This window comes from Moschus berezovskii, chromosome 20 (genome assembly GCF_049115385.1).
Source record: "Moschus berezovskii isolate FMDL1 chromosome 20, NW_MosBer_1.0, whole genome shotgun sequence".
In the NCBI taxonomy this organism is placed as follows: Eukaryota; Metazoa; Chordata; class Mammalia; order Artiodactyla; family Moschidae; genus Moschus; species Moschus berezovskii.
In genome coordinates, this window is record NC_142479.1 from 57,402,860 (window position 1) to 57,691,217 (window position 288,358).

Here is a 288,358-nt window from a genome sequence, read left to right on the forward strand (position 1 = left end):
GCACCGTTTAATTTCATGGCTGCAGTCACCATCTACAGTGATTTTGGATCCCCCCAAAATAAAGTCTGTCACTGTTTCCATTGTTTCCCCATCTATTTGCCATGAAATGATGGGAATGGTATCATTTTAAGGGCCCCCAAAAAACTTTTGGCAGAAAAGTTTTTGTACCCTTCAGCAGACCTCCCTTCATGTCTCATTAGCCTAAACTGAATCCCATATCTACCCTTAAATGAATCCCAAGCAAGGGGAATGGGTTTCCATGACTGGCTTAGACTAATCAGAATTTCTCTCTGAGTCAGGTGGGGGAGCCAGAACAAACTGGCGAAGAAAGAGGCCACCATCAGTGTGAGGTACACTACAGTCCAAACAGAAGACCGCCATCAAGACAGATCAGCTAACTATCATAAAGGAAGGAAGGGGCAGTTAACATGTCCCAGATGCCATTTCTGACACCGCAGAAATCACTCCACTGAACAAGCAACAGCCTTCTGAAGCAGGTGTTATTATACCCATTTTGCAGGTGAGGAAACAGGCTCAGAGACAGTAGGTAATGTGCCCGGCATCACACAGGGAGAGGCAGCACTGGGATTCACTGGGGTTGGGGTGCTGGCATGAGATTTGGGTTCTAAGACAACCGCTCAGACAGAGGGTTTCTCCAGCCAGACATATGAAACCCCATTCAGGCCTCACCTGGAAGCCAAGGCAAACGGGCAGAGGAGATGGGCTATGCCAGATGTGGGACAAGGCCAGACAGGTGCCTCTGGTCTGTGCAAGGACTCGCCTGCCCCTGTACCAGCCACAGCCACCTGCTCCTGGATGCCTAGTGAGGCAGCTCTCACCACTGGGTGCATATCCATGCGTCCAGGCTCCCTGGACCCAGAGCCAACGCTCGGGCCCATGTGAGTTTCCAGCAATGGCTGCTCCTGGCTGCACTGGTTTGTGGGGAGCATAATTAGCTGGCAAAACTCTGGAGAGTACAAACCAGGATTTGATCAGTGATTTCTGCATCACCTCTAAGAATAATCTCTGGCTTGTTCTATCCTACCTCCTTAACGTGTCCCTGCAAAAGTCTTCCCCCTCAAGATCTCCGGGATGAAAAAAACTGTCACAGCGCCTATCTTGGTGTAAAGGAAACACTTATCTTTTCATCTCCCGGATGACTGTCTCCCCCATAGATGGCAAGGCCAACACCAGGACAGTTTTTGTTCATTAATGCTCATCCTTCATCATTGTTTAGTTGCTAAGTCTTGTCCGACTCTTTGCAACTCCATGGACTGCAGCACGCCAGGCTTCCCTGTCCTTCATTACCTCCCTGAGTTTGCTCAAACTCATGTCCAATGAGTCGGTGATGCCATCCAACCATCTCATCCTCTGTCATCTGCTTCTCCTCCTGCCTTCAATCTCTCCCAGCATCAGAGGCTTTTCCAATGAGTCAGTTCTTCCCATCAGGTGGCCAAAGTATGGAGCTTTAGCTTCAGCATCAGTCCTTCCAATGAATGTTCTGTGCTCTGTGAAAACGTGTTGAATGAATGGAGTCACCCTCTGACCCTGTGCTCACAGGGCACCTACTATGCTCCTGGGGTCCCCTTGAGGATGGAGCCCCAGAGCTCAGCCCCAGACTTTGCCCACAGCAGGCACGAAATATGTGTTTGTGGGAGATGGGAAAAACAGAAACACTTTCCTGCCCTGGAGCCCAGGTGAAAGGGGGCCTGAGTTTGGCTGAGGTTGGAGACAGAAGAAAACAGAGATGGCTCCTGGGTTGAATCCAGGGCTCCCCTTCCTGGTTATGTCCCACCCATCGGGGAGTGGAAGGAAAACTGGGAGCAACAGTCCTGACCATGAGAAACCATACCAGCCACATCCAGACAGCCACCTGGAGGTCTGGCTCTACTTGCCCAGGGAAGGAGCACTTCCCTGGGCAGGAACTCACCTGGGGTTCAAGCCCCAGGTCCTTGCTCGGGCAGGCCAGTCATGTCCGGGCTGGGGCTAAGGGCTCCAAGGCAAAGGCAGAATCGAGAAGGATGGAAAAAGACTGAAGAGTTGGAAGAAAAGGGAAAGTGAGGGACGGAAAGAGGGGCAGAGAGAGGGTCTGGCAGTACAAGGCCCATCAAACCTCAAGTGTCCTGTGTGGCGGCAACTTCTCGACCGCCAACCAACCCCTGATTTCAGCCCACCTGGAGCAGTACAGGTGTCACCTGGGCAGGAGACAGGAGCTAAAACATAGAGTTGGGTAGCTAGAGTGGGTGGGGAATTCTCGATGCCAGGATCTACTCAAGATGGGAACCCCAGAGGGCCATAAGGATCTTAGACAATGGTCCCCTCATCTGGGGCCTCAGCCTCTGCCTCCTCCCTCGCTCCCCCAGCCAGTCATCAGCAATATATAGAAGGGGCCTGCTCTGTCCAGGATCCTGCTCTGGGTGCTGGGGCTTGGGCAGAATTTAATTTTAAAGTAGAGAATAGACAACGTTAAGTGGGCAATTTGACAGACACAGTCGACATGGAATATATGGAATATAAGGTCAATATTTAGGGCTGTGTAGAAAAATAAGGTGGAATAAGAGGCCCAGAGGGACAAAACGGGGAGCAGCTAAGAGTTTGGGGCGGTCTCTCTGAAGAGGAGATGGTGAGGTAGGTCGCAAGTTGGGAGGTCAGACAAGATTTTCCTGGATAAATCCGTCTGGAGGAGGCTCCTGGGTGCCTGAGGAGCTGCTCAGCTGAGGCTGACAGGAGCAGAAGGAGCAATCCAAGACAGCCGCTGATTCCTTAGCCCCTAAGAGGAGAAGAAAGAAACCCAATATTTACTATTCGCCATCCGCGGTCTGGCGTCCTGTCAGCACGGTTCTCATTTAACGCTGACAACTCCCTATGAGATACAAAGTATGACCCGCCTGGATGGAAGAGAGCAGGCTCAGAGATGACAAGCAGCTGGCCAGGGGTGCCCCCCTCACCCCAATTTTCGGTAGCTCCCTCCCTTCTAAAGGACTTTGACCCCAAATCACTTTCCAAAATGCCCTTAGAGAACTAGAGAGGACTAAGGAGGAGTTACTGTGACAGGGAAAACCTCTTATGGTCCCTCAGGTGGCACCTGGGATCTAGGGGTGCCAGTGGGTGGCCCAGGCCAGGAAGGACTCAGTGACGTCACCCGGCTGTCGGCAGCCTCCCACAGCTCGACATAAGGTTGAGGCAGCCACACGGCCACCGCCTGTTGGTGCCCAGCAGTGGAAGCCCTGGGCATCACACCAGCCAGTCAGCGTCCTGCATCTTGGGGCGTGGCCCGCTCTCCCAAGGGAGCCAACTGGGTGGGGAGGAGAGGGGAGCCTAAAGCCACGCACACCTGATCCCTAGCTAAGCTCGGGGATTGCAAAGTAGATTAAAGGCATTCACTCACGAGGATGCCTACTTAACCGGGATCCCCAAAGATCCGGGCTGCTCACCAACAAAGGCTTCGGCTTCCAGCCGGCTGGTGCGCGCGGGGCGGGGCGGGGCGGGACCCCCTTCCTCGGCCACAGACTTCCTGCCTTATTATCAGCACCGCCGCCAGGGGGCGCGCCGGGGCTGGGCGACAGAGAGGCCGACTTCGAAGGCGTTTGTTACTCACCTCTGTGCTTACCAGTGCAGGCTTCTGGCGTTTCCAAGACGCTACCTCTATACTGGGCAGTTGAAAGAAATCTTGTTCGATTAAGTTCTGCACCCATCATCCACGCTAGGAACCACCTGCCACCAGGTTGCCCTCTCCGGTTGTCTAGCTTTCCAGAGGCCTCCAAGGAGAACCTCGCTTGAAACTGTTCTTTAGAGAGACTCCTGTAGCTCTTGGTGGTAAAGTTCAAAGCCCCTCGGCATCCCCGAGCTCCCTCTGGGACAGAGCCCCCACGCGCTCTCTTCGTGAGGTTCCCTGCAAGAGTCGCGAGGCTGCAGGCCATCGGCACTTGCTGCATCTCCCGCCGCCCGCCCCGCCCCGCAGCGGCTTTGCCCTCTCTCCCTTCATCCTCCCCAGGCTGGTCCGGGGTCCCGGCTCCTGGGCCCCAGCGGCCTTCGAGCATGTTCCCAGCACAAGTGAAGCGCAGAAGGCTGAATCGACGATGTCCTTCTCCCTCCCCGCGATAGACGGGTAGCCGCCAGCGGGCGGGCGTGGACCTGGCCGCCCCGTCCTTTGTCTCGGCGGTGGCTCCGCAGGGAGCCGGGTCGAGCGCTGAATACACACCGGCCGACGGCATGCCCCCTGGGGGCGCACGTCGAAGTGAACCGCGGCGCAGCTAGAGCGGTGGGGGTGGGACGGGGACGGGCAATCACTCCGACGTCCTCACACAACCCAGAGTGCTCCCCACGTGCCAGCCCTCAGCCCCTAGGCCGCTTTCAGGAGGCCACCTTACCACGCAGGCGGAGGCCTCGGGGTCCAACACCAACGCCTCCACCGCCCCCACCCCCAGCCCGCCCCGGCTGGCCTTGGAGTGAATTTAACCCTTTCCCTATCGAGTGCGGTTCGGGTGCCCAAGAGACAGAGAGTGTTTCCGTTTGTGACACGTTTCTCGGGGGTGCGCTCCCCTTCCCGGGCAGGGACCATTCCTGCGTTCCCACCGGCAGCGTTCGGCCGGCGGGAGGAAGGAAATTAAGCCTGTGTTGAAGGAAGGACACCTGGCAGGGGAGGGGAAAGGGCTCAGGAATCCCCTCTTCTGGGGAGCTTTCAAGTGGGGGGAAATCCCCACACAGCTTCCATCCTCCAGGGCACCTGTGCTGCTCCGCTAGCAGGTTCCCACACCGCCTCTCCAGGGCTCTCCTTCCTTCCTTCCTCGGGCTGTGAGGCCAGCACAAGTCCAGGATTCCACCCTACCGCCCACTTGTGACCCTGTCTCAGCTTCCATTCCCATTCCCAGGCTCACACCCCGGGTCTCCCGATGCTCCCGGGCTGCCTGGAGGAGGCATCAGGATACACGTATCCCTTCAGGGAATGGCCAGGCTTGCCTGCTCAACCTGGGGTCGCTGGCTGGGCAAGTCAACCCCCACCCCCACCCCTTCCACAGCCTTCGGGATCTCCTGCCCCCACCTCCCAGGCTGGCACCTATGGAATCTTGGGACCCAGACATGACCCCAAAGAGGCCATCTAATCCTTCTTCCCCCTCAGCCCCCACCACACACACACCCCGTCCTGGCCACACTGCATCCACAGTGGTGTCTTGGTGGCCAGGGAAAGGCAGTCCTCTTCAGCTCTAATAAAGCTGATTGTGAGGTTCTGGAGCCTCCCAAACTACCAGGCAGGGTTGGAGTTCGAGCAGGCAGAAAAACCATCGGATAGCTCCCCGCTGGGAAGGGCAGAGCTCCGGGTAGAACTTAGCAGGCCAGGAAGGGTGTGTGCGGAGGGCTCTCTGCCCCCTAGAGTCAGGGCCCTGAGGAAGTCAGGGAAAATGGCAGATTCCCCGCAAATCACTTTCCAGGTGAATCAGAAATCAGCCTGCCACGGAGTCATCTCTTAAGGTCCCCATCTCCGCAGTCTCCACCCCCATCCACTGTCCTGGGCAGGTTGGGGCTTTCTCCACGCCTTTCTCATCCTTTCTCATTTCTTCCGCTTCTTTCTCCGCGGGCTCCCTCCCTAGTCTCCCCTCGCTCTCGTCTCTCCCGCTCTAAGCTCCTTCTCTCTCAGGCCCTCGCGGATGCGCTCTCTATTTTCACTACTCTGTCTTTCCCTATTCTCCCCTTTCCTCCCCTCCTCTCTTTCATCTCCAACCAGCACCCCGCCCCCCCCACCCCCCGCCCTCCAGTCGAGCACCGGGCTAGGAACGCGCCAGAAGCCGTGACAAGCCCAGGCGGCTCTCCCGACCCTTGATGCCCCCGGGCCAGTGTTCCAAGCTCCCCGCGCCCATCACAGCCTTGTGCGCTGAGGGCTCTCAGGATGGGCAGGGGCAGTGGGTTCAAGCTGTAGGCATGGGTGGCCCAGATCAAAGGCCAGGATTGTCTGGCCCCCTGGCACGGACTTCCTCCAGCCAAGCCCCCACCCGGTGGAGACTCTGCCATTGCCGGCCTCCTAGCGCTGGGGGTCAGCCTCCTGATGCAGTTCCAGGAGTCGCTGTCCTCAACCCCTCTTATTGGCCTCACTGTCTTTGCCCCAGGCCCAGGGATGCTCCAGCCCCGCTCCTGCCCCCAACCAGAGTGCCTGTGGGGGCCTTGAGTGGCCTGGGAGCAGGGTTGGGGGGCAGGCATCCAGGTGATAGGGGTCAAGGACCCCCAAATCTGGCTTCAATCTCAGCACCGCTCAAGGCAGACCTAATTCCTTGACTCTGGGGAAGGAGAGGAGAGAAAGAACCCAGGGAGGCCTTGGAAAGACTTTTCTTATGGCCAGGGGTGGGGCATTTATATACCAAAGGTGTGCACACCGGGAAAGGGGGCATTATCACCAAGTCCCAGGTTGGAGCTGAGAGCCTCAGGCAGGAGAGGTGGGCAGGGCAGGGGGGGTCTCTTGGCAGCAAGGTCCCCTGAGGACCCCAGTGGCTTCCCTGGTGGGGCTACTGCGTTTCACCCGCTGTAAACGGTTCATCCAGAAGATTCAAATGGGACTGCGGGTGTCCTTCTGACCTGAGCTTGAGGCCAGGCCTGAACCCCTCAAGGAGGAGAAAGTGACACGGCTCCGTGCGCAGGAAATGCAACTGGCCGCTGGTGTCAGTTGCAGGAAATGCAAAGGCAGCAGGAGGTCCCGATACCGATCTGATCCCTGACAAAAGACTCAAATGACACTCGGCTCGGTCCCCCGGCGCCGCCCGCAGCTAGACCTGTGAGCCTCCGCGGACCTTTCCGCTCGCCTCTCGAAGACCCTGGAAGCCACCTCCCGCGGCCGGGTCGAGGGGCCCGGCCCGCTCGCGGGCTCGGGAGGCTGGGAGGGGTAGCATTTCCCAACCCCCTCTGAGACCCTCGGATCCTGTCCTGCCCGAGCGAAGCTTCTGGAAACATCCTTGTGCTCTCTACTCTCGATTCCTCAAGGGCCCAAGTCCCAAGAGGTCACGGTCTCCGGAGAGAAAAGGAGCCACCCGTCAATACCCACGCCAACCCGGCACCACGTGAACACCCCAGTCACAGCCCCGGCTCCCTAAACCTGGCTGGCGGGGGGCCGCTGCTGTTCCGGGCCAGCGGAGGGTCCGAGGTGCCGTGTCCCCCCTCAAGTTCCCACTGGGTCCGGGGCGCGGGCTTTGCCCAAGTTTGCTGGGCGATGCCCTTCCCCGAGCCAGACTCGTGGGCCGGGCGGGAGGGGCGCGTGATTGACAGGCTGAACTACAGACTCATCTCTTACCTTAGGCCGCGGGCTCTGATTGGCTGCTCGCTGACATCCTCAAACCCGGCTGCTCCGCGCTGGGCTCGGGAAGGGGGCAGCTGCGGGTGGAGGTGCGCTTCTGACAAGCCCGAAAGTCATTTCCAATCTCAAGTGGACTTTGTTCCAACTATTGGGGGCGTCGCTCCCCCTCTTCATGGTCGCGGGCAAACTTCCTCCTCGGCGCCGCTTCTAATGGAGCCCCACCTGCTCCGGCTGCTCCTCGGCCTCCTGCTCTGTGGCACCAGGGTCCTCGCCGGCTATCCAATTTGGTGGTAAGACTCGCCTCTTATCTGCCCGCGGCCCGATTTCTCCGCGGAGCCCCAGGGAGGTTGGTGCGGGGGGCGCCAGCCGGGGGTGGGCTGCCGCAGGGCTGGGGCTCCTTTCTTCTTACCTCCCTCCAGCTCCCCACTCGCCCACCGCCGCCCCCCGCCCCGGATTTTCTGCTGGTGTCGCCTTTAGAATCCAACTCCTAGCTTCTCTGATAAGCACCATTTTCCTTCCTAGTCGCTGCAGAGGCTTGAGGACTTTCCCCATCTCAGAAGGTCTCTTATTCTTAGATCCTAACCCTCAACCGGTCCCAATCTGGAGGCCCCCTGAAGACCCTCCATTTGCTTGCAACTGGGTTTCTGGAAATCCAGCGAGGTCCCTGGGGCGCAGCCACTCCTCTTCTCCATTTTGGGGTCTTCATGGGCAAAATCATCCTGTTCCTTCGTTGCCACCCCTATCTCCTCCGGCACCTCCATCAAGAGATTTCCCCACAATAACCCCCACTGTGCCTTCATATTTTAGACCCCAGTGGCTTCAGGGATCCCCGGGGCAGGGCAATGGTGGGGGGTGGATTTCATCAGATTCTCCCCACTCCGCTCTAGATTAATCTTGAGCCTCAGAAGTGAATATGGTATGTGCTGATCCGAGATGCCATTGAATTCGGATTTAATTCATTTCTTGCTTGTCCATCCTGGCAAAAGCGGGGCTCCTTGAAAATGTAGTTGTTCGGGAGGGGGGTGGGTGTGTTCTTTGACCAAAACCCCAATTCTCCATGTCACATTCGTTCCTTTTGGAAAAACCAAGGCCCGAAGAGAAAGAGAGAGAGGGAGAGGAGGATTCAGTCCCTGGGAAATGCGGATACAAAAGACGTTTTTAGTAGATAAGGCTGGGAAACCAGGCGCGGTGTTCTGGGGTGGGGGTTTTGCCTGTATGGGGGAACTGGTCATGGAATAAACAGCCCTTTGGGAGCCCCAGTTCCAGGGAGTCCCCTTGTTTTCCAAGCGGCCTCATCGCTCCCCGGCAGGTCCCAGAGGCCAGAGGGGAAAGACACACTGAAACCAGCTCTCTAAATTACACCCCGCCTCTCCTCAGTCTCCAGCCCCCTGCATTCCGGAAAACTTTAATTAAAGAATCTTCCCCTCCTGGATGTAGGAGAGCCTTAGCTGGAGGTGGGGGGGTGGGGTGGGGTGGAAGGTAAGGAGGAAGAATTTGGGATCTGTGAGTGAGCAGAGGGTCTGTGGCCCCAGGATGAAAGTCAGAGAGGAGTGCCACCTGCATGTCCCCTTTTCCCTTCTTAACCACCCCCTGCCCAGCCTGAGATAGGAGGAGCAGAGCCAGGAGATTTGGGGATCACACCCTGAGCCTGTCTCCAGCTGTTTGGGGGTGGCAGTATTTGTGTCTGGGTGTTTGGGAGGGCAGGATGGGAGTAGGAGCAGGGCATGGCCAAGGGGCGTCATAGAGAGGGTGCTGAGAGTTTCTCCCAGGACAGACACCCAAGGGGAAATCTTTCTTCTGCCCAGCCATTCCTTCCCATCTTCGTGGGCTGGCCTGAGGCCTCCTGAACATAAAGAAGTCCTCAGGGTTGCGGGGGCAGCCAGGAATTCCGGGTTGGGGGCTTTGCTGGTTGAGGGGAAGGCTGCTGCAGAAAACAGTCCTGCCACACTGGCCCTTCCCGACCCTTTTCCCATCCTCTGGCCAAGGGGATGCTGTTCTCTGCTTTCTCAGGGACCTGGGGTGGGTGGGGAGGATGGAAAGAGAAGGCTTGGAGACGGATAGGCTGCAGGAACCAAGGGGGAAAGACCGGGTTCCCCTCTCCTATGAACTAGACAAGAGCACTTTTGGGGGGCAGTGCTGGTAGGGAGGGGTGGGTGTCTGCTGTGTAGCGGTGTATTGGGGATCATTCAGGTAGGGACCACCCAATAGGAAGATGCTGGAAAAACCTGGACATTGGCCCTAACATAATTGCTGGACACATGGCTTATTTGGGGTTGGGGAGGGGGACGGAGATGTTGCTTTGTCTGGGCAGAGAGGTGTGTGTGTGTGAGTATGTGTGTTTAGGTCTATGACCCTAAGGAGTGTCCTCTGTACACTAGCGTCCCTCCGTGTGAAGGAGCATCTGTGCCTGCAAATGGGAGACTGTGGATGTGAACTTGTGTGAAATGTGCCTGGGGGAATCCATGGCCCAGGGTGCCTATGTCTTTGCATACAAGTGTTGGCAAGCGGCTGATTCTGTGATGTGTGTGTGACAGAGAAAGTCGAGAAGTATCTGTGCCCGTGTAGAGGTCAGCACCTGTGTCTGCTGATGACACTGCATGACTGCATTCGTGACTGGGCATGTGAGTGTTTTGTGTGTGTGTGTGTGTGTGTGCATGTGCGTGCGCATGTGTGCACATGCCTTCGTGACCGTATAAGGGGAAAGCTCCACAGATGTCTTTGTGCACGGATATCAGTGCTCATGGCCATGACCTGATTGTGAGTATGAGTGTGAGGGCTGTGCCCGGGTCTGCCTGTGACTCTGTCCTCAGGTGACAGTGACCATGGTTGGGCCCGTGGCTCTGGATAGGTTTGCAGGGGTATGACCTGTAAGTGGCTGTGGATATGTTTGCAGTCATATGACCTGTAAGTGTGAATGATGTTCTAAGCTTGGGGGCTTGGTGGGCATCCATGGTCCAGCAGGGATAGTCCAGCAAGAGACAAGAGTTTTAGAGAGGAAGCTGAAAGGGGCTCAGGGACTTGGGATCTGGGGCTGGGCAGCATGGGCAAGGGGAGGTGCCTTGATTGGCACGAGCTCATCCTGTCTGCCCGGGGACTATGTCACCAGCCCTCCCTTCTTACGCCGTTTGTCTTTGGTCTTGGAGCTAGGGCAGAGCGTGTCATGTTCTCAGGGCCAGAGCCAGGGGCCGAGGCTGGGACCGGGACAGTAGAGTAGACAGGCCTCAGATTCCTGTTTCTACTCTGCCCCCAGGGCAGCCAGATTCCAATTCTCTAGCCCATCATAGCCTGCCCTCCTCGGCCCACCCAGCTCTCACATTCCCTAGGAGGGACTTTAAAGGGAAACTGTTCAGCTGGGATTTCTGTCTGTGCCACCCATCAAGGAGAGCACCCCACCTGCAGTGTTCCGCACTGCTCAGGCCCAAGCCTCCAGAAGGTAGACCAGAAGGCCGAGCGACAGGGAGACGCATCAGGCAGAGGCTCAATGAAGGAAGAGATGTTCCAGGGCCTTGCAGCTAGGTAGTAGAAGAGTTGGGACAGGAAGCAGTGGCAGAGGCACTGATTTCTATAATTCTTCTTGTCAGTCCCAGTTAGCGCCTGGTGGAGGAACTTGCCTTTCTTCTCCTTCTTGGGGGAAAAATGAACAGTCTTAATAGAGCCCAGCCTAGTGCCTGCTGCATTCCAGAGGCGGAGGCCCTGATGGAAGGGGCCTGTGCTGGGGGTCGGGAGCCACCTCTGTGGGACACAACCCTCTGGGCCTCTGTTTCCTCATGCAGGAATCACTAGCCTACCTCTGCTTCCCAGCTTGGGTGAAAATGCTCAGCAGAAGTCGAGGGAAGAGATCTGGAAAATAAGAATAGCTGAGCTCTCTCCACCATCCTGGGAGCCATTTCCCCCTTCGGGCACTTGCCCTAAGCCCTACCTCAGTTTCCCCATCTGTCAGATGTCCTGCTGCCTCCCCCACCCACTCCCACCTCCACCTGCCTTTCAGAGGCTTGTGAACATGTTCAGTCAAACCCTGTGGGGGTCAGTGGGCTGGGCTCAGAGAGGCACCTGGAGACTGCGGGGGAGGAAGGCCCCAGGCCAGGTGTTAACACTTGTAACAGGCAGGAATTACAGCTGGCTGGGGCTGGGGCTGGCGAGGAGCTGAGCTGGCTGGAGGCTGTTGATCCCACAGACAGACACACAGACAGACAGATGGGCAGATACCAGATCGGATGGCCAGGCTTTAACCGGGTGGTCTCCCTTCCACGGCAGGCCTTACCCTGGGGGGAGGTGGTGGGGAATTAATCTGGGTCTCTTGGAAGTGAGTTCACCACCCTCCTGCCCACCCCACCCCCATTGTGGGCGGGGCCTGCTGTCCAAGGGGAGCAAAAGTGGTTGTTGATCTGTTTGTCTTCTGATGGGACCACATTTCGCTTGAAAAAATAAAGAAAAAAGGCCAACAACCATCGAAACGGCAGCAAGAGCAAAACTCAGGTCAAATATTATTATAATGCTGGAGTAGGAAATGGCAACCCACCATAGGATTCTCGCTTGGACAATTCCACGGACAGAGGAGACTGGTGGGCTTCAGTCTATGGGGTTGCAAAGTGTCGGCCATGACTGAGCACTGCACTGCACAAACAGAAGAATGGAGCTGAGTTATGTTCTCTGAAGAACCTTTTTTAATATATGGGGGGAAGGTATGGGGGAGGGGGTAGCAATCAGGGAAAGTTCTCCCAGAATTTCAGAGTATTTTGTCAGCATCTGTGGGGCCAAGAGGTGAGTGATGGGTGCATCTGGGCCCTGAGCATCACCCTCACCCCAGGTAATCTGAGGGGCTCTCATCTGGGAAGGATCTGGAACACTTGCCTGGTGGGAAGAACTTTGGATGGAGGTCAGAAGAGGCAGGAGCTGGACTGGGGTGCCAGGTTCTCTAGCGGACATGCCCCCTCCCTCCCTGCAGCTTTCCCGGTGGCAAACCCAGCTAGAATCTGCCACCACTCATGCTGTCTGGCTTTGGAGTGCTTGCTCAATCGCTGGTTCAGAAACTGAGGTGACAGCGAGGGCTCTAGGTAGAAATCCCCAAAGAACAGGCTCGGCCAAGCAAGCATCTCCCATCCTGCCCACTACAGAACGTAACGCTGATAAACACAGGTGGTGCTCAGGCAGAGGTAGAATGGAGATGTTATGGATGCGAGGTAGGGGAAGGGAGCTCTGACCTGGAGGTTCTCTCTAGACTCTGAGTAGATTTCTCCTGGGTCTGGGCAGGAGACAAGGAGCCTGGGGTTGGGGCAGGAGAGGCAGCTCTTCTCAGAGAAGGATATAGCTAACAGACCCTTCTAGGGAGCATGAGGGAAAAGGAAGACTTTTCTGGTCTCAGAATGTGGTCAGCCCAGAGGGTGAGGGGCATCTGGCCTTCTAGCCTTTTCCATTCATCCTGCCATGAGCCACAGAATCCTGGTGAAGGCACCAGGGAGGGAGAGGACGTTCTCTACTCCCTATTCCTAATTAGGGAACGGGTGAGCCTAACCCCTTCTTCAAGGATTAGTACCACCCTGACGCTGCACCTACCTGTTCACATTACTGTGTGTCTGGACTGAGTCTGAGGGCGGAGTTTACCACTGACAGGCTGTGTGACCTGGGATGAGTCCCTTTCCTTCTCTGTGCCTGCCTCTAGGCTTTATTTTTCTTAGGCAGCCTGAGGGATCTCTTCTGCCTCTTGGAGTCTGCAGGGCCATGACAAGGACCTGATTCACGGCTGTGAAGCAGGGAGCTCCAGGTGGCCCCAGTGCCACTCCCCTGGGAACCTGCCTCCCCCACCCCTCCGGGCCACCTGTGTAGACAGAGCCTCCTAGGCAGCCCGGCCCTTTCGTTCTGCGGCCCCATCTGACCTAGCTCCCAAAGCTCCAAGTCCATCTGCTCACACCTCCAAACCTCATTTTCCCCGAACACTCACATTCCTCTTGGAGCCCAACTGCCTGCCTTCACATTCCTGTAGTAGGGGGTAACCTACAGCAAGTTCATCTCTCTGAGCCTCGGTTTCCCCATCTGTAAAGTGAGAACAGTGACTGTTTCTACCTCAGAGGGTTGTTGTGAAGATTAAATAAGTGAATACAGGTAAAGCTCTCTGAATAATGTCTAGCATACTGGAAGTGTTATATACATGTTAGTTTTACCCCTGTCTGCAAGCTATTTTGATTCCTTTAAGTTCTAGATCTAAACTTGCCTCTCCCAAGAAGTTCTCCCAGGTTGACCCTACCTGTGTGTGTATCTGTGTGTTAGTCACTCATTTGTATCCGACTCTTTGGGACCCATGGACTGCCGCCGGCCAGGCTCCTCTGTCCCTGGAATTCTTCAGGCAAGAATACTGGAGTGGGTTGCCATTCCTTTCTCCAGGGGATCTTCCCAACCCAGGGATCGAACCCGGGTCTCCCCCATTGCCAGCAGATTCTTTACCATCTGAGCCTGTTTTCTTCTTATCCTCAGAGCCAACTTGTCCCTTTAACTTGGTACTGGAGACCAGGAGCCTGAGGCTCTATACTTAACATGAGGAAGCTAGGCTAGGCTAACCTAAGTTCTGCTGTCTGCCTGCCCAGGAAAGAGGGAACAGAGAGGGCAGTGTGTTCTTCCCTAACCCTCCTCCTCCCGTCCCACAGTTTGCTGGACTCCTGAGCCACTGCCACTTCCAGCTGCGACCTGGAGCCACCTTGGGCTGGACCAGGGAGGGGTGGGGGAGGCAGGTTCCCGGGGTGGTGAGGGTGGGTGGGGGGAGTGGCACTGGGGCTGCCGGGAGCAGCCTGAGGAGAAGTTACTCCTCCAGGAGCTGAGAGATGATTCAGAAGGTGATTTATAGACGGAAGGCAGAAAGCCTGGCTCCTGGCAGAGGCCTGCCGCTTAATTACATTCTTTGGGGGGTGGAGGTACGAGCGGGGCAGCAGCAGGGGAGCGCCTCCCACCTCCTCCCCTCCAGGTCTTGTCCCTGGAGCCGCCCCAACTCCAGGCCAGTCCCTATGGCTCCTGTTGCTGGAGAGGGAATTCCCTGTTCTCAGTGGGAGACTAGGAGGGAGCAGGAAGAGTTCCTGAGTTGGGGGGGGGGGGAGCGGAGGAAAAGGGAAGAGTCCCATCTCCCAGGACTCCTGCAGGGGGGTCTGGGATGCAGAGAGGGCTGGGAGACGGGACTGCCTCGGGAAAATCACTTGGTCTCCTCTCAGCTCCTGGGCAGCTGAATACAGCTAACCCATCTGAGCAGAGGGTTTCTAGAATCTTCCTGAGGCCGCAACCCCATACTTTCCCTCCAGGGGTCTATCCTACGGCTGCTTCTGGCTTCTTCCTTCACCTTGACTCCTCTTCTGTGGCTTGACTCTCAGTGGGCCGTGACCTGGGAAGCTGGGGACCTGGCTCTGTGCTCAGAGGTCGAGACCCACTTCTTTGGTGTCAGGCAACCTGTGGTACGTGGCACAGTAGTTGCCTTAGATCCAGAAGGTTCTCCAGGCCAGATCAGCCTTGCGTTGGAGGGAGAGAAGCTTTCCTGTCCTCGCATTAAACTGATAATCACTACAATTCAACTTGTCATCGTTCAGTCGCTCAGTCGTGTCTGACTCTTTGCGACCCCATGGGCCACAGCACGCCAGGCTTCCCTGTCCTTCACTGTCTCCCGGAGTTTGCTCAAATAATTCAACTGCTAAAGGTAAAATCACTTCGGTGCTGTGGACAAGCAGCCTCTCGTTCGGTCGGTTACTGGTGGATTCTTTCTGTGAACACTGACCCGTGCGGCAACCAGTCTGCAGCATTTCTCCACTCCTTCTTAATTCCCATGCAGCCTTCTTCACAGCTTCGAAACCCCAAACTCCGCCTCTTGTTCTTGAGGCTAGCAAGGTGTGTCGGGGGCAAGGGGTAGGGAAATGCAGGCTGATGGACTCTGTTTATCTGTTTGCAGCTTGGCGTGCACAGCCGGGAGGAGTTGGCAGGGGTCAGGATGGGGACACTAGACAGCTCTCTGGTTCCCCCTGAGGCGGACCTTCTCAAAATGGCCTCATTATGTGTGGAGTAAATTCCAGCAATGTCAGGCACACCCATACATCTAGGGGAAGTATGTTGGGAGACAAGATGGGGCAGTGTGGGGTGGTGGGAGGTTTCTGGGCAGGGAGTTAGGGGACCTGAAACCTGGTTCTGCCACTGGCTGCGGTGTGACATTATGCAAATCCCTCCGCTGTTCTGGGCCCCAGCTGGACACGCTTCTGGCCTTGGACTGCTAGCTATTTGGACTATGTCTGGTTGGGTGGGTGGTGTCATTGAGAGGTGACTTCAGGGCAGGGTGGGGAGTGTTGAGCACAAAACCTTACACTCAAACAGCTGTGAGATCATGCACGAGTCTCTAACATCCCCCAGGCCTCAGTTTTCTCATCTGCAAAATGGGTGATGATAAGGAAGCCGTTTGCCCTGCCCACCTGCAGGGCTGTTAAGAGCTTCAGAAGGAAGGATTTTTACAAAAGTCCTTGAGAAGCATCAAATTCTTTCCAGAAAACCTCACTATAGCATTGCTAGTCCTACCGGAGAAGAGGAGTAAGATACAGTCCCTGGTCAAAGAGTGCTGATGATGGACCCACCAGGAGTCTCTGGGTCTTTGAGCTTAGAGATTTGGTATCTCCAGCAGAGGAGGAAGGAATGGAACCCAGACAGCGGCGTTCTCAGCCTCTTCTTGCAGTGGTCTTAAGGTTCAGTAGGAAGCACCGAGGGGAGGGAGCAGAGGTCAGAGGTCAAGTGGCCACAGAACATGCCCAGGTTCACCCGAACTAGTGCAGAGATTGTAGACCTGACCTGGGCTCAGCCAGGCATGGGATTCCTCAGCAGGGACAAGGCGATGGAAGGTGGGAGGAGAGGCGAGGAGGGGTGAGGGTAAAGGGCCAGGAGCCAGAGGGCTCTTCTGAGGCCTGTGGCCGTCAGGAAATCCTCGTCAGCTAGATGGAGACTAGCATACTGGGAGACAATTCACTCCAGCTAAGCTGGAAAAACCGGAAGGACCGTGTGTGTGTGTGTGTGTGTGTGTGTGGTGAGGGGGATGGGAGCAACAGGACCAAGCGCCCTGCCCCTGGGCACAGAGTCCCACTTATCTGCCAGAGCCAGCTGGGCCAGCGAGGAAAGCCAATCTCCACGCAGGGCCCATTAGGAATGCAAATAGGGACTATGGCGGCAGGAGCACGCCAGCCTCTCACATCCTGTCCAGCTCCTCACCATGTATCTTACTAACCTGGCTATCTTTCTTTCTTTATTTCTTTGGCTGCACTACGCAACACATGAAATCCTAGTTCCCCGACCGGGGATCAAACCTGTGTCCTCTGCATAGGAAGATGGATTCTTAATCACAGACCACGAGGGAAGTCCCCCTAACCTGGCTTTCTGAGGCTGTCTCTCCCCTACTCTAAACCTCCCTTGTCTCTGCACTTTCGTGGGCACAAAGCCACCACCACGTCAGGTGTGCCTTTCCTAAGCCCCCAGGAGTCCCTCTGTGCGTGTTCATGGAGACACTTTGCTATCTCCTCTCTCCTCTCCCACACTCGACTGCTCAAATTCCATTTTGCCTTTGAGTGCGTGCTTGCTAAGTCAATTTAGTCATGTCTGACTCTTTGCAACCCCCATGGACTATAGCCCATCAGGCTCCACTGTCCATTAGATTCTCCAGGCAAGAATACCGGAGTGGATTGCTGTTTCCTTCGCCAGGGGATATTCCTGGCCCAGGAATTGAACCTGCGTCTCCTACATTGGCAGGCAGGTTCTTTACTACTAGTGTCTTTGAGACCCAGATCAAAATCCTCTCTCTCTGAGTCTGAGATTCCAGATGTACTGTCCAACAGGCAGAGAATATGTTATCCCTCCCTTCTCTTCCCATCGACTCCCCAGGACAGCTATGCCCTATATTCCCAGCTCCCTTTCTCATGGGCCATGGGCATCTTCTACACTACCCATGTGTTATTCTAGACTACACATGTGTTATTATTTATTTATTTGGATATGCTAGGTCTTATTTGTGGCATGCGGGATTGTTAGTTGCAGCATGCAAACTCTTAGTTGCGGCATGTGGGATCTGATTCCCTGACCAGGGATTGAACCCAGGCCCCCTGCATCAGGAGCTCACGGTCTTAGCCACTAGACCACCAGAGAAGTCTCACACACGAGTTCTTGTCACCTTGTGCTTGCCTCCCCCAGTGTCGAGCATATGATGGGGGTCAGTAATCAAAAACATAACTCCATGCTATGTGTAATACACTTGGTAAAGGCACATGGGCAACAGAGGTTCCTAAGAATGCCAGTTATACACGTGAAACACGTGTCATGAGCAGACCTAAGGACAGAGTGATTTAAAACCTCATCCCTGGGTGTGACCCATGGCTCTGGGCGCATTGTTCTGCTGACTTTGAAAGGTAGCTGAACCTGGGTCCCGTCGCTCAGCTTAGGCCCCATGTGGCTAACAGCTCCGAAGTTCAAAGTGCACCCAAGAGGATGCAGCTCCCCATCTGAGTGGGCCGCCGTCCCAGGGGCTGAAGTGAGCCTCATCTCCGTGGTCTCAGTTCCCCAGAGAATTTTTTCCATCCCAACTCCATTTGCAAATATTTCCTATTACTGTTCTATTTCTCCTCAACAGGTCATACGATGCGTACGTGTCTGAGTCTTAGTTTGAAAATCTCATTTGGCGTGACCTGTTCCCCCATCAAGGAGCACGTCAGTATGTTTGGTAACACTGTGTATGTGCCGGCGTCTGTATACACATCATGAGTTGGAACGAAACTCTGCCCATTTTATAGATGAGGACTCAGGTCTTAAAGCCTGGGCTCTGAACTCTTGCCCTGTTGGGGCCAGAGCTTTTCCCTTCCGCTGCCATTCACATGCAGAAGCAAGGATTTACTCATTCGTATTCTAGCTTGGTCCTCAAAGGATGACTTTCAGTCAAGATTACATTTGACCTTCAGCTTGAAAGCTGCTGCCTTGGGTTTGTTAATACTATTTCTGAACCTCTGGGAGTTTTCTTTTTTATTTCATTTATTTTTGGCTGCGCTGGGTCTTCGTTGTTGAGTCTGGGCTTTCTCTAGTTGTAGCGAGTGGGGGCTACTCTCTGATTGTGGTGCACGGGCTTCTTATTGAGGTGGCTTCTCTTGCGGTGCACGGGCTTAGTTGCCTGAGGCACTTGGGATATTCCCGGACCAGGGATGGAACCCATGTCCCCTGCATTAGCAGGCTGATTCTTAACTACTGGACCACCAGGGAAGTCCCTGGGAGGCTTCTTATTTGGACACTTGTGCAAGTCACTGGCAAGCTTTCTACATGTACGAAGCTGGCAGTAGTGGCCCTGTGACCATTTTGGTACGGGTGGAGGGAGGTGGCCTTGGGCAAGTCACTGCTTCCTGGGCCTCTGTTTTCTCACCTGTTAAACTGGAAGGAGGTAGAGTCATGACCTCTCACCTCTCACATTAATTCCAGCTGTAAAATTTCTCATTCTTCTTAATCCCTTATGCTCCTTTGCATCTAATTCCATCACACATACTAGAAAACAATCAGAATCGTCTTTCTTTCCCAAACCGATTCTTATGTTCATTTTTCTGATATAGATGATTTTTTACTTGACTTTTACAATTCAGTATTCACCTAGATTTCTCCCTGAGGAACCAGTGTGATTTCTCCTTGTTGTCAAAATATGTTTCCCTTTAAGTTCTGACTGTTAGCAAACTCAAACATGAATTCAATCCTTGTACCTGCATTGACCTGTGTTTGTTGTCTTCTTCACCTTGATCCTGATTTTCTCTTTTCATTTTGTGATTCAATCCATGTGTTCTGTGTTACAAGCTCCTTGAGGGCAGGCTTTCACATCACACCAGTCTCTATGCTGGGCAAGTTCATAGTAGATGCTCAATAAATATTTGTTGTTGTTAGAATGAATATTTGCTGTCAGGCAATTCAAATCCTTCTGGAGGGCCTTCCCTGGCAGTCCAGTGGTTAGGACTCCATATTTCCCCTACAGTAGGCATGGGTTCAATGCTTGGTTGAAGGGAACTAAGATTCTCCGTGCCAAAAAACAAAAGCAAAAGAACAAATCCTTCTGGAAAGAGGGAAGGTATACATAAATTTAAAAAAATCTTTCTATATCATGGAGTTGGCCATGACCAGATATTGATAGTTTTGGATTGTAAGAATTCTGATTAGTTTCTGTTTATCATCAGAATTTCCCCCTAAGTCTACAAAAGACTTGTCTTTGGGGAAGTCACCATCTATTCATTTCTGCAAGATCTGCTTCATTCTAAACTTGAAGTTGGTACATACTTTTTCTCTTCGGAAGCTCTTGTTTCTGGCCAGCGATTGTGCTTTCTTCTTTCCCTGGCTCCTTTCACATCTGGTTTCTCCCAGCTTCCCTTTCCCTCAAGCCAGCCAGGGCTACTGCGGCCATTCTACAGGTGGCGGGGTGCCCTGGTAGCATCCTCCCTGCCTCTCTAGCTGGCCTGCCATCGCGAGAACTTCTGTCGCTGTGGGCACAGGTGGGAAGGAAGAGGGAGGCTGGCCGAATGAACATCATGCGTGACAAACACCAGGTCCCTTGCTGCCAGCCAGGCCCTTCCCAATAGCAGAGCCCTAGAGGGGCACTGGCTTGACCTGGGAAATGCCAAGCCCTCATCCGAAGGATGGAACCTCAAGGAGGGACAGAGAATGGCTGGCGAAGGATGCCAAGCTGGCCTCACCCACCCGCCAGCAAGGAGTTCTTTTGTCCTCTCACCTCCTCTCTGCTTCTGCATCTCTAGAGACCACCCTCCTCCGCCCCTGGACTTCAGGAAGGAGAATGTGCAGCCACAGGTGTGGTGGTCCTCCATCTTAACTGAAGCTTCTGCAGGAGAAATTCTGGAGCCTTCCTCAGCTATCAGTAAGAATGGAGTCTAAGACCTTGACACTGTCCTTGAAGCTAAAAGAGCCCCATGAGATTAGCATCTTCACCTCCACTTAAACATTTTTTAAAAAATATTTTGTTATTTATTTGGCTGCACTGGGTCTTAGTTTCACGTTGGCTCTTTGATCTTTGTCACAGCATGTGGAATCCTTAGTTGCAACCTATGAACTGTTAGTTGTGGCAGATGAATTCTTAGTTGCAGCATGTGGGATTTAGTTCCCTGACCAGGCATCAAACCCAGGCCCCCTGCTTTGGGAGTGTGGAGTCTTAGCCACTGGACCACCAGGGTGGTCCTTTCATCCCCATTTTATCTGTGAGAAAACTGAGGCTCATGGACCCTATGCAAGGAGCTGGGAAGCCAATGGGGGAGACAAGATTTACCAGCCAGCTAAGGAAACATGCCACACACATGACTGCATCCTTACAACAGCCTCAGGAGGCAGATACTCTTATTATCCCCATTCTACAGATGAGGAAACTGAGGCCCCAAGGAAGCCACTCTATTACCCAAGGCTCCACAGCTGGCGAAGCCCAGAACTCCAACCATGACACAGACTGCCTGAATGCAGGCTTTACAGTCGGTCACACCACCTCTTGACAGCCAGGAACTTCCTCCTCAGGGCTGACTGCAGTCTTTCCTGACTTAGTCCAAGACTAGGTTGTCTCCTTTAGTTTTCTAGGGTCATTAGCGTCATGGCAACTTCAGCTTGCACTCAAGGACGAGGGTGCATTGCTCAGTGAATCTTCCCTCTCAGATGGCCCCGTCTCCTGCATACCTTTAACTCTCTTGTTCTCCTGATCTCTCTCCAGCTTCTCTGCATCTTCTTGCAAGTGCTGTGACCCACAGCAGTGTATTAGACCAGGGCAAAGGGATCCTGCCAGCCCTTCAGATTAGGGGGCTTCACTCTCGTGTCTTAAGGCTACACCCCTCCCTGCAGGGCCAGGCATCTGGGGTTCAAGGGGTCATACCCACGACACCTCATCCTTAGCCATGCTCTTGGTACTCAGAAATACACCTAAGGCACCTGGAAGTGCCTAGTTCCATTGTCTATGAATCTACTTCTGGGCTGGGCAGACCTCAGCCTGGGGCTTGTCTCATCAGAGCAGCTGTACTGATGGGTGGGTGTGCCCTTAGGGCTGAGAGGTGGTCAATGGGAGGCCATTTGCAGGGCCTGTGGATGGAGCTTGGCGGTTCAGTCAGGGTGTCCCGGGTGGGTGGAGCAGGAATGAGCAAGTTGCCGGCTGTGGGCTGGGGACTGGCTCTCTCCATGTCACTTTCTCTTTTTTTTCTGTTTCCTTTCTTTAAAAAAAGAATAATTTATTTTTATTGGAGGATAATTGCTTATAGTGCTGTGTTGGTTTCTGCCATGCATCAGCATGAGTCAGCCATAGGTATACACACATCCCCTCCCTCCCGAACCTCCCTCTCCCCTCCCACCCCATCCCACCCTCTAGGTTGTCACAGAGCCCTGGGTTTGAGCTTCCACGTCACTTTCTAGCTCAGAATGCCATGGAGAACCTAGCCTTCCAAGTGGTGAATAAGGTATTTTACCAAGATGCTGCCTAAGTCGCTTCAGTCGTGTCTGACTTTGTGCGACCCCATAGACAGCAGCCCACCAGGCTCCCCTGTCCCTGGGATTCTCCAGGCAAGAACACTGGAGTGGGTTGCCATTTCCTTCTCCAATGCATGAAAGTGAAAGTGAAGTCACTCAGTCGTGTCCGACTCTTTGCGACCCCATGGACGGCAACCTACCAGGCTCCTCCGCCCGTGGGATTTTCCAGGCAAGAGTACTGGAGTGGGTTGCCATTGCCTTCTCCGATTTTACCAAGATAAGATGATAGAATTTTTTAGCTTATTATTGAAGTATATCTACTGAAAAGTACATGAATTATAAGTGGATAGAATCCACACTGAGTGGATAGAAAATATATTTTTATTGAATTATAATTAATTTACAATGTTATATTGGTTTCAAGTATATAGCAAAGTGATTCAGTCATACATACATATATACTCTTTTCAGATTATTTTCTATTATAGGTTATCACAAGGTATTGAGTATAATTCCCTGTGCTATACAGTAGAACCTTATAGTTTACTTATTTCATATACAGAAAATATATTGAAAAGTTTTTTAACCTGACATGACTCCTTTAAATATTGGGCACCGGGTAGATGAGACTTAGTACTGCCATCCCAGACCCTGTAAGTGTTCCAACAAGGTCTGGGGACTTGGACAGGAAGTGGAGTCCCTCAGGGTGTGACTAGCACAGAATCTGGAAAAGCCCTGCTTTGTCCATCTTTGCATTATCTTATTTATGTTCCTGACTTGGTGGGTTGACAGCCTTCTACTGGGTTGGCCAAAAAGTTTGTTCAGGTTTTTCCATCACATCTTACAGAAAAACCCAAACAAACTTTTTGGCCAATCCAATACATTGGAAGCACTTCTAGCTGCCTCACCATGTGTGGTCACCTCTTACCTTCAAGTCCCTTATCTCACCCATTCTTGGCTTCAAAGGCTTTTCCTTCATATTTGGTTGGCCTTGTCATTTCTTTAAAAAATATTTATTTTTAATTGATTGATGATTGGTTTACAATATTGGTTTGATTTCTGTCATACATCAACATGAATTAACCAAGGTATACATATGTCCTCCCTCTATGCCCTCACTCTTGAATCTCCCTCCCACCTCTCACCCCTTCCCACAGAGCCTCACTTTGAGTTCCCTGAGTCCTACAGCAAGTTTCCATTGACTAACTATTTACATATGTTAGTGCGATTTTGTCATTTTAAATGGCCCAACAGAAGAGCATTCAGCCAGCAGCTCTGACTTATGTTCTACTCTTTTTTATGATATTTAATTTTTTTTACCTCTTTAAATTTTTTTATTAAAAAAATGTTTATTGAAATGTAGTTGATTTTCAATGTTGTCTTAGTTTCAGGTGATGTTCTGCCCTCTTTAGTATGGCTTGTAAAATCCAGAATGATTTAGCCTCTTTCTGATTCTCCACCCTAACTCACCTCCCACCCAAACATTTTCACTCTATGACCTACTTTCAGCTGCACAGGTAAGAGTGTGAACTTTGGGTGATACAGTCCTGGACTCTGGATGGTTCTGCCTTTAATATCTGGGTGACCTGAACCTGTCTGAACCTTAGCTTTTTCTCTGCAAAACAAAAAGTAAAGGATACAACGTGTGAGAAATTTCGAGGTGTCCACACTTTGCCGTCAGTGTTGCTTCATCATCTGGGCTGTTCTGACATGACCTTGCACCTCCTGGCCTGTGCTCTTTCCCCACCTTCTTCGGAATGACTTCTGTGAACTGTTCGTTCTTCGAAGCACAGTCCAGGCACCACCTTCTCTCTGCTGCCTTCTTTCACACTCAACTCAGCCCCTTCCAGGCACATCCATTTCATTGATTAGACTGTGAGTGTCCTGCAGGCGGGACCGGGTCTCCATCACCTTTGTGCCCACATCATAAGGATCGCGCAGGACACACATGTTAACCTCTAAGATGGGTCGTAGGATGAAGGGATACCACTGAGAGTCACCTGCCAGTCAACAGGCTCAGTCTGCTAGACTAGATTCCCATCGCTTCTGCAAGGCCCTCCCGGGAAGACCTAGGGCCCTTGTCACTAGTTACCTCTTTCCAAGGATCTGTCTTGTCTTCCCAACTAGAGGGTCAGCCCCTCTGACTGACAGAGGGCAGGACTCTGCTCTATGTGTCTTCATATCCCTAGTGAGCCCCACACGTGATCCTGAATGTGGCAGGAGCCCAGCTGGTAACGCTGACAGTTGGTTGGCCAACACACTGAGCTCCTTCTAAGCAAGCTCGCAGCTGGGACAGCTTTTCCCCTCACTCTGATTTCCCAGAGTCCATCTCTGAGCTTCTAGCCTCTGTGCACAAAGGCAGCATGGTGTTTCAGAAAGAGGAGTCAAACCAGCCTTGGTGTGAATCTCAGTTCTGCTTAAAAGTTGTTTGTGCTATTAAAAAAAAAAAAATCCCTGACTCTCAGTTTGTTCATCTGTAAAATGGGGGTTAAAATTACTATCTCAGGGCAGTTGTGAAGATAAAATGAAATAATACTCAGGAACCAAGTTAAAGATGAAGATGAATTGAATTAATTAAGGATGTTCTGAAGGTCATTCTTAAGCAACAAAGGTCATAAAATATTTTATCCCAGACCAGGCTTCTTTGGAATAGAAAGATCTGAATTCCTTCCAATATAGGAAAGGCCATACTCAGGGAAAGCCATTTGCTTTATGTTGGTTTGTCCCAACTAATTAACCTATTTGAAGAAAAAAGTGGGGAAATTCCCTGGCAGTCCAATAGTTAGGACTCCAGCTTTCACTGCCAAGGGCCCGAATTCGATCCCTGGTCGAGGAGCTAAGATCCCATAGGCTGCGTGGTGAGGCCAATAAATAAATAAATAAATAATAAGATAAACAAGTAAGAAGCTGGCAGTGAGTCCCCTGGTGGCCTAGTGGTTAGGAATCCATGGCTTCCACTTCTGTGCAGATTGACTAGGTTCAATCCCCAGTCAGAGAGCTGAGACCCTACAAGCCGTGTAGAAAAAAAAGTGGGTGATGGCACGTGGCAGAAGTGTGCGACTAGGTGGAGCCAAGGTAATGTGGACTCTAGTCTGACCTTGTGTTCTGGTGTCCTTTCAGGCAATATACTTACAAAGGCCTCCAGTTCTCAGGAAGTGAAGTGTCAATCAAAGGTGATGACTTCAACGTTTTTTAGGGGGTTCCAAGGACTGGTCTTTGTAGGTGTAATATGGCTCTAGTTAACAGCTCAGCACTGGCCATTTCATCCCTGTGAAGCGCAGTGAGGAAGTTTGGTTGGGGTACCAGGTGGCCTGGGGCTGAATGCAGGCTGACCCAGGGATGGCACTCACTGTGCCCTTCCATCCTCCAGGGGAGAAGAGCCGGCTGGACCACAGGAAGGAAGGTGAGGAAACTGAGGCACAGAGGCCATGTAATGTTTTCTGTTCTTAGAAATATTTTTGATTGCAGACTGATTAAAAATATTCTTTATTATGTGATACTTGATGCATACAAGAGAGTAAACATACCATGCATGCATGCTGAGTCACTGCACTCGTGTCCCAGTCTCTTGTGATCCCATGGACTCTAGCCCGCCAGGCTCCCCTGCCCATGGGGATTCTCCAAGTTGGAGAATACCGGAGTGGGTTGTCATGCAACCCGCATCTCCAGGGGATCTTCCCCACCTAGGGATTGAACCTGCCTCTCTAATGTCTCCTGAATTGGCAGGTGGGTTCTTTACCACTAGCGCCACCTGGAAAGCCCCAAACATACCATGAATACAGGACATAATAACAAGATGAAAACCAGGGCCTGGCCACACCACCAAAGAACCAGAATATGATCAAGGTCCTTATATCTATCTGTGGTCTACTCCCCGTCCTATCCCCCTGTGTCCCTCGAGGCAGGATCACATCCTGAATTTTGTGTATTTATTCTATCATTTAATTATTTATTTATGTTGGTCATGCTGTGCTGGCTTGCGGGATCTTACTTTTCCAACCAGGGACTGAACTCGAGTCATAGCAGTGAAAGCGTCAAATACTAACCAGTGAACCACTAAGGAATTCTGTATTCCATCACTTTAAAATAATAGTTTTCCCAGATAGAAATGAATAGATGATATACATATATATATTGTTTATTTTTTATTATTTTATTAAAACCTTAAAAAATTGCAGTCGAGTTGATTTACAATATTGTGTTAGCTTCACGTTACAGTGAAATTATTTAGTGATCTATATATACATATTCTTTTCTAGATTCTTTTCCATATAGTTTATTACAAAATACTGAGTTATAGTTCCTTGCTCTATATGGTAAGTCCTTGTTGTGTAGCTATTTTATATATATTAATAGTGGTGTGTGTGTTACTCCCAGATTCCTCTTTAAGAATTTATTTATTTATTTGCCGTGCTAGGCCTTCATTGCTGCACGCAGAACTTCTCCAGTTGCCGTGAGCAGGGGCTATACTCTCTGGCTGTGGTGCATAGGCTTCTCATTGCGGCGGTTTCTCCTATTGAGGAGCACAGGCTCTAGGACATGTGGGCTTGGTGGTGCACAGGCTTAGTTACCCTGCTGAATGTGGAATCTTCCTGCACCAGGGATCGAACCCACGTCCCCTGCGTTAGCAGGTGGATTCTTCACCACTGTACCACTAGGCAAGTCCGCAAATTACTAAGTCTCCTCTCTAAAGTGAGGGAGTGATTCCCTCCTCCCTCACGTTTTGTTTATTTTTAAGCATTGTAAAAATAGTGTTATGCTGTGTACCTTCTCTTCTGTGATTTAATGTTCCCCCAGCCCCACCAGAGCCAGGGCACATTTCTCTCCTGGCTCCCTCCCTGCCCTTCTGTCCCAATGGACCACCCTGCCTGAGTCATAGCAATAACATCTTTCAGGTGCCACTTCAGGGGAGACCGGAGGTGGCTTCTTCTCCTGAGCCTTTATCCAAACTGCTGGGACTCCCTCCTTCTGAGAGAAAAGCCATGAGCTCCTCAGCGCCCATCAGAGACCAGATGTGGCTGCCATCACCTGCTGGCATCTCTGTCCTCCCGGCGTGGTCCTTACTTTTCCTCTTTTCCTGGAGCAAAATTCTACTTCCTTGTGCTTGACCACTCAGTCATGTCCGACTCTTTGCAACCCCACGGACTGCAGCCCACCAGGCTCCTCTGTCCATGGGGATTCTCCAGGCAAGAACACTGGAGTGGGTTGCCGTCTTCCATCCCAGGGATTGAACCCAGGTCTCCTGCATTCCAGGCAGATTCTTTACCATCTGAGCCACTAGGGAATCCCTCCATTATAAAGTGGTCTTAGGGTCCCTTTCCTGACCAAAAACTCTTTTCTGTCACTCCTCCAACTGGCCATGACCTTCCTGGAATTTTTCAAAACTCCCTTCAGAGCTGTCATCTTCTGGGAATCTTCCCAGTCTAATTCCACCCTCTCTCTCAGCTCTTCCGCACACTTTTTCTATGTCACAGCAGGAAGTTGCAAACTGTGCTTCTTACACCAGTCCCACAGAATCCTGCTGAGAAGGGCTTTGGGGGTCAAATAAGTTTGGGAAGTGCCACCTGCTACTTCCACCCTCTTGGTATTATTTATGGTGCTTATTAGCATATTAGTATCTTCTCAGCATGTTGGCAACACAGAGAGGCTTGCAGGGATGATCTTTGCTTAGTCTGTTTTCCAAAAATATTTACTGTCCCAGGTAAAAACTTATCACCTGTTTGGAAGATGTGATCTAGAAGATTCTCCAGCCCCTTTCATATGTTAGTTTGTCCTTGTGATCTTATGCTTCTCAGCAACTGGACTGTAATTCCTCTGACTTTTAAAAATCATCCTTTGTGAACTAATTTAGTCCAGAGCACCCATCCCAGAGGGTCTTGAGTTGAATGAATGAATGAAGCCATCAGCTAATCAACTGGTCAATTTAGTTGAATCCTCTTTCCTGTAAGGCTGGGAGAATCCAGATCCATCTGCTCGTTGTAGCCTGGGGACATGAGTGTTTCCGGCCAGTGTTAGACCTTTCCCATGGTATTTCTACAAAGCCTAATTCCATCACCCCTGGTAGGCTGCATCTCTTGCATTAAGCTTCCTATAATTTTCTTTTTAGGCATCTGTCTCCCTGTGAGTCTGGGAGCCTCTGCAGGACAAGGACCATGTCACACTCACCTCTCTGGGTTCCCATAAGTGGGTGTTCAGTCCCCAGTGAACACTGAATAATGAACCTCTCCACCAACTGCACCCAGAGAGCTGCTGGTTAAGACCGTAGGCCCTGGAGCCAGACTGGATGAGCCCCCAAACTACCTGGGTAACCTCGGGCAAATCACTTAATCTCTATACTTCAATTTCCCCACTCTAATGAGGGTGATGATAGCAGTACCTTCTTTACAGGGTCATTGGGAGGGTTAAATGAGTTAACGCTGGGAAAGACTGAGGGCAGGAGGAGAAGGGGACGACAGAGGATGAGATGGTGATGGCATCACCGACTCAATGGACGTGGGTTTGGGTGAACTGCGGGAGTTGGTGATGGACAGAGAAGCCTGGCGTGCTGCGGTTCATGGGGTTGCAAAGAGTCGGACACAACTTAGAGACTGAACTGAACTGATGTGAAACAGTACCTGGCGTGGAGAATGGCATCGGTCTGTGTTAGCACTTATAACAGCAACTGCTGCTGCTGCTGCTGCTGCTAAGTCACTTCAGTCGTGTCCGACTCTGTGTGACCCCATAGACGGAAGCCCACTAGGCTCCCCCGTCCCTGGGATTCTCCAGGCAAGAACATTGGAGTGGGTTGCCATTTCCTTCTCCAATGTGTGAAAGTGAAAAGTGAAAGTGAAGTCGCTCAATCGTGTCTGACCCTTAGCGACCCCACGGACTGCAGCCTACCAGGCTCCTCCATCCATGGGATTTTCTAGGCAATAGTACTGGAGTGGCTTGCCATTGCCTTCTCCGATAACAGCAACTACTGTCTATTATACCGGGGATTATGATAAAGTCTTTACCTATCTCCTATCAACGACACCTCCCTCTAGTCTCTGTAAAGTAAATGATGTTTGGGAATTCCTTGGCCGTCCAGTGGTTAGGACTCCGGGCTTCCACTGCAGGGGACACGAGTTCCATCCGTGGTCAGGGAACTAAGATCCTCTCATGCTGCAGGGCGGGGCCAAAAAATTAAGTAGGTGATGTTTACAGTTTTGGAGTTAGGAAGCTAAGTCCTCCCAAGAGGACACGAAGTGGCAGCAGCAATGGGACCAGGGCTCAGGTCAGACAGATCAGCCTGTGGTGGGCGGTGCTGCTCACTACTCAGGGATGGGCAGCTCTTCTACCTCTTGTCACCTATAATTACCCTCCAGTGAGAACCTGGTTTATCCTCTACCCTTCCCAAAGAAATGGAAACCCATGGCAGGGTTGGGTTCTAGGTGTCCGCGTGTACATAATAGAGAGCGTGTACGCATGCGCATAACGGAGCCCGCTTAAGCGAGACCCAACTCAGGACAGGGCGGTTGCCAGCACCTTCGTGGTAGACCCAGGAAGACCAAGATATTAAGGCAGGACTTTGAGAATATACAGCAGAACAATCACCCGTGAGTCAGCAATGCTTCCAAACAGCCAGAGAGATCCCGAAATTGCTTGGTATCACTGCCCTCAGGACCTCGCCGGGTTCCCTATGTGAGCTGGGAAATGTTCGCAGGCAGGACACCTGTGATCGCTATTAGCCAGGTAGGTTATCTCGTGAAAGAAAGATTCCTGAGGTTAGCAGCCGAAGATATGGTAGGGTTATAAAGGGGCCTCCAGATTTTGGGGGGGCGCATCCCTGACTTCTGAGATGAACAATGTGGAGTCACTTTCCCGACGTGTCCGCTGGCCTTCACACACCCCCCGAGACTGACTCTATTCTGTCTCCAGAAGCCACGGGCTTGACTGTCTTCTTTCCATCCTGGCCACGGCTTTTATTCTAGCACCTTCCTGGATCTGGCCACACAAAAGAAGTGCAATGTGGGGACCTTGGGAGAGGGGCTGAAGGTGGTGATGTGAACATCGGAGGTTTATGTTGCCCGATTGGAGGCTGTTTCTCTTGGAGCAGAGGTTGGGGTCTTCCTTCCAGGCAGGTGAGGGGCTGCTCCCTCAGCATCTGAGCACAGGTCCCGGGGCCCCACACGGTGGCCAGAGGGCTGGAGTGAATGGGGAGGGTCTCCCATCAGGTGTCACTAGGCAGAGGCACCCAAGAGTGGAAGCAGCTGGTGAATCTGGCAGTTGGGGGGTGGGTAGGGAAGTGGGAGGATGCTGAGGTCTTCCCGGCCTGGAAAGAGGAGGTAATGCCCAGAAATCAGCTGACTGATTGGGCTACGAATGTGGCGTCCACTTTTAGACTTTGATCCTCTCCTTGCAGTACAGCGTGTTCTGTGAACAGAGGAGGGTCTGAATGCCTTAAAGATTTGGAAGTACCCCCCCCACGGCTGATTTCTCTGGTCCCTCAGCCCCCCGGGATCCTGCATGAGACACCCTGCCCCCCCCCCACTTCCCAGGGTCTTGGAGCCTCCTGTGGGCTTTCGTTTTGTGCCAGCTGATCCCCCTGCAGTGTTCCTTCCAGCTCTGAAGAGTTCCTTTGTTGGGGGGTGCCGGCCTTGTGTCGGCCCCCAGCTGGTCCCCACTTCACTGCCTGTGGGATCTAAACGCATCGGCTGGGATCTCAAGCCCTGGCCTCCTCCCTCTTTTGCTCCTTGGGTTTTGGTGTTTTGAGTCCCATCTCTGTCCTGGAAGTGCCCTTCCTCTTCCTTTTGTCTCATAAAGATCCTCCCCAGAGCACAGCCCTGTGGGTCGTCTGAGCCCACCCTGCTGTCTTCCTTCACTGCTGTTCCTGCCTCCACTAGGATGGTCTATAAGCTGGCTGGTTCTCTCTGCCTGTGCACGTGGCCTGCCCATTCCACGATACCGTCCTCCAGGTTAGAGACGTGACACTGTTCTGTGCCCAGTTCCATGCAGAACACACAGTGGGTGCTGAATAAACACATTAAAAAAAAAAATATATATATATGGCTAATAATGATAATATAAATGCATTATTTATTTGGCTGTGCCAGGTCTTAGTTGCAGCCCGTGGGATCTTTGATCTTTGTTGCGTCATGTGGGATCGAGTTCCCTGACCAGGGGTAGAACCTGAGTCCCAAGCATTAGGAGCTCAGAGTCTTAGCCACTGGACCACTAGGAAAGTCCCATGAATAAACACATTCTGCTCAAATGAACTGGTTATCATCCATGGGTGGGATCTAGACGGTAGAGCAAAATAGCACCAATGCAGGATTTGGAGTCAGACAGACGAGGGTCAAACCCCCCACCCCCCCACCACTTACTGGCTGATGGGCCCCCTGTCTGAGCCTCAGTTTCCTCATCTGTAAAGAGACAGGATTTACCTCCCAAGCTGTTGTGAGGATTCACTAAGACACAGCTGAGGCTTTGCAAACTGGAAGGTGCTAGAATGTGTGTCATCCACCCGACCTCTCTTGGAAGAGGGCCTCAGCTCATGCACCCTGTCTCACACACAGATCCCTCGAACCCTCACATGGAGGTTTCCTACCCCCAGGGAGACCTTGAGTGTGGGTCTGACCTTGTCTGAGATACAGAGTGTGGAAGATCCATGACAGCCTTCATGGCTGTCATGAAGAAAGATCAATAGGCAGGGGCTCCGGTACTTGAGTCTGTGAACCCAGAGAGCGGCCCAAGTAGCAGGACAGGCCTGAGTACTCCCTCCCCATCAGCACTCCACCAACAACTTCCGTACAGACCTTGTACTATTAAATGTCTCACCTCATTGCTTTACTGGCTACCTCAGCACCACCATTTACTAGCTGTGTGACCCTAGACAAGTTACTTAGCCTCTCTGAACCCATGTCAGATGGGGATAATAATACCCTCCTAGGGTTCTTTGGGAAATTAACAGGTATGTTCCATGTAAAGTCCTTTACATGGCTCTTAGCACTTAGTTCAGTTCAGTCACTCAGTCGTGTCCGACTCTGCGACCCCATGGACTGCAGCACGCCAGGCCTCCCTGTCCATCACCAACTCCCGGACTTCACTCAAACTCATGTCCATCGAGTCGGTGATGGCATCCAACCATCTCATCCTCTGTTGTCCCCTTCTTGGCATTAGTCAGGGCTCAATAACTGTTAGCTATCATTCATAATAATAATAACCGTTCTGAGTGTCCCAGTAAATTGGTCCCCTTACTAACCTATGCAGTTCAGTAAATTACTTCCTCGTGACCTTGTTAACCACTCTCGAGCCAAATAAATACTTTCACATTATCTTATGCACCCTGGGTTTGCACCATAAGAGCCTTCCCCTTTATTTCATTGACAGCCCTGTGAGTCCACATTATATCGTCCCCTGTGTTTTGTGGGCACCTTCTCCAGTCTGTGGTACTCAGGCCTTAGGTGATTTATGAAGGACCCATAACTGGAGCTAATATGATATGACTTTTTGCCCCTCGTGGTGAATACACATCCTGTTAGTAGAGAGGTTGGTAATTTTTTTTTTTTAAACTTTAAATGTTTGCTGTGTATGTATGTAAGTGTGTCTGTGGGAAAGAGCAGTGTTGATTTTATCTTTTCTATCTAAAGCCTTTTTCCCCTGGAAGAAACACTTTTCTAAGAAATGTAACTGGAACACGGGACTGAAAATATGGAAATTGCCTGTGGCACTGGCACTCATGTGGGGGTACAGCTAGTCCAGTGAGACAATGGTGTGTGCAGTGGGGGAGCGGGAAGTGGGGTCAGACCCAGGGGAGGTGGGTGGACAGAAGGGCTCCACCATGGACGTGTGGAGAGAAGGCATTTCTGGTGAGAGACAAGTGGGGAATTCGAAAGCCTAGACACAAAGTAGCTGTGGGCAAGAACCTAGAAAGATGGGGAAGAAAGGAGAAAGGCCTCGGTACTTTGAACCCCAAGAGTGTTTGATGGCAGCCTGCATTTCTGCAGAGAGAATTACCACTTAACAAACACGTACCCCCACTGCAAGGCTAAGTGAGTTGGAAATCAGGAAGAGGGGGAACGAGGAGCCGGAAAACCAGAGGACACAGGACTGGAGGTTTGGGCGGCAGTGGGGAGGGTGTCCATCAGATTAGGCTGTAGGAGGAAATGATTTCTTTTAATATACTTTCCATCTTTTTCCTGTGCACGTTAGCCTGTGTTTTATAATGCACCTAAAATGAAAACACGGTGGCTGGCTGGCTTGTGATTTAGACCTAAGCGTATAGAGATAGAGGGGCATGCCCGAACACTTTTTACTGATGCGTTGCTGGATGAAAAACATTTTGCTTCTGTTCCCGTAAAGATGGAGACTTGTTGCAAGGCCAGGAGACAGACAATGAGGGAGAGGAGAGCTCCTTCAGGAAAGGACGTGGACAAAACCGTGGCTGGAAAGGATGGGCTGGTGCCGGGAGCCAGAGCGGGTGGGGCCCCTGGAGATGGATGACAGGCTGAGGGGGCTCAGCTGGGCCTCCCCCGCCTGTGACCATGGGCAGGTTCTTCTCTGTGACCCAGGACAGGGTTTCTCCCCGTTGCCTTCTCCTCACAGAGAGGAGGGGGCACCCAGAGAAGTTAAATCCATTTCTCTGGGGATGGGACACCAGCATTAATAGTTTAAAGCTTCCCTGGGGCCACGTGACAGGGTGGCCAAAGCTGAGAGCCGGTGACCCACAGCTCTGAGTGCGGAACATTGAGAGGGCCTGTGTACCTGCTCAGTCGCTTAGTCGTGTCTGATTCTTTTGAGACCCCATGGACTGTAGCCCACCAGGCTCCTCTGTCCATGTAATTTTCCAGGCAAGAATACTGGAGTGGGTTGCCATTTCCTTCTCCAGGGGATCTTCAGACCCAGCGATCTAACGGGGGTTCTCTGCATTGGCGGGCAGATTTTTTACTACTGAGCTTGGACTCCCCATAGGTGTTGAGATGATGCTGGCAAAACCAGGCGCCTGTGGCGAGGGGGGCCCTCGAGCGAAAGGACAGGGAGAGTGGATAAGGAGACCCAGCGGAGGAATAGGTGGCGGGACACCGGGACTGATGAATTTGGAGGGGCTCAGAGGAAGATGTTGAGGCTCGCTCAGGCAGCCTCGCCTGCGGATGGGGATGGGGCCGGGAGGAGGGGCAGCCGCCGCTTTGAACTTGCGTGGAGCCTCCCTCAACAGAGAGCGGGGCAAGTCCAGGTGCCGGGCAGGGCTGTCTTCACCTGCGCGTGCTCAGCGCCGTGGGGGGACCGGGCGCGCGGAAGCGCTCCTGGGAATGCGGTGGAAATACCCGCCCTGGAAGGGGGGAGCAGACGGCGCCCTGGGCGCCCCCGATTGCGCAGCGCCGCCCACCGCGGCTCCCGCCCCGCCGGGCGCACCTGCAGCTGCCGGCCCCGGGCCACTGCGGGTCGGAGACTCCGCCGCCCTCCGTGCTCGCGCGGGCAAAGCCGGGTGCGAGCCCCGCGCGGGGTGTTTCCACAAGGCCCCACGAGCTGCTTGGGCTTCTTATGTTCCTTCTAAGTTTTATTATAAACATTGTTCACCAGGAAAGCAGAGAAAACAATTCAAGGAGCACGCGTGGCCACACCTTCTAGCTCAAGTGTTTCTCGCATTTTGCTGTCATTGCTCTCCTCTCGCTCCTCCCAACACCACCCCCGCCCTCGCCCCAGCTACACAGTGGTTTGCTGAACCGTTTCAGAGTAGGTTCTCCTCATCCTCCCTCTTCACCCCCTGAGTTTCAGAATGTCAGGCTGACCCCTATGACCACACACCGTTATCCCTCTTAGCAAAACTATTGATTCCTAACGATTCCGGTTTCTCCAGTTATCCCCCAAATGACTTCATGACTAGGATTTTCAAACTGGTTTCCAATTATACGATTATGTCTCATAGGTTTGCATGTGTGCGTGGTCAGTGAGTCGTCTGACTCTTTGCAACCCCATGGTCTGTAGCCCGCCAGGCTCCTCTGTCCATGGGATTTCTCAGGCAAGAATATTGGGGTGGGTTGCTATTTCCTCCTCGAGGGTATCTTCCTGACCCAGGGATTGAAGCCACGTCTCCTGTGTCTCCTGCATTGCAGATGGAGTCTTTACCTGCTGAGACACCACTCCACTGTTTTTCCTGAACATATACACCAACACTATTTAAAAATGACTTGGACTTTTGGAGAGTTCAGGCCTGCAGCTTTGTGTTTGTCTGGTTGCTTCCCCATAGTGTCATTTGGTTTGTTCCTCTATCCTTCGTGTTTCCTGACAGCTGAAAGTTACTTCTAAAGGCAGAGATTCAGGTTAAACATCTTGGGCCAAAGGACTTTCTAGGGTATGCTGGGCACTTTGTATTGCATCATCTTATATTGTGCTCTTGTCATACTCTGGGAAGGGTTTTATGATCCAGTTTCTTGGACTCCTCCCTAGAGAGTCTGATTCAGCGGGGCTGGCTTTGGAGCCCAGCTGTCTATATTTTTCAAAACCACCCCAAGTGAGCTGAGTGCCCTAGTGCTGTGGCCTGCGTCCCTGAATAGCAGCCAGCTGGTAAAGTCACGATCTTGGTTGTCCAAAAGGCAGGGTGTAAGGGAGTGGGCGGGACGGTGGAGGTAGGTGAAGTCCTTGGGGCCCAGCCCTGACCAGGGCAGGTGGTCGCTGCTGCCTGGGTGTGAGGTGGGGGTTGGGCATCCCAGCCTCTGTCTGGGAGGAGCTTGGGCTACCTGGGGCAGCTCCCAGGCTCAGGTGGGAGTTGTTGCAACACCAGAGGTGCCTCCAGGAACCTCTTGGTGCTCCCAGTGCCCAGCACAGGGCCATGTCTGCCATGATGTGTGCTGAGTGGAAGACACGGCTTTCAGAGGAGCCCTAGGGAGCTGCTGTGAGAGTGAACTCCCAGCCCAGCAGCTCTTCTTCCCATGTTCCCTCCCAGACTTCTTCCTAAGACTCAAAGGATTTCCAGCCTGTGGAAGCCGCAGCTGTGTGATAAGGCCCAGAGAACCAGTGGGGCCCTTAGTTTGTTGTGGTGGCAGCCAGTGGGGTCAGGGGAGGTGAGAATGATTGCGGTAAGCTGGTGGAGTCGTTCAGTGTGGCAGGAGAGGCAGGTGTGCTGGGCCTCTTGGTGAACCAAGCACTCTGCCCAGTGGACAGAAATGAAAGAAATGGTTCCTCCCCTCAAAAACACTGTTTCAGAGGAAAAACAGAGAGTCAATGGATAGTTCAGTGAAAAGTGTTTCCCCCTGCTGCTGCTGGTAAGTTGCCTCAGTCGTGTCCGACTCTGTGCGACCCCATAGACGGCAGCCCACCAGGCTCCGCCGTCGCTGGGATTCTCCAGGCAAGAACACTGGAGCGGGTTGCCATTTCCTTCTCCAATGCATCAAAGTGAAAAGTGACGCTCAGTTGTGTCTGACTCTTAGTGACCCCATGGACTGCAGCCTACCAGGCTCCTCCGTCCATGGGATTTTCCAGGCAAGAGGACTGGAGTGGGGTGCCACTGCCTTCTCCTTTCCCCTTGAGGTGTGTATAAAAACTGGGGAAAACCCAGAGGGAACAGTTTAAGCTGGACACATTTAGAGGAGCTTTTAGTGTTTATTTCTTTCTTTTTCTTCTTGCCGGGTCTGCGCTGCTCCATGGGCTTTTCTCTGGCTGCGGCCGGGGGGCTACTCCTCCTTGCGGGGCATGGGCTTCTCACTGCAGTAATTTCTCTTGCTGCAGAGCACAGGCCTAGTTGCTCTGTGGGATCTTCTGGATGAGGGGTCAGACCTGTGTCTCCTGCATTGGTAGGTGGATTCTTTACCACTGAGCCACTAGGGAGGCCCAGAGGGGATTTTAAAATTGGACCCTGATGGATAAATAGGAGCCCCAAATGAGTAAGACAGCTGGGTAGGCTATGTCTTGTCTTTTACCAGAACTGGGCTTGAAGGGTAAAGCAGTCTAGAAACCCAGCAAAATCCCAAGTTGGGAACCAGCAGACTTGCCTTCTTAGAACAAGCAAGTTAACCTTGTAAGCACTTCATTTTTCCATCTGTAAAATGGGAAAGTAACCCCAGTTTTATATAACTTGGGGGCTGGAGGAGCTGGGCAGGGGAGAAATGTTATCCAACTAAAATGAGCTAAAGATGCAGACATGGTTTACGAAAAGATTAGATCAGAATTCTTATTGGTGGAGTTGGAGGTGAAAAAAAAATGGCAGAGGTCCAGGTGTAAAAGATGTCCAAGCTGAACTTACCTTCAAGGCCCCGCTCAAAGCTTGCCCCTTCCACCCTCCTGTCTTCAGCCTCCCTCCCCTCCCTCAGTGTCCACTGCACAGAGTGAGATGGGATTTCTCACGCTCTGCTGCTGACCGTGGTCACCTGCGGGAATATCTCTCAGGCACTCGGGTGGGGCACGCGGAGGAGGGGGTGCAGGCTGTATTTATACACACAAGGCAGGTGATGCACGTGTACTGAATGAAGCCTTAGTCCTTGGATTGGAGCCTTTGAGAAGGAGCTGCGTGGTGGAAAGGAGGCAGAGTTGTGGCTGGTGGGGTCACAAGGCCTGGGTTATACTCCCCGCAACTGTGGAGGCAACCTGGGCAAGTCTGGGCTTCAGCCCAGAGCTGGACTAGATAACAGCCAAGGTCCCAAGACTTGGACATTGTGTGGCCTGACACTGTGATAGAAGGGCTAAGCCCTGTGGCCATCCGCAGAAGGCGTATGTCAAGCCCCTCCAGGGCATCTTATGTCTCACCACTCCCACCGCCCCCACTCCCAACTAGCAAGAGACTGGAGGGGGAACCTTCTCAGGCTGACACTTCCATTCCCCCGGCTTTTATTAAGCATCTACCTTTGGACCCAGTGAGCACCCCAGAGACCTCTGGTCCCACCATGATTTCTAGAATGCTCAGCATCTCTCAGCGGCTTCCCAGGTGGCGCTATTGGTAAAGAACTCACCTGCCAGTGAAGGAGATATGAAAGGCCCAGGTTCAATCCCTGGGTTGGGAAGATCCCCTGGACGAGGGCATGGCCAGCCACTCCAGTATTCTTGCCTGGAGAATCCCATCAACAGAGGAGCCTGGTGGGCTGCAGTCCATAGGGTTGCAATGAGTCAAACACGACTGAGCAACTTTAGCATGCATGCACACACACAGCATCTCTCAAGTTGATAAGATTGGGCTCCTGGAGAGAACCCATTTGGCGGAGTATCATAAACCCCCAAGCCAGTCAGTTAGCATCTTCAGGCTCTAGTCGCCTCATCCGTGAAACGGTGTAACCGCACTGTATGGGTCTGGAGGCAGAGGCTGGGCCGCAGCTTCTCGCTCTGAAGGGTCAGGACTCGATGGACCAAGTGTGACGTGGTGTTCAGGGCTCACCTGTGAGTTCCAAAGTGCTCAGCAAAGCCAGCACACTTGAGAGCCTGTCCCCCGGGACACATTGTCCACCTGGGGTCCTGGTGCCCTCAGAAGACCCTTTGGGTGTCCGAGGAGGAGGCCTTGGGCCTGCCTCCCTTCTTCTTAGTGGACACCCCCTGGCTCAGGTCCAGTATTCCTGGGCTCATACCTGTCTCAGGGAAGATGCCCAGAGCTTGTGTATCCTCTGGGTCCTGAGGGGGGACACAGCCCTGAGGACCCAAGCTGGAGCCGCTGACAGGCCAGAGAGGCAGGAACCTCTCCCTTCCTCCCTCCCTCGGCCTGCCTCCCCCTCCCCGCTTCTCCAAGGCCTCTGGTCTCCCTGCTTCCTCCCAGTTCTCACCCTCTTTTCCTCCCCCTTAGCTCTGACCATCCTGCTCTGTGTGCCCCCCACCCCTGCCACCACTCCTCGATTCGCCTGAAGGGGACAATCCCTCTCTCCTAGCCCCTCCTGTTCTCTGCTCCGATCAACTCCACTTTCCTATGAAATTGAGAAGGAGAAAAAAAACAAAACCCTCATGCTCACAATGCAGCAAAAAACAGGTTTCAACATTTTACAGGTTTCAACATTTTTCAGGCCGCCTTGTCACATCTTATCAGATCAGCCAGGAGCCTCAGGCCAGGCACTCTGGGAGCTGCTTTGGAGAACAGAAGCTGTAACATTCCAGCCTCAGCCCTGCCCCACCCTCCGCTCCCTCCTCTTCCCAAAGCAACAGCCCACAGGGCTCGCCCCTCCCTCTACTGGCAACTCTGAGAGACCCTTGGCTTTGCATGTCCCACCCCCTCCCCAACCATCACCTTCTCTCCCTCCCACAGCTGCCCAGAGCTGTGGCCCCTCTGGGCTCTCAGGTGGTCTGAGGTGCCCACTTGGTCCTGAAAGGTGGCTTGTAGAAGTCGGGGAGCTGAGGGAGTCATCAGAAGCACTTACAGAATGTCCAAGGGGCCGCTTGGCTAGTAGAGCCCGGAATTGTGTTTCGGGAGCCCTGAGATTTTAGGGAGGGAGAGGGAGATGCAGAGATACACCCAAACCATCCTCAGCGGCTGCTGCCAGCAGGAGGGAATAGCTTTTTACTTTGGTTCCATTTTTAGGGAGATGTGTGGGTCTTGTTGGGCTTCCCTGGTGGCTCAGACAGTGAAGAATCTGCCTGCAATGCAGGAGACCCGGGTCTTGTCCCCCATGGCAATGGGGACCATTGGCCTGGAACAGCCCCTCTTTCTCTCTCACATTCATACCAGGCTGCCACCTTCTGGTTCCTGCCACACTCGTGGTGACCTTGGTCACACAGTACAGAGTAACAGATCCAGACAGGGCTGACCAAAGTCCAAAGGCCCAGATTTCAGCTGAGGCCACCTGAAGGAGAGACCTAGATTGTGGGTCCCAGGGCGAGAGAGACGAGCTCCCAGGTGGGGGTCAGGCTGGGAAGTCCCACTGTGGGTGCAGAGAGGGACCGCCCCCCCGCCCACACACACCCACAGCTCTAGACTGGAAGCTTAGGATGCATCCACGTGCTCGCCCAGGGAGGAGGGTGGGACAAAAGTGGCCCAGGGAAGGAGCAGAGGAAAGAAGAAAGGGCAGGGTGACTCACTCTGTCCAAGTCTACTGGCTTCGCATCTCCTCTCTCCTGATCAGGAAACCAGGAAGCAAAGCAGACCTGGGCACTCGGTGCCAAAGTTGGCTGAGCCTAGCCCGACCCACCTGCCTGCGGCTGGTTTCCAGAAGGCCCTCCCCACCTCTTGGCCTGAAGTTCTAGCGCCCCTGGAGTGAAGTCCCCGCCCCCATCCTTATGCTCTTACTCCCTTGGCTTGTGGCATCCAACACCCGTTCGATGGTGTTCCCCCACTGTCTCTTTTTCCCGGTGCCCCCTGGTGGCTCTGCCCCACCAGGGGGGAGGTGAGGCCTCAAGCATCATTAGCTGTAGGACGGATTCCCCAGATCTGAACGTTTAGTCTCCGACTTTCTCTTGGGCTCAGCTCTGCTTCTCCAACACTGTCTGTACCAGGGAGCCTGCAGGTCTCACCAGTCCCACAAACTTCCTTTGTCTTTTTTCCCAAACCGCTTGACAGCATTTCCATCTTTCTGATCATCTTGGCTCAAAATCTTGGTCATCCTTTCCTCCTTCCCATTGTCTCCATGTGACCCATCCTTGCTCAGTGCTTCCTCTCTGCTCCTCAGGCCACTGTTCTGAGACCCAAAGTCACAGGCCCCACTAACCTAGATGGGAAGTGCTTGGGGTACAACTCAAATAGGCTCACTCCAGACCCATGAAACCTGTTTCAGGGTTCAGTTCAGTTCAGTCGCTCAGTCATGTCTGACTCCTTGTGACCCCAGCATGCCAGGCTTCCCTGTCCATCACCACCTCTTGGAGTTTGCTCAATGTCCATCAAGTCAGTGATGCCATCCAACCATCTCATCCTCTATCGTCCCCTTCTTCTCCTGCCTTCAATCTTTTCCAGCCTCAGGGTCTTTTCCAATGAGTCAGTTCTTTGCATCAGGTGGCAGCTTCGGCATCAGTCCTTCCAATGAATATTCAAGACCAATTTCCTTTAGGAATGACTGGTTGGATCTCCTTGAAGTCCAAGGGACTCTCAAGAGTCTTCTCCAACACCACAGTTCAAAAGCATCAATTCTTTGGTGCTCAGCTTTCTTTATAGTCCAACTCTCACATCCTTACATGACTACTGGAAAAACCATAGCTTTGACTAGATGGACCTTTGTTGGCAAAGTAGTATCTCTGCTTTTTAATATGCTGTCTAGGTTGGTCATAGCTTTTCTTCCAAGGAGCAAGCGTCTTTTAATTCCATGGCTGCAGTCACCATTTTCTGTGATTTCGGAGCTCAAGAAAATAAAGTCTGTCACTGTTTCCGTTGTTTCCCCATCTATTCACCATGAAATGATGGGACTGGATACCATGTTCTGGGGGGCAGTCATAATGCACAGACAGGCCTGAGACACTCCTTGGCATAAACTGTCCCCCCAGTCTCCCCCCACTCCTTTCCCAGCCTTCGGTCTCTTGGTGCCCACTCCCTAGCCTCATTCTGCAGTTTGATGATGTCTATGCTTAGTCACTCGGTCTTTTCTGACTCTTTGTGACCCCCCTGGACTGTAGCCCAACCAGCTCCTCTGTCCATGGGGTTCTCCAGGCAAGAATACTGGACTGGGCTGTCATTCCCTTCTCCAGATGATGTCTAACATTAACATTCCAAAGCCCAGCTCAGGAACCTTCAATGGCTGCACAGGTCCCCGGAGTAAAACTTGGCACTCAGGGCCCCCTTCCCCTCTTCTGCTCCTTTGTAAGGTCCCTGGACTCTGGCTGGGGTGGACCCACTGCTGTTCTGTCTGCCACCTCTTATCTGGGGTTCTTCCTTGGCACCGCAGCAACCCCCCCACCAAGGGAACCCAGCCATCCTTCACCAATTCAGTGCCTGCTCCTTCATTGGAGAAGGAAATGGCAACCCACTCCAGTGTTCTTGCCTGGAGAATCCCAGGGACGGGGGAGCCTGGTGGGCTTCCGTCTATGGGGTCACACAGAGTCGGACACGACTGAAGTGACTTAGCAGCTCCTTCATTGGGCCTTCCTGGTCACCACTCCCTGGGACCTGCTTCCTCTCTTGCAGGATGCCCCTGCTCTTACCATGTGCTATCTGGTATGAGGGTTACTTGGGTGGTAAGCTACAGGTGCCTGGGGACCCTCTGTCACTTGTTCATGGCACACATGGCACCCAGACCGTAGGTGCTACAGAAATGCTTGTTCGTCTGTAACTGACAGATGCCTGCTGGTCTGGGTGCCCCGTGGTTTGTGGCTCAGTTCATCTCCATGTTTCCAGTGCTTGGCACTCTCCCCATTTCAATCATCACTTAAACGTGTTTTGAGTGAACAGGCAGGAAATGAATTTGTTTACCAGGGGAAGACTTTAACCTACTCTCCTAAGGGCAGGCACCTCAGTGCACTCTGCATGTTTATTGCTCGCAGGGCTCCAGGCTGGATGGCTGGGGCTGAATCAAGATGGGAAACCAGCAGGAGGCCTGGGCCTTGCAGGCTCCCAGGCTCTTGCAGCTGCTTCTTCACAGACTTCTCTCTGGACCCTGGGTCCCAGCTCAATGTGTGAACCCTTTCTACCCTCACCTTTCCCTTCCTGTGTATAAGGAAGGGTGGTCCTGAAGCCACCCAAATCAACTTTTGGTGAAAACCATAGGACCCATTCATGCCTACTGAGCGAATGAATCAGTTGCTGATGGGCAAGGTCCAGGTAGATTGTGATGAAAGGCGACCACTGGGATATCTAAGTCTGCTCTGTGGATCACATGAGCCCCTTGGACCCTGAAGCAACTCCCTCTCCTTGGCTCATGCTGAGATGGGTTCGGGGTTGGGTTGGGAGGGCATAGAGCTGTGCTTAGCACCCATGCAGCCCAAGTGTGCTCTAGGAAGCTTAAGTGGATGGGTAGAAAAAAGTAGTAGCTTGTGACTCTTGACCTAGGTCCTTCCTCTCGCTTTGTCAGAGCTTCCTGCCAAAGCACCAGGGTAAGTGGCCCATGCCACTCGTGTTTAAGCTCTTTGGAAGTTCCAGGAGTTGGGTGCCCCTCGGCCTCCTAGGCCCCCTGCCCCTGCGCTGCCCCACCCACAGGGTACCTGTGTCCCTGAGTTTGTCAGTTTCCCCTCGTGATGTCCACCAGCCCTGAGAGGCCTCTTGAGCTAAGTAGAAAGGTAGTGGCCTTGAGTTCCAAGGCCAATGTTTGATTCTTTTCTTTCTGCCCATTTTCAAGACCTTCCTTCCCCTTCTGGAAGTTTCCATCTTGCCCCAGGCCAGAGTTGGGCCCCTCTGGACCCAGAAACAGGAAGGGCATCTGTCCTGGAGCCAGCAGGTGGAGCACCAAGCTCTGGGCCGTTGTAGGGTTTCCAGGAACATGGTGGTCGTGCTGGAGGAGAGAGCAAAGGACCACCGTGGAGGTGTTCTGGCTCCCGCCTTCTTCCATCTCCCCCACTTCCTCCCAGAACCCATGCCAGTCAGCTTAAGAGGCACTGATTCTTTGGGTCGGAATCTTAGGGTGCCCTATCTGGGGCTAGCCGAGACGGTTAGTCCTTGCCATTGAAAAAGCTGAGGGCAAGTGGACCAAGACTCCAAGAAAGGCATGACTCCGGGAGACTCAGACATGCAGCCCGCCCCAAGACTGGAGAGCCCAAGCAGGGGCCCTGGATCCTTTTCCTGGGGTTCACCCTTGTACCTGCCTTCTACACCCCTGCCCATATGTGGCTGCATGACCTGGGAAAACAACAGATTCTCTCTGGGTCCCAGTCTTCCCATCCAGAAAGGGAAGTGATGACACTAGACCGGTGGTTCTCAGATTGCATCCTGCAGAATGGCCGTAGATGGGGAGTGAGGGGAAGGTGGAGGGGTGGGCCTCTGGGTCCCTGCCCACCTCCTTTTTTCAATTTAATCATTCTAAGTGTGTAATACAGTGGCATCAAGTTATGTTTGCAGTGCTGTCCAACCATCACCGCTGTTTCCAGAACTGTTCATCATCCCAAACAGAAACTGTATCCTCATTCAGCTATAACTCCCCCTCCCAGCCCCCAGCTACCTCTAATGTACTTTTGGTCACTATGAAATTGCCTATTCTTGGTACCTCATGTAAGTGGAATCATACTATATCTGTCCTGTGTCTGGGTTATTTCACTTGGTATAATGTGGTCAAGGTTCATGTATATTGTAGCATGTATCAGGACGTCTTTCCTATCTGTGGCTGAATAACGTTCCACTGTGGTCCACTGGAGAAGGGAATGGCAAACCACTTCAGTATTCTTGCCTTGAGAACCAACCCCATGAACAGTATGAAAAGGTATAGACCCAGGAGAACTGAAAGCAGTACTCTTGCCTGGAGAATCCCATGGACAGAGGAGCCTGGTAGGCTACAGTCCACAGGGTCGCAAAGAGTCGGACACAACTGAGCAACTTCACTTCAACATTCCACTGTGTGGATTTGCCACGTTTTGTTATCCATTCATCTGCTGATGGACACTGGGCTGTTTCCTTCTTTGTAGCTGTTGTGAATAGCGCTGCTGTGAACACATATCCACTTGAATCCCTGCTTTCAGTTCTCCTGGGTCTCTACCTTTTCATACTGTTCATGGGGTTCTTAAGGCAAGAATACTCAAGTGGTTTGCCAGTCCCTTCTCCAATCGACCACGTTTTGTCAGAACCCTCCACTGTGACCCATCCGTCTTGGGTGGCCCTACCTTGGAGTGCAATTGCTGGGTCATATGAGCTTCCCAGGTGGCTCAGCAGTAGAGAATCCTCCTGCCAATGCAGGAGATGCAAGTTCAATCCCTGGGTTGGAAAGATTCCCTGGAGAGGGAAATGGTAACCCACTCCAGTATTCTTGTCTGGAGAATCTCATGGACAGAGGAGCCTGGTGAGTTACAGTCCATGGGGTCACAAAGAGTCAGACACGACTGAGCACGCATGCATGATGATTCTACATTTAGCTTTTGGAGGAATGGTCCCTCTTTTTATCTGTTTTGGGTACTGGGGAGAGGCAAGGGGGATGTATATTTGGAAAAAAATAGCTAACAAAAAACACCCTAAACTAGATGACTCCTGAGGCCTCTTTAATCTATCAAATACTATAATGTTGGAGGGGTCTAAGGTCAAAAATGTAGGTAAGTTTGATTGCAAGGGAGGCCACCAACCCACATGGGTTGAGGGGCCCCAACCCACATGGCCCATTAAGGCAAGCAGGGTGGGGGACAGCATGGTGTGCCCCCCTCACCACGGCACATGGTCCCTGCTGGGCAGGGCAGTGCTGGGTGGACAACAGAGTCTGTGGGTCCACAGTGCCACCGTCACGGGGCCCTTGGGGGTCTCACACTGTATCCAGTCCAGCTCAGCCGGGTCAGCACCAGGCAGCCCTGTGCTCACCAGGCAACCCCACCTGTAACTTCTGGAGACAGAGGTGCTGCAGGTTGGTGAATGGCTTGGTGGGGGTGGGAGTCTGATGAGACCATGCTTGGCACTGAAGCCTGGCCGGTTTGGAGAAGGTCTTTCATCCTGATAGGTCAACCCCGAGGCCTCAGGAGCTGCCTGTCGCCTGCTGGCACCTGCCACCCCATCCGCCTGGCTGCCTGTGTCTGTCCTCAGCCCAGCTGGGTGGTGGGTGGTTGGGGTGGAGGGTGAGCTGTCCTTAGGGGAGCGTGGCAGGGCCCTAGGGCCGGGCTGGGCAGGAGCTGGTATAAATAGCCCTGCCCAGCTGGGAAGGCCTGGCAGGGCCCTCTGCCCTCCCCCTCACCAGCTGCTGGTGCCAGGCGGGTCCCCACCTCTCTTGGGAGCCCAGCCATCGTCTCAGGTCCTAAATGGAGGAACATCCTCAGCGGAACTGAGGAGTCTTGTCCTGTGTGTAGGTGGAACCTCCGGATGCTTGGAGGCCTGGAGAAAAGGGCTGAGGGGCTACAAAATGGTGGTAGGGGATCAGGCCCTTCGGGAAGGAGTTCTTTAATTCCTCCCCTGGAGAATCAGTGAGTGCTTGTCATGGGCCCGGCTGGTCCTTTCGTGGGCCAAGTGTGCTTGTGTTTGTGTGTGCGTATGTGTGTGTGGTACGGTGGGAGCAGGAGAGGAGGCACAATCTCCGTCCTCGGGGAACTCACACCAGCACAGCCGTGGAACTAGAGACCCATCATTTCAGCCCTTTGAGATAAGAAGCCCTGAGTAAGGTAGAGAGAAAACACGGAGAGGTTACTTCTGTCCGGGAGCCCACAAGAGCCTTCAGAACGGAGGCAACCCAAGAAATATCAGAGGTTGAAGGCTGGGTGAGATGCTTGCCGGGGGCTTGGGCGTTGGAGAGGAGCTCCGGGTGGGTGGCTGCTAGACACATCCGCTTAAGGCCACTTGCACTGGTATGAAGAATGAAGACTGAGGCTCACAGTGTGACCTCCGCCCGGGGAGCGTGCACTTCACTGTTGGGGACAAGGAGCTGTGAGTCAATGCAACTTAATGCATCTGGGGTGGGTGGAATCTCAGACATGAGCGTGTGTGGGCAGGAGGCTCGGGCCAGGTGTCAAGGCGTGTTTTGGGGAGGGCAGCCATCCTGTAGATCAATCCCACGGCCACAGCATTGTTGGCCCCCGCGCCAGCCCATAGAGCTAACCCCCCATCCCCAGAGGCCCTGGCTCATTACCGGCAGAATGTCCATTTCTGAGCTGAAATCCCTGAATGGAGCATCCTGGAAAGGTCCCTCTGCCCTTGCCCTCTGGGTTCCCTTTCACACTCGGCCAGATCACAGATGTCTGTTCTTCCACCCTGTTGAGGGCTGAGCTGCCCGGAGAAGGGCCAGCTTTGCTCTGGCTCGAAGCATCCTTCCCAGTGATGGATGGGAAGGGGCTCTGGAAATTCTGGTGTGTTCTGTCAAGTCAGGGATGCGAGGGCTCGGGAATGAGGTTGATGACGTACGAGGGGACAAAGTGCTGGGGATGCCCCTAAACACGCAGTAACCACCACAGCCACCACAACTAGAGGGCTTCGTATATGCCAGGAGCTTTATGTCCTTCATCCCTCCCTTCACGTGTATCTTCTAGATAAAGAAAGTGAGGTCTGAGGGGTTAATGAAACACTTGAGATCCGCAGCTTGGGAACAGCAGAGCTGGGTTTGAATGCCCGCAGCCTGGCTGCAGATACACAATGGGTCGGACATGGCAAGCAGGAAGGAGTCAGGGCTTGGTGGGAGGAGGGGAAGGAACTCCTGTCTCCGAGGCTGGGGCTTGTTCTCTGAGGCCATCACTCCTGCAGTCAGACAAAGTCTACGGTCGCCCAACTTCTCTGCCTCAGTTTCCTCATCTGTAAAACCAAGACGACAGCAGCCACATCACAGAACTGTTGCTGAGGATTAAGCAACATAGGATCTGTGAAGTGCCTGGCGTAGAAGTGCTAAATAAGGGATGGTCGCTGTGATCTCTAATGCTGCACTTGACTGCAGGGGAAAGAGGAAGTCTGCTTGCTGGAGGGGAAACGGCAGCTGTTCAGGAGGAAGGATTCACAAGCGAGCACCCAGGAGAGCACAGGGCACCACACCATGGCATTCCCCTCCTGGGAGATGTTTGGGGGGCAGTTCTGGCCTTTGCGGCCAGCCAAGCCCTGCCAGGGCATGGGGCTCGGACATGCTGCTGGGCTGGCCAGGCCTGCTGGGAACCCATGGGGGTGGGGGAGATTGGTGCAGTCAGGGAGCAGGGAGCCCCTCAGAATGCAGGGATAAGGAGCAGCCTCACTGAGTGGAAATGAGGAGCCAGCAGGGCTTCCCCACACCCCGGTGCCCTTCCCTGCAGCGCAGCCAGCTTCACCTGGCTTCGTGGGTCCAGCTTTGCCTTGGACAAGCCACTTCTCTCTGTGGACCTCTGTTTTCTCATCTGTATAATGGGCTGTGTGCTCTCTAAAGGCACTTCTTATAGGTTCTTATTTTGAACCAGCTTAGCTTGAGGGTGCGCCGGCCTGTGGAAGCGCCAACAGGTGTGGGAAGAGGATGAGAAAGGAGGCAAGGAATGGGGGTGGAGGAGGGGCGAAGGGAGGGTCCTTGAGTGCCCCCTCGGGCCCTCCCTTCATTCCTCTGGGCAAAGGGAGTCTGGAGCCTTGGGGCCCTGGTGTGAGGAGACCAGTAAATGGTCTGGCACCTCTCCCTGGTGCCAGAGGTGGTCGTGACACAGGCCTACCCAGGTTGCAGGTTGCAGTGGGGCCAGGAGGCCAGGTTGAAGGACAGCAGAAGGCCCGCAAGGCCAGTCCACCCTTCCAGGGACAGGCATGGATGGAGGCACCTGCGGTGGGAGACTGGGCAAGGCTCTGGCCAAAGGGAGGGGCATGCAGTTTGGGCAGTGGGTGCCAGGTCTCTCTCCGCGTGATGCTCTGGGACAGTTAGGGACCAGACCAGGGTATGAGGAGGGAGCAAAGAATCGCCGTATTCCTTTAGAGGGTCCGCTGTCGCCTGCTAATGCAGCATATGCAGATTTGATCCCTGGGTCGGGAAGATCCCCTGGAGGGGGAAATGGCTACCCACTCCAGTATTCTTGGCTGGGAAATTCCATGGACAGAGGAGCCTGACGGGCTACAATCCATGGGGTTGCAAAAAGTTGGACATGACTGAACACACTATATTGATTATCATTATTGTCACAATAACCAGTTTCTAACTGTACATGGCAGGGGCAGGGAGGGCGACCCAGCAGGTGCTGTGTGTGTCCTGGTGCCCATCGTGGGGCTCTGGACCGACCCACCCTATCACCTGGGTTCAGTCTGGAGGCCCAGGGTGCAGACGGGCCAGGCCTGCAGCCACTCCCACCTTGCAGGGCCCAGGCCGGCACTGCCCAGAGGAGGGTGGTACGTGCCCCACGTGCTCTGGAGTCAGGTGAACAGGTTCCAGTGAGCCATCCCTTAGTAGCGCTGTGGTCTGGGTTGGTTACTCCGCCTGTCAGGCTAAGCCATGGGAAACGAGCTGCTGTAACAACCCTCCTAGGTCCTAGGGTTGTTACAAGGATTAAATGAGGCAGATCCAAGGAAGAGGCTTGGGCTGTGTGGGGCACAGAAGAATTCTCTAATTAGCTAATCTCAGGGGAAAGTCAGGCCTGCAGCATACCCCTCCTTCTCCTTGAAAGGGTTTGGCATTCAAGATCTGGAAATTTCTCATAAATGTTACCAACCAGACTCCCAGACCTGGGTCCCCCATTCCTCCCCAATGGAAAAATGAGGGCCCGCCTGTGTCTCTGATAATGGAGCCCAGAGTCAGCTCCAGGTGGAGGGCACATGCCCCTCCACAGTGCCCGTCATGAGCGCATGATAAGAGCTGTTAAATGGCAGACATTTGGTTCATCCCTGTGTCTAGTCCAGAAAACTCTGGCGTGCTTTTCCCTAATCTGCCTCTTGGGTCTTCTGCACCTTCCTTCCAAGGCTGCATCTTCATTTCGTCCTGGGGACTTGATGGAGGCCATTGCCAGACCAGAGCTTTGGTCAGTGCTGTATACTGAGAGAGAGGAGGCGGGTCCTGATGCCCACCCTGTCCCAGCTCATGCTGGCCCTGATCACAGGCAGGGCTGATTGAAATTGGCCTTGAAGTCTCCTGAGACCCATGGCTCGTCTTCTCAGCTTCTCTCACAAAATGTCATTCCTTCTGTTCTGTGCTGGGGAGGAGAGAGGAGGAGGAGCACCTTGGTTTTCCAGTATTTTAATCTCTTGTTCCTCCTCCAGCTCCCACAAGACCTTTCCCCCATTCACTCTTTTCTTATTATTTTTTGTCTTTCTCTTCTTCCCTTTTGTTCCTTTCCCCCTGTTCACTCTTTATAAAACCCAAGAGGTTGACAGACTATCGATTGAAGAATGTGGGACAGTAGAGGGACACGATTTGATCAAGGTTATTTGTGCCGGATCGGGGGGGTATGATCTGAAGTCTTCTCCCCCCTCACCCTGAGCTAAACTTCCATGAAACAAAGCCAAGCTTCAGTCTCTGGTCAGAGAAGAGATGGAGCTCTGGAAACTTCTAGGGAGCTGCAAAGATGGTCACGGAGGCCCTGGTGGACAAAGGACAGAGGACCTGGGGAGAGATGCTGGGAGGCTCTGGGCTAGGTGGGCATCGTCCTCAGAAGAGGCGGGGCATGGCCATGGGTGGCACATGTGTATGCATGTGTGTGTATATGTGTGTGTCCCCTGCTGGGACTGACGCTTCTCTACTTTTAGCTTTCTCTGAAATGTGATGGGGGTCAAGCCAGCTCCTGCCATCTTCCTTTCTGTAGATTTTGTTTCCTTCCCATGGGTCACTGGTAATCTCCCACGTGGCCCTAGAAACCAAAACTCCCAGCCTGACCCCTCCCTATCAGGGAAATTGGCCCAGAGCCTGGGAAGGACTTGACCTGGGCCCCTAATACCATCTTTCCATCCAGGGTCCTTTTTATAGCATTGCAGTGGCCGCTGGTGCCCCTGAAAGCTGGAAATGCCCGCAGAGAGGGCTGACGGCCTTAGATCAGTGCTCTGCACTTCAAGGGACAGTGCGCAGCTAAGGGCAAAGGCAGTGCACTCATTCATTCTTATTTATTTGGCTGTATTGGGTCTTGGTTGTGGCTCACAGGCTCCAGTGTGTGTGGACTGTGTAGTTTACCGCATGTGGGTTCTCTAGTTGAGGTGCACAGGCTCAGTAGTTGGAGTGAGTGGGCTTAGTTGCTCCTCGGCATGTGGGATCCTAGTTCCCTGACCAGGGATTGAACCCACGTGCCCTGCACTGGAAGGCAGATTCTTAACCACTGACCCACCAGGAAAGTCCCAAAGGCAGCACATTCAGACACCAGGTTTCTCAGGACTAGGGGTTCAGGCTCACGGGCCCTCAGCGGTTCCACCTCCCCTGAGTGCTCACAAGAAGAAACAATGCCCACGATGGACCATGTGCTTGGTGCCTACAGTGCCACTACCCTCTGTCTGCCCGCAGGTCCCTGGCACTGGGCCAGCAGTACACATCCCTGGGCTCACAGCCCCTACTCTGCGGCTCCATCCCAGGCCTGGTCCCCAAGCAGCTGCGCTTCTGCCGCAATTACATCGAAATCATGCCCAGCGTGGCCGAGGGCGTGAAGCTGGGCATCCAGGAGTGTCAGCACCAGTTTCGGGGCCGCCGCTGGAACTGCACCACCATCGACGACAGCCTGGCCATCTTCGGGCCCGTCCTTGACAAAGGTACTGTCTCTGGGCAGGATAGGAGGTGGGGGTGTGTGTGGCTCAGGACACAGGCGTTCTTCACATCAGGGTGCCTCAGCTCTGAGCCCAGGGTCCCCAGGGGAGGACAGAAAAGCTGGTCACCTCCACACAAAGTGGGCCAGGTCCCTCTCTGGCCTGACCCAGGCTGTCACTGTGGCTGCCACGCCTTCTCAGGCACTTCCAGGGGTGCTGAGCAGCCTAGAGATCCTGAGATCCTAGGGCGGGCTAGGAGGCTGTAGGTGTCCTTCCCTCCTGGCTGGCACAGCGGATGGCCCCAGGCTTTGATGTGGACTTCTGTGATGCTTTCCCAGTGCTGTGTTAAGTGCTATGCAAATCTAGCTTTAGGGTGAGATGAAAGCACTGCCAGCCCAAGGTCTCTCCCACACAGAAAATTCTGGAGCCAGGGAAGCTGCCTGGTACTGGTGGCATTGCATGGCATCCCATGAGTAGTTTCTGCTGGTCGCTGGGCCCCCAGCAGGCTGGCTGTGCCTGTGGACTATGGTGGGACTTGAAAACCTGCTGGCCTCCGGGTAACTTTCCAGCCATCATAGAGAGTCACCGGTTGTGTCTCAAATGAATGGGATTCACATAACTTGACTTTGAACATGAAGGCACTGGGAGAAAGGGATAAGGTGGGCGACTGGTCCCAAGAAGGAGACTCTGGGGCTGATAAGTTCTGGGCTGAAGATGGGCAACTCTTTTGAGCAATTGCAGTGTCTAGGAATGCAGTGACCCTTGCTGCCCTCCCGGGAGCTACCATTTCTTTTCTGCAGCAACTTGAAGCCTCTCAGCCACCACCAGGGCTTTGGCACCCAAACCGGTGTACCTGGCCTTCCCTCCTTTTAGAAGAGCTGCATTTACAGCCAGAAAGAAAAGGGACCCGAGAACCAGCTGGACCTGGGGAAGGGTTGGTGTGGGGGTGGTGGTGGCAGGGAATGAGTGCGGGAAGCCGACCCCCCATTTGGGACTGCAGTCCCCGTTTACCTGCGCCTCTGGTGCGCCTTGGAAGTCCGACCTACAGGCTATTGTCACGGGACAGAAGGGCAATTAGCGAATCAATGGATGATGATTCTGTTTACGCTTCTATTACCAAAGCTAATTATTCCCTGTTTACATAAAAGGTTTGGCCTCTAATTGGGGCCAAGTGGCGGCGGTTTGCATTTCAAACCTGATCTTGCCGGCGTGTCCGTCTCACCGTCTTCCGGTGCCCCTCCTCGGGCCAGGTAGCGCTTAATCAAACAGCCTGGCGTCTAGACGCGCTCCCCAAAGCAAGACTCTTTTCTGATTGCTCTTCTCCGCGCGGGACGTGAAAACCTGTGAAAACCGGGTCTCTGGGCTTATTATCCCTTCAAGTCTGTGTATAACGTTTTAAATCCCCGTTGTAGGTTCTAGGACTTGCCCACATCCCGAAATTGCAGGAGGATAGTTTTGTGATGGGGAGGCGTGGGTAGGATGTCAGAGAAAGGAACGTGAGGGGAGCTCAGGTTCCCAAGTCAGAGAAAGGGGAATTCAGCGGTCTGCGGGAGGAGGCCCCCCACCCTGCGCCCGCACGCGCTCCCCAGCGCCCGAAGCCCGGCGTGAACGGGTTCGAACCCCGCTCTGGGCTCCACGCTCGCGCCCCGCCTCTGGCGAGCCCCCCACCCGCGCAGGGCGGGCTGCCAGGGTAGACCTCTGCCCCGGGCTTTGAGACCCAGGGTGGCAGGGAGGCGGTCTGTGCCGGGGCGCGCGCATCTTCCGCGGCCGCGGGGGACCGAGCCCCCGGGGCTGGCGCGCCCGGAGCGGCGGCAGGGGGCGCCGGGGTCGGCGGCCGGAAGGCGCGAGGCGGCGAAGCGGGGTGCGGGCGGCCGGGGATCGCGGTCCCCGGGCGGGGCGGGGCGGGGGCGGGCGGCCCGGAGGGGCTTAGGCGGCTTGAAAGGGGCCCGGGCGGCGCCCCCCACCGCGCGGCCCGGCCCCGCGCCCGCTGCGGCCGCCGCGCCATTCACACGCCCTCTGGCCATTCGGCGCGGCGCGGGGGCGGGGGGCGCCGCTTCAATGGGGATTTCGCGGGCCGGCGCCGGGGCCGGGGGCGCGGCCCGGCCGCGGGAGCCGCCCGTTGCTACGCGGTGGCGGCCGGCCCGGCGGCCCGGACCCGGCGGCCGCATTATACGGGTAATGCGGTGTGACACCGCGCGAACAAAGGCGGATTGAGCGGCCCAGCGGGCCCCGCCGGACGGGGACCGGCACAGCGGGGCTGTCAGCGCCGCTCCCAGGCTAATCCCCGCCCCGCCCCCGCCGCCCCCGCGTCCCCGGGGCTGGGAACCGAGCGCGGCCCGGGGCCCGGGCGCCGCCGCCGCCGCGAGAGGCCGCGGGCCGGCCGGAAGCGAGGCGCTCGCCCTCGGCGCCCCCGGCCCCCGGGGCGCTGAGGGGTGGGCAGCCCCGGGCCGGGGTCGGAGCCGGGGCGCCGCGCCTCAGGCCTCGGCCGCCCCCGTCGCAATTGGCCCCGGGCTGAGCGGGTCCAGTGCCCGGGCGGGCCGCTCCCACTCCCCGCCAGCCTGCCCGCGAAGGGGGCGCGTCCTCCTTTGCCGGTGGTCCGCGAGGGCCCGGGGCCTCTACAGAGGCGGCAGTGGCCACGAGGGGGGACCGGGCTCCCTGGTCCGCCGAGACCAGAGCCACAGCCCAGGAAAGGAGACATGCAGGCCAGCAGCCCGGTGTTCTGCAGCCTGCCTGGCCTTGGTCAGGTCGCCTCCCGGTTCCCGGGTTCCTCACCAGTAAGGAGAAATGGTTGGACAGCAGGTCTTCTAGGTCTTTGCCTCCCTAGTCGTCAATGTCTCTATCTGCAAAATGGGCCTATAAGAAGGCTTTTTGCCTCATAGGGTAAGAGGATTAAATGGGCTAAAGCACATGAAGGGTAGAATCTGGTGAATACCCACCACTCAAGGTGCTTATCATTATAACAAATTTGGGAGAGCACCCTGAGAATCTCTTTCCCTTTGCTGGATCCTGGGACAGAGGCAGGGAATGTGCCCTGTGTCCCACCATCCTCCTGGGAGGTGCTTGACCTTCTTAGTCCAAAACTGTGGCTTTGTCTTGGGTAAAGGACAGGAAAATGGAAGGGGGAGGCTGAGATGCCAACCACTGTTCTCTTGGTCAGGAACTTTGGTGGCAGAGGGAAATTGTACCCATTTTACAAAAAGGGTAACTGAGGCTCAGAAGAGGAAAGGGTCAGGACTTCCCTGGTGGTCAGTGGTTTAGACTCCACACTGGCAGCACAGGGGGCAGGGGTTCTATCCCGGGTAGGGACACTGGGATCCCACATGCCATACGGTGCTGGCAAAAAAAAGAAAAAGGAGGAAAGCATCTGCCCAGGTGTGTCCAGGTAGGGAACAGGGGGACTTGGGCAGGTTTAGGCTGATGGTTCCCAGGCCTCACTCCCCACAGACCTCAGGCTCTCTCAGGAATGGGAGGACCCAGGCCTGTGCTGGATCTCCACTTTGGATAAGCAGAGGGTAGGGGGACCTGGGACCTGGACGGATCAAGGGCACCTTATCTCTTACCTGCCAGAGCTGTCTTTCCTCCTGTTTCTAACAGGCTCCACTCTGCCAGTTAGTGACTCTGAGCCTCAGTTTGCTCATCTGTAAAGTGGGGATACCCACAAAAAGGGGCTGGGCCAACCAAAGAGGGAATGGCATCTGGGTTCCTTCCTTTCCATCGGGGCTGGTGAGCCCCCTTTCGCAGCTGGGGAAGTCAGGGGTTGGTGGGGCGGCCTGTCTCAGGACCCAGTCTGAGCAGTGCCTCCCCGTGCCCTCCCTACAGCCACCCGGGAATCGGCCTTCGTGCACGCCATCGCCTCAGCCGGCGTGGCCTTCGCAGTCACGCGCTCCTGTGCGGAGGGCACTTCCACCATCTGTGGCTGCGACTCGCATCATAAGGGGCCGCCTGGCGAGGGCTGGAAATGGGGCGGCTGCAGCGAGGATGCTGACTTCGGGGTGCTTGTGTCCCGAGAGTTCGCAGATGCACGTGAGAACAGGCCAGACGCTCGCTCGGCCATGAACAAGCACAACAACGAGGCTGGCCGCACGGTGAGCCCCGGCCACCCTCTCCACAGCCCTGCCCGAGACCCCTTCCGGGACCTGTCCCTGCCTGTGGCCCTTGTGCATGCTGGGCTCCCTGCTCTCCTTTCCTCCTCCTTTCTTCTTGGACTGTTCCCCAGCCCTGAGCTTACTCCCGACCTGAGGATGTTGTCAGCCCACGAGTGTGGCAGCCCCAGGGCGTGGGTACCAAACAGCCCATCCTGGGCACTTTAGCTGCCTGTGTAGCTGTGAGACCCTTGGGCCTGGCTTTGAATTCAGCCTCCATCCTTTCCTAGGTTACTTGACTTAAGGCGAGTCACTTAAGTTCCCAGCCTCAGTTTCCCTATTTGTTAAATGGGGGTCACAATCCTTATTTCCCAGGGCTTTGAGAAATGAATGTGATTTCTGCCAGTGCCGAGGTGTGAAGGGGAGGGAAGCAGGGAAGCAATGGTCACCATTCTTAGGTCTGAGTCTCAATCCCCTGTCCATTCTCATCCTAGCATAGGGGAGGAATAGAGGAAGTTTCAGCGATGGGGGTGGGAGGGCCTGGTGGGGTCAGTCGAGACCAGCTGCGGCTCCTCTTCCCAGACCATCCTGGACCACATGCATCTCAAGTGCAAGTGCCACGGGCTGTCGGGTAGCTGTGAGGTCAAGACCTGCTGGTGGGCCCAGCCCGACTTCCGCGCCATCGGCGACTTCCTCAAGGACAAGTACGACAGCGCCTCGGAGATGGTGGTGGAGAAGCATCGGGAGTCCCGCGGCTGGGTGGAGACCCTCCGCGCCAAGTACGCGCTCTTCAAGCCGCCCACCGAGAGGGACCTGGTCTACTACGAGAACTCGCCCAACTTTTGCGAGCCCAACCCGGAGACGGGCTCCTTCGGTACTAGGGACCGGACTTGCAACGTCACCTCCCACGGCATCGACGGCTGTGACCTGCTCTGCTGCGGCCGCGGCCACAACACGAGGACGGAGAAGCGGAAGGAGAAGTGTCACTGCATCTTCCACTGGTGCTGCTATGTCAGCTGCCAGGAGTGCGTCCGCATCTATGACGTGCATACCTGCAAGTAGGCGGCCAGGTAGGGGGGCTGGGCGGGGCGGCTTCTCTTCCTAATGACCCCGTTCCACTTCTGAGCGATCCAGGACACGTATGTTTCCACGGCCACAGTAGGAAGGCAGGATTTCCCAGGCTTCAGTGGGAATAGTCCTTGGGGAGTGTCTTGGTGAATTACACAAAGCACAGATAATAACCAAGTTTGTGCAGATGAGGCTCCAAGCAGTTGATTCAGTGCATGTACAAGTTAATAAATTATGAGCCAGGCCACTTCACACAGCCACTAGCTGTCATGATTGAGCTTCCGTGGAGCCAGAGCGGGGGTATTGTGGGATTGGAAGCTGGGTCCCCTGACTTGGTCTTGACTTGGCTGCTGATTTCCTGTTCTTTTCACTCCTCTGGGCCTCAGGTTTCTTACTGTAAAGTGAGGGGGTTAAAATACTTGGAATAGCAGGCCCCAAAGTCTCTTGTACCCCTGGGGCAGAGTCATTTTGCATCCACCTTGAACTTAGAAGGCAGGATTTTGCACAAGCATAACTCCTACCACCCTCAGGAGGTGGGTGGGGGGAAGCGGTGTGTAAGCCCGTATCCCGGCACATCTGAGGCTTGGGTGGAGCAGGGCACACTCTCAGCGCGTTTATGGCCGGTGATGGGGAGGAGGAAGGAGTCAAGTTCAGAGTGATGGTGGTGAGTAATAGAGGGATCAAAGACTGCCGGAATATGTTCCCAAGCTTCCCAGAGGTGGCCTGCGTGGGAGATACTGTTGCCCAGCCCTGGGGTCCATAGGTCCCCAGGACAGGTCAAGGTTGGCATGTGGTGGTCCTGTACTTGGAGGGTTTCTCAGGCCCCTGTGCCCTCTCTCCTATTTCTCTGGCCTGAGAAAGGGCCTGGTCCATAGGGATCTGAGGTCCAGTCCAGCTGCCACCACTTGCCAACCGTGTGACCCCAACAAGACTGTCTCTTCCTCTGTTGTCCTCCCCAGAGCTGCTGTGAGGAACACAAGTGAAGTCCACTGGGGATAGTGCTCAGTTCATTGAGGAGGACTCATCCACCTGGGTCATCGCTGCCTGGGGCTGTGTTGGCAAGGGCACCCCACTGGGCAATGTGGTGGGGAGGGGTCGGGCTTCTTTGCGACAGGGAGGGACCGCACGAGCAGGGGAGAGCTCTGATTGAGGGGTGACTGACTCAGCCCATCTGAGAAGCCCCTCTGTGTAGCTCAGGTTCCATCCTGGCAGGGACGGAGTCCAGAGAGACAGCAGGAGGCACCACTTCTCTTGGTGCCTGAATAAAAGCAGCGTGGGCAGTGGAAAGAGTGCACAGGTGGTTCCAGCCCCACCGCTTCCCAGCTCCCTCACTTGCACGTAGTGGTGATGATGGGAGCCTGGCAGGAGTTTTATGAGGTTCGAGCAAGCTGGCAGATGTGAATGCTGGTCTGAATATAGTAATAACAGAAAGTGATAAATGCCATAAGAGCCCTGACACGAGGGCAGTCATCCTGCGAGAAATGGTGTCATCACTTGGGCAGTCACATTTAACTGCTTTTCAGAACGATGGGAGAAAAATCAGTGCATAGGCGAGAACTCCCAAGCTCACTCTGCATGTCAGGAAAGTCTGAAAACTGCAGTGCCTCCTTCCTCTGACATCTACTCTGTCAAGCAGGACACAGCTCTGGCCATTATGAGAAGGCTACGGGGAAACCGGGCTTCAGAACACTAGCTCTGGAGTGGGCACCAGGAGGCCGTCTGTGTAGCCTGCCCATTGCACAGACAGGAACCCTGAGCCCAGGGCCCTGCCTCCAGAAAGCCCCAATCTGTGGGTCCTGCAGAGGCCACTCTGCCTGCAGCCCAGGCCCCGGCCGTGGCTCCAGGATGTCACAACTCTGTTCCAGCTCCTCTCCTCCCTTCCCCTCTGAGGGCGGTTGAGCGAAGCCAAGACATCTGCTGAGTGGAAAGGAGGTGTGCTGGGTGGGTCCTCAGTGTCCAGAAAAATCCCCCACTTGTGATCTGTTACTGATCCTAAGAGCCAACACTCCCCGTTTCTGAAACGGAATGGCATTTCCCCCTATGGAACTTACTACATGGACACGGTAGATGGTGGCCCCTGGGCGTCTCATACACGGAGCCCGTGCTCTGGGACATGTGGATTCTTGTCTCCCCATGTGGTGCCCTTTTGACAAACAGTTTTTGTTGAGTGATTTGGGGCAAGTGGTTTTGCCTGTCTGAGCCCTGGTTTCCTCATCTGTGAACTGGGGGATAAGAACCGTGACCCTTGCAGGCTTGTGTGGATGAGAGTCCTGTGCATACAAAGAGCCCTGACACAGGGTCCAAGGAGGAGGGAACATCCCAAAGCCTGGCCTCCAGGAGCAGCTTCCCCGCAGCGTGCTGCTGGTTCGGAGCCACAGGCTGAGACCATTACTACCCTCCGGTCCTTTTATCCACCTGACACTCTGCAGGCAGGATGGGAACTTCCGAGACGGGCTGGCGCAGGTGGGAGAGGGCAGGGCGCCCCCGAGCAGGATGCATGCCCTCCACACGCTCAAGGAGGAGCGCGAGCCTTTCCCTTATATAACAGCCTTCCTTATGGAGAAAACCTCTCCACTGCTTGTCGATTGTGTCTGGTGTCTCAGGCGAACCACTGATTTTCCATCTCACGAGGACCAGTTTTGTGCCTTTGTTACCCGATACTGTGAGTGCAGCAAGCTAGAAAGGGCTCTGCACAAGAGGCAGGTGGCCTGGCAAACCCCAAGTCCCGGCTCTGTCACTGAGTCGTTGCGAGACTTTGGACATGTCTTTGGAATCTCGCTGAGTCTGTTTCTTCTCTTGTAAAAGTCTCCTACTGGCCAAGGAGTTCGGGGTTGATGGGGAACGCCCATCAGAGCCCTTTGGGCTTTAAATCTTTTGTGACATGTTAATACATATCTGAGCGCACACACATAGCATGAAATGCATACACAAATGAAGAGAAGGTACACACTGGTGCTCCCATGAGGAGGAAGTTTTCACAATGCAATAGGCTTTCTTCTGTGTGGACAGCTTGATACAGAAACAGTGGACAGGAGTCTACAGAGTTGGGAATTGGGCCCTAGATCTGCAGGGTTTCTCCTAGACTGGTTCGTCTGTCAGGCGAGTTACCTAGACCAGGCTTTCTGTTGCCCCAGCCCCAGCTAGAAGGCTGTTGTTGTCAGTTGTGTCTGACTCTGCGACTCCATGGACTGCAGCACCCCAGGCCTCCCAGTCCATCACCATCTCCCGGAGTTCACTCAAACTCATGTCCATTGAGTCGGTGATGCCATCCAGCCATCTCATTCTCTGTCGTCCCCTTCTCCTCCTGCCTTCCATCTTTCCTAGCATCAGGGTCTTTTCCAATGAGTTGGCTTTTTGCATCAGGTGGCCAAAGTATTGGAGCTTCAGCTTCAGCATCTGTCCTTCCAGTGAATATTCGGGGCTGATTTCCTTTAGGACTGACTGGTTTGATCTCTTTGCTTTTCAAGGGACTCTCAAAAGTCTTCGAAAAGCAGTTCGAAAGCATCAATTCTTCGGCACTCAGCCTTTTTTATTGTCCAGCTAGAAGGTGGGAAGGCAGGATTTGGATCCCAGTGTGTAGACGCTGAAGCCCTGCTGTAGCTCACACGCCCTTCCTCAGCGGTCTACCCCAGAGACAGTAAGGAGCACAGGACAGCCACTCGAGTCCCCCCGTTACCTCCCAGTTCAAGAGAAAAGCTGAGTGAGACGTCAAACCAGCAGCCTCTGAGCTTTGCATCCTGTGGGTGGTCCCTCCGGGAAAACGACCACGTTCCTAATTCTTCCTCTTTGCTTCCCAAAGGGCACTGGGAACGGGTGAAGTGTGTGGCTGGGCAGAGTCACCGAAGTCCTACGGGAAGCAGGACCCAGAGCTGGCTCGGCCCTCAGCATCAGACAGCATGGAATCAGGACTCTCGCCAGACGCACGTGTGGTAAATGACCTGGACCCGGCCCGCCGCTGCCTGGGGGGCCTCCCTCCCTCTCGCTCATCTTAAGTTTCTCACCCTACTCTGGACGGTGTGTGGTTTTTAAAGAAGGGGCTTTCTTTTTTAGTTCTCCAGGGTCTGAAAGGGACAGACCCGAGGCTTATCTTTGCACATGTTAAAGAAAATAAAAATGGAAAAAGAAAACAAAAACCCACTTCTACTCCAACAGAACAGGCTGGGCTCAGGTGAGCCTGGTAGTGAAAACATCGACGGCAACATTCTGTTTCCCGGTGGCTTCCAAGACGCCTGTGAGCTGGGAGTTAGGAAGTAGGAAAAAGCCCCGCAGTCTCTTTTTCTCTGTCTACTCCCATTCGAATCTGATAGACTTTCACATTCTGATAAAAGCCATAAGTTTAGCTGGGATCAAGTGGTAGGGAGGCCACGGCCATCGTTAGAGTCAGGTTTCGAGTTTGAAGAACCGGGAGTTCTGGGCGTTTGAAGAGCAGCTGTATGTTCTTCTCAGTCCCCTTTTCTCTGTAACCCTGTTCTGCACGAGAGGCTCTTGTGAACTGCAGTCAGATCTCAAAAATCTTTTTCTACCATTCTGCAGTTTCCACCATTAACGCAGTACTTTTTTTTTTTTCTCCTTTCTGTAGTGAACGTTGTAAATAGGTTATGTGTAGGGGGCAAGACTTCTCCAGCTTAGATGGCTTCCTGAAGAAAGTGGTGTCTTTAAAGGGGCCATTCTGCCCCTCCCAGCCCTGCTCACCTGCAGATTCTCCATACAAACTCCAGGTTGAGCAGCTGGACTGTAGGTCACCTGAGTATAAGCGGGACAGAGGGTCAGAGGGAGAGTAGCCGTCTGTTCCTCAAGTTCTGACTCTGTGACCAGTAGATGGGGAGGTTACAGATGATTCCTTCCTTTGCTCTCCTCTGAGGACACATCGTCCTGCATCCCTTTCTTCCTTTGGTCTGTGTGAGGAACCAGAAACGGAGTTCCTTCACACAGGTCTTCAGGCCTCACCTGTGCGCTGATAGCATCAGTCCATGCAGTCTTTGAGGATCAGGATTAGGTGTTCAAAGCGGGGCAGGCCGTCACTTGCTCCCTGGGGTAGAACATCTCACAGCTGAGTTCTCCTTGATGCACGCGGGTCCTCTAGAGGGTCTTAGGGGAATTGAGCACGGTGGAGGCAAATGGCTCTGCCTTAAGGAGAATCAGAAAGAAGAGATGCAGTAGGGGCCTCGGCTAGAACAAAGTGACTCCTTCCTTTCCCCCTTCTCTCTCTGGTCTGTCTAACACTGACCCAAGATACCAGGTTAAGCCATCTTCCTACGTGCTCAGGCAGGTTCGCCCAAGATGATCGTCTAGAAGCCGTGCCTGCACACCCGAATCTGCTGGCATCGAGCCCCGCTCAAGATCCACATAACACCCCCTCTAGAGAGTCTGAAATGCCCCTCCCCATCTCATCTCTTAAGACTGAAAAAGTTTTAAATCATGTCAACCAGATAATGCTTGCTTTATGTGAGAATTCTTTTGGCAGAATGGATACCAATTTTCACAACAGTCTTTTCCTATCTATGTATTCTATATTAAAAGTGATAAAGTCATGTTTCTGGGGCGTATTCAAGTAGCTGACAAGTAATTATTTAATAATAGTACATTGAGTGCACTGTAATTATTCTTGCCGTAGTCAGGTCATAGTATCCAACAGAAATTTCCTACCAACCTGCTGTATCCAAAGTTTTGTAAAAAGTTGTAGAAGTTGTTGATCTTTTTGATTTTATATTCAAAAAGTCTCTTTTTATAAATATTATTTATTATACAATGTATATACCTTTGAGTTAACTAAGATTATATATTATATAAATATATATATATTTGGAGAAAATATATTTCATCATGGCAGTTTTTTTCTGTTAAGTCATTAAAGAGAAGGTAAACAAACTGAAAATGGATACATTGTACAGTGTGTGGAGTTTCCAGATTCATGCTCAGGAGGTCCAGAATATCAGGTTCTAAATGTGGGAGCCTCCACTTTCACTCTGAAATGAGGGGCCCAACTTAAGGTCCTCTCCTCTGTTTTCTCAGCAAGATCACCTGAGATATCATGGACAATAGGTCTGATCTACTCAAGGGCTTTCTCACAGGCTTACTTTGTTCTAAGTCAGATTCTAAAAGAATTTACACTTTTAGACATGAGTGACTCGGGCAGTAACTCATCTCATAGACTCCAGCACTTCCAATGCACAAATTAATGTCACAGACACTCAAGAGATATGGCTCAAGGCTAATGGACCATGATGTTGGCCACCAACTTAATCCCTTTCAAACCCATGTTTTCAACTCTGTTTATTGGGAAAATAGAATTTGCCCTCCTGAAAATTAAACTTTGAGTGGAAATGGCTCTCCCCTGCTAGCTCCACTCCAAGCTTTGGAAGGGGTAGCTTGGTGGGAAGGAAAAAATGGTGTGCCCTGGGCTCTAGAGTGGGCATCACTGGAAGGGTTAGACTTATTCGGGAAGAACAGACCCACCAGTGGGCATGCTCTAGGGAGGGCATGCTCTCCTTGGACTGCAGCTTCAAAAGGACTCACCCGAAGCTTACAGGTAACGCCTTTTCAACAACGAGATGCTGTAACTCAGTTTTATGACCACAGACAATCCTTTGGTCTTCAGGCCTGCCCATAAAATGTCACCTTCGGTTTATCTGGCACAGCAAAAAGGTTTTCTCTCCCTTTATTTACCTTTATTAGGAATTAAGTAAATTCATCTCACTTCACAGAAGAAACAATAGGAAAACAGAAGAATCTGCCTTCTGTGGTGAAGGTGGGCTGCCTGTGCTCTAACCTCACATGAGGGAGGGCTCCTAGAAGTTCATGAATTTTCCTGTGCCCATGACGTGTCTTTATTTAGCACCTGAAAAGCTGAACCCACAGAAATGGTTCATTTGTGCAATGAATGGGACGTGGAAAGGATACAGCTCTCCCCGTCTCATGGGGCTGCCTGTCTTCGTGTTTCACTTTTACATAAAGCTAATAATAATAATCCTCATCGACCCCAGTATTTTGGGTACTTGTTTTTTAACCTATAAAATCGCTAAGTGTTCAAATGGTCCCTAGTCACACTCACCAAGCCCATTTGTAATCCTTTCTATGATTAATTATGTTCTATGATTAAAGAGAACACAGTTTATAGCAGTGCTTGAACATTTAGTTTCTCCAGAAGCATAAATACTATTAAACATCTAAAAACAAGAGGAAGATCCGAAGAAAAAAAAAAAGTCCCAAAGGAAAAAAGAAGATAATGTAATGAGTTTAGCATTATTATTTTTCAAAGCAGTGTTAAGTTTATGGAGGAAGAAGGGAAGTCTGTGAGACAGTTCAAGGATGAGATGCAAATAAAGGCAGGAAGAAGGAGCAGAGAGCGGGGAGAGATGATCGTGACATTATTCTAGGTGCGTTCGAGGATAGTGCGCTAATGTGCGAGGTTGATCTACACACACACACATGCCAGGGAAGCTGTTGATATTTCAGCAAAATTATGGTTGCTACAGTGTCATCATTTCTTCTAGCTCAACAGAGAACTTGCTAGGAGGCAAAACATTATCTCCGCATTCATCTTATACTCCCGAAAATAGAGTGAGAGAGTCAGCTGTGTGACAAGTGTACGTTGGGAAAATTTCAAACCCAAGTCCTCCTTGCAAACTGTCTCCACTCCTTGGGATTCCTGCCGATCGCAGGCGCCATCTCCTGCATCTTAATGCCACGGTGTCCACATAGCACACGCCCTCCGTGGGCCCGGCTCCAGTCTCGGCACCGCTTGCCAAGCTGAAGAGAAACTTCGGGTCATTTTGCAATAACTTCTGAAATTTGCATGCTTTTCTGAACTCTCATACACACCTTTCCCAGTCACTTCTCTGAAGAGGCTGATGGATCAAGTTGTCAGGCAAGGAAAATGAAATCTTTACCTTCTGTGTTTGGGCTGGGTTGGTTGTTTATAGCTGACTCAGTGCTTTGACAAGTCTGTTTACCAGGATTTGATTATTAGACACACTTGAATCTACTTTAAGACTTGTTGCTGAAACTTAGGCTGTTCACTGTAATTTTTAGAATATGAAAGTGAAAGCTGTTCAGCTATGTCCGACTCTTTGCAACCATGGACTACAACAGTCCATGGAGTACTCCAGGCCAGAATACTGGAGCCTTTCCTTTCTCCAGGAGATCTTCCCAACCCAGAGATTGAACCCAGGTCTCCCACATTGCAGACGGATTCTTTACCTGCTGAGCCACAAGGGAAACCCTTAGGATATGAAAAGGCAGCCTTAAGACATATTTCAGGTTTAACTACCATTATCCAGTTTTTCTGTGTTACACTAAAAAAAAAAAAATAAAAGTGTTTCAGTAAAGTTGTAAAATTTTAGGAAGGAAAAAATAACCCCTTTTTCTGAGGTTTCAATTACATCTTCTGATAAAACGTAGCCTGTTAACAGCTCACCTGCAGAAGAAATTAAGGCAGCGGCCAGAGGAGCCACCATTGCTTTATAACCAGGCTGTGCTGTATACTCACTCTGCCTAGCATCAGCTCTGAAGAGCTCTGGAAAGGCTGAAGCCCTCCAATCCCAAGGTTACACGGGAAGCACGGAGATCCTCAGAGGCCTCCTCGCAGGAGGGTGTGGACAGCTCCCAGGGGGCTGACCCTGCAGTCAGAGAAGCTCTAAGGCCGACCTCTCCCCACAAGTCTTGCTGGTTTTCTGGGTGGCCGTTAGTCCTACCCTGAGCCACCTCTAAGCATCAGGGTTTAGGCTAAAAGATGTGAGAGCTCAGAAACATGCCAAATGGATGAAGGATACCAAAATGAAGCAGGTGAAGAAATCTCACTGAGGGTGTTCTCATCTTTTGGTTTGTTATGTGTCACAGGAAGGACTAGTTCTACTTGGGAAACAATTTTCCTTTCTGGCTTATCGCTAACCCACTTATGGCTTTGGTGTACTTCCATAATAAGAGGAAATAAGTAAAGGGGGTATAAAGATTCTTCTTGTGTGCCAACTTTATATAAAACTGGCTACCGAACTGTATTTGTCAAATTAACTATATTTTCTAAATAATTAAAGTCAGATTTTAAAATAAAAATCATCATCTCCTTATACTAGTTAAAACACGGAGGGGCTTTTCTGAGCCCCTTCTTCATATACTCTGGTCAGTTGTCTTGTACAAAATATTGGTCTGTTACAGGATGTTTTCAAGTATACGTACTCTTTATTGCATTCCTTCATTTGCATTAAACAATATAATATTTGTATTTCTTCAACATAGTTCACAAAACACAAAGACATTAATCTTATTTAACAAGAGACATAAGTTAATACAATGTATGCTGCTTTCACGGGAATAGAAAAAAGAGGCAAGATCTAAAACAGATAAGGGGATCCAGGATACCGGCCACTAGGAACCACAGAATTTTTACAATACAATCCACTTTTTTTTTTTAAGCCACAAAATAAGCTAGAGATGAAAACCCAAAAGAAAGCAGATGCGACATATAAATCTACCAAAAATATACAGAGAGCAAGATCTGGAGATAATTTATCTTCTACCACAGGGAAAGATGAGAGAGCTGCACCACGGACCACTGGTGACACCCAAGTACCACCTGGTGCCAAGCCTCAGGTTAAGTACCTTCAGGTGGCTCCGGCCCTTGACGCTGAAGCTGCAGCAGCAGCAGCAGGGGAGGGGCGCATGTTCTGCAAGTCTTCTCACCAAACATGACGACCTGATCACATTTCTTCCAACTCAGCTCAAACTACTGTTCTCCTTCCCTTTGGAAGAAGCGTGCAGAACGGGAAGGAGACGTCTTCAGTACATTGGAATGGATGTTAAAGGACTGAGGGGAGAGCGCTAGAAAGTGGTTCATTTTTTCTGGAAAATAGTGTTCTATTTAGATGCTAGGGAGTACAGATAATTTAAAATACAGGAAGGATATAGTCTAAGTAAGTCATTAAGCTAGGGACAAAAGAAAAGTGGTAGTACTAAAGAAGCCTTTAGTATTATTGACTCACTTAGACCTGGGCACTAATGAGTGCTGAGGGTTGTAAGTTACTCGAGTTGACACCTTTCTGTTTCGGGGTGTATGCTTTTACCATGCACATCTCTCACAGGTTGTTAACAACATCTACCAAGTAGTAACAACCACCATTATTATCTCTTACAACTGAGCACATCACTTACATTAAAGGGATGGCACAGCCAACACGGTAATAATCTGATTTCCTATTAAGAAAGATCTCCTGATTGCAGTCTAGAAACATCTCTGAAAATGACCGAGAACAGCATCTTAGAAATTCATAGCCCTGTTTACACTTCAGGCAAAGATAACCAGCCTTCTGGGAGACACTTGAGCCAAATATCCAATGACCTGTAGTGTTAGCACAGGGAAGTGATGAGAGAATCCCTTTGAACCCAGCACCTCTAGTCACGGCTCCTAGCTTACAGGTGGAAAGTCTTCCTTCTACTAGGCCAACTGCTGTTTTGCAACATCAGTATGTTTATTGAGAGTTTTCGGGTGGTGGTGGTAGGGAGCTTAGAAGGTGTAGTGTTCATAAGTACAGTACATTTCCCACGTTTAAGATTGAGCAAGAAGGAATCAGCTTACATGGAGAGGTGAGCACAGCATTCTAAAGCGAATTTACACCTTCCACAAGAGGGAGTATCTCAGTAAGCACAAGGAAGGGAGTTTCATTGCACTCGTCATGCAGTGTGAGCACGTGTCGAAGGCAGGGAACATTTCACTGTGTTCAGTATCTTGAGGAGGTCGAGTGACGATCCCAGGCCATCTTCACCTTGGTCACTTTGCTTGGTCACTTTGCATTTGAAAATAGTTCATGGTCATAGTCGAGGGGGCTACTGAAAAAGAAATAACCAAAACACAATGAAAACCAGATGAAGGGTCTGCAAAAAACCACAAAACCACACTAAAAGCTTCTTAGTGGTTTATCTACATTTTTCACTACGCATTTGCCATTAGAAGAGCATTTCACAAAAGAAAATGTTTACACTCCATGCATTTAAAAGCAGGTTCCAATAAATATGTACCATCGTGCTTTTTCCTGCCTTGTGACAAGGAAGTTTTGCGAAGCAGGACAGGGAGAGCAAACCAACAGTACAACCCATTTCCTTGCTGGGTCTCCTAGACCTACAACACAGCGGAGAATTCTAATAAATGGAAACAAAGTTGTCCAAGAGAGGTTGAGAATTCAAATTCACAGGCACTGTACAGCAACTCTTAGAACAGGCACACGGGTTCACAAGACTGGGGAGTCTGGCTGGCGGTCTCAAGAGTCATATGTACTTACGCTCCTTCTTCTCTTAAGAGGGCCAAGAATTTTCTCACACGGTATTCGGGATCCATCTAAATATATCAGAAGGAATAAAGAAGACGGGTTAGTGGTGCCTTCTAAAAATGATGCACTTACTTCATGCCAAGAAAATGATTGGTTTTATACTTTCTCAGGGCTTTGGTGAGCCAGGGAAATGTGTTACCTGCTCCTTAACCAGTAGTCTGCTACCCAGCAAAGTGGACCGTGTCACTTAAGGGAAGTGAGGAGGGATTCTGGAGCACAGAGAATAGCTATGCATGAGGTCATCCACAGGCACCTCAGCCCAGTGCCCCCTTAGCTGGTGACGGGTGAGGTGGTGGCCCTGAGAAGCACGTTGTGAGAGCAGGGCTGGCCATTCACGGGGGTGTGAATGGCATCCAATTCATAGGGCTCATCCAAGGCATGAAAGTGGGACCAAAATGGAAGAAGCCAATTGATGTTGATTAAACAGTGAAAAAATAGCCTGTTAACTCTGTATGAGTGATTCTTCAGCTTTTCTTAATCTTGGTGTGCCTGGCATAGTTTTTTCTTCATAATTAATGATAACGGTTGTGCTGAAACTAAAAAAGAAAATCAGTGGGGCAGATTCCTCTGACATGCTCTCTGGATAATCCAGGTCTCCCGGGACTGAGACCAGCATTGTGAGTCTAAGAAAAGATGCGGGACTCAGTTCTCGCTCAGGTTGTAGAGTCTAGGTTGCTCTTAACTATCCCTATTCATTTTCATTTCATATTTCTTTAAAAATTTTTCACTATATATCTTTTCTCTTTCTTTTTAATTTTATTTATTTGTTTAGGCTGCACCAGGTCTTAGGTGTGGCATGTGGGATCTAGTTCCCTGACCAGGGATCGAATCTGGGCCCCCTGCTTTGGGAGTATGGAGTCCTATCCACTGGACCACTAGGGAAGTTCCTCATATTCATATTTCTATGAATTTGCTTAATTTTGTTTTATCCTCATTGGTCTACCAGAGATGTGAAGTTGTCCAAAAACAACGATCATTAAAAACAGCTTTAATTCCTGAAGATGAATTTTTATTGTAAGAAACACACCTAACTTTGAAAAAATGTTCCAGGGCAAGAGTCTGTTCCCCAAGAGGGAACTCCCTGCCCTCCAGGAATAGCTTTCAAATGCTCGGCGCAGCTGTGGGTAAATGTGCAATTGGATTCCCCACTCCAACCACTTTTTTCTTTTTTAAAGATTTCTTCTCTTCTATCCCCCCAAAAATCCAAGTTTCGAATGTATCAAAGTTAAGAGGTCAGACTACAAAGGACTAAGAAAAAGTGTGAATAGTTAACAAGAGAAACATTTTTCCTCTTTGGGAATAGAATTACATATGAATCAATTGTCAAGTTCTTTTTCAAAAAAAAAAAAAAGGAACTGGCTGGAGCTCTGCTGTAGTCAGTACTTGCAGGTCTTTGCCCATTAAACATATTTAATATGTGTGAGCAACGACTTACTGACTTGCCTGTAGCTATGGAATTAAAAGTCAAGGGAAAGGGAGGAAAAAAGTAATCTAGATAAATGACTTTATTCCCTCAGGTGACATCCAGTCAGAGCAGATCCTCAGCACTGTGCAAGTTTTAACAGAATTGTGTATGGTGAACAGAGAGGTAACATGACTTATATTCGGCTAAACTACATGCCTCTTCACTTAGACTCGGTCTCTCTAAGGCAGATCTAAAGAGAATTCACTCAGCTGCACGAAATCCATTTGACGTGAAGGGGTTCAAACTCAGAGGCCTATGAAGTGTCAGTCGCTGGAGATTAGGTCTGAGTGCCCCACTCTCCCTTTCCACCCCACAAACAGAGGAGGCATTAACTTGATCACTGACCTGCGGGCATCAAAGGGAAAGAGGAAGGGGTAGGGATTGGGGAGAAAAACCCACATAGTTTCATCTATGCAATTATTGAAAAAAAATTGTGCTGAAACTTAAAGAAATGAAGCATAGAGCTGTCTGACAGATTTATCTCTTCCAAGGAAAGAGTCAATACAAATGTATGTGCATCTTTACCAAGAATAATCCTCAGCAAAGTGATTAGTCTGGAACTTTAATTTACTACTCATAAGGAAAAACAGAAATAAACTGGCTTAAAAATAGTCCAGCTGAAAGTTTCTGAAAGCCACAATTTTAAAATAAATTGACCAGCAAAGATTACAAAAGTGTTCACTTCGTGATTGCAATTTGTTATTGGTCCAAGAGCCTATTTCAGCACTAAATGAAATAAATTTCACCTCTGCCACCCACAGCTCACACTGTCGGAACAACAGGACTGAGCATTAACGCATGATGCTCAGAATGCAGCCAGTCTGTCCACCGAGGACCCAAGAGAGATTCATTCAACAGAAATTGGCTGAGGGCCTGACTATGTGTCCAGCTCTGTTCCAGGAGCTGTGGACTTAGTAGTGAGTGAGAGCCAAGATCCCTGAACTCATACAGCTTTGAAGGGACACATTTAGTATCTAACTAGTATGTCAGATAAGGACAAGAAGACACAGGATAGGCACAGGGAGGGGTGGAGCTACAAAAAGAAGAAAGGTAAGCTGCCAGTAGACATGAGAAGGTCTCAGAGAAGTTCCATCTGTTTTTGCCCAAGCAGTAGCCTGGGGCTTAGTTTTCTATGTTATCCTGGATGCTTCAACCCTACAGTAGTTTGCATGAAATTTCTAGGAGCCCTGCCAGGGGAGAATATATATAGCCTCTGTCTAATCTCTACACTCAATCACCTTGTCCCCTGAAACAGTCTCCCAGGCCCCCTCTGGTGTCTGTGCATCTCTTCCTGATTTCTGATGGACAATGCCAGGTCCTCCTACCTCCACCCCGTTAGATCACTAGATGTGACCCTGGTTAACTCACTGACAACTGGTGGGACTCTCAGGATCCTCACCTCTAAAATGAGGGGGCAGCAGAGATTGTTCTTTCAAGTCCTTTCTAACTGTAAAACCTAGTGACTCCATAAATTAAAATTTAATTTTATCATCTTTTCTTCTATTTTTGAGTTTTAAGAAGTAGGGAAAAAAGTACCAATAAGTTGTTGTTTGATCTCAGAAGCAGGTTACTAACACCGACTTGACTCTGGAAATAATATAGGAGACTTTCAACTTAAAACCTTAGTGAGAGGGAATGATAACACCTGTTGGGATAATATTGTGAACCTTCTGTGTCTGAACCATATGGAGAAGGAAGCATCTTACCTGTAGGGACATCTCAATCAACATTAGTAACTTCTTGATTCCTATCCAGACCTTCTTCCCTTTGACTTGCTGTGTAATTGTGGTGCGTTCTTCATCCTTGAAGTTGCCCAATAGCTACAAAAACAATAAAAGTAAGGAAAGCATTATATAAGGACATTGACAACACTAATTCCCACATTTACCCTTAAAAGAATAGTGATAAGAACTACCTGACTGGTTCAAGCTGATAGAATTCTCTCATATTTTAAAATCCAACTTGACTTTTCTGAATCCATTAAGTGCAATTATGAAAATGAAAACTGGAATCTTAAACCCTATTTTCTTATGGACCTTCAATATAATTTAGAGATGTTTGCTGGGGGAAAAATAGCTCCAATCCATAATAAGTATCAGTTAAAATTTTTAACATTCCATTCTAAGAATAATCTGTATATGTCAAAGCAGACTAAATTTAATTCTCTCACTCAACCTCTGCACAAAAACTGCTCAAACAGGTAAGCTGGAAACATTTATCATATAGCTTCTATTTTGTTGGGAGTATGCCCAACTGTATAGGTCTCGAAGATTTTAAGAAGCTTCCTGACTCTATCGCTGCTGAACAAGTAACTAAATAACCTTTCTTAACACTTCATCAAGTCATTTGTGAACACTAATATTAATCAAAAGTTTAATAAAGGATATATATTTTTTTAAAAATTAAAGACTATCTCATCCTCAAAAAAGAAAACATTTCCATATTATGAACTTGTAAATAAAAAGGTTCCTTTAAAGCTTTAATTACCGCTCAAATTGATTAACTGCAAGTAAATGGATTGAATGTTACTATGAAGAACTGAATTTTCTATATATTGATTATTCTACTTCCCTCCCCCCACCAAAGCTTCTGGCCCATGTAATCTATATGCATTAGTCATGCTGGGCACAGAGTAATTCATTCCTGGCAGTTTGCATGCTGCTTCCACTGAGGAATGAAGAATTACTTCACTCTCACTTGTATTTCTCTCTTTTTCCTCTAATTCCTGGAAGTGACTGGAGGTGTATCCTGGGTTCCGGGTTCCGTGTTAACACAGAAACTAAACACCAGGTGTGACGCCTGGGGCACCCGTAGCTCCTTTCTGTGGGCAGTGTGCACTCCACTCCCTCATCCTCACCTCCAGAGCCTCCAACAGCTGCTCCCCTGTGGCGATGTTGGGCACGTGGATGGTGGTGCTGAAGGCGTTAAGCATTTCCATCTCCTGAAGCACATCTTTGCGGCTCGTGGTCCCGATGATAAGAAGCTTGCGACCCTGATCACAGGGAGAAAAGGTGTTAAAACACAAAGGAAAGAACTCATTAGGAAACTAAGTCTGAACAACACCCATTTATTTAATTGCAGAAATGCAAATGTTTAGGCAAAATAGAAGGAAAAAATTCAGAACCATCCTCTTGAAAATCCTTTTGGCCTCATCACACGGCATGTGGAATCTTAAGTTTCCTGTCCTGCAATGCAAGTGGGGAATCTTAACGCTGGACTGCTAGGGAAGTCTCTTGAAAAATCATTTAAAAATGTTATCAACAACATGATTTGGAAAAAGTGACACTTTCTTCAGCATGCGGTTCAGAAAGAAGCAACTGTTCTTTCTCCTCATCCACATCAGTAACGTCCTGGGTCAGTAAATCAGGAAGATACACAAACCAAACAGAAGCCAATATATATATATTTCAACATGTGTATGGCTGGGAAAAAAAAAAAATGAATGAAAGTCCTTGCCACCCACTTAGCAAGACTTTATTAATGCTTTTTAGGAGAGGTCCTCGGGTAATAATAATTGTTTACATTTATGCAGCAGTGAAAGGCATGGTGCTATATGTTTCACATAATTGTCTCATTTAATGTTTTTAACTTCATTTTAATTTTTAGCTCCCTTTAAAAACTATATCAGGCTTAGGCCACCATTCCTGATTCCCACTCCAGAAGCAGCCATTTTTCTACTCTCTGGGTTTTTCTTCTTGTATTTACTTCCTTATCTTTAAATAACAATAGCACTCTATTATTTTTAGATCTTTCATTTTGGCTTAGAATATTACTTTCTAAATTCCTATTATGGAAGATGGAGATTTAATACTAATTTTGCATTAACCCCGCACCTCCAATATGTCCCTTTTCTCATCCTTCCAATATAATTATTTCACAGTTTCTGGTTAAATCTATACTCAGTATTTATTATGATTATATAAATATGATTTATGGCTAAGCCATGTAGTATCTTTTCTTGGGCAACATTTTGTTCTTGTTGAGAGTTAATAATTGCCACTTCCCTCCTTTGCTTAGTTTTTGAAGTACTTATCACAAGTTTATCCCCAAACAAATATAGCGGCAAATATCATGCCAATATGTCCCAACATGTTAGGGAATTTTAAAGTTTCGGGTGTATTTTTTTAAATTTTTATTTATTTATTTTTGGCTGTGCTGGGTCTTCACTGCTCCATGAGGGCTCTTCTCCAGTTGCAGGGAGCAGGGGCTACTCTCTTGTTCTGGTGCGTGGGCTTCACACAGCAGTAGCTTCTCTTGTGTCAGAGTGCGGGCTCTACAGCACAAGCTCGACAGCCATGGTACACAGGCTGAGCTGCCCTGTGGCTTGTAGGATGTTCCCAGATCAGGGATTGAACCCATGTCTACTGTATTGGCAAGCAGATACTTTACCACCGAGCCATCAAGAGAAACCCCTTGGGCATTTTTTCTTGAGGGCATTCCCCTCATGGAGTCCTCTGTTCTCAGAGCTCAATCTGAACTGACTGTTCTCTATTCTGGCTGCACAAGCTATAGCTTTAGGATCTTCCTCTCTCCTCTCTGAGATTCCGTCTCCTAGCCCTCCCCCCGCCAATTTATTCCCTCTTTTCCATGGTACACAGACTTCAAAAGCTTCCTGAGAAAAAGTGTATAGGAGGTAAAAACTTAAGACCTGGAAATGCCTTTATTCCAGCATTAATATTGTATACTTCATATTTGATAGTTTGGCTAGGTATAGAGAATAAGGCTAGAAATAATTTTCCCCTCAGAATTATCAAGTCATTGTTCTATTGTCTTTTAATTTTCAGTGCTGCTGACTACAAGACTGAGGCCATTTTGATTTTCTGACTCATTGCTTCTAACTTTTAAAAAATATATAACTTAAAAAAAATTCTTTTCTTTATCTCTATGTCCTATAAGTTACAAACCTTCAGATAAGTCACTCTATTTCCTGAATGTTTCTTTTTTATAAAAATCACATACTGTTATATTTCATGGATACTACCTTATTTTAGAGCTCTGTGAATATTACATACTTTTTTAAATGTTTTTTTATTTTCTCTGCTTTGTCTTTGTTTCCTCTGAGTTCCTTTTTTTTTTTTTTTCCTTATTTGTTCATTGGTGGTTTTCTTCAAGTGCCTAGTGATTATTGGATGACTACTCATATTTAAGAGTTAAACTAATAACTGGAAGCTCTGAGTCTGAGGGTTTCATGATAGGATGGTAAGACTTGGCTGATTACTGGGGGTCCCTCAAAGGTCAGGATGTGTACATTTTCCCCAGAGAATCTTTCAGTCTCCTTCCTGAGGGCTATATAGCCTAGTTTCCAACATACTTCATGGGAATCCATGAGGGAAGGGGTCTGGGTATCTCACCACTCAACATGAAGACGTCCATTTACTCCTACTTGCAGCATGGTGCCTTTTTAGATCCATCTCTCATTCACTGTCCATTACGCTCCCAAGAATTAAGTATCAGTATTATCTCCACTTTACTGTGGAAGCTATTAAATCTTATAGATTTGACTAATTTGTTCAAGGTCTAATAACTAGTAAATGAGACAGCCAAGAATGGAAACCAAATCCAGAATCCAAAACTGTATACTGCCTTTTTTTCATGAAGAAAAACACATTTTAAAAATGTTTACTTGGAAAATGGAAGAAGAATGGACTTTAAACTATGTCACTAGATTTATGGTACATACTCATTCCACAGATAAGCCTTTAATTCAATCATTAAACCTGTTCTCAGATCGCAGAAACTCAGGGCATTAAAATAAATGAGGGAATAAAAAAATTATTATGTGAAAATTAAATATTTTAAGAAACTGAAGATCAGATGCCAAAACAATTACACTTTGGGTTTTATAAATATTAAACCACTATTGCTAATAAGGCATGCTAGCTTTTCTCAGTCTTAATTGATTGTTTTTGTCCATCTATTGTGACAAGAATAGATATTGTAAGAACATAAACAACGGCTCACCAAAGAAACAAAGCTGAGGCTTTCTGGTATAAGTAGTAACTGGCATATCAAGTGCCTGTGTAAAGACTATAAGAGAGAAGTATACCCATGAAGTATAGAGATTAAAGGGCAATCATTGTTATTACTCAAGAAATCAACTCGCTAAAAATCAAACACATTGTCAACAGACCCTTACCAAGCTACTGGATGAACATGCAATAGACCTTACATATACAGAGAGACAGATACAAAAGAGATCACTACAATACAATATGGAGAGGCAGAGGTATAGGTACAGGATGTCATGGAAGAGGGAAGACATGTGTGGCAGAGAAACATCTCCTTTTCCTCTGGAGGAGACAATATCTGAACTGTCTTAACGAGTGAGAGGACTGACTTGGAGATGAAGGGGAAGGACATTCCAAGTCTGAAGGAGCAGAAACAGATAAATCCAAAGGCAAAATGACAAAAACTGAGTTGTCGGGGGGTAATTAAAAACACATAAAGACAGAAGGGCTTTCCTGGTGGCTCAGATGGTAAAGAATCTGCCTGCAATGCAGGTGACACAAGTTTGATCCCTGGGTTGGGAAGATCCCCTAGAGAAGGGAATGGCTACCCACTCCAGTATTCTTGCCAGGAGAATCCCATTGACAGAGGAGCCTGGTGGGCTACAGTCTATGGGGTCGCAAGAGTTGGACACGACTGAGCGACTAACTAAAGACATATAAACTTCTACTATGTAACAGTAAAGTGGAGCTTTTTACATTCAAGCTATTTTTCAACATTAAACTCTGAAAACTTGGGAACATATCTCAAAACCACATAGGCTGGTACATCTTCATTATAATTAAAGATAACTGTTGGGACTTCCCTGGTGGTCCAGTGGCTACCACTCCACACTCCCAGTGCAGAGGGCTCAGGTCTGACCCCTGGTCAGGGAACTAGATCCCACATGCTGCAACTAAGACCTGGCGCAGCCAAATAAATATTTTTTAAAAAGAAAGAAAAAAAAGATAATTGTTACTTATTTTTTCTTTAGGTTTCCAATGTTCCTAAGTCCTAATTCAAGCTCCCTCATTTTGCTCCTCTCTTACAAAGGACAACACCGGCCCTCGAAGAATGGCTTGCTAACTATGGTCATTTTCCTAGTGAAACTCGGTCTTACGTTACCAGTGACTATGCGCTTCAGAGTGTTGAAAGACTGGGAAATGTGGAGCAACTTATAATGGAGACGCTAATTTATGTTTTGCTTTTTTTCTTGTTTAACAAGACTGCAAACACTGCAGAGAGGTCATGACCCAGGCAAGTTCGGGCCTTGACTTGTAAGCATCATCTTCAAGAAAACACCGAAAAACATTACCAAATAATTAAATTGTGCTGGGTCATTTTGTATATTAATTAGTGGTAGTACTCATGAGGCAGCTTTATCATGAAAAACCAGCTCCGAATATATTTAATATCCTAAATCACACTGGAGAACATTCTGGAGAAAAAGTTGCCAGCAGCATGAGGTGGGAAGGCCGGCTTTAAAAACAGAAGTTAGAGCTCAAACCAGAAAGAGAAATCCAACTTATTAATGTGTGGCTACCAGTCTGAATCTATAGTGCCAAAACATGCCCCTTGATGGGAAGAAAAGAGGCAGAGAGATAACTTACTTGCGAAAAAACTGTTCCCATAATACTCTTTCCTGAGATTTTCCAGTTCTGATGCAATAAAGAAAAGGCCTAAATAAAATGACTATCTGACAATCGGATTATGATAAACATTGTTCCAAGGTTAAATAAGTATTAGTTAACTAATTCTTACTACTATAAGAAGCAACTCAGGTGAAAACATTACCATGAAAAAGGCAGGGCTCAGTCAGGTGTTGATCCTTCAAAAAAACACTTCTTTACATGATGAAGAATGAGCCAAGTACTAAGCAGTATCTAAGCCTTTTGCTACACAAAGGACTAACCAGATAATCCACACCCTTTCATAGGTCCTGCCCATTGATTGGCCCCAATAAACTGATTTGTAACAAAAGTTCATGTGGAAGAAAGCTCTTTTTTTTTTTCTCCCTTAAATAAAAATGCCACCAATATAATACTGCAGTGAAATGGAAGGGCTGATTTTAACCTGCTAACAAAAGTAAAGTCAGTTATGCAGTAAAGAAAGGCCAATTCTTTCCATATCATTCAGTGCTGAGCAAAGGCAATACACCCTGGGTAAGAAGAATGAACTGGGAACAATTGGAAACCCTGAAATGGATTAAGAAGTGAGTGTGTCGGGGGCCTTAAACTTTATTTTCTCGTTATTAGAATTTGAAGCTTTTGTAAATAAAAGTGAAGTTTCTCTGAATTTGGAATTTCTAAGCCCAGGAAGTAAAAGATAAAATAGATTAGCTGATCAGATCATGAACACGAATTGACTCTGTTCAAGTATGTATGGAATTATGAGATTTGGTTTGTGCCTCCAAAGTGAGTACGATCCAGCTGGGGAGAATGAGGAAATATTCAGAGACCAAGGAACACACCAGCAAACACGAATGAGTACGGCTGTGGGGATATAGCACAGGGGCACAGCTTCACTGGCAGAGGGTCTTCTGGGAAGATTCCTGTAATATCACAGAGACGCTGGTGAAGAGATGGCCCTGGAGGAGAAAGAATGAGTCTCCTAATTCCTCCGTGGGTGGTGGAGGCAGCTGAGCTAGAGCACTAAGAGCTGAAAACAGAGTCATCTTAGAGCAGAGGGGAGTAGGTAGCCAAAAAAAAAAAAAAGACTCCGAATGCTAAACTAAGGAAGGAAGTTTAGTATAAAAAGCAACAAGAAACTAAAGAAGGTGCTGGAGAAGGAAGAACTGTGATGAAGAGAAAGATGATCCTAGTAGTTTCATGCCGGGCAGTCCAGCGGCCTGTGAGGAGGCTGCTATGAGAAAGGCATCTCTGAAATAAGGTCTCAGAGCATGTGCGCCCAGGGAGGTTCTGCACCTTTTCATCAGTGATGCACACACATGCCTCCCTTTTAAATGCAAGCCCAGCGTGGGCAGAAAGCAAGGGAGGAGAGGCAAGTTCCCTGATAGATAGGGGCTTGGTGCCATGGAACAAGTACAGGCTCCGTCATTCATAGCTGGGTGATGTGGGTTAGATTACTGAACTTCTCAGCATCTGTCTCCTCCTTAACGATAAAAATGGGATTAAAAATCTTATTTCTACCTGTCAGAGTAGAGCAGGAGGTGAAGGATACTTGGGGAAGGGGGACCTCTGCCATCACTGTCAGGAGGCAGGAAGGAAAGGAAGTGAGATGATCTTGAGAGGAACCTGAAAAGCCGTCCTCTGCCTGGGATTGGGATGTCAGGAATCTGTGACCTCAGGTCAGGTGGGCGAGCACTGGGCACCGAGAATTCCTCTTTCTAACGAGGCAGGCAGGGCCCTGGCCGCAAAAGATGCCTAGAGACAGCACTCTCCCAGAGGGCCAAGATGCACTCTGTTCAGGGGAGAGGAGTGCTCCAATCTTCAGCTCAACTAGGGTGACAGCGAGGCCCAGACGAGGCCTGAAGCTAAAGATCAAATACCCCTCAGAAGTAGCTGTGGCAGCGGGCAAGAGTCGGGTGCCTTGATGAGAGGCAGTGACTCTGAGGAGAAATAAGCTCAGGGCAGAGGCTGCGAAGCTTTCCTGGTAAGAGGTGCTCCAGTTCATCCCATATACTAGTTTCCTTCTTGAAATGGGAGTAACAACTCATATTTTAATTTAGTTCAATGCAGATTAAAAGAAAAAAATTCTACCTACCATAGAGCTTGTACAACTTTACCACTACATTTATTTGCAAGCCTGAATCTTGTTTCTAGCCTGTCACCTCCCTGGGGGCAGGGCCATGCTTGATTCATCTCCGTCCTTGTGGTTCTGAGCACAGCATGCCTGGTGCATGGAAGACACTCCCATGTTCCCTCTGCCTAGAATGCTCTTCCCTGATACAGCCATGTGGTTCTCTGCCTGAGAGTCAGAACTCTGCTTGAGAGTCACCTTTCCCATAAGACCCTTTTTCATTTCCCTTTATCAGGCTCTATCCGCCTCCCCCAACAGTAGGGATCACCTTTTAACATACTATATACTTAACTCATTTATTCTACCTATTGCTGGTCTTCCCTTGTGAGGACAGGACTTGTGTCTGTCTGGTTTTATTGATGGGTCCAGGGCTAGCACAGTGCCTTGAACATGGTGACCTGTTAAATACATTTATGTTGAATGAATGAATGGTGATCTCAGTGTAGGTGTCAAGGGCCACAGATCACTCACTCCCTCACTTCTTTGCCACATTTTCTCTTCTGGTCCTGGAATAACACACACTATAGGGAATGTTCAACAGGAAAATAAGTATCTACAGTTACAGTGTCTGTATCTCTGAGTCCCAGGTGTTGAATACTGTCAACAAGTTTTAAAGAAAACAATCTAGAATGAATGGCATGTATGCTTCATTTACAATATAAGTAGATGCAAAGGATGTCAGACCACTTTCTTTTAGCTAATCAATTAATTGTCAAAAGTTAAGCTGTAACTATTCATAATACAGACTACTCTCACAGAGAAAAGACTCATTAGAAGCCATTACTTTAAGCGGGCAAGATAAGTATTGTTACGCATCTCTTATAGCTCTCGGTTTCCCCAAATCCAGGGGGAAATCTGACTACTATTAAAAACAACCAAGAGTCTGGACAGTGAAATGAGAGGAATGGGGCCTCTTTGCATATCCTGCATGTATTTGATTTCTTGATACTCAAACGTCTGTAACTTCTTTTTTTGGTAGTTAAATGTTTCAGTTGAATACCAAAGGAAGGATGTTTCAAATAAATCATGCTACAACGAGGCAGACAACTACACTTACTCTCCATTAGATTTTACCCTGAAGCAAATTCTTAGTCTGCTGGCTTTGTAACCATCCTCGTGGTGCTGCCAGTAGGAAAGAGGACAACAGGGAGGGGAATTCATGATGCACACTGACTATGAAATATGCAACTTCGCCCCAAATAATTTAAAATAATTACTAAAGGCAGAGGAGACCACTTTGAGATATTAAAGGCTATTTTAGTACCAGTTTGTGAAAAAGACATGGAATCATCAGACTATCCTCAGAGCAGCTCTGAAAGCTTACCTAAGTTCTCTCCTTCCCTCTCTCCTCTCCTGGTTATTTTGTAGGTGAGAAACCAGGGTAAGCTTTTACATCCAGGGAGGGAGCTGAAACTAGAGTTCAGGCCTCACGGATATTCCCACTATGCTTTGCCATCCATTTTTATTTGTGTAATCTTAAAATTCTATCAGCAGTGGCTGATTTCTTAATGATGAGTTAGATAGGTATACCACTTAGAAATTATGAATTATGACCTCTGAGGAGAAAAGGTTAAATAAATTTAAGAAAATAAAGATGTATGACCATGCCACAGTATTCTCAGTGCCAAAAGGAACAGTTTTGTAGGTGCTCTCATTAGAAACTTAACTAAAATGATCACTGATTCATCAGCAAATCCAGATTCCTCTACCTGGCACCTATAGTAGACTTTCCCTCCCTCCCTCCCTCTGCTTTTACCTTGCTGCTACTGCTGCTAAGTCACTTCAGTCGTGTCCGACTCTGTGTGACCCCATAGACGGAAGCCCACCAGGCTCCCCCGTCCCTGGGATTCTCCAGGCAAGAACACTGGAGTGGGTTGCCATTTCCTTCTCCAATGTGTGGAAGTGGAAAGTGAAAAGTGAAAGTGAAGTCGCTCAGTCGTGTCCGACCCTTAGCGACCCCACGGACTGCAGCCTACCAGGCTCCTCCATCCATGGGATTTTCTAGGCAATAGTACTGGAGTGGCTTGCCATTGCCTTCTCCGACCTTAAGATGCCCTAAAATGTCCCCTGTGCTCTAATCAGGTCACTTTTCCTCTTCCTTCTCATTTAATTTCTACCTCTGTGTTTGTCTTTTTTTTGGCTGTGCTGGGTCTTTATTGCTGTCCGGGCTTTTCTCTAGTTGCAGAGTGGAGGTTACTCTCTAGCTGTGGTGTGTGGACTTTTCGTTGCTGTAGCTTCTCTTGTTGCAAAGCACGGGCTCTAGAGCACAGGCTCAACAGCTGTGGCGCACAGGCTTAGTTGCTCCTCAGCATGCAGGATCTTTTGGAGTCAGGAATTGAACCCATGTCTCCGTCATTGTCAGGTGGATCCTTTACCACTGAGCCACCAGGGAAGCCCTGTGATTTTTTTTTTTGCTTGTTTCAGAATTCATTAGTAATTATTATATTTTTTAAAGCTTTACCAATAATTAATACTAAAAGAACGTCAAGTCAAAGAAAAGGATGGACATAAAGGGAAAAACTGATTTAATAAATGTCGTAAGGCTTTATTATCTGTAGAGATGACATTTGCCAGTAGAACTTATACATCAGGAGAAAATTTAATTTTAAAAAGTCATTGACTTTTTTAACTTCTTATTTTGTATTGGGGTATAGCCAGTTAACAAAAAATGTTATGCTAGTTTCAGGTGAATAGGGAAGAGGCTCAGCCATACATAGCAGGTCACTTGCTCAGACGTGTCCCTCTGTTACTGTTACTCAAGCAGCAAATTAGTTGCAAAGGATTGGAACTTTGGTAGTTATACTGCTGAGTTAAAAGTGAATACAATTGTATATGCATTAAGTTTTTCTTTTTCCTGATTATAAAGTAATAAATGCTTACTGTAGAAAATGCATAAAATACATGAAATAATAAAGCAGAAAAACCCACCCATAATCCACCATCTAAGATAAGAGCAGTTATCTTTAAGACAGAGAAACAGAAGTTCCTTTTACTTTTGTTTTTCATTTCGCTCTTTAAAAAAATTCTTTTGTGCATTTTAAAATGAACATCAATTAAAGAATAATAAATGCATTAAAATATTTGGAGGCTGAGCGCAAACTTTTCTTTGAAAAATTTTGGTGGCCATAGATATAAAGACAATCACAGAAAACAATTCTGGCATATTCCCTCCAGGCCGTTTTTCTTTATAGCTGAAATCACACCTAGAGAATAACTGAGGATTAAGTGGAAGCTGATCTGATCGTTAGGCAGGCAGTTTCTGACACTGGCCCAGTTTATACAGACACTGGGGGTCACTCGCAGACAGCCACCCAGCTTCTCATCTCCCTGTACTGGCTGGTGTTTCTCCCAGTCCTCCCTCCCCATGATTACTCCTTTCTCAGGGAACTGGCACCCTCTTCTACTTGCTCCAGGGCTGGCCCTGGCAGGGTCCGTGGGAGCGTGATGGCTGGCAGGTAGAGGCCAAGGAAGGTGTCCTTCCCGCTGACGTGTCTATAGGGCTGGCTTCTGGCTATCTGGAGCCTAGTTCCTTTGATATGGATTAGTTACTCTGTTGGTTTTACATATTTTTGTGTGTGACGGAAGACAAGAGTCAGAGTTTTCTTTAAAGTGAATACTAACCTGAGTTGTGATTTGTAGTTCACAAAGAATTATAATCAACATTTATCTTATTTCATTCTTAAGATTTAAATATTAAATATTACCCCTGTTCCCGATTTATAGTGAGAAAATTGAGGCTCAGAAATTAAGTGACTGGATTCAAACTCAAGCTTTCTAACTCCTGAGCTCTTATTTACACTGCCAATGCCAGTTCTATTAATATGTGTAGTTAAGACCTTCCAGCTTCAAGATGTCCATTCAACAAACAGTATTATCTATATAGCCTAAACAGGTCTGGAAAGAGAGAGAAGAGAGGAAGGCAGGAGAGAGGGCGGGAGGGAAGGGAAAGAGGAAGGCTGGGTCCACACAGATAGTCTGGAGCTTTCCCTGTAAAAAGCGCTCTTGCCATTCCCCAGTGTGAGAGGCAGGCAGGACTGTCAAGATGAAAAATGGTTACAGACCAAGTTGTGACTTAAAAAGATCAAGGCCTTGTTCCACCTATATTCTAATAACTATCAGGAATATTGATAGACCTTTGCAAGGCCCTCCTTAGAGGTTCTTCTTACCCAATAGTTGTTATGCCGTAATAGTATAAACCCTAAGGAATCTCCAAAGGCCTGTGTATTTGCTTTGGGGACAGGAATGCAGGAGAGAAGCTGTGAAGCGCTATTCTCTTCCACTTGGATCAGAAGGAAAAAAGGGGAACTTTAGTCACAAGCAGCTGTAGGAAAAAGGCAGTAGGCGGGCAGTCCCTGGAGGCCAGTGTCCTTAGGACCCCACTATCCACCAGAAGCTCTGACCCTCTCTCTACTCCTCATGCTGCTGAACTCTGAAATTCCTGTTTCTACTTCATTCTCCCTTTTATAATAGGGATCTCCAATCCCCAGACCAAAGCATTTGTCTTAGGACTCAGGAAGCTTCTGAAATTCAGCGAATGGGAAATGGGGAAGTAGAGTGTCTCTATTTCTTTTGCCAGTACTGCTAGTGAAGGAATTTGAACCTGGGCATTCCAACTTGGAACACTGAACTCACTTTCCATGGAAATGTGCTATATACAGCAGTTACACTCTGTATTTTTCCTAACTTACATGCTAAAAAGGTTCTGTGGACTATCTAAAGGCACCTCTTTTCTTAAAACAACAACTGGGAGCTATATTTCCAGTTCTATACAATAGCCTTAATAAAATTCTAAACCTCCATGAACTTTAAAACAGTAAGAAAACAAGAAGAAACAGAATCTTAGATGTCAACCCTCGGCTCCAAGCAATGAGAACATTCAAATCACTTAAAAGAAACATTGATCCTTTTTTAAGGATAAGATTCTTTACAAATGACATTCTCTGTGGACAACACTATACTCTGACTTCTCAGTAACTCTGCTTTTCACAATAAGGCATTAATACCCTATGTTCAAGGGAATGAACTGAACCCTATGTTCGTACAGCCCACAGGTTTACACAGAACTTACATTATGTTCATTGGCCGTCCATGGGGTTGGTAAGGAGGAATCATCGCCATTTTACAGATGAAGAAATAGACACAAAGATGTTAAGGGGCTGGTTGAAGACTATAAGGCCAGATGTCTGTGTTAAGACTCAAACTCAGATTTTCTGACTCCAATACAATGAGTAAGCTGTGCAGAGAGTACACTCATAACTAGATTCATGGCCTCATGGAACACTAGGATAGTAGAATCAACACTTCTCTAATGCTGATGTCATGTCACAGTAATATATCAATATTTAAGGCAATGAGAAAATATTTTGTCTCAACAACATTACCATTTCTCTATGATTAAAATTTAGAGATTGAATTTTGAGTTACCTATAAATGGTTTGTGTTTATGTATGTATCTAGCTTATAACTTTAGCATTAATTAATATGTATTATAGATGTGCTCTACTGAAAAACAAAACAAAAACTCTATTTAGAAAATATGGTTTTACTGTGGCTGATTCATGTCAATGTATGGCAAAAACCACCACAATACTGTAAAGTAATTAGCCTCCAATTAAAAGAAATAAACTAATTTACAAAATAAAATACAGAAAGAAGCAAAAAAAGAAACCATGGTTTTATTTAGCAGATATTTGTAGCAATATTTTATAAAAGGACTCACCAAACTTCTTTCACTGATTTTGATGAACTTAAAACTGTTCTATACATACACACACACACACACACACACACACACGTATGAATATATACATATATTCAACTTACACAGAACTTCTTTCTGAGATAATCTACTAAGCGAAGTATACTTTTAGAGAATTTATTTATAAGCTATGGTAGCCATCTAATATCACTGACTTAACAAATGGGAAAACTGGGCTACTAAACTGTCAATCATCACCCAGATTTTTTTCAATAAAGAAGTCTAATGCAAAAGTCACCACATCAGTGATTACAATTAATGTGTCTGGCAAAATGACTAAACCTCTTTCCTAAAGTGGTTATATATCTTATTGAGTCATATTACAGTCATTAGCCCGAGTTAATTTTGAACAGATAGACAGAGAGATATTCGTGTTTAGGCCTGCGTGATCTGGAGTCTCTTCCATTATTTGCTTATTTCGCTAAAGCAACCCAAAGCCTGAGGAATTGCTTAATATCACCAAGACTTCCTAATAACATATCTGAAGTAAGATTGCACTGAGATATCATATAAGGATTATAGGAAAAGCAATCTTGTCTAGAGATCGGTGACCTTAAATGAAACCCATGGAGAAACAAACATGTCTGCCTGAGTTCCCATCAGGAATTTACTAAGAGTCTTATTGGTTCACACATTACACCCTTCCCAGCTCTAAGTCCTACTTCTTTCTTCTCAGGTTAATATTCCTAAGTGCCAGAGCAGTGAGGAAGGAATTTTTCTCAACAACTTTATTTTTTAGCTAAAAGTCTTAACAACTGTGAGGTCTTTTGAGTCCTACTTCAGTAATATTGCTATTAATTTGGAGTGGTCTTCTTTTGTAAAAGTTCACAGTTTCCAAAGATTTTGCCAGCTGGAATGCTGTGAATAAATTATAAGTGTTCTATGGTATCAATACTATTCAGCCCTTGGGAAGGTGGTTAACACCTGGTGGGGCTGCACCTCTGGCCAGCTGTGACTGGCTTCATCCACGTACCCAACTATATCATCAAATGTTATTATTTTCTATATGCTATGATATGAAAAAGGCTGGGAAGCACTGAAGTGAAAAAGCAGTGGTTCTCTGTAAGTTACAACGTTACTCTGGTACATATGGATGAGGTCTTCCAAACTGATTTGCAAAAACTGTCAGGTAGACATTAAAGCAGTCGGGTTAATGGGCTTAACTGCTCTCACACTTGTTGAGGAAACTAGGAAGTCACATCATTTCACAGCTGAGGAGTTCCTTTTCAGGCACTTTGTCTCCCGGAAGGAAAAAAAAAAGAAGGTGCCAGAAGAGATCTAGGAGGAAAATAACAAAGCCGTTCGTGTTACAGTTTGCAAGAAGGTTTACCTAGCCTTACTGCCTTACTACTGCCTCTTTCTTGACAGGAAGAGACTAAGGCTTTCATCCTCCTGATCCTGAAAAGCACATTCCCCTCGACTTCCATAAATCTGCAAAACTTGAAAAGAGCCCCAGTGTCATCGAGCAAAAGAGCCGGTGTTAGGAATCTCACTGGAAGGAGGGGTGTCTTCGAGCCTCTCGCCGCTAAGCCGGACATTTCCTAACACTGGACAAATTGTACGTCCAGCTCAGGGAGGGTGAACTGCAGTGGTCTTTTACCCTCCAAGCCAATTGTTAGCTTTTCACAGGAATCAGCAGGGAAGCACATGTGAAACCTCTGTGGTGATGGTGAGCACCCCCATGCCTTGTGTGACTCTGCATGTAGATGAAGCAGGCTGGGAGCTTTCTTAGCTACTGCTGCTGAGTTCTCAGAGCAGCCCTTTTCTCCGGCGTGGCTCCCTGCTGGGACAGCCCTTTTCAATTTTTCTATCCCCCCTCGATCTCTTCTCCTGCAGAACACAGGGAAACTTGATTGAAATAAAGACCTCGGGAACATGTTTTATTTTCTCCTGCTCAATCCATTTTAGAAAAGCTTTTAATTGGTTTTAAAAAGATGCTAAACAAAATGTGATGATGTTTTTCAGTCTTCATGAACTACAGATACCACTTTTTATACTTTCAAAGGGCTAATAAATCAATCATGAAATTAACTCTCCAGCTAAATTGAAAGCAAATCCACTGAATACCGGGTTCATTAAAAATCTATGCATTTACTTAGAAAAATTTAAAATTCAAAGAAAATTATCCTAGTAACTGAAATCTGACTTGAATTTTTAGTCCTACACTGAAAATCCAAGACCAAAGCAATCACAAAGGAAAAAAGGAGGGCTTGTGAACCAGTTTTAATAAGCCAATTTACAATGAGGGAGGGGAGATGGGGGATGGGGAGAAGTAGAAAAGAGAATATCTTGATCCATAACAACATAGTGCCCTTGAAGGGATCCTTTTATTTCAGCAATGTGCACACATGCACACACAATTTTTCTAAGTGAACGCTGAACTACAACAAATGCAAAATTAAAGATTCCGTGACTGATAATGATTATTGTATTGTATGCATGCACAGTTCCTCTTTTTAAAGAAAAATGCCTACAACCTGTTTCCTTGACAGTGATAAAATAATAGCTTTCTACTAATAGTCTACGCATCCCTACAACATTGGGATTCATATACTTTTAATATTTAACTGCAAACAGCTGAAAAGCCTACATGATAATGCTTTGGCAAAGTGAAGGCTTCTACTTCAGAATGACAAATAGTCTTGACACTGGATCACCTTGAAAAATTCTCCCTTATTTTCTTCAGAGGATACAAACTAATTTAAAAAGTAAGATGGTACAGAGAAACCACATTTTTATTTTGTTAAATATATGCCAACTAGAAATATCTTAAGCATTCATTTCTTCTGCCACTGATTTGCTTACACAGCAGGTCATCTAGCAGTCCAGCTCAGCACCACCCAATTCTGATTAAGGACAGGCTGGTATTTTATTAGAATCCCTGCCACTTCCGATCACTAAGGCAACCATATCTGCCTTTTACTTCTTACATGTTCCTATATTCTTCCTTTCCAATCCTTAGAGAAATTCGTTCCATATCCCTTTCTAATGATCCAACTCCTGTTTCTAATATTTCTCCTAAGCTGGGCCACCTATGCTTACTCCTTACATTCAGCTCTTCATAGAATCCTCCTTTCTTCATTTAAGCTTCTGAAACTATCTATCGTAACCATTTTCTTAAGATGTAACTCCTATTAACACAAAGTTCACTGACTTAAACTGTACAATTCAATGGTTGTTAGTAAATTGCACAGATATATGCAACTACCACTGGACTCAGAACATAATCATCATGCCCCAAAGAAACCCTGTATCCACCAGCAGTCACCTCTCATTCTCCTCATCCACTCCTCCAGTCTTAGGCAACCAATGATCTGTTTTCTTGTCTCTATACACTTGTCAATTCTAGGTATTTCACATAAATGGAATCACACAATATGTAATCTTTTGTGACTAGCTTCTTCTGCTTATCATGTTTTCAATGTTCATTCACGTTATGGCAACTACTCAGCATTTTTTAAAAATGCCAAATAATACTCCATTCTATGTATATACCACATTTATTTTATTCGATGAACATTTGGGTTGTTTCCACTTTTTGGTTATTATGAATAATGTTTCCATGAACATTCATGTACAAGTTCTTGTGTGGATATATATTTTCATTTCTGTGTGGTATATACCTAGAAATAGAATTGCTAGGGCATGTGGTAACCCTATCTTTAAGCTTTTGAGTGCCAGACTGTTTCCCAAAGGTTGCACAGTTTACCTATTCCCACCAGCAGTGTATAAGGATCTAATTTCTCCATCTGCATGCCAACACTTGTTATTGACTTTTTTTCCCGTGGGATTTATTTTTTAGTTCCCTGACCAAGGGTCGAATGGTGCAGTGAGAGACCAGAGTCCTAAACACTGTACATCCAGGGAATTCCCCTGACTTTTAAATTATGGTAATAAGATAATGTTCCTTTCCTCAAAGGTCTTACAATTATTTTTATAAAACAGAAACAATTATTCCTAAGTCTTTATTCAAGATTTTGGAAGTCATTTGTTAATATGTTCTATTTATTTCTAAAAACACTCACTTCTCTATTTTCAGCTTTAATATAACCTAAAACTTCAACTATTGGGAGTAACAGTTTACAGAAAAATGATGTAAAAAAGCCTTCACAGTGCAAATATGCAGTAAGTTTTCAAGATTGTTGTAGGTTATACTTCTTTCCACTAATCTAAGAAAAAAAAAAACCCTAGAAAATCAAGACAAGTCCTCTACCTTTAGGTCTAACACATACACACATACAATTTTAACTGTTAACTTAAATATCAGATTCACCAGCTTAACATTAAATATTTTCCATACAACTTACTTTATGTCTCTAACTTCAAATATGGAATTCCCATACAGTTTTTTTAAGTTAGTACTTCACCCCTTTGTATCTGTCTTTGACTGGCATTTCTTCAAGATTACAACATGCAGAATCAATCAAGAGAATTCATGTCTTGTGTCACAGCCAAACATGCTCTAGCAGCCTCTCCATAATTAACATATTTAACCAACCCTCATAGATCAGTTTAAATGTGTAAAGCTATCAAAATCACCAGTTTCCAACAGCCACATCAGTAAAAATGGAACCACGGGAACCAAGATCCTGACTATAAACTCACCCTTCAGAAGTGACACGTGACATGAGAAAAATGCAAACTCATCTGTAAAAACTAAAAACAAAACACAACTCCCCATAGGACATAAATTTTCCCAAATACAAATTCTTAGAAAAATCTATGAAAGATGGAACAAATGGGAACATGTATTTAATCACTTCTACATTAATATCATGTATTAATATCGTTCTTGGGAGAAGGGGTGGGAAGGGATGTATAATATGGTGGTGAACTTATAAAGGAACAAAACAGAATACTAACTGAAACTGGAATTTTGAGATTTTCAGAAAAAAATGGAAAACTTTTCTGCTTCAGAGAAGTGATGAAGAAAATTATTTACCTTAAGACAGAAGGCCAGACTGGATGATCTTGCAAAATCCATTCAACAAGAGAATTTTACTAGTTTTTGATAATCTGCTTATTTAGAGGGTGCACCATTGTATAATTTACTGAAACAACTCTGTGAAAATGTTCCTTATCTTATTTTTACCTGCGGAGGGGCCTTTTTCAGTAACACAAGAAGAGCCTGTAGTACCAGATTAGAAAATCGAGGGCCAATAGGGACATAATCTGGAAGAGAAACATTGCTGTGTTTAGGAATTTGATATATATATGCACATAGACCAAACATACAGATTTTTCTGCGTCAAGAGTAAAAACAGTCCTAAATAACTAACGATAACAAGAAAAAAGCTTCTAAATATCTATTTTGTGCTTGTGTAGACATCTTTGATATTCAGAGACAGTTTTTTTCAAAGGGGAAAAAAAAATCCCCAGGTCTATTGACTAAACATTTCCAAGAAGCTACTGCAAACCTTGGCAATACAGATGACTACACAAGGCAACAAAACAAGACACTAGAAAATGGATAGAAGGGGAAGTAACAAGTAGTAATAACGGAAGTAAGGTACTTTGACACAACTGAAATGATGGTAAAGCCGTGGAGACTGGCCCACAGATGGTGAAGAACAGTGAATTTCTCAAAGAACTTTCTATGTGTTAAGCTCCTACACATCCTTCAAGATTTGGCACAAATGTCACCCCCTCTGCTTTCTCTGCGTACTGCATGTGCACCCTTGCCCGTGCTTAGAGCTGTCTTCCAGCAACAGCCCTCTGAGGTCAAAAGTCATCTTCCCTTTTCTGAGTACCCAGACACATGGCATGTTCGACTTTATATTAATTTTTGCTGATGTATGTCATAATGACAGCATCTTACTATTTTTCTGAAGCCATAATGATTCTAGCCGAGTGATACAGGCTCAGCAAGTGCTTACCAAATAAATGAACCAACATGAACTGATAATAACTATTCATACAAGTGAAAATATACTTGGAGGGCAAACATTCCTGACATAGTACTGTTGCTATGACCACACATCTCAATTGTGTTTAGGTAAAGGAATTTATGCAGAGCTATGAGTATGTGCCTAAAAGCTTTTAAAGAAATAATCCCAGAAACTGAGATGAAATGTATCAAAAAATAGCAGATCCAAAACCCAGGTCACCAGACAAAACTGTCTATTTAAGAAGACCTCCTACTTATACCTACTTTGTTTTATAACAAACACTGTCTTAGGAAACAGGAAAATAGATCATAGAGGACATAAAATAAGTCTCAAAATCATGGGGGAGATGAATTAAGAACAGTTAATATGAAATCATTACTACACCACTATAGACCCCTTAAGGAAGAAGGGGGTTAGTTAACCAGGCATTGGTAGTATCTTCAGATATTTATTAAGTTACCAGATAGGATCAATTTCAATCAATTTTGTTACAGCATCCTGAGCCATTGTTATAATGAATTTATCCCAGATTTATCTAGTTTGTGCGAAGAAATAAAATATAAGCGTAACAACACTGTTTTGGCATTTATTTGTGGAATACACCTTATGAGCTGAGTACAGGGACTGTTTTATTTATCTTGTATTCTATAGGAGTGCACTTAAACATAGGAGATGTTTAATAGGTATTTTAAAAAATTACTGTAGAGTACTTGTAACTTTCAGAATGCTTTTAACTTTCACAACATTACCTCATTTCTGTCTTTACATTTACTCTGTGGGATAACTAAGGAGAGAGTACTATCTCTGCTTCATCTGAACGGACACTGAGACAGAGAGCTGACAACTTCTGCCCCAAGTGTTACGAACTTGTAGATTTCAGTCCAACCCTAAGCTCTTCTTTCCTCAGTTCTGACCCAGTGAGCAAATGGAACCTCTGAGCTACAGGTGGCTCTGAGATAGAATATAGCAAATATATCCATCAGTGAAAATTCCTAATCATTTATAATGGTCAGGGAACTTTGTGGAAGATACAAAATATGAGACATGGACCCTTACAGTTATGGTCATAAGGCATATTTACCACTGATAGCACTGTTGGCTTCAGATATAAGAGAAGTTATATTTCCTTATTAGATAAAGAAAGCTATTTCTATTCCCTATAGATTATAAACACCTGTATTTTCTCTTGTAATTTGTGAGACATTAGCTGTAATGTGGCAAGGATAGTACAACGACAGAAGTGATGACTCACCAAGCAGTCTCTCAATGTCATCCACAACCACACAACTGAGCTGGGATTTGTATGCATCATCAAAGATCTAGAAGAAAAGCAAAAACCACGGATTATCTCACTGCCCTCAAAAATTACAAGAATTTCCAAGAAGATAAAATTTAGCTAATTCTTGATCAATGCCCCCCTGGCCCAAACACAGTAAAACACCCAATATTTCTATTCTTTTTAAAAAGTTTTATTTATTTACGGCTGTGCTGGGTCTTTGTTGCTTTGTGAGGGCTTTCTCTAGCTGCAGCGAGAGGGGATGGGTGGTGGACAGGCTTCAGCAGTTGAAGCATGTGGGCTCAGTTGTTGTGGCAAAGGGGCTTAATTGTTCCGTGGCATGTGGACTCTCCCAGACTAGGGGGATTGAACCCATGTCTCCTGCACTGGCAGGTGGATTCTTAACTACTGTGCCACCAGGGAAGTCCCACCCAGTATTTCTGACTACATAAAATTAGACTTTAGTAGATAATAGGACTTTAGAAATTCAAGAGTTCTTACAAATTTAAAAGTGAGGACATGGAGACCCAAAGCAGATAAATGACTTGCCCAGGACATCACAGCTGGATCACAGCTGACCATGGGGGAGGGTAAGGCTACTTTCAGCTCCAAGGGCTGGATGTGTCACACTGGGGCGTGCTCAGGAAAAACTGGAATTAATCAACTGACAAATCCATCAAGTTTATCACAATGGTCTCTCCTCTCTCTGTCAGGGGCATGACTTCAGTGCTGTGACTCAAGGGCTAAATGGAGCCACAGGAATGTGTAGGGTAAAACTGAATGTCATTTTATTAGTAGTAGGAACTGGGCCCTGTCACACTGGAATAACATTGAAAGCAGAGAATTCTGTCAGCTCAGATCAGACTGTAACAGCCGAAGTGTCTACAAAAGAATTAAAGTTAGGTATAAAATATCAGATAGAGGCATCATTAGAACTAGACAAAAGATGACAGTGCATTATTTTAAGATAGCCAAATAAATGGAAATTAAGCAAGCAGTGAAGAAGGTTGTTATATCCTGGCAAGGAAGTAGCAATTTCAAGCCAGATAGAAGAATTACTTCTTTTTTAAGTTGAATATAAGCGCTCAAAGCCTTGAGACCAGTGTTTTTGTAAATGTTGGCGGTTCCCATTCCAGCGCTCTGTGTAGCCCACTGGTGTCATCGCTAAGAATTAATCCCTGCATTCCAGTCCAATCTGACTGAAGGGTAACCTCACTGCACCAAGATGGTAACCACCACTCTCCTGATTTTGCTTGGTAGTAGCATGATATTCCTTACTGGGTACCTTTTAACTATAGAAGATTAAGAATTAGGTACAGGAACAAAGTAAATTAAACCTACAATATTAATCTTTTTCATATTATGTTTAAAGACAACCTGTGAATTCGTGGTTTTTAAAGCATTTGTGACAATTAAGAAAATTTACTACATTAGATTAATAGATTAGCCTTGCTAGTTCAATTTAAAACACGCAGTTGACTAATTAATTTTGATAAACTTCAATGCTGGAAGGTGAAGTATACCTTTAATAGCCTTGCAAATAGTAATCTGAGATTCATCATAATTATATTATTGTGTGTGTGTGCGTGTGTGTGCTCAGTCACATCTGACTCTTTGCAACCCCATGGACTGTAGCCCACCAAGCTCCTCTGTCCATGGAATATTCCAGGCAAGAATACTGGAGCAGGTTGCCATTTCCGACTTCAGGGGATCTTCCCAAACCAGATATTGAACCAATGTCTCTAGCTTCTCCTGCACTTGTAGGCAGATTCTTTACCACTATGCCACCATATTGTTAATTTTAATTTACTAAATAAATGTAATTATAGATTTACTTTGAAACTTAGACTGTTTCGTCTGCTAAACAACTGAAGCACTTCAAAGAGAAAATAAAACATTTTAAATGTCTAAATAAAGTTTAAAATATTTAAAGAAATTGAAGTTATAAAAATCTCTTTTTGAGCTACCCTTTACTTGACTTATAAATAGAATAAAATAAGTGGATTTTTTTTTAAGTTTTAAGTTTTCTTTTGTGTTGAAAAACTAGATTTTAAATTATATAATTTTAATATGTTGAATGTTAAATTTTTAGACCTCCAATTAGCTACACATGGTCTTTTCTATGCTCAAAAATCACTCTCAAAGATGCAAAAATAAATAAATAACCCCCCAAAAACTCATCAACAAAAACAAACCCAAAAGCAAAATGTCAACTCATGTGACAATCTACATGGTAAGTTTCTCCCTAACACACTGTATATCCTTTAAGGTAGGAACTGTCTTCTTTAGCATTATGTGTTCAGGGTCTGATGCTTTACTGGTGCCTAATAAACATCTGCTGCATACATGTGGGAGAGAATGCCTCTGCTGCTTTCCTTTGCACCATCCCCTGTACCCGTTAGTCATCTACCCTTTCATCCTTTGCCATCTGTCTCCTCATTGGATTGTGAGGTGGATAAAACCTTTATTCATGTTACCCCACTGTACCCAGCACAGAAGAGTATTTAGTAATCTTATCTGCTCAATGGATTCAATGGCTGAAACAACGCAAAGTTCTAATTTCATCTTGTCATAAGTTACCTGCCTCTCTTCTCCTTCGGTATAGCATTTTGTATTGTGTATATATTATGGATTCAAAGTATTCTTCCCTATATTACACCAGATTGCTAGCTCTCTGAAGGCAAGTACTGTTGTATTTATCTCTGTATCCATGTCACTTAATATCATACCTTAACAGAAAGTGATCAACAAATACTTACTGAAGGAATACACTGAAATTTATGCATTGAAGTCAAGTAGACAGATCAGGGCAGTAGCTGGAGATGCATGACTGAAGTCAGAATATGAACATCTCATAATGCTAAAACCATGAGAGGGAAGAAATCTTCAAGGAGAAATGGTAGAAGGAGAATAAAGGGCCGAGGACTGAATCTTGGAGCGTGGTTCTGTTAACTCATTTATTTTTAATTCATGTCATGTGTCAAGCACTAATGGCAGCAATGGAGAGAGTACTAACTTAAGGCCACTTGGAACTACGATGAAGCACAGCATGATGATGTTAGAGGAGATACAGGAGGATGTGGTGGCACACAGCACAGGAGCTGTGGGAGTCCGGGGTGACACCATGCACATCCTGGTTCTCTTTCTGGCACGTGGTCAGCATGCACTTTCTCAACCCCTTGAGTCAGGGATGACTATGGGGTTTGCGTTGGCTACTGAAATGGGAGTGGAGTATTTCACTTTCTGAAAGGAGCTTCAAGAACCATGGCTTGGTTCATTGCGCTTCCTTTCTCCTGCCTTGGCGATCACAGGATCACACGTGCGATGCAGCCACTATTATCTATCAGCCTGAGTCTCTGAGAAGCGGCAGCAGAGTTTCCTCTCTAAGTTATGGTGGACATGTAGTGTGAGCAAGAAATAAACTCTGTAATGTTAAGCCCCTGAGATTTTGGGCGCTATTCATTATTGCAGCATAATTTAGCCTACTGTGACTGATATAAGAGCTTATGAAGTCGATGATGGTCTCCTAAATTCAGGAAGTGACATTTAAGCTAAGAACTGAAGGATGAACAATTCGCTAGGAAAGAGGGAAGAAAGTGTCCTAAGCAGAGCATATCAATTATAAGGAGGCACAGAGAAAATCCAGGGGCACTGCAGGGACTAGCACAGCCTGTAAGAACTAAAAGGAAGAGGGGTCAGCACTGGCGCTGTGAGTATGGGGAGTGGCGGGTGAGAGATGCAACAGAAGAGAAATGAAGAGACAACGGAGAAGTTTAGAAGCGGTTCCACCGTGGTTCTCAGCTCTTTTTTGAAGACTGGACTAACAGCAGCCAATGTGGCAAACTCAGCTGATTTCTAGACGTCATTAAAAATAGCGCTTGGCTCTTTTAAAACATTTGCTCAGCATTCTATTGATATGAAGGGCTTTGATGCAAGCATATCATTCTGTCTGACAGACTGTAATATCATGGATTTGAGTCACAGGGGCCCAGGACATTGTGGATGGGCTACTGCAGTAGTTCTACACTTTCTCTGAATCAGCCCTTCTTCCTCCTCAAAGCTTATAGAGCTTATAAACATTACTGAGGACATTGCTGGGGTCTGAACTAATGATAAATTTCCACCAATTTATCTCAGATACTGTGATTCACAGAGCATTTCAAATCATTTCACAGCTGACTGCATGGGCTACCTCTAACATTTTAGAAGAAAATACTTACAGGTAGTTTGTTTTGTTTTTGTTTTTTACAGACAGTTCTTAATGTACTAATTACTACCATGGGGAGAGGAGTACTCGCAGCTAACTCTCTTAACAACATACTAACCATGACAAAGGCTATGCAATTCCAGTTGTAACTTGACCGGTTTCAGTTGACTCTGCTTTAATTTAAATACACGCACATCTTTCACTTCTCTCACACACATTCTTCCCCACAGGTAGTCACAAGTGTAAGACAAGGTCACCACTGTTCTCCTAAATCCACGTTTCTGCCTAGTCGCCTCGCTCTCTTCCATTCTTGGCTTCCTGGCCCCATGCTACATAAGGAGATACCCGGATTCCACTGGCAAGCATATGCAATTAGCTGCCAGACTAAAACCTGAGACATTTATATACTGAGTGGGGAAGTTGTACCATAACTGCAGACAGACAAACCCCAAAAGGGGGAGAGATACTAGGAGGAGAGATGCAGAAAAAGTAAAACTGTACAAACTGCCCTAGCTCACACACAACAACTGAAGTGCTGAACTTGTCATCAGTAATAGCACCCAGTGAATACACAGTGCCTTCTCCAGACCAAAAGCCAAAACAACATTTAGCCAGGTGGGCTGAAGCTGGGGCTACTGGTGGTATCTTGCAGACTCTTTAAAAAATTAACTTAAATTCTGATCCTTTCATGTAGTAAGATGAAAGTGAGATGCTCAAGTTTTTCCTGCTGGAGAGATTGTCAGTAGGGGATCACAGAAGGTTATCATGCAAAGTAGGACACTTGAAAGAGGGGAGCTGTTAATAATCCTGCTAGAAAAAACAGATAAAAACCATGACTGCACACAGTAAACTGGAGGATATGGTCTTCCCAGCTCTATCAGGGAGTTTCCTAGAGCATGTAAACTTATCAGAATATAGGTATTCTGAAAGTCAGGTGAGAAGTCTGAAAGAGAAGGCTGAAGAAAAGAATGGGGAGAATGGAAGAAAGAAAAAAAGTGTGGAGAAGAGTGACAACAGTCAACAGGGCAGAAATGAGAGGTCGACTCTAGGAGCTGAAGACTAGCTCTAGAAATCACAGAATCCCACAGTTCGCTTAGCTGTGGACATAAGGAGACTGTCATCATGAACCTCCTTGGTGCCTCCTCTCTTGTGTGGAAAGGCAGGCTATGGGTCATGAGAGATGACCTAAAACATGGGAAGCCTGGGCCTGCGGCAGGAGCATGCTGGATGCACTGTGAAAGGAGGTACGGAGCTCCTGTTGCCGAGGGCTTGGGAGCAGGTCTGGTCATGGACCTTGAGGGTGCCGAGAGCTCTCAAGGCACCGAGCCCACTCCTAGAATCTTCACATGAGCTGGGAACCACCTGCGTATAGGGGAGGGGCAGCAGCTGCAGCCTCTGGAGTCTATATTAATGCAAATGGGAACAGGCCAGCATTAGCTCCACGTTAATCCCAGCCTTTTAGAATCACAAACCCCAGCAAAGCGTACTCCAAGTAGAGTCTGTCCTCCATTTTCTAGAACCTCTTTAGGGCTCTGAGGTAAGTGAAGCCAAATTCTCTGGTTCTTTCGGGGCTGAAAGAGTTCACCTCAATTCAGAAGTGGTTGGCATGAAGTACCAAGTTAGGAGGAATCTGTTGACAGTAGGAATTTGATGACTTAGAAAATCCCCAATGTAGTAAATCTGTCAGCAATTAGTTGAAAGCATGCTCTAATCATATTTTGTAGCACATAAAAATGTAAGTGAGCAAATTCAAATCGGTGCTATCAGTAATAATCTCTCGTTTCTAAAAATAACTTGGGAGTAGACCAAGCAAACATTAGCTGTCTTCTAATGAAACTGACTTAGGAAGTGGACCTAAACTTCTGGCAAAGTGCTCAAGCTTCCTGGAAATGACCTCAAATTCCCTTATTTGTTCTCCCTGCTTTTCAGGAAAAATTCTTACATTTTCACAAAACATGAGAGACAGACTGGGATATCTTTAATAACAGAAGAAGTCACAAGGTCTGAAAGTTAAGTTCTACTGAAGAGCTGCACAATCCTCTTTTGCGTGCCAGACAGATACAACCGTCAGAAGACAAAGTATATTAAACAAAAAGAACAAGTGCCTGCCTCCCCCCACCCCCCAGCAGTTACAGGGACTTGTGGTCACTTACAGGGTGTCCACTTGTCAGTTACTGCAAGCACAATCTTCAACAAATCAGCTACATGAGATATTAGGATGTTAACCAAAAACATCCAAATTCTGTCGCTTAGTAACTGCTGTCAAAAGATCCAATTTCCAGTTCCGCTCTTTGTATGGACTAAACCATGAAAAGAGGAGGATTAGGCACCATGATTCTGTTCTGTGCAGACTACAATTTGCAGTGGGATTTACAGGAGGATATTCAAAGAAGATTATTTCTTTCTTGCAAAGCTAGTGGAAAGGAAAATGTCTTCTATTAATTTTCAGTCCTTTTAAAAACAAGACTATATGACCTTATTAATGGGTATAGTTTTAGAAATCACAAATTTTTTACTCGATTTTGTTCAAACAATGTAATCACATCAGACTGTTTTATTTCATCTCTGTACTGACTGTATACTCAGAAAGCATACTAGTTAAAATCAAGATCTACTGCATTGTTATTTTTTTCATTTAATGCCATTAACAGAACTAGCAAATAGGTTTTTTTCTTTTTAAAGTATAGATGCAAAAATGGATAAAGGAATTAAAATTTTTAAACAAAATAATGTTGGGGAAACAAAAACAAAATACGGGAGAAGAGAAAGATCTGTAAATACTTCAACTATCTTAAGGGAACATATAGTATCTCCTCCCCAACAGAATGTGAGAATAATACTTCATACAGAGTTTGCTAGTATTGGGGAGTTTACCTACACAGAGAAAGGATTTATTAAGCAAACTAAGAAGTAGAATTGAATGGAGTATAAACTACCTTCATATATTTCAGCACCAGAATCTGTATGTGAATAAGAAGCAATAGTTTAATTGCAATTAAAGGTCTGAAAGTTAAGGATCTTAATCTTAAGATACTCATTAAAGCAAGCCTAATAGGCCTGGCGTGCTGTGATTCATGGGGTCGCAGAGAGTCAGACACGACTGAGCGACTGAACTGAACTGAATGGCTGTCTCCACTAACAAAAACTCTTGGTTTATGTAACAAAACCAAGCAGTAAAATGATATATAAAGATATTATGGGCAAAAGTCCAAGGAAACTGATATTCTTATATGATGGAGTTGCGAGTGTAAATTGGCACAACTTTCTTAAGAAGTACGTTTTATAAACATTAATATTTTTACATAAGTTTTAATAGCAATATTTATCATAAATTTACACCCATTAATATTTTACCTTAGCAATCTCAGCTCTGAGAGTTCATCCTAAGGAAATAACCAGAAATGTATGTGCAATAATAATGATAAGTAAGAATAACCACTATACTTTATTGAGCACATATTATATCCATACAGCACAAAAATCACCATCTCATTTAATTCTCCTAACAATGCTATGAGGCACCTATTAATATTATCCTCATTTTGTAAATGAGAAAATAGAGGTTTACAGGTTAAGTGACTATAAGAGCTGGTAAGTGCAATGGACCTGGGATTCAAATTCAGGTCTATTAGAAACCTAAGTCCAAATTCTCAGCCAGTAAATTTTGATGTTACTCTCAGAAAAATGTAATAAGAAAATGGGGGCAGTCATTGGAAGTTCTAGAGAAGGAAATGGCAACTCATTCCAGTATTCTTGCCTGGAAAATCCCATGGACAGAGAAGCCTTATTGGCTACAGAACATGGGGCTGCAAAGGAGTCAGACACGACTTAGTGACTAAACAGCCACAAATGAGAGTTCTACAGAATACTGTTTATAATTGTGGAAAAACTTGGAAACAACCTAAACGTTCAACAAAAAAGGAAGGTTTAAATGGACATTACACAGCTATTAATTTAACATAATATTGGGATAAATTTTAATGACAATGAAAAATTTTTATAGTAAGCAGAAAAAAAACAGTATGTCCAATGTGATCACCAATACATAATACGTTGTGTGTATTTGTGTCTGAGAAGAAGATGGAAGAACAAATACGGACTTTATTTTCTTCTGTGTTCCTTTCTGCATTTTCTAAATTATTTTTGAAATTGGGAAAAGCTACATTTTGGGCGTGGGAAGGATGTACCTAAAAGGAAAGAACTGTCTTCTTCAGAATGACAAAAAATTATAAATTATTTGTGCTTTGGGGAAAAAATAAGACACCGGCTTTCAATTTTCACACTAAAAAAAAATGAAGGGAAGAGAACAATGGTGGGAGGTAGACCAGACTGTCCAAAGAATGGCATTTATATTTCATTTTCAAAAGCAAACTGGAAGACTGAGCACCTTCAGATAGGTCTGAGCCCTCAGGCTTTTGTCAAGCTATCATTAGGCAACAATGTGAAAACTATTTGCAGGGAACGATTCTGCAGTGTTTCTAATAAATTTCTAAGACACCTTTGCTTCATTCTTTTCTCCATTCTGTTTTTTAGTCTCAGAGAAAACCCAAAAAGTCTCAATATGAATTTACTATACTGCTGAAGCAGAAATATTTTTTGCAACTTTAAGAGTATACAGCTGATCCAGACAGTGAATCATGAATCCAAACGATTTTAAGTAAGCTGGTATAGACACATTTTTATACTCCTTAGCCTTCCACTCATCTGAAACCTTACCTTGAAAGGCTGCAGCAATTTAAAGATTAAATCATAAGTTATTAAGTCATTAATTTAACCATTTAAGCCTCTAAAATCAGCACATATTACCTTCCCCCCTCAAGTCAATTTGCAAGAGATTGAAATAATAAAAATGATAATATCTCACACTTACAAAGCTGCTTTGATGTGCAGGAGCCTAAAATACTTTTAAAAAAACTTTATAGAAAAGACTAGGACCATCCACCCACATCTCAGAGTACATCTGAGGTAGAACCTGGCAGCTGGTGAAAAGTAATGGAGTAAATTACCATCTGCACAGAACACAACTTTTAAACAAGTACAAGAGATACATGGAGCTAGGAAAATACAAACAGAATCAGCTGTTCAATTAAATGGGAAGTTCAGTGGCTACGGAGTCCAAGAGCTGTTTAAATTTTCACCATTTTCACTTAAAAATGGTTTAAGGGTTCCCTTTAGAGGGAAACATTGTAAAAAAAAAACAAAACACACAAAAAAACAGAAACCCCATCTACATGAGGGAGGTTACTGGTCCTAGAGAGTCTGTCCAGGTCTTCCCAGGAACGATAGATACTACTGTTTTCATCTCAGACACCAGTAGTTTGTCTTATGATATTTAAGTTCTTCTTGTGTCAGGCAACAACATTTCCCTCACTTTCACACTCAATTTTAATGACCTTGTGCAGAATATTTATCTTGACGATTCAGTGTGCAGGGCTGGAGTCCTGCTCCAAGCTCTGCCTTCTCCATCCATTTCAAGCAGTTGACACAAATGATTTTCTGCCGCCTGCACAAACATGAGACTAATTTCTCAAACACATTTTTGGGGAATCTGCTTTTGAAAAAAATGTATTTTCCTCTTCAATCTCCTCCCTAAAGAAACACTTAGGTAATTTTATCCTACATCTTTATAAAGTGAGGGCCTAGGAAGGAGGTAAAAGCACACCTGAGCTATCTTTACTAGGTAGCAGTCCCATTCTCAAGATTCTTTTCCCTTACTCTGGCAGGCAGATTCTTTACCAGCTGAGCTATCAGGGAAGGCCCCTGGCTTTCTTACATCTCTTTAACTTTTAACTTACAGTCAGTTCTTATCTATAAAAACATCAAGCATGAAAAAAAAGAGTTTAAGTAAAAGAAATATTTCAACTAGATATATAAAAACTAACCTTTCTTCAGTCTGGGAGTATGCAAAATCAGTGAATCAATGAAAACCAAGTGAGGTGAAACAGCATTAAGAGTATTTAGCACTGATTTTTGTTGTTTTTGTTTTTAATGAGCAACCACCTACTATTCTAGATGCCTTACACGGTACTTACTTGAATGTAAGAGCAATGAACCAGATGATCTGAGAGGTCTTTCAGCGCTAGGATCCTATTCTATGTTGTAACTTTCACCGGTGGTTCAAACCAGCCATGCTAAGAAGGTGACAAATGGTACTTGGAGAAACGCAGAGATAAGGACCACCCGCCCTAGGTCTGCAGGGTGGACGCTGATTATTATCTAAGACATCACCATCTTTCTGTGGGGGTTTTGAGAATATCTTTCCAATGATATAACTTTGTTCTTTCCCAAACAATACAGTCAACTTAACTGACCCCATTCTGATTTTGCAGATTGACGAGAGAACTTAAAAAATCCTAAATGAATTTGCTCCACTCTACTCAAACACACTTAACTCAGACCTTTCAGTGGATACAAACTTAAGAAATGAAAAATAATCCTAATACATACTAAGTAAAGCATAATCTGGAAGATAAAGGTACTCTAATAAAAATACATTATAAAGTTAAATACTATATTTAGAACAGTCACTGTTTCCCTCCCCCCAAATTCTGCTGATCATTTCACTTGAGAAGAACATAACTGTTATGGCTTATATATATACACGTGTGTGTGTGTCTATGTATATACATGTGCAAAGATAAATATATATGTACATGTGTATGTATACACACACACGTACATCTAGAAGGTAGGAAGTCAAAATGAAAGTAAAATTCTCAATACCTTCTTCATGGCCTGACACTTGGCTGTCTCAGAAAAGCCAATCATCTTATCAGGAGAACAGATCTTGATGAAGGGGAAGTTGGATTCCTCTGCAATCCTAGCAGCTAAAGCTGTCTTCCCACTGTGAGGAGGGCCTGCATAACGACAGGAGCAAGTCAGGGGAAAAAAGCCAACCTAAGCAAAGGAGAACCAACAAGTTTAAACTTTTATCCACAAAGGACTGAGGCCTCAACCAGCTGCTCATTAACATTTCCTGACACAATTTCACGGCAGACATGTTTTCTCTTATTAGCAACTAAACAAACTGATTAGCATTTCTCAAAAGTATGATGAAATATATTCCTTCTTTCTTTGTCACATAACCTTAATCTTTCAAGCTTCTGGCTAAATATACAAAATACAAGGGTTTTGCTTCTTTAAAAAAAAAAGAGAGAATGCATTCAAATGCATTTCAGTACTTATTAGTTCTATCAAATCAATTGTCTGACAAAAAAAATACAATCTTCTTAGGAGATGATATTAGGGGCAGGGAAAATTGCCCCTGCTCAGCTGCTTCAGTTGTGTCCGACTCTCTGCGATCCTGTGAACTGAAGCCTGCCAAGCTCCTCTGTCCGTGGGATTCTCTAGGCAAGAATAATGGAGTGTGTTGTCATGCCCTTCTCCAAGGGCTCTTCCCAACCCAGGGATCGAACCCAGGTCTCCTGCGTCTTCTGCATTGCAGGTAGATTCTTTATTGCTGAGCCACCAGGCTAGAAAGCTAGACTCAGGTCTTCTCATGAAGGCAACAAAATCTATAAACTCATCGGTATTTAGACAACTCCTCCTTCCCTTCTGTGTAATAAAAGATATGCCCCTCTCCCACCCATAAACCGATCAATTATTCTTTCCCATCTTCTCAGAAACCTGACATCATCAACTGTACCCTCTCCCCTATATGTTTCACCTATCCCTCTTCCCTGGAGCCTTTCCAACAGCATTTAAACATGCTCTAGACTACTGACAGTTTAATAAAAATGACTCTTTTTTGACTTCACTACTTTCAACACTACTCTGCCTTGTCCCTTCAAACTGGAACCTCCCTAAACAATTATCTACTCCAGCTGCCTTCACTCACCTTTCAACCATCCTCAAACCAACCTCATGGCTTCCATTGCCATTACATGGCACAGGCTCCCATCAGGGCCACCAATGACCTCGATCTCACCAAGTCCAACACTGTAATCTGCTAGCCTCTTAGGAGTATTTGATACAATTGACAGCTCTCGTCTTTAAATACCTTTCTTGCCTTCTGTGACAGCACGTTCTCTTTTCCTTCTCTTAACTCTCTGGTTATTCTTGCTCAATCTCCTTTGTCAATTCTTCCTGCTTTACTTAGTCCTTCAACATTGACACACCTCAGAGATCAGTCCCAGACCCCTCTTCCTTCTCAACCTTCCCTTTTTCTAAGTGACTTCATCCACTCCCATCGATTGAGCAACAGTCTACACACTGACCAACTCATGAATGTATACAACTAGCTAGACTTGTCTTCTGAGCAGTGGGCCTACATATCCAATGGGCTACTCAACATTTTCCATTCAGTTATCCCATAGAATAGAACTGATTCAGTGACTCAGGCTGTTTAAGGAAGGTATTTGTTGTTTAGTCGCTAAGTCATGTCCCACTCTTTTGCAACCCCATGGGCTGCAGCCTGCCAGGTGCCTCTGTCTATGGGATTTCCCAGGCAAAAATACTGGAGTGGGTTTCCATTTTTTTCTCCAGGGGATCTTCCCGACAAAGGGATTGAATCCACGTCTCCTGTACTGCAGATGGATTCTTTACTGCTGAGCCACCAGAGAAGCTCAATCATCCTATAGGAACCTTGAACTTATGTGTCTAGAAGTGAACTCGTGATCTTTGTTTCTGAAATGAACTTCTCTACTAGAGCTCCCACTCTTAGTAAACAACATCATTCACCAGCCCTGAATAACAGAAACTTGGGGATCATGTTTGATACCTCTCTCCATATTCAATCTAGCTACTGTTTCTAAGCTTCAGCTTCCTCATCTACAAAATACAGATATAGCAGCATCTACCCTTGAAGGACTGAAGTGGGGTTTAAATGAGAAGGTATGTGTAAAGTGCTAGTAGAGTGACTGGCAAACAGTTAAGAGTTCAAAGAATGTTAGCTTCATTATGCTTAATACTTAATCAATAATTATTATAAAGTCTTTTATTCTACCTCCTAAATATTCCTCAAAATAGTCTACATGACTCCATTTCTTCTACTACTATGTAGCTTCAAACCGTAATCAGCTCTCATTAAGACTATCGCAACTGCTTCTCACCACTGGTCTTTCCCATATATTAATATTTTCGCCACTCTAATCCAATCTCTATCACAAAGTGGTCATGATGTTTTGAAAATACAAATCTGATCATATCACTTCAGTGCAAAAAACCCTACAAATGGCTCCCCGTTGCCCCTCAGATAAGAGTCTAAATCATTAATGTGGTCTACTAGGCTTTGCATGAACTGGCTCCTGTCTACTTCAGTTTCACCTTTTAGCCAGTCTCCCTTTCTGTTTCAGCCTCTTTCCAACCCTGGGCTTTTGCATACACTGGTCCCTCTGCTTAGAACACTGTCCCCAGTTACTCTGCCCAACCAGCTTCTCCTCATCCTTCTGGTCTTGGCTTAATGTGCTTCTCAGGGAGCCCTAACCCTCAGACCTTTGGGAAGAGCTAGATTCCATTGTCATGTGGACTCTCTGAACTTTTCTGTTGTTCTACTAATAGCAATAAAAAATAATTGGAGAATAGAATGTCCTTCCTTTTTTGTCTACTTGGTAAAATCCTCACTGATCCTTCAAAGTCTATACTGAACAGTTTCTTTGACCACTTCTGGGCAAGATGACTTGCATTCATATACCCTTACACACAAACATGGTAGTTAGGCCTTTTTCATGACCAAACTGATCTCTGTGAATGTCTTTGTGTCTCCCAGGACCAATTCAATGCTTAAAACATAGTAAGTACTCAGTGAACATTTATTTAACTGAATTGAGTACTATGTTGTATCATAAGAGTCTATTAAGTAACAGAGAAATTTAGATACAGAAAATGAGTTACTATCAATCATCAGTAACATTCTACTCCAAGAAAATTTAAATTTGTGCACAATATTGGAACACAGAACGGATCGCGATTTTCAGATCATGAACAAGTTTAGAACTGAAAATTCAGTCTTCTGGAATGTGCTAAATGGTTTTGTTTAAGTGCTTTAAAAAAAAAAAAACTTTTGATGCCATCTCATCACTTTTTCTCACCTTCCAAGAGGACGCTGACCAATGGTGTGCGGTCACTGTTTTTAGTCTGTTGAACCAGAAGTTCCCCATCTTCTAGAACTCGAGTAACTGGATCACCCCATTTGATGATACCATTCATAATGTAACTTGCATAATCCTCTTGGTTTGTGCCAAATGCCTATGAAGGAAAAGAACAGTTTAATGTACTGTCAGTGTTAGTATTAAGACTTAACTATTTACAGGCATAAAGGATGAGCAATAATTCCTATATGCGAGTGCTATAACAATATCCCATATTAATATAAAAGCCCTGAAAAGCAAAAAAAAAAAAAACTTATAATTTTTCACTTAACTTCTGACCCAGTTAGGGGAAAAAAACTGCTTTTATACTAGTTAATGGAATAAACAATAGACTCTAGGCTCAGATTCTATGAGAGCCCAAGCCCTCTCAATCTCTGAGATAGGGTATGTTCCAAGGTGCTTGTTTTTGTAAGGAGGACACGGGCTGTTTCTGTTAAGAACAAAGAGAAAGAGGGAGAATATGGATTTAGAACATGAAAACGGTTGACTCAGCACACAGAGATACTGCCCTAACACCGACTATAGGTGTCAGGGATTAAAATGGAAATATGAAATTGTACTGGGGCTCTGTGATGACCTAGAAGGGTGAGATGGAGGGGGTGGGAGGGGATTTAAGTACATATATAGCTGATTCTTGTCCAACTCGATGAAACTATGAGCCATGTAAGGTTACCCAAGACAGATGGGTCATGGTGGAGAGTTCTGACAAAATGTGGTCCACTGGAGATGGGAATGGCAAACCACTTCAGTGTTCTTTCCTTGAGAATCCCATGAACAGTACGAAAAGGCAAAAAGACAGGACACTAAAAGATGAACTCCTCAGGTCAGTAGGTGCCCAATATGCTAGTGGAGATCAGTGGAGATATAACTCCAGAAAGACTGAAAAGACGGAGCCAAAGCAAAAACAACACCCAGTTGTGGATATGACTGGTGATGGAGGCAATATCTGATGCTATAAAGAGCAATACTGCAGAGGAACCTGGAAAGTTGGGTCCATGAATCAAGGCAAATTGGAAGATGGCAAGAGTGAATGTCAACATTTTAGGAATCAGCGAACTAAAATGGACTGGAATGGAGGAATTTAACTCAGATGACCATTATATCTACTACTGTGGACAAGAATACCTTAGAAAAAATGGAGTAGCCATCACAGTCCACAAAGTCCGAAATGCAGTACTTGGATGCAGTCTCAAAAATGACAGAATAATCTCTGTTCATTTCCAAGGCAAATTATTCAGTATCATAGTAATCCAAGTCTATGCCCTGACCAGTAACGCTGAATAAGCTGAAGCTGAACAGTTCTATGAAGACTTACAAGACCTTCTAGAACTAACACCCAAAAAAGATGTCCTTTTCATTATAGGGGACTGGAATGCAAAAGTAGAAAGTCAAGAAATACATGGAGTAACAGGCAAATCTGGCCTTGGAGTACAGAATGAAGCAGGGCAAAGGCTAATAGAGTTTTGCCAAGAGAACGCACTGGTCACAGCAAACACTGTTTTCCAATAACACAAGACTCTACACATGGACATCACCAGATGGTCAATACCGAAATCAGACTGATTATATTCTTTGCAATCAAAGATGGAGAAGCTCGATACAGTCAGCAAAAACAAGACCGGGAGCTGACTGTGGCTCATATCATGAACTCCTTATTGCCAAATTCAGACTGAAATTGAAGAAATGGGGAAAACCACTAGATCATTCAGGTATGGCAAATCCCTTAACGATTATACAGTGGAAGTGACAACTAGATTCAAGGAATTAGATCTGATAGAGTACCTGAAGAACTATGGATGGAGGTTTGTGACACTGTACAGGAGGCAGGGATTAAGACTATCCCCAAGAAAAAGAAATGCAAAAGGAAAAATGGTTGTCTGAGGAGGCCTTACAAACAGCTGTGAAAAGAAGAGAAGCAAAAGGCAAAGGAGTAAAGGAAAGATATATACCCATTTGAATGCATAGTTCCAAAGAATGCACAGAGAGATAAGAAAGCCTTCCTCCGTGATCAGTGCAAAGAAATAGCGGAAAACAAGAGAATGGGAAAGACTAGAGATCTCTTCCAGAGAAGGCAATGGCACCCCACTCCAGTACTCTTGCTTGGGAAATCCCATGGACAGAGGAGCCTGATAGGCTATAGTCCATGGGGTTGCTAAGAGTCGGACACGACTGAGAGACTTCACTTTCACTTTTCATGCATTGGAGAAGAAAATGGCAACCCACTCCAGTGTTCTTGCCTGGAGAACCCCAGGGACAGAGGAGCCTGGTGGGCTGCCGTCTATGGGGTCTCAAAGAGTTGGACCTGACTGACACGACTTAGCAGCAGCAGCAGCAGAGATCTCTTCAAGAAACTTAGAGATACCAAGGGAACATTTCATGCAAAGATGGGCACAATAAAGGACAGAAATGGTATGGACCTAACAGAAGTAGAAGATATTAAGAAGAGGTGGCAAGAATACACAGAAGAACTGTACAAAAAAGATCTTCAGGACCAAGATAATCACAATGGTGTGATCACTCACCTAGAGGCAGACATCTTTGAGTGTGAAGTCAAGTGAGCCTTAGGAAGCATCACTACGAACAAAGCTAGTGGAGGTGATGGAATTCCAGTTGAGCTATTTCAAATCCTGAAAGATGATGTTGTGAAAGTGCTGTACTCAATATGCCAGCAAATTTGGAAAACTCAGCAGTGGCCACAGGACTGGAAGAGGTCAGTTTTCATTCCAATCCCAAAGAAAGGCAATGCCAAAGAATGCTCAAACTACCACACAACTGCACTCATCTCACACGCTAGTAAAGTAGTGTTCAAAATTCTCCATGCCAGGCTTCAACAGTACGTGAACTGTGAACTTCCAGATGTTCAAGTTGGATTTAGAGAAAACAGAGGAACCAGAGATCAAATTGCCAACATCCACTGGATTACTGAAAAATCAAGAGAGTTCCAGAAAAACATCTACTTCTGCTTTATTGACTACACCAAAGCCTTTGATTGTGTGGATCACAATAAACTGGAAAATTCTTAAAGAGTTGGGAACACCAGACCACCTGACCTGCCTCTTGAGAAACCTGTATGCAGGTCAGGAAGCAGCAGTTAGAACCGGACATGGAACAACAGACTGGTTCCAAATAGGAAAAGGAGTACGTCAAGGCTGTACATTGTCACCCTGCTTATTTAACTTATATGCAGAGTACATTATGAGAAGCGCTGGGCTGGAGGAAGTACAAGCGGGAATCAAGATTCCTGGGAGAAATATTAATAACCTCAGATATGCAGATGACACCACCCTTATGGCAGAAAGCAAAGAAGAACTACAGAGCCTCTTGATGAAAGTGAAAGAGGAGAGTGAAAAAGTTTCCTTAAAACTCAACAGTCAGAAAACTAAGATCATGGCATCTGGTCCTATCACTTCATGGCAAATATACGGAAAACAGTGGAAATAGTGATAGACTTTATTTTTGGGGGCTCCAAAATCACTGCAGGTGGTGGCTGCAGTCATGAAATTAAAAGACACTTGCTCCTTGGAAGAAAAGTTATGACCGACCTAGATAGCTTATTAAAAAGCAGAGACATTACTTTGCCAACAAAGGTCAGTCTAGTCAAAGCTATGGTTTTCCAGTAGTCATGTATGGACATGAGAGTTGGACTATAAAGAAAGCTGAGCACTGAAGAACTGATGCTTTTGAACTGTGGTGTTGGAGAAGACTCTTGAGAGTCCCTTGGACAGAAAGGAGATCCAACTAGTTCATCCTAAAGGAGATCAGTCCTGGGTGTTCATTGGAAGGACTGATGCTGAAGCTGAAACTCCAATACTTTGGCCACCTGAGGCAAAGAACTGACTCATTTTGAAAAGACTCCGATGCTGGCAAAGATTGAAGGCAGGGGGAGAAGGGGATGACAGAGGATGAGATGGTTGGATGGCATCACCAACTCAATGGACATGAGTTTGAGTAAACTCCGGGAGCTGATGATGGACAGGGAGGTCTGACGTGCTGCATCCATGGGGTCACAAAGAGTTGGACATGTCTGAGCGACTGAACTTAACTGATAGCTGATTCACCTCATTGTACAGCAGAAACACAACACTGTAAAGGAATTATAGTCCAATAAAAGATAATAAATAAAAATAAAATTTTAAAAAAGTGTGAAGTGGTAATGAGGAGATCTTATCCACATGAGTCTGGTGGTAGAGGACATAAGTCAAATTTCACCAAGGTAAGTGTATGTATAAATGTAAGATTTAGCAAAACGTAGAAATGAGCAGAAGTAATGAAAGACTGAAGGGTGAGGAAAGGAAAGTGATTGCTATATATTATAACTTTATTTGCACTATATATTGGGGCTTAAATCACATCCCTCTTCATTTTCAGCTTCTAATGTCAAATTGCAACTCCCATCAAACCAACTGCCAAAAGTAGTTTAAAACTTTTGTAGCTATTTACTTAACTGAATAGCACTTCCGTAAGGTTAGCAGGAGAAGAAATGAGTAGGAAAATAAAACCCAGAGTAATGCAAAAGTCATATACCTTGAGAATTTTGAATTAAAAAAAATTATCACAACCCTCAAGTTAATTTTTCATTCCCCAATTATGGAAATATCTTAACAGTTCTTTAGAACGTGCTCCTCACAGAAAGTCATCCTTTGTAACATTGTCTTTAAACAGTATACTCATAACTCGACCACCTTGCTATCAAATCATTTTTCAGACTACTCTTTGGTCTTTTCATATACTAGTGCTTTGATTCCTGAGTACTCCCTGTTCTGGATATGGTAAATTCAATGGCCCTATAAAAAGTTACAAGGGAAGACCCTAATAAATACTGACTGGAAGGCTGTTGTAGGAAATATGTAAATTGGCTGCTTTTTGTCTTAATTACCCCAGATATATACTCCCAAGCCTCATAGCAGTGTTAAGATATCTGAACCAGAAAACAGTGACCCTCTTATACTATTACATAACATATAGAGTCATCCTTACTTATCCTGTCATTCATTTTTCATTTTATCCCCCAGACTCCTGGAATAAATAAAAGTAAGTTACTGCTTACTTAACTAAGTTGTCATAATTGCCTCTTCCTTATAGCCAAATTACTTGCTTTAAAAATTTTTAAGATAGTTTGGTTATGCAGGGCTCTAATATTTTTGGTAACTATTATGAATAACAACAGCAAAATATTAAACCATTTCCACTGCTGAAAGTATTTTATATTTAAAAGTCACAACAGTCATAAAAAAGCAGACAGGGCTAAAACAAGTTAATTTCTGTCTTTAAAGGAGATAAGTGCAACAAATAATTATTGTCAATAATATATGAAGAATTTATACAAATCAAATAAAAACAAACAACAGAAAAATAGGCAAAAGACATGAACAGCATATCACAGAAAATTCTCATATGGGTGACAAACATATGAAGAAATAATTAATTCATGGGTAATCATTGAAATGCAAATTAAGATAAAAATGAGATCCCATTTTTATATCTAGAAAGAATAGTGAAAGTGAAGTCACTCAGTTGTGTCCAACTCTGCGACCCCATGGAATGTAGCTCCTCTATCCATGGGATTTTCCAGGCAAGTGTACTGGAGTGGGTTGCCATTTCCCTCTCCAATTTTTATATCTAACTGAATGGCAAAAATTCAGTCTGACAATACCAACTGCTGTACAGGATATAGAGAACAGGATCTCTTTTACATTACTGGGGGCTTCCCTTGTGGCTCAGCTGGTAAAGACTTGGCATGCAATGCAGGAGACCTGAGTTTGATCCCTAGGTTAGGAAGATCCCCTGGAGAAGGGAAAGGCTACCCACTCCAGTATTCTTGCCTGGAGAATTCCATGGACTGTATAGTTCATGGGGTCGCAAAGAGTCAGACACGACTGAGCAACTTTCACTTTTCTTTACATTACTGGAGGAAGTGTTTATCGGTTTGACCACTGGGAAAACATTTTGAAATTCCTAGTTCAAGGCTGGACATTCATATTCCCAACAACTCAGCAATTTTATTTCTAAATATATATCTAGGAGAAACTCACTCAAGGATGCCTTAGCAGCACCTGCTTGAAATAACAAAAAACTGGTAATATTCCAACTGTCCATTGACAGGAAAATAGACAAACTTTGACAGTCGCACAATGGAATGTTATTCAGCAATGAAAATAAATGAGGCATAGCACAGAAAATCATACAGATGACTCCTGATAATAAAATATGTAACAAAACAGAAAGTCTCAGAAAATTATTATAAACTAGATTTATACATTGTAGACTAATGACTGTATGTCATCAATCAAAGATTAAGATGAATCCAATTCCATGCACCCAAGGTCCATTTAAGAAAGAAGGAAGCATACACACCTTTTTAAGAGGCCTTTCTACAATTTATTTTTGTACTAATACAGTTACTCAAACATGAGTGGTTGTTTTACAGGAAACAGGTTAATAATGTACCTTATATGCTAAAACTCCAACCATGACCACTGAGTTTTAAGTATATTTTAAGAAAATTGACCTTTTTAAAAAAGAGCACTGAGCATAATTAAGTTTCAGAAACGAGAGGACTGAGAGGAACTAGAGATGTTGAGCAAGAGAAAGGAATGCCCTGGAAGAGGTTGGGGAAAGGTAGAAAAGAGATGAGAGTTAATTTTAAATGTCAGTAACTATATATGAAGGATGGATGAATTAGGATGAATTTAGGTTTCTGTAGCTTCAGACATATAAAGAACCAATGAAAAACTAGTTCAAAGCAATTTAAGAACTGTTAGAAACTCTCAAAATTGAATGGCCTGCCTTATAGGATGGTAAGCTCCCTATCATGAGCAATATTTCAGTAAGTCTTGGCTTCCCTGGTGGCTCAGATGGTAAAGAATCTGCCTGCAATGTGGGAAACCTAGGTTTGATCTCTGGGTTGGGAAGATCCCCTGGAGGAGGGCATGGCAACCCACTTCAGTATTCTTGCCTGGAAAATCCCCATGGACAGAGTAGCCTGGTGGGCTACAGTCCATGGGTCCATGGGGTTGCAAAGAGTCAGACACGACTGAGCGACAGCACAGCACAGAGTTACTGAACAGATGTTTCTTATACTGGACAGTTACACTATTGAGATTTTATGTTTTTTTAAAAACTACACATGATATAATCTTCCAAAATACAGGGTAAAACAGCACTTATTTTTCTCCTGACTTGTTATTTTTTTGACTTTGGCATCACTTGATATTTGTACTCACTGGTTTGATATCATTCTCCAAAGAAGCAAGGAAGTCCCCTCTTGTCACCTGCAGGCTCTCTGCTTTCTCCATGTCCACTTCCACTTTAGTGCTGGCCTGATGAGAAATGAAAACAAAATGTAAGGGACTTTCAAGATTAAAGAATATTTTCAGCCTAAGAATATAACACTTGAGGATTTAAAAGGCCTATTTCCACAGAATAAAAAACATAAAAAACAAATTCACAAACATATACACATCCTTCGCCTGAATGATTCCACTTCTAGGTGTTTATCCCATGAATATATTCACAAATGTGCACAAAGTTGTATGCACCAGGAGATCTACTACAGCAATCTCTAAGAGCAGAAGACAGGAAGTACATTAAAAGTCCATGGAGAGGGTACCAGTTAAGTGAATTACGACACATCTATACTGAAGAGCATTAGATAGTCATTCCCCCCCCCCCCGCAAAATGAGGCATGAGGAGAAGAAAATATAAAGAGAGGGGTCTCTAAGAAGGTGGTTGCCTATCAGAATGCCTATCAGAATGATACACACACACACACACACGTCCAGTTCAAACCTGTAGGATTTTGACTTAACAGATTCAGGAGAGGGTACAGGAATTCATATTTTTAGAAAGTACACAGGTGGTTCTGATGCTCAACCAGGTTTGTGAACCATTATCCTGGGAGACCAAGGACCTACGACTTTGATTTTTACTCATACTTTGTGCTCATGACTCTGTGTGCCAGCTCCAAATACTCTGCTCATTGCACCTGGAGCTCCTACATAGAACAGACATCTGGAGAAGCATCAAGGCCTTTATCAGCACTTGGAGCTGCCTGCACCTGATGAGTGATTAAGATACCGACACACTTTTTAACGTGACTGGGCTCACTCCCAATATCACAAGGCAAGTGAGTCTAATTTTTAAAATGGTACTATGGGTTTTTGTTGTTTTTTTTAAAAAACCTATCTTCAAAAAATCTGACTATAAAACCAAACTATGTTAAGCAATATCTACCTTCTAAAGATTATTATAAAATATGAATTATGTCCCTTAGAAACTGACTGCTGAGACAAATAAAATGACAGACATTTTATAAAATCTCAGCCTTATGGATAAAAAGAACTGTCAGAAAACTGGAACAAGATGGCAAACAAAATACACTTATTTATCTCCTTTCCTGCCCCAAATCCCCGGAAATCACACAAAGTGAGAGAGAAAGCTTCAAAAGCAGGGAACATGAATCTGGAAGTTTTAACTTCCTAATCTAAGACAAGTCTCAGAGGAAGGAGAGGAGAGAAAGAATGACAGAGAAAAAAACAATAAAAGAAGAAAAAAATTTTCCTAGCTGAACAAAAATGTATCTTTGCAGTTTAAAGGTTTCAATGAGTAATCAGGGTAAACAGGAAGAAACTTACACCTGTCTAGACATACTACTGTAAGCTATCAGAGCACCAAAGGTGAAGAGAAATTTCTAGAACCTTTCTGAGAGACAAAAACAGTTCACCTGTAAAAGGAACCGAAATAAACACTAGAAACTAGGACACAATGTAACCATGTCTTCAAAAATCTACCTGGTTATCATTACCCCAGAAAATGATTCTCGTGTGTACATAGGGAGGCATGGGCAAGTGTTTTCATAACAATGTTATGAAATACTATTATGACTTCCTCTTAGATTGAACCTGCATTCAAACGACAGAAACATATAGCAATATGAAAGGAAAATCTTGTCTATCTTTAGGCATTTGCTGAAAAATAAGAGATTCTAGGACTGCAACAAGTCTGAAACTTGTATTTTTACTACTAAGAAAGGACTCACTCAATGAATTATGGTGAATTAAGACGGTTGAGGGACAGATATTTTAGAACAGGTTGTTCTCAGGCCTCTATGAATTTTATAAGTTACCTAATTGTAAGTAAGCAATATTACAGTTAAAAACTTTTTCTGCCTATTCATTAAAATAAGTTTCTTAAGGACTTTTCTTGGTTAACTTTTACTATTTTTTCAAAAATTAAAAAATTTTAAAAAATCTACAACTTTGAATTTTTACTCATTCAGAAAAACTTTTCTCACTTGTCTGAATTTGATCGATTTTTTCTGCATTTTATTTATAACAGCTAATCAATACAGAAGAGGCAACATCTTTCAGCTTATACCTGCAGAAACTAATAAACTTGTATTTCAACACTAGCAAATATCCAGTGGTCACCCTTAAATTTAATAACCTTTTAAATCTGACCTTTCAAAGTTCTTATCATTCCTCTTAAATTAAGGGTAGAATGACCTTAATCAATCAAAACTCTACAGAAAATAAAAAATAATTTTATGGAAATTCTGTAAACATAAATCAGTTCTGACTCCCTTATAAAGTACACCTGTGTCCTGAATTTATTTCCTTATAACAGATTAGCACAGAAGAAATTTGGGTTATGAATCTTCTCTACCTGAAGCAGAAATTCCTTTCAGCTAAAAATAACCAAATGTCACATGAATTTTAGGTGACCAGAAACATGGATCTAAGTATAAATGACATGAACATCAGGTGTTTGTGACTAGATCTTCCACTTGTTTCAGAAAACCTGAAAAAAAAACAGGTTAACAGAGAAGGCTTGTTTAGTTTATCGCATCTGACTTTGTCAAGTCTAATTATTTTGAAAAAGAAGCAAAATAACACTAGTAATGGCTTTATTTATTTACTTGGCCACGCCATGCAGTTAACAGGATCTTAGTTCCCCAACTAGGGACTGAACTGAGGCCCTGGCAGTGAAGGCTCTGAGTCCTAACCAACTGGATTGCCAGGAAATTCTCAATGGCTTTTTATAATACAAAGGAAGAACGTCATAATAAACAGATGAATGCTGTGTATAAGCTCTACACCAACGGTAAGTCATTCAGTTTCAAATTAAATACTTCTCCATCAGTTACTACTAATAAAGCTCTGAATATATACAGCGATGAGCATGCAAAAACCGTGTGCTTTTTGTCCAACTGAGGAGGAGTCCTGCTGGGAAAACAACGTCTGAAGATCTGGACGATGCCGATTGTTTTTAAATGCAGAAAAGAGAGCAAATAGCACCCTTTCTTTCCTGAGGTTAGAGTCTTACACATCTCTCCCTTTCCTCAAGTACCTATGAAGTCCTTTGCATCGGGTATTTCACAGATACTCAAAAGAATCAAAAGCTGTTTGGTACAAAAAGTTTTGGTCACAAGGCTGTATGCATCACCTAAGTTCAAAGATAATTTAACCACATGGAAAAAGTGAGGGAAATAATGGCCACTATTTGTACTACTTCTTATTTGCAAATCTAAAGGACAATATATTCTGTACAGTGGTGGTTAAACATTTTAGCTTTAAATTAGAAATATTATAACTGCAAATAGTTAACAAAAATTTAAAAAAAAACTCAGAGATGGAAAAGGATATATATAGTACCTTCTCAAATGAGCCATAATAACAAAAATGGAAATAACAACAAACATTTATATAGTTTGTAAGGCACTTTCACAAACAGTATTTGATTTTATTTTCACAAAAACTTGATGAAATAGGTAGTTATTTCCTCTTGACAAATCAGAAACAAAAAAGTAGAAAGAACAGTAACACATAACCACACCTTCTGACTACAAAACCTGTCACCATCCCACCATTCCTCACTGCGTGTGTAAATAAATCCAATATATGCTGGAAGAAAGCATGTTTCTTAAGAATGGCTTTAGAGACATTTGGGGATAAGGTTATTGTGGTAACAATGACAAATGACTAAATAAGATAAAAATCCAGTAGCTAATGCATATGAAAAATTTGAAACTAATAAACTAGTAACTGTGGATTATAGTATCAAGAAGTACTGATGGTGGACTGAAGTGAAAGATCAGTACGGTGGGGAGCAGTTTCCACAACATTTATATAATTTCTCTTGAAGTCACCATCACTTTATCACTTTTCCTAAGACATTTCTTACAGCAAGGAGGAAGAATGAATGAAATGACTGAAATGAATGAAAGAAAGGATGAGTGAAATAAAGGCTCCAGCACTGATTTCCCACACTATACAGCCCTTTGGTATTCTTGGGGTCTTTTGTTTTTTAAAGCAGTAGTACTACTATCCTCCTCGCCACAAGGTCTCCAGTATTCTAAAGACCTTTAACACCTTGTCTAAAGAGGGACTGAAGCTAAAGCTGAAACTGCAATACTGGCCACCTCATGTGACGAGCTGACTCACTGGAAAAGACTCTGATGCTAGGAAAGGTTGGGGGCGGGAGGAGAAGGGGACGACGGAGAATGAGATGGCTGGACGGCATCACCGACTCTGTGGACATGAGTTTGAGTGAACTCCGGGAGTTGGTGATAGACAGGGAGGCCTGGCGTGCTGTGATTCATGGGGTCGCGGAGAGTCGGACACGACTGAGCGACTGAACTGAACTGAACTGAAAGTGGCCTCTTCCATTACGGCAGTCATCCCCAACCTTTTTGGCACCAGGGACTGCTTTTGTAGAAGACAATTTTTCCACAAATGCGGGAGGGTTCAGGTGGTAATGTGAGCGACAGGGAATGACAGATGAAGCTTCGCTCCCTTGACCACCTCCTGCTCTGTGGTCCAGTTGCTAATGGACCATGAACTGGTACCAGTCCCTGGCCCAGGGGGTTAGGGACCCTTGCATTATGGCATTCTTGATTGAGAACAAAGTCAATTATATTATGCAAGGGAATTAATTATGATTTATGGATAGAGTTTGATTCAGAATACATATTTACTAATTTAAAAAATATTTACTAAGCAGCTACCATATTCTTAGTATCAAGACCTAGATACTATGAGAGATTCAGAAATGAGTAAGATAAGGACTTCAAGTCTAGAACAAGGGTTGACAAACTTTTTCCATGAACAGCTAGACAGTAAACATTTTGGGCTTTGTGGGCCATGCAGTTTCTGTTGCAGATACTTAATTCTGCCATTGCAGCATGAAAGCAGCTACAGAAAACACATAAATGAACAGGTGGGTCTGTGTTCCCAAAAGCTTTATTTCTAAAAACTGACAGTTGGCCGGATATGGCCCGTGGACCATAGTTTACCGACCCTTGGTTTAAAACCATTGCTAGGGTATACCCAAACAAAACATACTCAACCTGAATGTTAGGCTTTTATTATTTCCTGCGTGAATTGTTACACAAGTTCCCCTCTCTTGTCTCATGTCGCCAACTTCACTCCCCTAAATACTCCACTCAACACAGCTGCCAGAGTGAGCTTATGTTTTAACACTATGCCACTGCTATTCTTAAAACTCTTCAGTGACTTAGCACTACTCACAGAAAAGGCGTCCATACTTCTGAGCACAATATAAAAGGCTCTTTGTGCTCCATCCCCTGCTTTAGCCTCCCAACTTATCACCCCACCATGTCTCTACCTCCCCTTCCCTACTTTTTCTGCTGAAGCAACACTGAATTATCCTTAACACACCATGCTATTGTGTCTCTCTTCCTTTGCATACGTTGTTCTTTCTGCCTAAAATGCCTCACCCCACCAGGAAACATGTTCACCCAGAACTTCCTCTGTGAAAGCTCCTCTCACTTGATAAGCTGACCACACCTGACACCTTTTCACTTTCTTACCTTGCATGTACTTTCTATTACTGTATGAGGAGGATTAGACTGTGAGCTGCTCAAGGGGAGGAAATGGGAGCATTAACCCTTAGCACAGTGTCTGGCATACAGTAGGCAAAATAAATCCATTGACTAAAAGTCAACAGAAGGTATCATAAATGATATATTATTATTAATATTTCTTTTTTTTTTTTGGCCGTGCCATGGGGCTTACAGGATCTCAGCTCTCTAACCAAGGACTGAACCTGGGCCATGGCAGTAAAAGCACCAAATCCTAATCACTGGACCACCAGGGAATTCCTGATACATTACTAGTTCAAGAAGGAAGAGAACACATCATTCTTGAAAGGGAGAATCAAAATTTTTTGAAGAAAGTGGTGGTACATGAGTCAGGTATCAAAAAGATAAGTAGGGACTTCCCTGTCAGTCCAGTGGTTAAGACTCTGTGCTTCCAATGCAGGGGGTAAGGGTTCGATTTCCGGTCAGGGAACTAAGATTCCATATGCTTTGTGGAATAGCCAAAAAAGAAAGAAAGAAAAGATAAGCAACATAGAGGGTAAAGATTCTCAGTAAAGCATTAAAAAATAAAAAAGCAACATCAGAGAAGTAGTAAAATACATTAATATCTGATGACTGGTAAATATTTCAGCTTGGCTGAAGTGTATGAAGAATAACTGAGAACACATCAAGAAGGGCCAATTTAAGGTCATGTCTAAAAGGATGTTAAAGACCAGGCTAAGACATCTGTACTTTGTTCCGTAGATCACGGTCAGTCGCTGAAAGGTTCTGAAGAGTAGAATGCTATGAAACAGGAAGATTAATCAAACAGAAGATCATATGGTGCAGTGAGATCTAAAAGATACTGTCAAGATAAAACAGACACAATCTAGCAAATAATTTGAGGCAGGACACAGTACAGTGGTAGAAATCAAAGATAATCTTAGATTTTTAAGCCTAGGAAATTGGGATAAATAGGGAAGTATGAGCAGGAAGGAAAGTAGTAAAAAAAAAAGGGGGAGCGGATTTCGTTTTGGAATATTAAATCTGAGACCTGATAAAACATCCAGGTATAAAACTGAAAGTGGGAGAAATATACTTTTAAAAGATGAGACATATATCTGGGAGTCATCAAACTACAGGTGATAAGTAAAACCTGAAGAGAAGGGATGACAAAGGATCAAATTCACTTTATCAAGCTTTGTTTACCAAAATAAACGTATCCTTTGGATGTATTTCTCCTAAAGTATCAATAATATTATTGTATTAATTTGCAAACATCCATTTCCCTGACTGTCTATTCTTTGTGGGAAGAGGTTGTGCTTCATTAGCTTTGTGTCTCCAGCTTAATACTTTGAAAATAGCAAGCAGGTATTTAATATGTTGACTTAATGAAGCAGCCCCCATAATTTTAGCATGTAGGACATCCAACTTCCTATGACATGTTATAAGTAACACAGCACAAGTTTTTAAACAATTCTTCAAAATCACCATCTTCACATATCTGCATCAAATAGGGGCAACTTAAATGGGTCAGTAGTTTCCATGGGGCAGATGCTACCATTATCTTTTTTCCAACTACTCTGAAGACATAGCAGTTGACAATTAATTAATACCTTTCATCATGTCTGTTCTCCATTAAAAGTTTGTCAGTATTAGTCTAGCCCTTGGAATGCTTGAAAGAAAAGAGGAAGAATACTAGCACAGGACTTACAGGGCTGTAGACTCCTAATCTGGCAGTTGATTTTACTGACCTTTATGTGTCTGTTCATAGCAGTGGACTGTGCTGCTCGCACCAGACCCTCCAGTTCAGCGCCGCTAAAGTTCTTGGTCTCGACGGCCAGTTCTTTAATGTCTACATCAGCAGAGAGTAACTGATGCCCTCTCATCCTTGCTGTGTGGATGTGAAGGATCTGTAATCGGCCCTTCTCATCTGGTAAGCCTGATAACATTGGAAATAAAATATATAATTATAATCCTAATGATTTTCTTATAGCCCACTCAAGTGTATACATATCTGTTTTTCATGATATACAACTCTTCTAACAAATATTAAGGTATATGACTTTGCTCCTGCTAATGAACTCTAATTACAGCCCCCTACCCCAATCGGTGACAGAGCTATTTACCTATCTCCATTTTAACTTCCAGTCTTCCAGGTCGAAGGAGAGCCTCATCGATCAGATCTGGTCTGTTGGTCATTCCTGAGCACAGGTGTTAATACACAAATGATCAGAATTCAAAAATAAGATAAAATACCCTTTTAGTATATGCAAGAACAGTTGCAAGAATTTCCCTGACAAGCTAAGAGGACAATTTTATAAAAGACAAATAGAAAAGCAATGATTTTCAAAAATATCATTTGTTCTTAACCTAAGGAAAATATCTGGGGTCTCTGCCTTAGTATTTCACTACTGTACACACCAGTGGAATATAAATGTAATGAAAGCATCAAATATTTAAAAAGAAAACTTTAGGTTTAAACGAGGTAGGTAAGCTGTCAAAGTGAGAGAGAGGCAATGTGAACATCTATCTGACCTCAAGATCCCTTCCCTTTTTTGTAGGTGAAAGGTTTTCAACCTTCACAAATAGCATAATTTGTGTTTTGCTTTCAAAGTCATCTTAAGAAGAACTTCAGTACATAAGGCAGTTAAAAATAAGTTATAATAGGGATGCATAATCTGCCCTGGCCTGCATAGAACCTGAAGAACATCTGAGGACCCTTGGAGGCCTACAGAAACCAATGTGAAAGCCACCACTTACACAGTGCTGCCTTTTTCATCTGTTAACTACAAGTTTAAAGCCATGAGTCACTAGAACTCATCTTTCATTTGTCTTCTTGTGACCTGTTGTTATTGTTCAGTTGCTAAGCTGTGTCCAACTCTTTATGACCCCATGTACTGCATCATGCCAGGCTTCTCTGTCCCTCACTATCTCCCGGAGTTTGTCCAAGTTTGCCTAGAGTTTGCCCAGAGTTTGTTTATTGTGGCTAGACATTAAAATAATGAAATTCTTCAATATCACTTGATTCTAATTTGGCAACATTGGCCAAAATGTTTGTATAAAATTTCATATAAATTTTATATGTAATTACACATAAAAATTACACTCAAAATTACATATAAAACGACAAGCTACACAAATCTGAATTTAGAACCTGTGTATCTAATATTTTTAAAATCACAGTACTTTATTTTTTTAATCAAGCAACATACCAATGACTAAGATGTTGTTCAGTTGCTCCACGCCATCAATTTTGGACAGCAGTTGGTTGACAACAGTGTCATGAACCCCTGTGCTACCAGCCATGCTCCCTCTCTGCTTGCAGATGGCATCAATTTCATCAAAGATGATGATGTGCAAACCACTGTTAGCACCAAGCTAGTAAGGGAAGAAATTACATTAAAGGTCATAATTTGAATATATTATTAAACAAGGTAATCAAGAAAGCAAAACAAAGCTTTCACTCCATTTGACTAATAAATATAGAAAGTATAATCATGGCTGCTGCCCTCTCAAAGGTGGAACTGCGGTCTAAGAATTCTGCAAAATGAAAAGGCATTCCAGACCTCATATTTAACAGAAATAAAATGAAAACACACACTATATACTGATGTAAGTGAATATCCATCATAACTATCTATTCATTCACACACATGTCTTACCTCATTCTTTGAAAGAACTCTCAAACATTTCTTAATTCCATGAATTCCAACTCCTTCCCATTTTCCCTGAGTTTTGATGAGAGGATAGCCCCCAAAGCAGTAGGTTTAATGTTTATCATAGTGTATAGCTAAAGAGGAACTCCACTCAGAGGTAGACTGGAAATTGGACAAATGGGAGAAGGTACTGAACTTGATTCATATTCAGTTATATCACATGAAAACAGACTGCTTCTTCTGAACAGTAAAGTGAGAAAAGCAACACAATTCATCAAAAGAACACAGTCAAGCAGGTGCTGTTTCCTCTACATAGTGATTTCTGTTTTATTTTGTTGGATATAGAGTCATCATGAAAAAGAAGTTGGTTTATATATTTTGAACTTCTAATAGATGTAGTACTTTTAAATGCCAACAGTGATTACGTTAAGTTATCACGAAACTTCTAGCAATTTATATTTAAGTAATTAAGTCTCTTGTCAGGAACCAAAGGCAGAAGTGTATTGTAGAGATGACTTTTTTTTTTAAGAAAAACCATTAGGGATTAGTAAAACAAAACAGGTGAAAATAAACATAACCTAAATATAACAACACATGGACGAAATCAATGACGGCCACAACGAGATTCAAGATTAGATATGACTGGTATTCACTAAACCTCTAGTAAGGATATCATTTTCTTTAATAGACAAAATTTTGATTATGAAAGTATTAGATGTTAACTGAGCAAAAGTTTTAAAACAAATAGAAATAAGTTAAAAATAAATTATCAATATATCACTTAAAGATAAATGATTTTAACATTCTTTAGATTTGTTTTAAATTGATCTTAATTAAAAAATTGGAAACTCATTACATCTTTCATTTGCTTCAACATTAACTGTTTCTTTTTTAAAAATCTAAATTTATTACCTTTGGTTCTAATTGCAAATACATGATCACTATAAAAACTTGGAAAAATACCTAAAAATGTAAAGAAATCACAATCATCCAAAATCAACTAGCAAGAAATAACTGATATTAATTTAGTACTATGTAAAAGTTTGTATTCCTTTTTTCAGTTTGGATATCAGTATTTTAAGCTCTTTCCCACGCCTATAAGTATACATTATAATTTTTATATTACAATGTATACAGCTATATATTACAATTTTTAATGCCCCCATAATATTTCATCATATGACTGGTTTCATAATTTAATTCCTCTATTCCACATTAATTCTTTACTGTCATAGACTTAGTAATTTCTAAGATTTTAGTATTATAAAAGCTGTTGCAACGAACATTTTTATACGGAAATCTTTGACAATACTGCATGAAGGCAAATTGTTAAAAGGTCTGTTGAGTATTTTAATGCTCTTGAAATAGGTTTTCAAATCTTTTCCAGAGAGGTTTTATCATTTTATAATAATCCTACCATGTATATAACACTGTCTATCTTGATACATACCCACAAGTAAAAAGTAGTTCCCAAATTGACAGATGAATAATGGTATTTTTCAATCATTTTTAACTGGCACTTGTCTAATTATTGACGAGGTTGGTACTTTTTAAAATCATATATATTTTTTTATCATTGTCAATTTTTCTCTTATTACTCGTTCATGTCCTCAGTACATTTTTCTGTTGGGATTTAATAATTTTTATCAATTTATAAAAATTCTTTATACATTAAGGGTATTATTATATTTGTTATACATATTTTATCCCAATTTGCCATTTGGCTTTTAATTTTACTTATGGTATATTTTGGCTTCCCTGATAGCTCAGTTGGTAAAGAATCCACCTGCAATGCAGGAGACTCTGGTTTGATTCCTGGGTCAGGAAGATCCCCTGGAGAAGGGAAAGACCACCCACTCCAGTGTTCTGGCCTAGAGAATTCCATAGACTGTATGGTCCATGGGGTAGCAAAGACTCAGACACAACTGAACGACTTTCACTCATGGTATATTTTTGGTAAATGGATGGGTTTTTTAAAATGTATTTTTACTATTTAAGCAGCCAACATTATCAATTTTTATTTTTATGATGTTTTCTGTTACTTTTATCTTTAAAATTTCCCCCTATTACAGACACTGGTAGTCACCTACATTTTATTCTCTTGTAAATTTTTCAGTTCAGTTGCTCAGTTGTGTCTGACTTTTTGTGACCCCGTGAACCGCAGCCCGCCAGGCCTCCCTGTCCACCACCAACTCCCGGAGTTCACTCAAACTCATGTCCATCGAGTCGATGACGCCATCCAACCATCTCATCCTCTTCCCCTTCTCCTCCTGCCCTCAATCTTTCCCAGCATCAGGGTCTTTTCCAATGAGTCAGCTCTTCGCATCAGGTGGCCAAAGTATTGGAGTTTCAGCTTCAACATCAGTCCTTCCAATGAACACCCAGGACTGATCTCCTTTAGGATGGACTGGCTGGATCTCCTTGCAGTCCAAGGGAGTCTCAAGAGTCTTCTCCAACACCACAGTTCAAAGGCATCAATTCTTCAGCACTCAGCTTTCTTTATAGTCCAACTCTCACATCCATACATGACCACTGGAAAAACCATAGCCTTGACTAGATGGACCTTTGTTGGCAAAGTAATGTCTCTGCTTTTTTAATATGCTGTCTAGGTTGGTCATAACTTTTCTTCCAAGGAGTAAGCGTCTTTTAATTTCATTGCTGCAGTCGCCATCTGCAGTGATTTTGGAGCCCAGAAAAAGAGTCAGCCACTGTGTCCACTGTTTCCCCATCTATTTGCCATGAAGTGATGGGACTGGATGCCATGATCTTAGTTTTCTGAATGTTGAGCTTTAAGCCAACTTTTTCACTCTCTTTCACTTTCATCAAGAAGTTCTTTAGTTCTTCTTCACTTTCTGACGTAAGGGTGGTGTCATCTGCATTTTTACTTTATGTATGATTCTTTAATCTATCTGAAGTTTAACTTTTATATATGATACAAACCAGGTGTAAAGAATCTGCCCGCCAATGCAAGAGATGCAGGTTTGATCCCTGGGTTGGAAAGATTCCCTGGAGAAGGACACGACAACCCACTCCAATATTCTCACCTGGAAAATCCCATGGACAGCAGAGCCTGGCAGGCTATAGTCCACAGAGTCACAAGAGCTGCACACGACTTAGTGACTGAGCACACACACACAAGTAAGAATCCAAGTAATTCTTCAAATATTTAGCTGATCCAAAATTGCTGACTCAATAATCCTTTCAACATTAAGACACTGTTTCTATCAGGCTTTGCATTTTCACATATGATAGGTATTTTCAGCCTGTACTATGGACAGTAGCAGCTGGGGCAAGCTCTTTCTCTCCGTACCTTCTTCGTCTTTATTCTAACAGTCTTGGTTACTTTCTTACATGTTTTTTTACATAGTTTCTTTCTTACATGTTTGCTGCCCCAAGTTTACTTCTGCTAGAGTAAAAATACGTTCTCCAATTAAAAACAAACAAACAGAAAAGCCAAGTGTTGACTGAAATTGGATTTAATCTCTAAATTAGTTTAGGAAGTACTGACATCTTTATTCAGTTCTTAATGTATCTCTCCAACTATTTAAATCTTTTACGTCTCCCAATAAAGTTTTGTTTTTTGTCATATAAATTTCTTCTTAAAGATTCCTAACTATTTATGGTTTTTGGTTACAATCATGAATGGGATTTTCACATTGTATTTCAGAAACAGTATATATGTAGAAATGATAGTAATTTTTTATATTTATTTTATATCTGACTACTTTACTGTCTTATTTATGCTTTTTTTAGTTGATTTTTTTGAATGTTCTATGTAGACAATCGTATTATCCACAAGCACAACTATGTGCCCTCCTACATAACAGGTATTCTTGTTGTGGAGTATGAGAAATCATTTCTGAACAAAGGCAAATAGAAGGAGAAAGAGAGGAACTAACAGATAAGAATTCAGACGCATGCAGGGCCACTTGAGCAGAAGGCTAAGGGGGCAATCCAGGCCCTATAAAGGGGATAATAAAATTTACTTAACATGAGAAATGATAGTTACAGTACTATCACAATAGGGACTAAATCCAGAAACAGGCCTTTCTAATGAAACACAGAAGATCAAATACACACACACGCGCACACACACATAATTGCAAAAGCAGAATGCTCTTTATACAAGATGATTTTAATCCTGACTTTAGGACGGAAAAGGAGAAATACACAGTCGGAAGGTCAGCAAGAAACACTGGCACGTAAATGAGGTGAAGAGACTCTTTAAGAGACTTTTGATGACAGGAGTAGGGATGACTAAAAAATAAAAGTCCTAGGTTTGGTTACTGCCTGCAAGTGGAAAGGGGAAGTAACAGCAAACGTCATAAATTACCTGTGATTATGATAAGAAAGCTTCAGAAGGGAAAGGATGGAAGGGAAAAAAATTCTTTTTTAAGTTTCTACCATGAGAAGACTAAAGGGTTAACAGGTATCTAGTTAGAAATGTCCTCCAGATAACAAGATATAAACTGAACAAAAAAGGACAGAAAGACAGATGTGAAAGTCATCTACAAATGGCAGCGTATACTAGCAAACGAGATTCCATAAGGAGATGAATCATATAATTAAGCTGGAGGAACATAAAAGCCAGACAGATTCTGGGCTACAGTACCAGAAGATGATTCCAATAAAGTCAACCCAAAGAAAACAGGATCAAGAAAACATGACAAAGATGAAAGATGAAATGCTGTATCAGAAGTAGGAAGAAAAATGGTTCTAAAAATGACCTGAAGGAAATTGGAAAGTATCTAAAACACACCTGAATATATACTTAAAAAAAATAAAAACCAGATAAAACATAGTATGATCAAGCAATTTCACTCCCGGGTTTACAGTAGCTCTGCTCTTAAGTGCCCCAAACTAGAATCAACCCAAATGCCCTCTAGTGGGTGAGTGGATAAACAAACTATGGTACATCCACAAGATGGAATATTACTCAAGAGTATAAAGGGATGTTTGATACATGTGACAACTAAGATGAAAGCTCAAAGGCAATATGTTGAGTGAAAGAAGCCATTCTCAGAAGGTTACATACTATGGTCCCATTTATATGACACTCGAAAAGACAAAAGTATAGGGATAGACAACAGATGAGTAGTTACCAAGAGTTATTAGCAAAGGGACAGCACAGGTGAATTCTGTGAGGTGATGTAAATGTTCTGCATCTAGATTTTGGTGACTGTTACATGAAACTATACACATGTCAAAATTCATAAAAGGATACATGTTAAAATTCATAAAATTCAGAATAGTTTTACTTCATCATAATAAAAAATATAACATCTTATCACACATTCTATTATTCATTATTTGGAATACTGTTCATTCTTTAATGCACTTATCCAAGATGACAGTCATGTGTTCATCAAGGTTTTCAAAATTTAACTAAGCTTCGTTATTTTTTTTCTTGAATATAACTTACAAATTTTTCTCCTTCCACAATGTTTTAAAATTAAAGTCTGAAAAAATAACTTGATTTCTCAATTACTGCCATATTTATTGAACAGATAGCTAAAGATAAATGATAGCTTGTTGCTTAAAAAAACTTCAACACCAAAACCTATTCGCCTTTCTATCTGTAGAGAAGATAGAGAATGAAGAATTAGAACTACAATCGTAGCTTTGCCAAAAAATGCTAGACAGTACAGTATTAATTCTTGCTGTCTTCAATAAAAACAAGGACACTCCTGTCTGTGACTGAAAAGCTGTGAGATTTTATGCTATTTTTTTTAAGACACCTTTATTCAAGGTTGTCTGTCAATACAGCATAAAACAAAAAGCTGTTATAATGTATGAATTTTGCTGTCAATGTGCCTTATGTTACCACTGGAATCATGACTTCCTTCTCAGTCCAACCTCAAAAATCATCTGTTTGGAAGGGAAGCCAGAGACAATAAGAACACTGTGCTTGATTTAATGATCACAGGAGCAATCTTCCCTAAACATAATTCAGTACAATTCTGACCTTTTCACAACCTTGCTAATCTTGAGACTTGTCATCAGGTCCCTTCCCCCAACCTAGGAAGTACAATAACATCAATTTCTACAGGTGTGTTACTTAAATAAAGGCAAGTTTTTATTGTAATAAATTAGGAATTGGGTAAGGACGATGTCAAGATTAATGTTCACAGATTAATATAGCTGAATCATCAATAAACCCTTTACCAAAAAGTTTAAAGTTCCATAATGCAATCCTCTTCAATTCACTGACTTCTGGCTCTGTTCTTATCTGCAAAGTCTTCCCCCACAGAAACACAGCTGATGCCATTGAGCCCCTGGCAACAGCCTTGGAAAATGGCTGTTCTATATTTAGCTAGTTTGACCTATATGCAAGTGTTCGTCTTTGTCAGCCTGGACCGTCCAGAATCACAGAGGTGATGCTTTTCTTTATTATGTAACACATATATACTCTCCATGGGGTCATTAGCTGAATACACCAAGCCATTTCTGGGGTATAAGAATTGAGAAAAGTATATCAGAAAAACCTGGCTATGATTAATACCTACCTAGAAATTCTTTGACAACTCAGTTTTATTATTAAGTGTCATATTTAAACTGTCTGCAAGTTTCAAATCAGCACCAAAGATACCTACATAGCCATGTAGAAACTATCACAACTGATCTTATAAAATGCTTCTCACCTGCACCTGATGTTTAATCCTCAGCATACCATTAGGGCCCATTAGAAACACAATTTTGGTTTTTAATTTTCTTTGTTAAGCAGAATTAATATTTATAAAAATTGATACTGCATGACTTTTTCCCCCTAGAAGTCTGCTACAGGAACAAAAAGGGGGGAAATTTTTTTTTTTTTTGGCTATGCCCCATGGCATGTAGAATCTTAGTTCTCCAATCAGTTATTGAACCTGTATCCCATGCTCTGGAAGTGCAGAGTCTTAACCACTGGACCACCAGAGAAGTTTCAGAAAATATGTTTTTTTAACAAATAGAATAGAACTCATTCTGGGAACTCCCTGGTGGTCCAGCATTTGGGACTCTGCACTTTCAAAGCTGGGCCCAGGTTAGATCCCTGGATAGGCGAACTAGGATCCCACAAGCTATCCACACAGTCAAAATAAAATAAAATTCATTCTATCTTGCAATTACTGTATGGGTCCATTGGATCTTTTTATAAATCTAAGATATATTATGCTATTTCAACATTCTAGAAATTATGTCATCATTACTCATCAATTAGTCCTAACTATGCTAAAAAGAAGGCAATGGCAAGCCACTCCAGTACTCTTGCCTAGAAAATCCCATGGATGAAGGAGCCTGGTAGGCTGCAGTCCGTGGGATCGCTAAGGGTCGGACACGACTGAGTGACTTCACTTTCACTTTTCACTTTCACACATTGGAGAAGGAAATGGCAACCCACTCCAGTGTTCTTGCCTGGAGAATCCCAGGGACGGGGAACCTGTTGGGCTTCCGTCTAAGGGGTCACACAGAGTCGGACACGACTGAAGTGACTCAGCAGCAGCAGCAGCATGCTAAAAAAAGATTAACAAAAAAATGAAAGAATGATGGTATTTTTCTGAAGGATGATGCAATAGTGAAATAAATATAGGATGACATCAACTTTCAGCATTTTTACTGTGTTGCCCAAAGTATTATATATGCTCTCAAAAAGGTTAAAAGAAGTCAAGATACAAACCAATATCTTTGTTGCATGATTCTAGCTTTCACTGAAGACAGTTCAGATTTTTTTATTTTATGGCCGTAATGGCAAAGAAAAGAAAATCAACAGAGGAAAACACTCTGTAATTATTGGATGAATAAGTGAGACAGCAGCACCTTAGATACTAATGAAGATGATGAAATGGATCACTCTAAGTAAAATCTCAGACTATGTGCCTTCAGATGATGGTATCCTACTAGACTGTCTCAAACTCAAGGATAAAGATGACAACAGATGCTGAAGGCAGGTTAAAATAACAAGAAGAAATTAGACTGGCCATTAAAAAACTGTATACAAACCTAAAAATAAAAATATTTTGCATTTATAGAGTGTCTGATAGCCATCCTCTTTTCAACAAAATTAGAAGCCAAATTTTAAAAAAATTATTCAAGTATTGTCTTGATGACACAAGTAGAAGAACCAGAAGTAATGATAAACTATAATCTATGAGAGATGTCATTTGAAATTTACAATCAGTGTACAAGTTCATGCACGACAACTGATGAAGTTAGTTACATTCAGAGGCTCCTGCCAATTTTTGATGTATATTAGTATCTATTGTGGAGAAGGCAATGGCAAGCTACTCTAGTACTCTTGCCTGGAAAATCCCATGGACGGAGCAGCCTGGTAGGCTGCAGTCCATGGGGTCGCTACGAGTCAGACATGACTGAGCGACTTCACTTTCCCTTTTCACTTTCACACACTGGAGAAGGAAATGGCAACCCACTCCAGTGTTCTTGCCTGGAGTATCCCAGGGACGGGGGAGCCTGGTGGGCTGCCGTCAATGGGGTCACACAGAGACGGACACGACTGAAGTGACTTAGCAGCAGCAGCAGCAGTATCTATTGATCAGTCAATAGATGTCTTCAAAATCAAGAAAATATGGGATAAAAATTTGGTTTTCTATATTTAAGCTCTTATTAAATAGTTTAATAGTCTCTGCTTCCCTTTATTTTTATGTTTGTAAATGATCTGTAAATCAATTTACAAGTAATTTTTAAAAAGGAGTTCTTTCAATCCAGATAGTAAATGGTAACGACTATTTTTCTTGGTATTCTGAGCTGTACAAAGATATCTGAAGCAAAAAATATTGTAGTATTAGGGATGAAATCCCTCATGGCTCAGACGGTAAAGAATCTGAATGCAATGTGGGAGACCTGGGTTCGATCCCTGGGTAAGGAAGATCCCCTGGAGAAGGGCATGGCAACCCACTCGAGTATTCTTGCCTGGAGAATTCCATGGACAGAGGAGTCTGGTGGGCTATGGTCCATGGGGTTGCACAGAGTCAGACACGACCGAGCAACTGACACAAGGACACAAGGGATGAATGTAAAACTGAATTGGCTCTGGGACTGCCTGAAGAGTTGAGATCAGTCATTAGACTTGCAGTGATATACTAGGACCCAATGCAGCTGAGACAGCTAGAGACCTGAATATGAACAAGAACTTACTGGGATGCAGAGGAGAGAACCACGTTGGGTAAAACTGAAACGACTAAGCACCCAACAAGTAGATCTGAAGTGGTTTGTGCATCTTCATTGTTATAAGATGCTGTCAAATTAATCTACAAGCTATCACCCACTGTAGGTCTAATTTATACTATGACTAGTAATGTATATGAAGTCCTGTTTCTCTGCAACCTCATCAACTTTTGGCATTATTAGACTTTGTAAATTTTATCAGGTTGTTAATAAGGTGATTTTTCTTTAATTATGCTTTTTCCTGAGCATTGTTTCATTTGCTTATCTTCAGTTGGGTTCTTCCTCTGAGAAACTGCCATTTCATATACTCTGCCAGTTTTTAAATTGTGGTGTTTGTCTTTTTCTTACTTCTTATACAGGAGTTATTACAGAGAATTCATTATAGAAGATGCCAATTCTTTGTGGATTACATGGAGTTTAAATATTTTCTCCAGTTTGAGACATTTGTATTTAGTATAATCTGACAAAGAATTTTCTTTATATTAATGTAACCAAATTAACATTTTTCCCATGTCTTTGATTTCTCTGTATTAAAGAAATTCATTCCTAGCCTCAATTCTAAAGCTTTTCCCTATTTTTCTTCTAAAGCTTTTCTTTTGTAAGTTTTAATTTTGTTTTTTGCAAATCCATTTTGTAATTTTGTATGAAGTGAGATAAGGACTATACTTTAACTTTTTCCAGAAAGACAATGATCTCAGTCCCATTTATGGAACAGTATATTATTTCCCCTCTGATTTGTATTGCGACTTTTCACATAATAAGTTCCTCCTATGTTCCTCAGTTTCTTTGGTCTGTTTTTACATGCATATATAAAACTGTTTCAATTACTGGGCTCCCCTGGTTGCTCAGTGGTAAAGAATCCACCTGTCAATGCAAGATACACAGTTCAGTCTCTGGCCCGGGAAGATCCCACAGCTGTGGAGGAACTAAGTCTGTGCGTCACCACTACTGAGCCCACACTCTAGAGCCCAGAAATTGCAACTACTGAAGCCTACATGCCTAGATCCCACGCTCCACAACTAGAGAAGCCACTGCAATGAGAAGCCCATGCACTGCAACTAGAGTAGCCCCAGATCACTGCAACTAGAGAAAAGCCTTCGAAGCAACAAAGACCCAGCACAGCCCTCCCTCAAAAGAAAAATGTAGGAAAAGAGAAATTGTTTCAATTACTAATCCAGTAAGTTTTGATATCTGAATAAGAAAGTTTTCATTATTCTCCAAAATTTCCATGACACTTCAAGCATCCAAATAAAAAAGTTGTTAAATTCAAAAAAATTCATGTTACACTTGATTGGAAAGCACTAAACTTACAGATTAATATGGGCAGAACTGTCATTTTTATGATAATGTTAGGATTCCCATATGAACGTGTTCTATCTTACCACTTATTAGCTCTTGAAAATTAAAAACTGCTTATAATTATCTCCTTTATTTTTCCTGTTAAGATTTAATCCTAGTTACCTTATCATTCTGACTGCTGTTATAAGTTAAATCTTTTTTTAAAGTTACATTTTCAGTGTCTTCACACTGAGTCATGTTATTCCCTTCCTGCTTGTAAAGTATTTGAGTTTTATTTATTCCTTCCTCAGCTCCCCCTCATGCCTTGAAAAAGCTTGAGAACTATATACAATTTTCACATAAACATATGACTTAAGTTTTATGTTAATTAACATTAGCATCTTCTTCCCAAATAATACAAGGATCTTATATGAATTCAACCCACTTACCACATGGTTTGTTCCATATTTTAGTTCTACCCTTAAAATATGTATGTACTGATCATCATTATCATTTTGTACAGTGAAAGCTTATTAAATTTACATCTTTTAAACCTTTTTATTGTGAAATAAGGCATACCCAGAGGGAAAGTTCCCCAAATATGTATGTACGTATGAAGGAATTGTCACAAAATGAGCATGCATGTAACCTTAACAGGAACTAGAATAGTGCCAGAATCCTGGCAGCGTCTCCTTACCACCATTCCCCAACACCCCTCACCCATCATGCCTCAAAGGCACCACAATCTGATTTTTACAGTAACTATTTCTTTCCTTTATAGTTTTACCAACTAAGGAACATGTATCATTAAACACTATACATGAGTGGAGCTTTATATAAATGAAATCATACAGCACAGAGGATCCTTTCTTGTCTGGTTTCTTTTGCTCAACATTCATTTGTGAGATCTACAAATATGAACCCAGGCTTCCCTGGTAGCTCAGCTAGTAAAGAATCCGCCTGCAATGCAGGAGACCCTGGTTCGATTCCTGGGTTGGGAAGATCCACTGGAGAAGGGACAGGCTACCCACTCCAGCATTCTTGGGTCTCCCTGGTTGGCTCAGCTGGTAAAGAATCTGCAATGTGGGAGACCTGGGTTCGATCCCTGGACTGAGAAGTTACCTGGAGAAGAGAAAGGCTACCCACTCCAGTATTCTGGCCTGGAGAATTCCATGGACTATATAGTCCATAGGTTGCCACAGTCTGTTTACTTTTTTTATAATACAGTAATTTATTGTAAAGAATGTAAAGTCATATATTTATATGACTGTGACTCTCTTAGGTTGACAAGTTACTCTCTTAAAAAAAGGCATCTAACTGATTTCTGATTTTCATTGTTTCTGTTGAGAAGACAAAGTGTGAAAGTGAAAGTCACTCAGTCATGTCTGACTCTTTGCAATCCCATGGACTATACAGTCCATGGAATTCTCCAGGCCAGAAGATTGCAGTGGTAGCCATTCTCCAGGGGATTGTCCCAACCCAGGAATCGAACCCAGGTCTCCTGCATTGCAGGCAGGTTCTTTACCAGCTAAGTCACTGAGAAGACAACTGCCAGCTATTTGTGCTTATTGAAAAATAATTCACTTTTTTTCCTCTAGTTGTTTTTAAGATTTCTCTTTTTTTTTGTTTTCAGTTATTTAATAATGATCATCTATACACGCAGAATTCTTTGGTATTTCTCTTGCTTGAGGTTCATATTACTTCTGGAATCCATGGACTGATGTTCTTCATCAGTTTTAGAAAATTCTAAACCTCTTTTTCTTCAAATACTGCTTTTGCCCTATTCTCTTTCCCCTGACTTTTTGGAAATTTAAATATGTGCACTAGACCTTCTCATGGTTTTATCTCTATTGCCTTTCATCCTTTGTTTCTGGTTATTTTGTTTAACATCTTTCGGTTCACTAATTCTCTCTTTGGATGTGTCTAATATGTTGCTTCAATGTGAGTTAATTTACTGACTTTCTCATTCCCAGAATTTCCACTTGATTTTTTTTTAACATTTTCCAATGCCCTGCCAAAATTTTCAATCTTTTTTCTCTCTGAACGTGATAAGTATACTTATTTTAAAATACTGTATCTGAGAATTCCAATATCTGGAGGCCCAATTTCTACCATCTTTTGTTTTTCTTTGTGTGTGTTTATGTCTTTGTATCTGACTCCTTTTGATTATAAGCCAGGCACTGCATTTGCAAACTACAGAAGCAGTCTGTGACCTTGCATGACACTACCTTCCTCCAGGAAGAATGTACAATTCTACCATATGCCGGGGTCACTCGTGATTCAGGAACCCTCAGCCTAGTTTTAGAGAATGACACAATTCAAAGCTTATCTGTAGCCTCTGTAAGAACATGCCTACTTCTGGCCAACATTTGCTCCTATGGTGTAGCCTTTCATGGTCCCAACTCAAAAGTGAGCAAGTTCATCAGGAGTCCCCTCTTTGTGGGCCATGGGCTCTAATCTCTTTCCCGCTTACATTCACTCATTACCCAGTCAAAAGGGTTACAGAGCTGTTTAGCAGCTCTCTCCAGAATTGGCTAATTTCTCCAGAGGAACAGTGACCCCATACACTGGGACCTTTTCCCCCTGGGCCTCCATTCTCCCCATAGATCTTGGAAGCTCTTCATGCCTCCAACCAAAAAAATAAATAAAACTTTTCATTGAGCCTTTCTGGTAGTTTTCAGTGGCAGGCACAATTTAAATTACCTAATCTGCAACTACCAGAAGTTAAAGTTCCAAATTTTATCTACATTTTCACCAATTTCATTGCTCACCATTGTTTCTAGTACCCAATCCACTCCTTCTGGGTTAAACAGTCTTCAGTCTCAAGTACATCCTGCTTCACATTCTTCCAACGAGCTTCTGTGACTTGTTGGAAGCTTCTGATAGTTAATTCTATTAGACTTTATCTGAAAAAATACTTTCATTTTATCTTACTCCTGAATGAGAATTAAGCAGGGTATAAAATTTTAAGTTGACAGTTATTTTCACTTAGCTCTGTGAAGATATCTTTCCACTGTTTTCTGATCTCTCTTGCTATTGTTAAAAACTTTACTGTCAACATAATGGATATCTCTTTGGATGTCATCATCATTTCTTCATTGCTAATACTAAGACATTTCTCTTTTTTCTTTGGCATTCTCCAGTTTCACTACAATGCATCTACATATAAGTTAATCTTTACTTATCCCATTTGAACTCATGGTGCTACATGAATCTATTTATAAATCTTAAGTTTTTCTAAATCAATTCTAGAACTTTTTCAGCCATTCTATTTTTGAATATTTTGCCACTATACTACTCAAATTATTTGAGTTTCTTATTTTAATTCAGTTATCTCAATTTCTCTTTCATACTTTGCATCTCCGTATCTCTCTGTGCCACATTCTGGGTGATCTCTTTAGATCTGTTCTTCTGTCTATCACTTCTCTCTTCAGTTGAAGGTACTGCTTATGCTGAACCTAGCTGCTGAGTTTTAAATTTTGATGATGATGTTTCTATTTATTAGAGATATTTTAGCTTCCCCTGTGAGAAGCGTCTGTGGCCTGGGTTTGGTGGAGGACCCTTTGGGGTGTTCTTTTATCTAACAACTCTATGTGGGATCATTAATCCAGGATTCATTTTAAAATTAACTTCCCAATTTGGGGACCTCAAAGTACATTGGTGGTGTGCATATGTGTGTCTTTCCTCCCCCAACTCCTAAGCATGAGCCAAAGACCCATGGTTTAGAATTTCCATGTGAGATTCCTTAGCTTCCACTCTAGAACCAAGGCAAAGAGTTGAACAATTCTGTCATTTCTCTGTGTTGGTAGGGAAATAATTTCTAGTCATTTCTCTTCACTGATGATACAGTCACTTTGGAGGTTCCAGTTCCTAGTCCACATCTTAAGTAAGTTCAAGGGCTCATTTTATGCCCCCTTGTTGTTGTTCAGTCACCCAGTCATGTCAAACTCTTTGCAACCCAAGAACTGCAGCATGGCAGGCCTCGCTGTCCTTCACCATCTCCCAAAGTTTGCCCAAGTTCATGTCCAATGCACCAGTGATGCCATCCAACCATTTCATCCTCTGACGCCCTCATCTTCTGCCTTCAATATTTTCCAGTGTCAGGGACTTTTCCAGTGAGTCAGCTAGTGGATGCTAAAACCTAAAGGCACACATTACCAGAACCAAAGAAGGAAGTTCATTATCTTTAGCACTTTAATTTTCAGTTTTCTTTGAATTTCTGAAGACATGTCTTTCCTGAGAGCTCAACTGTTCTTCTGAAAACATTTTAATTATATTTTACCCAGCATTTGAAGATTTTTGTATGTCTTCATGCTTCCTAGTCTACTGTATTTCCAGAACCAGAAATCTCATGACATTGTTTTTAAACTTTTCTTTAATGAAACAAGTATGTTAATACTAGTATATTAGTCAAGGTTTTCCAGAGAAACAGAATCAATATATCTGAAGATGTGTTCTATCTATTCTACCGGTACTTTAAAAAATATATTTATTCTAGACCTAGATTTAGATCTTTTTAACCTATCTAGAGATTAATTATAAGGAACTTGTTAACAGAATTATGGGAACTGACAAGTCTTACTATCTGTACTGGGTGAGCTGGAGACACAAGAGAGCCAATGGTGTGGCTCTCTCATCCAAAGGCCTGCAAGCTTGAGAGCCAGAAGAGTGGGTGTTTCAGTTTGAGTCTGAAGGCAGAAAAAAACCGATGTCCCAGCTCAGGGAAGTCAGGTAGAAGGAAATTCCCTCTTACTCAAGTGAGGGTAAGCCTTTTTGTTCTTTTCAGGTCTTCAACTGATGGCATATTAGCAAGAACAACTGCTTTACTCAGTCTACAGATTCAAAGATAAACACAACCCAACCAAAACAATGTTTAACTGATGTCTGGGCACCGTAGGGCCCAGAAAACTAACACAAAATTAGCCATCCCAATTAGTAAACTCTGGTTTGATTTTTAGTTAATTTTATTTTATTTTCTAAGACCCATATCAAATTTTCTTTTGTAACCTAAAAGCTTACACTTGTCTCTCTATAGCTGAGTTGGGTCAGCAGTAAGCAAACTAGCTTTCTGCACATGAACCTTCAGTTCAGTTCAGTCACTCAGTCGTGTCTGACTCTTTGCGACCCCATGAATCACAGCACGCCAGGCCTCCCTGTCCATCACCAACTCCTGGAGTTTACACATACATAATTCTATAAGTCTCTTTATGCATTTAACTTCTCTCTTTTATGACAAATGAGTTCAAGACTCTAGAAGTAATACGGAAGAAAAGTGTCATTTAAAAAGATATTCATGATATGTTTTTGTAAAACTTTTGGCTTATATCACCATCCATCTTTGTATTCTGAACATGTGGATACTGACATCTGCTCACAACATATAAATCTCCCATAATCCCAGTTCAGTGATATAATTCAGTTCTAAATAAATTTTACTTGAAATTTCTTCAAATTGTAAATTATGGCAACACGTTTTCCACCAGAACTTTGGGTTTCAATCGTCATATAAATGACAACAAACTTTTACTTAATTATATTAGCATTACCCTCCTTTGCTCCTCTTCAGCATCAGCAAAGAGTTTACGAATGTTAGCCTCTGACTCTCCCACATATTTGTTGAGAATTTCCGGCCCGTTGACCACTTTAGGCTCTCTTGCATTCAACATCTTGCCAATCTGTCGAGCCAATAAAGTCTTACCACAACCTGGAGGCCCGTATAACAGGATGCCTTTAACATGTTTGCAGCCTAAAAGGAAAAGAGAACAGTCTTACATCAGCTAAGTAAGACACCAAAATTTCCTTTCTTCGTATGCGTGTTAGGAAAAATACAGCAATCACATTAACATATATTAATATCCAGGTGCTATAAACAGAACAAGAATGAACTGAAGCTCTTTTTAAAATAGAATATTCCACAAACAATTCCTATACCAGTACCAATAGTTGAGGGGGAAAGCTTCCAATTAAAAAGATCTTTGGAAAAGTATATTTGAACTATGATTTAGTTTAGAACAAATACTTTTAACTGTGAAAATGTCTCTTTAACTTAAATACCTAATTAGGAACTATTACTTCTTTTTCATTATCCTTTACTTTAAAGCCAGCAGGGGAAAAGAGATCTGTTTTCAGGCAAATTTAACTCAACACAAATCTATTATGATACAATAGCTATGGAAACTATATCTTAGTCATAGAAATTACAGGTCTACCTGTCAATACAAGTACTGGAAGAAAGGGCAGACATGTCTGAGTTGGGTGGGGAATGAGCAATCCACAGGATCCAGATGGATGTTACAGACTTTGTGGATAAAGCTGAATGCCCTATTTCACAGGGATATACCAAGTGAGAAACCTGTTTTCTCAGAGCCACCAAAAATGAAGTTTCCAAACAACAGTATTCAATGTTTTTCAAGGCAACCATTGCTAAATGCCTTAAAGGTATCATTAACAACAAAAAACAGCAAGACTGAATGACTTAAGACTCCCTAGGATTTCTTGAGCTCACTCTATGCAAGCATGTATTCCATTTCTGAAGATTAAGAGGACCTTTGGTTTCTGTTTACTCACTCTAGGAATTCTCACCTATCTTGCAGTTTCACACTTAAGATGCTTGACTCTTCTGAGTTTCTTTATACTACACCAAAAAAGCACTCTGTGAAATAATAAATTCTTAGATTTCAAGTGTTACACTCAAAACTACAGGTGAACAGGAAATTTTCTGGAAATGGAATATAGTAAGTTTTTATGGAAAATGTCCTCATTTGGAATGAAACTTTTAAAAATTATATCTTTAAGAAAATTATGACAATACATTTAATGACTCACATAAAGAAAACCACAAGATTCAACCAACTCTAACTAGAAATTTTAGATTCTATGGAGGAAGATACTTGGTGTTGCCTGTATGGCCACTGCTTCTATCTTTATTTCAAAAAGAGACTCCCTTTTAAATCCTTGAAAGTGATGAGATCTATGCTTATGGTTAGACTTGTAGAGACAAGGAGAACTTGGTGGAAACCTATGAAGATTTAGATTCTTAACTTTCTCATCAAGAGTAAGTTCATGTTCCAAGAACTCTAAGTTCATGATCTAAGAACTGTAGCCTATCTTTGTCATTACCACCAGGCACCTTCAGGATCCCATCTACTGGGACACATCTGAAGAGAACTCTGCAAGTTCAGTTCATTTCAGTTGTTCAGTCATGTCTAACTCTTTGCAACTCCATGGACTGCAGCACACCAGGCCTCCATGTCCATCACCAACTCCCAGAATTCACTCAAACTCATGTCCACTGAGTTGGTGATGCCATCCAATCATCTCATCCTCTGTTGTCCCCTTCTCCCACCTTCAATCTTTCCCAGCATCAGGGACTTTTCAAATGAGTCAGTTCTTTGCATCAGGTGGCCAAAGTATTGGAGTTTCAGCTTCAGCATCAGTCCTTCCAATGAATATTCAGGACTGATTTCCTTTAGGATGGCTGGTCTTCTCCAACACCACAGTTCAAAAGCATCAATTCTTCAGCTTTTTTTTTTTCCCTCAGGTGCTCAGCTTTCTTTCCAGTCCAACTTTCACATTAACACATGACACAGAAGAACTGTACAAAAAAGATCTTCACGACCAAGATAGTCACGATAACGTGATCACTGACCTAGAGCCAGACATCCTGGAATGTGAAGTCAAGTGGGCCTTAGAAAGCATCACTACTAACAAAGCTAGTGGAGGTGATGGAATTCCAGTTGAGCTATTTCAAGTCTTGAAAGATGATGCTGTGAAAGTGCTGCACTCAATATGCCAGCAGATTTGGAAAATTCAGCAGTGGCCACAGGACTGGAAGAGGTCAGTCTTCATTCCAATCCCAAAGAAAGGCAATGCCAAAGAATGCTCAAACTACCGGACAGTTGCACTCATCTCACACGCTAGTAAAGTCACGCTCAAAATTCTCCAAGCCAGGCTTCAGCAGTATGTAAACCGTGAACTCCCAGATGTTCAAGCAGGTTTTAGAAAAGGCAGAGGCACCAGAGATTAAATTGCCAACATCCGCTGGATCATGGAGAAAGCAAGAGAGTTTCAGAAAAACATCTATTTCTGCTTCATTGACTATGCCAAAGCCTTTGACTGTGTCGATCACAATAAACTGTGGAACATTCTGAAAGAGATGGGAATCCCAGACCACCTCACCTGCCTCTTGAGAAACCTGTATGCAGGTCAGGAAGCAACTGTTAGAACTGTACATGGAACAACAGACTGGTTCCAAATAGGAAAAGGTGTACGTCAAGGTTGTATATTGTCACCTTGCTTATTTAACTTATATGCAGAGTACATCATGAGGAACGCTGGGCTGGAAGAAGCACAAGCTGGAATCAAGATTGCTGGGAGAAATATCAATAACCTCAGATATGCAGATGACACCACCCTTATGGCAGAAAGTGAAGAGGAACTCAAAAGCCTCTTGATGAAAGTGAAAGAGGAGAGTGAAAAGGTTGGCTTGAAGCTCAACATTCAGAAAACAAAGATCATGGCATCTGGTCCCATCACTTCATGGGAAATAGATGGAAAAACAGTGGAAACAGTGTCAGACTTTATTTTTTTGGGCTCCAAAATCACTGCAGATGCTGATTGCAGCCATGAAATTAAAAGACGCTTGCTCCTTGGAAGGAAAGTTATGACCAACCTTGATAGTATATTAAAAAGCAGAGACATTACTTTGCCAACCAAGGTCCGTCTAGTCAAGGCAATGGTTTTTCCCGTGGTCATGTATGGATGTGAGAGTTGGACTGTGAAGAAGGCTGATCGCCGAAGAATCGATGCTTTTGAACTGTGGTGTTGGAGAAGACTCTTGAGAGTCCCTTATACTGCAAGGAGATCCAACCAGTCCATTCTAAAGGAGATCAACCCTGGATGTTCATTGGAGGGACTGATGCTAAAGCTGAAACTGCAATACTTTGGCCACCTCATGCGACGAGTTGACTCACTGGAAAAGACTCTGATGCTGGGAAAGGTTGGGGGCGGGAGGAGAAGGGGACGACGGAGAATGAGATGGCTGGATGGCATCACCGACTCTGTGGACATGAGTTTGAGTGTACTCCGGGGGTTGGTGATGGACAGGGAGGCCTGGCGTGCTGTGATTCATGGGGTCGCGGAGAGTTGGACACGACTGAGCGACTGAACTGAACTGAACTGGTAAAAAAATAGCCTTGACTAGACTGACCTTTGTTGGCAAAGTAATGTCTCTGCTTTTTAACAAGCTGTCTGCTGCTGCTGCTGCTGCTAAGTCACTTCAGTCATGTCCGACTCTGTGTGACCCCATAGACGGAAGCCCACCAGGCTCCCCCGTCCCTGGGATTCTCCAGGCAAGAACACTGGAGTGGGTTGCCATTTCCTTCTCCAATAACAAGCTGTCTAGGTGGGTCATAACTTTTCTTCCAAGGAGCAAGCATCTTTTAATTTCATGGCTGCAGCCACCACCTGCAGTGATTTTGGAGCCCCCCAAAATAAAGTCTATCACTGTTTCCACTGTTTTCCCATCTATTTGCCATGAAGTGACAGGACCAGATGCCATGATCTTAGTTTTCGGAATGTTGAGCTTTAAGCCAACTTTTTCACTCTCCTCTTTCACTTTTATCAAGAGGTTCTGCCATAAGTGTGGTGTCATCTGCATATCTGAGGTTACTGATATTTCTCCTGGCAATCTTGATTCCAGCTTGTGCTTCATTCAGCCCAGCGTTTCTCATGAAGTACTCTGCATATAAATTAAATAAGCAGGGTGACAATATACAGCTTGACATACTCCTTTCCCTATTTGGAACCAGTCTGCTGTTCCATGTCCAATTCTAACTGTTGCTTCCTAACCTGCATACAGATTCCTCAAGGGGCAGGTCAGGTGGTCTGGTATGCCCATCTCTTTCAGAATTCTCCACAGTTTGTGGTGATCCACACAGTCAAAGGCTTTGGCATAGTCAATAAAGCAGAAGTTGATGTTTTTCTGGAACTCTCTTGCTTTTTCGACAATCCAACAGATGTTGGCAATCTGATCTCCGGTTCCTCTGCCTTTTCTAAAACCAGCTTGAACATCTGGAAGTTCACGGGTCACATACTGTTGAAGCCTGGCTTGGAGAATTTTGAGCTTTACTTTACTAGTGTGTGAGATGAGTGCAATTGTGTGGTAGTTTGAGCATTCTTTGGCATTGCCTTTCTTTGGGAACTCTGGAAACTGGCTCATAATCTTCCACTCCAAGCCAACTGCTACTGTTTGACTTAAAACTATTTGCAAAAAACCATAGCAGAGGAAAGCGGAGGTGCTGGGAATGAAACAGGCACAAGGGGAGAAGAGCCAGAAAGGAGAAAACAAAGACATGCTTAACACCTACAAAGTACCAACCTTAGCTCCATCTCCAGTCTCTTAACCTTCTCCAAGTTTCTCAACTTCCTCCTAACCACACTTCCTTCCAGTTAAGCCATTCTTTCTTTCAAGGACTCTTGCTTCCTCGGCATTCTTATATTTCTGTTATACCTACCCCAGGAGCCCTGAACACAATATGACCTTATTGCACCTAAACATTGGCCACAGAGCAAGACCAGAGAAAATTAGACCACTGAGATGACCGATATCCTAAGAGATTCATGCTGTCTGATTTCAGCTCTACTCTCACTGCTTCCTCAGTACTGCATGCCATCCCTCACTTGTTTCTAATAATCTCCCATTCTCCTTAGTAATTATCCCGATTGTCACTGTTCTCTTCTCAAGTGCTACCCACGCCATTAATTCTTAGAGATGATTTACATTTCTACTTTGCACAATAAAAAAAAAACCTATCAAGTATGAATTCTGTTTAGCTGCCTGCTTCTTTTTTTTTTTTTTAAACACTGCAAATTTATCTAACAGTTCTTTAAGTCAGAAGTTTGAGTGGATGTGGGTGGCTCAGATCCATTTTTCATAAGACTGAAATCAAGGTGTGAGTCAGCGGGGTTTTGGGTAGAATCAGTTTCCAAGTATACGCACATTGTTGATAGAATCCATTTTCCTGTGACTGTAAGACTGCAATTCCTGTTTCTTTGCTCGCTGTCAGCTGGGGGTTCATCTTTTCTCCCAGAGGCTGCCTATTTTCTTTTGATCCTTTCCATGTGGTCTCCCTCCAGTAAGTGACTGAGTTTCTCTTAGGCTTCAGATCTCTTGAGCTGCTTTTTCTGACACATCTCTCTCTTCTGCCTTCCTCTTCTGCTTTAAGCTACCTTCTGTGATTATGTTAGGCCCACCTAGAAAATTCAGGTTAATCTCCCTATCTCTTGTCAGGGTTATTAGTAACCTTAATTACATATCTAGACTCTCTTTGCATCCCTGCTTCTTTATCTACAGATTTATCTGCAGACATCTCCATCCTCAACTTCAGCAACTATTCTCAGAGGACGAGTTTCCTTCCTCTTCTCAAGGGTTTAAATTGCAATTATTTGTCTTTATACTTTCTTCTCTACTAGACTGTAAACTATTCAAGGTGCTGTCTCATCAATTCTGAATTGCAAACACTCAGCATTAATATCTAGCACATAATATATACTCAATAAATAGCTGAACAAATAAATTGTTGACATCTTTCCTACAAAACTCGGAGAAAATGGGGGCAAGATGACAAATTTTTTAAAAAAATTATTTGAAGCTCTTATTTGAAAGTATTTATTTTGTATATGAAGCTCTCCATAAAAGTATTTACTTTCATGGCTAAGAAAATTTAAATACCTAAAAAAATGCCTTTGGATACACTGGGACTTTATAAATTTGGCCAAAGTACATAATATCTAGGGGCTTCCCTGGTGGCTCATACAGTAGAGCATCTGCCAGTAATGCGGGAGACTCAGGTTCAATCCCTGGGTTGGGAAGATCCTCTGGAGAAGGAAATGGCAGCCCACTCCAGTACAGAGAGCCTGGTAGGCTACAGTCCATGGGGTCGCAAAGAGTCGGACACAACTGAGCGACTTCACTTCACATAATATCTAATTACTAGATTTTTAACTCTGTAACTCTGTTTTTGAATGTGGAAAATGCTCAATTTAATATGTTTTGAATTAACTCAGATGTTATATAACCAATAACCCACAAAATATTACCATGAAATTTGAAACAAAGAGATAAAATGCACATTACATATAATCTATAATACAGATCTGTGAAATTACAGAATCTGTTCAATATAACATCAATAGGAATGTCATAAAAGCTCTAATCTGCATTAGAACCATCATTCTTTTAGGATGCCAAGAAAACACATAAAAAAAATACACACTTACATGTGAAGATTTTTAAAAATCCACTGCCACAAAGGAAGCAGTTACTTGAACAAGCAGTGGAAATGGGACTTTGTTATTACTATTATTATCATAGCCTTTTCCACTTATTAAATAAGCATTGGTCTCTAATTTTAAATGAGTCATAAAAACTCTTCATAAGTAATTCCATTCAACAAAAGTGTATCAAGCTCCTGTTTGGACTAGGCACGAAACAAAGTGTTTGGGATACAAACATGAAAAAGGCAGTCCATACCTGCAGGGCATTTCTGATTTAGTAGGAAAGACAGAAATAAAAATAAGTTATCTACAATATAATATGACATTATCAGAGATGTGCATGAAATGTTTTTGGAACCTAGCCAAAAGAGACTGATCTTGCCAGGGTGATGGCAGAAAATTAGGGATGGACACAGGAGAAGAGATAACACACAGTTTGGGCCTTGGAGGATGGCTTGAAGTTCCTAGTTGGGCAAAGGAAGGGAAATGGCAGCCTAAAGACAGAGATCAGCATTAGATTAGGCACAGCGGCACGGACCTAGAAGCTGTCCTCTCAAGACAGCCAGTCATCCCTACTGCAGCTGGAAGCCTTGGAGGTGAGTGCCTGAGTACAAGGTTGACAGGTTCCCAACTAAGACAGGCCTCAACACCATGCCAGGAGTTTTTAATGTGTTTTGTAAAAACCCAGAGGTTTCTAATCAAGGTGGCTATATAATGAGATGTGTGTTTGAAAACTAACTCCGGTGGTAGAGCAGAGGAAGGACTAGAGAACAAAGATCAGAGGGTGGGAGTCTGGTTGGAGGAATGTTCTTAACCTTTTTCTCGGGACACTGCCTCACTGTCTGGCTTTGGGTTTTTTGCCAATTAAGCCTTCCTATCCCTCCAAGTCCTTTGGAAGCACATGAACAATTGGGTCGAGAGGCCTCAGAAGGCTGCCTCCCTACTGATGCCCCAGCTTTCCCCTGAGCTTCTCCAGAACATGAAGGCCTAGCACTGATACTGGCAGCCTCTGATCTCTGACCGCTAGACTGTCTGACTGCCAAGCTGTACTGATTGCTATTACTTTTTTTTCCCTTTATGTCTTACATGCCCCCTCACTACTCAGAGATCAGTTCCCTGAGTTAGGGAACTACATAGCAAAGGGCAGGCACAGAGGAAGGAGAAATCAGTGGAACTGACTTGTTTAAAGTGTCATGTTCTCTCATCTAGCCCTTACTTTTTTCCCCATGGAATAGTCTAGTGGACCTCCCTAGAAAAATGCCCATGTACAAAAATTTGTATGCAGTTTTGAGAAGATTCTTATAACCTCTGAGGTCCAGGCATGGAATTCAAATTAAAAACCCCTGAGTACTACTGAAGTAATCCAGACAAGAGACCAGAAATGGAAAGAGACAATAATTCTAAGAAACAGTAGTTGGAAAAGAACAGAAGACGGGGAGGTACTCATCAGAACTCAAGAGACCAACTGAAAATAAAAGAAAGAGGAGGAGTCAAGGATGACCTGAAGGCATCTAGCCAGGGAACATATGAAAAATGATCGTCATCTCAGAAAACAACCAAGAAGTTAGCAATAGGAAATCATAACTTAGTTTTTGGCTATAAGGTATTTGAGATTCACACAGTAATGCCCATTAAAAAAGACTTGTTGAAAGCTTAGAAAAGATATCAGAAGTCCTGGTTCAATATTTTTGGATGTTTGCTCTGGGCACATGAAAGGCCTCCAAAAGCTTTAAGCAGAGGAATGTGACAAGAGGGACAAATGCTCCAGAGACAGAGGATGAGCCCTGCAAAGAGAACATGGGATGTAAAAATCAGGAGGTTCATGCTGATCTAGGTGAGATCATTTGGGGCTGAGGTAGGAGAAGGAAGCCAAGTAGTGTAGGCAGGAACAGACAAGAGATAACACTTTCCGGAACTCTGGCAACCTAGAGGGGGGATTTAAGGAGAGGTGCAAGGAAACTTCTTCTGAGACTAGTAAAGTAAAGAGAAGAGGAAGTGAGCTGAGGTTATGCCTGCTGGGTTTTGTTTACCACCTGAAGTAGGGGCTGAGGTCATCGAAAGAATGCAGGATGAGGAGATGACACTGGTAAACATGTGAAAAGTTTGGAAAGAACTGGGGAAATGTGTGAGGAAGTGGACTCGAGCAGACAGATGCCACTGGGTAAGTGAACTCAGCATAGGAAATTCAGGTCACTGAGGAACTCTCCTCTTTGTTGTAATTATATAAGCAACTTACAGTGTGAGGTAAGGTGTAGGTTCTTACTCAAGTCTGTAAATATAAATTTTATTAAAGCTGGCATAAGAATCTTGACTTTTTGTGTTTTAACCACTGTTTTTTCAAAAATTAAATCTTAAACTTTAGCATGGCAGGGTAAATAAAATTACCACAAAAAACCAAAACTACCCCAAAATCCAAAACTACCACATGGCCTGTTCTCACCATTCTCCCTCTAATTTCCACAAAGTTTGAGGCTTTAATTTTCATTTCTAAGTTATTTGCATCTTTTCTCCTTCCTCCATAATTTATGGACTAACAGTATAATCAAAAATAGTGCCAAAGCATTTCTTCTCTTCATTTCCTGAGTTGTTAATTAACTGTTTATTTTAATAACTGCTTCTATTAATCTCTTCCTAAAAACACCTAATTTTTATCTGGATGAGGCATAAACATAACACTCCTGGTTATAGTAACATAAAGGAAGATGGTAGTGAAAACCATAATTCAAAATGGCCAAAACTGGCTTTATATATTTGGTTTTGAAATTTAAGTTGCTTATTATATCTGAATATAGGAGTAAATGAAGTTTTGGGATCATGTTTTTTGACTCATTCAACAAGTGTTACATTAAGATGAGGTTGTTCTCTTCCGATTACTTCTCTTTCCTCAGTGAAATTAAAGATTCCAGATCATCAGCTGCTGGTGAGGATGTAATGAGGCAAGAGGTAATGTTGGATGTTTGAGGAGAATGGAGACGAACTAGTCATCTCAGAGGCGGGAAGGAAACTGACAAGACTAAGGAAAGACATCCCTTCTAGGCCTCTTGGCTAAGATCAGGTGTAGACTAAGGGGATATAGAAGGAATGCTAGGAGACACTGATTCCAAGATACACACTGATGCTTGCTTGATATTTGATTCTTAAATTTAAAGTGAGGTCAAACATCATGGTTTTGTGTTTTTCTGAAGCCATATTCAAGTCTGGGTACTGGTACAGAGTAAGCAGGTAGCTGAGAAACACTTGACACACAGAACATGAGGAGCAAGGCTGTTAAGGATGTACCATAGGAGGGTAAAGGGCTTCTGCAATGGTTCAGCAGGTAAAGAATCCACTTGCAAATGCAGGAGACACAGGAGATGTGGGTTCAATCCCTGGGTCAGGAAGATCCCCTGGGAAAGGAAATGGCACCACTCCAGTATTGTTGCCTGGAAAATCCCACAGACAGAGGAACCTGGCGGGCTACAGTCAATGGGACTGCAAAAAGTCGGATACAACTGAGCACACACAGAGGAGGGTAAAGGTGGTAGACCATGGAATCTAAGCTGGGTAAAGATGACAGAACAGCTGGGAAGTGACAGAGTAAATTAACTGGAAAGTCCCATGGGACTGAACTTGCTGGAGTAGCAGTGAGACGTAGGCTACAAGAAAGCAAGGAGAAAGTGGGAGGTGGCTAGAGAGCAAGAGGCTTAAAACTGAGATCCCAAAGCTGTGGCTATTAGTCATGGTCCAGTCTTGGGTATGACCAAACTGAGTGTCTGAGATGGAGTCAAAGAAAAGTTAAATGGAAACGAGGACTCTGAAGCACTGTGAAGATAGACTGTTAGACAAATCACCAACAAGGATACTAAAGTCACCAGTGACACAGAAAAATAAAACAATCAAGATTACAGTTAGAGGAGTAAGTAACCAGACAACTTCTTTATCTGGCCCCCCTGTTCATTCTTCTCTAGCAGGGCTATTCCTGTTCTCTTCCATTTTGTTCTCCATATGTTGCTGCTAAAGACAATAAAAAGTATTAATGTCTATTATTGTCTATTATTTTACATCATTATGTAAAAGCTATTAATAAAGGTACGTTCCGTTCCGTTCCGTCGCTCAGTCGTGTCCGACTCTATGCGACCCCGTGGACTGTAGCCGACCAGGCTTCTCCATCCATGGGATTCTCCAGGCAAGAATACTGGAGTGGGTTACCGTTTCCTTCTCCAGGGATAATGTTAAATGCCAATGAAATAAATACAGCAAATGGTAATGCCATTGTTTACTAAGGATTTAAGCAAATATGACCCTGGAAACTCACTGTCAGACTATATTCTGTAAATAATTTAGTGTAAGGATTGTTTGTATCTCATTCTAGAGCGCTTGTCATAAGGAATTTTTAATGATTTGCTAGAATATGAACCACAAAGCTGAATTTCAATTATATTTCACAATGGATATTTGTCAAATGGATGAAAGTACAGCTTGTGGTCAGGCACCAGATAGGTGAAGAATGACCGGTTTAAGCGCGTTAGGAAATAAATCATGTGAAAAATCTCTACAGAACATTCAGTTCAATTCAGTTGCTCAGTCATGTCCGAGTCTTTGTGACCCCATGAACTGCAGCACGCCAGGCCTCCCTGTCCATCACCAACTCCGGGAGTTCACTCAAACTCATGTGCATCGAGCTGGTGATGCTATCCAGCCATCTCATCCTCTGCTGTCCCTTCTCCTCCTGCCCCCAATCCCTCCTAGCATCAGGGTCTTTTCCAGTGAGTCAGCTCTTCACATCATGTGGCCAAAGCACTGGAGTTTCAGTTTCAACATCAATTCTTCCAATGAACACCCAGGATTGATCTCCTTTAGAATGGACTGGTTGGATCTCCTTGCAGTCCCAGGGTCTCGCAAGAGTCTTCTCCAGCACCACATTTCAAAAGCATCAATCTTTCGGCGCTCAGTTTTCTTCACAGTCCAACTCTCACACCCATACATGACCACTGGAAAAACCATGGCCTTGACTAGACGGACCTTTGTTGGCAAAGTAATATCTCTGCTTTTTAATATTCTGTCTAAGTTGGTCATAACTTTCCCTCCAAGGAGTAAGTGTCTTAATTTCATGGCTGCAACCACCATCTGCAGTGATTTTGGAGCCCAAAAAAATAAAATCTGACAGTTTCCACTGTTTCCCCATCTATCTCCCATGAAGTGAACATTAAAAATTACTAACTCAGAGCCCCATTTTTCTGACCACTGATTCTCAGACTTAGATTTCTAAAGCTATTATAGCTAAACAACTTCTTTAAATACAACAACAACAACTGGAGATTAGTGTTGTCATTGGGTTGCTTAGCTTTTATTTTGCAAGGTAAAGATTTCTTAAGCAAACAAAAATATTAAACCTGACATCTTCTATCACCGCCATTTAATCTAAGAAAACATACTGTATTATCAAGAGGTAGGATGGACATAATCTCAGGATGAAGAACAGTTTTTTTGTATTAAACTCAAGAATGAGGGCTCTGGAGTCAGCTTGTCTGGGTTCAAGTCCTGGTTCTTTCACTTATAACTGGAAATAATAACAGCAACTACTTCAGAATATTATTATGAAAATTAAGGCACTTAGAAAGAGCTCATGCTGCTGATACTGCTGCTAAGTCGCTTCAGTCGTGTCTGACTCTGTGAGACCCCATAGACAACAGCCTACCAGGCTCCTTCGTCCCTAGGATTCTCCAGACAAGAACACTGGAGTGGGTTGCCATTTCCTTCTCCAAGAAAGAGCTCATAAATTGGCTTAATTAATATTAGCTTATTTTTTTTTAATCACCTTGCTGTGCAGGAGTTATGAGATGCAACCAGACTTCCAACTGGTAGGAGAGAATTAAATCCCTGTTAGGTGACTGTAAAGCCTGAAAATAAATGATCTTGCTTGTGAAATTCTTTCTGAGACTGACTACTGTGACCATCTGGCCCCTCAAACACTTTATCTAAAACACCATTGTCACTGGGACACTGCAAATTACAGGACTCATTCCACTGATGAACCTCAAAATCCAAATTAACACTATAGTAAATGAGTTGTAACAGTAGTTTCACAAAGATTTTGCTAGTGTTCAGTAGGGCAGGATTCTCTGTAGCTTTAGCCTCTCTTTCCAGGTGGATTACTATCAGAGTCAATCCTCCCTGCTCCTTTTATGCCTTAAGCAAGATTCAATTCATACCAACTTCTCAAGCCTTCCAACCTCATTAAGGGTCAATATGTAGCTCCATCCATAAAAACCAAGCTACCATGACTACCACTTTCACATGTAAACACCCTTCTAACATCTCTCTCCCCAACCTGCTCTATTATAATAAGCATGTGTCTTCTTCAAAGTTCCCCTTATCACCCCGATTGCACCGATTCTCATAGTCCTTAACTATCAGATATTAGAAGCTGCCACTCCTCTTTCTTGGGGTGGCACATACCTCACTCTGGGGCACTCACCTGGGATGATCTGGTTCTATTAAGACAAACTGGGGCTATTTCTGGGTACTTCATCCAAAAGGTCATTTGCAATGCTAGATAACCACTGCCCATCCTTTGTCTCTTAGTTTGAGGTAGCTTAGTATGATATACACTTCTGATTCTAACTTTCACTCTCTTAGTTAAATTAGTAATTCTCCAACCATGTACAAATGTGTACATTGAGCCCCACATATTGTTACTCAGTGATTATAATCATACAAACTTTGGTGGGGAGAACTTTAAGAGGCTTAAAGGTGTGTGCTACGATTAGCATGGATGACTTGTGATCTAAAAGTCTAAACAGAGTAAGACCTTGTCCACTATAATAAAGCTTATGTAGCCCCTCTGATGAAAATAATACATGAAGATATGTGTAAGATATCTAATGTACTAATTATAATCTCTTAAGATAGTTCAGTGAAAAAGAATAGCCTGTTTCTACAATATAATTAATAAATAGTAATGTTTGCTGTTTATAATCTTTGAAATATTACCCATAAAGTAAAAAATCTGCATTTGTTAATCTCTTCAATTTTAAAAAGCAGTGAATTTTCTTTGTTTTCCTGAGATTGTATCGGAAGCAAGCCGCACTGAGGAAAAATTGTCAGTCAACTTTTAGGTAACCAAAAGAGGAAAAAAAATTAGGGCAAACACTAATTTTACACAAGAGTAAGCAGAATAAGAATAAATTAGGACTGATCTTTGTCAAATGAGCATCAGGATAAAGAGTGTTTATTTCGTGGGGAGACACGATCCATAAAGAGAGAGAGAGAGAGAGAAGTGTGAAGTTGGTTTGGTGATGTTTAAAGGGGAATCCCACATAACTTCCAGTTCAGATGCAGACAGATCTGCCATGTCTGCCAAAACAGGGAGGCTATCAAGAGAACAGTGGCAAGTCAGGGCATATTCACAAGTCTCGCAAGCCGCTCTCTGCAGTTGTGCAAACCCGATTTGAATGCTTATTTTTAAATCGTGCATGCACTGGCAGAAAACACAATCACAGATTAACACTAACATTTAGTCTTTTAAAGTCTGCTCAGTTCCAACTTCTCCTAGAATTATGAGTATTTTCTTAGCTCTGTTCAACTTATCCTTTCAGTAGTACAATATGATTATTTATATTAAGAAACAGTTTTAAATTTTCCATCCACACGATGAGGACTTGGAGCACAACTTCCATCAATCCATAATATAGGAGGGCTTTATGTTTGTTTCAAAGATTGCCAATCGGCCTCTAAAACAAGTCATTTACATTTGCTCGGCTGGGCACTTACCAAATCTTTAAGAAAAGGAGATAGTTAAGAATGGAAACACAACTTGGACCCCATTTAAGCAGTCAGGTCTTTGACCATCCATTCTCTGGGTATCATTTCGTCTAGTAGAGACCCTCTGTTGATCCCAACAATTTTAAAATGCTGAGAGCACTTCGAGTTCCGTTATGATTAAGTGAAACGGGCCTGTGCCCTGAGCACCAAGCAGTGCAGGATGCCTGACTGGTCTATATCCAAATTAGTCACCTGAGATTCAATACAGATCTTCTCACTAGATAGCCCACAGCTAAAGATGGGGTGTGTATAGCAACACTCCAAACTAATCTCTGCTGACACCCCCACCTTTTATACTCCCTCAGAGGGAGTGGCCTGGTATTTCACAAATTCTTGATGACAAAGATCATGCTTCTACTATATAGCAGGTCCTGCCTTGCTGCCATCTGGCAGCATGTATCTTTATTAGTTTCAGAATTTTACAGCTTCTCCTGTCTTCTTTTTTTCCCCTCTGTCCCTCTGTTTTAAACCCACTCTACTTGCTGTTCTATAAGGCCTCTGCTTCTGACTAGCAAATACCTTGTTTTTTCGAGCAGACAACTTATTCTTTCTTCACTTATACCTGGACCTTCTACTGTATCAGTTCATGTTCTTCTGTTTCTCAGAAGTCACCTCCTTAATGCATGCCACCTGACTCTAATCACATCTGTTAACACTACTAAGCTCTGACCACATCTTTGGGCTCTACTCTTTAATACTTACAACGGTAGCAGCTGTCAAACTTTAACATGCACCAACCTCCTATGCATCTAAAAACTCAGATTTCCAAGCACTAATCCTAGAAATTTGAATTCATTAAGTCTGGAGTGGAGCTGGGGAAGTTATAAAACAAGCACTATCTAGATGATTTTAATGCGGGCCACAGGACACTTTGAGAAACATCATTCATAGTTATAACTGACACTACAGTAAGCTGCTTTCTAAGAGCTCTTAGGTTTTTATTTAGTGTAAATGTTCTATAGCTTCAATTAAATCATAAGCTAATAAGAATTCTTTTTTTAAAAAAAATCCTTGACAAGTTGCAGCTATAGAAGAGCAAAGAGCTACTCTAACAAGATAAAAGTTATCAAGAATAAATGTAAGGGACTTCCCTGGTGGTCCACTGGTTAAGACTCCATGTTCCCACTGCAGCAGGCCTGGGTTCAGTTCTTAGTCAGGGAACTAAGATACCAAATGCGATGTGGCTTGGCCAAAAATTAAAAATAAAAAAGAATAAATGTAAGATTTCTATACTTGAGTACAGATGGGGGAGATATAGGCTTATGGGAGACGACACAGTGGGAGGGATTTACTTAAAAGTCAATTCGGTATTAATCAAGATAGAATGTGGATATCAAAAACATTAACCCAAATTCAGCCTGCATTAAAAGAAGATTGATGCTTTGAACAAAGGATGAACAGTTCTTGTCTACTAACAGGGACCATACCTGCAGTACTCCAAGTATTCCACTGATTTCTGAGTTTCACAACTTAAGGCAAATATAAACAGATATTAAAGTTCAGAGAAATGAGAATAGAATGGTAGAGGGCTAAAAATTAGGTTATAAAGGGATTTTCTAGAAGAACGAATCAAGCTGGGAGTTCTAGCTTAGGGAAAACATAAATGTGAGGAGAGTTTATATTTGGACAGAACAGCTTTCTTCACACACCTAAAGGGCTTTCAGGGGGAAGCAGGGAACCCTTTTCTGTATAGTTTTAGGGGGCGAACGAGCTGGCAGCAGAAGCTATGAGAACCTGTTTTACCTTAAATTAAGGAAGACTCAATCAACGGTTGTCCAAAAAATGGAAGGCAGTGTTCAGAGAGAATGAGTTTCCTGTCATTGAAGGAATTCAAGCTTAGCCTAAGGAACTTGGCAGAAGTTACTCAGCAGAAATAGAGAGAAAATTTAAACAAAAGACAAGTATGTAAATTAAATGACTTTTAAGATCTCTTGCAATGCTGAGATTCTATAATTCCTCTGATATTCTCTGATAGAACCAGCTAGTTTTGCAAAGACAATAATATTTGCAATAAATATTCCAGGATGGGAACAAAGAAGGAGACGGAAGGCTAGGAAGATGATAAAGCGGCTACTGCTATAATTCATGTGTAATTTACTGAAAGCATGAAAAAGATAAGAGGAATGATCCACTGCCCCCCCAAGAAAAAAAACAACAAAGCAGAAACAAAATTAAGAGTAGTCAATAATGGATTTGAGAAAATGCATGCACACATGAATACAGCCAACTGATCTCTGACAAAAATCAAAGGCAATACAGTGGAGCGAAAACAGTCTTTTCAAAAAATGGTGCCAGAACACCTGGAAATCAACATGCAAAAACAACAACAACAACAAACCTGATCTAGACAGAAACTTTACACCCTTCACAAAAATTAATGCAAAATCAATTACAGACCTAAATGTAAAATGCAAAACTGTAAAACTCCTAGAAGAGAACACAGGAAAAAACCTACATGACCTTGGGTATGGCAGTTACTTTTTAGATATAATACCAAAGGCATGATCCATGAGAGAAAGAATTGATAAGCTGGACTTCATGAAAATCAAAAACTTCTGCTCTTGTTAAAGACAATGTCAAGAGGATGAGAACAAAAGCTACAGAATGGGAGAAAATATTTGCAAACGACACATCTGATTAAGCATTATTATCCAAAATACACACAGAACTCTTAAACCTTAACAATAAGAAAACAACCCAATTAAAAAATGGGCCACAGACCTTAAGAGACATTTTACCAAATAAGATAAACAGATGGCAAATAAGCATATGAAAAGATGCTCTACATAATATGTCATCGGAGAAATGCAAATTAGAACAGTGAGATATCACTACACATCTATTAGAATGGCCAAAGCCCAGAAGACTGACAGCGCCAAACACTGGTAAGGATGTGGAGCACTGGAATTCTCATTCATTGTTGGTGGGAATGCAAAATAGTTCAGGCACTTTGGAAAACAGTATGGTGGCTTCTTACAAACTTACTCTTTCCATCTGATCCAGCAATCGCACTCTTTGGTTATTTACCCAAAGGTGTTGAAAACTTATGTCTAAACTAAAACATGCACGTGGATGTTTCAGTTCAGTTCAGTTCAGTTCAGGAGCTTTATTCATAACTGCAAAACTTGGAACCAACCACAATGTCCTTCAGTAGGTGAACGCACAAATAAACTGTGGAACATCCAGAAAATGGAATATTATTCAGGATTGAAAAGAAATGAGGTATATCAAGTGACAAAAAGACATAAACACATATTACTAATCAGAAAAAGCTACTATATGACATTCTGAAAAAGACAAATCTATGCAGTCAGTAGAAAGATCAGTGGTTGCCAGGGAAGAGGGTGGCAGAGTATTTTTAGGGCAGTGAAAATACTCTGCATGATTCCATAATGATGGATACACATCACTACATCAATACACTTGTTCAGACTCAGAGAACATACAGCACCGAGAGTAAACTGTACTGTGACCTCGGGACCTGTGTGATACGATGTGTCAAAGCAGTTCCATTAACTAACAATGGCACCACTCTGGTGGAGGATGGTGACAGCAGGGAAGGCTGTGGACGTGTGGGAACAGGGGCTATACAGGAAATCTCTGTACCTTCCCCTCAATTTTCCTATGAGCCTAAAACAGCTCTAAATAAAAAAATCAATTAAAAATGCATGCAAAGTACAAATGATATGGCCAATAAGGGATTAATATCCGACATATATAGTCCCAGGTGGTGCTTGTGGTAAAGAACCCACCTACCAATGCAGGAGACACAGGAGACCCAGGTTTGATTCTTGTGTCAGGAAGATCCCCCGGAGGAGGGTATGGCAACCCACTCCAGTACTTTTGACTGGAGAATCCCATGGACAGAGGAGCCTGATGGGCTACAATCCATGGTATCGCAAAGAGTCAGACACGACTGAGTGACTAAACACACACATCCAACATATATAAACAGCTTATACAACTCAACATCAAGAAAAACAAACAATCCAGTTGAAAAATGGGCAGAAGAACTGAATAGACATTTTTCCAAAGAGGAAATGCAGAGGGCCAACAGGCACATGAAAAGATGCTCAACAATGCTAATCATCAGGGAAATGCATATCAGAATCATAAACAGATATCGCCTCACACCTGTGAGAACAACTATCATCAAAAAGAACACAAATAACATGTTGGCGAGGATATGAAGAAAAGGGAACCCTTGAACACTGTTAACAATATGGTGGTTTCTCAAAAAAAACAAAAATAGAACTACCATATGACCTGACAACAACTCCACTCCTGGGTATATATCTGAAAAAAAAATGAAAACACTAATTTGAAAAGATACACATTCACAATGGAATGCTACTCAGCCATAAAAAGAACAAAATCTTGTCATTTGTGGCAACATGAATGGACTTGGAGGGCATCATGCTAGTGAAACCAGACTGAGAAAGACAAATATTGTATGACATCACTTACAGATGGAATCTAAAAAAATACAGCTAGTGAATATAACAAAAAAGAAGCAGATTTGTAAATATAGAGAACAAACTAGTTGTTACCAATAGGGAGGGAGGGGTGGGAAATGTAGGAATGGGGGAGTGGGAGATACAAACTTCTGGGTATAAAATAGGCTCAAGGGTGTGTTCTACAACATGGGGAATATAGTCAATATTTTGTAGTAACTGTAAATGGAAAGTAACCCTTAAAAATTGTATTTAAAAAGTAGAAAAAAATAAAAATAATAAAAAGTACTGGGTTAGCCAAAAAGTTCCTTAGGGTTTTTCTGTACTATCTTATGGACAAACTCGAATGAACTTTTTGACTAATCGATAAAAAGAAATAAAAAGCCATGCAAAGTAAAGGAAAAATGGAAGAAAAATGACCCTAAGGACCTAGAAAATAAAGGTAACTGGAAGAAAGAACCATTTGTGGGGTGGAGAAAAAAATGTTTAATAATGTAAGAAAGTTTTGAACATTTCAAGAATTCATTTCAGTAAGAATTCTGATGAGATATGGTGAAAGTATCTGGAGATACAGTCATATATTACATCCAGTAAAGGTGGTCTAGATGCTTTGATAGAAGGAAACCAGTCTCCAGAAAATAGTGAAGCTTATTCTAGCGAATGGGGAGTGTGGTTTCACATTCAAGTTGTGAAATAAAGAACAAAAAAACCCAATAATAAACCAACTTATTTAAAACGCTGAATCAAGAGGCCTAAAGAGCACCAGCCTGGGAGCAGGTGTTGCATATGCACCTGCCCTCCAGGGGCGAGGCTACCTACATCCTCACTCCTCCTGTGATTCTAGCTTAAATGAACTGTTCACCCTCCTGGGGCCAGTGTCCTCATCTATGAAATGAGAATGACACAAGTTTTTAAATAAGCTTTTCTCAAACTTGTGTTCCTTGAAACATTAACAGTTATATCTTTATGTAAGTATGTTTGTTAAATAAGTTTAAGTAAATTTGTGAAATGTCAGACTAGATAATTTCTATGGCTTCCTACTCTAACATGGTCTAATTCTGACTCAAAATATAGCTACCTTAACGTTTTAAAATCTAATATATCTACAGATATACTATCTTCTTTTAATTATCTCATAGAGAGAAATATTAAACAATGCAAAATGGATGACAATCCTTTCAAGAAAATTTCATACCTTGACAGTGGCAACTGAGAGCAGAAAGCAAAGGGTCTAAGAGCAAGAGGGGCAGAAACTGAGAAAGGAATGAATAATTAAAGTAATGCATGTAAATAATGTCTTTCATTCTGTTTGTCTATCCTAAATGACCTTTTCCTTCAAATTCTTAGACAAGTTGCTAAAAACAGAATCACTCAAGTTCAAACAGTTTGATTTTTTTTTAATTTTTATTGGAGGCTAATTATTTTACAATATTATATTGGTTGGTTTTGCCATACATTGACATGAATCCGCCCCAGTTGTACATGAGTTCCCCCTCCTGAACCCCCCTCCCACTTCCCTCCTCCCCTTATCTTCCTTCTGGGTCATCCCTGCATACCAGCCCTGAGCATCCTGTAACATGCATCGACCCTGAACTGGCGATTCGTTTCACATATGATAATACACGTTTCAATGCCATTCTCCCAAACCATCCCACCCTCACCCTCTCCCACAGAGTCCCAAAGACTGTTCTATTCACCTGTGTCTCTTTTGCTGTCTCGTATACAGGGTTATCATTTGCATCTTTCTAAATTCCATATATATGCTTTAGTATATTGTATTGGTGTTTTTCTTTCTGGCTTATTTCACTGTGTATAATAGGCTCTAGTTTCATCCACCTCATTAGAACTGGTTCAAATGCATTCTTTTTAATGGCAGAGTAATACTCCATTGTGTATATGTACCAAAGCTTTCTCATCCATTCGTCTGCAGATGGACATCTAGGTTGCTTCCATGTCCTGGCTATTATAAACAGTGCTGCAATGAACACTGGAGTACATGTGTCTCTTTCAATTCTGGTTTCCTCGGTGTGTATGCCCAGGAGTGCGATTGCTGGATCATATGGCAGTTCTATTTCCGGTGTTTTGAGGAATCTCCACACTGTTCTCCATAGTGGTTGTACTAGTTTGCATTCCCACCAACAGTGTAAGAGGGTTCCCTTCTCTCAACATCCTCTCCAGCATTTATTGCATGTAGATTTTTGGATAGCAGCCACTCTGACTGGTGTGAAATGGTATCTCATTGTGGTTTTGATTTGCATTTCTCTGATTATGAGGGATGTTGAGCATTTTTTCATGTGTTTGTTAGCCATCTTTATGTCTGCTTTGGAGAAATGTCTGTTTAGTTCTTTGGCCCATTTTTTGATTGGGTCGTTTATTCTTCTGGAATTGAGCTGCAGGAGCTGCTTGTATATTTTGGAGATTAATCCTTTATCAGTTGCTTCATTTGCTATTCAGTTCAGTTCAGTTCAGTCGCTCAGTCATGTCCGACTCTCCGTGACCCCATGAATCACAGCACACCAGGCCTCCCTGTCCATCACCAACTCCCGGAGTTCACTCAAACTCATGTCCACAGAGTCGGTGATGCCATCCAGCCATCTCATTCTCGGTCGTCCCCTTCTCCTCCCGCCCCCAACCTTTCCCAGCATCAGACTCTTTTCCAGTGAGTCAACTCATCGCATGAGGTGGCCAAAGTATTGCAGTTTCAGCTTTAGCATCAGTCCTTCCAATGAACACCCAGGATCGATCTCCCTTAGAATGGATGGTTGGATCTCCTTGCGGTACAAGGGACTCTCAAGAGTCTTCTCCAACACCACAGTTCAAAAGCATCAATTCTTCGGCGATCAGCTTTCTTCACAGTCCAAGTCTCACATCCATACATGACCACGGGAAAAACCATAGTCTTGACTAGACGGACCTTGGTTGGCAAAGTAATGTCTCTGCTTTTTAATATATTATCAAGGTTGGTCATAACTTTTCTTCCAAGGAGTAAGCGTCTTTTAATTTCATGGCTGCAATCAGCATCTGCAGTGATTCTGGAGCCCCCCAAAATAAAGTCTGACACTGTTTCCACTGTTTTTCCATCTATTTCCCATGAAATGATGGGACCAGATGCCATGATCTTTGTTTTCTGAATGTTGAGCTTCAAGCCAACCTTTCCACTCTCCTCTTTCACTTTCATCAAGAGGCTTTTGAGTTCCTCTTCACTTTCTGCCATAAGGGTAGTGTCATCTGCATATCTGAGATTATTGATATTTCTCAGCAATCTTGATTCCAGCTTGTGCTTCTTCTAGCCCAGTGTTCCTCATGATGTACTCTGCATATAAGTTAAATAAGCAAGGTGACAATATACAGCCTTGACGTACTCCTTTTTCTATTTGGAACCAGTCTGTTGTTCTTTTCTCCCATTCTGAGGGCTGTCTTTTCATCTTGCTTATAGTTTCCTTTGCTGTGCAGAAGCTTTTGATTTTATTTAGGTCCCATTTGTTTATTTTTGCTTTTATTTCCAGTATTCTGGGAGGTGGGTCTTGGAGGATCCTGCTGTGATTTATGTCAGAGAGTGTTTTCCCTACGTTCTCCTCTAGGAGTTTTATAGTTTCTGGTCTTACATTTAGCTCTCTAATCCATTTTGAGTTTATTTTGGTGTATGGTGTTAGGAAGTGTTCTAGTTTCATTCTTTTACAAGTGGCTGACCAGTTTTCCCAGCACCACTTGTTAAAGAGACTGTCTTTTCTCTATTTTATATTCTTGCCTCCTTTGTCAAAGATAAGGTGTCCATAGGTCCGTGGATTTATCTCTTTGTGATTTTTTAAAAATTCATTTTTAAACAAAATGGAGAAAAGAATCCAACTTTTTTGACTGTGGCAGTAAACTATCATCTTTATGTTACGTGTCTCACCTGGAGCCATTACTGCATATAACACGACCATGAACTGAGTTCTATGTCATTTAGAATGACATATGGTCAGCCTTCCACAGCCAGATAAAGAGAGATCAGACTACAGACAATTTATCACATTATAAAGTGGTCTTCCTTTCTCTCTTTTTCTAAGCTCTTCACAGTCTCAGTTGGTTGCCTAAATGAACAGTTATGAAAGGAAGTCAAAGTAACCAAGTAGCATACAGAAAAGCAAGAAGAACCAAAAAAGAGAAGTTTTGTAGAAAGAGAAGTGCAGTAACACAAGAAAAGTGTCAGGCGAAAAAGTAGTAGTTGTGGGTCACCATGGAAATGTCTTTGGAATGCATTAATAATCTGCAATTTGGGTAATTCTCCTACGTATATGTGCGATGTGACTGAATATATCTAATGTGTGTGGATTAGCAGCATACTAATTACAGGTTTATCCTCTAGTAACCGTTCATTATCAAAAGACTCATAAGTCACGCTGTTTTCTCCCTCATTACAGGATTCTAGGTAGATTTTCAAAAATCAAAGTACTTCTAAAAAACTGTATCATTGTGGGTAAATCTGAGTAAATATATGTATAAACAATTCAGAAGTTTAAGCTACAGATGTGTATACCTTTATGTATCAGTTTTCAGTCACTCTGGAATAAGAACAGAACTCAAACTATCACTTGCTCAGAGAAAAGATACTGTATTAGGACCGGAGATATTAGTGAAGAATTCAAAGTCACAAATAAATCTCTGAGTAAAAGATTCATTAAATACAATGACTTCCAATGTCAAATTTTAACACTATTAGTAAAATGGTACGTGGAAGGGATTTACTGGTGCCTACGGTAATTTCTTTAAGAAACCTGAAAGAACACTATGTTAATTATTTAAAAAGTAAATGTAAAACCCTAGTTGCTGGCAGGTTTTTTTTTTTAAATTATGAACATAATATCAAAGGAAGATTACTCAAGATAAATCATATGGAACGCAGAGAAAAGTCTTGTTTGAGTCATGGTAGAAGTATCAAGGCTCTTCTTCATCCTTTCCTAAACAGCAATGTGTTATGTTCTGGGCAGTTTTTTGCTAACATTATAGTTAATTCTTTCTTCTACTTCCCTTCCTAAAACATCCTATTCTCTATAGTGTCTTTCAAGATGGTGGTTGTTTTTCTAAGTCAGTATATGACATATAAGAAGAAACTGACAAGATTTATAGAAGGAAGTGAGAGAGCATTTATCAGCTCTTTTCTGATGGAATGTGATAAAAAGTAAATAGAGATCAGCCAAAGTATGAGTTCATAAACAAAGAAAACATATTTCCAGGTGTCCCTTGACTACCTTATCAACAAACACTGTTCAAAATGTATAATTACAAAATATCAAGAGGATAATCTCAGGCGTAAACTGTTTTGAACAGCAACAAAAGTTTAAGATAAGGAGATATACCTAAACATTTGATTAAAAGGAATAGATTAAAGATTTTTGTCTTTTATAACAGCACTTCTTGGCAATATAATCATACCAACCACCATTTACGTAATGTTTCACAGTGAGCAAGGTACTATGTTAGGAAATTTTTACACATTAATGCTCTACTGACAATAAAATTACAAAGTAAGTAATTTTGCAGGTGAGGATACCAAAACTCAGAAAGTTCAGGGCCCAGGGCCCTGAAGTACTAAGATACCCTGGGGGATACAAGTGATAGGTGGTGATGTCAAAAGCAGCCCTGTTGATGTGCCCAAAAGCCTTCTTACTGCTAAGGAAGAGATGCTAATTTACCAGTACAAGTTTATCATGATACAATTTTGCTAATATGATTTATACTTTTTAAAAAAGTCATTATATGTGTTCTTTCTTGGGAAAAAGCCCATGATACACTTTTTTTTTTTTTAACGAAAGTACCCTTTATTTTAACTGTGGAAAATTCTGAAAGAGACAGAAATACCAGACCACCTGACTTGCCTCTTGAGAAACCTGTATGCAGGTCAGGAAGCAATAGTTAGAACTGGACATGGAACAACAGACTGGTTCCAAATAGGGAAAGGAGTACGTCAAGGTTGTATATTGTCACCCTGCTTATTTAACTTATATGCAGAGTATATCATGAGAAATGCTGGGCTGGAGGAAGCACAGGCTGGAATCAAGATTGCCGGGAAAAATATCAGTAACATCAGATATGCAGATGACACCATTCTTATGGCAGAAAGTGAAGAACTAAAGAGCCTCTTGAAGAAAATGAAAGAGTGTAAAAGTTGCCTTAAAGCTCAACATTCAGAAAACAAAGATCATGGCATCTGGTCCCATCACTTCATGGCAAATAGATAGGGAAACACTGGAAACAGTGAGAGACTTTATTTTTTGGGCTCTAAAATCACTGCCGGAGAAGGCAATGGCAAGCCACTCCAGTACTATTGCCTAGAAAATCCCATGGATGGAGGAGCCTGGTAGGCTGCAGTCCGTGGGGTCGCTGGGGGTCGAACACGACTGAGCGACTTCGCTTTCACTTTTCACTTTTACACATTGGAGAAGGAAATGGCAACCCACTCCAGTGTTCTTGCCTGGAGAATCCCAGGGACGGGGGAGCCTGGTGGGCTTCCGTCTATGGGGTCACACAGAGTCGGACACGACTGAAGTGACTTAGCAGCAGCAGCAGCAGCAAAATCACTGCAGATGGTGATTGCAGCCATGAAATTAAAAGACGCTTACTCCTTGGAAGAAAAGTTATGACCAACCTAGACAGCATGTGAAAAAGTAGAGAAATTACTTTGCCAACAAAGGTCCATCTAGTCAAGGCTATGGTTTTTCCAGTGGTCATGTATGGATGTGAGAGTTGGACTACAAAGAAAGATGAGTGCCGAAGAATTGATGCTTTTGAACTGTGGTGTTGGAGAAGACTCTTGAGACTCCCGTGGACTGCAAGGAGATCCAACCAGTCCATCCTAAAGGAGATCAGTCCTGGGTGTTCATTGGAAGGACTGATGTTGAAGTTGAAATTCCAATACTTTGGCTACCTGATGCAAAGAGCTGACTCTTTTGAAAAGACCCTGATGCTGGGAAAGATTGAGGGCAGGAGGAGAAGGGGACAACAGAGGATGAGATGGTTGGATAGCATCACTGACTCAGTGGACATGAGTTTCAGTAAACTCCAGGAGTTGGTGATGAACAGGGAGGCCTGGCGTGCTGCAGTTCATGAGGTCGCAAAGAGTTGGACACAACTGAGCAACTGAACTGAACCCTTTATTTTTTGGAGGATAATTACTATACAATATTGTGGTGGATTTTGCCATACATTAACATGAATCAGCCACGGGTGCACATGCGTCCCCCTATCCTGAACTTCCCCTTCCTCCCAGCCCATCCCTCTGGGCTGTCCCAGAGCACCAGTTTTGAGTGCCCTGCTTCATGCATCAAACTTGCACTGGTCATCTATTTTACATATGATAATATACGTTTCAATGCTATTCTCTCAAATCATCCCACCCTCGCCTTCTCCCACATAGTCCAAAAGTCTGTTCAATACACCCTTTAATAAAGAAAAATGTCACAGTATGACCAGTATGACACTGATCACAATGACCAGTGTATGATTCTATTTAAACAGAAAAAGTCTACACATGAAGTAGAGCCAGTCAAAAATACATACGTGTATAAATACCTAAGTTAAGTACCTTCCCCCTTATTTCTGTAGTCCAGTTCCATTTAGGAACAATACAAGAGGTCTTTCCTAGATTAAGAAGGAATCTAAAAGGATCAACACAGATTTGGTAACATTTTAAAGACAAGGCTTAAGTCTTTATTCATCAGGGCATCTGCTACTTCCTCATATTGCCTACTTTGCTAATTTGGTTCACAATATACCTTATACTTTACACAATACTGCTCTGGGTATGCTGTGTTAGTCCCACATACACCATAAGCATCTTGAGGGCAGGGTTTGGATCTAAGTGTTCTACAACTGAGTTAATGAAGTTCCTGGTGTTTATTCACTTCCTAAAAACTTATACTGTGAGCCAGGCACCAGCATAGGAGCAGAACATACACTAGTAACCAAATAAACAAGGTCTCTTCCTTCCTGAATTTATCTTATGATCATGATGGGTAGGGGCATGGCAGGGCCTACCTGCCAGGGGGAAATAAGCAATTATGCTACAAGGTAATAATGCATAGGAGAACATGGAATTACTAGAACACCTCGGAGGAGCACTAAAGTCAAAGCATTCTGTAAAAAGTGAGATCAAAGCTGCGGCCTGGAGGATGAACAGGAGGTTGGATTAAAAGATGGTGAAAAAGTACCCTAGGATGTTGAGGTAAGAGACAGTAGCATGGCAAATTAGTGGAGCCTAAAATAGCACAAGTTGGCTGGAACCCAGAGCATGGGGGAGGGGTGCAGGCTGAGAGAGGAGGTGGGAAAGTCTGGCAGGGGCCAGACCACATCAGGCTTGTAAGCCACGGAAGGAGTTAAGGAGAGCTACTAAAGAGTTTTAACCAGTGAAGTGACAGGATCAGACTTGCCTTTTTATAAAAATCGCTCCAGTTACAGTGTGGAGAATGGATTAGAGAAGGGCAAGGCTGAAGGCTTAGGGAGCAATTCAGGCAAGAGATAATGGTGGCCTGAAGGAAGGCAGTGGTGGGGAGATGGAGAGAAGTGGACAGATTTGAGATTCGGAGGAGACGGCAGTCCTGACAGGAAATGTGAGGGGAGGGAAAGAGAGCAGTTAAACAGTGCCTAGATTCTCCGCCAGAGCCTCGCCTGTGCTATAAAGCAGACATGTGTTTAGGGGAGAGGATGGAGGGGCAGAGGACCGAGTCTGACTGTGCATTTACTGTATATCCATGAGACAGCCAAGAGGTTAGGAGGCCAGAAGTCCAGAGCTCTAATTTCAGACTGTGATGGAATACGCATATTTGAGAGTTAGTGGCATAAAGACACTAATTGAACCTATGGAAATGGATGTGACCAATTTAGGGGAGAACAATTTCAGAGTGAGGAAAAGAGCTCTAAAACAGACTCCAGGGGAACTCTATTGCAAAGGACACAAAGGAGCCTGAGAAGGGACAGCCAGAGAGGTAAAAGGAAGATGAGAAATCCTTGGAGGGAGAGAAACCAAGTTAAGAGGTTATTTCAAAAAAGAGTGGTCCATGGTGTGTTTCTTAAATGTACATAGAGTGACTGAAGCTCAACTTCAATAAATAAATACACCAGCAATTCTTTTCCTGTCCTCAATGGACTGAAATTACTTTCATTTAGCAATTATGCAGGGCAATGCTTCTCAAACTATCTATGCTAAGACCTAGTTCTTTTTTTTTTTCTTCTAAGTTTTCAATCCATTGCCCCTGGCTTCCCAGGTGGCGCTAGTGGTAAAGAACCCGCCTGCTAATGCAGGAGACAAAAGAGAGGCAGGTTCGATCCCTGGAGGGAATCAACACAGGGACGATCTCCTGGAGGAGGGCATGGCAGCCCACTCCAGGATTCCTGCCTGGAGAATCCCATGGACAGCAAGCTTGCCAGGCTACCGAGTGTCGCAAAGAGTTGGGCCCAGCTGAAGCGACTTAGCACGCATGCATCCTTAATTCAGCTTCCAGGGGTTTTTTCATGGTGATGAATATATGTGCAACAATTATTCTCCACTCCCCCGAGGTCCTCCTGATTTTCTTATTTCTAACATTTTCTCACAGAGACCTGAGTCTCACCTCTAGTTCTGTTACCATAGTAACTAATGACCAAATTCTGCCAATTTCATCTTTGTAATTGTTTTCACATCTTTTCTTCCCTTTCCATTCCCACCGTCACCACCTTAGCCCAGGCTTCTGGTACCACACAACTGGACAGTTATGGTCTACTGGTCTCTCACTACCTCATCTTTCACCTCCTCTCGAGAGCAATGCTTTTCATACAGCATAATCACATTAATTATCTAAGACACTAACTTTAATTGCTTTGTTCCCCTGCTGAAAATTCCCCCAATGACTTCCCATTATGATTGTTTATTCAAAAATTACATTCATTTGGCAAATATTTATGTAGGGCAATGCTTTTCAAACTATGCTAAGACCTAGTTTTCTTTTTTCCTTCTAAGTTTTCAATCCATGGCAGACCAATGTTTTCGTAAAAATACAATTTAAAAAAGTGATAATTTTTAAATTACTAAAAAGTGTTTCTAAACTTCTATTATCTATTTTGATATTTTTCTCATGATGGACTGGTAAGAACGGTTCATGGCTCAGCAATGATCTGTAGACTGTATTCCAAACTGCCTGGGTGTTGCTAACACACAGATAAATTCACAGCCTCAGTGAAAAGCACGGCCCCCGCCCCCGACATAGAATCATCCAGCCTAAAATGTCAAAAACGCCAAGGCTGAGCAACTCTGCTTTACACGTGTAATGCAAATGAATAATCAGAAGAAAGGCTAAGAACAGAGCTCTATCCTAAGTATATATACAAGATGCAGGGGACACATAAGCACCTGAGTCTGCCTGGAAGGTTAAAATGACAGTACTTACCAAAGAAAGTTCTTATCTCCTGACTCATAGCTTTCCAGAACCCAACCACGGCCTAACTTTCCAACAACAGCACTGCTAGACTGGTCAAAGTTGTGAATTCTATACCTTGCTTACTGTCAACTTCCACGGATACAAACAACCATCCCTTCCCCTCCTCCTACCCACTTCACTCAGCATTTAAGGCCTCACTCAAGGACTGACTCCTCCACGAAGTCTTCTGAGATCCTTACTTTCAAAATTCCTAATGATTTGCTATCTATACTACTCATTTGGCATTCTATCACATACTGACTTTTGATACTATTGACATTTGTTAGGTTATATTAACTCCTAAATAATTATTTGATTTTTACATTCATGTGCCATCTCTAAGCTGACAGCTCACTAAGACAGAGCTTCTGACACAGCCCCAGCAACCACCCATTTCCTGTAGAATGCTACAAGGAGGGCCAAAAGCACACGAAGCAAGTGGACTAGAGTTATTAGGTAGCAGACATTACAGTCCTACCACCAGTTCTTCACATGTCTTGAACTCATGACAATCTGAATATATCAGGTTACTACAAAAGTAATGTATCTACAAACTTTAGTATCTTAGAAAGTTTACTGATTCATAGATTGAGTGCCTATACTTCTTACTCCAGGCCAAGGTAAGTCCACAGGTTTTTGCCACATTCAAGTTCCAGAAAATCTACTAGAAATAAGGAAATTAAGGAATCCCAATTGAGAGAGTTTCTCCATTCAAATTTTAAAACCCAAACAGATAGTTCTTTATGCTTTCAGTCAAGACACTCACTGCCTAGACAACAATCTGAGATTTCAGAAAATATCTCTACTCTTAAAAACAAAAATGGTTAGAAGAAGGTGGGGAGAAGGGGAAGGAGCAGAAGCGGGGAAAAAGAGGAGGAGATGAAAAGGAGTATGACGAAGAGGAAGGAGGAGGTAGTAGTTTAACTCTTTAGCAGACGAAGAGAGGGCAAAAAGCTGAAACAGTTGTCTGACATATACATGAAATAGTCAGACTTCCATAGTTATTAACCAGCTCTATATATACTCAATATGCAGAATTCTACCAAATCACTTAAGTACTGGGTAATTTCTGAATGTGAAGACTGTCATTTATAAGTGTGTACAGGAAATGGTAGTGGGTGAGGCCAGACCTACAGACCTCAGTGCTTTAATAATTCCTCCCTCCCTTTTCATCCCCCAAATCTATTAGGTCTAAGCTCTTACAACCTCATATATATGGAAAGGTTTGTAAATTTCCTTGAGAATTAATTCAGGAAGAAAGGCAAACGTGAAAGTTACGTACTCATCATAGGATATTATCTGACATAAAATTCAAGGCTTTATTGACTACTTGACTCTTAGCTTCATCTCCTCAATATCCGGAGAGGCAACTCAGAATATAGACTCTGAAGCCAGGCATCCTGATTCCCAGTCGCGACGCTGCCAGTTACTAGTTGTAAGAACTCAGTGAGTCATTTCCTTTCCTCTTTTTCCCCCCTGGTTCCTGGACCAGAGACCCAAGTTCTAGTACTAGTTCCACGGGTGACCTGGTTAGTAACCTTGTGCCACAATTTCTGCACCTGTAAGGAGAAGGAGCCAGGGGATGTACTAAATCAGTGGTTCTCAACCAAGGGTGATTTTGCCCCCAGGGGACATTTAACAATGTCTTGAGATATTCCCGGTTATTTCCACTAGGTTTGAGAGGGACAGTGCTACTTGGCTTCTAGCTGGTAGAGGCCAGAGATGCTGCTGAACATCCTACAATGCACAGGACAGCCAGCACCTCAGGATTATCCAGCTCAAAATGTCAACGGTGCCACAAGTGAAAAACCTATGGCTTCAGCTCCCTTGAGGATCACCTCAGAGGTCCCCCAGAAGTGAGGCTGAGAAGCCCATTTTAATAGTTTTATATTATGGGCTTTCATAAGAAAAGAACAACATAAGAGTTAATGACATGCACTCTCAGGCCAGATTCAGTCATTTCAGTTCAGTTGCTCAGTCGTGTCCGACTCTTTGTAACCCCATGAACTACAGCATGCCAGGCTTCTCTGTCCATCACCAACTGCCAGAGCTTGCTCAAAGTAATGTCCATTGAGACAGTGACACCATCCAACCATCTCATCCTCTGTTGTCCCCTTCTCCTCCTGCCTTCAATCTTTCCCAGCATCTGAGTCTTTCCCAATGAGTCAGTTCTTCCCATCAGGTGGCCACATTATTGGAGTTTCAGCTTCAGCATCAGTCCTTCCAATGAATATTCAGGAACGATTTCCTTTAGGATGGACTGTAGTCCAAGGGACTCTCAAGAGTCTACTCCAACACCACAGTTCAAAAGCATCAATTCTTCGGCGCTCAGCTTTCTTTGTAGTCCAACTCTCACATCCATACATGAATACTGGAAAAACCATAGCCTTGACTAGATAGACCTTTGTTGGCAAAGTAATGTCTCTGCTTTTTAACATGCTGTCTAGGTTGGTCATAGCTTTTCCTCCAAGGAGCAAGCGTCTTTTAATTTCATGGCTGCAGTCACCATCTGCAGTGATTTTGGAGCCCAAGAAATAGTCTCTGTTTCCATTGTTTTCCCATCTATTTGCCATGAAGTGATGGGACCAGATGCCATGATCTTTGTTTTCTGAATGTTGAGTTTTAAGGCAACTTTTACACTCTTTCATTTTCTTCAAGGGGCTCTTTAGTTCTTCACTTTCTGCCATAAGGGTGGTGTCATCTGCGTATTTGAGGTTATTGATATTTTTCCCGGTAATCTTGATTCCAGCTTGTGCTTCTTCCAGCCTGGTATTTCACATGATGTATTCTGTATATAAGTTAAATAAGCAGGGTGACAATATACAGCCTTGACGTACTCCTTTCCCTATTTGGAACCAGTCTGTTGTTCCATGTCCAGTTCTAACTGTTGCTTCTTGACCTGCAGACAGATTTCTCAGGAGACAGGTCAGGTGGTCTGGTATTCCCATCTCTTTTAGAATTTTCCACAGTTTGTTGTGATCCACAGTCAAAGACTTTGGTGTAGTCAATAAAACAGAAGTAGATGTTTTTCTGGAACTCTCTTGCTTTTTCGATGATCCAACGGATGTTAGCAATTTGATCTCTGGTTCCTCTGCCTCTTCTAAATCCAGCTTGAACGTGTGGAATTTCATGGTTCACGTATTGTTGAAGCCTGGCTTGGAGAATTTTGAGCATTACTGTGCTAGTGTGAGAGATGAGTACAATTGTGTGGTAGTTTGAGCATTCTTTGGCATTGCCTTTCTTTGGGATTGGAATGAAAACTGACATCTTCCAGTCCTGTGGCCACTGCTGAGTTTTCCAAATTTGCTGGCATACTGAGTGCAGCACTTTCACAGCATCATCTTTCAAGATCTGAAATAGCTCAACTGGAATTCCATCACCTCCACTAGTTTTGTTCGCAGTGATGCTTCCTAAGGCTCACTTGACTTTGCATTCCAGGATGTCTGGCTCTAGGTAAGTGACGACACCACTGCGGTTATCTGGGTCATGAAGATCTTTTCTGTATAGTTCTTCTGTATATTCCTGCCACCTCCTCTTAATATCTTCCGCTTCTGTTAGGTCCATACCATTTTTGTCCTTTATTGTGCCCATCTTTGCGTGAAATGTTCCCTTGGTATCTCTAATTTTCTTGAAGAGATCTCTAGTCTTTTCCACTCTATTGTTTTCCTCTATTTCTTTGCAACGATCACTGAGGAAGCCAGACTGTCTGAGTTCAAATCCACCACTTACTAGCTATATGTCTTGGACCAGTTACTCAACCTATAGAGATTCAGTTACCTTTTCCATCAAATGAGAATAATACAGTATCTATATCATAATGTTGCTGTGAGGGTTAAATAAGTTAATAGATATAAAGCATTTAGAACAGCATCTGGCCCTATATAATTATCAGCTAACATCATCATTACCACCTGAATACAGAAGGAAAATTGGAAAAAAAACACAAAAAAAACCAGCAACCATTTAACTTTAGGAGTCACATGAATTAGGTTCCTGAGTGGAAAGGTTTTTCAGACCAAATGGATTCAAGCATGGTTCTTCACATGGCAGACACTCTGCTCTCCCCCAATCCCTTCACCCACTCCTTCCTCTCTATAATGCTTCCACAGCTGCTTAAAGTTGCTAAAGTCTCGGGTACAAATGTTCTCACGGTTGGGAGGGAATACAAGCTACTTGCACCCCATTCTATAATACAAAAAGTATATCCCTTTAATGTAAAAATTAACTGGAGGAAGTGGTCTGTTACACATCAAGAAACTGTTTTTGTCTTTCAGTAGAAAAGGACAGGTGTGTCTGCCTATGCTCAGTAAGGGGCTGCCATTGTAGCTCATGGGATCCAGGCCTGTCTCTGAGCTCTCCTTCTCCACAGAAACTTCACCAGGGAGAGGGACATCCCTGTCCCCCTGGCTCCCTTGATGTGCCATCGGGGAGCTGCCATGAGACAGACAGAGCCTATATGGCTATCTTTTTGTTTTTTAATTACACAAGCAGAAATATCATAGTTAAACATTCAGAGAACAGGTACACAGAGTGAAAGAACAAAAATCTCTCTTTATGTCCCATCCTCACTTCCTTTTCATGGAAGCAAGCAATCTTTTTTTTTTTCCAATTTAATGTGAGTGCATACTGACTTTTCTAACAGCATCTACTTTAGTATGTCTAATTGTTAAGACATATCTGTACATTCAGAGCTGTGTCACTCTTAGATTCATTTCACTGTATTCCACAGTAGGTTGGGAAGGATGCAGCCTAATTTATTTAATCATTTCCTCACTGGTGGACATTTAGGTAAAAACTTCAGACTTCAACTTCATAGGGACCCAACTGCTGATTTGTAAGTAACTCCATTGTAGTTGCCAGCAAACAAAATCCACTGGTGATTCTATAGATAGTCCTGCCTCCCTCAAAGAAAGAGGAATCATTCTAAAAGTCTATAAATTAAAAATGCCAACTGAATTTAGACATAATTTGACTCTGAGATAAAAGCATAACTATAACATTTATATTCAAACATAAGTAAGTTTAACTTAAAAAATTAAAATCAATGAAAATTTAATTTTAGGTTAAAATTTTTAGCATATAAAAAGTGTGTCTGTTTTATCTTTATATCCTGCTGTACAGTTTCTGAAAATCACATGGTAATAAAAGATAAATTCCCCAACCTGAAGTTAGAATTAGTAAATTATCACATTCTTCATATTGAAGTATCATCTATAAGTCCTCCGTGGAAAAGCAGAAGGGGTGAGTTTTGCATCTCTAACTAGTGAGCAACTGCTTTCTTTTCCTTTCCTAATAAATTACAGGCAGACTTGAACAGATGTCAGGTTGGCATTCAAAACCTAAAATATAGCTGAAAAGCAAGTTATGACTAATACAAGGAAAAAAGATGAATGTCAGAAAGCTTCATTTTTTTTTTCAAATTTCAGATAAGCTCTTTAGCCTTAGGGTTCCTTTTACAGAGCTCTAGAGTTCGGCAAGATGTCTTAACCCCCATTTAAATTGCAATCTCTCCTCGTGTGTGGGGGGTGTGAAAATGCATTTTAAGAGTGTCAGTGTTTATGTTAATCAGCAAAAACTCCCTCTCTCCCAAATATGGCATGGACAAAACCTCAGTGCCCTTTCTTCCACTGTATTTTATTTGCACTGTTTTCAGCATGTGAAAGATGTCTGCATGTGACTGAAAGGCTCCTTATCTTCTCGGCAGCTGACTTGGTAGAGTAACTGCAGTTTCACTGGTGATATCAAAACGAGTTGCTTTCCTCTAGAATTTCAAAAGAGACCTTAAAAATACAGATTGAAAATGGGCTTAGAGATGGAGGCAGAGAAAGGGAGACAAGAAAGAACACAGTGTTAGTTTCAAAGGGGGAACAAGATGCTAACTACTGGCTTTACTCCACGGGGTGGCCTGCATTTCTATCACAAAGTATAGTGCTGGCTCTCAGTTGTGTCCAACTCTGTGAGCACATGGACTGTAGCCCACCAGGCTCCTCTGTCCATGGGATTTTCCAGGCAAGAATAGTGGAATGGGTTGCCATTTTCTATTCCAGGGGCTCTTCCCGACCCAGGGATCCACCCTGTGTCTCCAATACAGTCCACCCAATACGGTCTCCTGCATTGGCTGGCAGATTCTTTTACCACTGAACCACTTGGAAAGCCCAATTACAAGGTATAGGTCCACCCAAGGACAGGATGAGGCTTGAGGCCTTTAAGTCACTACACTCTTTTCCTTCCACTCTGAAACAGATAACTTCTGCCAAAGCCACTTTGCTTGATGCGTGTGAACTTAGTCCTAAAATTATATTAAGAGACAGTAATTCTTTAACAATTATTTCACTGTTCTTTGAAAAAAAAAGTTGCTGTTTTTACTCTGATATTTATGGTATAGAGGTAACTGCCAGGGATGCCAAAAAAGGAAGTTTCTTTGTACAAACTATCTTTTCCAACCAAAGAGTTATAATGAGAATGGAGGTGATCCTTTGTCCAGAGCACTCTCCACACAACTGCACGCCAGGCAATAAGCGTGGTGAAGGGCTGAACAGGAGCACAAGGGCATTCCACTGACACCTCAGCATATGCAAGGGCTGTGGCGTTTATTCACCCTCACTTAACGAGGCTAGTTTCTGATGCCCAGGTTTCAATCCTGGGACCCAAAAGGTAATTCTATTATCCCACAGAGTTAAGGATTTAAGGTCTTTCCTAACCGGTTATCACTGTAGGACATTCTAACTAAGAGGCTGTTGGGTACCCGCTAAGTGCAAACTTCAGGTCTAGTTTTCCTTGCTAATGCTTTCTTATGCTTTCAAGGAAGAGCAGCCCCATGTGGGTTTTGGGGTGAGTCCAACTGCTCCAGATAAGGAAAAAGTAAATAGTTACACTGATTCAAAAAAGAACAACAGAAATCTAAGTACATTCCCTCAAAGTAACTCCTTTTCCTAATTCTACATATGACCTTTCTTCCACTCTCTGTGGGGCTGGTTGTATGTGACCTCTTTTCCCCTTAAAGATCTTCCTTGACTTTAATTCTATTAAAAAATACATATATTTTAACAGGGGCTTCCCTGGTGGTTCACCAGTAAAGAATCCACCTGCAAATGCAGGAGACATGAATTGGATCCCTGATCCGGGAAGATCCCACATGCCTTAAAACAACTAAGCCCATGCACCACAACCATTAAGCCTGCACTCTAGAGCCCAGGAGCTACAACTACTGAAGCCTATACACCCTAGAGCCCGTGCTCAGCAACTAGAGAAGCCACTGCAATGAGAAGCCCATGCACCACCGCAACTTGAGAGTAGCCCCCACTCACTACAAGAGAAAAGCCCATGAAGATTCAGCATAGCCAAATATGAATAAATAAAAATTTTAAAAGAGTATCTCTTAAAATACTGTAACAAAAACAGGAAGGTATATACTACATACTTCAAAGTATTTCAACAGAAAAACTAACATATGGGAAACTCTGGGACCCTTATTTCATGTCTATTACATTATCTGATCCCTATTTTTTTCCTGCATAACTGTGTGCCTCTGGTTAATTCTTTAGTCTCTCTGTATCTCATCAGCAAAATTCTGTATGTATCTAAACTATATATGCAATTTTGAAAAGCAACATGAAGTTTTACAGGCAAGAGGAAAGAACTATATTACCTAGAAGCATAATTATCAGTTTCATAAACACAATGACAGAAGAGAATTCTAAATTTATCACTTTGTGAACTTGAAACCTTGATATATAGGCAAGAAGATCCATTTAGTTAAGATTCCTGTTTACAAAGTAGACATAACTCTAGATTCCATGGTAAAGACAATGATTTGGTCTCAAGCCAAACTAAAAATGTTCCCTGTTTAAATAAAACAAAACAGTCTCATAATCTACATTAATTATTCTTTTCTAATCCTTATTTTTTTTCATTTGAACTGATTTAACCAATCATATCCATGTCCAGTGAGATCCCATGCAGATTTAGTTAACGAAGAATGAACGAAAAAAATCAGCCAATTCTGTTCCCACTTGGCAGGGTAAAAGAACATAGGATATACATAAAAAAGATGCATGTAATGTTAAGCCTAATGAGAACTTTCTAACCACATTGTACTCAGAAGGCAATGAAATTTTTCTACTATGTAATTCCTCCAAAATTCAAATGAGAAAAGAAGCCTCTATAGGAAAATAAGGAATGATACATGCACAGCAAGAGAATTCTCAGCCATTTCACCATTAAAAAAGTAGCATAAGGACACTGAGAGTCTTCATTCAGAATAAAGAAAAAAAAAAGTTGTCTTTCAGTTCAGCTCAAAAACCAAGGTACCTTAAGACTTACTACCTTCCCCCCATCCCATTTTTTAAATTTATTTTTAAAATGGAACATAATTGCTTTACAATGTTGTTAGTTTCTGCTATATAACAATGCAAATTAGCTATATATATACATACATCCCCTCCCACTTGAGCCTCCCTCCCACCCCAATATATTCTTTTAAGTCAAATTGACAACACATGCTTCTTGATGACAAAAAGCCATAAAGATAAAAAAGTATTACTTTTTTAAAAGAACTCATTTATGCCTAAGTAAATCAGTAAAAATATTAGAAAAATAAATCCATAAAAAAGGTAATGGGTAGTAGTGCTAACAAACAAAACTGAAATTCAAGGTCCTTGGTCAAAAAGCACGTTAACAACAAAAAGCATACTGTACAATTCAACTAATTTCAATATGGACTGCAGAAACAGATTAAAGTCACTCAGAAATTCCAAATCTGTTCTGATTTAATTTCAAACTCTTCAAGAGCTGACAGAGTCACAAACCAACAGAAATGGGTTTACTTCTTTATAAGTTGTTCTCTCAACCTCAGAGAGAGGCCCTAATGAGCAAGGTTTGGACAATGCACAAACAGGAAACTAGTATCTGAATCCTTGTAAGCTTTTAAACCGTGAGAAAATATTTTAATATAGTTAAAAGATATAACTTATAGAAGCAGCTATTTTTCTACTCATTGGCTCTAGAGGGGTGGTGGTTTACTCGCTAAGTCGTATCTGACTCTTGTGACCCCATGTGCTGTAGCCCTCCAGTCTCCTCTGTCCATGGACTTTCCCAATCATGAATACTGGGGTGGGTTGCCATTCCTTTCTCCAGGGGATCTTCCCAACCCAGGAACCGAACCCACGTCTGCTGCATGGCAGGCAGATTCTTTACCGCTGAGCCACCAGGGGGAGTTTACATGTTCAAAGACACAATCATACTCTCTGTAATGGGGCTCGGGCTTGAAAATGAGTAAAAAGATATTGCACAAGAGTAACTTAGAACATTTGGAATCATCCTTTAATCTCTGCTTATACCTCAAACATACTTAAGCAGTATTTCCATGTCTTTATCTTAAAGTTTTATGGATTTATTGTGCCTCAAAATACACATTTCCAAGGTAGTGAACTATCACATTTTTAATTATTTTCCAAACTAAAATTCTGTTTTTTTATGGACTTGGCCTTTGTGTCTTTCAGATAAAAAAAGTATCTTATTGCCATTTCAATGTGTATAAAACTCAGGTGATGAGGGTCTCTGTCATTTTCTCTTAATCCAATTTCAAACTCGACCTTTAGCCAGTGAACAGGTGTGTGCTGTGTGTAACTGATCAGAGTGAGCAACTAGGCCGAAAGGCTACCAACAATAGGAGGTTGACAGAACCAAGCACTTAGGGCCTAGAAAGTAGTTCTGAGCCCCACCATGATGAATATACTTTTATCTCCCAGTAGCAATTTAAAGATAAAGAATGATGGAGGTGAAGGGAGTAATATATTTGTATTCCTTCAGTTTTTTTGGATACAGTTTTTAACACGAATAGTCTGCCAAAAGCTGTTATGGTATAAATTCCTTCCTCAGATATTCTGCAGCTAACATTCCAATCCAACGTATGATATGCATATGAAAACAGTCATGACAGCATTTCCACCAGGGCAAATAAAGCCATTTCACACACAGATAAATTAAATAAACCTTCAAGAAAAAAGTGATAAATGACTAGTGCATTTCTTTGTATGCAATGTGGAAATTCCTATGTATATTCTGCATTTGTCCTTTTGCATAAATTTAAAACATGCCAAGTATCCATTTACCAGATATGAAGATGTATTAACCGGGTAATACAATTTAAAAAAAAGCAACAGCTAATATTAGAACAGTTCAGTTCAGTTCAATTCAGTTCAGTATTAGGCATGGTAAATCTGACCTTTAGTGAATCTTTAGAGTCAGATGACATTTCTAAATAGGCCCTGTTTTAAAAATTCATAAATATATAAATATAATGAAATTTCTAAATATGTCCTATAGAGAAACATACTTGGATAAGTAAATCAAGCAACCACAATTATTTTTATGATTTTCCCATAAAATTAAAATGTAGTTTTAAAAATCCTAAAACTTTAAAAGTTTTTTTAAGCTTTTTTAAAAGAGGAAGAAAACAGAAACAGTTTGCCAGGCCTGAAAAATAAGTTCAAAACATTACTGAAAACAGATTTTATCACATTCATTTTTTAACAACAATACAAGATTTTATCCAATTTTTCTTTTTAAAACTCACCCATCTGTTCCACAATCTCTGGAGGAAATACTCTGGAAGCAAATGCTCGTCGAAAAATATCTGAAAACTCCTTGTCCAGACCTCCTATTCCCATTTTTTCAAAGTTCCAATCAGGATTGATGATAGACTGGCGATTTTCCTTGGTTTTAGCTTTGCCTATTTTAAAAAAGATAATCAAATGTGAGAGAAGAACTTCATCACTAAGTGTAAAAAGACAGAACCCCTGGGCATCCTCAGTGAATAAAGAAAAGCTATCAAACATGAAAACACCTTCTTAGCTGATTTGTTAAGAAGGATGAGTTTTGTTATATTTGCTAGTTTGTCTGGTCCTCATTTAGGGTCAGCAAAACACTTTCAAAATGACTGGCTCAACTCATGCTGTAGTCAATCCATGAAGCTTGGTCTTATTGACCTCTAACTCCTAACCAAGTTAACTAACTTGGTTTATTAGAAGAAACACCATGTGCATATCTGATGAAGAAAACACTAGTTGCCAGAAATGCAACTGAAATCTAGCAGTCCCTCAAGGCTCCTAAAGCAATATTTAAAAATACATATACTTATCTAAATTAAGTACATAATCAGGAATTTAACTCTTCAGCCTGAAAAGATGTATGAAGTTTAATGTCTTATTTGCTTTTTCTTCATTTTCACAATAATCTAAAATTATCCTAAAGTCTTGGATGATTTCGAAATTCATGTTTTCAAATACTTTCACAAAGAAGAAAACTATCTAACTTAAATGTCATAGTGCCCCCTAAAGTAACTCAAGAGAACCACATTAATTCTCTCAAACACAAAGAATAAAAGTGCCTTAGTACAGTCCACATAAACAAAAAAAAAAGAAAGTACTATAGTTTTGTTTTAATTAGGGAATAACAGGTCACATTAGAAAAAGTTTACCCTACCTAGATGCTAACTGTATGGTTAGAGTTTTGTGGACTTAACACTTCCTTTATGAAGTAACCAAAAATACTTTTCTTACACTCTACTGCCCTCTTGTGGCCAAATTATACAACTTTACTTTCCAATGGAGGAAAAAAACTATTAATCACACTTAGAAATTACCTCCATTGTACGAAAGTCATGCAACTCTCTTGGGATAATATACCATATAATATACAAAGAAATCACTCCAGAAACATACTGGATCAACAACAGGAGATTATGATATATCCTAATTATGATCGAACCTGAGTCTCCTACTTGGTAGGTGGATTCTTTAGCCACCAGGGAAGCCATAAAACAATATATTAGTCATTGAAAACAATATTGTAGAAGTATATTTATTAAGATGCATGAAATATGTTAAGCAAAAAGAACTATAAAACAGTATGGAGATATAATCAAATTTTTTAAATTTTAGAGTGAGTTGTTTTTGAGTGCTTATTCATATTTCATGAAATAAATATTTTACAGTTGAAAAAACAACAAAAGAGGAATGATAATTTATGGCTCTGGAGAAAAGGACACACATTCAAATTTAAATGACATTGGATATAATAGTGTGTAACCACTGAAAATCCTCTACCTTGTACTGGGATAGACATCAACATAGGTAAATACAGTTAATGGCATCATTACTATTTTTAGAGCCAATCCACATTATTTTAATATAATAAAAGTGGGGTTAACGTACAAGAGTAGGACTGAACTATGAATCTGCTGGAAAGACTTTCTTTACCTGTACATTGATCGTTTAATTCAGTCACTAATGGAAATAACGCTAGTATCACATTTAACACACAACCAGCTGAGGGACATTCTACAAAATGCATGACCAGCTCTTATGGTCACGAAAAGACAAGGAAAGTCTGAGGAACTGTCAGAGACTGGAGAAGACTATGGAGACTAAACCACTAAATGCAACGTGGAATTCCGAGTTAGATCCTGGAACAGAAAAAGGACATAATGAAAAAACTGATGAAATCCAAATAAAGTCCTCTCTAGCTTAGTTAGCAGCAATGGAAACATGTTAATCTGGTTTTGGAAAAGTGTACTATGGTTACTTAAGAGACACCATCACAGGAAGCTGGTTAAGGGTATACAGGAACTTTCTGAAATATTTCTTATGAATCTTCTGTCAGCCTGCACGTATTTATTAAAAGTTAAAAAATTTATTTTTATCTGTATCTTTTCCCTTATTTTTAGTGAGGTTACTAGGAAATTTAAAATGACATACATGGCTCACATTATATTTCTATTGGACAAAACTGATCTAGTGAAGGTTTTAAAATTTTTCTAGATCAGTACATCCGAAAGATAGGAAATACTCCATGATTCCGTGATAAGCCTTTTCAAGGCAAGTGTCTCTATTCTCCCTCCCTGTTTAATCACTGTAGTTGAGTCACATATTGTTAACAGACATGCTGTGTTTAGCTGCTCAGTCGTGTCTGACTCTCTGCGACCCCATGGACTGTAGACCACCAGGTTCCTCTATCCATGGGGATTCTTCAGGCAAGAAAACTAGAGTGGGTTGTCATGCCCTCCTCCAGGGGATCTTCCCAACCCAGGGATCGAATCCAGGTCTCCCGCGTTGCAGGTTCTTTACTGTCTGAGCCACCAGGGAAGCACATTATTAACAGATGGTCCCACTTTACTCAGAGTCTTCTAAAAACTGTAAATCTTACCAATAAGATTGAGTGATGAATTTTCTGCTTTTTCAAATGCAACCTGACTGTTTCCAACAACCAGCCCTATTTCAATCTATAAAGAAAGACAATAATTAGTAGTTAGTCTTACAGCAGATTTCTGGACTTCTCAAAGCAAGGTGAAAAACAAAAGAGAAATGAAGTCTCCATGAGTAACGCAAATTTTTCAGACTATCAGCTATTTCAAATTACTATTAGATCTTCACATAAGTCTGTTTTATACTGTATTTTAATAACTATGCTGGCTTTAAAGGCAATTTTTCCCTACTATCTTAAAAGAGTACATAATATAAAAGAAATCACTGAGGGAGAGAATGGCTAGGAAAATTATATTAATTTGTACAGTGCACATCATACAGATTATCAGAAATAAAACATACCTTCTGTCTTTTACCAGTTGCAGGCTCTCCCTTGAGGATACTAGGATCCATGGCTTCAATGTCTTTGACCAGTAAGCCAAAAAGCTTTTCACTGAAGCTAAATACAAGCTGTGTAGAAAAGATGGGGGGAAAAATCACTTCATGATATAATGGTTCATGATATAATGGTTTGATTTTCACATCATCGCCAATGCTTTTCAAACGCAGGCAAGCAGCTTTCTCTTGTAGATCACTCTTCTCCACAAGGCCAACTACCCACATAACAAAGGAACTAACGTTTACTGAGTATCTGCTGTGTGCCAAACAAACATTACAGGATGTTCTGTAATACTCACTAGCTCTCTCGCAAAAAATCAGTCCTATTTTACCAGTAAGGATGCTGAAATTCAGAGAGTTAAATGGGACCTAGAGTAACAACAACTGACAATGCCAGGATGCAAGCCGTGATTGTGTGCCTCTAACATCATGCTTTTCTACAGTCAATACAAAGTGCCTTCCACTCAAGTGCAGAGACAGCTTCTGAATGCTCATTCACTCACCAAATATTTATTAAGTGCCTTGTACAACCTAGGCCCTCTTCAAGATACCAAGGTATAACAAAAATACAATAAACAAGGCTGACTGTCAATCCTGTCACTACTAATTACCAAGAATGGGAATAAATACTAAGAAGAATGATTTAAGATATTTATTTCTTCTCTGTATTATGGAGGATTTTCTTTTGTGGGTTTGTAGACGTTTGCATGTCTCTGGGTTTTAAATTATTACAAATACCAAGGCATTTTCTATTAAAATACAAAAGCTAAAGGAGAAGGTAAAAACAATGAAGTTTTAGTTAGGCAATTTGAGCACAACTATCAGAAAGTGTAGGAATCCAGAAGGACTATGGTGAAGCCCAAAAAGCAATGGGCAGGTAAGTCAACAAATTATCAGCTACCTATCGCCCTGGGGAACCTCCTCAATCCATCTAATTCCAAGTAGCAGCCCAGCAGATCTCTAGTGCATCATGCCATTTGACTGACATTAACAGTACATGGCATTTCTTTCTTATTTTCTGTCTTTCCCAACTAGAAAGGAAGCTCTACAAAGGTAGGAATTATGTCTGTTTTATTCACCAAAGATCTACAGGGCCTAAAACAGTATTTACTGAACTCATACTAGGTGTTCAACAAGTATTTGTTAAAGAATGGATCAACTGACTAGCGGGTTCTTGTCTCAGCTACACAGGGCAGCTCACAGATCGTCTCTGGACCTAAATAAAACTCATGTGCAAAATGAGGAGGTTAGACAAGATAACCTCTGAGGTTCATTCCAATTGCAGTACTCTTAAAAACAATAATAAGTGTTCTGGGTCCTTTTCCTGTTTATCAGTAACTCAAGTTTCCAACTGTGAAAGTCTGATATTATGGTATATGGGTTAACCAAATCCTTAAGAGTCTCATCTTTCCAGGTAATGACACTCCAGTCATCTCCACAGGTCCCTCCTGCCATTTCTCCCATTTTACAGGCCTTCTCACAGGAAAGACACAAGGACCATCTAGGTAACTCGTAAGAGATCAGAACACTAAAAAGCTGGAATTTTCAAACTTTTTGGCCTCAGAATCCTTTTATATTCCTAAACCCCCAAATTTTGTTTATGTGGATTGTAATCTGTTGATATTCACTGTATTAGAAATTAGAATAAGAAACTTTATTAATTAAAAATAATAATAATTAAGTACATTATATATTAACATAAATAACATAGTTATAATTTATTTTAAACTATTTTAATTTCCCAAGGTATAAAACATAAGTGGGAAGAGTGGCACTGTAACATTTCTGCAAATCTCTAATTTCTTGCTTAATGGAAGACCACTGGGCTTTCATGTTTGCTTCAGCAAGCAGCGTAACTACGCTAGTACCCATCAAGTGGCCTGCACAACTCCACTTGTGAGAGAATAAGAGGAAACAGGCACATGACAACCTTTTTCAAAAATGTCTTGATACTAGATTTGACCTCACAAACCCCCTGAAAGGGCCTCACAGCCACAGTTTGAGAACAGCTGCTATGGAGCTATGGGAGGAGGAAGGAGTTAATGATTCAGAAAAGTCACAGAAAAAAAGACAAATGGAATGGTAAGGTCAAAAGAGTAGAGATTATTTATGTAGAAAAACAAATAATAATTTATGAACTCACACATTTTTTAGGTAAAATCAAAAAAAAAAAAAGAAAACACAGAATTTCTTCTTAGGAGACCAAACAATGTACTAACTGAAGTCCAAAGAAGGGAGCGATATCACTTTTTTCTTTTATTCTATTGGACTATAGTTGACTTACCCTGTTGCGTTAGCTTCAGGTGCACAGCCAAGTGATTCAATTATACACATATTCATTCTATTTTAGATTCTTTTCTCATATTGGTTATTACAAAATATTGGGTACAGTTCCCTGTGCTATACAGTAGGTCTGTGTTGGTTATCTATTTTACATATAGCAGTGTGTGTGTATGTGTGTGTGTGTGTTCACCCCAAGCTTCTGATTTATCCCTCCCCCAATGTTTCCCTTTAGGTAATCATAAGTTTGTTTTCAACAGCTGTAAGTCATTTCTGTTTTGTATATAAGTTCACTTCTTTTTTAAGATTAAATTCCATATATGAGTCACATCACAGGGTATGTTTTTCTCTGTCTGATTCACTTCACTCAGTCAGTATGATAATCTCCATGTTCATCAATATTGCTACAAATGGCATCGTTTCACTTTTTTATGGCTCAGTAATATTCCATTGTATATATGACCCTCATCTTCTTGATAAGCAATATTATTTTTAAGAAGAGAAAATCTGGGCTTCAAAAGCTCCATAAAAAACTGAATATATATTTACATGTAATGTTGTTAAGATTCTCAAAGAAGCTCATAATCAAAAAAAGTTAAGAATTGCTTTTCTACAGAAATACATCAGGAAAACAGAAAGACATTCCCAGACAAATATCCCATGACAAGAAAAGAAATTTGATATACATGTCTACAGTGTTCCCAAATTTACAGAAAGAAACGCTGCTGTCCTTATATATGACACTGTAACCTAACTTTACAATTTTTCTAAACAGTCTGCTAGAGGTTCAGAATATATATTTCCCTCACTTTTTATCACTCACCTTAGATACAACTGTTCATATGCAAAGCTCCTCTCAGCCTTTAAAGAACAATTAATTTTGGACAAGTACAGAGATTAGAATGTCTCTAAATGAAAGAAAGTTTAAAACTACCTGTTGACCCACTGAGAATGCCTGGTTGTTGAACTGCTGAATAAATTCTGCGGCCATCTTGTCAGTATCATATGGGTTAGAGTCGATACTTTTTTTCTGCAGGAAATCAATCTCGATGGTCATCGTGCCAATACACTGCTTGGCTTTGTCAAAGGTATATAAGGACACTAGGGAGGAAAAAAAGGAGCATTTTTTTTAAATCACAGAGACACCAAATCCTTGCTGTGCTTCAAGTAACTAAAAGTTTCACATAAATGAATTAGAACTTGACCAAAGGGGGATTTTTCATGACCTTCATTGGAGGGATACATAAGGCACAGATACTTTTTAAACATAATAATAACCACTAGAGATGTTCTTCCCCCTGAATTAATTGGAACATACTGAACAGCAATCTCCTGTACTTTTACCCCTCACCTGACTGTTCTGGGGAAATTACAGCTGTCCCCATATAGCCTCTCCATCCTCCTCCTTCTCATTAAGCAGAGGATGAAGTGACAGAATTGGGAAGTCCTGGTGGATATGGCATACCATGCTGTTTCCAAACAAGACTTTTGCTTGACACACAAAAAAGTTAAGGTCAGAGGTGTGTGGACTCTTCTGCTTTAGCAAATTAAGAGTGTAGGACCAAAACAAAAACCAAAACAAAACCAAAAAAACCCTTGAGAAAAAAATGTTTCCTAGAGGGATTTCCTCCAGAGCAACTTAAGATTTTGACATTTCTTTTTTTAATACTACAAAAATATTTACTGAGCACCTGTGATTTTAGGAAACCACAGTAAATTCTACATGCGTAACAGGACAAAGACCAGACCTTTAGTTCATTTTTGTATTCAGTTAAGTCGCGTCCGACTCTCCGCGACCCCATGAATCACAGCACGCCAGGCCTCCCTGTCCATCACCAACCCCGGAGTTCACTCAAACTCATGTCCATCAAGTAGGTGATGCCATCCAGCCATCTCATTCTCTGTCGTCCCCTTCTCCTCCTGCCCCCAATCCCTCCCAGCAACAGAGTCTTTTCCAGTGACTCAACTCGTTACATGAGGTGGCCAAAGTATTAGAGTTTCAGCTTTAGCATCAGTCCTTCCAATGAACACCCAGGACTGATCTCCTTTAGAATGGACTGGTTGGATCTCCTTGCAGTCCAAGGGACTCTCAAGAGTTGTCTCCAACACCATAGTTCAAAAGCATCAATTCTTTGGCAACCAGCTTTCTTCACAGTCCAACTCTCACATCCATTCATGACCACTGGAAAAATGATAGCCTTGACTAGACAGACCTTGGTTGGCAAAGCGATGTCTTTGCTTTTTAATATGCTATCTAGGTTGGTCATAACTTTCCAAGGACTAAGCATCTTTTAATTTCATGGCTGCAATCAGCACCCGCAGTGATTTTGAAGCCCAAAAAAATAAAGTCTGACACTCTTTCCATTGTTTCCCCATCTATTTCCCATGAAGCGATGGGACCAGATGCCATGATCTTAGTTTTCTGAATGTTGACCTTCAAGCCAACATTTTCACTCTCCTCTTTCACTTTCATCAAGAGGCTTTTGAATTCCTCTTCACTTTCTGCCATAAGGGTGGTGTCATCTGCATATCTGAGGTTATTGATATTTCTCCCGGCAATCTTGATTCCAGCTTGTGCTTCTTCCAGCCCAGCGTTCCTCATGATGTACTCTGCATATAAGTTAAATAAGCAGGGTGATAATATACAACCTTGACGTACTCCCTTTCCTATTTGGAACCAGTCTGTTGTTCCATGTCCAGTTCTAACTGTTGCTTCCTGAGCTGCATACAGGTTTCTCAAGAGGCAGGTCAGGTGGTCTGGTATTCCCATCTCCTTCAGAATCTTCCACAGTTTATTGTGATCCACACAGTCAAAGGCTTTGGCATAGTCAATGAAGCAGAAATAGATATTTTTCTGGAACTCTCTTGCTTTCTCCATGATCCAACGGATGTTGGCAATTTGATCTCTGGTGCCTCTGCCTTTTCTAAAACCAGCTTGAACATCTGGAAGTTCACGGTTTACATATTGCTGAAGCCTGGCTTGGAGAATTCTGAGCATGACTTTACTAGCGTGTGAGATGAGTACAATTGTGCGGTAGTTTGAGCATTCTTTGGCATTGCCTTTCTTTGGGATTGGAATGAGGACTGACCTTTTCCTTTTTGTATTAACAGCACCTAATAGTGTGGAGAAGGAAACGGCAACCCACTCCAGTATTCTTGCCTAGAGAATCCCAGGGACAGAGGACCCTAGTGGACTGCCATCTATGGGGTTGCACAGAGTCGGACACGACTGAAGCGACTTAGCAGCAGCAGCAGCAGCAATAGTATCTGTGGGCTTCCCAGGTGACTCAGTGGTAAAGAATCCTCCCGCCAATGCAGGAGATGCGAGAGATGAGGGTTCAATCCCTGGGTTGGGAAAATCCCGAGGAGGAGAAAATGGCAACCCACTCCAGTAATTTTGCCTGGGAAATTTTAAGGACAGAGAAGCCTTGTGGGCTACAGTTTATGGGATCGCAAAGAGTCGGACATGACTGAGCACAGCAAACAAACAACAGTGTCAGCAGGATGCTTAATATATTCACAAACTGTTTAAATGAAACAACAGCAACAAAACACCTATACTTTCCATGCTAGTAACAAAAGAGGCAAAACAAAGGGACTCTGGAAACTGTGTATTTCAATCTACTAGTAAATGGACGAATCTATAAATCGCCTAACTTTCTGAGCCTTGATCTGTCACACCTATAAAATAAGACTGGACTAGATAAATCTTTATGGTCCTTTCATGCCCAATTTCTGTTCTCAACTTATTTCTTACAGACTAGCTGAGTCTAGTCTTGAGTTACGTACAAGGATTTTTTGTAAATCCTTTGAATGAAATTGTTTGATTAATCATATTTTTTGCATTTTGGTCTGCCACCATAAAGGGGACACACATATTTGATATATGTTTTCAAAAGCAAAATAAAAAAGAAAGCCAGGATGGAGGGTTGGAAAACTTGCTGAAGATCAAAGATAAGCTCAAATCTCAGCTGAGAGTTTCAGAACACTCTTTGGCCTCTACTTCTGCATGTTGTGTTCTTTTTGTGAACTTCCTAGGAGTACAGATTACATTCTGAGTGATTTTCATAAGAGAGCTTAGTTTTTTCTCCATATAATGAAATATTTATAGGATGAATTATTAATGGAAAATAAGTTGACTGACAATCTCATTTCCAGGGGTGTGTCCCCAGAAGACTCTTGAACATGTGTCTAAAAAGAAAGTTACAGGGAGGTTCATTGCAGCATTATTTCTAATAGTCAAACATTTAAAAAATGCTCATCAGTCAGGAAATGATGAATAAAATGTGGCATAGTCATAATGTAGAATAATGGGTAGCACTTAAAATTAAAATCTGATATATATTTAATAAAGATGAATGGCCCATTAAAACATAATATTGAGTGAAAAAAGTATAATTCAGAAAGGGTTGCACAGTATAACACAATTTTGTGCATTAAAGACTCCAAAACAACTTCATAGCATCATCATGTGTGCGTATATGCATATGTATACATATATGCATGGATATATACAGGTGTGTAAACCATTCTTATACCAATAAATTTGAATAAGTTATTAAAATATCATCAATACTGACTATAGTTTTCAAATGCATCAATTTAAGGTCAATGTTCCTTAACAGAAAAGACCAAGTTGTTATAATTTCAAATGCTACGGCAGTACCATGGACAGTTTCACAGGCAGCACCATGGTCAGCGCCATCATCAGCCCCCAAAGGGACAGATGCCCTGAGGGTTTCAACAAGGGGCAAAGGGCCAAAACGTTAAGAATGTTTTTTATTTTATGACCAATAGTAATTTAACATCAAAGATTAATTTATAAACAAAAAATTACAGCCAATGCTTTGAACAGGCATTACAAAGACAGGTTCAAAAAACATGTGTTAACTGAACATCAGTCTGCAATACTTAAAACATGGTCCTTCCAGACAGAGAGAAAACTAAATGATTCTTCTAGAAGATTTAGTCTGAGAACTAAAATCACTGACCTGACTAAAAAATTCTCCTTACAGACAGAACTCCTGTTTTAGAATCTTTGAATAAACACTCCCCTTCATACAAACTTCCTATTCTCTCTTTGCCTACACCTCTACTTACACTCGGAGAAGGCAATGGCAACCTACTCCAATACTCTTGCCTGGAAAATCCCATGGACGGAGGAGCCTGGTAGGCTGCAGTCCATGGGGTCGCTAAGAGTCGGACACAACTGAGCGACTTCACTTTCACTTTTCACTTTCATGCACTGGAGAAGGAAATGGCAACCCACTCCAGTGTTCTTGCCTGGAGAATCCCAGGGACGGAGGAGCCTGGTGGGCTGCCGTCTATGGGGTCGCATAGAGTCGGACACGACTGAAGAAACTTAGCAGCAGCAGCAACTTACACTGAAAAAGCTTTGTACCTTTATGCTACATCATGACAACAATCAGGCCCCCAAACCCTTCCTTACCTCAAGTTTACTCCACCTTAGTTCCATCTGAACACTTAAGTTTGATAATTCTGCCAATTAGGTCTGTTTGATTTGCCTTTTTAATGAACTGATTTTACATTCAAGATAAGCATTTCTGGTAGCAGGAGCACGCTTTAAACACAATTTAAGGTCACAGAACAAATTTTTTCATTTTGTCTTGAATTTTCTTTTTCACAACAGAATTTATCTGCATTAAAAGTTAAGAACACTCATATTTAGAAAAGTAACTTTAAGGAAATTAGAAACCTAAGCTTCACACAAATCGGTCTTCTCATCAGATTTAACAAGTGTTCATTTTTATCTCTGACAGTGTCTACAAACAGGGAATCCTGGCTTCACGCACTGACCTACTTCCCTTTGGTGCCGAACTCCTCCACTGTCTCAGCTTCGCGCTCTGCTTTCAGGTGAGGAGGTGACAGTTAAGGGAATCATTTATGTCAATGTTCCCAAAAATGTGACTGATAACAACTACTTAAGGGTGATTGTTAAAAACACAGATTCATGAATTAGACTCCCCAAGGGAGGGGCCTGAGAATCTTTAAAAAAAAAAAAACAACAGAACTCCCCAGGTATTTCTGCGAGGCAAGTGTAGAAAGCACTAATTCTCCAACATTCACTACCAGTTATCTGTATCTAATTTCCTTTATTTTTCACCCCCAGGCAAAAAATTTCATCTTTAATTCTACTTCCACAAAGAAAAGACCAAATAAAGATAATCCCAATATTTAAGTTCCTTCTGATTCAGAGAAAAACAAACAAACAGTAAGTTGCCAAGTTCCTAAATACGAAAGAGGATACTCTCTCCTTCCACTTTCCCAACTTCTCTTCTCAGGCACCTTGACTACAGACTAGGCTCATAGTGTGTTCCAGGCAACTGCTTTAAGTAATCACTTTCTTTCAACCAGTTTAAAGTTAATATATCTTTGACTATCTCCAAACACTTGGATCCAGAGGAGCTGACTGTGAATCTGAACATTCCCACACATCCTCCTAAAACTCTGCGGGAACAGCAAGGAGAACAAATAACGTGACGCGCAGTCCACACCATCAGCATCTCTAAGAGACAGAGAATACCACAAAACTCAAACCACCTGAAAACAGAGAAACATGTAACAAGATTAGACAGAGCTCCCACTGTGGAAAAAAAGAAGGGAAAGCAGTACATAGGGAAAATACAAACAAAAATCACCCCTCAAAAGAGAAAGTCTAACACCAAAAGCCAAAACACTATACACAGGTTTGGGACTTGGTGGTCTAAGATGCTAGGTTCCCAGAGAGGACCTGAAGTAAGTAGAACTGGAAGTAGTAACATCAAAGAATCACTGGAAAGAATCAGACAAATAGAGAAAGGGTGGTGCCCTTCAAGACGTGGCAATAAAGGAAAGAAGACAGCAAGAGAGGAAAATTACGGATCACACAGAAACCAAAGAGAAATAAGCTATGCCAACCAACCTTTCTACCTACCCCACCTCACCATTATTAAAGAAACCGCCCTTCTCTACACTAACAGAATGCTCTTGCACTAATAATTTTGCCTACAAAATCATGTGAAACAAAAAAAAATAATAATTCCACAAAGTTACTGGAAAGAAAACATAACAAATAACAAACTATTGCAGCATTTCAGCTGTCTTCTCTAAAAAGATCAACTGTGAAATAGAAAATATACATAACATTTTAAACTAAATTAAGTATCCTCAAACAAGTACTTAGACATATAACAAAACACCTAAAGTCAGACGATTAAAAACTAAGAACAGAAATAGACAAATATTAATAAAAGAAATGCAATGAATTTATCAAACACAGGAAAGAAATCGAGGAAAAATAAAACTACTCAGAAACGAACAATAAATTACAAAGTGTCCATGGAATAGATTCAAGTTAATATTTAATAAGAGGCAGTGGATGAAGACAAGAAAACAACCAAGATAATAAAAATAAAGAATTTACAAAGAATAGGGAGAAAGCAGCTGAGATGTAAAGACAGATAAGGCCTAAAATACATATATAATTAGATCCCTGGAGGAGAAAATCAAAATAATTCAGTCAGAACTAATGTTTAAAACCAAAACCTAAGAAAATCTTCTGGAAATAGACGAAATTTAAATCTACACACTGAAATAAAGTATTGTACAGCTGAGTTGTTGACCCAGAATGGCCAATTCCAAGCAATATCCTAATAAGGATATTAGAATTTAAAGACAGAAAACCCCTCAGGGCTCCCAGGCAAAAAAATCAAATTACTTATAAAGGTAAGAAAATAAGACTGGCATCAGACTTCTCAACAGTTTAATACAAAATAAGGCAATGTGATACAGTATTTTCAAGAAATTCAAGGAAAGAAAAGCCAAGAATTTTATATCCAGCCAAGCTGCCCTTAAAGGCACCAAAGATAGAAAAGAAAAAAGTTTGAATATCCAGGGATTTAGGAAACACTGTACACATATATACTTCCTGGAGGAATCTACTAGAGGACAGGTTTTATCCAACCAAGTAGAAACTGGCAAAAGGACTGATCATGATCATTTAAGAGATTTATTGTAGAGCTGAGACTAAAACAAATATGGGGTCATTTGTGGAAGAACAGCATGTAAATCCTGGAGGAGGGCATGGCAACCCACTCCAGTATTCTTGCCTAGTGAATCCCCATGGACAGAGAGGCCTGGTGGGCTACAGTCCATGAGGTCACAAAGAATTGAACACGACTGAAGCAACTAAGCACGGCACAGCACAGCATGTAAATACCACAGAAAGACATGAACTAACATGTACAGCACGGTGACTGTAGTTAGTAATACTGTATTGCACACCTGAATGTTGCTAATAGACTAGACCTTACAAGTCATTATCACATGAAAAAAAATCTTGTGACAGATGTTAACTACATTTATTGTGGTAAGCATTTCACAATGTATATAAATATCAAATCATTATGTCAGGTGGTTCAGTTCAGTTCAGTTGCTCAGTCGTGTCTGACTCTTTGTAACCCCATGGACTGCAGCACGCCAGGCTTCCCTGTCCTTCACCAATTCCCAGAGTTTACTCAAACTCGTATCCATCGTCGGTGATGCCATCCAACCATCTCATCCTCTGTCGTCCCCTTCTCCTCCTGCCTTCAATCTTTCCCAGCACCAGGGTGGTGCTAGTGGTAAAGAACCTGACTGCCAAGGCAGGAGACACAAGAGACAAGGGTTTGATCCCTTGTCTGGAAGATCCCCTAGAGGATGGCAAGGCAACCCACTCCAGTATTCTTGCCTGGAGAATCCCCATGGACAGAGGAGCCCGGCAGGCTACAGGCCATAGGGTTGCGTGGAGTCAGACATGACTGAAGTGACTTAGCACGCAGGCATACCTGAAACTAATGTAATATAACATGTCAATTATATCTCAACTTTTAAAAAGTTGCTTCTTCCACTAAAAAAAAAAACAAGACTTAAAACTTGAAAAAAAAAAAGGAAGCAACTAATTACAAAATGAGAGGAGAAAGAGGAAGGCAGAATATAAAGATCAACTATTGTATAGATGAGAGTCAAATGGTATCTTTTAGAAGATATCCCTGTATTGTTTTTGTAACCTTTCCATAATATGAATTTTTTTAGGTCTTAAAAGCGACTCACACTTCATTTCCCCAACTTTGCCACAATGACTAAGAAACAATGCCAGTTTTCACTTATTAGCTCTTTGGTTTATAAACCACAAGTGGCTTAGTCTTTTTTTTTCCCCCTAAGTCATAAATTGCTTTCCATATCCTTCCCTAATGAACTGTGATGAATTTATAATTCATTTTATTTTAAAAAGTCCATAGTTTTCTTAAGTACTGCCACCCTTTCTTCTCCTTACCCTAAACCTGATTTATCTTTTTAAACAAAGACATTAGAAAATACATCTTAGTATACAGTAAAATGGAATCACCATGTAATACCAATTATCCCTCTTTAACATAACTTCAAATTTAAAAAAATGTTTTCATAGCCATAATTTCACAAAGTCCTGTTCAGTTTAATTCCAGGCAAGTCAAATAACCTCCCAGCAATTGTCCTTCAGTCCTGTATTCTTCCCACTCCTTGCTATACTCCACAATGACATTAGAACTCTTTTCTAAAGGGAGGATTTTGATGGACTTATTCAGGACTTCTAAGTGTGTCTGTGTAAAATCCAAAAAGTTCAGTATATATTTCCAGGCCGCCCAATAACTGCATACGCCACCTCTCATCACTTAATACAACCCATTCAAGCAAAACCTTTCAATCAAACATACTTATGAGTGATGCCTATAATTTGCTTGCTCCCATCCCTGTGCCTTTTGTTTTATTTCTCATCTGAAGAGCCTTTGTTCCTTGTCACTATCATGTCATGCTTTTCTCCTACTTCATAATCATGCTCAAAACTCCAGTGCTGGAAAGATTTCTCTCGCTAATTATCCAGTCTCCAATCAATTCCTCCACTCCTGTTCTATCTCAGCACTTTTACACAGTGCTCTTAAAGGTAATCTGTGCAAAACTTTACCTTGCACTTTTCCTGTGAGCTATGAATATGTGGATGCTCCTTTCCCAGGAATACTCAGACATATAACAAGTAGACAGAGTAAGTAACTACTAACTTTACATTCTCATACACCTAACTGTAACATGGATGAAAAGAAAACTGTACAGATCTCTACAACTATGAGAAAATCATAAAGAAAATCTACCTCAGATAGCTAAAAAATATACCTACCTTCTATTTCTTGCCCAATGGAAAGTCCAGCCCATTTTCGCTGTAAAACAAAAGGTGGGGAGACATTTAATACCACACCAAAATTAAAGAAACGAGGAAAACAGGATTTCTGTGAATTTCATGTACACATTCCAAGACTAAAACATGGCTGTTAAGTGTTGAACCATGTCCCACAAAAAAGATACATTAAAACCTTAGCCCCCAGCTCCAATGAATGTGACAGCATTTGGAAACAGGGTCTCTGCAGATGATATCAAGGTAAGATGCGGTCACAATGAATTAAGATAGACTCTAAGCCAAAATGGCTTCCTTATAAGAAAAGAGAGACACGGTCAAATGGGGAAAAAGTCATGTGACAGTGAAGGCAGGGGCTGAAGTGATACATCCACCAGTCAATGAACATCAAAGACTGTCTGCAACACCAGAAGCTAAGCATGGAACAGATTTTTCCATAGTGCCTTCAGAGAGAACACGGCCCTGCTGACACCTTGATTTCAGACTTCTGCCTCCAGAACTGTGGGAGAATAAATTTCTGTTATTTTAAGCCACCTAGTTTGTGGTACTTTGTTACAGCCGCCCTAGCAAACATATGCTAGAGTTTATTTATACCTGAATATCTGTCCTCAAAACATAGAAAGCTTGTCTTTTTACAGTAAAGCCGGCACCACTGAGTAGGATGCTCCTTTGCATATTTTAATGCTCCTGAAGGCCTTTGTAGTATCAGACATTTCAGACTCTAAATGTACTGTGGACAGTTATACTGTTTGATACAGTAGCATAAAGAAAGATGTTCAATTCATGAAAAATAGAACTCATCAGATAGGCTATAATGAAACCAAGCAGGGATTCAAATCATTAGATGGTCATGACTACTCTTTGTGTACTAGCCAAAGAAGTGTCAGGCATCTGTGACAAGGCTTTTAGCTTCTTCCTAGGTACCGACTCGGAGAAGGCAATGGCAAGCCACTCCAGTACTCCTGCCTGGAAAATCCCATGGATGGAGGAGCCTGGTAGGCTGCAGTCCGTGGGGTCGCTAAGGGTTGGACACGACTGAGCGACTTCACTTTCACTTTTCACTTTCACACATCGGAGAAGGAAATGGCAACCCACTCCAGTGTTCTTGCCTGGAGAGTCCCAGGGACGGAGGAGCCTGGTGGGCTTCCATCTGTGGGGTCACACAGAGTCGGACACGACTGAAGTGACTTAGCAGTAGCAGCAGCAGGTACCGACTGGTTACAACGGCAAGAATATACAGAGGCAGGACAGACTGTGTTCAGGCAGGAATTCAGGACTGGCTTGATACAGATTCAAAATGAGTACTTCCTGACAACACTTCAAAGAACAGTGAGAAAAACAATCTTTGGCTGAAAAACAAGTTTGTCTACTCATCTGAACTTCGTGAACTTTGTGGTGGTGAGGGGTTAAGAAGATGCTGTGTTTTGAATACATGCAGCAAGTGCTCTCCCTCCCAGCTTTCTCACCTCCTCTACCCTTTACTTCTCTGTCATACTCCATCCCACTTTGGGCCAACCGGAAATGTAGAGGCATACCGGTTAAGCCCAGATTTGGGGTCACAAAGCAGCCACATTTAGGTTCTACACCCAGAGATAGCCTCAAGGATGATAATAATAGTACCCATCATTTGCGGTTGTTGAGAGGATTAAATAAGGGAACACATGCAAAAGCACTTAAGAGTAGCACCTGGTCTATAGTAAATGTTGGGGAAAATTTTTTTTAAAGCAGAGAGACAAGGAAAAATGGTTAGAAATCCCACTTCTGGCCAGCTGAGTCCCAAATTTAGCTCTGAGAAAGCTGGTAAGCTCTAGAATATTCCAAACCTTTGATCTATATAAACAAATGCAAAAAGCAGTCCTGATACTGCAGAGGCATCCAAAAGGGGAAAAGGGAATAGCAAATGAAGATTTCCCATAACATGTGAGGGATTCAAGAGATCTTTAACAGTTAAGGAGCTAACTCTCTTTTTGATCTCTTTCCCTAAACCTCCAGGGGTGGGAGGGCAGCAATCAACTGGCATAGTACAGGAGGTAAGGGTTGTATTTGTATTGTTTAGGACTAAGGATCAGCAGCCTGAGTAAGGTGACAAGGGAGGAAAGGATACAGACTAGTACTTGCGATGCTCCTACATTATAAATTATGTGCCTGCAAGAGTGTTAGGCAATTTCCCCGCCACAGAATCTACCAACAGCTATAAATCTAAGCATAATCCTTCCACTTATGGAAGCCCAGCAAGTTAGGCTGTAATTTGAAATAACAACTGTGCTTAGTCATTCAGGCATGTTTGACTCTTTGTGACTGTTTGGAATGTAGCCAGTCAGGCTCCTCTGTCCCTGGGATTCTCCAGGCAAGAATACTGGTGTGGGTTCCCATTTCCTTCTCCAGGGGATCTTCCTGACTCAGGGATCGAACCCACATGCTCCTGTGTCTCCTGCACTAAAGGCAGATTCTTTATCACTGAGCCATCAGGGAAGCCCTACTCGTATCATGTTCTTTAGTCTAACATCATTGTATTTTAAAAACACTATTATTAGATGTCAATTTTAGATGTAAGTGCTGTTCTTATATATTCTCTATTACCCTGACAGCTAACATTAAAATAATTTGACACTGTCTGATAGCTAATTGATATCACTGCAGAATTATTTTTTTTAATTAGGGGGAAAAATCAAGGCAATAAAAGACAGATACAGTAAAAATTGGCAATTAAGAAGGTACCTTTAAATTCCTCATATAACACCTAGATGGTTTTTGTCAATATGAATCAATACCATTACAGGGTGATACAGCTTGCTTTATATGAATTGATTCTTCTACAACTTTCAAGATTAGAGGAGAATAAATTCACATCCTAGTTACCTGAGGTAAGCTGAATGCAATGCTCCCTGGAACCACAGATGGGTGGGTCCTCAGTGTAAATGTGTACCTGTGGTTGGGGGAGGTCCTCACAATCACATGCCTATAAGACAGAAACACAGTCAACACTCCATGTCAAAGGATATAAAGAACATCAACTCTAACATGCTCATTTCCAACAGATGATGCTTGATGAGGACCAAGTGAAAACATGGCATTATATGAGTCCTGAAGAAACAGAACCACAAATTTCATTCCCACAAACTGTCAGCAATTCACAATGTTTTCTAGGCATAAGGACCACCCTGGGCCAAACAGACATCAAGCAGAATCAAGACCAAGTTCAAAAGAGTACATGCCGTCCAAAACATCAACCTCATGACATTTCCAGTTTACATAAAATTGAAGGCACTGATTTACCTGATGCTAAGTAAAAATTAGATGAATTTCCTCTCCTGAGAATTATTTCACATACTAACTAGACTAAAGGAGGAAGAACCAGAGACAGAAGAGCCATGGATATGGCAGACCAAAAAAAGTTAGTTTTTAGGACTATTCCTTAAATTTCTTTGCAGAGTTCCACAACAGGTTGAAATAATAACAGCCTATAAAATTTAAAAGGTGGTAAAAATGAAAAATTTTCATGAAATATATCAGCTTTCATATAGATATCAATATTTACTATTTCAAAGCATTTTGTTCTAATCCACCCTGCTCAGAAGTAAACACAGCAAGTAGATAGATGAAATACAGCTATCTGACGATAAATCTCCTATACCAAGAAACTCACAAGACTGTGTAGGAGGCAGAAGCTTCAAACTCTTGTTACAGCAACACTATCTTTTTTAAAATTATCTTTTAGAATACTATAATTTTTAAAAATATTAATGGCTAACATTTCTATACATATCATTTTGTCAGTAGGACACAAGTTCCTTATAGCCACTATATTTTAAGTAACCCCATCATGTATACAGTAAACACTTGACATGTAAAAGAATTCCATAAGCAAATTCTCACACTGATTATATATAATATACAGTCCAGTTTATATGTAGAAAGTTTTGTGTCACAGGATTTTTAGGACTGGAAAGAATGGTAATACTATCGTGTAATGTAGCCCTCTACTCTGAGGACAAAAACCACAAATAGTTAGCAATTCTAACTCTGTGAAACTCATGTATTTCGAAGATAGTTTTAAAAACAGAAAAAGGCTCAGCTAAAATCCCACTTCCTTCCTCACTTCCCTAGCCTGCCTTCTGGTACTGCCCCTTCATGTCCTTATTTCTACCAACCTGAGAAGCACCATGGAAGGCACTGAACTTGGTAGCATGGTATTTAGAAGTTTGGGCAGTGGGTGATGTGAGTGAATTGAAATAAGTGACAATGAATCATGTTGTATGACAGAAAATAACAAAATTCTGTAAAGCAATTAACCTTCCATTAAAAAATAAAAATTTTTTTAAAAATGACAATGAAAAATTCTTGTTAAGATTCTACAGTTGTTCATCTTCCAATTTTCTTGTCTCTTGAGTTGTCAGCGTAACAATGATCAAACAGCTAATATTTGTTAAGGACCTATTAATAATGTGGTAGGCACTGTTCTAAGTGATTTATTTGTGTAACTCAGTATTCACAAATACCCTGAGGAAGATGGTATCATCATCCTCATTTTACAGATCAACACACTGAGGCACAGTCAGGGTAAATAACTTACCCACAGTCACCCAGTTTGTAATAGGCAGAACCAGGATCAAGACGCAGACCATCTGACTCCAGAGCCAAAAGCCTAATGACTACGCTATATAATGAGTCACAAAACCAGTATGCTTAGCTCTGCTAAGAAAACCAATGGAAAAATAAAGTTACATATAAAAAACTATGCATGACTTAGAAAACACTATATTTACCAAAATTTGATGCAGTAAATACACAACTCTTTATCATCTCTTCCATTTTCCAACTCAGCAAGAGGAATTTAAAAACTTACACTCTAACGTTTCCAAAAAAAAAAAAAAAAACGACTCTTGACAAGTTTCTAAAATACCACTTTGCAGGTAAGAAGAAAATGAAGTCAGATACTCACTGGCCAGACTGGAAATCCTTTTCATTCACAACTGCGCAGTTAGTTAAAGATAATTCATCTGTAGGACATCTTGCAGCTTGCATACTCTATAAGAATCAATGATTAGGAAAACAAAATTAAGTCACCTTTTATATCCTTAAAGAATATGTTATGCCTTCCTGTTCTCTATTTCCCGTTACTTGTAATAAACACAATGTTTTTGACTCCTGGCACCCCTTCCTCTGTGGTAACAGCAAACCCTGCCTTTCAGAAACTGTTCCTTTCCCATTCCATGTGCTCCTGTGGGCCTGCCAATCACAGCACACAGGCCATCATCAGAGTCCTAATCCATCCATGGGATTTTACATAGACAGGTGCTAGAAGACAGCTACTCTCCCTTGTATCACCACATGAAGAACTTTCTGCTCTGAAAGAATAAAAGTATCACAGAGAAAGCAAAGGTGAGAAAGACAGACACCTTGAAACTCAGACCTGACAAAGAAGTTAAAGCCCTGGAGACCAGTTCTGAAAGTTGGCTGAGTCAATAAATCCCCTTTTCCTCAAGCTTACTTGGGTTGGGTTTTCCATTTCTTCAAAAAAATAAAAGATTCTGACTGATAAAATGCAATGATATAAATTTGATAAAGTGTATCATGAAAAAGCATTTCTTCATAAGAGATCCCAAGTAGTATGAACCATATCTCCCGTAGACTAATAAAAGCTATCTTTCAAGTATCTCCCAACAAAAATAAGTACAGGTATATTTAATATAAAATGGCAATTAACTGTCCTTTTGGCCAACAGCTATGAGAAAAACATTCCTTCATATAATGTATGTAACCAATAATCTTTCCTCCATCCTCTAGGGTTTCCTAGTTAGTGAAATATGACATTCATAGTTTGTTTATGACTAACATGCTCATTCTTCAAACATCAAGCCAAAGCTGATTCTCCGTAAATTTGTCTTCCAAATACAAATTTATAGAGGGAAATAAATTACTCTGCTTTGCTTTTGTTTGAAACTAAAAGGCTAGTTTCAACATAGCTATCCCAGCCGTTCAGAGCAATGGACTCTAAAATGGGGCATGTGCACCTGAAGGGTTTGCAGGATGATCCTTTGGGGTATAATTTAGAACATGACACAAATAAGGTTTAGGTCACAAGTCTGCTTTCCGAATGAGACAGTATTTCTGCCCACAGTCACAGTTTGACCAGCCACCTGACCAAAATGTGCAGACCTTGGTCTCTCTCACCTACAAAAGCTTCTTTTTTTTAAATTCTCCTCTCTTTCCTAACTCTGAGCCCCTTGCCGAGTCAACTCCTACTCATCCCACAATTTCTCAGCTCAGGAATTGCATCTTCTAGAAGACCTTCCTAAACACCTTCCCCTCCTGAAAAGACAAATGTCAAATGGAAGAATATTTTTACTGTCTGTTTATACTGCATGAAAGGCATAAGATCTCAAGGACTGAGACTGTACCCTGTTCGTTCGTGTCTACGGTTCTCAAGGCTAAGACAGCCTGGATACAGTCAGTGCTCATCAAACATTTGTTGAACAGATGAACTTAAGGATCAATACAATCTACCTTAACTGCAGAATAAACAATTCAAAGACCATGGATGCAAAGGACATTTCAAGGTTATTTAGGAAGTGATACAATTTAATTAACACAGAATTGATACACCCAAAGTTATTTAAAAATTTACAAAATGCTAACTTAACCTTTTCCTTTGTGAACTTGCTTTCTTGTCAAAGATTTGGTGTCCTTTAAAAAAAGAGTGAAAAAGTCTGTAGAAGTCATCTGGCTGGGTAACTGAAAACAGATGCTATAAGCAAAAGGCCTCCCTACTGGAATCTAGAAGCATCTGTGTTTTTATGGCAAGCCAAGCAGGACATCTCATTTTCTCATCAGAATATAAGTCCCTATAAATAGTAGCTGTTTACTTATCACAATAATGGCAAAGGAAAATTCCACAGTTTTTCTAATAATGACCTTGCCTCTAGGAAACAATGACAAAAGCCCAGCCACAATGTCCACATAACTACTATGAAATGAACATATTGAAACTGATAGGAAATTTTGGTTATAAATTTAACTATTTGAGTTACCGGAACATTTAACTGTCTGAAGACTATGTTTTTCTTAATAACTTGAAATGTAAAAAATTATTAATTCATTGCTTCTCAAAAGTATCAAAACCTCAACAAACCTTTAAGGGAAACTTTAGCAGAAGTAATTATATCATTGAGCTTTCCTGGTGGCTCAGATGGTAAAGAATCTGCCTGCAATGCATGGGACCTGGGTTCAATCCCTGGGGCAGGAAGATCCTCTAGAGAAGGGCATGGCAACTCACTCCAATACCCTTGCCTGGAGAATTCCATGGACAGAGGAGCCTGGAGGGCTACAGTCCATCAGGTCGCAAAGAGTTGGACACAACTGAGTGACTAACACTAACTAACTAATTACATCATTACTTATGTGACAGCCTTTAAAGTATAGGAAGAGAACTGGCATCTTCTCATCCAAAAAAAAAATGGGGGAGGGGTGTGACCAGGACTCCTCTGGACAACACTGCAGTTTTTCAAATTTAAATAACATACTTTTGTCCAAAGGTTCACTTTAAAAGTTAGATTTTTAAGTATATGCTTTTTTACTGATGAATTAGTAGGGCAAAATTAAAAAGAAAAAAAAAAAGCGTGCAGTACCTGATTAAAAGACCTCATTACAAATAACTGCTACACTCATGAATCCACTGGTCTTCTCTGTGGTGCTTCAGGCCGAGGTTACATGTCTCCAGAGACACAAATTCCTCCACAGAAAAGGGAAGTAGGACAACCCATATGAACCTGCTCCAGAGCCAGCTCAACTAACAAGTCTCACTCAACTATGTGTTTCCTGAAAATTAACATTTCAGAAATGTACTGTGCAATAAAATAACCACTAGACACATTATTAAAATTAAAACTAGTTAAAATCTTAAAACTCAGTTCTTCAGGTGCACTAGTCACATTTCGAGAGCCACACATGGCTATTAGGGATCACTGCAGACAGTTTCATTGGACACTGCTAGTCTAAAACAGTGTGAGAAAGGCCATCAGTAATACCTGTCTTCAGGCCTATAGAATCACTCTGCTATGACTCTTGAAATAAAAATTTCTATTAAAATTCTCAAGTTCTGCAGGACTAGAAGTGATAAGTAAGAAGTAAGTCAAACTTGTATGTCCTATAGTAATCTTGCAGAGAGCCTGTAAGAATACCCTTCACATTATCCATCTCAGACTAGTAACTATTCACATAGATGAACCTCCTGACATCCCGTAAGGCCTTACAATTCCTTTACAAAATTACATTGGAAAAAAAAAAGAAAAGACTTCCCGTTTTGGTATTCAAAAGAAACACACACACACACAAAGTAAAATGTAAAAAGCTGAGAGCACTAAATACTGGCAAAGATGTAATGCAGTTTCTTATAAGGTCAATGTGCCCCAGCAGATCTATACCCAGGTTTTAAGTCAAGAGAAATGAAAATGATGACTTGTGCACAAATGTCCACAGCAACTTTATTCATAAATCAAAAATGGAAACAACACAAAGATCTACCAATAGTTGAATGGATAAACTGTGGCACAGGCATACAATGGATACTACCCAGCAATTAAAAAGAAACTGCTGCTGCTAAGTCACTTCAGTCGTGTCCGACTCTGTGTGACCCCATAGATGGAAGTCCACCAGGCTCCCCTGTCCCTGGGATTCTCCAGGCAAGAACACTGGAGTGGGTTGCCATTTCCTTCTCCAATGTGTGAAAGTGAAAAGTGAAAGTGAAGTCGCTCAGTCGTGTCCGACCCCTAGCGACCCCATGGACTGCAGCCCACCAGGCTCCTCCATCCATGGGATTTTCCAGGCAAGAGTACTGGAGTGGCTTGCCATTGCCTTCTCCGAAAAAGAAACTACCTCCTGATATACGTACCAACATGCGTAAACCTCAAAACATAATGCTGAGTAAAGCCAGATGCTTAAAAGAGGCTATGTTATTTAAGCCTCATCTTATAATCAGATGAAATCTTAGAAGAGACAAAATTAATCTAGAATAACCATATACACACAAAATCAGTGATTGACTGGGATGGGGGTGAAATAGACAGCAAAAAAGCAAGAAGTAATTTTTTGAGATAGTTCTATGTGTTGATCATATTTTATTGTGCAGAGGTTATACTTCAATGAAGTTGAGAAATGATGGTCTGATTTTTTTAATGGTTGGGCAATCTCCAATAATTCCCATTGCAAAGATGGTATAAATGTTCAAACTACAAAATATAGTTTGGATACAAGGTACCTACACTCATGCAACAAAGACCTAATCGAGAGACCCAATGTCTTGCCTACTGAAAGAGAGATAGCTAGGTTTCCAGAACAGACAGTTCACTTTCCAACCAGGTTTCATCTCAGCTGTAGGAATGACAAACTAGGAGAATGGCCATATCTACCTCTAAAAGGCCAGTCTAAGGTTACTGACCATATTGGCCTGTTAGTCCTGAGCACAGAATGTAAAGAGAAAAAGTATAAAACCTACACTCCTGTGTGTGTCTCATAATAACTAAGACTGGCAATTTTTCCTCCTGAGAAGAGTTAAGACTTTTTTTTTCCCTCTGTAATAATTCTTCCTTAAGAGGCAAGGAATTTGATCTAAAGTTCTACTCTCCCCCTGGACAGGAACAGAAACATGAGGACATGGGAAAAAATACACCCCTACCCAAACACACACAAGAGGATTAAAGGAGATACTATGATTTACCTGGTACAGAGTAAATACTCAATAAATCTCAGCTATTACTATTATGACTATCATAGAGATATGCAATAATTGTAATAGAAAAAAAATTCACAACCTAAAGCTAAATAAATGCCGTGAATAGCACCATGGTTAAAAGCATTACAAGTATGCAGCAATCTAAAAGGTCAAGGTACCTCTGTACGCACTGACAAGGGGAATATCCACAATATAGTGCTAAGTTTTAAAAAAGGTATAAAACAGTATTATAAAATAGTAAGTAGAGTATGGTTTTTAATAAAACAAGACATAGTAAACTGTTACAGCAAAGCAATTAAATAAAAACACATCAAAATGTAAAAAATAACTGTGACTGGAAAATGGGACTATGAGTGATTTACTTTTCCTCTTTTCTGCATTTTCCAACTTAAAAAATAAGTAGGCGTTACTTTATTAGCCAAATTAAAAGTTTTGTATTAAAGTTAATTGATGGTATATTTCATTTGAGATCTTTGTTTCTGCATAAACAGCGATGACCTCACACATTAGGAAAATAACCGTAAGGATACTGTCATTATTCATGAAAATATAAGACAAGGTCTCATAATTTGCTTATTGTGTTTTTTCTTCATAATTAAACCATGTTGGTTAAATCTAGTTTTCTTTGACTACAGTGTGACAAGGATTTTTGTCCATAAATTAAGAAAACATACTTTTTATTAATAAGCTCAGTAAGAAATTACAAAATATGCTCTGAAGCACAGAATCTTTTGATAAATATACAAAGAGTTACAATTTTGTTTATACCGGGTGGATTAACCAATGATTCAGCATTAAAATGAACACCAAATCATAAACTAGTTAACTGAGTCCTTGGCTTTGTGAATAATTTCCTCTCCATGACTGCATTAGTTTGGGAAAGTTCATTAATGCCTCAAAATACATTAAAATTTGGAGAAGAACCTGGAACAATATAACAGGCACTCAATAAATATTTGTGGAATTAAAAAAATTGTTTGATAAATATACCTAGAAAGTTAACCAATATAAGATCCATACGAATTGGGGAGAACGGCACTGTAGTATGTATATTATCATATGTGAAATGAATCACCAGTCCAGGTTCGAAGCATGATAAAAGATGCTTGGGGCTGGTGCACAGGGATGACCTGGAGGGAGGATATGGGGAAGAGGGAGGGGGGAGGGGGGTTCAAGAAAGGGAACACATGTACACCCGGGGCGGATTCGTGTCAATGTATGGCAAAACCAACCAATATATTAATGTAAGGTAATTTGCCTCCAATAAAATAAATTAAAAAAAAAGATCCCTATGAAGAAAACCAACAGAAGCACACACTGTAAGGATATCATCGACTCCAAATTAACCTATATATTTAATGTAATTATAAGAAAATCCCAATGGGACTTAAGCAAACTCAATCTAAACTGTAACTGGCAAAGTAAATGTAGTAGGCAAAATGAGAGGGGAACAAAATTTTTTCTAATTTGTGAAAGCAGCCAAGCAAAATTTCAGAAAGAATGAGACTGGCACTACTAGACACACCATACACAGTAGTTATAACAATGCAGTGGAATACCCTGGCAGTCCAGTGGTTAGGACTCTATGCTTTCACTGAGAGCTTGGGTTCCCTCCTTGGTTAGGAAACTAAGATCCCACAAGCTGCCTGGTACAGTTCAAAAAAACACACACAAAAAACTACATAGTACTAGTATAGAAACAGTTCAATGAAGTAGAAAAAGCAATCCAGAAACACAACCAGGCAAGAATAGGAAAAATTTAGAAACAGCAGAGGAAAGCTGAACTATTCAACAAAAGGCATTGAGACAACGGATTATCCACTTGGGTGGCTTGGGGGGAGGGCAGTGTCAATAATAATAGCTAATGTGTTTGAGAGGTTATTACATGCGAGGCACTGTTTTAAAAGCTTTACACACCTGCAAACACCCTAGCTCATAATTCTCTCTCCTACTGCCAAAATCTAAAGAACATTATTTGCCTCACTCTAGCTAACATTTTTGTTTTCTCACAACACAAGAATATTATTTCTCTCTAATTGATTTTTTAAACATGACTCATTCTGAATTTTGTATACTTAGAAGAGGAAAAAAAAAGCCTAATTTTTAGGTAAATAAACTAAAAGATTGTGTTTTAATCCCACAGCTACCTCTAATTTGACTCAAGTACATATTGGAGCTCCATTTGGTCCCATTCAAGGATCACAGCATCCTATTCTTAACCTTACAGAAGCATCTTAAGGCATACATCTCAAATGTATAGGGAGGTAGAAACCCCCACTTCAGTGGTTTTCAGTATATCCGCTATGCCGTGTAATCATCACCACTCTAATTCCAGGACACTTCCAGCCCTCTAACAAGAAACCTTGTACCCATTATCAGTTAGTCTCAATGCGCGCCTCCCTCATCCCTTGGCAACCACTAATCTATTTTCTATCTCTATGGATGTGCTTATTCTGAACATTTCATATAAATAGAATCATACAATCTGTCATCTTTGTGACTGGCTTCTTTCACTCAGCATAATGTTCTCAAAACCATCGATGCTGTTGCACGTGACAGCACACCATTCCTTTCCAGGGCTGGATCATGTTTCATCATATGGATAACCCACATTTGTTTTATCTGTATTAGCTGATGGATAATTTCCACTTTTTGGCTATTATGAATAATGCTGCTATGAACATTCATGTACAAGTTTATCTATAAATATACATTTTCAATCACTTGCTGGACTTGCTGGATCATTCTATGTTTAACTTTTTGAAGAACTGCCAAACTGTTTCCCACAATGGTTGCACCATTTCACATTCCCACCAGCAGTATATGAGGGTCCCAAATTCTCTACAGCGTCACTTTTAAACTATAGCCATCCTAGTGGGTGTGAGGTAGTATTTCACTGTGGTTTTGATTTTTATTTCTCTAATGACTATGATGGTGAACACATATCTTTCATGTGTTTATTGGTTATTTTCACATAATTTTTGGAGAAATATCTATTCAAATCCTCTGCCCATTTAAAAATCAGGTTTCTTTTTATTGTTGAATTGTAACAGTTCTTTATACATTTTGGATACTAGACTTTCATCAGACATATGATTATTAAATATTTTCTCACATTTTGTGGGCTCTCTCTTCACATCTTGATAGTGTCCCTTGATATATGAAAATTTTAAATTTTGATGAAGTTCAATTTATCTAAAAAAATCACTCTCTTGTTTCTACCACGAGAGACAGAAATCAAACAGATGAGTTTTGCCCGCTGAAAATTTTATATAAATGGAATCACTTCAGTATTTGTGCCTGGAATACCCCATGGACAAAAGAGTCTAGTGGGTTACGGTCCATAGGGTCGCAGAGTTGGACACGACTGAAGCAACTTAGCATACCATGTACTATTCCATGTCTGACATCTACCTTTCAATATTATGATTACAAGACTTATCCAAGTTTTGGCATGTAGCAATAGCTCATTTTCCTTGCTTTTTATAGTGTATAATTATATGAATATGCCACTAATATTTATCCATGAGTTGTTTCCAGTTCTTAATCATGAATACTGTTGCTAACAACATGTCTTTTGAATAACATGCCTCTGCATTTCTACTGGATATCTATACTACATATATATATACACACACACACATGTGTATACACACATATATATATATGTACATACACACTCCCCTACTCCCACACTCTTCAATAGAATGGCTGGATCACAGGCATACATGCACATGTTCAGCTTTATGGGAATTTTGCCTAAGGTATACAATGTGGTGTTCTGATACAAGTATATCTTGCGTAATGATTGCGGTAATAAGCTAATTAACAGACCCATCACCTCACAGAGTTACCACTTTGTGTGTGTGGTAAGAACACTTAAGATTTACTGTCTTAGCAAATCTCAAGAATACAATATTTTTAAAGTTAAATGTAGTTACTATGCTATCTAGTATTTCAAGGTCAGTCAGGGTACCTGATGGAGAAGGCAATGACAAGCCACTCCAGTACTCTTGCCTGGAAAATCCCATGGACGGAGGAGCCTGGTAGGCTGCAGTCCATGGGGTCGCTAAGAGTCGGACACAACTGAGCGACTTCACTTTCACTTTTCACTTTCATGCACTGGAGAAGGAAATGGCAACCCACTCCAGTGTTCTTGCCTGGAGAACCCCAGGGACAGGGGAGCCTGGTGGGCTGCCGTCTATGGGGTCACACAGAGTCGGACACGACTGAAGTGACTTAGCAGCAGCAGCAGCACCAGGGTACCTGATTCTTGATATTACAGGAAATAACTTGCGTTTTCTTAAATGTTTGAAAATTGGATATAGGTGAAGGTATTAAAGGAAAGACAATTCAATAACCCTGAAATCTAGAAATAACAAGGTTGAGTACGCATTTGAAAGGAAATCTTGGGGGGAATGGTCAATAATTTGTAAGAAATTGAATCCAAGAGCTTACAATCCTAAATCAATGGTCCTCAACTTAAGCATTCACTGGAATCACCTACAGAACTCTTAAGGGATTGCAGGGACCCCACCCCCAGAGTTTCTAATTTAATCAAGGTGAGGAGGAGAAACCGTACTTCTAACAAGTTCTCAGGTGATGCTCATTAGCTGGTCTACAGATTCTACTTTGAGAATCAATGCACTAAGAGAAGCAAACAAACAAAAAATAAAAGGTTCATTTCCTTCTACAATAGAAGAGAAGAAAATATAGGAAAGAAGGCTTCAATAATGCTCTTGGTCTATTTCATCCTTTACCTTGATAAAAGTTTATAATTAAGTTTATTTTGATGCTTGATAAGTAGTAAACTGATTCAAAGTCTATATAAACAAACTTAGACTTCATAAATGAAGATCAAGAAAAAGGACTGTATTGGAGGCCAGCAGCTCTTTAAAATTAGATCTATGCTATATTACTAATGACTTGGATAACAGAATAAACAAGAGTATTCAGTAGTTTGGCAGAGAACATAACATTAAAATACAACTATACACCTTGTTCAAAATTATCATTTACTAGGTTAATCAGAAATAGTCATTCATCCATTCAACAATCATTCCATGCCAGGCTCTTTTCTAAACAGTGGGATCTAAGTTTGCTAACATCTCACAAAATTTTGTCAGTACTATTCTCCAGGAGAAAAGTAACTAGGATAACTAAAATGTTTTAATCTCCCCAAAACTGATATTTTTTGGAAGACCCAGAATTAGTAATAATTTCTAGTTTCATTGTCTAAGTAAGAAAATGTTCGTTCATATGCACATAACACTAAAAAACACTTTACACTAAAAAAAAAATCCACTGGTGATGGGAATTCCCTGGCAGTCCAATGACAAGGACTCCCCACTTCCACCGATCAGGGTACAGGTTCAATTCCTAATGGTGGAACAAAAATCCTGCAAGTTGCTCAGCCAAAAAATAACAATAATAATTTTTAAATTAAAAAAAAGTTAATGTTGGATTTCAAAAATGACAACGTATTTGTTACTTTAATAATTTTTCCATTTTCTCTTACCAAAGATCTCCATAGCTAGTACAAAATACATCAGAACTTAAAACTTCATTCCAAATTGAGCAAAGGACGAAAACACTCTGCATTACTCATAAACAGCTGATGCTAATTCACTTGATTTCAAATCTATAGAGTACAAAGTTGCAATAAATTATTAGCACTTTTTGGCTTCACCGTTTAAAAAAAGGAAGGAAAGAGGAAGAGAGGCAGGAAAGAAATCAGCTTATCAGCTTCTTCGAGTAATTCAGCTCAGTTTTACTGAAATGATCTTTATCTCTGCCCCTGTGGAATATAAGTAAAAATATAAGTCAAAATCAATGGCAATAAACTTAAACATAAAAAAATTTAGAGGAGAGACTGAGTTGCTCCTAAAATTCATATGGAAAAGGGCCAAGAAATGCCAAATGAAGAAAAATGAGTGGCTAATCCTACCAGATAGCAAGAATAATATTTAAGCTATGGCAATTAAGACACCGGTACTGGTGCACATACACACGAACAGAACAGTGAAACGGAAAAGAATTCGGACTTAGAATGGATATAAAACAGAGGTAGCATTACAGATCAGTGGGAAAAAGGATGGACTCAATACATGATTGGAGACAACTGGTTATATATATATGGGAAAGATAAAATTAGCTTAATTCACACCAAACACAAAAATAAATTCCAGATGAATCAAACACCAAAATATGAAAAGCAAACCATTAAACCTTTTCAAAAAAAATCTTTCTGCCTTCAAAGCGCGAAAGGATCTTAAAACATATAAGCACACCAACACAGAGGTTAAAAATGGGTGGTTATAACTACAATAAATTTAAATCTAAAACTCTGCTGCTGCTGCTGCTAAGTCACTTCAGTCGTGTCCGACTCTGTGTGACCCCATAGACGGAAGCCCACCAGGCTCCCCCGTCCCTGGGATTCTCCAGGCAAGAACACTGGAGTGGGTTGCCATTTCCTTCTCCAATGTGTGAAAGTGGAAAGTGAAAAGTGAAAGTGAAGTCGCTCAGTCGTGTCCGACCCTTAGCGACCCCACGGACTGCAGCCTACCAGGCTCCTCCATCCATGGGATTTTCTAGGCAATAGTACTGGAGTGGCTTGCCATTGCCTTCTCCGATCTAAAACTCTACATACATGAAAAGATCAGCACTAAACAGCTCAACAACAGCAACAACAAAAAATGGGCAAAGGATATGCAAAGGTAATTCACAGAAGAGGAAACGCCAATGATCAAGATGAAAAATGCTCAATCTCACTAGTAATTAGGGAAAATTGCAAATTTAAACAACAGTATTATTTTATACCTATCATATTGTAAAAATTAAAATATCTCAATATGAAGTGCTGGAGAGGACATGAGGAACAGGTAATCATATACTGTTGGTAAGAACACAAACTTGTATAACTAGGTAAAGATAAAGGTAACTGATTACCCAGCAATTCTATGTAGCAATTCTACAAACAGGGTATAGATCCATATCTCTAGACATATCCTAAAGAAATTCAACATACATATGCAAGGAGATATAAACAAAAAATATGTATTTCTGTATGTACGAGTATTTTCTTCTGTGTGTACCAGAAGAAATAAAATTTGAAAACCACCTAAATTGTCCTCTAAGAAGACAGATAATTGTTGTATATTTAGAAAATAGACTGCTGCTGCTGCTGCGTCACTTCAGTCTTGTCTGACTCTGTGTGACCCCATAGACGGAAGCCCACCAGGCTCCCCCATCCCTGGGATTCTCCAGGCAAGAACAGTGGAGTGGGTTGCCATTTCCTTCTCCAATGTGTGAAAGTGAAAAGTGAAAGTGAAGTCGCTCAGTCGTGTCCGACGCTTAGCGACCCCACGGACTGCAGCCTACCAGGCTCCTCCACCCATAGACTACTACACAATAAACAGAATTAACTCTACATAAGTCCAACATGACAATCTCAAATGAAAAAATTCAGGCTGCAGAAGGAGATATACAATATAACACCATTATATACATTTTCAAAACACAAAACAATATATTGGTTAGGGACACAAACCTACATAGACATGAACAGAAAGGATTTATATCAGCTTTAGGCTAGTGGTTATTTCTAGGGGATTAAAAGATATAAAGCAAATATCACAATATGTAAATACTTTTACAATCTGGGCAGTGAGCACATGGATATAGGTATATATTATTTGCTGTACTTTGCAGCATACTTGAAATTTCTTAAGATATATATGACTTATTCTTGTTTAAAATGCACAGAGCTAGAAATAGTTACAGTCATGCAAGGACTATCTAGTTTGCATCATAAAAAATAATAAGTAGGAAATCATGAGTTTGAATCACTACGAAACTGAAGGCAATGTAAGGTGGGTCTCAGAGCCCATTCAAGGGCATTAACACTGAAGTATGATCAAGGACTTCATTAAGAGATTTTTCCCTAATACACCATAACCAGAATATGGACCCTTCAGAACAGCATTACAACAAGCACCTAGTGCATTGCCAACACAGCTGTTTCCAAGAGTTCACTGTTCCACCAATTCAAGAATTTCTGACAGTAAAATAATATACTTTCACCTTACACCTTTTTGACTTAAATATTTACAAAGAATACACCCACCTTAATCATCAATTCCTCTGGGTTTCAGAAAGAAGCTATCTGATAGTGCTGTAAAGAGTTCAATTTTGTTTTCTAAAATGTACTGCCTTTGAAGATACTTAATAAAATCACAAGAGTGACACACAAAAACAGTAACTATTGCATACAAGATTGCAAAAAGATGATATGCTTTGGACCGCAAAATTCTGACTTAGAAATGGAACTATGAGACATTTTAAATTATTTGTTTTGACTTGTGGTACTGCCCATGAACTGTACCTAATTTACCACTGTGTTCCAATCTGAAGGTTGGTTTTCGGTAAAGATGTCATTCACCCATAAAAATGTTATAAATGGTTAGGATTCTGGACTAGACTACAAGAGCTTTTTCAATATGCTAGCCTGACCCAGACCAACAGCCAGATGAGGTAAATTTCACTTCTAACGTCTTTCTAAACCCTTTTCAACACCTAAGAGTGTTCTCTCCCTCAGATTCCTGTTTAACATCGTCTTGCTCCCAGTTCTTAAAACAAATTACCTCCACTAGATGTAAGGATTTATGAAGAAAACAACCCATTGGTTTTATTCTCCTTAATGCACGTATATTTCCAGAAAGGGACTGCTAAATCTCCAATATGTGAGATGTCTAATAATTTTAAAAGACAAGAGTACAGGGGACTTCCCTGGTGGTCCAGGGTCTAAGACTCGGCGCTCCCAAAGCAGGGGGCCTGAGTTCCATCCCAGGCCAGGGAACTAGATCCCACAAGTCGCAACTAAAAGCTCCTGCATGCCACACCTCGGTTCAGCTAAATAAATAAATAAAATCTAAAAAAAAAGAAAAAGAGTACAAAAAAGTTCAGGCAATGTGGAAAGCCTATCTTCCTCCCTTTCCTTCTTCAGGAGTGGTTTGAGTGGTAGTTTAAGGGACCTAGCATGCAATATCAGAGGAACTTCACTAAGGAACCTCTCCCTACCTAGAGTCAGCTCTCCTTAGCTATAAAGGCTACATTTCAGATTCTTTTCTCTGCTTCTCATTCCATGATTCCAGAGCAGTTGCAGCATGAGAGTTCTGAAAATCAGTGTGGGGGCCGAAGGCAGTGGCAGCCATCTGTACCTGGAGGTCATTTATAAATAAGAGTCTACAGTCAGTGTCAGTAATAAGAATTACAACGTTAGCATCTTGATTTATTATGAGCAAAAATTTAAAAGAGCTGAGAAAATCTATTACCTAATTGAATCTTTCGAAAAGCCAAAAGGAACCAGATATGTTTAAATTGATTGTATTATAAAATGTATCCAACTTGTCATTCCATATTTTTCTCATATAACAAATACACTAAAACAATAAAGACAAAAATTATTTTCTTTCAGGTTCTTTACTTTTAAGATTAGGGGCTCCAAAGTAATTTAAGGGTTAACCAAGTTCTGATGACCTTGCAGCTATATATTGAACAACATCACACAGTTTATTTTTCAGTTTCCCAGATGGACTAAATATGATGCTTTCTTTTTTGGACAGCAAAAGCAAAGGAAAAGAAACACAGATTACTAATGCTATCATCAGCAACAGTGATACAACAAATCTTCAGTTATAGAGCGAACATAAATACCGTTTACAAGATGATGTCAGAATGCCAAAATTAACTAAACCAACCCAAAGCAGTAACAACTCAAGACAGCTTTTCTCCCACAAAGAGGAAATACAGAACCCATCTGAAGAGAATTACAAGGCTCACCCTATTTGTTAAACATGGATAGGTAGCTGTTAGTTATGGCTACAGGAAGAGGAGACAAGACAATCTGAGATGGGCCAAAGGGGTTTAGATTTTCCAAAAGATAGAAGGTAGTTTTCAAAAATTAAACTTTGACAGAGGCTCTAAACTGTTTTAGATAAGAAGGTAAATCTACTCTTTATACCCTGTCAACTAAATTGGGGAACTGACCTGAGTTCAAATCCTAACCTTGCTTCTTGCGGGCTGTGAACCTGCAAGTTACTAAGTCCCTCTCCTGGAGCAAAACAAATTTCACAGGGAGGTTTTGTCTGGATTAAATGAGATACATTTGTAGTTAAGCAACGGTACCTGAAGAGTACTGATATGTGCCAGCCTAGAAGGCAATACTTTGGCCACCTCATGCGACGAGTTGACTCACTGGAAAAGAGTCTGATGCTGGGAGGGACTGGGGGCAGGAGGAGACGGGAATGACAGAGAATGAGATGGCTGGATGACATCACCAACTCGATGGACATGAGTTTGAGTGAGCTCCGGGAGTTGGTGATGGACAGGGAGGCCTGGCGTGCTGTGATTCATGGGGTCGCGGAGAGTCGGACACGACTGAGCGACTGAACTGAACTGAACTGAGAAGGCAATGGCAAGCCACTCCAGTGTTCTTGCCTGGAGAATCCCAGGGACGGCAGAGCCTGGTCGGCTGCTGTCTATGGGGTTGCACAGAGTCGGACACGACTGAAGTGACTCAGCAGCAGCAGCAGAAGAGGGTCTCTAGCAGCATGCTCAAGGCCTGCTTCTGACCCCATCATATCCTACCTTTTATCAATGACTAGAATGGAGACACAGAAGGCAGAGTTATTACCTATGGATCTACGGATGAAAGAACACTGGAAAAGAGTACTACTATGCTACATGAAATGAAAGAATCAAAGAAATCTTCAATAGGTAGCAGAAATGGACCCCAAAAAAGGGAACTGTAAAGGGGGTAAGTGTAAGTCTCACACTTAGGTTCAATAAAACAACTGCACAATACCTAGAATGTAGGGGTATGGGGCGGGGGGTGGGGGGAGTAGTGCTGATTTTAAACGAACACCGGAGCTGTAACTGATTGTAAGTTCAGTATGGGTGGGCCAGGCTTCCCAGATGGCTCAATGGTAAAGAATCTGCCTGCCAATGCAGGAGATGCGGGTTCAATTCCTAGGTAGGGAAGATCCCCTAGAGGAGGAAATGCCAATCCACTCCAGTATTCTTGCCTGAAAAATCCCATGGACAGATGAGCCTGGTGGGTTACAGTCCATAGAGTTGCAAAGAGTCAGACACGACTGAGCACTGAGCACTCAGTATGGGCCAAGAGTGTGATTTACTGCAGAAAAAAGCAAATACAATTTTAGCCTGTATTAGTAACGGTAGTGTCCAGCATCAGAGAATAATAGTTTAAGGAGATTCTTTACTGATCACTGTGTTGGACTCTTGAGCACATTTTATCAATAGAGGAAAACACTGACAAAAGAGAACATTTCCAAAGGAAAGTCACCTAAATTATGAAGGATTTGGAATATGGGATATTTGAGAAATTGGGGATGTTTAACTTGCAAAAAAGAAAAATCTGAGGGAATATGTAACCTGTTTTCAAACAGTGAGGGAGCTATCACATGAAAAAGGAATTGTTTAGTTCTACAGTTTCAAACAGCAGAAATAATATGTATAAAAACTACATGGAACCCCATACAAAAAAGACTTTTCTAATATGACACTAAAATGGGCTAGCTTTATGGCATAGCACCCTCTATCCCTAAAGAATTAAGACAGACATTAGATTCATTTCCAACAAAAATGTATTGCGCGCCTTTGTCCCAGACAGGTACAAAGCACTGATGATGACAGTAAATACAAAACTAATACGGCCTCTGCTTTCATGGAGAGTAAAGTCTAGTAGTGGAGGCAAATAATCACGCTAAAAAATTGTAAATGACAGATAAATTGCTAAGGAAAGGAATACAGTTCTTCAAGAACATATGGAGAGTGGAGTTTGGGGGAGAATGGATACATGTATATGTATGGCTGAGTCCCTTTGCTGTCCACCTGAAACTATCACATTGTTAATAGGCTATACTCCAATATAGGATAAAAAGTTTAAAAAGAGAGAGAAGAGCATATTAACACAGGATCTGACTTGGTATGGGATCAGAATAGGCCTCCCTTGAGTAGCTGAGTGATCCGTGAGTAGGAGGTAAATGGTTGGGAGCAGAACATCATAAAGAAAGGAAACAGCACATGCAAAGTCCTTGTGATAAGAGGTTCAAGGATGGAAAGGCTTATATAACCCAAGCATACGGAGTAAGGCAGTGAGTGGAGATGCAGAAGCAGAACCACAAAGGGCCTTAAAGGCCCAGTTAAGGACTTGGTCTTCTCCCAAAAGTAATGAGATGCTACTAAAGGTGGGGATTAAGTGGCAATGGGCATGGGAGAGAATAATCAATGTGGTGAATGGCATAAGGAGACCACTTGGGAGCTTCCTGCAGTAGTCCAGGCCAGAAATGACAGTGCTTCGGGAAAAGCAGGTGGAAATTAAGATGTAGAGGTGGATGGATAGATTGGAGAGATTTTTAGGACGTTAAAATGACAGAATTCATTTAACTAGTCCAGTGAGTATCTGGATACGGTTTAAAGCAGCAATGCCCAAGCCAGATTCTTTGGCTCTAATAATTAATTCCCTTTTTTTTAAGGGGGGGCGTGGGGTGGGGACAGAACTCAGTGATGAATTTTACTTGGGGACAGAGGATATGGTGATGGAGAAGTATAACAAATGACCCACTCCCCATCTGCCAGGCTTCTAACCTATATAGGTGGATAGATTGTGATGCCATTCACTGATATAGGAAACTGTAAAAATATTAGGTGGGATAAGACCATGGGTTTATTTGAACAAGATGAGTGTGAGGGGTCTTGGTTTTAAATAGTTTGCCATTATGACCTGAAATTTAAAGAACAGGTCTGGACTGGGAATAAAATACTGAGTATCGTTGGCATATAGACAGTGGTTGAAACTGGGCTTAGAAGAGATTGCCTGGGGAGAAAGCACAGACTGAGGAGACGGCCCTGAGGAACATCTGCACTGAGTAACAGAGTAAAGGAGGGTGAGTCTGCAAAAGAGTGGTCTGACTAAAAACTGGAGGGAGGCTGAAGCCAAGGGAAGAGCGTTTTCCATGAAGGAGGCAACGGTCAACAATATCAAACGCTGTTGAGACATCCAGCAAGACAAGGAATGAAAAACATCAATTAAGTTTAGAGGCATGTTTCACTGGGATGATGGAACCAGAAATCAGACTGCAGTGGGTTGAGGAATGAGTGGGAGGAGGGCAAATGGGAGACAAATGCATGAGACAATTCTTATCAAGATTCCTGGCTGTAAAATGGGAAGAGAAAAGGTGACAGCGGTGGGGGTGGAGGGAGAGTTTGTTTCAAGATGGAAAAAGCCTGAGTTTGTTGTTAAAAGGGAGCAGGTGATTACACAGGAATGGGGTTCCTTAGAAGATGGGTAGAGACAGACTCTGAAGCACAGGTGGAGGGAGTTGTTGTTGCGGAGGAAGTAGCTGCAGATAAAAGATAAGGCTGTGGGGAAAAGAGAAAGAGGCCTAATTAAATGACCTTTAAGGTCTCTTCTCACCCTAGAATCTCCTGACTTACAACTGTGTTCAGGGAGCCTATTTGCGTGTATACATAATTTATGCAAACTTATTCAAATATTCCAGTAGAAATTAACCAGTCAAGGACATCCTTATCCCCTAATGACGCAGTTAACGTCCCCAGGTTCATGACCAGTAATCTCTAGGCAGGATCCATCCCTCAGAGAGGTTTTTGCTCAACGCACACTGCAGTACAGCACAGAACCAGTCCTATCTCCCCTAGCCAAACCCATACTACACCGCGATCTCAGAGGCTAAAGGAGGAAGTAAAATTTAAAACCCTGAAAGTACAACACACCCTGCTGCATTCAAAACGACTGTCATTCATAAAAGCAAAACGCGACACCTCAAATCCATCCCCACTCCAAGCTCGAGGCATTTCTGCCTGAGCCGGCAGTGACACGTCCCCCTGATGGCCGAGGGTTAACAGCCAAAGTCATCTGCACCCCCCTCCTCCTTTCCCGAGACCTCTGATTGTGACCAACCAGAAATGGGGTCCCTAATGGTCCCTGTCACAGCCCTTGACCCAATGGAGCTGACAGATGCCCCGCAGCTGTTCCAGAAAAGGCACCTAACAAGCCCTCCTCGTGAGAGGGTGCGGAGAAACCCCTCGAGCCCTCCGACCCGGGCTGGGACGGCCACGAGCCTGCGGCTACCCTGAGAAGCTAGGGGGACAAGCCCCAGGGGATGGAACGGGAGAATTTAAGGAGACCTGGGTTGCGAGGGGCTCGCCTCCCCTCGAGCTTCCTAAGGGGGAAGGAGTTTCTGAGGAGGGCTCATCCCCTGCCACCACTCCCCACTTGCCACCTTCTCTGGCCCGCCGCCCCCTCCAGCACCCCATTTGCTCAGACTCACTCCCCTCCCCTGAGGCCGTCTGGACCTCCCGCTGCCCGCGAGCCTGGCACCCCCGCCTCGAGCCGCGGCTCCCGGGCCAGCACTCACCCGGCCCGCCATCTTCACGGACACGTCCGGCTCCGCCGCTGCAGCTCGGCGCCAGGCAGAGCCCGCCCCCGCCGCGCGCGCGCCCGCCGCCCGCCCTCGCGCAGGCGCGCAGCCGCCTGGACGCGCGCGCGCGCCCGGCCGCGTCCCCGGCGCCGGCGACCCCGCTCCGCCGGGCGCGCGCGGGCTCGGCGGCCGTCAGGGGCGGGCGGGGCGCCATTTTGAACTCGAGCTGCCGGGGGCGGTGGGGGCCAGTGACTGTCCGTCTAGCTCGTGGCTGCTGGTGACTTTCTGCAGGGCTCCTTTTGCGAATCTCATCACAGCTGGCTGTTTGCCCTGGACTATGTAGCAAGAATTCTGATACTTTTAACCATTGAGCTCCTGCTTATCTCTGCCCTTTAATGGCCTTTTAACTTTGTACTTCAGCCCCACTTGGGTGAAAATGTACAGAAGAGCCCCCAGCACAGGTACTGGCCTTCCCGCTGGGAAGATCGGTGATGTGTAGCGGGTTCTGAGTTCAAGTTCTTTGTGAATTCAGGCCTTTCATTGTAGGCGGACTTGTTTCCTAGCACCTGGAAATGATGGACCTTGGTGTTTAGTTTGTTTTGCCTGGAAAGCTCAGATTTAAGATTTCATGCAAATGTATAAGTGAATTGTGATTGTTTATATGTCTTTATATAACTTTATTATTAGGTATGTTTATGTATAAAGGTAAGTTTATCCCTTAACAACCTTTTGTCATTTACCAGTGTTCATTTTAGGCAGTATAAATATGGAATTTGAATGAATTGTGCCTTAAATTCGGTCTTTTGTTTTTTTCTTTTAAACCTTGAACGTCTTCTGTCTACCACAACATTTCCGCGGAACAGCGAATAATAACAGCGCTCTGTAAGAAATGAGGTTCTCCCAAATAGGGTCTCTGACGCTTTTATTGTCTCCACTATCTTATATTTATCTTTATATTTACACAAGACAATAAATGATGTCTTAACGTTTTCACAGTTAATTAGACCACTCTGCCCCGCTACCTCCCGTCATAGTTAATTGGAAGAAATAGTTTTTTCCAACTTAAGGAAAGAATTAGAAGAGCTGGCCATGCTTTAGCGACTTAAAACGGAGAACCAATAACAATAAGTGACCTGAAGATGGGGGGGTGGGAGGGAAAAAGAAGAAAAAAATCAGGTGAGTGTCATAAACCTTTACACTGCACCTGAGAACCAGACTGTGCTCTTGGACAAATCAGATATTAACTAATCATTGGCACATCAGAGAGTTCATCAGGAAACACAGGGAAACTTGGATAAACTATAAAAATTGTTAGAATAGACTGGGGAGTCAGAAGTTTTAGATTCTTGTCCTTTTCCTTGCTCTGCTACTCTCTCCCCGTCTTTGAGCCCCATGTTCTTTATTTAGGAAGTGAGAGGTATAATTCAATGAGCTTAACAGGTTGTTTTGCATTTTTTGATACTTTGAATGTATAAATCAAAGACATTTTCCCGAAATGATTACCAGATCCAAAAGATGACATTGGCCATCAGTACACTGATCTCATGTTATTTTCAAGGCCGGAGAATAAACAACTGTATTTATATATGCCACTGCTGTGTTGTCTTGTTTTGCTGGGTAAGCTAGATTGCAAGTGAAACTGTCTTCAGTCTCTCCGACAAGGAGCAGTGTTTCTCATCTAGGAAAGATAGTCTTGCTGGATGCTTGAAAAGGTTCCTCTGTGTCGGCTTACAGGCATGTGTACCCATGATAGGGGGTTCTTTGCATCCTCTCACAAAGGGTCTCCAGTCACTGGACTCATGCACACAGCTCTCTGCAGGGTCCACCAAAGAAATAACAGGCAGACATGAGCTCCTGCCCTTGAGGTGCTTAGCCTCCAGCAGGGGAGTGAGGGTTCTGAGATATCACTCCAGGTTGTCACATGTCTGTGCAGCCCATCTGTGCCTTGCTCTAATATTCCAAGGTCATCCTAGAAACAGTGGGATTGTTGGTGATTCTGCATCACCTGAGCAATCCTTGCAGTCAGGGTTGATAGGCAGCACACATTTTTTTCTGCCCCAAATCCATTCCCTTTTTTTTCTGGTCACAGGTACCTGGGTTCATGTAACCTCAAAAGTGTTGTCAGACAAGGGTACCCAGCACTCCTCTGGCCTGGGTAGGATCACAAAACCCAGACTTAGTCAGATGCGCTGTCTCCCAAGCAACTACAATCTTGACCATCCTGAGGAAGACAGACAGAAAAAAGCAAGAGCTGATTTACCCCAGTGGTGATATCCTGAAAAGACCATCTGCTTGATTATCTAGCCCCCTGGAATTTACCTGATTTCTTTTTTTTTTTTTTTTTCCTCTTTTCAAATAAAGTACCAGTCTCTTATTTTATGTTTTATTTTTATTTTTGGCTGTGCTGGGTCTTTGTTGCTGCGAGCAGTCTTTCTCTAGTTGCAGCAAGTGGAGGCTACTCTTCATTGCAGTGCTCTGGCTTCTCATTGCGATGGCTTCTCTTGTGGAGAACGGGGTCTCGGTGCTTGGGCTTCAGTAATTGCTCCATGGCATGTGGGATCTTCTTGGACCAGAGATCGAACATGTGTACCCTGCACTGGCAGGCAAGTTCTTAATCATGTGACCACCAGTGACATCCCACCTGATTTCTGTCTTTGGTAAAATCTGTTTGTCTCTTTTTGTCTTGATTTCTGTGACTTAATTAGTCTTTCCTTTCCTCAAAAACAAAAAACAGACAAAATCTCCCTCAGCTTGTCATTGATCCTTCCCTGAAACTCTTATGCTTTCCTTTCAATGAGAAACTAGATATGACAGCTTACAATGATTTAAATTTAACCTACAATGTAAATGACTAAGGTCAATTTCTAAGTTCTAGGGGGCTTTTTCAGGTGAGAGGAGGTGGGACTAGGGATAGGCTCAGAGAGAAAAGGGGGACCAGGTACCTGAACGGTGAGAAGAAAAGATGACATGCTGAAGTGGAGGTAGCAATAGCCGAGATAGAGAACAGTGAGGTAAGTGGGGAGAAGGTCAGCTCTTGCTGATCAGCTACCCTCTGACCCACTGTGATGGTTAATTTTACATATTAACTTGGCTGGGCCATGGTGCCCAGATACTTGGTCAAACGTTATTCTAAATGTTTCCATGGAGGTATTTGGTGATGAGATCTACATTTAAATCAGTAGACTTTGAGTAAGATAGCTCTCCATACTATGGATGGACCTCATCTAATCAACTGAAAGCCTGAGTAGAACAAAAGGCTCATATCCACTTAAAAAGAGAATTCTCCAGTGGAATGCCTTTGGACTTGAATGGCAGCTCTTCCCTGAATCTCCAGCTTTCCAGTGTCTCCCATCAGATTTTTGGACTTGCCAAGCCTCCAGCATTACATGAGTCAATTTCTTAAAATAAATCTCCCTATCTATACACAGCCTGTTGGTTCTGTTTCTCTGGAGAAGCCTGACTAATACACCATGTTTCCTGATGGTAACGAGGAAGTGATTCCAAACTCTTATGCTGTAAACTTGATATCACGCGTTGCTCCCTGATAGGTAACCAGCATTTAGAGGTGGAGGCCTGATTCAAAGTTTTGGAGACTCCATAAGTGTATATATAATATATGTATTTAATTTTCTGGATTTTGGCGGGGGGGGAGCACTGTGCTGGGTCTTCATTGTTGCGTGGGCTTTTCTCTAGTTGTGGAGATGGGGCACTACTCTCTAGTTGTGGTGTGAGGGCTTCTCGGTGGCTTCTCTTGTTGCAGAGCATAGCTCTAGGGCGCTCAGGCTTCAGTAGTTGCAGCACTTGGGCTCAATAGTTGAGGTTCCCAAGCTCTAGAGCACACAGGCATCATTGCTCATTGCTCCACAGCATGTGGGATCCCCCCGGACCAGCGATCGAACCCATGTTTCCTGCATTGGCAGGTGGATTCTTTACCACTGAGCCACCAGGGAAGCCCCTCCATGGATATAATTCTATGTTCAAATTATGTCCGGTTAAACATCACTTAATAATTGCTTCCTTAGAATGGGACTGAGTAACTTTCAGACGTTCTGGCTGTAGCAGTGATGCTAACAACTTAACTAGGGGGAAATAAACTTTTTCTGTGTTTTGAAGAATGAGAGCAGTAGTGAGCTACATAAAGTGAACTGCTGCCCTGTTATCCAGTTTATTTAACAAAGAATGTGACGTTTTGCTGATTTCCACATTAGCTGAGGGAAAACTAACTTTAGTCTGGAATCCTGGGGCTAAACAAATGGCACTGGGGACAGAAAAAAGTTTTTAGTCACATCAAGGTGTGAGTTTCACAGATCTTCCAACAGGACTGTATGCAGGTGTTTCAGGGAACAGCGCTGTGCAATGTGACTGTCAGAAGCTATCTTCAGGGTGTGTGTGTGTGTGTGTGTGTGAGACAGAAAGAAGGACCTACACTGCCCCCTTGCATAAGACAAAGATCCTTGTGAAGCAAAGGTGATCTTCATAAAACCTTTGCTACCCTTCGCTCTACAGCTCCTCCTTTCTTTCCCAAGTACTTTCAGTATTAGTAACATAATACACTCCTTTTTTCAGGAGTATGCAATTTAAGAGAATATTGCCAGGAAAGCAATAAAGAAACAAATCTCTAAGGGCAAAATTTCAGAGACTGTAACATCTTCATGTGGATAGCGATTCTTATTCTTGCCCCTCCAATCATAGCCCATCGATCAGCCCCCATGCCCTCAGTCCAGGCTTTCAGGAAACCTTGTTGAAAACTTCCTGTTATGGCCCCATCATAGCCAATTTTAGGAAGACGAAGTTGCCATCTGTTTGTTTTCTGTCAGAGGAACCCATTTCTCAAAATGATGGATAAGGCTAGAGAACAGAACAAAATGGAGAAAGGATACAGAGTTTTTAGAGAAAGAAAGACCAGCTGATGCAATGCAGCATTTTAACTGCAGTCGGGTGTTTTTTATTGCTGGGTTTTCTTTCTTTCTTTCTTTTTTTTTTTGATGAATAAGTCTTTTCTCTTTGGAGGATCAAGGACAAACACCTAGAGTCACAAAAAACCAATTCATTCTGGAAAGTCTGAGTGGGCAGGAGAGATGATAGGATCCTCCTTGGAAAGGGATGAATGTTGCTATGGAAACCAGTCATCCTTCACTGCAAGCCCCAGTGCACTTGCCAGGCTGCCTCACCCTGCATAATAACAACATGGGTCCAGAGAGGTGCCTGCATCTCTTGGAAAAGGAATCATTGAGATACTGGGGTCTGATGAGTTTTTATGCATCTTGAAGAAAAGGAAGTTACAGTCTCCTGGGAGGAGCTGAGTTACCTAGAACCTTAAGATGCCAGGGACCCAAGACCCACAAACCATATTGTTGTTGTTTAGTACTCAGTCATGTCCGACTCTTTTGTGACCCCAAAGACTGTAGCCCTCCAGGCTCCTCTGTTTATCAGATTTTTCTAGGCAAGAATACTGGAATGGATTGCCATTTCCTTCTCCAGGGATCTTCCTGACCCAGGGATCGAATCCAAGTTTCCTGTATTGCAGGTGGGTTTTTTAACCGCTGAGCCACTGGGGAAACCCCACAAATTACGTTGGGGATGACTGTATTTTCTCCAGAGGGCTCCTGAGAAAAACTGAAGGTGTGTCTTAAGATTTTGTCTAAGGGCGAGTTTCTGGAGAGGTTTGTTTCCAGGGTAAGGAATATGTATAGCAGGGCTTTTCAAGGGAGGGAGAAGACATCTCTTGAGCAGGATGATGACCAGAACAGAGGGATAAGTTCAGTGATACTGGGAGAAGGTGATCCAGGAATGCTGTGTTACATTTAAACTCTCTCAACTGAAATTTTTTCATGTGAGAATTAAATGGGATAACTATCACATAGCACCTAATGCATTCAGGTACCTGACCCAGCAATCATAAGGCAAACAGTAACTACCACTGCCAAGAAAGCTGTAACTACTGCTGCTGCTGCTGCTAAGTTGCTTCAGTCACGTCCGACTCTGTGCGACCCCATTGATGGCAGCCCACCAGGCTCCCCTGTCCGTGGGATTCTCCAGGCAAGAACACTGGAGCGGGTTGCCATTTCCTTCTCCACTGCATGAAAGTGAAAGTGAAGTCGCTCAGCCGTGTCCGACTCTTAGCAACCCCATGGACTGCAGCCTACCAGGCTTCCCTGTCCATGGGATTTTCCAGGCAAGAGTACTGGAGTGGGTTGCAACTGCCTAATACTAATAACACTATTAACCAATTTTAAAATCTAATGGGGGTGGGGTGGGGAGCTATCTCCAAATAAGATATTTCACTGGGTGAAATTATCCCTCTGCTTCTCCCAAGAGCACTTGGTACTTTTCCATGCTGTACAAATAACATTGAAGAGAGAAGTGTATTCTATTAAGGAAAAAATACCCACTCAACCATTACTGTCATAAGCAATTTATGGAGTTGCCACAGTTTGTGCTTGTTAAATTTCCCTGAGCGGCAATCATGATTTCTATTATACTTTCTTCCTAATTGTCAAAATTTTGTATTTTTTTTAAAAGTAAGCTGAGTTTTGCATCATAAAGGTAGTACAACGTTTTCTATCACTTAAAACTTCACAACCTCAACTCGTGAATACAATCACTAGTAAGTTGGGTCTCTTTCCCTTCTAGCCTCTTCCCATGCATTTTCTCACAGGATTTCACTTCCCCAACCAGGGACTGAACCCAACCAGGCTATGGCAGTGAAAGTGCTGAATCCTTACCACTAGACCACCAGGGCACTTGCCCCATACGTATTCTTATTAATATATATATATATATATATATATAGCTCTTCCTTGACTAACAAAGGGGTTATATTCCAATAAATTCATTATACATTGAAAATATCATAAGTTAAAGATGGATTTATTAATAATATGCCTTGCCTACCAAACATCATAGCTTAGCCTGCTGCTGCTGCTATATCACTTCAGTCGTGTCCAACTCTGTGCGACCCCATAGACGGCAGCCCACCAGGCTACCCCATCCCTGGGATTCTCAAGGCAAGAACACTGGAGTGGGTTGCCATTTCCTTCTCCAGTGCATGAAAGTGAAAAGTGTAAGTGAAGTCGCTCAGTCGTGTCCAACTCTTAGTGACCCCATGGACTGTAGCCCACCAGGCTCCTCCATCCATGGGATTTTCCAGGCAAGAGTCCTGGAGTGGGGTGCCATTGCCTTCTCCAATAGCTTAGCCTAGCCTACTTTAAATTAAAAGACGCTTTTCATTTGAAAAGATGCTTTTAATGAAATCAAAAGACACTTGCTCCTTGGAAGAAAAGCTATGACAAACCTAGACAAGGTATTAAAAGGCAGATACATCACTTTGCTGACAAAAGTCTGTATAGTCAAAGCTATGGTTTTTCCAGTAGTCATGTACGGACATGAGAATTGGACTATAAAGAAGGCTGCTGCTGCTACTGCTGCTAAGTTACTTCAGTCGTGTCCGACTCTGTGTGACCCCATAGATGGCAGCCCATGAGGCTCCACCATCCCTGGGATTCTCCAGGCAAGAACACTGGAGTGGGTTGCCATTTCCTTCTCCAATGCATAAAAGTGAAACATGAAAGTGAAGTCGCTCAGTCATGTCCGGCTCTTAGCGACCCCATGGACTGCAGCCTACCAGGCTCCTCCATCCATGGGATTTTCCAGGCAAGAGTACTGGAGTGGGGTGCCATTGCCTTCTCCATAAAGAAGGCTGAGCACTGAAGAATTGATATTTTCAAATTGTGCTGCTGGAGAAGACCCTTGAGAGTCCCTTGAGCAAGGAGATCAAACAAATCAATCCTAAAGAAATCAACCCTGAATATTCACTGGTAGCACCGATGCTGAAATTGAAGCTCCAATACTTTGGCCACCTGATATGAAATGCTGACTCACTAGAAAAGATCCTGATGCTGGGAAAGATTGAGGGAAGGAGGAGAAGGGGACGACAGAGGATGAGATGGTTGGATGGCATCACTGACTCAATGGACATGAGTTTGAACAAACTCTGTGAGGTAGTGAAGGATAGGGAAGCCTGGCATGCTGCTGTCCATGAGATCGAAGAATTGGACATGACTGAGTGACTGAACAACAACAGCTTACTTTTAACATGTTCAGAATACTTACATTAGCCTACATTTGGGCAAAAACATGTAACACAAAACCTGTTTTGAAATAATGTGTTGACTATCTCATGGAATTTATTGACTACTGCACTAGAAGTGAAAAACAGAAGTGGTTGTATGGGTACAGAATGGTTTTAGGTGTACAGTTGCTTACCTTCATGAATGTGTGGCTGACCCACAGAACTTGTGAGACCTGTGAGGCTTGATGTTAGATGATTTTGCCCAAGTGGATAACATATCATTGGCCCAGGAAAGGATCAAAATTTGAGGTATGGTTCTTCTGAATGCATACTGATTCCCTACCATATAAAGACAAAACATTGTCAGACCATTGTAAGTTGGGGACTGCCTACTTACATATATGAAACATATAGGTATGTATGAAACCTATATATAATATATATAAAGATATGTGTATATATGGATCTATATAGTTGTAATCCTTTAGCAATTGAGTGCCATACAGGCTAGGACACTGGATGCAGCTCTTGTGAAAATAATGCATCTTCTCCAGTTGTGAGCAATGGAGGCAAAAAGCTCTCAGCCTAAACATTCCTTCCATAGGCACAAACAGTGATAGGTAAAAAAAATCTAATCTTTGCTATTTCATCATTTTTTCAGCTTATGATGATTCCATTCAAATAAACAAACTGAATAGTTGACGGCAAAACCACTTTACATCTTTTCTTGCAAGTTATCAGGACACAAGTTGATTATTCTTAGTACAGGAAATAAAAATATTAGTAAACATTTGAGGGAAAAATAAACCAAGTAATCAAAGACCTGAAAATTAAACCAACATAAGACACTATCCTTTTGGTTATCAAATTAGAAAACAAAACAAAAACACTAAAAGCCCTCTTTTTAAAAAGAACTTACCAGATGATAAAGCAAGTTTGGCTTTCACTTGGTTGATGGGAATGGAAATTTGTATAATCTATTTAGAAAATAGTTTAGCGAGTAATATATATCAAGATACTTAAAAACCTTAATGTTTTGATGTAGTGATTTCACTGTTGGAATTTTTTAAATTAGCAAAAAATGCAGAAAGGGGAAAAAAAGATGTTCACTGGAGCATAAGAGAAAAGCTTTAAAAAATCTAAATATTGAACTATGATGAAATAAAAACTTGTATTCTAAGACAAGTCAAAGGAAATTTAAGCATAGAAAAATTTCTCTGCCCTTTGGTCTCCTCTCTCCCCTCTACTGTGGACTGTGTAGCTGCATTAAAGTGAAGTGACAGTGAAGTCGCTCAGTTGTGTCCGACTCTTTGTGATCCCATGGACTGAGGAGCCTGGTAGGCTACAGTCCATGGGATTTTCCAGGCAAGAATACTGGAGTGGGTTGCCATTTCCTTCTCCAGGGGATCTTCCTGACCCAGGGATTGAACCTGGGTCTCCAGCATTGTAGGCAGACGCTTTACCATCTGAGCTACCAGGGATTAGGCATTCACCAAACCTCCTTATCAACAGAAATACCTGCTTAACCATAAGTAGCAACAGTCTCCTAGCATCACCAAGACTGTGCCTTAGAAGATAACCTTTCTACTAATTTAGTAACGGGTGACAGTGACCCATGACCCACTACTTCCTTTGTCCATGTAAAACTGGGTTGTGTAAACTTTTAATGTCATTTAATGTACAGCCCTTTCTCTCTGACTCAAATATCAGGGCTTCACTGATAGCTCAGTTGGCAAAGAATCTGCCTGCAATGCAGGAGACCCTGGTTCAACTCCAGGGTCAGGAAAATCCCCTGGAGAAGGGATAGGCTACCCACTCCAGTATTCTTGGGCTTCCCCTGTGGCTCAGCTGGTCAAGAATCCACATGCAATGTCAGAGACCTGGGTTTGATCCCTGGGTTGGGAAGATCCCCTGGAGAATGGAAAGGCCGGCACAGGAGTGGTGGCTGCCATGCTGAGAGGAGATACCCCATGTCCAAGGTCAGGAGCAGCGGCTGCGCTTTGCTGGAACAGCAATAAAGAGATACCCCACGTCCAAGGTAAGAGAAATCCAAGTAAGATGATAGGCGCTGAGAGAGGTCATTAGAGGGCTGCTGCTGCTGCTAAGTCACTTCAGTCGTGTCTGACTCTGTGTGACCCCATAGATGGAAGCCCACCAGGCTCCCCTGTCCCTGGGATTCTCCAGGCAAGGACACTGGAGTGGTTGCCATTTCCTTCTCCAATGTGTGAAAGTGAAAAGTGAAAGTGAAGTCGCTCAGTCGTGTCCGACCCTTAGTGACCCCACGGACTGCAGCCTACCAGGTTCCTCCATCCATGGGATTTTCTAGGCAACAGTACTGGAGTGGCTTGCCATTGCCTTCTCCGCATTAGAGGGCAGACAGACTTAAACCACAATCACAGAAAACTAGCCAATCTGATCACATGGACCACAGCTTTGTCTGACTCAATGAAACTAAGCCATGCTGTGGGGGGTCACCCAAGACAGATGGGTCATGGTGGAGAGGTCTGACAGAATGTGGTCCACTGGAGAAGGGAATGGCAAACCACTTCAGTATTCTTGCCTTGAGAACCCCATAAACAGTATGAAAAGGCAAAAAGATAGGACACTGAAAGATGAACTCCCCAGGTTGGTAGGTGCCCAATATGCTACTGGAGATCAGTGGAGAAAGTACTCCAGAAAGAATGAAGGGATGCAGCCAAAGCAAAAACAACACCCAGTTGTAGATGTGACTGGTGATAGAACAAGATCTGTTGCTGTATAAAGCAATATCGCATAGGAACCTGGAATGTTAGGTCCATGAATCAAGGTAAATTGGAAGTGGTCAAACAGGAGATGGCAACAATGAACGTCGACATTCTAGGAATCAGCGAAGTAAAATGGACTGGAATGGAGGAATTTAACTCAGATGACCATTATATCTACTACTGTGGGCAGGAATCCCTTAGAAGAAATGGAGTAGCCATCATGGTCAACAAAAGAGTCCGAAATGCAGTACTTGGATGCAATCTCAAAAACGACAGAATGATCTCTGCTTGTTTCCAAGGCAAACCATTCAGTATCACGGTAATCCAAGTCTATGCCCCGACCAGTAACACTGAAGAAGCTAAGTTGAATAGTTGTATGAAGACCTACAAGACCTTTTAGAACTAACACCCAAAAAAGATGTCCTTTTCATTATAGGGGACAGGAATGCAAAAGTAGGAAGTCAAGCAACACCTGGAGTAACAGGCAAATTTGGCCTTGGAGTACAGAATGAAGCAGGGCAAAGGCTAATAGAGTTTTGCCAAGAGAATGCACTGGTCATAGCAAACGCCCACTTCCAACAACACAAGGGAAGAGTCTACACATGGACGTCACAAGATGGCCAACACCGAAATCAGGTTGATTATATTCTTTGCAGCCAAAGATGGAGAAGCTCTATACTGTCAGCAAAAACAAGACCGGGAGCTGACTGTGGCTCAGATCATGAACTCCTCATTGCCAAATTCAGACTGAAATTGAAGAAAGTGGAGAAAACTACTAGACCATTCAGATATGACCTAAATCAAATCCCTTATGATTATACAGTGGAAGTAAGAAATAGATTTAAGGGACTAGATCTGATAGATAGAGTGCCTGATGAACTATGGACAGAGATTCGTGACACTGTACAGGAGACAGGGATCAAGACCATCCCCAAGAAAAAGAAATGCAAAAAAGTAATATGGCTGTCTGAGGAGGCCTTACAAATAGCTGTGAAAAGAAGAGAAGTGAAAAGTAAAAAGCAAAGGAGAAAAGGAAAGATATACCCATTTGAATGCAGAGTTCCCAAGAATAGCAAGGAGAGATAAGAAAGCCTTCCTCATCGATCAATGCAAAGAAATAGAGGGAAACAATAGAATGGGAAAGACTAGAGATCTCTTCAAGAAAATTAGAGATAGCATGGGAACATTTCATGCAAAGATGGGGTCAATATAGGACAGAAATGGTATGGACCTAACAGAAGCAGAAGATATTAAGAAGAGGTGGCAAGAATACACAGAAGAACTGTACAAAAAAGATCTTCATGACCCAGATAATCACGATGGTGTGATCACTCACCCAGAGCCAGACATCCTGGAATGTGAAGTCAAGTGGGCCTTAGGAAGCATCACTATGAACAAACCTAGTGGAGGTGATGGAATTCCAGTTGAGCTATTGCAAATCCTAAAAGATGATGCTGTGAAACTGCTGCATTCAATATGCCAGCAAATTTGGAAAACTCAGCAGTGGCCACAGGACTGGAAAAGTTTTCATTCCAATCACAAAGAAAGGCAATGCCAAAGAATGCTCAAACTGCCACACAACTGCACTCATATCACACACTAGTAAAGTCACGCTCAAAATTCTCCAAGCCAGGTTTCAGCAATACATGAACCGTGAACTTCCAGATGTTCAAGCAGGTTTTAGAAAAGGCAAAGGCACCAGAAATCAAATTGCCAACATCCACTGGATCATGGAGAAAGCAAGAGAGTCCCAGAAAAACATCTATTTCTGCTTTATTGACTATGCCAAGGCCTTTGACTGTGTGTCACAATAAACTGGAAAATTCTGAAAGAGATGGGAATACCAGACCACCTGCCTGCCTCTTGAGAAACCTTTATGCAGGTCAGGAAGCAACAGTTAGAACTGGACATGGAACAACAGACTGGTTCCACATAGGAAAAGGAGTACGTCAAGGCTGTATACTGTCACCCTGCTTATTTAACTTATATGCAGAGTACATCATGAGAAACGCCAGGCTGGAAGAAGCACAAGCTGGAATCAAGATTGCTGGGAGAAATATCAATAACCTTGGATATGCAGATAACACCACTCTTATGGCAGAAAATGAAGAAGAACTAAAGAGCCTCTTGATGAAAGTGAAAGAGGAGAGTGAAAAGTTTGGCTTAAAGCTCGACATTCAGAAAACTAAGATCATGGCATCCGGTCCCATCACTTCATGGCAAATAGTTGTGGAAACAGTGGCTGACTTTATTTTTTGGGGCTCCAAAATCACTGCAGATGGTGACTGCAGCCATGAAATTAAAAGGCGCTTACTCCTTGGAAGGAAAGTTATGACCAATCTGAACAGCATATTAAAAAGCAGAGACATTACTTTGCCAACAAAGGTCCGTCTAGTCAAAGCTATGGCTTTTCCAGTAGTCATGTATGGATATGAGAGTTGGACTATAAAGAAAGCTGAGCGCCGAAGAATTGATGCTTTTGAATTGTGGTGTTGGAGAAGACTTTGAGTCCCATGGACTGCAAGGAGATACAACCAGTCCATCCTAAAGGAGATCAGTCCTGGGTGTTCATTGGAAGGACTGATGTTGAAGCTGAAACTCCAATACTTTGGCCACCTGACTCAAAGAACTGACTCATTGGAAAAGACCCTGATGCTGGGAAAGATTGAGGGCAGGAGGAGAAGGGGACGACAGAGAATGAGATGGTTGGATGGCATCACTGACTCAGTGGACATGAGTTTAGGTAAACTCCAGGAGTTGGTGATGAACAGGGAGGCCTGGCATGCTGCGGTTCATGAGATTGCAAAGAGTTGTACACGACTGAGCAACTGAACTGAACCCACTCCAGTGTTCTGGCCTGGGGAATTCCATGAACAGTATAGTCCATGGGTCACAAAGAGTCGGACATGACTGAGCCACCTTCACCTTCACTTTCCTCTGTCTCAAAAATTTATATAACTGTCCTTTGACCTTTAAAGGGCAGATCAGTACTTGGAGTTTTCTTAGGGGCTATTCCTGGGTTATAACCTCAGCTTGACTTAAATAAAACTTTTCATTCCTTTCTTACGTTGACTGATTAATTTTTTCATTAACTATGTGAAAAGGATTAAATAAATCAGGGTATATCCATAATATGGGATATGGCACAGCTATCAAAAATGTATGTAAAAGAAATGATAAACAACCTGGAAATGCTCAAATTAACATATTAAGTAGAAAATACAAAATTATACATATTCATAATCTTTACCTTGTACAGATTTTATGGAAAAAAACAAATGGAAGGGAATAAACTGAAATGGTAACAGTGATTGCCTCTGGATTGATAGGATGATCAGTGACTTTTTTTTTCTCCTCTTTTTCTTCAGTCTCTCTCTAGTAGAAAGTTCCTTCTTTTGTCATTATGCTTTTTTAAAATGCTATAATTTTATATAGTTAGCATAAAAATAATAATTTTAAAGGAATCATGTAGAACAACCTCTCAGAAGTACTTATATTTACACTCATATATACAGTCATTGGGCTTCCCTGGTGGCTCAGGCTGGTAAAGTATCCGCCTGCAATGCAGGAGACCTGGGTTTGATCCCCAGGTTGGGAAGATCCCCTGGTGGAGGACATGGCAACCCATTCCAGTATTCTTGCCTGGAAAATCCCCATGAACAGAGGAGCCTGGTGAGCTACAGTCCACGGGGTCCCAAAGTGTTCAGTTCAGTTCAGTCGCGTTCGACTCTTTGCAGACCCCATGAATCACAGCATGACAGGCCTCCCTGTCCATCACCAACTCCCGGAGTTCACTCAAACTCATGTCCATCGAGTCAGTGATGCCATCTAGCCATCTCATTCTCTGTTGTCCCCTTCTCCTCCTGCCCCCAATCCCTCCCAGCATCAGAGTCTTTTCCAATGAGTCAACTCCTCACATGAGGTGGCCAAAGTATTGGAGTTTCAACTTCAACATCAGTCCTTCCAATGAACACCCAGGACTGATCTCTTTTAGGATGGACTGGTTGGATCCCCTTGCAGTCCAAGGGACTCTCAAGAGTCTTCTCCAACACCACAGTTCAAAAGCATCAATTCTTCGGCACTCAGCTTTCTTTATAGTCCAACTCTCACATCCATACATACCACTGGAAAAAACCATAGCCTTGACTAGACGGAACTTTGTTGGCAAAGTAATGTCTCTGCTTTTTAATATGCTATCTGCTGCTGCTGCTGCTAAGTCGCTTCAGTCGGGTCCGACTCTGTGCGACCCCATAGACGGCAGCCCACTAGGCTTCCCCGTCCCTGGGATTCTCCAGGCAAGAACACTGGAGTGGGTTGCCATTTCCTTCTCCAATGCATGAAAGTGAAATGTGAAAGTGAAGTCGCTCAGTCGTGTCCGACTCTTAGTGACCCCATGGACTGCAGCCTACCAGACTCCTCCGCCCATGGGATTTTTCCAGGCAAGAGTAGTGGTGTGGGGTGCCATCACCTTCTCCGAATATGCTATCTAGGTTGGTCATAACTTTCCTTCCAAGGAGTAAGCTTCTATTAATCTCATGGCTGCAATCAGCATCTACAGTGATTTTGGAGCCCCAAAAAATAAAGTCTGACACTGTTTCCACTCTTTCCCCATTTCCTGTGAAGTGATGGGACCAGATGGCATGATCTTAGTTTTCTGAATGTTGAGCTTTAAGCCAACTTTTTCCACTCTCCTCTTTCACTTTCATCAAGAGGCTTTTTAGTTCCTCTTCATTTTCTGCCACATAGGTAGGACCAACTGAGCGACTAAGCACAGCACTGCTACTGCTGCTGCTAAGTCACTTCAGTCGTGTCCGACTCTGTGTGACACCATAGATGGAAGCCCACCAGGCTCCCCCATCCCTGGGATTCTCCAGGCAAAGAACACTGGAGTGGGTTGCCATTTCCTTCTCCAAGCACAGCACAGCACAGTACAGCATATAGTCATTAGGGCTTCCCAGGTGGCGCTAGTGGCAAAGAACCCACCTGCCGGTGCCAAAGACATAAGAAACGTGGGTTTGATCCCTAGGTTGGGAAGATCCCCTGGAGGAGGAGATGGTAACCCACTCAAGTATGTTTGCCTGGAGAATCCCATGGACAGAGGAGCCTAGCGGGCTGTCCATAAGGTCACAGAATCAGACACGACTGAACCAACTTAGCACACATGTACATACTTTGTGACCAGGAAAGTATTAGGTTAAAAAGTTTAAGGCGTTATACAGACTTAGGCTTAAAGCTCTGCCCAGCTCCTTTATAAAATAGAAATAATAGTAGACTCCAACTAACTCTGGGGCGTTTCGGTCACACATGTCAAGTCCTTGACATATTTCCTGACACATTTCGCGTGTTCAGTAGATGTTAGTTTTCCAGATTATGTTCAGTTCAGTCGCTCAGTTGTGTCCGACTCTTTGCAACCCCATGAATCACAGCACACCAGGCCTCCCCGTCCATCACCAACTCCCGGAGTTCACTCAAACCCACCTCCATCGAGTCGGTGATGCCATCCAGCCATCTCATTCTCTGTCGTCCCCTTCTCCTCCTGCCCCCAATCCCTCCCAGCATCACAGTCTTTTCCAGTGAGTCAACTCTTTGCATGAGGTGGCCAAAGTATTGGAGTTTCAGCTTTAGTATCAGTCCTTCCAATGAACACCCCATTGCTGCTGCTGCTGCTAAGTCACTTCAGTCGTGTCCAACTCTGTGTGACCCCATAGACGGAAGCCCACCAGGTTCCCCCGTCCCTGGGATTCTCCAGGCAAGAACACTGGAGTGGGTTGCCAGTTCCTTCTCCAATGTGTGAAAGTGAAAATTAAAAGTGAAGTCGCTCAGTCGTGTCCGACCCCTAGCGACCCCATGGACTGCAGCCCACCAGGCTCCTCCATCCATGGGATTTTCCAGGCAAGAGCACTGGAGTGGATTACCATTGCCTTCTCCGGAACACCCCATTGCTGCTGCTGCTGCTGCTGCTAAGTCACTTCAGTCGTGTCCGACTCTGTGCGACCCCATCGACGGCAGCCCACTAGGCTCCCCCGTCCCTGGGATTCTCCAGGCAAGAACACTGGAGTGGGTTGCCATTTCCTTCTCCAATGTGTGAAAATGAAAAGTAAAAGTGAAGTCACTCAGTCTTGTCTGACTTGTAGCGACTATTTACGGGCATTAGTGAAACAAGATGGCACTGGGGGCTGAGTTATAGACTGTATTTCTCAGGATGTGAGGACTCCGGTTCTGTGCGTTTGAAGGAAGGTCCAGGTGGCTAGTATTTTCCCCAACTGTTGAAAATCTGTTCAAAATCAAGGCGACTGTTGAGCTTCAGACTGAACAGGAAATACTCCTACGTTCGGAGCCGATGACTGGACGTTTCCCACACAGAACGCGGCCTCAAGCTAGTTTCTACTTTTAGCTCAACCCGGGCAAATTTCCTTAAATATCGCTGTGAGCGTGGCCCCGCCCACATGCCCCACCCAGTTGGTCCGAATGCTCCCGGGGTTAATTCAATCCGTGGAGTTTTTTCGAGCTGATTGGCGGAGCAACTCGGAAATCTTTTTACTTTTTTGATTGGTCGCGCGCAGCCTTGGGGCGGGGCACATGGGCGTGCCTCGCCGGGACGCGGTGAGCTGTCATTGGAAGATGAAACCGGCATTTCCAGAGCTTCGTGCCGTCGCCTAGGTCGCAAGGGGCGGGCCTCCTCCCTCCCAGGCTTTTATTGTCCTTTATATTGGCCAGACTTGTTGTCACTCATGATACTTGGAACTCATTGGTACAAAAGCTCCAAGAAGCGGTGGGTGATTGGTTGGCTACTGTTCCCGCCCCTATCCTGTCGCCATTTTACATAGGGGATCAGAAGCCCTAAAGGGAGTGGTATTGGTACCGGTGGTCAGTTGGGCGATTGGTGAGTCGTGCGCTGGGGCGAGAGGGTTGGGGCACTCAAGGGCAGGCTGGGTTCTCGCAGCTTCAGAGAAAGGGAGGTTGGAGAGCAGCGGGGGGCCTGCAGAAACGGGTGGGTTTCCCTGTCTCTTCTCCGCCCTCTGTAGGGCAGGGGCTGCGGGACTCTGGAGGCTTGGCTAGTCCGCTGCGGGGCGGGGGGTGGGGGTGGGGGGCCTCCGCTTTCTCGGGGGCCCGCAGGTCGAGAGGAAGCGGCCTGGCAGCCGGGCAGAAAGGACACTCGGACGCGTTCCCCGGGGGGACCCAGCGCGCGTGCCCGCCGGCTGCGCACGCCCACTTGGCCACCCGCTCTGGTTCGTGTCCTGGAGATCTCCCCGCAGTTCTCCCTGATGGACACTTGGTGCCTGTGTTAGAGGAAGGCGGGCGTGCCAGAGGCGCCGGGGTCGGCGGCGTCTTCCAGAGGGTCTCTAGCAGCGCAGCGGGCTTTGGGCCTCTGAAGCTGGGATGTGTACTGTGCTGTTGGGAGGAGGAATCGAGTGTTTACTTCACAGGACATCTTAAACGTACCTCCCCTTCCGCACAATGTTCCTCACGGTTTTTCTCATCCGTGAGATTTGTCTTTTTCTCTAAAACAAAGACAAGGAATTTTTCATTTTGTCGCCCACATGATTTTGAGTGCTGCAATGCATTGGACTTCTGTATGCTTTCTATATGACCTCCTATGAATAACTAAAGCATTTATCATCATTCTTTGTAGCAGTTTCCCTGTATCTAATTTTTGTTCAGGTGAAATACTCTGCTCATTTTCTCATATCTTAGGATTAAATGTGTGCTTGGACATCATCCATGAAGTTTAGCAACTGTAGGACACGGCTAAATTTCAGAGGTGGGGCCACTGGAATTTGGTGACCTCACCTCTGAGGTCCCTAGGGTCCTGATGAATGGGAGATGGACTGTCCTTGTTCCCTCTCACCTCTGCTCTGCCAAGGAGTAAAATTTTCCTATAATTAGCAGTTTAAAGAGAAACAAGGATTTTTTATTTTTCTTTGAAGAATCTTTATAGACTTCAGTAACAAGGTTAGAGTTGTAGTCAGTACTACTTTTTATTGGAGGATAATTGCTTTACAGTATTGGACAGTACTACTTTTAAGTCTGTAATTAGAATGTCAAGCCCACACTTCAAATAGGCTGATCTGTTGAAATTAAAGATATAAATTTCTGCAAAGCTAATCTGAACAACAAATTTGTCTTGACTGTTGCCTTCTCTCATGTATTCTACTGAAAAATAAAATATTGAACATTTGTGCAGTTATATGTCAATATGTTGTTGTTCAGTAGCTAAGTCATGTCTTGATTCTTTTTGAACCCATGGACTGCAGCACGCTAGGCTTCCCTGTTCTTCAGTGTCTCCCAGAGCTTGCTCAAACTCATGTCCACTGAGTCCGTGATGCCTTCCAACCATCTCATGCTTTGTTGCCCCCTTCTCCTCCTGCCCTCAATCTTTCCCAGCATCAGGGTCTTTTTCCAACCAGTCAGCTCTTCGCATCAGGTGGCCAAAGTATTGGAGTTTCAACTTCAGCATCAGTCCTTCCTTTGAATAATCAGGGTTGATTATTGTGATTATCTTTGGAGGAGTGATAGTTGGGAATGTGCACACGGAGATCTGGGTCGATGATAATCATCTTTTTTTGATTTGGTTCATGACATTTCACTGAATTGTTATCATGTATGTTTATATCTATGAAGAACTGATGCTAAAGCTGAAACTCCAATACTTTGGCCACCTCATGCGAAGAGTTGACTCATTGGAAAAGACTCTGATTCTGGGAGGGATTGGGGGCAGGAGGAGAAGGGGGCAACAGAGAATGAGATGGCTGGATGGCATCACCGACTCGATGGACATGAGTTTGAGTGAACTCCGGGAGTTGGTGATGGACAGGGAGGCCTGGCGTGCTGTGATTCATGGAGTCGCAAAGAGTCGGACACGACTGAGCAACTGAACTGAACTGAAATTATGTTCCAAAAGCTAATAATTAACAGTAAGTTGATCCTGTTGGTGGGAATATAAATTGCTACAGCCACTATGAAGAACAGTATGGAGGTTCCTTAAAAAAATAAAAACAAAGCTACCATATGATCTAGCAATCCTGCTGCTGGGCATATACCCTGAGAAAACCATAATTGAAAAAGACACGTCTTCCCCCGATGTTCATTGCAGCCCTGTTTACAATAGCTAGGACATGGAAGCAACCTAAATGTCAATTGACAGATGAATAGATAAAGAAGCTACGGTACATGTATACAATAGAATATCACTCAGCCATAAAAGTGAATGAAATTGGGTCATTTATAGTGATATGGATGTACCTAGAGTGTTATACGGAGTTATGTAAATCAGAAAGAGCAAAAAAACAAATATTGTAAATTAATGCATATATGTAGAATCTAGAAAAACGGTACAGATGAATCTATTTGCAGGGCAGGAATAGAGACACAGATTTAGAGAACGGACGTGCACACAGGGAAGGGGAGGGTGGAGCCAGTTGCGAGGTTGAAATGACATATGTATACTACCATGTGTAAAATAGATAGCTAGTGGGAAGTTGCTGTAAAGCACAGGGAGCTCAGCTTGGTGCTGTGTGATGACAGAGAGGGATGGCATGGGGGATGGAGCGAGGCTTTAGAGGGGGGAATATATGTGTGCATATATACTGTTGTTGTACAGCAGGAACTAATGCAATGTTCTAAAGCAACTATACTCCAATAAATAAAGAAAATGTAATTTAGACAAAAGTGAGGTGATGGTTAACACTGGGTGCTGTGGTCTCTCCCCCAGTCTTTACTGGTTAATTTTTTTGTTAGCCATGTAGTTTCCCAGTGCTGTTATTTCCTCAGCCTCTGAAATTTTTTAGGTTCTTTTTTGGGTCTTGATACTGGCCAGAGGCAACTGTTACTTTTCTAAGAGGTGTTGCTATCTAACCTGCCTGAAGGAGTTTGCCTCACAGTGTGTAGAATAGACTGGTTCTCCGCTTCATAAGTTCTCATTTCAGAAGTATCAGTTGTATCTGTGGTGGCATTGCTTCCATACTTAGGGTGACGAAAGCCTGCCGCCGTTGAGACTGGGCTTCCCATACCCCACTTGGATGCTGCAGTGGAAAAGAGAATTATTTGGCAAGGCATCAGAAGGCTTAGTTGAGTTTCCCCTATGAAAACAAGATACTCGGCTCCTTCCTAGCCAAACTCTACTTGAAATTGTTCAAGTTTTGCTAGGAGCCACCTCCAGTGGAGGCTTGTATTTCATGTATATGTCTTGTATTTATGTGTCCATATCTCTGCAAAGAACCATTACTTGCCTTTCTTTTCCTTCAGGTCACAGAATTCAGTAACAATGGGGAACGTTTTTGAAAAATTGTTTAAAAGTCTCTTTGGGAAAAAGGAGATGCGGATTCTTATGGTGGGTTTGGATGCCGCTGGAAAAACCACCATCTTGTACAAACTGAAGCTGGGAGAGATTGTGACAACCATCCCTACAATAGGTATGTTAACGGCCTGTGACAGGACCAGTGTACACTGCAGTATGTTGTGCTTTTACAAGCTTCTTATGTTGCTGAATTTTTACTTTGGAGAATCTTGTCCGCCTCATAAACTTCTTGAGGCCAAAACCGGGTAATATACAATTTCCTAATTGCTTCTTGGTATCTCTGGCACATTGCTAGGTTTATAGGAGAGTCATACAAACAGATTTAGGTGGAACAACTTTAACCCTATCGACTTGACCCAAAAAAAGGAAAAGATAATGATGATTAAAATCAATCTTTCTTCCAGGGGCTTTTTCCAAGTGGAAACATCTCTCCACGCCAAGTATGTTCCTGGCGTTTAAAGATGTAGTGTGGAAAAAAGAGAAGGACATAGCATGGTTTTTTTTCTCCTTCACTTTGGCTCACACCAGCTACTTGAGGTGGTGGTCCACTGATGAATCTGATTTGTTCCGTTGCTGGAGGGCAATCTGATGGTGTAGTTATTCCTGCAAACCAGCTCTGTGTTTTGTCGGCCATTTACAGCTTTTGCAAAGGCAGTTTTGGCAGAACTTAGTCTATGCCTCCTGAGCTGCCTCTAAATCCAAACTCCTGAGTGAGAATGGGCTCCCCAGGGGGGCATGTGAATGTCAGTAGTGTTCTGAAAGTTGGATTAGGCACAGGAACCAATTGAGCAACTTCACAGATTGCAACATTTAAACGAGGAGGAAACCAAACAGAGAAAGTGCTCATACCCATAGCTTTAAAAAATGTTACTAGTCCAAAAAGAAAACAGGATAATTACTTGTTTTTCTCCTTTCATAAAAATAATTCATCCTTCTGTAATGTCATACATACAGAAAAAATATAAACAAATGTTAAAAAAAAAACCTGTGATTTTGGTGAATATCTTTTTTTTTTTTTAATTTATTTTTAGCTGCACTGGGAATTCATTGCTGAGCACATTCTAGTTGCAACAAGCGGGGGCTACTCTCTACTGCAGCGGCTTCTCTTGTTGTGGAGCACAGGCTCTGAAGCATGGGCTTCGTAGTTGTGGCACGTGGGCTTAGTTGCTCCAAGACATGTGGGATCATCCCAGACCAAGGAACAAACCCATGACCCTTGCATTGGCAGGTGGATTCTTAACCTATAGACCACTGAAAGGTTGCTACTGCAAGCCGTGTGTTATGCCAGGATTCGTGACCTCCAGAGGAGAGGATTTCAATCCGGGATCAGAGACAAGGCTTGACTACTTGGAGCCTTTTATGTAGCAAAGTTTTATTAAGGTATAACAGAGATAGGGAAAGCTTCTGACATAGACATCAAAAAGAGTGCCCCCTTGCTAGTTTTTAGCAAGGCGTTTTATGTCTGTTGGTGAGCTTCTAATCAGATAAGAGAGACACCTCAAGGCTGAGGGAGTTTCACCAGGCCCCTGTCACACAATATGCATTTTTGAGATAGCACAGCAAAAGGTATGTCATCCCCAGTCATAAAACAATTGACATTAATACTGGTTTGTTGAGCCATTATCAACCCAAGGTTTGAGAAAAGAAAAAAATGGTTAGTCTTAGGCAGAACCAGTTTCATCAACAGAGAAGGAAAAAAAACATCTGCCACTTAAAGTTTATTTCCTCCTGCCGCATGGGGATCTCTGGCCTCCCTGTGTGTTACCCTATCACCACCAGGGAAGTCCTGGTGAATATCTGTGAAGTCATATGCGTGCTGTTTTCCAGCTTACTCTTGCTTTACACAGCATCTTTGTTTCTCTTCTATGTCATTACCTCCCTGTGGAATGCTTTCCTACCATCTTCCTTACCACCCACAACCCCCCCCACCCCAGCCCACCGCTTATGTAGCTAAATGCCAACTTATTCTTTCAGTCTCAGTTTAAGCATCATTTCTCAGGGATGCCTTTTCTGATCCCTTGGATGGTTTTTCCCCTGTTGTAAGTTTCCATAGCAACCTGAACTTCTGAGTAACTCTCAGCACATTTGTCATTGCTCACTCACTGCCTCTCTTCCAAGGAAAAGTGTAAATAAGAGCAGGAATCATGTCTGCCTTGCTCACCACTGTTCTCAAGTCCCTAGCAAAATGCCTGGCACATAGTGGATGTCCAGTAAACATTTGGTGAGTGGATTGAATACCAGTCTTGCGGTAGATCTTTGAACTAGTGGCCCCCAATGAATCATGCCCCTCAGTAGCCACACCCCTGCACAGTCCCCTTCCACAGTGATACTGGGCATGGCCATATGACATGCTTTGGCCAAGGGCACATCAGCAAATGTGGTTCACACAGAGATTGGATAAGTGCTTGGGCCTTGGGGTTTGCCCTTTTGGAAAACTACCACCACCACATGAGGGAGCTCAGTGCTGCTTGAAAATAAAAAGATCACCTGGAGAAGAGAAGTCCAGCCTACCCCCCAAAGGACTCAACAGCTGAATGCCTCTGCAAGAGGAAGCCCAGGCAACCTACTGAGTTGGGGAGGGGGGAGAATCATTGTTGTAAGCCATGTTCTAAATAATAACCAATACAGATAAACATCCAGTTTTAGTAACTAAATAGTATGTGGCTCTATGTTTAACAAATTTCCACTGATGGATGATTAGGTTATGTGCAACAGTTCTCTGTAAAGGATGCTGATCATTCGAAGACCAGTCAAACGTGGCTGAGCTCACTAAGGAGATTGAGAAGGTACAGCCAGAGAAACAGAAGGAAAATGGGAAGCCAGGGAAGAGTTTCAAGGAGGGAATGAACAGTAGTGTCAGATATAAAATCAAGTTATGTAAGAACTGGAGAGTTGTTGATGGATTTCTCAACCTCGCTGACCTCGGTGAAACCATGAAGCGTGGTGAAGCAGAACTAAGGTGTAATGGGTAAGGGATGACAAAGTTTGACTTTAAAAGGGAGAACGGGATGGTTGCAGGTGAAGACGCGGAGTCAAGGAAGGGTTTCTTTGAAGGATGTAAAAGACCTAAGCCTGCTGAGGAGAACAGGTTGGAGATTTCGAATGGGCCAGAGAAGAGCAATAGTGGAAGGTTCCAGACAGCATGGGTGGACCGGATCCAGCACATGGGTGGATGGAATCAGCATTAGCTGCTTCCTTGTTCCAGGAGGGAGGGAGAGAAGTGTGGATGAAGAGGTCGGTGGGTTTCTGTGGTGTGTGGTGGGAGGCAGAAAGCAGCCCTTTCAATGGCTTCTGTTTGCTCTGAAGTCTGCTGGAAGAGCTGCTGGGAGAGGGAGAGGGAGAGGAGGTGTCAGGTGGGAGACACCTGTCATGATGCACGGAGACCAAGCTGACTTACCACGTTCTGTTGTGTAAGCTGTAGACCTTTAACGGCAAGCTGCTTCATAAACGAAAAATACTGTCCAAATGTTCGCTGAAATTATTTTGAATTGTTGAGCCAGCAAAAGTCTGCATTAAACACTTTCCCCATCTTCCTCGTGTAGGTTTCAACGTGGAGACAGTAGAATATAAAAACATCAGCTTCACAGTCTGGGATGTCGGCGGCCAGGACAAAATCAGACCTCTGTGGCGACATTATTTCCAGAACACACAAGGTAGAGATTATCCAGTTCCTCTCCTTGCAACCATTTCTGTTAAACGCATCTAAAGATGTGTACTTGAAGCAAAACCTTGTGGCACTCTGCTCTGTTTGGACTGTCAGTCATTCCTTCTCTTTCGATGACCCACTTAAATTTACTGGGGAGGTTTTTTTTGAGAAGTGGTCCTTGCCTTCTTTGAAAAAATACTTGGGCTTTAATGCTTTACACAGGCATCTCCTCTTAATCCAGAACAGTTGTAAAATGGTTGTCCTGATGCGTTCCATCTTTTGGTTAATTGAAAGTGCCTTAGATGAAGTACCAATTTTTAAAGAATTTGAATTCTGTGAACTCCTTTAAGCCAGTTGAGAATATCTGAAAAATCATGCCTAAGTAGAGAAAGAGATAGACAGCGATGGTTGGAACCCCCAAACCCAGCATCCTGTGTGGCCATAGTCCCTCCCAGCTTCCCTGTTACTATACAGGTACATGAACAGGCACGAATATCCTAGATCATTGCCTTGTTTCCTTATTACTGGATTTTTAAACGTTGGCGTTTTAATGCGTCCCACGTCAGTCTCTCTGAGTTTTTCCATTGATTATATGTTGGATAACCTTATAGATATTGCCTTTCCAGAGATCCATAATCTGTTCAGATAGTTTTTACACCCTCATTCTCAAACCATCTGGCATCCACATACTCATTTCAGAATTTACTTGGAGTCTTTTCATTTTGAAAATTCTACTGCTGATGGTGGGTGTTTTCAGTGCATATGTTTCATAGTAATGACCCATATTTGTCAGTCTTTTCAGTCCAATTACCCTGGTCGACTGCCCCTTTATATTGTATATCATTATTTTAGTGATGACCTTTAACACTTTGTAGTTACTGCCTTCAACCTATAGATTTAGAATGTCTTTCCTCAGAATAGTGCATTTATCTTTTCTTTTTTCACTTTTGTTAGTGGCATCCCCATGTACCCGTTACCCAGCTTCAAAAGTTATCGGCATTTTGCCCAGAGTTCAGTTCAGTTCAGTCGCTCAGTCGTGTCCGACTCTCCGCGACTCCATGAATCACAGCACGCCAGGCCTCCCTGTCCAACTCCCGGAGTTCACTCAAACTCATGTCCACAGAGTCGGTGATGCCATCCAGCCATCTCATTCTCTGTCATCCCCTTCTCCTCCCGCCCCCAACCTTTCCTAGCATCAAAGTCTTTTCCAATGAGTCAACTCGTCACATGAGGTGGCCAGAGTATTGCAGTTTCAGCTTTAGCATCCGTCCTTCCAATGAACACCCAGGATTGATCTCCTTTAGAATGGATTGGTTGGATCTCCTTGCAGTCCAAGGGACTCTCAAGAGTCTTCTCCAGCACCACAGTTCAAAAGCATCAATTCTTCAGCAATCAGCTTTCTTCACAGTCCAACTCTCACAGCCCAGAGTACATTATAGCAAATGATGCCTCTTGCTCATCATCCTTCAGTGTTTATTTTAAATTGATAAAACTTTTTTATTTCAATATTTATTTGGCTGAGCCAGGTCTTCCTGCGGCCCACAGGATCTTCAGTTGCAGCATGCAAACTCTTCATTGCGGCACATGGGATCTAATTCCATGACCAGGGATCAAACCCAGTCCCCCTGCATTGGGAGCAGGGAATCTTAGCTACTGGCCCACAATAGAAGTCCCTAAAGCTTTTTTTAAAAGACTGAATCTCCATGCATTATCCCACTTCCAAAATTAGTATCCTTTCTTTACTGTCTGGTACCCAGCTCTTAGGGGATTCTCTGGTGGCTCAGACGGTCAAGAGTCCGGTCTGCCTGCAATGCAGGAGACTGGGATTCAATCCCTGGGTCGGGAAGATTCCCCTGGAGAAGGAAATGGCAGCCCACTCCAGTATTCTTGCCTGGAAAATCCCATGGGTGGAGGAGCCTGGCAGGCTGTAGTCCATGGGGTCACAAACGGACACGCCTGAGCGACTTCAGTTTTACCCAGCCCTTGTTCAGATTTCTCCAGTTCCACGTTTGACTTATTTGCATCGGGAATCAAAGTTCACACATTGCGTTTCATTGTCATGTCTCTCTAGTCTCTTATTCTACAGCAGTTTATCCCTCCACTGTTTTTTGTCTTTCCATCTGCATTTATTAGCTGAAATCCTTCTAAATAAAGAATTCTTTTATCAAATATTTGGTTTCTCTGAAATATAGTTTATATAAGAAAGGCAGGAAAAAGATACAATTCTTTCCCTTTATTGATTTTCGAAGAAACAGTTTGATGACCCTAGCAGCCTTCCATGATGTTGGTGTTAGTCACTCAGTTGTGTCCGACTCTCTGTGACTCTGTGGTCTGTAGCCTGCCAAGCTCCTCTGTGCATGGAATTCTCCAGGCATGGAATTCTTCCCTGATGACTTTTAGATTTTTATGTCTTAGGCTTCAGTCTGTTGCAGACAGTATACGTTTTGACACTTACTTGTCGTTCAGTTACTAAATTGTGTCCAATTCTTTTGCAACCCCCATAGACTATAGCCTGCCAGGCTTCTTTATCCTTGAGATTTCCCAAGCAAGAATACTGAAGCTGGTTGCCTCTCTCCGGGGGATCTTCTGACCTAGGGATTGAACCCATGTATCCTACATTGGCAGGCAGATTCTTCACTACCGAGCCACCTGGGAAGCCCACTCAGTGTACTGATTCACATGTTAGTCTCATCCAGAAACACACTCACAGACACACCCAGAATACCATTTGACCAAAGGTCTGGGCACCCTGTGGCCCAGTCCAGTCGACACATAAAATTAACTATCCAGAGTCCAAAATACTAGAGGTTTCATGTCCTCATTCTGTGAAGAGTTCCCTTCTCCTACCCTTTTAAGAGTTGTCACACAGTCACCAAGTAGAAATGCCTTTTTATTTTCAATCTTCTATTTATAGCAAGCTATAAATTTTAATTGATTTTATTGATTTTCAATAGCTATTGCTTTGATGGTAGGGAACTGGCTATATTCTAGGACCTTAAAGTGAGTGGTTTGGACTCTTCATGAAATAAGCAAATGGGGCCTCTTTGAAGAATGGATTTTCTGTTTGGTGGGTCCAAACATTGCAGCCACTAGTAATCTTAGATGTTGCCCTTATTTTTCCTGTACCTTTGCAACAGACAGGCTGTCCTTTTTATTTTAAATTTTCTTCTTCATCAGTATGTTGAGCAGAACAGACTTAATGATAGCTTAGCTCTCAATTAAGATAGTTAACTAGGTGTAGATTGGAATGTGAACTATTTTACGGGATTTCTTAGTTGATGTATCATATGTGTGCTCAGTCATGTCCAACTCTGTGATCCCATGGACTGGGGCCAACCAGGCTTCTCTGTCCATGGAATTCCCCAGGCAAGAATACTGAAGTGGGTTGCCATTTCCTGCTCCAGGGGATCTTCCCGACACAGGGATTGAACGCGTGTCGCTTGTGTCTCCTGCATTGGCAGGTGGATTTTCTTAGAGAAGGCATAAAATAGTTCATTAGATAGGCCATTAGTTGCGATGTGGAAAGATTTTTCTCCTTGATTTAGGTTCAGTTATTTTAATTTGCTAAATAGCAATGTATTTATATGGTTTAAAATTTAAAGAAGTGAAAGTATGCAGTGCAGAGTCACCACCTCATTCCTGCCCCTAAACCACCCGGTTCCTCTTCCCATTTTTATTTCTTGTTTATCCGTCCAAAGATATTTTATGGGTATACAGGCAGCTGTGGACACTTATTTCTACCCACTTCTAAAAACAAATCACAGCACACTATTCATTGGCAATTTTACCTTTTTTTAGGTTTTCTTAGTTCGGAAGTGTAGTCAGTCTGGTGCTGGGTTCTTTTGTTTCTCACACAAGGATCTAAATAAAAAGAGTATAAAATGGGACCTAATATTTATAAACCTTTATTTTTTATTAGGAATGGCTAACAGATCATATGTCAGCTTCTGCCCTGTCAGTTTTGCATGGAAGGCTAAGGGTCTCCTAAGAGTTCAGGAAAACTGCCTTTGCTCAGCTATGATTGGAGTCCAGAGACTTACTGGCAGCCTATCAAGTCTTTGGGGGGAGTTTTGAACATTCTGCATTTTGTGGGTCTGATGTGACGTAACAGACATGACTTTGACTCTCATATAAGCTCTAGACAGTCAGAAGCTGTGGGCGCTCCTGTCTGCTGGAGTGGGCTGTTACCGGGCTGCTGGTCAGGCAGCTGTTGGGTGGGCCTGGAAAGCATGGGGGTGTCGGGGGTGTGGAAAGGGCCGAGGGCCAGCACAAGTTTTCCCTCCATGACACAGTGGTGAGGTCTCACTGTGAGAAGGAACCCGGAGGTCATCTCATCCTACTACCCTTTTCCCGCCAGCAAAGTCCCTTCTGTGGGCTCCTGCAAGTGGCCACTGAAGCTGCTCACAAGTATCTCCAGTGAGGGGCAGGCCTCTTGAGGCGGCCCACGGCAACTGCAGTGCTGTTAACTTTCTTTTTTTTTAAATTTTTAAAAATTTATTTACTTCTTTGGCTGCATCAGGTCTTAGTTGCAGCTTATGGGATCTTCGTTCCATCACGTGGGTCCTTCATTCTCTCTAGTCGTGGCACGAGAGCTTCGTTGCTCCGCAGCATGTGGGATCTTAGTTCCTCAACCAGGGATTGAACCTGAATCCCCAGAATTGCAAGGCAGATTCTTCACCGCTAGACCACTAGGGAAGTCCCCTGTTGACTGTTTATCACCTCAACCTCCTGGAGTTGTACCCACTGATCTTCCTTCCACTTCCAACAAGTTGAACCTCTGTATGTCATAGCTTTTAGATGTTTGAAGACAGCCATCAGTCCCCTCGGTGAGTCTTTTCTCTAGGCAAAGTACTCCCAGTTATATAAATTGTTTTTTGTACGACATTGTATCTGATTCCTTTGCCATCTGTGTCAGTCTTTGCCCTTCCAGTTCTTCTGTGTCTTAGAGTGTGGGGTCAGCACCGACCACGTAATAACACCCAGGATGTTCTGACTGATGCACTGTAGCCTAGGCTTTTTGTTGCCCATATTTTAGAGACTGAGCTGCTCTCTCTTCTGTTGATATAGCCTGGGGTCACTATTATTAAGTAGTTCTTCTGGCAGCCACTTCCTATTTTTGTCTGCCAGAGGGCTTATTGTCAGCTAACCACCCAGTTGTTACATGGTGTCATTAATGTTACATGTTACATTAATGTCACATGGGCCACTGCTCAGAGCATCTTCCCCATCCTATATGTGGGTTGGTGTTGAGTTCCTCCTGGGCACCACCTCTGGAGACCCTGTGGCCCCAGCTTTTCCGCCAGCCAGTGTGGCAGTGACCAGGTCTGTGCAGGCTTCAGCCACCTTTGCTTAGATACAATGTGGCAGTCCCAATTCTTTGACCCCTCTCTTGCTTCCTGGGATTTCTCTGCTGCTGTAGTGTGGGATGCTGCAAAGATTTCTGACACCAATTGCCTGGGGTTGGACCATACTTCACAGGTGAAGGACAGAAGACACCCTCATTGCAGATGCCAGCTGCAAATTCAGGGCTCCCCAGACCACCCTCAATTTTTTTCAGCTCTTCACAAATTTAGCAGTTCCCAGTGTTCACTCAGGTTCTTTTTTTGTTTGTTTGTTAACTGGCTGCAATGGGTCTTAGTTTCGGCATGTGGGATCTAGTTCCCAGACCAGGATTGAACCCAGACCCCCTGCATTGGAAACCCGGAGTCTTAACTACCAAGGAATTCCCCCTTCAGACTCAGCCTTCATTAAAACAATTCACAGGACTCAGATCGCTACACTTACAGCTCCAGTTTTATTGTATAGCAGAAGGCTACAGATGAACCAGCCAAAGGAAGAAATGTGGGAGGCACACAGGGTACACAGGGCTTGTGCCGTCCTCTTCCCATGGGGTTAGGGTGTGTTACCCTGTGGCCCATAGGGGTGTTCCATACACAGCGTTGCCAACCGGGGAAGACTGTCTGCACTTGGATGTTCATAGATCTTTATTGGGTCTTTATCATGTAGGCATGATGTAGAAATGAAGTAACTAAACATGAGCCTAACCTTTTCTCTCTTTATTCTTTTAAAAATTTTTATTGGAGTGTAGTTGCTTTACAACCTTGTATTAGTTTCTGCTAAACAGCAAAATGTATACATACACTTATATCCCCTCCCTTTGGGTTTTCCTTCCCATTCAGGTGACCACAGTGCATTAAGTAGTTTCCTGTGCTATAGATTAGGTTCTCATTAGTCATCTATTTTATACATAGGATCAGTAGTGTATATGTGTCAACCCCAGATCTCCCAATTCCTCCCCCTTCTTCCCCCTTGGTATCCATATATTTGTTTTTTATATCTGTGTCTGTTTCTGCCTTGCAAATAGGATCATCTATACCATTTTTCTGAATTCCACATATATGCATTAATGTGCAGTATTTGTTTTTCTTTCTCACTTACTTCATTCTTTATGACAGCTTCTAGGTTCATGTTTCTACAAATGAGCCAATTTTGTTCCTTTTTATGGCTGAGTAATATTCCATTGTATGTCTGTATTGCATCTTCTTTATCCATTTCTTGGTTAATGAGCGTTTAGGTTGTTTCCATGTCCTGGCTATTGTAAATAATGCAGTCAACATTGAGGTACGTGTGTCTTTTTGAATTACAGTTTTCCCTGGGTCTATGCCCAGTAGTGGGATTGCTGGGTCATATCATAGTTCTGTTTGTCGTTTTTAAGGGATCTCCATGCTGTTTTCCATAGTGGCTGTATTCTCTGTCTATTCTCGTTATTGTTGGCCATGGTGCCTCTGAAAAAGGCCGCTTGGGTGTCCAGCAGGCTTCTCAACTCTGGAGATTCTATATATGCTTCCATATTGATTACTTGCAGTGAAACCACACACGTAAGCAGGCAGAGGCTGTCAGGACGTGTGAACAGCTACCCTCCCCAGGTTCAGATTACTAACACGCTGCTGCTTTCCATTCAGGTTTGATTTTCGTGGTCGACAGTAATGACAGAGAGCGGGTGAATGAAGCCCGAGAAGAACTAACCAGAATGTTAGCCGAAGACGAGCTCAGAGATGCGGTCTTATTGGTGTTTGTAAATAAACAGGTATGTCACTAACTGTCTGAATCCTGGGACTGAAAAGTACTACCAGCTGCTCGCTTTAAAAATAGAGATATTTAATTAGCTGCCTGCCTCCCTCTCGCCAGCCCCTCCCGTAACCTTCCCCTCCACCTCCTTTTTAGCTTGTGTCTTATGTTCGTTTACTCGCTCAGCAAACATCCACTGAGCATTCACTAAGATCCAGGCATTGTTTGGGGTATTGGTGATACAGCAATGAACCCGACAGACAGAAATCCCTGAGTTCATGGAGTTTGCATTCTAGTGGGTAGAGCGTCAGTCAGTACAGATATATCCTATGTCTGGGGAGAGTTACGGGAGTAGGGCAGGTGTGGATAAGGATCAGAGGGCCCCTCTGATAAGAGGATGTCTGATCAGATGACATCTAGCTGCCATGTAGCACAGGGAGCTGAGCTTAGCTCAGCACTCTGATGACTTAGGAAGGTGGGGTGGGGGGAGGGTGGGAAGGAGGGCATATATGTATACATACAGCTGATTCACATCGTTGTACAGTAGAAACTAACACTTGTAAAGCAATTACACTCCATTTAAAAAATAAGCTATAAGCACATGTTGTATAACAGGGAATATAGCCTATATTTTATAAGTATAAATGGAGTATAACTTTTAAAATTGTGAATCATTATATACCTGTAAGCTATATTATATTGTACATCAACTATATTTTAATTAAAAAAAAAAAAAAGATGACCCCTGAAGGCCCTCAGGAAGGGAGCCAGACTGTTGCAGGAAGAACAAGGCAGCCAGTGCAGCTGGGGTGGAGTGGAGTGGGGTGGGAGGACAGCAAAGGAGGAGATGAAATTGGATGATATGGGGTCAGTCCTTGAGGAAACTCGGCTTCCATGTAAATAACAGAAAGCAGTGAAAGTGGGTGTAGGAGGAAGATGTGGAGCCATCCAGCCTCAGGACAAGAAGCTGAAGTAAGGGTGGAAAAGAAGGTGGAATCCTGTGGAAAAACTGGCCTGAGATAAATAGTCACATTTTGAAGCATTTCCCCCTACTTTCTCCTCCACGAATACACTCGTTATGTAATTGAGATTTTACCATTTTGACAAGGTTGCATCCTGTTTTGTCATTTCAGGTTTATCAGAGGCGTGTTCTCTTGTCATCTAGCTCTTTGTAAGCACTATTTTAAATGATGGGGCATCATCATTCACTTGGCCATTACCCCACCATTAGATTGGATGGCAGTTTGAGGTTCATTAGTACACATGGACTTTGATAAAAGAAAACATTTGTTCTTTTTAATTATAGAACCAGGACACGTTCAGGGAATAGATCCGCAGACAATTCACAATATCGAGTGAAACATTCTAGCCCCATTTTTCAGGATAAAAACATCGTTAAATTTCTTACATCTCTCTCCAGAGCTTATTCTGTGTTCTGTTTTGCAACCTGCTTCTTAGCATATCTTTGTCCTTCCAAATCATTGCCTAGATCTACTTTGTTCTTTTTTTTTCCGGCCGCGCTTTGGGGCATGTGGGATCTTATTTCCCCAACCAGGGATCAAAACCTGTAACCCCTCCATTGGACTGCCAGGGAAGTCCCTCAGCTCTGCCTTGTTCTTTCATGCTAATTTATTCAAATTTGGCTTCAGCTTACTACATGCCAGACACAGTTCTAGGCACTAGGAATACATCAGAGAACAAGATAGAGATTCCTTCCATGGTAAAACTTGCATTCTGGTTTCAGGAGGCAGGTAATAAATATACTAAGTCAGTCAATTTTGTAATATAGTAAACTTGCGGTGAGGGCTATATTTAAAACAATGAAGCAGGAGGATCAGGAGGGGTCACGGGGGCACAAAGACCTTGCAGGGTGTCCTGAGAACTTGGGCTCTTACACTGAGAGAGACAGAGCTGTTGCAGGGTGTTAATAGAAGAACGACTTGATCTAACTTCACTGACCGCCAGGTTGAGGGTAGACTTTTCGGGGAGAAAGAGCAGAAGCGGGGAGACCAACTCAAAAGTAATTTCAGTAATCCAAGTAAGAAGCTGTCAGACTCTAAATATATTTTGCAGGTAGAGCCAGTGGGCTTTCCCAGCGTGGAGCTATGAGAGTGGAGAGAAAGTGAGGGAAGGAAAAATTAAGGGCGATTTGAAAGCTTGAGGCCTGAGCCTCTAGGCGGCCAGAGATAAGACTGTGGGTTAAGGGCAGGTGTTGGGAAGAGCATGGTATTCCATTACGTGGACGGAACATTGCTGAACTGACTTCTGAATATTCTCTTCCAAGGATCTTCCCAACGCTATGAACGCAGCAGAGATAACAGACAAGCTTGGCTTACATTCCCTCCGCCAGAGAAACTGGTACATTCAGGCTACTTGTGCCACCAGTGGAGATGGGCTTTATGAAGGCCTGGACTGGCTGTCCAACCAGCTCAAAAACCAGAAGTGACGGGAGGTGCCGTGCTCCCCGTGCGTCATGGCAGAGTCAGCTGGCCTCTTGTGTGTGCGTGTGTGTGTGAGGAGCCGAGTGTGGGTGTGTGGCCGGGCGTGGGAGCAGCTTTCTCATAGTGCCTTATACACGCTCTGAGGAAACCAGTCTTACCTGTTAAGAACAACCAGTGTTAGGTTTTCTGCACTACCTTCCATTTCAATAGCTTTGATGACCAGTTTTTCAGTCCATGGGGGAGTCCCAAGGGCTCCCCCAGGCCCGAGAGCCAGACTGGTCTTTGTGATGGGAAAGTGGGGGAGGATGGGCCATGGACTGCCTTCACTTGTGTGATCTTGGCCCAGGCCTGGGGTCTCTGCACACCTGGGGATCCTGTTAGACTATGGCATCCTTTTGTTAAAAAGGAAGGCTCAAATTTAAAAGGCCCTTGCTTACCACAGATATAAAGTTCAGATCTGAACTTAAGTTATTTTCTAGCCCAGAGGTCCTGGTTTAATGTACTTTATTGAGAGAAATCAGTGATCTTATTCTATGAGAAGGAAAAAAAAAACTCATAACACTAGACCCTGTAACACTAGAAAAATCATCGAATCCTTCCTTCCTTTGACTCTTATTTGCCAAATGGAGACCCTTTGGGGTGGGCACCCAGCGCGTGGCAAGGCTCTTTACCGGGGCTGCCCCACCACGCACCAGGCTGGGGTAAGGAGGGGTGACACCTTTGTGTTCCTCATCACCTCTCCGAGGCTGCTGCTCCCACTCCTCTGCTCTGCGCCAAATGTTCTCCACCTGAAGCAGGAACTTGGCTCCCCAGATGGAAGCAGAACCATGTACAGTATGTTAGTCCAACTTGCAGTTTGGGTTAGCTGCTCTTCCCAGAACCACACACCCGGGAGCTCTGAGAGTTTGTGAGAGAATCAAGGGGTTAAATTTGGGCAACAAGACGCCCAGCAGCAAAGTTGGTTGGTGCTAAATTTTGCCATGAAGGATGTCTCTTCCAGGCCACTCTCCATGGCACTGAGACTCCCTCTTCTGGTTGACAATCGTGACTTAACATGGAAATGTGCTGTATGTTGTCCTCAAAATAGAGGTAACGATGGCCTGGAAACGAGCTGGGTTCGCTCAGTAGTCTAGACCTGTTTTGTCCAGACAGCTGCTGTTGTCCAAATTTGTACCTAAGCTCTTCCACTACTACCTTTTAAAATTGCTTTTTCCAAAAAAAAAAAAAATCTTCATTTTAGATTACAGAGGAGGAGAGTGTAAACTGAATTTTAACAAAAGTAAACCTTGTTGATAACCACGAAGTCGCTATGACTCGGAAGAAATTTCATGCTGTGATCAATGTGGAGTGTAATGTTTTTCCTTAAGACATTGACTTTAAAGAATGTTCTTGAAGTACTGGCAACAAAGTCCAGATTTGATTTTTAAACCATGCATTTAAGTCCTGAGAAATATTTAGATTGTGTGCCTCAAATTGGCAGGGAGTGTGTCTTACACTTTTGTATTTATGCTTAGTGCGTGTGCCCGGTACCGTGCTGGGCCTCATCAAACACTTGTTGATTGGTTGGACAATAAAGACTTGCTTTGGAAGGAGGAGAGGATAGCCATGTGCTTCCGGATGTCTTGAGCGTCTTTAAAATTCCTTCCCCACTCCATCTCAGCAGACTTGCTGTTAAAAACTCCCAGGACACTTGTACAAAAGGGAGACCATCCCGGGGTGCTCTCTGGGGCCTCCTGCCTTCAGCGGTGCTCCTCATTCTTACCTTCCATGATACTTGGAACTACTGAGGCCTTTCTCTGAATTTGGAGCTGATGATTTATGGTTAGTGGATCAGTGGAGGCACTTCAGTGTAGTGCCTGTGAGCAAAGGCTTGAGTCCCTGAAAGCCATATTCACATCCCACCTGTGTCCTCCCTAGCTGCCTGGCATCAGGCCTGTCATTCTTTGCCTCCCTATCCCTGAGCCTCCATTTGCTTAACTGTTAAATGGGCATAATAATGCCTGCCTCATAGGGTTGTGAGGATGAAATGTCTCAGACCTTTGTTTTTCTTGCCTGGTGTTTCCCTGAGGATATTTTGATGTCTCAAGTGTGAACAGCAGTGCTGGCCACAAATTGATCAGCGTTTTGTTTCTTTTTTTGGCTGTACCATGTGGCTTGTGGGATTTTAGTTTCCCAACCAGGAATTGAACCCAGGCCCATGGCAGTGAGAACACAGAGTCCTAACCACCAGACTGCCAGGAAATTCCCTGATCAGCATTATTTATAGGAGCAGTGAAGTGGGATGGGATAGGGTTATATTTAGTCTCTCCCACTCTGTTCACCTTCTAATCGCATTGAATCCCCTATCCTTTTCTAACTTGGAAAGTGATGATAAGACCAGTTGGGATGCTTGTTTAAAAAAACATGTTGCTATGTCCCACACTTACTTTTTTTTTTTAAATTTTCTGATTTTTAGCATATTCAGTACTCTTGCCTAGAAAAATCCCATGGACGGAGGAGCCTGGTGGGCTGCAGTCCATGGAGTCGCTACAAGTCAGACATGACTGAGCGACTTCACTTTTCACTTTCACACATTGGAGAAGGAAATGGCAATCCACTCCAGTGTTCTTGCCTGGAGAATCCCAGGGACGGGAGGGCCTGGTGCACTGCCGTCTGTGGGGTCACACAGAGTCGGACACGACTGAAGTGACTTAGCAGCAGCAGCAGCAGCATATTCAGAGTTGTGCTACCAACTCTACTAATTTTAGACTATGTTCATCACCCTCAAAGAAAACCTGGATCTAGTCCCTAATCCTCCCTTTCCTATGGCCCCTGGCCTCTGTTTATCTACTTCCTGTTTCTATGGATTCGCCTATTCTGGGCAGGTGTGGGTCCTAGGTAGTTGCTACCTGAAGCCCTGAGGTGCTGTTGGCCTGAACACAGCATCAGTCCTGAGGCATCAACCTGTAGACAGGTGAGGCAGAGCCCCAGGGAAGAGACTGCCTTATAGGTGACCCTGAAATTTATTACCTTAAGAGGGAAAGGGCTGCTTCTAATAATTATGCAGGGGCACAAGGCATACCCGGGGATGTATGGTTACCATCTCAGAATGCAGAGAGCTTTGAGTCTGGAATCAGAGTAGCTCCCCTGCCGCCCCGCCCCCAATTTCCCCACTTGTAAGGAAGTTCCTAGGCCTACCTGGGGGACAGCTCCGTGTGAATACCAAGAATACAGGGGTAATCGGGGATCCATGAGTCAATTCTGTGTATGTGATTTGATCTATTGAAAGCAATACCTTAACAGAGCTGAGAATATTCACATGTGAGTTGCTTGAGACAGGTGGCTTTTTACTCCTGTGGTTAGTTTCAAGTGACATGAAGCATAATAACTTGAGAAGACCTGAGTTCTTTATCCACAGATATCTGGAGGCTGTCAAACAGTACATGGAAAACCTGACAACGTGCTCTGGAGACCCTTTTTTCCTTTGAAATTTTTGGCAGCAGCTTTATTGAGATGCATTTCCATGAATTCACAGATTGTGCAGCCATCGCTGCAATCAATTTTATTCATTCGTTTGGCCGTGTCAGGTCTTAGTCACAGCACTTGGATCTTTGTTGCCAAAATGTAGGATCTTTTGTTGTGGGCCACAGGCTCACGGACTCAGTAGTTGCGGTGCAAGGGCTTAGTCATTCCACGGCATGTGGGATCTTAGTTCCCCAACCAGGGATCGAACCCGCATTGTCAGGCAGACTGTTAACCACTGGACCACCAGGGAAGTCCTATTTTATTTCTTTGGCCATACTATGCAGCACGTGGGGTCCCAGTTCCCTGACCAGGAATGGAACCCACGCCCCATACACTGGAAACAAAGTCTTAACAACTGGACCATCACCGAAGTCCTGCAATCAACTTTAGAACATTTTCATCACTCCGAAAAGAAACCCTGCAGCCTGTAGCAGTCACTCCCCATTTTTTCGTACCTCTCAACCCTAGGCCGTTACTAACCACTGGTCTCCTTTCTATCTTTAAACTTTGCTTTTTCACCACCTGGTGGTCTTTGAGGTGTACCACACTAAGAACTTTTCTCCTATTTTGATTTAATACACAGCATAGGAGGGTTTTCCTGGTGGCTCAGACGGTAGAGAATCTGCCTGCAATGCAAGAGACCCAGCTTCGAATCCTGGGTCAGGAAGATCCCTTGGAGAAGGGAATGGCTACCCACTCCAGTACTCTTGCCTGGAGAATTCCAAGGACAGAGGAGCCTGGTGGACTACAGTCCATGTGGTCACAGTCAGACACCACTGAGCATGCGTGCAGGCAGCTTGCTACTGCGCCCGCTGCCACTAGGTGGTGCTGCTGCTCCACCTGACTGACACACAGCCCCGGAGGGCGTGGGCCACGGGGGTGCCAAGCGTGGGAGGATCCATTTTCTTGCCTGGACACCAAGAATGACCCAGAAAACTACAGCTAGGAGAAGGCAATGGCAAGCCACTCCAGTACTCTTGCCTAGAAAATCCCATGGATGGAGGAGACTGGTAGGCTGCAGTCCGTGGGGTCGCTAAGGGTCGGACACGACTGAGCGACTTCACTTTCACTTTTCACTTTCACACATTGGAGAAGGAAATGGCAACCCACTCCAGTGTTCTTGCCTGGAGAATCCCAGGGACGGGGGAGCCTGGTGGGCTTCCGTCTATGGGGTCACACAGAGTCGGACACGACTGAAGTGACTTAGCAGCAGCAGCAGCAGCAGCAGCAGCAGGAATATGCCTGGAAGAGAAAGACGAAACGGGCACCCAGTGTACCCAGGAATTGTGAGTGCCGATAGTAGTAAACGGTGGCAGCAACAGTCATTGATTGTGAAGAATTAATCTCTATTTACTGAGCTAGTGGGTACTGTTCTAGACACTGTGCACACATCATCTCTAAATTGTCACACCCAGCAAGTCATGTGTATTGTATCTGCTTTAGAAAGCAGGAAACCAAGGTTCAAGGATACAAAGTGACTTGGTGGCTGCAGGGTCGTGATTCAAATGCAGGTCTGGGGCTCCAGGGTCCTGTCCTTCCAGTCCACACTACTGCCATAGGCTCTGGCCTCCAGAGGTCAGCAGAAGGGGAGGGAAGGCAGCAAAAGTGCCCAGTGGCGACATCTGGGGAGGGACACAGAGCAGCGCTCGAAAAACTGTGGCAGCTGACACACCCTGGGAATGAGTGGATGGAGGGGAAGAGCCAGGGCACTGAGATGCACTGAGGCCAGTGGAGACCTGGGCTTACCCTGGATGCTGATAATGAATGTTCCTGGGAAGTAAAAGAGATAATCACAGTGTTCTAAAACTGGATCGTGGCAATGGTTGCATAACTATGAATTTACTAAGAACCAGCAAATTGTGCACTTACAATGGGTGAATTGTGTGATGTGTGAATATTCAGGCAAGCTATGAATCATGAAACCAATAGCGACGAGGGTGCCGACTCCGTGGGTCTCAGCAGTGCTCTAGGCACTCTGAGAAGAGAGGGTGAGTAGCGTCTCAGAAAAGGCTGACCGATGGCTGTCCAGGGTCTGTTTGAATGCTTTGGGTGTCAGGGAGCTCAGTACCTCATAAAGCAGCCCATTCTAGCTTGAGATAACTCTCTCTAACCCCTTGAAAATTGAAGCCTGTCCTTGTCTTTCTCCTGTCATGCAGAGTAAATCTGTTTGCTTTACCGTGTGCCGTCTCTTTCACCACTCAAGGACAGTCATTGCATTCTCCCTAAGTCATTGTTATCCCATATAGAAATCCCCAAGGTTTTTCACAGGACAAGATTTCCAGTGTTCTGTTCTCCTGGTCTTTCCCTGCCATATTCTTTTTGATCTGTTCAGCATCTTTCCTAAAATGTGGGGACCAGTGGTGGGCCCAATATTCTGTAGATGGCAGCCCAGTGTTATAGTTAACAGATTGGATCCTAGAATTAAGACCCTCTGGATTCAGATCCTTGCTGCTACAGATCAGCTGTGTAACCATGCTTAAAGTACAAACTTTTCTGGGCCTCTGTATCTCTGTCTGAGTTATTGTCAGGGTTGTGCTGAGTCTCACCTTTGGAGGGGCTCTGCTGTCCAACCTCTTGAGGTGGGCTTGGCGATGGCTAGAGCACAGGAAAACAATCTGAAATAGCAAGCTCTCACAACTGCTAATCAGCCTAGTGCATGCATGCTTAGTGCTTCAATCGTGTTGACTCTTTGCAGCCCCGTGGACTATAGCCCGCCAGGCTACTCTGTCCATAGGATTCTCCAGGCAAGAATACTGGAGTGGGTAGCCATTCCCTTCCAGGGGATCTTCCTGAGCCAGGGATCGAACCCAGGTCTCCTGAGCCTTCTGCATCTCAGGTGGATTCTTTATCGTTGAGCCACCAGGGAAGCCCAGTCAGTCTAGCAGATATACACAAACCCTCAGAGGATGGGTCTCTGCGAGCTCTGCCTACAGGGCTTTCCTCCCATGGAGTTTTGGTCCCTGGCAGAGGGGGTGTAGTAATGGGAAGGGGGTGGCAGCCAACATCAGCTTGATGGGCCTGACTCATGCCCAAGTCTCCCTTTCTTCAACATTTTTATTTGAAAAAATTTAAACACACAGATGAAAGCACTATTTAGAAAATCTTCACCTTGATGCCACAGTTGTTCACTTTGTTCAATTGGCTCTTTAGATCTTTCTATATATACTTCTTTTGTTGAGTCCTTTGAAAATGAAATGCAGACATCATACCCTTTACCCCGAAGAATTTCAGTGCAGATCTCCTACATGTGAAGACATTCTGAACATAAACATGAGATTATTATCACACCTGAGATAAGCTGGACTCATTTCCTGTTGTCATCTCATTGCTAGATCATATTTAAATGTCCTCAACTGGGAGTGTACCGGTGGTCCAGTGGTTAAGACAGGTGTTTCCAATGGAGGGGCCATGGATTTGAATCCTGGTCAGGGATATCTATCAATCGTCTTTTATAGGAGTATTTTTTTTACCCCCAATTTTTATCACTACATTTGGTCATATTTCTTTAATCTGTATGTACCTGTTTTTTTATGGCAGTTTTTTTTTTCCTTCGTTCTTTTGGCCACATTGCACAGCATACAGGGTATTAGTTCCCCTACCAGGGATTGAACTTGTGCCCCCTGCCGTGGAAGACAGAGTCCTGACTACTGGACCTCTAGGGAATTCCCCATAGCATTTTTTTCAAGAGAGTAGACTCTTAATCTCACCCTTTATTCACAGCACAAACCCCTCCCCCAAACAACCCCCAGGGCACATCTCACTGGATGTCCTGTGGCTCCACAATCTAGCTATTGTTATTCCAGCCATTGTCATTTGCAATCCATTCTGTTGAGAAAGAGACACTGAGACAGCCTAGTTGGTCTACAGAATTCAGCCTTAGTCAGGTGGATGGCTTCATTTGGTTGAAATCTAACTTGATTCACTGCTCACCTCGCCCTTAGGGCCCCAGGAACATAAACACCCTGCAGCTTCTCCCACAAGTGCTGTCTGTCTCTTAGGATGTTGCCTTCAATTCACTGACTCCACACATTTTATTTCCACTCAATCTTACATACAGACTTTTCCCTCTTCTGGTACAGTAGACATCCTTTTTGATCAAAACAACACAAGAAGCATCAAGAAAACATGGAAGCACAGCACAGTACTGGCATACAGTAAGCACTCAGTAAGTAGAAACTATTGTTGATGGAGCATTGGGACCCTTCTTCCTCCATCCTCCTGTGTAGCTGAAGGTTGTCACTGTGCTTGGGCAGCCACTTCATGCTAATAAGGCACATTAGCTTCTGACATTTCCAATCTCTTTGTCAGATCTCTTCCATGAACTGTGGTGAAGCCATGTCCCTCTTCTACATTATCTGTGCAGCTACTTTTAGGAGCCTGAATGTAAGGGGAATGAAGAGAAAAAGATGGTGGGCCAGGCAGTCAGGCAAGAAAAGGGAAATTTATTAGAGGGAAAAGAGAGGGTGACTGGCACCTAAGGAGAACCAGCGTCCTCCGTTTCTGACGGAGTCCTTCTTACACCCCACCAATGAAAAATTCTCTGAAGGGATGGTCACGTAGCCAGAGGTCTGGAATCTGGTGGTCTCGCAGCTTTGAGAAGATAGGCGCCAATGAGATAACAGGATGCCATTTGGGCAATTTGGTCAGTCTCAAGGATCACTGTGATTTCTTCTTTGTTTGCGAGGTCAGCATCATGAACCATCTTATCAGTGAGACCCCATGTGGACCCTATTACTAATAACTAATGTTTGTCTCTTTAAAATCATCTAAGCCTTGGCCCATCACTCTAACCTGTTGACTTTATTTTGAATCTTGTCATTGAATGTATCAATTCTTCTGCCAAGATTTGGATTTCTGCAGATTTCATATTGTTAGGTAGGTAGAATAGGGAAAAGGAGTCCAAAATGGCGGTGGCCAAAAGACAAGGAAGGGAAAAGCCCATGAAAATAGAACAAAGGAAGGTGAGGACCTCAGGTAAAACAAACAACACTCCTGGCTGGCCCAATTTACATAGGGCAGGCCCAGGGGGAGAAAAGCATATAAAAAGAGGAGCCAAAGCTAGCTCTCTCTCTCCCTCCCACGCACTGGGCCGCTCTTCTCTTTGCATCTTTGGACCAACGTTCCCTCACGCCTCGAAGATGGATTTTCCTGCTATCTTCTAAATAAAATAGACCTGTAACACTGAGCTGTAACACTGATTTGTCTAAGAGCTATAACACGGTCCATTCAAGACCTGAGAGCTATAACACGGTCTGTCCAAGACCCAAGAGCTTTGACACGCTGACGGGGCTTTAATGTTCGTCACTCCAAATTTTTGTTGTGACGAGACAGAGAACCGAGGAACATACACACACGTGACAATATCATGACTTGGAAGTCACCATCTCAATTGATTATTAGACCTATTGCATGAGTCTAGGTTCCTGCCATCAGAAACCTCCTTCTGGCTTGACTTATTTGTACAACAAATATTTTCTGAGCTCCTATAATGTGCTCTGGAGAGGGCACCATTTGATTCTTTAGATGTGGATATTCAGCCACCTACACTTTGGCTAGTCACACTTTAAATCTAGTCCTTTTCCTTCATCTCATCCATCAGGAATCCTGAAAAATTCTGTCAGGTACTTTGCTAAAATTAAGTAGACAGTTTGTATAGCAATATCTCCATGTACCACTCTATCAATATGGAAATGAGGTCAACTTGACCAATTATCCTTAATAAGCTACATTGGCCATGAGAACATCTGCTATCTTTGATAAGGATGCAAAACTGGTGGCTCAAATGGTGAAGAATCCACCTGCAATGAGGGAGATCCAGGTTCAATCCCTGGGTTGGAAAATCCCCTGGAGAAGGGAAAGGCTACCCACTCCAGTATTCTTGCCCGGAGACCTCTATGGACAAAGGAGCCTGGCGTGTTACAGTCCATGGGCCCGTAAAGAGTTGGACATGACTGACTGACTAACACTTCTCACTCTTTTTTTCAAAACCTAACTGACTACAGGTCAACAGCAGACATACCAATCTGTGATTTCCAGAATCCATTCTCTGTCAAATCTGAGCAATGTTTCCCATCTCCAGTTTTTTTCCCACCCCTCTCAACTTTCTGATATCTCAGTATTTACCAGCAGAGGTTCTACAATCAGCCTGGAAAATTTTCAGAAACATTTAGTTGGCATCAAGAGCTCATGCAAAGCAGTAGGGCTCTCCTTGGGTACTGCATTGTCTATCTTTGGTCCCAATTATTCCACAGTCATGTTTGTTAACCTTTCCAGGTTGAATGTTATTCTCTTTAACAAAGGAAATGGAAGAAAATTAGGAGAAATAAGGCTGTAACGTTTTTCAGTCTTTTATTACCATCACGTCATCTGCCTTGAACTATTATTCTTGCCCTGACAAAATTTAGCTTTGAAAGCCTGCCTTTGCTACATTTACATTTTATTACAAGCTCTCAACATTCTGAGATACAATACTACTTATTACTGATAATAATATGAATACCACTTAATGTTTATTGAATACTTACTGTGTTCTAGGCACTGTGCTGAATGTCTTACACATATTCATCTCATTAATAAACATTTCTAAAAAGGATCCATTCTTATACTTTGTCCTTTAGTTTTGTTCATTCACATCCTCTTAAAATCTGAGTCTAGTCACGAGCTCCTGGTGTAGCCCTTGCATTTATTAAAAAGCTGTACCTCCTTATTTTCTTCTGGGTAGGTGGGCCCTGCCTCTGAAGCTAGGATGACCCAGGTACAAAGGAGTCCTGCCTTCCAAGACCTGCAGCAGGGGTGGTTCCCTGGGGCTGGATGAATGATGCTAAGTCTTGACTCAGGGTAACTGATGCCTTTGTAAGGGAAGTTCAGTTCAGTCACTCAGTTATGTCTGACTCTTTGTGACCCCATGGACTGCAGCATGCCAGGCTTCCCTGTCCATCACCAATTCCCGAAGCTTACGCAAACTCATGTCCATCGAGTCAGTGATGCCATCCAACGATCTCATCCTCTGTCGTCCCCTTCTCCTCCTGCCTTCAATCTTTCCTAGCATCAGGGTCTTTTCTAATGAGTCAGTTTTTCACATCAAGTAGCCAAAGTATTGGAGTTTCAGCTTCAGCATCAGTCCTTCCATTGAATATTCAGGACTGATTTCCTTTAGGACTGACTGGTTGGATCTCCTTGGGGAGTCCAAGGGACTCTCAAGAGTCTTAACACCACAGTTCAAAAACATCAATTCTTCGGCATTCAGCTTTCTTTACAGTCCAACTCTCATATCCATACATGACTAGGGAAAAACCATAGCTTCGACTAACTTTGTAAGGGAAGGAAGAAGCTAAAAATTAACCGAGGAATTGTGCCAAAGTTGGAGAGGCAGGCTGAGCATCAAGAACTAGAATGCAGGGGAAAGGAGTCTGAAGGTTAAAGTCTGGGAAGCTTGGATCTGGTCAGGAAACGGAGGGAAGAAAGTCCTTCCAGGTGGGGGCTGTACCAGTATGAACTGATCTACGAAGGTTCATTTTAAGAGTCAGTTTCTCTGGGCTAAGGAATGCCCAGCTAACTGATAAAATGGTATTTCTGGGTATGTCTGTTGAGGGTATTTCCAGAAAGGATTCGTGTTTGACTCAGTAGACTGAATAAAATAGATTCATCCTCACCCACATGGGCTGGCTGGCATCATCCAACCTGATGAGGGATATAACAAGGCAAAAAGGTGGAGGAAGGGCGGATTCTTTGTCTTCTTGAGCTGACACATCCATCTCTCCTGCCCTCAGACATCGGAACCGGAGCTCCTGGTCCTTGACCTTGGACTCCAGGACTTACACCAAGCTGTCCCTCCTTTGGCCTCCTGTATGCTGCCAGGCCCTGGTCCTTCATCTTGCAGACAGCAGAACATGGCCTATCGCAGCCTCCATTATCAAGTAAACCATTTCTCACAATAAATCTCCTCTCATATATCACTCTGTATCCTACTAGATCTGTTGCTCTGGAGAAGCCCGAGGTACCATCTTTCCTTTTTCTCAACAACAAGGGTCAGAAATGAGTCCAGAGGAGTGGCCTCACTGCACCACTTTCTCAACCTGCTGAGGACTGAGGCCAGCACCAAACAGGTAGGACCTAACAGGACCCTCTACTTTTAGCAGATTGGTTCTTTCTTATGATTTCCTGAGAGCCAACTTTCTCCTCACTCCTGAACCTTGACTCTGTTTCATGCTGTGATTGCATTAAAGGAAAAAAAAAAAAAATATATATATATATATATATAGCCTCCTCACTGTGCTGTCAACTCTTGAAGATAAGGGATTTTTGTGTGTGTGTGTTTTTTTTTTTGCAAAATTGCCTCCTAGGACCTAGTGCTGGCTAGGTGTTTAACAAATATGTGTTGATTTCGTGAATGAAATAAAAATGCTCCCCTTCTGCTTTTCTGGCTGGGTCATGTAGAGAAAATCCCAGGGCAATATCATGTCTAGTTCTTTCTCCTTTCACTGATCTTAGGAATTCTCCATAATTCATCTGGTCTCAGACGTGTGGATTTCCAGGCAAATGATTTGCACACAAAGACTGCTCAATATATGTTATTTGTTCATCTAAACAGAGACTCCAGAAGAGACTAATACACCCCCAAAGAAGCAAATATTTCTCTTTTTACGGCTTCCCAACGCAAAGCAAACATTGTAGGGATGAGTATGCAGAAGGCGGCGATAAATATTTGGTGGCTAATTAGGCAATATAAATATGTAAAAATTAAATTAGAAAGAAAGAGAGTTGCATTATAGATAATCAAATAATGAAGTTATTCAGGATGGTAGGATCTACCTGAGTTCTGGGTATTGAAGAGGAAGCATTGGCTGGCAAGGCAGATCTTCCTAGTAATTAGACTTCAATTAGGATAATATTGCAATTAGCCTCGGATATTAGAGCAGGTATCTTCTATTCTTAGAACAAACTCCTGGGGGATTTTAGGTTGGGTGGTAAAAACAAGTTGTCCCAGAAATCAAAAAAATTCACTAGGAACCACTTCTGAGTGAACCCTCCCTGAGTGGCTAATAGAAGCACAACCATCTTTGTACACTTGATTGGGTTACTTTGTTTTGTATCAATGACACTTAAACACAAGCTTGAGAATCTGGATGGCCAATTAACAGAACAGCACTCAGGAAATGAGAAGTTCTCAATTTCAGAAAAATCAGTGATTTCAGGCAGCTCAAGTGTCTTCCGCCTCATTAGGGCAGACAGCCTCAGCCTCCAAGTTCTGGCTGACAAGGACTTGCTGTGAAGACCGGCACCAAAGGGACTTAAAAAAATAAGATGCTCAATTATCTTGCCAGTTATTGAAAAAAATTTTTTTAAATCCACCTCACTCCAACAATTCCATTTAAGTAGCTCAATTTCCTGTGTTTTAATCTGCTGACAGATCCAGGAGGACGGGCTGTCTGGGGGTGTCTGCTCTCCCTGGTTGGGATGGATATGGTTTGACAGGTTCAAGGTCCCCTCTGCCTGTGATAGCCACCGATTCTTGCTCTTTGACCCCTCCAACCTGCAGATTTTCACCTCATTCATTCCATCCCATCCACCACACTTCTTCTCTTTCTTCTGTGACAGGAAAGGAAAGTACACAGAGTTTTTTTGTCTAAGGGCCTGAGCTGGAATCTCATCTGGTTCCACTGCCAATTAGTTAGGTTTTAGTTTTCGGAGGCTCAGTTTCTCTATCTGTAAAATGGGTACAACATTGTCCTCCCAAATCACTGAGAAGGCTTCTGGAAAGGGCGGTGCCTATGTGACTCACCTAAGCTTTATAGAGCAGTCGGGGTGCTGGTGTGGAGCCCACAAGCGTTACCAGACGCTAACTGATGATTGATAGCCCTTAGGACCAGCCCCAGAAGCCTCCATGTTGAAGCCGGGTTCCCTGTAGATGGCGCTCTGGCCCGCAGAATGCTGCTTGTGATAAACGGGGCAGGTAGGACAACACTGGGAGTTTGACAATCGGTGGGTCCAGCCTGAGTTTCCACTTCCTGTATGTCCTGAGTCTCCACTTCTTGTGCGTACTGAGTGCGTGCCCCACAAAAGGCTTCCCACCGACGCATTTGGTTGTTCATTGGACCGTGTGTGCGTGCTCAGTTGCTCAGTCCTGTCTGACTCTGTGACCCCATGGACTGTAGCCCGTCAGGCTCCTCTGTCCATGGGTTATCCTGGCAGTAACAGTGCGGTGGGTTGCCATTTCCTTCTCCAGGGGATCTTCCCGGCCCAGGGATCGAATCCGCATCTCCTGGGGCTCCTACATTGGCAGGCAGATTCTTTACCACAGAGCCACCTGGGAAGCCCTCTCATAGGACCAATTCCCTACTAAATCAGGAATCCTTTTTGCCTTTTCTGCCCTTTCCGGTGGATGGAGCAGTGGGTCTCACCACTTCCTCTGCCCAGGCCTCTCCTGCCTGCCTTTGAGCCCTGTGAACCCCTGCAGCAGGCAGTGTGTCTGCAGCTCCTTCAATCCCTTTGTGGTATATTAGCACACAGGTCACTCCCCAGGCCCTCTTCCCTGTGATGGAGGCTGCCATCTCTGCTCTTGGAAACATCCTTGTTTTGACTTCGATTCTCATGAGATGGAGCTGTGGAGTCTGAGAAAGCATCTAAGCCAGGGCCAAAAGTGAGGGGCTCCAGTCTTCCTGTGTCACTAAGAAGACAAAGGCTGAAGGGCATGGCTTGGCTCCAACAGGGTAGGTCAGACCAGAATCCCAGCCCACCAGCCAGCACTGTGTGACTGGGGGATACTCTTAGCCTCCCTTCCCTCCCACACAGAGAAGAGAATAAGACCTGCCCTCTAGGATGCAGTTACAAAGACTCAACAGGGTGAGCTGAGCAGTGGGCTTGGCAGGGTGTCAGGCACAAGGTGATATTCAAATGAGGGTGATTACTATTCAGTACCCTCGTGGCTCAGATGGTAAAGCATCTGCCTGCAATGCGGGAGACCTGGGTTCGATCCTTGGGTCGGGAAGATCCCCTGGAGAAGGATAGGGCAACCCACTCCAATACTCTTGCCTGGAAAATTCCATGGACAGAGGAGCCTGGTAGGCTACAGATCATGGGGTCACAAAGAGTCGGACACGACTGAGCAGCTTCACAACTTCACTTCACTGTTCAGTATGGAGTAGAGGTGATGGGTTGGAGACCTCTGACCAGGGAGAAGACCAGGCTAGCTAGTGAGCAAGGACTGTGGGAGGGAAGTTACAGTGGGTTCTGGAGAGGCAAGTCCTTGGTGGCCTTTGAAAACCACTGTGGGGACCCACCCTCACTCAGCTGACCCTCTGGGAGTGGGGGGCCAATGGCTGGGATCTGGGCACAGGGCATGGTGAGCCGACTGTCTGTCCAGCTGTTTTTGCAACAAAAAAGAGATAGTGTCAGAGCCTTTGAGAGCCAAGCTCCTTTGACTTGTAGCAGACAGCAGAGACCAAGGCCCCCCTGGAGACTGACACCCTTCATATGGACAGCTCTCCAGCCAGCACACTGCAGGAGCCCATGGGCGCAGGGTCTCATCTGCAGAAAGCCCATGAAAAGTCTGGCGGGCCAGAACCTGTGCTGAGCATATCATGAGGGAATGGACTCCGTCTCACCCTCCTGGTCAGCGATCCCTGTCCCCCAGGGACTCTGTCTCCTCTGTGTCCCTTAAAGATATTCCCTCCCCCAGCTGTGGAATTTCCCACCCTGCACAGTTAGAAGAGTTCACAGTCTTCTGGGTTCACAGCAAGCTGCCATGTGCATTAGCAAGTTAACTTTGAGCAAGTTTCTGAGCCCCTTTTCTTTCAGTTTCCTCAACTACAAAATGGAGTTATGAGGGTCCATGAAGTTAATATATATAAGGTGTTGCAACAGGGCCTGGGGTTTAACATGTGCCTATAGGTGTGATCTGGAACCACCGTGTGTGCCTGGGGTCCTCCGGGCCCCAACATCTCATCTCCCATTTGAAAATCAATCTCCCTGTCTCTCTTTCTCTGTTACTTTTCTTAGCTTAGTTTTCATTAAATGAATATGTATGAAGGGCCTGCCACATGCCAGGCACTGGGGAGAGGAAAGTGTTGGGGACCCAGAGATGGGATATACGGTGAGCCCTGGACGGGACTCTCCAAAGCTGTGATTTGTCCACCCTGCTGCTCTTTGCACCATCGTGATGATGGAGACAGTGGCTCAGGCCTTGAAGACTAGCCCAACCCAGCCCCCACAGAGACAGAGCTGCCTCAGCCCTCAGCCTCCAGGGAGAGCTGGCAATTCTAGGGGAGGGAGAGGGGCTGCAGAGGAAAGCTGGGAGTCTGTCTGGGAGTCACTGGGGCTGGTGGCTGACAGCCTGGCCGTCAGCTCAGGAGCCCTTCATCCAGGGACCGTGAGCCTCTGCTCTGCTGACGACAGAGCTGTCACTCACAGGATACCATGGAACCTGCAGGCCCAGACCCTGCTGTCTCCTCTCTGGGTGACAGGATGACACATGCCACAGGGGCCCGGCGAGTTCTGAGGGGAGAGCTGGGTTACCCTCCCCCAACTCAGGTTCACACAGTTGTGTGAACTCCCAGGGTCACACAGAAATGTCCTGACACAGCCCAGTGCCTTTGCACAGGCCATTCCCTCTGCCGAGCCTGCTCTCCCCTACCTTGGGCCTTCTCCATTTGACGACATCTCAGGCGTCCTTCAAGACTCGTTCCCAGGACCCCTCCTCTGGGATGCCTTCTTCAGGGCCCCAGGATGAAAGGAATTCCGACCTCCTCCACGCTGCTCTGACATCCACAGTGGTCACAGTGAGTGATGGTTATTGGTTTAGGTGTCTGTTCCTCCTGCCATACACACACTAAAGGCCAGGTCTCCCCTGTCTCTGTGTCCCAGGACTGAGCACATAGTTGGCGCCCCACAAACGTGTGCTGAGGAGTGGATTGGTGCTGCTGCCATCACCCACCGGCACAGTCTCGACCCTGAACAGGATCCAGTTCCTGCCTCAAGCCTGGCCCACAGCCACAGAACTGCTCTAGAGAAGGACTGGGGTTTCGAAGGCCCGCTGGATCTAGAATGAGAGGGCATTTTCCTAGCGAGGACCCACTCTAAGCTCTTTTTTTCCTAATGAACCAGGAGAGACTGTTTGGAATTATCTCCAAATGTACATGATGGATTTGAGCTGTGAGCTAGCTAAGCCTCTTATTCCCTTCTGAGGTGACCCACAAAACATGAACTGCACCCACCGAAGAGGGAAATGAGCAGAGATCCAGGGAGGCCTCCCACAGACCACAGAGGGGGAAAACAGAAATCAGTTTCATTTCAGTTTTGTAATTGGAGACACAAAGTGTTCCACATGTTTGCTCTTAAGATAGAGAAGAGAGAACAGAAAATGACAATAAATGAAGGAAGCAATTAGAAAAAAGATCCCTCCCATTCTGCAGGGAGAGGAGAGGAGGAGGACAGAGTACGGAAACCATGACATGAAAGAGGAGAGGGGCCCAGAGAGAGAGGGTCTGTGAGGAAACCGGAGAGACGGACGTAGAAACACACATACCTACACACACACAGACACACACAGACACACACACAGACACACACACAGACAGGATACAGACACACACACAGGATACAGACATACAGACACGCACACAGGATACAGACACACAGGATACAGACACACAGACACACATACAGACAGGATAGAGACACACAGAGACACACACACAGGATACAGACACACAACACACACAGACACACACAGGATACAGACACACAGACACACACAGACACACACACAGACAGGATACAGACACACAGGATACAGACACACACACAGGATACAGACACACAGACACACACAGACACACACACAGGATACAGACACACAGACACACACACAGGATACAGACACACAGACACACACACAGGATACAGACATACAGACACGCACACAGGATACAGACACACAGGATACAGACACACAGACACACATACAGACAGGATAGAGACACACACAGACACACACACAGGATACAGACACACAACACACACAGACACACACAGGATACAGACACACAGACACACACAGACACACACACAGACAGGATACAGACACACAGGATACAGACACACACACAGGATACAGACACACAGACACACACAGACACACACACAGGATACAGACACACAGACACACACACAGGATACAGACACACAGAATACAGACACAGACAGACACACAGGATACAGACACACAGACACACACACAGATAGGATACAGACACACACAGACACACACACAGGATACAGACACACAGACACACAGACAGGATACAGACACACAACACACACAGACACATACACAGGATACAGACACACAGACACACACACAGACAGGATACAGACACACAGACATAAACACACACACACACACAGGATACAGACACACAGACACACAGACAGGATACAGACACACAACACACACAGACACATACACAGGATACAGACACACAGACACACACACAGACAGGATACAGACACACAGACATAAACACACACACACACACAGGATACAGACACACAGACAGACACAGGATACAGACACACAGACAGACACACAGGATACAGATACACAGACAGACACAGACACACACAGACAGGATACAGACACACAGACACACAGACACACACACAGACAGGATACAGACACACAGACATGCACACAGACAGGATACAGACACACAGACACACAGACACGCACACAGACAGACACACAGGATACAGACACACAGACACAAACATACAGACACACAGACACACACAGGATACAGACACACACACAGACACACACAGACAGACAGACACACAGGATACAGACACACAGACACACACAGGATACAGACAGACAGACACACAGACACACACACAGGATACAGACACACAGACAGACACACAGGATACAGACACACACATAGACACACAGACACACACAGACACACAGACAGGATACAAACACACAGACACACACAGACAGGATACAGACACACAGACACACAGACACACAGAGGATACAGACACACACATAGACACACAGACACACACAGACACACAGATAGGATACAGACACACAGACACACACAGGATACAGACACACAGACACACACAGACACACAGACACACACACAGGATACAGACACACAGACAGACACACACACAGGATACGGACACACAGACACACACAGACAACACAGACAGGATACAGACACACAGACACACACAGACACACAGACAGGATACAGACAGACACACAGACACAGACACACACAGGATACAGACACACAGACAGACACACACAGACACACACACAGGATACAGACACACACATAGACACACAGACACACACACAGGATACAGACACACACATATACACACACAGACACACAGACAGGATACAGACACACACATAGACGCACAAGACACACAGACATATACACACAGACACACACACAGGATACAGACACACAGACAGACACACACACAGACACACAGACACACACACAGGATACAGACATACAGACACACAGACACACACACAGGATACAGACACACAGACAGACAGGATACAGACACACAGATACACATACAGGATACAGACACACAGACACACACACAGGATACAGACACACAGACACACAGACAGGATACAGACACACACATAGACACACAGACACACACATATACACACACAGACACACAGACAGGATACAGACACACACATAGACACACAGACAGACACACACATAGACACACACAGACACACACACAGGATACAGACACACACATAGACACACTGACACACACATATAGACACACAGACACCAGACAGGATACAGACACACACATAGACACACAGACACACAAGACATATACACACAGACACACACACAGGATACAGACACACATATACACACACAGACGCACACACAGACATACACATAGAATTCAGACACAGATACAAAGACACAGACATACACAGATATACAGACACGTAGATATACACACACACACATAGATATATGGACCCACACGGACATGCACAATGTTTGATCTCATCAAAGGCATACTTTCTAAAATTTGTTGTCTGTTGTTTCTACCATTGAAGGAGGCAGTTTTGGACTTATTTCTCTGTTGTTTTCTGACCTCTAGAGTGAAGACTTGTCAGTGAGAATTTTGATGCTATTCTTTGTATTGATCTCTTTTTTTAAAAATCTTTTCTTTTCCCACCTCTGGAAACTCTTAATATTTTCTTTTATCTTCATGCGCATCACCATGAAAGCAGTGTTGGCCTCCATCCATTCATGTGTTAGATGCTCAATGGGCTTTAAATCTGGAAATGCAAGTCCTTCAATCCTGGGAATTTTTGTGGTATTATTTCTTTTATAATAATTTCCCCTCCATTTTCTCTATTCTATCTCTTTTGTTGTGCCTACTAGGTAGAGCTTCTATTTTCTCTATTTTTTTCCTCTCTGCTATTTTCCATACTTTTTTCCCCAGTTTCTGAACAATTTCTTTGCCTTTATCTTCCAAACCCTTCCATTGACTATTTTATTTCTGCTATCATATTTCCAATATCTGAAGGCTTTCTCCTTTTGTTTCTGATGATTCCCTTAAAAAAAATGTTTTTATTTATTTGGCTATGATAGGTCTTAGTTGCAGCATGTGGGATCTAGTTCTCTGACTAGGGATCAAACCCTAGCCCCCTGCATTGGGAGCATGGAGTTCTAGCCACTGGACCCCAAAGGAAGTCCCTGATTATTCCCTTTTTTATAACAGAATTTTGGGAGTACAATTTACATAACATAACATTCATCCATTTTTAAGTGTATGATGCAGTGATTTTTAGTAAGTTGACAGAGATGTGCAGCCATCACCACTATCTGCTTTGGATTATTCCTTCCCGTGTAGTCTTTTGTTCTAGCTTCACCAGTGAAATCTCTTCTCTCTCTCAGGATATTCACCGCCAACCCTTTGATGTTTTCCTTCCTCCAGTTTCCCCTCTTCGGTTGTGGATCCGCTGGTTTCAATTCCTGTCTTTCATGCTGGAGACATTTCTCAAGTTCTTGGTTGTCCTTAGCAGCCCACTAATATTTAAGAGTAAAGTGTTAAGAAGCCATTCTGTGTATGGATGTCATTTGTCACTTGATGAGCTTCACCATAGGAGCTATATATGGGCCATTTTTGGGGGGCTCCCCAAATGTCAGTAGCCGGTCTTTTCTAGGGGCTATTGAATTTCTCCAAAGAAGAATCCAGCAACAGCCTCTCTGGGGTGGGGGTGGATGAATGGGTGGGGTAGTGCAGATCAGTTGCCAATATCCTTGGAGCTGGGTGCCACTAGGGCCTGGAGGCGGTAAAACCATTTGTAGATAGGCTTTCATTTTATTCTCCTATTTTCCCTCTGGTGCTCTTCTTCTGGAGAAGGCAATGGCACCCCACTCCAGTACTCTTGCCTGGAAAATCCCATGGACGGAGGAGCCTGGTGGGCTGCAGTCCATGGGGTCGCTAAGAGTCGGACACGACTGAGAGACTTCACTTTCGCTTTTCACTTTAATGCATTGGAGAAGGAAATGGCAACCCACTCCTGTGTTCTTGCCTGGAAAATCCCAGGGATGGGGGAGCCTGGTGGGCTGCCGTCTATGGGGTCGCACAGAGTTGGACAGGACTGAAGCGACTTAGCAGCAGCAACTCTTCTTCTACTGTTCCTGTTGTTTTGGGCTTTAGACTGTCAATTTCTCCACTGAATAAACCCCCTGCGGGGGTGGGGAAAGGTGATCACTTGACTGGACCAAATGGGTGTGGGGACCTGGGGCATCTTTCTACTGATCCCCCAGTTTCCAGGTGGCCTGAACATGCCCTGTTTTCAGTTCTACAACTCATCCTTGTCTTCTGCGGTCCCCAGTCAGTGCTACAACTCCTATGTCTTGCCAAAATTCCACAGCTTGAATTGGCTCTGTTCTCATTAGCATCCCCCTGTGTAGGCACATGGTATTCAGATTTCTCAGCTCTGATAATTCCTCCACCTGCTTTCCATCTTCCAAAACTCTGTTGACATCGTTTGTCTTTTTTTTTTTCCCTCTCATTTTCCTTCTTGTGGGCTTATAACTTTTTAAATACCTTGATGCACATTTTAGTGGAGTTTCAGAAAGAAACAATGATAAATCCATCTGTTCAATTTGCCAGGTTTAACCTGTGGAGTTAAAGATTTTTTCATGCTATATGGTGTTTTTTTCAGCTATAAACATAAGGAAAAACAAGAGGAGGTCTTCTGTATGCTCTACCAAATGTGTTATGGATTCTTTTCTTAACAGAGTGATCTTTCTAATCTGGGTCACATGTTCTTAAAGAGAAACTGGGAAACTGAGGGAAATCCTGAGAAAGGAGCCTGAGCTAATCAGAGGGATGGACTTTGAATCCAGGGAAAAGTTGGAAGGTGTTGGTGATGTTTAGCTGGGAGAGGAGGGCTCAGGGATAGTTTAGTGATTCATCTGAATTAATTTTCCTTAAAGTGATTTCTGCCCCATTCCCCACTATGCTATTGTGTTAACAAGAATTCCTTTTTTTTTTTTTTTTTAAAGCCACAAGGCATGTGGGATCTTAGTTCCTCAACCAAGGGATTGAACCCTCCTCCCCTATATTGGAAGCATGGAGTCTTAACCACTGGACCACCAGGAGAGTCCCAATATGAAATTCTAAATTACCATGGTATGTAAAAAAAAAAAAAAACACAAAAAATTACCATGGAAGAGGCATCCTAAACTTGAGAGAGAGGTGGATAGGGGAGAGACCAAGATGAGGACCATATTAATCAGGATAGGTTAGGCTGGTGGAATTTCGGTATCTTAATACCATAAAGGTTCATTCCTCTCTCATTTCACCATCTTGTCCCTGCTTGGTAGCTCCCTGCAAAAGTGGCTCAGGGACCCAGGCTACATCCATCTCGTGGCTATGTCATTTGGAACACATGGTTTTCAAGGTTCTGCAGGAAAGGAGAAAGGACTGGAAGATCACATGAGATGTTTGTAAAGGCCAAGACTGGAAGGGGTTTATATCACTTCTTACCCACACCCATTGGCCAGAACTCTGTCACATGGTCCCAAATTACCTCTAAGAGAGGATGGGAAAGACAGTCTTCCCGGAGGAGAATACAGTGTGATGAGGATGTTGCATTGTCTCTGCCATCTGTCTACTAGGTTTTCTGAGGGAGATGCCAGTATTCTCAGGGGAAAGGAAGATACAGTTTCTATATCCACAACGCCTGAAAAGAGGAAATGATGTTCAGTTACAGTAGGAGGTAGGGACTTCCTGGTGGTCAGTGGTTAAGAGTCAGACTTCCAATACAGGGGACGCGGGTTCATTCCCTGGTTGGTGAACTGGGATCCCACATGCTGCGCAGGTGACTGAGCCTGCGTGCCACAGCTGCGGAGCCAGATGCCACACCTGCTAACCCCGTGTGCTCTGGAGTCCTGATGCCACAATGAGGAGCCCACACATGGCAACAAAAGATCTCGAGTTTTGCAACTGAGACCAGACACACACAAATAAATAATTTTTTTTTTTTAATTTTAAAGGAAGAGGCAGCAGTCAGACATAAAGAGAACTTGCTTGGTTTTATGGGAATCAGACATTAGAATGGGCAATGGGGAGGTGACATCTCCCCTTGCAGATCCCTTAGAAAGGAGTTCCTGGGAGTTGATAGATCTACCTGCTTGAGGAATGTACCAGGTACTCTTTAGGATTCCACCCAATTCTTGGGTTCTGCTCTCAAATAGGCGGAGTTTGTAAAGATGGAGAACACGGACCAGGAGAGGATCCAGGTGTTGTGAAGCCTGAAGGTTACACTGCTTTGGATGGCTTCTGTAAGGAGCATAATGCAAGTTATGGACACAAAACTAGATGCAGGGCCTGGAAAGGGCCCTTGCAAGTAGAGGGCCTCAAGTATAAGCTTTTTAGCTTCCTGTTAAGTTTTCCTGTGTCGGGAAAGGTCCATTGCTCGTTGGAACAAATAGATTCTGATACATCTTCTTCCAACAGATTTTCTCTTCCAGATTTGAGATCACCCTCAAGGTTTTTTTCTCAGCCAAAAAGTTGTTGAATGCCTACCATGATTTAACTCAGCAAAAAGCTTCTGGATGCCTACTACAAACAAGGCACTGGACTGGGCACTTCGGTAACTACCTCTGTCACAGGACTGAGCTGGGCACCAGCCCAGGGGTTGTCAGTCCTGACTTGAGATGCTCCTGAGTTTGTGCAGGCAGCATCAGGGCAGAGGAGGAGGAGGATGGGCGGAGAAAGCCCAAGGGGAGAACAGGGCCACGTGTGACCTAAGGACATGGCTGGCGGGGAGGGGGGGCGGTCATCTGTGGATGTCAAGCTCCTGTGTTCAGAGGAAAAATCCCTGCTGCTGTCTGTCTTGCTTCTAAAAAGAAAGGTTCCTGCAGAAGCCTGCTGTGCATTGGGAGGCTTGGCTGTTTTCTGCGACCCCCCCATCAGACACATCACTCCTCTCCGGGGGCTGGAGTCGAGTGTCACTGCAAAGAGTCAGCAGTCTGAGCTCAGACACTTGGTCTGGAGCCCAGCTGTCAGCCCTGTCCTCATCGCTGTCCCTGGCTCTGTCCTCTGGGAAACTTTTTGAGCTGATCGAACTGCAGTGTCTGGAAAACTCCACAGCAATGTTAAGTCCTGTATACATCCTCCAAGAGTTCTTTTTCCTCTTGGATTGTTTTAATGGCAGAGAGTCACAAACCAGCAGTGGTTTCTGAAGTCCCCTCTTTAGTCCGGAGTCCAGGTCATGGATTCGCTGGGCAGCCTTGATGGACACTTTGGTCTCCCCAGGCCTCTTTTTCCTCATCTGTAAAATTGAGAAAATAACCCCTCTGAAGGGTGATTTTGGTGACTGTGGTCAAGGTCAGTATGGGTCTGGGAGAGGGGAGGGGGACACTGATATCTCACGGTCTATCCTCTGGTGGGGCCACACCACTTGCTAGCCAGGGGTCCCAATCAGTGAGGAAGAATCGAGATAATTGGGCAGGTAGGGTTCTTGGAAGCTCCAGATTTGCTTTATGGTTTATGATGTTCTTGCATGATTTGCATTGGGCCAGGCCTGGTAAGGCTGGATGGAGGGAATAAAAATAATCAACATCGCAGCGATTCGCCTGAACATTTTTATATGGACACATACTGTACTGAACACAGACCTGAAAACACATTTTAAAAGGCTTTCTAATGAGGCAAATGGAAAACAACTCATGAGATAGACCTCCATGGCAGAGAAGACTATTAGAGGGCAACAGCGCTTTCCTCAGACAGAGAAGGTAGGCTGAAGAAGACGCTGAGGGGGAAAGGGCAATATCAGGGTGGCCAGGGAGTCTGGGGAGGGCTGGTTTGGGGTCCCCTCCAGGACTCACTATGACCCTGATTTCTGCCCAGAAACCCCAGAGCCCTGCCCTCTGCTCTTTACACTAGTTGCGTCCCAAACTTCTTGGGTGGACGCCTAATTTGGGGTCTTAGTGCCTTTTTAGGCTTTCTTCATGGACTTCTGAAGATGCCAAACTGTTGATATAGGCAACACTGCCTGTGTGTGAAAAAGTTGAAGAGGGGCCCAAGTTTTCTCCTGATTCTCCCATAGGTTCAGGACCTGGGACAAAGCCCTGACTCTAGACCAGGGGTCCCCAACCTCTGGGATCTAATACCTGATGATCAGAGGTGGAGCTGCTGTGATCATAATAGAAATAAAGCACTCCATAAATGTAATGCGCTTGAGTCATCCCCCAAACATCCCCTATCCCACCCCAGTCCGTGGAAAACTTGTCTCCCACAAAACCAGTCCCTGGTGTCAAAAAGGTTGGGGACTGCTGTTCTGGACCATGCTGGGAAGCAGGAGAAGATGGGCAGCTGAATCACTGGGAGGGTGGAAAGTTTAGGCCACTCCCAACTTTAGAGAGAGCTGGGTACCCAAAGGAAGATGGAAACTTGAACCTCAGAATGTGCTTTCCTCTATGAAATCTGTCCCTGTGGCAGTTATAATCCCTGGCAAGTAACAAGTGCCTCCAATAGATGGACCCATGTGGAGCCCCTGATTTGCACCCAAGGTAAGCCTGGCCCTGCTCTGGGTGCAGGATGCAGGAAGATTAGACATGGCTCTTCTCTGTCTTGTGGGACTCCCAAGTCTAAGAGCCTAGGTGCCCTGAGAAATGACAATGCAGTGTGTCATGTCCTATCAAGGAAGGTGAAGGAAGGTCAGGTTGCACTGAGGGAGGGAAGTTTAGCTTGATCTGGAAACTGGAAGGCCACCCCAAAAGGTGAGCAGAATGGGCCCCTAGGACCCAAAAGACTGGGGTGTGAGACCAGGCTGTGTGACCTCTGAGAACCTCAGTTTTCTCTTCAATACAATATGCTGAGAACTACTCATAGAGTTGTTAGGAGAGGCAGATAAAATCATGGTCACACAGCACCTCCATGGATTGGACCTTAGATCTGACTTTTGGAAAAATCTAGGAACTGCAAGGGGAGCATTGGTAAAGGTATGACTTGGAAGGGTACATTGTACTGACTCCGAGATGCTTTCTGCAGTGATTAAGAGAGACTGCTCCCCACCCTTTTTCTGGGGGGGGGCACCCTGCATGGCATGTGAGATCTTAATTCCCTGAACAGGGATTGAACCCTCACCCCTGCAGTGGAAGTGCAGAGTCTTATCCACTGGATTACCAGGGAAGTCCCTCCTTTTTTTTTAAAAAAAATTATTATTTATTTACTTATCTATTTAGGCTCTCTCAGGTCTTAGTTGTGGCATGTGTGTCTAGTTCCCCAACCGAGAATTGAACCCAGGTCCCCTGCATTGGAAGCATGAAGTCTGGGCTACTGGATAGCTAGGGAAGTCCCAGACTGCTCCCTTTGGATGGTCCTGTCCCAGGTAGATTCAGTGACTCAGCAATTCTTGATTTGATGATGTAGCACTTGAAACATCTCATCACATCCTGGTGGTTAAGCAAAAGGACTATTTATAATATAGGACTGCTGACAATCATTAATGATTGTCCTTAACAATAATTGAGAGTTTCCTATGCGCCAGGCCTTCCATAGTGTTTGTGGATAGACTCGCCATTCTTTGAACATGCAAAGGGAAGAGACTGGGACAATCCCTTTCAGGGAAGGGAGGCCTCCTGTCACCCTCAGTTCCAGTTCATTCCTGCCCTGCCCCCATTCTCACTCAACCCTCCACAGCCCTGCCCCCATAAGCCATGATCCTCTCTTGAAAGTCCTAGTGAAAGTGAGTGAGACCTTGTCTCCCATGTTCTCAGGCTGCCTTTTGTCTGTGGAAAAACTTTAGCCAAAGAATAAGTTTAATCAAGGGCTTTCCTGGTGGCTCAGACGGTAAAGAACATGCCTGCAATGCAGAAGACCTGAGTTCAGTCCCTGGGTTGGGAAGAGCCCCTGGAGAAGGGTATGGCAACCCACTCCGGTATTCTTGCCTGGAGAATTACATGGACAAAGGAGCCTTACAGGCTATAGTCCACGGGGTCACAAAGAGATTCAAAGCATTAGATCTGATAGAGCGCCTGAAGAACTATGGATGGAGGTTCATGACATTGTACAGGAGGCAGTGATCAAGACCATCCCCAAGAAGAAGAAATGCAAAAAGGCAAAATGGTTGTCTGAAGAGGCCTTACAAATAGCTGAGCAAAGAAGAGAAGCAAAAGAGAAAAGGAAAGATATATCCATTTGCAGAGTTCCAAAGAATAGCACGGAGAGATAAGAAAGCCTTCCTCAGTGATCAATGAAAAGAAATAGAGGAAAATAATAGAATGGGAAAGACTAGTGATCTCTTCCAGAAACTTAGAGATAGCAAGGGAACATTTCACTCAAAGATGGGCAAAATAAAGGACAGAAATGGTATGTACCTAACAGAAGTAGAAGATATTAAGAAGAGGTAGCAAGAATACACAGAAAAGCTATACAGAAAAGAACTTCATGACCCAGATAATCATGATGGTGTGATCACTCACCTAGAACCAGACATCCTGGAATGAGAAGTCAAGTGGGCCTTAGGAAGTATCACTATGAACAAAGCTAGTGGAGGTGATAGAATTCTAGTTGAGCTATTTCAAATCCTAAAAGATGATGCTGTGAAAGTGCTACACTCAATATGCCAGCAATTTTGGAAAACTCAGCAGTGGCCACAGGACTGGAAAATGTCAGTTTTCATTCCAATCCCAAAGAAAGGCAATGACAAAGAATGTTCAAGCTACCACACAATTGCACTCATCTCACACGCTAGCAAAGTCATGCTCAAAATTCTCCAAGCCAGGCTTCAACAGTATGTGAACCGTGAACTTCCAGATGTTCAAGCTGGATTTAGAAAAGGCAGAGGAAGCAGAGATCAAATTGCCAATATCTGTTGGATCATCAAAAAAGTAAGAGTTCAAAAAAAAAATCTGCTTTATTGACTATGCCAAAGCCCTTAACTGTGTAGATCACAGCAACCTGTGGAAAATTCTTCAAGAGATGGAAATACCAGACGACCTGACCTGCCTCCTGAGAAATCTGTATGCAGGTCAGGAAGCAACAGTTAGAACTGGACATGGAACAACAGACCAGTTCCAAATTGGGAAAGGAGTACATCAAGGCTGTATATTGTCACCTTGCTTATTTAGCTTATATGCAGAGTACATCATGCAAAGTGCTAGGCTGGATGAAGCACAAGCTGGAATCAAGATTGCTGGGAGAAATATCAATAACCTCAGATGTGCAGATGACACCACCCTTATGGCAGAAAGTGAAGAGGAACTAAAAAGCCTCTTGATGAAAGTGAAAGAGGAGAGTGAAAAGGTTGGCTTAAAGCTCAACATTCAGAAAACTAAGATCATGGCATCTGGTCCCATAACTTCATGGCAAATAGATGGGGAAACAATGGAAATAGTGAGAGACTTTATTTTTGGGGGCTCAAAATCTGTAGATGGTGACTGCAGCCTTGAAATTAAAAGACACTTGCTCCTTGGAAGAAAAGCTATGACCAGACAACTTATTAAAATGCAAAGACATTGCTTTGCCAACAAAGGTCCATTTGGTCAAAGCTATGGTTTTCCAGTAGTCGTGTGTGGATGTCAGAGTTGGACTATAAAGCTGAGCACCAAAGAATTGATGCTTTTGAACTGTGGTGTTGGAGAAGACTCTTGAGAGTCCCTTGGACTGCAAGGAGATCCAATCAGTCCATCCTAAAGCAGATCAGTCCTGAATATTCATTGGAAGGACTGATGCTGAAGCTGAAACTCCAATACTTTGGCCACCTGATGTGAAGAACTGACTCATTGGGAAAGACCCTGATGCTGGGAAAGATTGAAGGCGGGAGAAGGGAATGACAGAGGATGAGATGGTTGGATGGCATCACCAACTCGATGGACATGAATTTGAGCAAGCTCTGGGAGTTGGTGATGGACAGAGAAGCTTGTCCATCAGGTCCAGGCTGCAGTCGATGGGGTCACAAAAAGTTGGACATTACTGAGCAACTGAACTAAACTGAACTGAGACATTAAGCAGAGTTAAGGACTTTTATTTCCTTATCAGGGGTTATAGATAATATTCTGAACCAGGCTTTGAGCTGTCATATACATCCTGAAACTCGCACCAGGTGGAGAAGTTAGCTGTATGATGACCACACCATAGCCATGACATGGGCTGCCATCATTCTGAGAACTGGCCTCAAGGAAATGGGAATAAACTGACCATGGAACTGAAGATAAACTGTACCTAAAACAGTCAAGATGACACTGGTCAGACCATTGCATGACCAATTTCAAAATGACTGTCAAAGCTGACTCTGCTGCTTCTGCATGTAGCCCCTTCCCTTTGTCTATAACAGCTCTTGCCCCCTGAATGTTGGGTTGAGGGATGGGGAGTTGGCCTTTGGACAGGCGTCTACCCTCCCCCCACACACTTGGTTGCCAGCATCCAAAAGGAAGCAAATTTCCTTTCCACCCACACGGCCTCTTTAGCAACTTTTAAGTGGCAAGCAACCAAACCTGGGTTCGAAACACTAGGTTTCAAACACTAGGTCAGAGCCAGGAGGGACTATGGAAACACCCCATGTTAGCACCTCATTTTATAGAGCAGGAAACTAAAGCCCCTGAAAGGAAGGGACATGTTTTCTAGACCAGAGAGAAAGGTCTCTGAGCCTAGCAGGTGCTGGATGGATCCAGGCAGAGGGCCTGGGTAAACCTGTTTTCTATTCTCATGATCTCATGATCTGGGGTGGGGGTCTTCTGGGTGAGGTCAGACTGGTGTCTGGGTGTCCACAGGCTCCCTAGATTCATATCCTGGTCACTCTGCTTTCGAGTGGTCCTTGTCCTTGGTGTCCCAGGCCACCCGGTTTCCCCTTAGGTCAGGCAGCTGATGTGGGAGGCCCAGGCCTCTCCAGGGCTCCACCTCAGGTCTTGGGGGTGCAGGATACAAGGTCGGGTGCCATGGCAACGGTGATGTGTGAAGTGATGGAAACTGTAGCCCTGTGTGAGGGACCAAATTCCCACCCTCCTGCATCCAGCCTCTGTTCCTTCGGGGATGAACCTAGCAGTTGCCGCCGCCACCAAGTCGCCTCAGTCGTGTCCGACTCTGTGCAACCCCAGAGATAGCAGCCAACCAGGCTCCGCCGTCCCTGGGATTCTCCAAGCAAGAACACTGGAGTGGGTTGCCATTTCCTTCTCCAATGTGTGAAAGTGAAAAGTGAAAGTGAAGTCTTTCAGTCGTGTCCGACTAGTAGCGACCCCATGGACTGCAGCCCACGAGGCTCCTCCGTCCATGCGATTTTCTAGGCAAGAGTACTGGAGTGGCTTGCCATTGCCTTCTCCGCTAGCAGTGGCATTGCTATGCAATTCCATATTAGCACTGATGAGTGCTTAGTTGCTCAGTCGTGTCCAGCTCTTTGCGACCTCATGGGCTGTAGCCCACCAGGCTCCTCTGTCCATGGAATTCTCAAGGCAAGAATACTGGAGTAGGTTGCCATTCCCTTCTCCAGGGGATCTTTCCAACCCAGGGATTGAACCCAGGTCTCTGGCAATGCAGGCAGATTCTTCCCTGGTGCCTGAGCCACCAGGGAAGCCCATGGAATTGCTGATCAGAGGGTAACTCTAGGTCTGCCTTTTGGAGACACTGCTAAGCTGTCTTCCACAGAGGCTGCACCATCTAACATGCCTACAAGCAAGGTACAAGGGTTCCAGTTTCTTCACATCCTGGCCAACTTCTGTTCTTTTGAAAACAGAGTCTTTTCCCTCTCTACCGGCAGCCCCTGCAGGGCTCCCCCCACCCTCACCAGCTCATTCTGTTCTCTTTAGGATCCGATCACAAATGATCAGCCCGTTCTCACTTCTGAGCCTCAGCCCAAGTGCCACAGCAGTAACTAAGGAACAAGGTGTTAAGGCAGCAGTTCTCACACTTTGCACATCAGAAGCCCCTGGAGGGCTGTTGAAACACGGCCTTTGGACCCCACCCCCACGGTTTCTGATTCAGTTGGTCTGGGAGCAGCCCTGGAAAACGCTTTTCTAACAAATTCCCAATGGGTACCCAAGCTACAGTCTGGAGACCAATCTGAGAACTAGGCTTTGCTACGTTGTAGGCTTTGCCCTTACGAGGTCCCAGTGTGGTTCTTGCCCTTCCTCATTTGCATAACAATAGCACCCACACAGCTCAATTGTACTTTATTTTATTTTATTTTTTTTAAAGTATTTTTATTGAAAAAGCACAAATGCAAAGAAATGAACAGAGGAAAATTTATGCGTCGAACCTGGACTGGTCACTTATGATAATATACATGCTACAATTCCATTCTCCCCAATCATTCCACCTTCACCCTCTCCCACAGAGTCCCAAAGACTGTTCTAAATGCCTATGTCTCTTTTGCAGTCTCTTATACAGGGTTCAGGTTACCATTTTTCTAAATTCCATATATATGCGTTAATATACAGTATTGATGTTCTTCTTTCTGGCTTACTTCACTCTGTATAATTGGCTCCAATTTCATCCACCTCATTAAAACTGATTCAAATGCATTCTTTTTGATGGCTGAGAAATACTCCATTGTGTATATGTACCAAAGCTTTCTTATCCATTCGTCTGCAGATGGACATCTAGGTTGCTTTCATGTCCTGGCTATTATAAACAGTGCTGCAATGAACATTGGAGTACATGTGTCTCTTTCAATTCTGGTTTCCTCGGTGTGTATGCCCAGGAGTGCGATCGCTGGATCATATGGCAGTTCTATCTCCAGTTTTCTGAGGAATCTCCACACTGTTCTCCATAGTGGCTGTACTAGTTTGCATTCCCACCAACAGTGTAAGAGGGTTCCCTTCTCTCCACACCCTCTCCAGCATTTATTGCATGTAGACTTTTGGATAGCAGCCATTCTGACTGGTGTGAAATGGTATCTCATTGTGGTTTTGATTTGCATTTCTCTGATGATGAGGGATGTTGAGCATTTTTTCATGTGTTTGTTAGCCATCTTTATGTCTTCTTTGGAGAAATGTCTGTTTAGTTCTTTGGCCCATTTTTTGATTGGGTCACTTAGTTTTCTGGAATTGAGCTGCAGGAGCTGCTTGTATATTTTGGAGATTAATCCTTTATCAGTTGCTTCATTTGCTATTATTTTCTCCCATTCTGAAGGCTGTCTTTTCACCTTGCTTAGAGTTTCCTTTGCTGTGCAGAAGCTTTTGATTTTAATTAGGTCCCATTTGTTTATTTTTGCTCAATTGTACTTTAAACTCTCCCTCCCCTGAACCTCCTGAGGCTGGGTGTAGGGAGACAGAAGGGCAATGATTCTTTCTCTTCCTCAGTTCTCAGACTCTCAGCCCATCTGAGCTGCTCCATCTGGGAAGTGAGTGTACCCTAGCTGACAGCATCATGGCAACAAGGCCCCCATGTCGCCTTGGATCAGCTTTGATTGACTTTCCACTTTGGAGCTATTCTCGGTGAGAGACTGATATTTTATTCAGTGTGTTAAATGGCTGATGGGAGTTGAGTGTGGTGAAAGATTGCCCTGGGAATACTGTTTCAAGGCCTGGTGTGAGGCAAAAAGAAGGAAAGCCTGGCCTCTCCTCTGGGCTCTAGAGCCTTCCCTGAAGCTCTATTCAAGATAACCAGCTGCCAACTGTCTGTCCCTTTCCCCTCCTCCCAACTCTAGCATGGAGACCTTGACCAACCCTTGGCTCCTAGATTTGGCTAACAGAGTTCAACATCTCAGCTCCAGCTTGACTGCCTCCTTTGCACAACAAGTCATTTCCTTTATCTGGGCCTCAATTTCCTGACTGGTAAAATGAAAGACTCAACTACAGCAATGGTTTTCAAAGTGTGTCCCACAGAGTCCAGCATTCTGCTGAGGGTCAAGGTATCCACCAAAACTGTCACTTCTGCTTCGTTAGAGTGGTCTTGCTTGCCTTGATGTCTTTGGGTTCTATCTTTCTAAATATCTGCTTTAAAAAAAATTTTTTTTATTTGGCTGTGTTGGGTCTTCGTTGCGACACATGGGATTGTGGCTGTAGTTGTGGCAAGCAGGCTTAATTGCTCTGAGTGTCAACTGAAAAATATAGCCACAACTTGAAAGTAGAGAGTTATTTTATTTGGTGGGAATGTTTAGGACTCTGAGCCCAGGAGACAGCATCTCAGTAACTCAGAGAAAACTGATTCAAGGAGGCAAGAGGGGAGGTCCGACTATTTACAGGTTTGCCTCAAAGGGAGCAGGCACTCTGAACATCAAAGATCTGGCATCAAGGTAAGGAATTTCGCATTCTCTGCAAGCTTCTGGGCTCACTGAATTCATTCCTTTCTGTGCACCTCAGCTATCTGGGGCCAATCCTGTTTCCTTGTGCACCTTGCTTCTTGCATTCCCTCAGCGCCTCAGCAATCACCGTGGGGGGTGGCAGCATCTGCTGGATCTCAGTTTTGGGAGCCCTTATTCGCATTAGGTAAGGAGAAGGCAATGGCAAGCCACTCCAGTACTCTTGCCTAGAAAATCCCATGGATGGAGGAGCCTGGTAGGCTGCAGTCTGTGGGGTCGCTAAGGGTCAGACACGACTGAGCGACTTCACTTTCACTTTTCACTTTCACACATTGGAGAAGGAAATGGCAACCCACTCCAGTGTTCTTGCCTGGACAATCCCAGGGACGGGGGAGCCTGGTGGGCTTCCATCTATGGGGTCACACAGAGTCGGACACGACTGAAGTGACTTAGCAGCAGCATTCACATTAGGAGGCCAGAAATTGCTGATGGCTGGGACATTTCTTGTTTATTAATATGGCAGGAGATATTTTCATTTCACACGAGGCATATGGGATCTTAGTTCCCTAACCAGGGCTCAAACCCTTGCCCCCTGCCTTGCAAGGCAGATTCTTAACCACTGGACCACCAGGAAAGCCCCCTATCTAAACATCTTGATCTCAGATGGCCTCAGCCTGCAGTGATTTGAAGCAGGATTTTTGTTCCTGGCCAGAGATTGAAGTCAGGTCAGTGAGAGCACTGAGATCCAGCAACTAGACCACGCTGAGCCGTGATAAGGCCCTGAAAAGGCATTCTCACAAAGAGACAGAATACTGAAACAAGCAAAGTATTTATTGGGAGGAAAAAGGGTATGTGTGAATAAGCTCACATGACTCAGAGAGCGTTGTGCCCCTGTAGTAGTTTTGTTTCAGGAAGGGGGACTATAGGGTAAGAGAGTTAGAGAAGGCGAGTTTCCAAAAAAGAATATGACTGGCACTTTACAGGAACAGATCGCCTTTACTGAGGCAAGAAGGGGCAGCAGTCAGATTAGTGGGCTGCTCCACTAAGTCAAGAGGAGAGTAGGTATGTATAGAAAACATATATATATACGGAGATAGATTGCTTTGACGGGGTCTGTTTTTCCTCAGGATTATTTTTGATTAGTTAGTTTTCAACAACTGGGGTAAGGAATTCCTGAGACCGGCCGGAGACTGGCATCAGCTGGGAGCACAACATAATCAATCTTAGTGTCCATTCCTTTCTTCAGGGGAGAAAGTTCTTTTTTCTGTATAGAATGATGGGGAGGACCTGGAGGGGGGCTTTAACTCCAGGCTACTTTGAGCCGTGTAGCTTTCCTTCAGGGACCCCTTCCAGGGCCCGAAACTGGGCTCTTGTCTAACATTCAGAAGTGAATTGTCTGAAGAGGCACATGTGCTGACAGAGCAAGAGATTTTATTGGGAGAGGGCACCGGGTGGAGAGCAGTAGGGTAAGAGAACTCAGGAGAACTGCTCTGCCACCGGCTCGCAGTCTCAGGTTTTATGGTGATGGGATTAGTTTCCAGGTTGTCTTTAGCCAATCATTCTGACTCAGAGCCCTTCCTGGTGGTGCACGCCTTGTTCAGCCAAGATGGATGCCAGGGAGAAGGATTCTGGGAGGTGGTCGCACATGTAGTATCTTCTTTTGACCTTTCCCGAACTCTTCCGGTTGGTGGTGGCCTATTAGTTCCATGTTCCTTATGAGGACCTCCTGTCCTAAAACAACTCATGCAAATGGTTACTATGGTGCCTGGCCACGGTGGGTGGCTTCAGTCAGTGTGCTTGTCCTAACAGTTTGAATCATTTATATGGGGCATTTCTTCCCAGCTTTCTCTAGCCAGTTATCTTGCTTTGCCTAGTTCCAAATCAGTATTTGGTTTTTCTCAGAGGGGCCTCCCATGTGTGCACACACATCTCTTAGCCAAGGTGGATTCTAGCAAAGAGGTCTATGGGTAGATTGACATCACTTACTGTGGGGAGACAGCGTTTCCCTTTTGACCTCTGAGGAGCCTCTCTGTGCATATATAGTCGGAAAGGTCTCCTTGACCTTGAGAATAAGAAATACATAGTCTGTTATCTGGGCAGGGCTCCTGCTATTACATGATCTTCGTTTTGGAGTGTCTGTTCACAGGGAGCCAACTCCAGCTGCTCAGCCTGGGGCCCGTCTATCTCCTGCCCCAATCTCACGCAGAAGACCAGATTTCTGCTGCTGTGTCAGACTTTGTTTTTTCGGGCTCCAAAATCACTGCAGATGCTGATTGCAGCCATGAAATTAAAAGACACTTGCTCCTTGGAAGGAAAGTTATGATCAACCTTGATAATATATTAAAAAGCAGAGACATTACTTTGCCAACAAAGGTCCGTCTAGTCAAGGCTATGGTTTTTCCCGTGGTCATGTATGGATGTGAGTGTTGGACTGTGAAGAAGGCTGATCGCCGAAGAATTGATGCTTTTGAACTGTGGTGTTGGAGAAGACTCTTGAGAGTCCCTTGTACCGCAAGGAGATCCAACCAGGCCATTCTAGAGGAGATCGATCCTGGGTGTTCATTGGAAGGACTGATGCTAAAGCTGAAACTGCAATACTTTGGCCACCTCATGCGACGAGTTGACTCACTGGAAAAGACTCTGATGCTGGGAAAGGTTGGGGGCAGGAGGAGAAGGGGACGACAGAGAATGAGATGGCTGGATGGCATCACCGACTCTGTGGACATGAGTTTGAGTGAACTCCGGGAGTTGGTGATGGACAGGGAGGCCTGGCATGCTGTGATTCATGGGGTCTCGGAGAGTCGGACACGACTGAGCGACTGAGCTGAACTGAACTAAAAGTAGCTTGAAAAATCACTGGTTTAGATGATCTTAAAGATTCTCCTGATTCTGGTTTTATCTTCTACATTCTGTAACTCTTTGGTCTCTGTGACTTTCTCAAGTCCAAC

The 288,358-nt window shown here is 43.7% G+C and overlaps 3 protein-coding genes across 6 annotated transcripts; 2 read left to right on the forward strand and 1 right to left on the reverse strand.

The window, feature by feature from the left end:
- Positions 1 to 7,311: 7,311 nt before the first annotated feature.
- Positions 7,312 to 60,333, forward strand: WNT3 (Wnt family member 3). Of its 2 annotated transcripts, none has more exons than XM_055408108.2 (5): positions 7,312 to 7,566; positions 50,536 to 50,777; positions 54,591 to 54,856; positions 55,436 to 55,911; positions 59,721 to 60,333. In XM_055408108.2, the coding sequence occupies exons 1-5, from the start codon at positions 7,487 to 7,489 to the stop codon at positions 59,911 to 59,913; spliced, it is 1,257 nt and encodes a 418-aa protein (XP_055264083.2). In that variant the 5' UTR covers positions 7,312 to 7,486; the 3' UTR covers positions 59,914 to 60,333. The 2 variants fall into 2 exon arrangements, with proteins under 2 accessions (XP_055264083.2, XP_055264084.1); XM_055408109.2 differs by having other exon boundaries at positions 7,314 to 7,566; positions 55,436 to 55,923; positions 59,721 to 59,853.
- Positions 60,334 to 65,078: 4,745 nt separating this feature from the next.
- Positions 65,079 to 217,926, reverse strand: NSF (N-ethylmaleimide sensitive factor, vesicle fusing ATPase). 2 transcript variants are annotated; one of them, XM_055408110.2, is made up of 21 exons: positions 217,858 to 217,926; positions 198,611 to 198,696; positions 196,528 to 196,627; positions 193,654 to 193,693; positions 184,399 to 184,565; positions 181,149 to 181,256; positions 180,748 to 180,823; positions 178,118 to 178,273; positions 138,125 to 138,324; positions 121,698 to 121,863; positions 120,612 to 120,686; positions 120,237 to 120,424; positions 112,889 to 112,984; positions 105,606 to 105,762; positions 102,301 to 102,434; positions 91,347 to 91,413; positions 89,299 to 89,378; positions 71,562 to 71,696; positions 70,411 to 70,524; positions 67,192 to 67,247; positions 65,079 to 66,742 (listed from the first exon to the last, which is right to left on the reverse strand). In XM_055408110.2, exons 1-21 carry the CDS (start codon positions 217,867 to 217,869, stop codon positions 66,697 to 66,699), a joined length of 2,259 nt encoding a protein of 752 aa, XP_055264085.1. In that variant the 5' UTR covers positions 217,870 to 217,926; the 3' UTR covers positions 65,079 to 66,696. The 2 variants fall into 2 exon arrangements, with proteins under 2 accessions (XP_055264085.1, XP_088685306.1); XM_088829180.1 differs by lacking the exon at positions 217,858 to 217,926 and adding an exon at positions 212,477 to 212,498.
- A 17,505-nt stretch (positions 217,927 to 235,431) lies between these two features.
- Positions 235,432 to 253,762, forward strand: LOC129544519 (ADP-ribosylation factor 2). Of its 2 annotated transcripts, XM_055408112.2 has the most exons (5): positions 235,432 to 235,558; positions 238,921 to 239,087; positions 242,515 to 242,625; positions 249,581 to 249,705; positions 251,971 to 253,759. In XM_055408112.2, exons 2-5 carry the CDS (start codon positions 238,940 to 238,942, stop codon positions 252,130 to 252,132), a joined length of 546 nt encoding a protein of 181 aa, XP_055264087.1. In that variant the 5' UTR covers positions 235,432 to 235,558; positions 238,921 to 238,939; the 3' UTR covers positions 252,133 to 253,759. The 2 variants fall into 2 exon arrangements, with proteins under 2 accessions (XP_055264087.1, XP_088685307.1); XM_088829181.1 differs by lacking the exon at positions 235,432 to 235,558 and having other exon boundaries at positions 238,925 to 239,087; positions 251,971 to 253,762.
- The last annotated feature ends 34,596 nt before the right edge of the window (positions 253,763 to 288,358 follow it).

Coding starts and splice junctions, on each gene's coding strand:
- WNT3 (XM_055408108.2), top strand. CDS start 7,487: ATGGAGCCCCACCTGCTCCGGCTGCTCCTCGGCCTCCTGCTCTGTGGC. Junction 50,778..54,590: donor CGGGCCCGTCCTTGACAAAG/GTACTGTCTCTG, acceptor CCCTCCCTACAG/CCACCCGGGAATCGGCCTTC. Junction 54,857..55,435: donor ACAACGAGGCTGGCCGCACG/GTGAGCCCCGGC, acceptor TCCTCTTCCCAG/ACCATCCTGGACCACATGCA.
- NSF (XM_055408110.2), bottom strand. Junction 178,274..180,747: donor TTCATCACTCAATCTTATTG/GTAAGATTTACA, acceptor TTTTTAAAATAG/GCAAAGCTAAAACCAAGGAA. Junction 66,743..67,191: donor CTCTTAAGAGAAGAAGGAGC/GTAAGTACATAT, acceptor TTTCTTTTTCAG/TAGCCCCCTCGACTATGACC.
- LOC129544519 (XM_055408112.2), top strand. CDS start 238,940: ATGGGGAACGTTTTTGAAAAATTGTTTAAAAGTCTCTTTGGGAAAAAG. Junction 242,626..249,580: donor TTATTTCCAGAACACACAAG/GTAGAGATTATC, acceptor CTTTCCATTCAG/GTTTGATTTTCGTGGTCGAC. Junction 249,706..251,970: donor TGGTGTTTGTAAATAAACAG/GTATGTCACTAA, acceptor TTCTCTTCCAAG/GATCTTCCCAACGCTATGAA.